The sequence below is a fragment of the Symphodus melops genome (assembly GCF_947650265.1).
Source record: "Symphodus melops genome assembly, chromosome: 20".
In the NCBI taxonomy this organism is placed as follows: domain Eukaryota; kingdom Metazoa; phylum Chordata; class Actinopteri; order Labriformes; family Labridae; genus Symphodus; species Symphodus melops.
Genome location: NC_136710.1, coordinates 11,833,739 through 12,080,410, shown reverse-complemented (window position 1 = coordinate 12,080,410; position 246,672 = coordinate 11,833,739). Strand labels below are relative to the sequence as shown.

The following is a 246,672-nucleotide window of genomic DNA, read 5'->3' as shown; positions in this document are numbered from 1 at the left end:
TGAGCACATTCATGCAAAACATTCATTTAATGTGGCACTGTCGATGTAAGAAAAACTTTTAGCATTTACATCTAAAAGTCCACAGAAACTGTATGACTTTAAAGTTGGATTACTGGCGGAGAGCAGATGGTGTTTCATCAGACCTCTAACACATCTTGCCTGTCAGTGTCACTCTTTCCAAGTCATGGCCAACTCGCTTGTAGCTGCCGGCCACAAATAGCCAATTTGTTCCTTGACACAATTTAGCCAAACTCTGCTGTCTTTTTTTCTTTTTCATTTTCCTTTTTGTTCCATTCCTGTCATTTGTCTAACATTTCTTTCGTATGCAGCCCTTCTCATTTATAACTATTTAGAGTAATAGAAAAAGGGTAATAGATAGAAAGAGAGAGAGAAACATTGAAAACCACCAGACATTTTTCCGGATCCTTTCTCCAGATGTAATGCTAACAAATGCTAGCGAAGGCTTGGCTGCTTGTTCCCTGACACTTGGATGCCAGCTCTTCTGTGGTTTCATCCAATGAGCTCACCCGTATTGAAAATAACAGTGACATCACTGTTTTGGCCCATCGCAGCTCCCACCCAATCAGAAATCCGAGGTAACCCACAGCAAAGGCAGGAAAAGGCTGAAAATGAACAGAAAGAAACACAGAAAGGGGAAAAGATGGGAAGACGTTTTTATTTAAAGGTAATAAGGTTGTTTTATTGGAAGAAAAGGGATAAGAAAAAAGTGATGTTAAATTGGATACAGACAACCAAGACACATATGCATGCAAATAAATAGATTCACATTTCATTGTTGGTTTCAGCAGTATTGTGACTATCTTTGTCAATATCTCTCTTAACATTTAACATCTGTTGGGTGGTTTTGTTTAGGGTTTTTTTTCTGAAACTCAACACACAGCTTCTTATCTTTCAGTTATTTCCTCTCAAGGTCACAAGCTGACATACAAGCTGCTCTTCCTGACACAGCCTAATGTTGATCTACTGACCTTTTGACTTTGACATCTGCTTGAAACCCCCCAGCACCCTCCACTTTGCTGGTGAAAGGATTGAATGGACATGGGCTAGTATTAATTTATTTTGAAGATATCCAGTGCAGCAGAAAATAATCATAAATGTTACAGAATACAACAAACAAGATATTCTCAATGCATGGAAAGCAGTAGAAGCCCAAGAGTACATCCCTGGAGAAAACCTTTCCTAGCTTTCCATAAGGAATAATGCAATATGCCATCAAGAAATATATCAAGAAGTATTATACCGTAACAATATCGACATCAGTTGATAGCTTATCAAACACAATAAAAGTTCCTCTAGCAGCTGGTTTAATTAACAATTGTGTTAAGAAAGGAGTCAGATGACATTTTAGTCGAAAAAAAGTTTGTTATAGTGATACCCATTACATCATTTTTCATATTATGCCACTGTTGATAATAGTGCAACTCTAACACACAAAGTTCAATTTCAGATTCTACTTGTGATATTCATTACACTTATTAAGACTCTTTGTAATATTACTTTCACTTTCATGTGTTACATTACTGAATGTAAATACTGTACCACTTTTTTTTTTTTTCAAAAACCATAGACAATCATGATAGATATAATAGATAGTTGATATCACTTCAGTTTACTATAATAAATAATGTTATTTTTCTTTATTTAGAACATTGTGTTCTAATGTCTACATGTTGCTGATTTAACAAAGGAAGGAGACAACATTCATTCTTGATTTAGCGAAGGAGGCTTTGTCAGAGACCTTCACCAACGTATTTTGAATCATCAGCCTTGGGGTCACAACCTCACTTCATTAACCTTGAGTGGGTTAATGTCAACCTCTCCCCCCAGTGATGTCATGTTCAATGATGTGGGCTCAGGTTGGGGGGGTTTAAGGGGGATCTGTATGCATGTGCGTGTATGGACTTGGTGATAGAAGGGAAGAGGATGACGAGGGGGATCCTATTTGTTTGTTTTGCCCTCCAGACGTGTCCGAGCGCAGATTAAGGGATTTAGCTTTGTGGGGCCTTGAACAGGAGGGACTTAAACTCCTCACTCATTTACATCTCTACGACACACACTCACACACATACATACACAGGCATTGAAGAGGGTCAGAAAATACAGAAGTTTTCCTTTGTTTAAAATAAAGTGGGCAGCAATGGATGTATGGTTTTAGACAGTGAAGGAGAAAAGTAGAGAGGATGTTGTGTGTGCACAAAGTGATACCTCTTCCAGCCGTCTGATCTTCTCTTGTTTTAGGGCTAATCCCAACTTTAAGCACCAACAGAATTAAAGACCCCAGAGCCGGTGGCTTTGCCAGGTTTTGCACGCGATGGTCTGCTTAGAGAACAGCAGCTTTTCAGTTCTACTGCGTTTATACAAGTTAATGTATTTAATTTGAGATTTGACAAAAGAGGACTTGTGGAAAGCATAACTAAGTGCATTTTACCATTCCAAATATGTGATGAGTTACACACGTAAAAAAAAAACAACAACACATAACCACCCACTAAAAAATAAACACAACTGGCAAATAAGAAGGCCAAAAAAAAAAGAAAAAAAAACCCCACCCTGCGTGCTTCTTATATAGCTATTATGCAAAATATTCTTTTGGAATCTTTATGGATTATGTCATACTCCTTCGTATTCATACATCTTGTTAGGTGACATCAAGTTATGCATTCTGCTTTGTCCATATAGGCCCAAAACAATCACCACATACAGAAAGTTTCTCACAGGACTTTTTAGAAGGATTTTATCTTTAGGTACTCTACCTGAATATTTTCTTAAAATGGTCATTAAAACTTTAACTCAACCACTGTTAAAAGAAAAAATATATATTTTTCTTCTCTTGTATTTTAAATTGCTGCTGATTAAATAAATTAATTTAAATCAAGTTGCAACTCCTCCATCTCCTGCATCTAACACCAGCCTGCCACACGCACATATGGATCGGTGTGCGCGCGTGTGTGTGTGTGTGTGTGTGTGTGTGTGTGTGTGTGTGTGTGTGTGTGTGTGTGTGTAATTTGGGCAGAGGTTAAGAGGAGGGAGGTTGTGTTGGGTTGTGGGGGAGTTCAAACTCCAAACAAACGAATGAACGAACGCCAAGCTCAAATTCAACCGCAGGTCGGCGAGGGCGGGCTCTGGGCCTGTCTCTTTTGTAATGTATATCAAGTTCACCAGGGGCCTTTTCATGTGACAGGCCATTGTTAAAGAGGGGCTAGTCGGCGTTGCACTCCCTTCTTAACCCCTCCCACCTGACACGGGAGCAGGTCGGCCACAATTGTTTTATGGAAATGCACGCGGGCCAGGCCGGGTGTCTGCCAGGCGAGGACGGAGAGGAGGAATAAGGGGGGGGCATATCTTCTTTATAAGTGTGTGTGCGTGCGTGTGTGGCTTGATAGGTGGGGGGATTGGACGTGACGCCGACCCCTTCGAACGCCCCTGACCCTGAGCAGATGGCGAGGCAGGGTCTCTCTGCTGAGCCAGAATTAATAGCGTGTGCCATGTCACATTGTCTGAGAAGGGCCTGCAGAAAATTCAGCCCCCTCCCTCATCCCCCCTTTCTATCCTGATTTTTGCTCTCCCACTCCCCATCTCTACCTCCATTTACCACACCTTTTTTTTCCTTTTCTCCTTCAAAATGTTTCTATTTTCCTTTTGTTTTTTTCTCATCCACCTCTTTGTTCTTTTGCACTTTCAATAAATCCTTCACCTGTCACTAGCCTCCTTCTTTCCTGATTTCTGTTCCCTTGCTTCCTTTCTCATCGCCATCTCTTACTCTTTCAATGTCTTCTTCAAATTTGATCTTTCTTTCTTGTTCCCTGACATTTTTTAAATCATTTTTCTCACTATATGCATCACCTTGCTTCCCTCCTTCCTGATATTCTTCCCCCTTCTTGCCTCCTTAATCTCCCACCAACTTGTCCCGCACCCCCTTATACCCATCCATCTTCTTTTTATTCTTCACTATTATCTCGTTCTTTTCAGTCCCCCTACTCTTTTGTCTTCTTACTACCTCCCATACTGTATATCACATCTCTCTCCCACTTATCTCCTGATTATGATTCCCTTCACTTGTCCCACCTCTTTCTCTTTTTTACCAACCCATCTTCTCCTTTATCATTTTCACTCTGTTTTTCTAGCCCCCCTCTTTCCTCTTTTCTTTGCACTTTTTTTTTTACTTACAATACATACATTACGTTCCTCCCCCCTCCACTTCCCTCCTGCTTCCCCACAAAGTGCTCACTCTTCCAGCCACTCATTCCTCTCATTCAGTCACTCGTTCACTCTTTCATTCATTCACGTGCCGCCTCATTCATCCCTCTTTTTAACAGACACTCATTCACAGGTTTGCCCACTCGCCGAGGTTTTATGGGAGGACAATTAAGGCACCTGCGTTTCTAAAGCTCCCCTGCTGAATGCCTTCCACCCCGTTTCCTCACCCGTCTGTTCATACTGGGACCACTGTTCACTCGCTCACTTGTTCCAGTATCCGGCCTTGCTCACTTGCTCATGTACAGAGCTGCTGGCTCAGCACAATCACTCCATGTCACTTAGATAAAGATGTCTTTTCTTCATTAGTTTTGGTCTATATTCAAAAATAAAGCGGCTACATTTGAAAATCCTGGACTAAAAAATATTGTGTATGGAGATTTTTTTGGCACATGAGATTTATAATGTTAAATGATGCATTTTTTGAGAACCTTGACTTTCTGGTACACATGCTTGGAAAACATTTCTCAAAAAAATAAATGAAAATGAATTTGATGGAATTGGTCCAAGACGCAGCCTCCTCTTCTTACCATGAATAGAAATTACAGTAAAATGTCAATATTAACTGCAGGCTGAGAAACTATGAGCTGAAATAGCCCCTTGACATACATTTAATTGTAATTTCAATTTTGTCTTCAATTTTTTTTCTTTGCATAAAATAAAAATTCAAAACGGATTAATTTTCTTAGTTACTGCCAAGGAGTTTTCTGGATTGTCATGGTAGCAGTGGTGCAAACAACTTTATTTTGGTCAACTTTTATGTTCAATATGGTTTTGTTTAGTCTACAAACTACATAAGACAGATTTTTAAGGCCAACATTTTAATGATAATTAAACCACATTATTTTAAATGTTGATGCAAAAGAACAGCAAAAAAGTTAACCCATTGACCCGCATGTTAACATAGTTTAAGTTGAACATGTCCATAAGGCTTAAAGGCAGTATGTACAACATTCTACAGAGCAGAAATCCAGCATATCCTATGTAAGTATCATTCTGAGTCATGACTGTCTACGATGAGAAAACCCACAAGTCGCGTTGGCTGTGATGTTGTCAGAGCCGTATGGATGGGACAGCCGTCATATCTCTAGTGTATAAAAGCTGTTCAAGTGAAGGATTAGAGAAAAGAACAATAACATACTGTACTCACTACTTGTTTGAATGTCACAAAAGTGTTTTTAGATCATGGTCATTCAGTGTAAATGACCATGATCATTTAACTAAAAGTGGTACCATTAGCCTGCTAACACAACAATGCAGCTTGAGACAAGGACAGTTTTGACCGTTGCTTGCACTTAGCACTTAATTATGGTACGTTCCAATTTGATAACTCCTTTGTGGCAATGCAAGGGATAAGTGGTCGGAGGTGTGCCGTTGTAGGCCTACCTGTAGGAGGGTGGAGGATTCAGTTTAGCGGAGATGCAGCCAAACAGCTGTTTCTTTTGGCACGAGCCTTTGCTCAAGGGCGACATCTACTGGATCAAAAGTTACACATTCTTCCTTTAAAGTGAAAAATTAAAAAACTAACAACTTTACTGCAATTGTAGCTCTGTTAGGCTGCATGTGATATGTTAATATTATAATGCTAATTTTGTGAACTGTATTAGAAGATGACACGTTTTTTTAGGGAGCGCTGGTGGCGCAGTGGCACTGCACGCGCTCCCATGTATCGACGTTACAGTCCTCGCGGCGGCAACCCGGGTTTGTGTCCGATCTGTGGCAACTTTACCGCATGTCTCTCCCCACCTTCCGACTCTATCCACCATCCTATCCATTAAAGGCTAAAAAGTCCAAAAATAAAGTTTTAAAAAAAAAAGAAAATGAAAAGTTTACCATGTTGGTTAAGTGTGGTTTTATCAATATTAAAACTTAAACCCAATACATGGATTACCAGAGGATCACTAATCATTAAAAGGGTTTATCCTCAAGGGGGACATATTACAGCTTTCCCCAGAGCAGCTAACTTGTCTTATTGTAGCTTTGTGTGTGAGTGTTGACATCCACTATCTAATCTGTAGGCGTGGAGCCTTCTCAACTATTTGCCAGACCTCCCTTCTTTTCCTCATTTTCTCCTGGAGTGGCACAATTGTTGCCAAGAAGAGGGTCAGGGGTACGTTCGCCCTCTCAGATGTCCCCCCCATTCTAATCACCAGTCCTTTTCCTGTCCCCCTCTGACCCCACCTCCTTTGCCTGTATCTGCCTCCAGACAGACAGCATGGAAGATGCAGGATGAGGCCGGTGCTGAGGGTCATGGCCTTGGTGGTGCAGTCTCTTGTGTGTACTTTTTTGTGTTTGTATGCAATGTGTGGGTGTTTTTGTTGTGTATCTCAGTGTATCACCTCATCCTCTCATAGTCATTTTTTGTTTCTAATGTAGCACTGTGTGTTAGTGTGTGTACAGACATTTGTGTGTGTGAGGATGCAGAGTGAGTGTGTGGGCGTTAAAGTAAAGGTCAAGGTTTCAGAGGTTCACTTTGCTGAGGATTGTCCTCCCCCACCCTAACACCACCACCAATCAAATATGCTGAGGTTAACAAACTGAAGCTATCTGTCCAAACACTATTTTTTAAAGTTGCAATAGCAGTCTGGAATTAAAAAAAAAATCTACTTGTTAAAAGTAACACGCTCATGAGTGCATTGGGTGTGTGAAAAACGAGAGAAAACTTCCGGAGATATCAGTTTCAGAGAGATGTCCTCAAGGTTCAAAAATGCATTTTTTTCAGTTTGATTTAAGCCGGCCAAAGCATTTTGCACCCACTAATAACTGTTCATCATTTTTTTCGATGACAAAGTATAGCCTGTCGGCTGCTCTTGTTAAAGAAGCATTAATATCCAACATTGTAACACTATCGGACTGCTTCTGCTCAGAGCCTTCACCAAGCTTTGGCTTTTTAACTGACAGAGGCAACAGGCCAAGCTAAACGAGTAATGCAATGAAGAACCGCTGAGGCTTTTTTTTTTCTTTCAAAGTGGCACTTAAAGTTACTTTTGTTTAAAGGTTTTATTGTTTTGACAGTTTGACCCTTATTCCTGATAAGTCTCTTCAGGGTCTGGATTTTGGTTGTAGCTAGATAGATACTTTATTGACCCCGAAGGAAATTCAAAGCATACAGTTGCAGCTTACAAAGACACACAATTGTTCCAAATAAACCAAAAAAAAACATTGCCCCCCCTCCCCTACATATATACTAAATTTATTTGAAACAAAGATTTAAGGATCCCTGCATTAGTTAAAATTAAAAAATAGACCTATACGAAAAACTTTTGTGTGCTGTCTTTTTGGCCAACTGATTGCCATATCGACTCTTTATGCCCAGAAGATGATGTGATTCATTCGTATTATTTAGCCGTAGCTTCATGTTTACCACCAGGCCAGGGTTTAGTTTCTATCTTTCCATCTTACTCTTTTCCATAAAGCAATAAGGTGTGCCTATTAAAAACATCAAATATGAACATCTACGTAGGTTAGCATGTAAGATTACGATTTACCTGACATCCTAACAAAGACTTCTTTACAGTTCTATAGATATTATTCTTTTTCAGTGAAATAGTATTATTAGATGTGTTTCTCATTAAAAGAACTCAGATACAGTGTTCAAATGTAGAATTTCTCTTCATTCAGGACCACTAACTTCCCTCAGTTCCCTCAAACCATGTCAATTTTAATAGCAGATAGTTTGCAGGGGAAGATAGATGAAGGCTGCTTTGAAAAAAACGAAATGCATTAAACATATTTCCAGAGCTCATGATCAAATCTGTATTTTTAATCAAGGTACAAAACCCTAAGGCAGAGTCAGATTTAAAAAAAAAGATACAGGCAAATAAGTGAGGACTTGCGATCATCGAACCTTCCACAAAAGGTCTCAGTCCAGTCATTTCTCTGTTTATCTACATTGTATTTTCTGTTGATAACCATGGTTCTAATGGATTCATGGCTCCTTGTTGTGATTGTGTCTCACTGTGAAAGCCTATAATCTAACTCTACAGTATTAAAGCTATAAAATATACAGTGGATTGATTGCTATTGATAATAAATTTAATGGAGTTGTTATCAGTCATCAAAGATTTTAAGGCTTTCATTAAAGCCATAAACTGTTGGATTCCTTTCCTGAAGTTGTAGACTCCAGTCAATCATATCAAATTGCTTATTTTTTGATGTCATATACCGGCTGTGTAAAAGCTGCCAAATAGCGTGTTGGAGCAGTTCATGCCGTGTATACATTTGGCAGCTTGAACTCCTCATGAACCTCTCCGGTCCAGGGAAGGGGAAATGTCTCTTTCCTCATGACTCCCATTCGCCTCTCTTTCAAAAGAGAATGCTTGCAAAACAGGCGCTGTAGTTCCCTGGATAGTCTGCAAACTTATCACCCTGTCATTCCCCCCCCCCCCCCCCCCCCCCCTCTACAGGCTCTGGGATGTCTTTGGGAGCTAATTGAAATGACAGTCATGTGATAAAAGTGGGAGGCTTTGATGAAGGGGAGAGAGGGAGTAAAGGCGTGCACCCTCTCGTCCTTTCCATTTGTCAAGCTGTCTGCGTTGTCCACCCCTGGGTTTCCCCTTGTGGTGGACAGATGGACATAACGAACGGATGGACAGGCAGGGACGCCCTTCCCTCGGCTGTGAACCCAGACTAACACGAGCCAGACTTGATTCATTCCTGACTTTTAATCTTTTTATGTTCACCAAGGGATTATGATGAAAATGGTTTTCTCCTTCATTTGAAATGTTTATTTGCAGCTTACAAGTTGTGTTTTGTATTCTTACTTCTTTTTTTTGTCTGGCACACACAGCCAGTCCTTCAAGTCAGCGTTATCGGCTTGTCTGACATCTGACCCAGTGTCTCTCGACCTACCTTTCTGTCTGTCTCATTTCAGGAAGTTTCACCATACTCGCACTGCATCAAAAAGCTTTGAGTCAAAGAGCTGCTAATCAGACAACTAAAACTTCACTTCCTTTATTCACTCAATTTGTCTTTACTTTTTTCCACTTATTGAATAGTGCACTTTTTATTCTTATAAATGCTACAGCGGCAGCGCTATAATGTGATTAGCTTGATATGGACATTGGGAGAACCAAACGTTTTTATTACCCAGTTTGAAATAAAAGAAAAAATACAAATTGAACAAAAGGCTGATTCTTTTGTGACCCTTTAAAGTTTTCTGATTGCATTTGTTAATGTACAATACATTCAATACCTGGGTTTTAGAATGCAGAATCTTTACAGATATAACAGAGAGTTGTGACCTACTGTTGAGGGCGTTTTAATAGGAGCAGAGAATCGTTCTATCTCAATCTCTCTTTCCGTCTGAGCTACAGGCTTAAGCAGTCAAGTGAGTGGATTTATAGACCTGAGGCTTATGGCTCAGACACGATTGCTTGAATTGGCTTCGTCTCAATTAAAATAAATGGTTTTAACTCCTAATGAGGGAATGGTACATGAGGGGGAGAGTGAGACAGTGTTACAGACTCACTGCCTTATCGATGAAAAAAGCAAAGAAAAATAGCTTTTCACTCAGCCAACGGGAAAAAAATAAACAGAGAAAAATTCATTTTCTACGCAAATAAAAATTGACAAAGAGTGCATCAAGGAAGCTTTCAATCATATGTTTGAGTGATCTTTAATGCATGTTGTATGTTTTGCAACAGCCATAGAGTATAATAGTTCAATACAAAACATCTCTAACTTTAAAGAGTTGACAAAAAAGGGACACCTCCTCTATTCCATTTAGCTTCAGTTTCTCTAAAAAGCTTTTGCACTTGTGTCATTTCTCCTCCTCCTCTGTTTTTTATTTTTTACTGAGTTCAGCTGTAAAAAATTTGAGGAAACTTTATGCTTAACCATTCAGCCCAAGAGTGTAACTGGAGGTTCTCCGACGGCTATAAAAAAGAAAGGGAAAGGAAAAATGGTTGAGGGCAGGATGAGGTCCTCGTCTCTGTGTCTTCATAGCGCAGGCTGCGGGCCAGGCACACTCTCGAGCAAAACCTCTTGCCTAAAAGTTGTTTTCTCCCGTTTTTTTCCTGTAAGGCAGAACAGTGAAGCTCCATGAAAATACATTACACAGCTGAAAAACTGAAATGCATAGATTTCTGTAGTGTATTCAAGAGAGTAGAAGTATCCACAAAAAGTACTTTGACCCATGCACAAAACAAAGTTTTTTTAACTCAGATTTAGCCCCATCTTTTTACTGCCAGCCCCCTACGTAATGTTCCATGTGAAGTTGAGGTAAGCTGATGTGAGAAATATTTACAGAAATTCCCTATTACTGAGGGGGGGAGGATAATATTATTCTGTGATGAGCTGACCATAGACTGTATGCATATGTCTGGGGCCTTTTTTGTGCATGTAATAAAACTACTTTATTATGTTGTCTGTTTGCCAGTATGTTCTCTGCTATATACAGTAAATTCTTTATGTATGTTGAGCTACATGAAGCACTTGGATATAAGGGCAACATTTCTCATCATAGCCTTTGACTCTGCTGCTTCAACTACTACATCCAAATTATTTATTTTAAATATGATAGACATTTTCAGAAGTGCAGGTGTGAATATGGCTAAATTTTGAATTAAGTAGATAGATACTCAAAAGTATTATTTTAAGATTACAATATTTTAAAATTAATTATACACAAGTTAAAAATGTCCCACGTGCTCTTTGTTACTGAGACTTTGATGAGAACTTTTCCTCTTTCATGTCCATACCTTTAACTTGGAAGCAGCAACCAGTGAACTTTAGTGAATAAAAAAGTGACAGCTAACATGGCTCAGACCAAAGCAACCAGCAACCTCAAGGATAAACTGAGGCAGATGAAAAATAGTCAAAAACCGCTGTTCCTAAAACCACATGAGGCTGTCTCTAAAAATCAGTCAACATCCACGAAGCCCATTATTAAAAAACTTGCAAAAATAAAAAAATGTCATACCCTTGATACCAGTTTCATTTGTAGTGCTGTTTGAAAGAATCTGTGAGAACATGATAGTCATTGACCATGTACGGCAACTATTTTTTCAGGCTAGCTAACAAATAGCTTTGGTCAAAACAGACAATATAATTTTGATACCTCTGTTTCTTTTAAACCTGTTATAAAAAATGAAATGTCAGCTCATCTACATAATGTTCACTTCCAGCTAAAGTGAAGGTGGCTTCAGTGAAAATGCCAAACTAAAGGCCTTTTATCAGCATTTCATAAGACCAATAGGTGACTTATGGTGGTGCATAAATTTTTTTTTATTTGTTCTGTGTTTCAAATAAAACTACATATACCTGCATGCTTACGGCTCTCACAAAAAAAGTTTTTTATTTTTTATAGATTAAAAAATTACAGTACCAAAAAGATTTAAAAAGAAAATGTGCCATTTGCTGTCTTATACAACACTTGACAAAGGAAAAAATCAGTATATTTGAAAAAATGTCAAACATTTAAACCCATGTTCAAAATATTCACTGCTTTTTAACATCGCGGCATCTGTTTGTTTGTATTTGACTGTTTGATCTTTTCAGTCAGGCCACAGCCGCTTTTTCCCACACAAAATGGCTGCAGGCTGAGCACACACACAACATCTAACAAACAAGAGCATTGACTCGCAACAATTGTGGTCTCAGAAGTCTTCACTTTTTCTTTGAAGTTGGAAAAACTCCTACTCGAAGTCACTCGAAAGGTGAACAAAGATGCCAAACATATTTAAATGAATTTAAATGAAGAGACGTCAACACACAGACCTACACGAAGGTTTACGGCTTTCTGACCCCTCCCAGATAAATAAGTATGACCTGACCTGTTTGCAGAGGTGCTGGTAAAGCACACACAATCTTTGAAAATGGTCTCTGGCAAGGGGAGAAACTGAGGCAGACACAAACAGAAAGGCTTATAAATCCCATGCTACATTTCCAAGCATGATCATTCTTAATAATAGCCTCCCTTGTGCTGAGACCGAGGTTTGGGCTGTGTGGAGGGTGGTCATGGGGCTCCCCAATGTGATGGCGGTGCACTAATCTGCCCTGTAAGGCCCATTCGCATGTGTTCACACCATTGTTTCCACATTCGAAACAGGAACTGCTATGTTACCCAAAGGAATTATAAATGTGGTGTGCAGAAACCCTCCATTAATTCCTGCTCTTGTTTAAAGTCAGTGTGTCCTTGCAGTTTTATCACTTCTTGTGCAGGTTGATGAAAGGGGAGACCATGGACAGTTACAAAACTTTTATCTTAGAGCTCAAAGACTATTTAGACAATAGTCCAAGTACATTATAAAATACATTTCTTTGCTCTTTACTGAGATGTTTAAGTTTCAAAAATGTGCAAACAGACACACAAACACATGTGATATATATATATACTGTATATATATATGAATATATGGAAAAACACTGATGCTGCAGTTAACATTGGGCTCATTTAATTGTAGTGCTAGGGATGTAAAGAAAAGTAGTCAATTTATGTAGTGTTAAGAGTGTTGTAAACATATTCTGTAAAATAAACTTAAAGAATCATGTAATATATATATATATAATATATGGAAAATGTTTCCATTTTCCATATTGCTTTTATTTTATCTATCTATCATACAATACATTATATATACATTACATAACTTGTGTTTGCAAGCTAAGTTAGAATTTAAGAAAACATAAAATGTTAGAAACCTCAATAAAAATTAATGTGGAAAAAAAGGGATTTAACAAAATATGAATCCAAACTCCATAATTTTGATTTTGATGAAGGTTTAGTCGGTCTACTTAAAAAACACAGCTCTAGTTTATTTCTCAACTATACAGAAGGGGAATTTGGGACAGGGTTTGTATAAAAAAGTAAGTTGTTTAAGCCTGGGAAAAACGTCCCTTACTCTCCCCAAACCATTTGGTGCTGTAATTTATTACCCGGTAAACACGTGGGAATAGTATTTCAGCACCACAAGATAAACAACTACTCCACTTCTAGAAAGTCTCGCGATATGGGACGCTCCCTGTGTGCTCGCCTATTGTGAGAGTTTTCCACCTCTCGCGTGATCTTCGAAGTTTCCCACGCCTGTTGTTGTGGCGTCTGCCCTTTTCGCTCACTCTCTCCCTCTCTGTTACCGCTAGCCGCCGCCTCCCCTTTTTCTCCGTCTTCCTCACCCACCCCCTTTCTCTCCGTCTCCCTCGTCCCTACACCTCCAGTCTGCTTCTGTTGTCTCGGCGGATTGTTGGGCTGTGGGAGAGAAAGGATATCGCGAGTATTGGAGTTTTGGTGAGAGTTTGTTGAAGATGGCGCCTGTTGTGACAGGGTGAGTCTGAGATTCGGGTCTGGTGGTGGGGAGCAGAGTTGAAGAGAATACAAGTTATTGACATGAAACTGCCTAATTTTAGTTTGTGTTATAACGTGCAGGGAAAAGCTAGTGTTTTGACATCGGGTCTCGACCCTACAAGTAATTTCTTTGTCTCAGTGTGTTTGCGTGCGGGTGTTTTTTCTTCTTCTTAGACTAGTAAACGTTACTGGTCTGGTCTGACTGTTGCTGCAGTGTTTTTGTGAGCTAGCCTCTGCTAACCGATACTTCACCCTCGGTGGTCTTCTCTCCCAGACAACGGAGAGCTATGAGCTAGCAGGCTAAGCCAGCGAGCCAAACACACCAATTGAAGCATGCTTTTAAAACAATTTTAGCCTGAATAAAAAGTAAATGTTTTGCTTGGACTGGTAGAAGCTGAAAACAGTTTTTTTTCTATTCATGCTGCTGCATTTGTTTTCGAAACGTGCTCGCCTATTAGCCCGGCAGCACGTTTCCAATTGGTTTCACGACTTAACGCAGCTAGCTGTCCGATAATGGACGTCAGCTAGCGATATGTAACTGAAACACGTTGCGGCTTTGTGAGCAAGCAATCCCCCTTTGGCAGTGTTTTTTTAAAATATTGACTTTATTAATTGATAGTTTTGACTTTGCCAGTCGCATTGAAGCTTGGATATGGCACATGCGCTGAAAAGCGTGTACTCATTGGACTTCAGCGTCTTTTGAGGAAGACAGTGCACGAATATACAGTTTACTACTCACTACTGCAGCTCTCTAACTCTGATCATTGCTGAAAACACTGTCGACTAGTTATCCATATATTTCTATCGCAGTCAACACTCAGCCATGTGAACTTCACTCTCATGACTGAAATAAAAGGCTCATGGGCCGGTTTAGTGTCCCTGGTCCAGTCTGCTGAATATGACAGGCACACATGCACTGAAGAACTGAGCTTTACATGTAGCTAATAACCAGCTTTTCTAAGTCTCGAAACACTTCCTCTAAATCGAATTTAAAGTTTTTATCTTCAAGTTGGTTGCATTTTCCAACTTTAAAAGACCTCATTAGGCTTAGTGGGCGTGCTGTAATTGCTACTAGATAATACATCAGTGATAAGTGTTTCAGCAAAGGCTTTTATGGGAATAATGGTCTTTGTTAGCATTATCTAACTTTCCATTGAATGGACAGAAAATGTCAAGGACATTTTTCCAAGTAGTGCTTTGGTCATTGCATCATCAGTGAAGTGTCCATGCTAGTTCACATAAATACACTGTAGTGTGGAACCACGACACTCAAGGAAGCGATTTTTCTTGCTTCATTGGTTGATCCAGTTTTAAATGATTTGTCTGCACACCAACTAGACACGGATCTAGTAGTTTTTTTTTTTTTGTAACTCTTGAGGCTATAATCCCTGCAGACAGCTCAGTGGGTGACAGACATTTGCTGGGCTTGTTGGAGGTGTGTGTATGTTAGTAGGAAAAGGGGGGTGGGGGGGATGGATGTGCATGTTCATTTGGGGCTTTCCAGCAGACCTGAACTGATTTCAGTTGGGTGGGGGTGGGAGGGGGGGAAGCTGAAGGGAAGGAGGGAGCAAGCTAGAGGGCAGGCGGGTCAGGTCTGGGTGGCTGGCCACCTGTCCAGATGATATCTCCAAATTCATGTTGTTGTTTTTTTGCTGCGGGTAGAGGAGACTGGGGGTTGGTTTGGGGGGGGGGGGCCTGAAAATTAAAGTGCCATAAGGGGTCTTTTTTTGCCAGTGGCAGGCTGTGCTCGCAGAAACGGTTGGAGGCATCACTGAGCCTGACCGCAGCCTTCATGTACGCTTTGAATGGCTTTAAACAGGGAGGGGCTCCACAACCAGGGGCCTGTTAGTGGTATCATGACTCTCTGGTTGAAGTATTACAGAGGAGCTTTGAGTCTAAAGTTGAAGCTTTAAATTCACTTTACAGTCAACATTGCAAGATTATATGTTTTAAAGCTCATTTTCTCTCATTTTGTCTCAGTTTAATGTGTCTCAATGCCATTCCTATTGTGGCAATCATTTCTGTCAATGTGCAAAAATGTTAGTGTCAGTTACCACACGGTTCAACACTAAACTTTGTAGAGAACTGCGTTTCACTACCTGGTGACCATTTCTCATTTTATGTGATGTAGAAAGTTTTGACCGGCAGGTGCTCTGCAGGATTTGGGGTTCAGTGCTTTCTTTATCAAGCATCAAAAGTTGGAGTTGGCTGATGTGTGTGTGTCTGTCTGTGTGCCACCTTTTTTCACAAGCTGATGATACATGTTAATGTTTTGTTTCCAGAAACTGTGCCTTTTTTTATTTATTTATTTATTTTTTTACTTATTAACGTTTGAGGACAAACATCTTTGCTCGTTCCTCATCTCCACACACGTGCTCACCTGCTCCTCCCCTTTCTCCTTCCTCTCGTACACCCAGCAGACTGTCTTGTCTTACCTCACTTTGTAGCTTGGTTTATTGTTTGTTCTTGACAGTATTCAATAGCAGCAGGTTGGAGACGCTCAAGTTAGGTCCTCTGTTCATGTTTTGAAACGTCTGACTCGGTATTCTATAAACCACATCAGGAGATCGCTGCTCAGTGATGATGACTCGTATGTCGTGCATCACAACAACAACCGCAACTGCAGGAATATAAAAAAAAGAAGGGGCATATGAAGCTACAGTATTGAAACAATCATTTACACTGGGGGCATACGGAAGGGATGGACTTCTCACTCTCACGGGTGTTTCTCTCTCTCTCTCTCTCTCTCTGCTTTTGGACTTCACTTGTTTTAGGACTAGGAGTAAGTTAATCACGATAAGTGTCTTCCAAAAAGTGAATTCTATGCTTCATGCTTGATAAGACACTCTTAATCAACAGGTCAGTTATCCATTGCCCTTTCGATCATGTTAACAGTGGCCCCCAACGTGGCGTTGTCAAACACAAAATTCACACTTTTTTTTTTAAAGATTTATTTTTGGCCTTTCGCCTTTATTATGATAGATAGAGGCGGAAATCGGGGAGAGACATGTGGGAAAGGAGCCACAGGCCGGACGCGAACCCGGGCCGCCCGCGCCAGGACCATAGCCTCGCTACATGGGACGCTGCTGTGCCGCCAGCGCCCCAACAAAATTCACACATTTGATCAACATATTTTTGCTTGGAAAAAGTCTGAATTAGAAAATTGAGGACGCAACACAGTCTTATAAATAATATCACAGACAAGACAAAAACTATGTGCAAATATTTCAAGAAGACGGGGAACGAGAAAAATGGTGCAACTAACAAGATGCGGCTTTTATTCGACACCACAATGAGTCAATCCAATCAACTTCCCTTGTTGTGAGAAAAAAAAACCATTAAAATGCCAAACTCCACTGACAAGCGGGGTTGAAGCCCCTAAATGAATTTTCTACGGTCATAATTTATGTACAGTCTCTTTTAGTCAAATAATCGAGATAGAATTGTGAGTTTAGTCAATCTTCACTTCATATTTTACTCTTTGAAAAACTTATGAGTCCCATTACCCAACGCACAAGATCAAAATGTCCAATCGTTTCTCGAATGACAAAAATTATTTACACAAAATGTTCCAATGAAATAAGCTGGTCAAAGTGCTTATGACCAGCTTATGTTGTTTGAGGTTGGATGCTTTATGAATTTTCATCATTTCATCATTGATAAATAATTTCATCTCTCACTTAGGCTGGGGCGATAAAACAATAACGATAATTGTGATCTATTTTTTTTTGTACAATCTAAAAAATGTTTGATAGGAGGTAGCGTAGCGTCCCCACGTCTGGAGGCTACACTCCTCATGTGGGCGGCCCAGGTTCGACTCCAGCCTGTGGCTTCTTTCCCGCCTGTCGATCCCCTCTCTCTCTCTCCCAGTTTTCCGACCCTATCCACTGTCTCCCTCTCTTAAAAAGGCAAAAAAAGCCAAAAACATATCTTAAAAAAAATGTTTAATAGAATTTAACCAGTAATTACACCACCCAACTACTGGGAAACAGTCGCTAATGTGCATGGAACGTAGTTGCCACCCAACATCAAAGAGAAGAAAAAGACGTTGATCAGCCAATCACGTCGCAGGGATATCGGTAGATAGATAGATAGATAGATAGATAGATAGATACTTTATTGATCCCGAGGGAAATTCAGGTAGGCTGGCTTACAGACATTCGGAGCGAAATGAAAACAGCTGAAATGAAATTAGCGTTAGCTGCACAGAAGAAAGCGCTGAGCAGGCCAGCTCAAAGCACGGAGAAAACATCGTCGACAAGAAAGAACGCTAACATGCCGTTTACTGTGCGGGAGATTAGTGCAGCTAAATGTGCAACACTGAAAAACCCTTCTCTGTTTGACACAATAACTGAAATAAATAATAAATAAACAATAATAAATGGGAATACGTCCCAAACCAGTGTTTGTGTGGACCGTGTTGTGAATAATATAAACAGTGTACGGTGTTGAGCTTTAGTAAGCAGCGGGCCAGTAAGTTAAGTGTTACTAGCTAGCAGCTTACTGTCATATCAGCGTTCCCAGCTCTGTGGACTGAGCCTATGTCAGTAAACTGTTTCTGTTAAGTTATAGAGTGGCAATAAAGAATAGTTGAACCATAATTAACCATCTGATTTCTTCACTCAGAAGAAAAAAATCATTTTGAAAGAATCCTGAATTCAAAATTGATCGTGATAATTACCGATATCGACTGATATTGACATTTTTTATGGTGACAACATTTTTTAGTCATATCACCCAGGCCTGCTCTCAATGAGAACTGCGCTTCGACCATAGTGTTGTGCACATTTACAGGTTCAAATGTTGTTGGGCCGCATATTACAAGATTCTCTGAAGAAGTTTTGTAAGATTTTTCTGAAGTTGTTCTAAAGATTTCTAAGAAAACTATCCGTCAGATTCACCAATGTGTTCTTTAATGACTGAACTTTTTGTAGCTGTGTTCTTATCTCATTGTGTTTATAGGTTGAATGCATTTGCGTTAGCATAACTGCCCCCCAATAACCCATAAAAGGGCATGAGTTAAGGGCCACTGACAAACATACTTGCAGGCTGGTGGCACAACTTGTTGTACAAAGTGGAGATAATGGTGTATTAATAATATCCATATCTGTGATTGAAATGTGGGCTGTTGTTTGAGTGCTAATGGTTGGGGAAATGCTAAGGTTAGGGTACTTGAGCTTTTTGTAATTTTTCCTCCTCTGTGCCAGAAAAAACCCCCCCGGATGAACCCATCGCTGAAAGAGCCGCACTGTTCACCTGGGATGATAAAAGCATGAATCACTTATTTCAACACCGCTCTGGCTTTGTCGTGCCCCCGGGGGATGGGATTCCATTTGGCTCTCCCCCTCCATCCCTCTGCCAAAAAAAAGGGGGGATTGAGTCTTTTAGGCCAAAAGCCAAACGTCTATGTGCCGGTGTAATGATACCAGCAAGCTTTTTTTGCTTTGCAAACGTTGTGTTCTTGCATTTGTCATCACCGGCGTGTGGTTTTAACTGTGCGGCTGTGTGTAAGGTGATCAAGCGTGCGTGTGTGTCTGTGTGTGTGTGTGTGTGTGTGGAGCGTACCTAGACATTAAAGTTGATCTGTGTGTTTAAATGTGTGTGTGTGCACGTGCATCAACTCCCCGGGGTCCTCTCCTCTTCCCCGCTTCCCCTTATGAAAGGAGAGGTTCAGAGGGAGCAGCAGATGTCGAAGCGCTGACCTTTATGGTGGCAAAGGCTCGGGTTGGAGTTAAAAGACATGCCGAGTTACCCCCGCCTCCCCCTTGGCCCTCAAAGCGGCCGCTCTGTGTCCACAAACGAACACTCTGCTACCTCGCTGGATGGATGGTTAACGGCGGAGATGACACAAGCCACCTGATCTGTGTGTCACCTCAGTATCCCGAAGCGCCCAGAGCTTTCCTCCATCCAGCCAGAACTGTGAAAAGCTTCAAAGTGTGTGGCATGTTGTGGTTTTTTTTTAAAGGGGGGGGGGGGTACAAGCCAGGGGGCGAGCTGTACAGAAGTCACAGGCAAAGCACCAAAGCGAACGCGCCACCGCCAGACATCTTTTGGGGGATTTATTCTCCTGCGTACAGTAGCCTATTGTTTTGGAAGTTCATGCATATCCATTACTTCACATGATTGAAATATCCCCCGGAGCCTATAGTTGCATTCAGGGTTCAGATTCAACTTGTTTGCTCGAGTGACGATGGGCCTTTAAAAGCACCACACACACACGCACACACACACGCCCTCGTTGACTCAGTTGCTTCATTCTCTCGTTTCCTCATTCAGCCTGTTTGTGTGTCTCGGCAGTCTCAAGGGAACAACCACAGGAGACACCCAAGGGGATAGAAGTGCACATTTTTGGCTTGGGTGGCTGCCAGCTTGGCAATCCTCATTCTTGGTACACAGCCATGCGCTTTAGTGTGCGAGAAGCAGGTATAGCATTTAGCTCTACTTTAGAGCACAGTTTCCCATTATTATAATCCAACACATGCATCAGTACTGAAGCAGGCTGAATTTTTGAACAAATGACTGACATTTATTTTTTCTGTCTTTTTGGGCTTATTTTGCCTTTTCCTGTAGAGACATAACAGTTGATAGAGACATGCAGGACAAGATGGTCATGTTCTCACTTGTGTGTAGACTTGAAATATATTCTGAGTGAGTTCATCCTTTTTTTTTTCTTTTTTTTTTTCTTTTTTCAATCTCTGGCACTTCCAAAAGTCATGCTGCTGTTTTCCTCGGCAAGAATAAGAAAGAACATTTTTTGTGTAAATCTAAAACCAGTGTGGTTTTTGAAAACAGCCCTGGCGTCATGTTTGATAAAGGGCCCAAGTTCTGTCCGTGTTGTTGTTGGCGGTGGCTTCCCCCCTCTTCCACTTCTTCGCTCAGACACGAGAGAGAGAAAAATCGTCCACGAGGCAAACACGTCAGACGCTGGAAGGACGTACCTACCCGCTGACTCTTGTTCTGGAGCGGCGGCTCGTTGTCTTTCTCTAATCGCTCTCCTCTATTCCAAAAGTTTCCTCAGCTCCGACTTTGGCCTTTCCTTGCCCCCCTGTCCTTCTGCTGTTTTGTAGCGATTGCAGCGTCACCAAGGGAGCAGCGGTTTTCACAGTGTCAGCAGCTTTTGCCCCCGCAGTCCCTCCACATTCAGGATGTTTCATTCAGAAAACATGAACTAATTCCCTCTGTCTGACTCCTGTTTGCTTTCATTCAGCTCCAGTGAGCACACTCACCTACTTCCTATGTTGGGGCAGCTGAAATTGAGAGGAAAAAATATGAACACAATTAACACTTGTGTTTCTTCCTCTTTCCTTTTTTTTTCTTTTTTTGCCTCCCATCTCCACACAGGAGACACAAAAATGAAAAGCCAACGTAAGAGAGAAAGCTCGATTCTCTTCCTCTGCCGGCACAGATAGCCGCGTTGTTATTCTCAGCCGTGGCGGCGAGGGCTCAGAAGCATTGTTTGAGCGTCTCGCTGTTGTCAGAACGCTCAGTCTGTTCCATGATAAGCACACAGGACGGCTCATCCATTCAGAGGAAGGTTACAAACATACACAGGATCTCCCGTGTTGGGAAAGCCCCCCCCCCCCAAGCAAGCTGCATCCCGCGCCTGTAAGCCACAACCACTTTTACTGAGGCTGCTCAGTTTATGGAAAAAATCATAATCAGGATTATTTAAATTGATATTGAGATCAAGATTATTACACGCGATGACTCACTGATTTGCAACATCTGGATCCACTTGCATGTGGAACTTATAACCTCCCAACATTTTAACATGCTGAGCCCTTTGCAAAACAAGCAGCACACAAATATGAACTTAAATATAAGGAAAAGAACAAACACCACACATGACAAAACGTCCGGCCAAAACATGCGCAGCACGGCGTGCGACACAGCTAATGTTTTAGTTTGAATGATCCCGTTTTTTTTTTTATGACCTCGGGAAGTCCAAAATCTAAATGAAATGGACGAATTGCCCAGGCTTCACTTTCACTGTATTTGATAAGAAGGGAGTGGTGCGCAGTAGAGCTGAAACGATTCCTCAAATAACTCGATTACAAAAATTAATCGAGGAATTTTCGCTGCCTCGAAGCTTCGTTATGTTATGTTTTTTTTTTTTTTTGCGTCATCAACACTTTGGTATGAGTATAAAACACGTTTAATGTAGCTGCAGCTACCTGCTCCTCTCTCTGAGACACACACACACGCGAGCGCGGCGTGCCCCTTTTAACTTTTAGTCAGCACACAGTTGATCCGTGATCCATACGACCCAGTCGGGAACACTTGATCCGGTCAAACGGTCGGCTTTTCTCCGTTCACTCTCTCCGTGTTTGCAGCTAACATAACGATAGCAACGTCCTCTCACAGTCTCTGTCATAGACGCGTCTCTGGTCTCTGTAGTCTGTGAGCGCGCTGAATGCACGCGCTGCAGGAGCAGACAGAGAAACACTTTTAACAATAAACAGGCTGATTATATGAAATGTCTGATGTCTTCAAAGCTAAATCAAGACAGAACTTGTTTGTGGAATAATAATTTAGCAAATATATATTTAACGTTTCTCAATTTCCTTATCTGACATAATGATTGATTCTGTGATTGATTCAACAGATCATAATGCTTTCTCAATTAAATGTACTGTAACAGATGTGTAGGCTACACAAACCAGTATTTGCTATTTCAGCCATTAAAACGTGTTTAGCCTGTATTTTTCATCTACCTGCCACCTTGACCAGTGAATCAAAAGTTTATTTGGGTGACTGTCAGTAATATGGTGAGTGTCAGCAGCTGTGGAGCAGAGGTGGTTGGTTGTAACAAGCAGGCGTTACCATGGTAACTGTAAAGAAGCAGGTTTGTAGGGACGACCCAAGATGAGTTAAACCTTAATTAAACAAAATTATGATTTATTCGATTACTCGATTAATCGCCGGGATATTCGATAGAATACTCGATTACTAAAATATTCGATAGCTGCAGCTCTAATTAAATGTACTGTAACAGATGTGTAGGCTACACAAAACAGTATTTGCTATTTCAGCCATTAAAACGTGTTTGGCCTGTATTTTTCATCTACCTGCCGCCTTGACCAGTGAATCAGAAAGTGAATTTGGGACCCTGTCAGTAATATGGTGAGCATCATCATCAGCAGCTGTAGAGCAGAGGTGGTTGGCTGTAACAAGCAGGCGTTTCCATGGTTACTGGTTTGTAGGGACGACCCAAGACGAGTTAAACCTTAATTAAGCAAAAGTATGATTTATTAGATTACTCGATTAATTGACGGGATATTCGATAGAATACTCGATTACTAAAATATTCGATAGCTGCAGCTCTAGTGCGCAGTATGACTCTGAATGATCAACTCAGGTTCAAAATGACTCAATGCACCTCAATGTAAGCAGAGAAACTACAAACTACAGATCTGTCCTTCGTGGCAGCTCAGCTCTCGGACCCTCCTGTTGCAACGTCTCCGAGCAGCTGTTGGAGATGGGGCTGGTCGCTACGACGACGTCATTTCAGCTGATTATTACGATAAATGTCAAATGGCAGAAGGCAGATTTTTGCTCCCGAGTCGGTTAATTGTGGTTGTCGATTATTTTGTCCTGTCTGAACATGACAAACTATACTTGAACAAAGGATCGTTTCCCGATCATAAGCGCGGTGCTTTTTTTGCAGGTCATTCCTTCGCCCTCAGCTGATTTATTTCAAACGGCGGGGAAGTTTTTCTGTTGCTGCTCTTTTTAAAATCACATTTGCAGAACAGACTACTTTGTTTTTTTGTTTTTTTTGTTTGACGATACATCACCCCAAATCTCCTGAAGTTGAACGCCCCTTTTCTTGTTGACGATATTTTCTCCCTACTTGAAGCTGATTGGCTCAGAGTTTTCTTCCCACATTTCACCATCAGAAGCTCAGCGCGCGGAGCTGGAAATGACTCGCTCGAGCTGCACTCATCTTCGGCACACTTTGCTCCGCGTTTTGTCGGACTGTGAACGGCGATAATGTCTCTAAACTGCCGACGTTGAGGGGCCTTTCTTGTCGTCTTGTCGACGATGTTTTTCTCCCGCTTTTAGCAGGTACACCCAGCGCTTTCTTTAGTGTTGCTATCGCTCATTCTGCTCCAAATCTCTGGAAGCCTTCCTACCCAAATCCCTGCGAACTGATTGGCTGTTCGTTGTCTTTTTCTTCGTCTCTGTAAGGTGGCAACTAGCATGGAAGACACATTAGCACCTCCCTTTACCTCGGGCATAATTACAGGTTTAAATCTATCCAACTTTTCCAACATTGTTATATTTAAATTCAAGAGATTTATACAGTCATAAAAATTATATTGCAATGAATCATATTGCACTAATTATAGCGATCAATTCATCCTCCAGGCCTAGTTTCTGAAGTGAGGTTATTTAGTAAAGTTGTGATACTGCAACACTGTGCGGTTGTGTGGTTTGTCACATGTTAGACCGAAAATAAATGTTTATGAAACATGATTTCTTTCAAGGCTGAGGCAGCAGATGAGACTTGCCATTGAATCAATCTGATATTTGGCTGCATCAAAAGCATTTCTCGACGCTGGTCTTGGCTTTCAGAACACCTCATATTTTCAACCCAAAACACAATATTTCACCCCGGAATCGTTCCTGCGAGCTCGCAAAACCTCCAGGGACGCCGCCACTGCAGCTGGCTCTTGCCCAGGCAAGTGATGGCATCCCGGGGGAAGACAAATGGCCTGAATCCCTCCCTATGCAAGAGAGAGAGAGAGAGAGGCGTCAAAAAAAAAAAAAAAGAGCAAGAAGGGTACAAACAGGAGTTATCAAGTGTCTTGGAAAATATTTTGAGGAAAGAACAAAGAGAGAGACAGAGGGGGTTTGGATTCCTGGAAAGGCACACTGTTATCTCCAAATGTTTCTTTGCATTGTCTGCTTGTTTAACTGCGGCTGCCGGAGAGTTTTTACTGAAGAATCCGCCTGGTGGCATTCCTGTGGTCGTTGACGTCAGGAGGTTTTGGCCTCTGCCTTTAGAATCACAATGAAGTAATAGACGTGTGTCATTATGTGGAACAAGTCTATCGATTGTGGTTAAGGAAACAATGTGTTTTTTTTTGTTGTTTTTTTTTTTAATCCCGAAGAGAAGGTTGTTCATGTCGCGGTCGATCATCTTGCACTCCTGGCTGCAGTGTGATGTTCCCAGACGTTGCTGGAGATGACCTGTGAGGTTTAGGTTTAACATGAGCTCATGGAAGGAAGCTAACTTGAGCCTTTTCTACTCGCCGGTTTATCCACCTTGTTTGTCTGATTACGACGGGCCTTTAATATTCTTACCCTACAAGTAAAGAACAAAACACAGTGTCTGCTAGCAGTGTCGCGTTCCGGTTTTGCTCTGGTGGCCCGTGTTTTATTTCTGAAGAACATGTTTGTGAATCAGGTCAGAAACGGGCCTGTCAGCATTAAGATTATTTTGATTGTGATTTTGGCGATTTTCTTCACAACAATAAAACGTGTAACACATTTCTTTTTACCAATAAATGACAGTTTCCGCCACTGAATGGAGTGGCGCTACAAACTGAAAGTAAGCGCTGTCACAGCAGCAAGCTATCATCAGAATCTATGTGAAGAAAGTGATGAGAGTAAGGAAAAGCTCAATTAAAACGAATGTCGTGGGCCAGGTGGAAACTTGACTTTACACTTTCCTTGTTTCACAGCCATCGTTTTGGTCTCGATTAGCCAGTTGTTCCCTCTTTTTAATTTGGCTCTAAAAGTTCCATACCTCTGTTGTATTATTTGGTGCACAAGCCTGGAGTCATGCATGTAACTGTGCTGTTAAGATTGATTTTTAAATCCCTGTTTGTTTGATAGCTCTTAAGTGTCAGACTATTTTGGGAATGTCGCACGTCTTGAAGAGAAACAATCAGCAAGAACAACTGAAGCCACACACACACACACACACACACACACACACACACACACACACACACACACACACACACACACACACACACACACCATGTTCTATTCTTTTGACTTGGTTTGTGGAGGATCATCTCATAGCATGTGGGTTAAAGGTCACGTCTCACCCCTCTCTGTCTCGCTCTCTGTTTCTGCCAGGAATTCTATTTTTCCTCCCTTGGTGCTGAGCACCCGCTCGTCTCTGTGGGGTTTTTTTTTTTTTTTGAGGCGAGGGCAGGGCAGGACGGTGGTTAGTGTGCTGGAGCTGAAGGATGTCCAACAAGAGTGTTCTGTAGTTAGAACCGTCATGTTGTGCAGTAAAAGCTTGACGGCTATGCTCTCAGTTTTAATGATCATATCATCGTGTTCTGGTTTTCTATATTTCCTATAATCAAAAACCTTTGGTTTGGACTGATATTTACAAATAAAGTTTTACACTAACTGACATTTAGATCAATCACATTTTTTTTAGAAACAATAAAAAAAACAATCTGAAGTGTAATTAAATAAAATTAAAATGTCACTTATTTTATCATATTGTTTTAAAGGAAAATAAAATTATTTGGCTTTCTTAAAAGTGATTATTAGACATGCAGCGATTGAGGTACTAACAATACCGATGTCGACGAAAAAAATGTAACAAGTTGCAGATTCTGAATGTTTCTTTCTTTCTCCCATTTCTTCATAGTATTTTTTTTAAGTTGGTCATTCAAACATGCAGTGAAATGTGACGCTTTTAAATTGTTGCTGGTGCCCCCCCCTTTTTGAAATGTCAGTGGAACATGTTGCTGATCTTCCTCAGATATGCTTCCTCTTCTTTGAATAAGCAGTAAAGGTTCAGAAATGGACAACAGAACGCTTAGTCATATCGTCAAATGTCTTTTTTCAGTAGACTTTACAGGATGCTGTCTCTGAAGAAAGCCATCATAGAAGCAATCCGCTGTCATCCGACAGCATTGTAGCTTTATTTGCATCCTTGTTGAGCTAACAACTCTTAGACGGACACATCTCTGTGATACGGAAGTGCCCGACCACTGTGCTTGTTTACGTCTGGGTAGTAGAGCAGGGAGAGCAGGCTCGTGATCTGGCGCTACAGTCCCAGCTCGTGCATGTCTGGGTTATAGTTTGAGCATTTGACCAGCCTCGTGGGCCAAAATGTAAACAATTCCAGCGAGTAGTTTAAATATCGTCGAGCAGGGAGGTGATATTGAACAGTTCAGCCGACACAACATCTACATCTCTCGTTTTCAAGACCAACTCCCACGCTTCTTAAGTTGATTGTTTTGGTTTCTTTTTTTCACATGGACTTGTGATCCGTGTTTGTGATTCAGACTAAAGCAGCCATCAGTTGTCAAACCACCTGCTCCCTCATTGATGACTCTTCTGCTACAGAACGAGCTGTGGCAGTGTAGCTGTGGTTCGCTCAACCTCACCCCCCCTCCACACACACACACACACACACACGCACACACACCACCTCTAGATTCCCTCTGGTTCCAGCAGTGAGTCATCGGCTCAGCGGCATTGAGAAGAGGGGGAGAAAGGGGAGCGGGAAAAGGGTGGTTCATTCAGGGTTCAAGGCTCCCTCGCCTCATCCCCTCGCATCTTCTCTCTCTCTCCTGACAGTTTCCCCCGAGCACAAGACCCGTCTCAACCCCAAAACCCCCCGCCGTTCTGCGCATGTCTTCGTATACAGTCGCACTTGTCACCTCAGCGCAGCTTTTTGACTCTGAATGTCTGATTTTATGAGATCACATTGCTGCGTGTCTTTGCACTGGGCCTGAACCGTTTCTGTTCTGCGTTTCCTGTGGTGGTGTTTACTTTAACCAGCCCACATGACGTTCTACTCTTCTTCTGTCTTTTTGCATTTCTGATCTGAGTGAGTGGATAGTAAATCAGGAAGCAGATAAAAACTTTCTTCCAGACGGCACCTTTGTCTTATTTGTCCTTGAACTAAATACCTAGCCCACATATTTAATATGAACTCCAAACGTATTAACTGCTATCAGGTCTGATATTGATCAGATATCGGACTGGCGGCACTAATCCATGTCCCTGATATGATAATATCGACCAATATTTTCAGCTGGCCTAGTAATCGGTCGGGCTGCAATAAAATACAAAAGTTAAAACTGACTGCATCTTGGAGTTGAATATAATGTGGTGTATCAGGATATGCTCGTCCTGCGATGTAGAAACTACCAGGGACTGAGATGAACCTTTTTTACTCATCATTGTTGACTCCTTACTGTATTGTGTGGCATGGTAGTGTCATCAGGGCTAGGTTCTGATGAGTCTCATTCCATTCATTCTGCTCTTTATTCCCACTCACACACCGTATGTCAATGCTGTGATGATGTTGATGATGTTGAGGATGATGATGGGGATGATGTTGAGGGTGATTTTATTATTGTATTTATTTTAATTAGGACAATGCATATTTATCAATATGTCAGCATAAAGCAGCAATGTAAAAATGTCGGAGTTAGCACAATAGCTAATTTTCATCCGTTGTCCTAAGGCAACGAACATTCAACAAGACAGATACAAAGAGTACATCATTCACAAGACATCACACATTACAAGCAGACCATACAAGTTACATATAAGACGATGGTGAGGATGGTGAGGGTAATGATGTTGAGGGTGATGATGTGGATGATGTTGAGGATGATGATGGTGAGGGTGATGATGTTGAGGATGATGATGTGGATGATGATGGTGATGATGGTGAGGATGGTGATGATGTTGAGGGTGATGATGTGGATGATGTTGAGGATGATGATGGTGAGGGTGATGATGTTGAGGATGATGATGTGGATGATGTTGAGGATGATGATGGTGATGATGGTGAGGAGGATGATGATGATGGTGAGGGTGATGATGGTGATGATTTTGAGGGTGATGATGGTGATGATGTTGATGTTGAGGGTGATGATGTTGAGGGTGATGATGTTGAGGGTGATGATGTTGAGGGTGATGATGGTGAGGGTGATGGTGAGAAAGGTGTCAATGCTGGTGAGAATATTCACCATTATTTTGATGCTGAGGTAGGGCTGGGTTGTTTTTGCCCTCATAGTATTCTGACGTTGTCTCTACTCTATGGGAAATATGCTCGACTTTTAAAGCTGCGATATTTTGTTCATACCTGATTAACTATTTTGAGGTTATTCATTGAATATTTCAATCTAAAATCCAAGCATCACTTGAAAGTGGTCAAGAGGTTCTTGCATTATTTACACAGCAAACATCAGCTGAATGAAGCCACTGTTTGTACAGGTGAGAAACTGCAATAAGCCAGTGCTTATCAATAATCTTAAATTCACATCAAGTTAAAAAAAACAAAACATGAATATTTAACATTTCTTATTGTGCCATGTTACAGAAAATTCACATCAATGTCCAAGAAAACATTCCTACTTTACACTTGTTTTTATGGGCCAAATATATGAATAGTGGGAAGAGATGCACGTACAGTCGGTCAACCTACAGGCAAGCTACTGCCCATCTACCTGTTGGAGACGCCTGATCTGGACTTCCTCTCCCACCTGTAGTCGATCTTTAGATATCAAATTAAAAAGCCTGACGATGTCCTCCCAACTGAAAACGTTTTGTGTCACGCTGTGCTTGTGCTGTGTTCCAGCCTTTTGTGAAGCGACTTTATTACCACAGCGTTCTTCTGAGTTTTTTTTTTTTAAGGCAAATGAAGGAAAAAGGAGTTCAGCTTGGACCTCTTAGTGTAAGAAGCGTAGGACTACCTCAGGACTTGTGTTATCGGAGGACTGAATGGAGCCAGGTGGCAGGCAGCACAGGGCATCACAAAGGGGACTTCATTAAAGATAGAACAAGCATCAGGTGTGTGTGTGTGTGTGTGTGTGTGTGTGCGTGTATAGGGCTACACACAGGAAATATCATGACTCCAGGCGTACATGTATTGTATATAATGTACTTGCTCCGTTTGTTCCAGCTCCTAAGCCAGATTACACTATGTACAGACGGTGTGCGACGTCTAGATGTCTTATTGATTTTGTGCCAGGCCAAGTTTGAAAAGTCCGAACATATGGAGCGGTGATGTTAAAGTGTGCGGTCGAGAGAGAGAGAGAGAGAGAGAGAAAGAGAAGAGAAGGAAAAAGGAGGGGAGAGCAATGAGGCCTTTTTCTTTGGCTTTTCTGCGTCTGTCATTAAGCGCTCCCATGTCAAAGACAGATGGAGCTGGTGCCCTTGGTGAATGTGTGTGTGTTTGTGTGTGTGTGTGAAGGCAAGTGCAGACTGATGTGACCCACCCAATTCTACACACACACACACACACACACGCCCTTGATTCTGCCTCCAGCGGGGCATCTTGGGGCAGCTACCAGACCTCTGCCATCTGCAGCCCGTCAGCCTCTCAGGGTCGGGCAGCTCATCAGCAGTCACGTACAGACGTCAACGTTTCTCTCCCTCTGCTCACGCAAACATTGAACTTTGTTTAAAGGATGATTCTCGAGCCCTTTGTCAGTCTGATCACATCGTCCCTTTTTATTTTATTTTATTTTTCATGCTATCTGCCCTTCTTTGAGCTGTTTTTAGGTGAAATGATTCATCGGAGAAACAGTAGATCCTTTTCTAAATGATTACAGCTATCTGACTCATTTTTCAGTCTGTGGTTTGGCACACCCGCCTTGAAGCGAAGAAATGCGAGGTGTCATTTCACAAGAGGAGGAGGGGTCAAACAAGGTCATGCAGCACAAAGTACAGGTAGTTCTTGAATTATTTCGGAAGTTGAAGCTTTCAAACACTGTTTAATGGACCCGTTAGGCACTATTTCTAACAGCATGTTTATATAACACTGTCCACATTAAAACATCCTGATCCTAGATTGTTTTAAAACACAAAGGCATCAACGTTACTGAATTTCTGACAGCCTTAATTTCCCGCTCCCTCGGTCAGTAATGAGATCAGTCTCAATGCTGGAGTCTGATACAAAAAGCTGCTTATTGTGTGCCCCACTTAAAAACAAACAATACAAACACAAGGCATAAATCTTTAGCGGTTCATTGAGCTGTACTCTTGAAGAACAAGTTACACACACACACCGCAGATTAGGCTCGATTGCACAGTTCATTAGCTAAGCACTTCCTCTACGTAGCAGAACACGCGAGTCCGAATCAGAAAGGGCTACAGAGTGAAACACGCACACACACAAAAAAACCAAAAAAAACCGACTAATACAAAGACACAATAAAGAGGGTTAATGAAATCTAATCCTGCTTGCAATGTTGGAAAAAAAATAATTCAAAACTTCTGTTTCTTCGCCATGTTTTAACAACACTCCTGAATCTAAAAGTCTTTGAATGCAGCATGACTTTTCGCCCTTAAAGGTCTTGAACCAACCACAGTTTCTCACTCTGCTCTTCTTCCTCACACAGAATGCTGAGCTGACATAGCAGTGAGTTTACCTTGTGTATATCTGAGGCTTTATTTGGTTCGGATAAAGGTGTGAATCCACATGTATCCTGGGCTGCTTCTGATAGGTCGACTGTTTGCCTGCAGAGCCCCCCCCCCCCATTTTTCATTTTTTACTCCTACTGCTGATATAACATGTAAGAATTATTTTTTTCTTTCTTCAAGTGATAACGTTTGAAAAGCAAGCGAGAAATGCTGCCTGAACGTTTGACTCCTTGTCTTCCTTTCTTGCTGAAGTGTCTTCGCTAAGAGGCCAGATTGAAAGGATATTTGTCGTGACTCTGCCTCCTCCTCTCCTCTCCTCGCTCGCTGCTGCGGTTGTTGGCTCGCGCCGTGGCACATGGCATGCAGCGGAGCCAGGCGGGGGGAGCGAGCCTCCGACTTCAACCACATCTTTCGCTGCAGTCGTCCCCACCTCTTCCTCCTTTTTTTTAAAAAGGTTTTCCACATTGTCCTCCTCCTGCCTCCGTCCCCTTTTGGGGTTGACTTAGGACACGAGTTTAGTGCCCAAACTTGGCCGCCTCTTCTGTGACGGTTTTTTTCCCTCAATGATTGAATACGTGCCTGAAAGATGTGTGTGTAATGCCCTCACTGCAGGCCACACACAGCATGGCACGCTGCTGCAGAGGAAGTGTACGCGTGTGTGTGTGTGTTATTAAGGCGGATGTTAATGCTTTCTGTGTTATAACGGTATTAAAACGTGTAAGTGTGGCTCTGACATCACGAAACAAGTTTTTTTTTTAATTTTATTGAATTAGCCAGAGGATTTGAATTTCTAATTGTGTCTCCACTTTTTTCCCCCCTCCCTCGTTTGGAACTCGTTGGCTCCACGTTGTCCTCCGTTTAAAGAACACATCCGACCAATCACACATGAGTGTAAACGCATTTGAAGCGACGTTGTTTCCTGTTGTCGTCCCACTGCAAAGACGAATAAAAAAGTCGGAAACGTGCACTCCTGTTTTTAAATATCGCAAAGAATTTCGACGTCGGGTCAAATCTTTAAAACATGTTCTTAGACTTTTTTTTTTTTACACTTTGAATTCTCAACCACCTATGTGTAGCTGCATTACAACAGTGTTGTGGAAATATGGCCGTCGTTGACAAATTGCTTTACAAATCTTAAGAAGACAAATGAATGATGGGGGTTGGGGGGCGTTGTGTTTTCCGGTCAGAGCAAAGGTTCAGTGTCAGGGAGACGGCCTGTGGCTGTAGAGGCCGGTGTAGCTGTGGGGGTGAAGCTGAGCGCTGTGTTGATAATGAGGTGTACAGCCACTCGCAGGAGTTGTGATATCTGCTATCAGCCCTCAGGCGGGGAAACCAGACACCTTTTTATAGGCCCTAATCCCTCTTCTTCCACACACACGCACGCACGCACGCACACACACACACACACACACACACACACACACACACACACACACACACACACACACACACACACACACACACACACACACAGTTTGTGTGTGCTCTCCTGGAGCCGTGTGTGTGTGTGTACGTACAAGCCACACACACACACTTGTTATGTGGTTTCATATTCACACGGGACCCGCGAGTGCAAGTAAGCCACCGTTGTGTGCGAGCTGTGCAAACTGCGGTTTAATTATGAGCAGATGCAAGCTGACACTCATCAAACCGAGCATCACCGTGTCATCTCATCGTTGTCAAGTTGGATTTGAAACAATAGGAAGTAAAGCGATGTGGCCAAAAAAACATGCTCAATACTTCAGTGGGGAAAACACCCCCGTCTTCTTTAATGGACGTGCAAACACGACGGGGTGCATGGACACCCTAGTGCCTGCAGGGTGACCTCAGAGGTCAGAGCCTGACCCGAGAGACCCCGAGCAGATGAATGATGGCGTCTGGTGTCTGCTGGTTGTGTGTGAGACCCCTGGGAAGCTCAACATTAACACAAGATGGAAGCAAATATTGTCGTTTTTTTTTTTTTTTTTTAATAAACCGTGCTAAACCTTGAATGATGAATTGGCATAATAATAATAAAAGTGGATCATGTTTGAATCAAATGGGAAGGTCAAAATGTCAGATCTAAGACCGTCAAGTCATTTCCTTTAAGGGCGGATGTATTTTGCAATCAGATACATGGAAGACACGTTTCACTCACAGGTTAACTGTTTTTATGACTTCAGTTGTATTATTGAGAAACCCAGAAAAGCCCAGTCACTGCACATGGACAGCAGTTAGAAAAGGAGCATTCAGATGCCACTTCCTTTTTAGCTAAACGTAACAACCTGGGATCAGTCAGTTTTTATTGAGAGGGATTTTTCACAAACAAACATCGATTGATGTGTTTGATGGAAAGTAGATTGTACACATAGAACATCGACCTCATACTCAGAGGAGGGACGGCTCTTTCTTTTTGTCAACTTTGGCGATAAAATGGCAACAATGCTGAAGTTGACAGCGGTGTTACAGTTTCCTGTCAGATGTCGCTCTGTTTCCATTAAGAGCGGGGTTTTGTGTTAGAGCCTGAAAATACTGTGGTGGTTTGACTACTAGATTTAAAAAAATAAATAAATAATTGTATTGACCATCTGCTGTATTACACAAGTTCATGTTTGATTGTCGAGTTTCTGTCCTGAACTGAGAGGGCTTTACTTTCCTCAAGACCTCCTGTGAAAAAGTTACACCACACACCTATCCACCGTGTTACGGGTCACGACCTGAATGAACAACAGCTGAAAGGGAACGGTCATGAAGTGAAACGTTTGACGTCACGTAGGAGGATTTTAAGAAATTACCCGTCTCAAAGTTTTTCTTCAATGAAAAGGAGCCATTCAAAAATGCAGTAGTGACGCTCTTTTTCACCCCTGTGGCCACACGGAGTGGATGTGCCTCCACGATGCCCCACAAGGGACAGAATAGCACGTGATTATTGATAATGGATGCATCAGTTTTATACCTTTTTAATAATGTGTGAATAACTAGTTCATGCTAAAGGCCCGAATTTTCTATTTTTGAACTAAAACCTGCCTTTAGTCCTGTTTGATTTATGAAACGTATCAGCAACATGCCTCAGCAACAGAGCGACAGTGTGTGTGAAGCCTCGCACACACTGCTGAGGACGTGTCAGGATGTGCGTGTGTGAGCCTTCGGGTGTTGATGTGTGTTTCTCCCTCCCCTGTCAGTCACAGCTGTCAAACACATCCCAGTGCGTGTGCGTGGATGATGTGGGTGGTCGTCGGCGCTCTATTCATAGCAACTGTCATCCCTCTCTGTCACTGAGACCTCACGTTTCACTGTACCTGTCAAGAGAGTGAGAGGTAAAGCTCCCGGCTTTCCTCTACACACTCCACGTAGAGATTCAGTTTTCATTGAGTGCGTCTGTGCGCGTAGGATCGTCAAAGAACTTCCAGCAACCCTTTCCTGGTCCCGGCTGACCTGGGACAGGTGTGACACACTTTTCTGATCTCCTTTTCCAGTAATTATTCTCTTGAGTAACTTTGGTGCTGTGAAGCAGTTGTTGTTCACTCATGTGTGTATACTGAATAAAGTTACAACTATGTGTACTGTTTTTTTTTTTGTTTTTTTTAAAGTTTATTTTGGGGCTTTTTTAACCTTTAATGGACAGGATGGTGGATAGAGACGGAAGGTGGAGAGAGAGAGAGAGAGACATGCAGTAGGGTTGCCACGGGTCAGGGGGGGAACCCGGGTCGCCCGCACAAGGACTGTAGCCTCGATGCGTGGGAGCGTGCGCCGTGCCACTGCCCCTGTGCACTGTTGATTTATTTTATGACCGAGCATATTTCGTTAGGTGAACCCAGAACACTTGGTCACACTGTCTACGTTCACATAGTTAAACTGTGATAGCCTAGAACAGCCAAGTCAGTCATCTGTGGTGGTTTACTTTGGTCTCTTCTTCTCTGCTGTTTACACGTGGATCATTTTTTTTTATTGATTCTACTGTCAAAGCAGCTCCATCGTGTGTGCAACACACATTTCCCTTTTATAGTGGAAGATTAAGATTATCATCTCGTGTCATATCATACCACGTCAGCGTTTTCTTTGAGTGCATGAACATGCGTTGCTATGGATCGCTGCATTGCTGCCGGCAAAACGCAACCAATAAGAGTGAGCGTGTGATCACGCCAGGTCGTGTGCAGTGTGAGGCTGCAGGCTGTAGTTTGCAGTCATGATGTCACACGTCTAAGCGTTCAACAGCAGCATAGTGGCGACACACGCACAGCTCATTCTTCAAAGGGAAACAAAGTGAGTTTCTTGAATCTGAAGTGCCAGGATTTGAATGATCACCAACGGGTGACAGAATACTAAGTTAGGGTTGTATTGAGATTTTTGACTCTGATCTGATCTGACCAAGCAGCTCTGCTCTCCTCTAGTTTGAATCCATTATTTTTCAGCATATTTTTTATAGATTTATAAATTTATAAAGATATAAATGTATAGTTTCTTAATACAGGCTGCCTGTGCGTGTCAACAAAGACCAGTGACTTATGGGAATGTCAGGAACGAGCACACAGATTTGAAAGTGTCCATGGGCTTGGTTGTAAATTAAAATCTTTCACTGTAGGCTAATAGAGCTCGTCAGATTGTTAGCCTCCATGTAAATGTGAAACCAGTAATGATAAATGGTTTTGAAAAGGAGAATTAGTTTACGTGAAGAATATCCGAGAGCTCCCTTCTGATTTCTAGAGATCTTCTCACAATGCTCCGGATCAGATTTTAATGAATTTATTTTTCATTTGTTTGGCAAAGAGAGGTTAACTATGAGCTCAGTGTTTGTGGCTTTTCGAGGCCTGAGGGGAAGTTCTTGTCGGTTCGAGGTGTTGTGCTGCCGCAGAAATATGGTCCGTCACCCACTGGCTCGTGTGCTGTTTTTAGATTAGGAAATAAACCTATATATTTATTTTATTTAATTCCAATCTTAGAAAAAAAACGTGTTGTCAAAATTGTAAAAGAAATCATAAAAAAGTCACATTAGGTGTGCCAAGTCATTACATCAAAGATATCTACTATAATAGTTTAAAGCTTATGTCAAATAATATAACACACATTTTATTTTCCCTTCAGAATTTAGACGTCAGCAGGATGGAAGAGGTTTGATCCGTTTTCCCGAGACTCTCGGGATAACTCCAAACAGCATCACGTAATCCGTCACTGTGGAAGCGAAGCTGACAACCTCAGACTGGAGAGTTGCATCAGAGTTCAGATCTCTGGCCGTAAACTTTTACAACAAGAGGAACGTCGCCTTCGCTGTCTCCGGTGTATGCACGCACGCACACGTGCGTGTTCAGGAAAACTTAGCGGGAAGTAGAGAGAGAGAGAGAGAGTTACCTGTAACATTTTCACCGGAGCAAGGTGACGTACCACTGCCAACCACAGCTTGTTCAGTTGTACAGAAAAAGATCATCAGGTTCAAATCTGGACTGTTTTCAGGATGTATAGAATATGTAGCGGACAGTTTGATGTTGACCGGCTCAGTGGGCAAAGTGGGTTTGGATTATGGTACGATCCCCTGCAGTCCACACGTTCAAACATATTCGGGCAGGACGCTGATCCCATATTTGTGTGAGAATCTTGTTCGATGATGATGTGGACACTCGTAGCAACGCCATCGCTGTGTGTGAACGACGCGACGCACCAGGGAGAGCGTCGCTCCGAGTCGGACTGTCGGTGAGCAAACGCCGCCCTAGTTTTTGCTTGGACTTTGATTCAACATGTTGAATCGGCGAGTGGTGCGTGACAGCGGTGTGAAAATGATCTTCTCGCATCGTAACAACAGACCATATCTGCCTGCAGCCATGGAGAGTTGTTTCCCTCTCGCACATAAAGCAGAACGCACGAACGTGGTGCTTTGTTCAAGTGCAACTTGAAAAGGCGAGGTGAGGCTTCGACGCCGCTCGTTCTTTGCTGCCTGCACTCTGCATGACGCCTCAGAGCTATAAGAACACTCTGAGTGGTCTGATGCTGGAATAGCTCTATTTAAGAGCAGTCCACTTCCCCTGTTACAAACATGTATGAACTAATATTCTGTTCTTATTAAAGAACAATCACGTTGAAGAAAATGAAGTGCTGTTTAAAAATGAAAGTTGCAAACTGATGGATGAGTGATTAATCGTTAGAACCAAAGCGCTCCTTAAAAAAGAGATTATATGTAAAGGACATCATGACAAGCAAACGCCTGATCAAAGCATCAGATGCTCTCTTTCTGAGAAAGCTAAAAATAAAATGTGTATTTGAACTGCCCAAAGTCCTGCTTGTATTTTTGATACAGGGGTTATTGCACCTCCGTCAGCCTGCAGTGACATCACTCGCACTTCCCCCTTAAAAAGCATCGAGTCGGGCCTTCGTCCCGCTGCTCACGCTGACTTGAAACGAAACGCCGTTTGTGTGATCACACTCACTACTTGGCACACCGAGCTAGTCGTAACCATGCCAGGCTAAGCCAGAGAGCTGGCGGAGCTGTTTAATTCACCTCTCAGGTTCCTAATAGGATTTAGTCATTAAAGAGTTCCTAAACACACCTGAGAGGTCTGGGAAGTAAGTTTGATGATTCAAGGTCTATGTGTTATGTGTCTACAGTACACACACTTTGAACGTTTAGTTTTCAATGTATGCTATCAGTAAAAAGACATCCTGATAAAGAACGTATTTTACTCTGCTACCGAATCATTTTGGTTACTTACACTGCAGACTGCATTATTATTTTTGTTGGATTACGTGATGGTTGATGTCACACCACCTTATCGGGTAAATAAGTTTTGCTAAACGTGGTTGTAAATCCGTTTGAAGCAGATTCGACAAACGGATGGTTTGTTGCAAAAACGACTCTACTTGAAAAGTCGCGTGTTATACCTTTAAAAAAACCAAACACAAATATCATTTCCATTAGTCTTGTGGGGAGTTTGACTTCAGCATATCCTATATTTTTTTTGGGGGGGGGGGTGATGAATGATGAATGAAGAAGTTTCCAGTTGTTTTGTAAGTGTGAGAAAATTCTTCTTTTTTTTTTTTTTTTGAGTTTGGTTTGCTTAAACCAGATCTATGTGCTGTACTTCTTAGAGCTGATCTTTCTGTGTGAGTTAGCCACTTTCTTCGCTGAAGGCATGCGCTCGCTGGCTGGAGTAAACCCTTCCCCTGTATCTCATCACCGTGAATCCTCCCTGTTGTTTGATTTCTCACCGCCGCTGTTTGTCCGCAGTGTTCATCATCACTCCTCCCCTCTCCTCCGAAAAAATCAATGATAGTCAGCAGGAGGAGGAGGAGGAGGAAGGGGAGACACGGCTCGTCTTCTAACAGCACTTCCCTTCTCCTACGTGAGGTTACTGTCGTCTGTTGAAAGGATGAGACTACTTTTAAAAGAAGAACTTTGTTTATAACTTTTTCTTTTGCACTGTAGAGATGTGAAAAAATGGGATTTATCCAAGGAGCCAGAATTGAAGACATGAAGTGTCTCTAAACTTAAAAACACAAAGCTTAGAATGGGAGAGGAAGGACTAAGGGTATTGAGAAGCTGAAGAGCACCTTAGTTTTCCCTCTAGATTCTAAAAGTCGAAAATGAGTTTTCTGCCCGTGCTCTCTCCTGAACTCGTCTTGCTGTTTGCAGATTTCAGAGCATCAAATCTCACATCTCTCCATCACATTCGTGCCTTTCCTTTGTCTTTGCTCTTTTCCTCTTTGTGGTTTCCTCGCGTGTCCTCTCTCTCTCTCTCTTTCGTTGTTTGTGTGTGAGCTCGTGGAGGTGATGCGTTGCAAAGTGGCGGCTTTGCAGCGAGCTTGCAAACCTTCATTTTTACACTTCTGACCACCTTTGTTTGTCCATCTACACCCCACCCTTTCAAAATAAAACCTGCAAATAAAACCTTTCAGTATGCTATTTGAATAAGATCTGGCAGAGAAGGCGAGGATTTTGAATTTGATTGATGATGCTTCTGGGTTTTTCTCTGATAATTTTTTTTGTGATGATGCATGTTTAAAAATAGCTTTTAACTGCAGCAACAATTGATTCATGTGTGCAGACTCTCCTGATATTTCACCTCTTTTTTCCCCGTATATCCCCCCCCCCCCCTCCTCTAAATCCTCACTGTTCATCCCCTCTTCACATCACGCCATCCTCTTCTCCTCGCCTTTAATCTCGCCCCTCTTTCCCCACAGTATCCTTTACTCTTCATCCATCGCTCCCCAAACGCATCAGTGGAAGAGGAGGAGGAGGAGGTGGAGGGGGGAAGTTTACAGAGCCGTCTGGAATCCATTAGCCAGTTGAGGCATCAGTGTTTCTCTGTGGGAACCTTATTGATCGCCCTCCTTTCTAATCATTCCAGCTCCGCTCCATTCTTTCTGCCTCCTGCACTGATCACGCTTCCCTTTTTTTTTCATCTCCTCATCTCCTCATCTCCTCTCCTCTCCTCTCTTTTATTATATTGATAGCAAATAAATGTTCATTGCTAAAGGAGTGAACATTGTTAAAAAGGACTGCAGTTGTTCAGTCATCCTTACGTGTTAAATTTTGATTAGGCTGAAATACGAACAGTTCAGATTGAGAGGTGCATGCAGCAGTTTTGCTTTTATCACTATTTATCAATTGTCTTCATTTTTTTTAAAGGCCGGTGGTTGACACTTGATTATATCATGATTATCAGCATATCGCAAGATCTTTAAAATCGGAGTAATGTCGTATCGAGACTTTATTCCCATCCTGAGTGACTGTATACGGGGCATGCCTCGAGTTAAAAAAGAAAAAGAAAAAAGACTATGTTTTGCCTCCTCTCGCTATCTAACTATTCAGCAGGTTGCACTTTTTTGGTGCAGTGGACGATTACAGTGTAGACTGCCAACATGTCTGTGTTGCACCTTAAAGGCAGGGTTGGTAATTTTTTAAAACCAGCACCCACCCACCCCTCTGTGCGCCGTGAAAAGCCACGCCCCTCACTTACATGCACGAGCGCCATTGGTCCAGAATCTGATTTCAGCTCATGCTTTGAGTGTGTTCATGTGTGCATGTGGTAGAGAGGCTCGATTGTCTACCGAGTGCCGACATTGGTCGACATTTTTACATGTTTACAGCTGCTCGAGATTACTTTTTTTTTTGTTTCTATTAATTCAGAGCACATGAATTAATTATCAGTCAGGACATCAAGCGAATTTGAACCAAAATCTGAAAAAGTGTATCTGGAAGAAAAAGACCTCCCCTGCCTTTAACTGAAGTCAGTTATGATACATTCAGGAAGTGCTGTCCTCTGTAAATGGTGTTCTTCATGAAAACACCTGTCAGACTTCGACGAGGGCCAGGTGTAGTCCTGATTATGACTCAGGCCACAGCCCTGTCATTTTATATGCAGGAAAAGCCCTGCATGTAACCAACTGAAGGAGGTTGGACAGGCCGTACCAAAGAGCAGTAGGACGTACTTCCATCCATCAATCGATTCTCCCTGCGTTCTGGGACTAAGACAGAATAGTCCCAAGCATGCACTCACACGAGACGGATCAGAACCGTGCCTCGGCATGCTTCACCCCAAAAGTCCAACTCGTTTGACGAGTGTGAGTGCTCAAGCATGACACACTTCCTCGGTCGAATGTCGCTTAACTTGTTCATGTAAACAAAGTGAGTACGATCTGCCCCGATGTTCACTTCATACCTTTTTTTTATTATTGCAGTTGGTGATTTAAACATGTTAGATGGCTCGTCTGGTGATAAACATGTCAATTTCAGATCCATAGTAAGGTTAAGAATGGTGACAAATAATTGATTTTGTAGTTTACTCGGTAAACGAAGAACAACGAAGGATCGACTTCCCTGAAGAGAAGACGTCACGTTAGGTTGTAATGATTTGCTGGTCTTAAATAAATGGCAGTTTGAACTCTATGATATTCATCGTCAGAAGACGCATTGAAGGATGTATCTGTGTGCCTGTGGGGGAATATTTTTCTTTGCTGTTTTGAAAAAAAAAAGAAAAAAAGCCAGATAGTTTTTGGAATTCTGTTTTGATGGAGTCGAGGAAAAAATAAATAACTGGAATTATAAAACATTTTTTAGTTTGTGATTATAAAAAAAAAAAAAGTTTAAGAAGCTTGATGGTTATTTAGTGGGCTGCGAAGGTTTTTCTTCTACGTTAGAATAATATTAACCTGACCTAAACATGTACAGAACTCACACTGCTCAAACTTTCCACTCGTCTGAATTGATAAGCGCTGATAAAAGAGTCGTGACTCTTCTCTTCCACAGAGGACGTACTGAAGGACACTTCATAACACGTTAAGGTTCTTTATGGACCGCTGGTTCACCTCTTCACTCAACTTTCCCGTCTCACGTTCTCCAATCTTCGCTTTCGTCATATTTTTAAATTGTTCAGACTGCCTATAAAGAAAAGAAAGACATGAGATGGTTTCAAATCCAGTCATGTTTAGAAACGTGTTGAGTCGATGAAAATGAGAGACAGTCGGCCTTTCTGACTTGTATGACCCTGTGATGAAGTTTGCGTGTTGTATTATATGCGTGACTTGTCTTAAGTGTACGTCACTGCTTTGTGCTTTACCGTCACAATAAATAGGTTGACCAGAAGAAAAGTCATCCCGAGCTGCGATCTATGACACGTTGTCTTTATGTGGTGATTGAGGTGGTTTCTCTGCGCTGTGCAGTCTGACTAAGAGTTTCACTTTATGACTCAGTCAGTGTTCTGAAACATCAGGCGTGGTGCTGGCTGAATCGACCCTAAAAGTTTGCAATCTACGTAAAGATTTCCGAATTCCCGACAGAAGACGAACTCGACAAGTCTGTCTGAAAAGTAATCCGAGCTTTTGATGGCGTCTTTCTCTCAGATTTTCTCATCGTAGTCGGATTAAAGCAGAACAAGGTGATTTGAAAGCATTAAACGGTGAACAGGCAGAAGACGCACCGTGGGGTTCCAAAATATCTTTCCAAGCTGGAGATCAAAACCTCGTAAGAGTTCCTAATAACTCAAAGTTTTGTCCTCTGTTAGAATAGGTTTTCTCGTCTCCCATCATTGTTCTTGGTCTCCAGTTGATCCTTTCCACCGTGACTCGCCAAAAGCTGCCAAATGTTTAGCTCACGGTCGACTAATGTCGACTAATTAAAACCCAAGAGTACGTTCTGGACCGAAAACTTGTTGCGACTCTCCTTTAGTTACAAACTAGTTTCATCAAATGGTTTCGTCTGTACTTTGCACCCAAAGAATCATCAAACACGGGAGAGGATGGAAAACTGTCCAGTGTGCCGATGGGTTGGTATACACGTGAGGTTTGCCTTGATGTTGAGAGTGGCGTGAGCGCTGTACCTCGGACGTGAGAAAGATGTCAATCTTGGGACACGTCATCAGTGGTGTCTCTTTGAATCAGGGCGTGTTTCAGCCTTTCAACGCCAAAAGAGGGGGGAGACCGATCATCCGAGCGAACACTGAGTCAAATCAAGTTTATGTAGCACATTTACAAACAGCTTCAGTGTTTTACATGCACACAAACAGATTCTTACCTAGAATTTAATACTCAAGGTAAACTCAACTCAAGGTGTGTCATTGTGTGTTGCACGGCACCACGTGGTGGATGTAGGTTTTAAGTTAACTAGTAAACCAACTAAAACGTTGTTGCAGAGAACTTCACGTGACCAATCTGTGAGAAGCATTTTTCCTCAGTGTAGTGTTTGTTAGCGCGTTCCTCCTCCTCCTCGTCTTTAATGTTCTCTGAAGAGCACCGAAAAGAACTCCTGTAAACTCCCCTCAATCACCAAACGGCAACCAAAACCATGGATGTGAAGTCAAACACGACAAAGCACTGAGATATCCTTAAGTCTTCCCCGCAATCGACAGCGACTGCACCAACCATAACAAAAGTGTAAAACAACAGAAGCTGTGCTTTAAATTTGCCGTTTTAAGTTTGCCGTCAAATGTTATCTCATTCGGGCAACTGTAAACAAAAGCTGCTTCTAAATAAGTTGAGTTAAAGGACGTCATTTTGAATGCTGCACAACACTTCACAGAAGTCCAAACATCGATGATAAGAAAGGAACTGATTCAGAGTGCGTCCAATAACAGCATCCTTCCCCTCAGAATCAGAATCGGTTTTTAATGCCAAGTACTTTTACATACTCAAGGAGTTTGTCTTGTGTTTTAGTGCGAAAGAAAAAACTAAAAAAAGGCTAAAAAAAAGCACTTCAATAAAATAAAATATGAGAAACAATTCCCAAGATGGACTGTGATTGGGAGGACTCTGGTTTCGTTTGGCCAACAGCTACTCACACAGCTTAGCTTCCTAAGTAGCTGCTACCTAGCTAACGTTATTTAGTGAAAGTATGTGCTTCATTCTGATATAGCAGAGAACAGAATACATTGTACTCCAATACGTTTCAGAACAACTACACTTATATTTAGCTGTTTATGAATCACGCCACACTCTTGTTCTATTTTATCTGTCCACATCTGCACACATGATGCCTGAAACTCTTCCTCTAATTATATGTTCTGTGGCGTTTCATTACTGTGCTCTACACTTAATAAGTTTATTGCCGCTTTGTTAAACAGTGACGTCTGCGCCACCACCAAATTTACAACTCCTTATCTGTTCACCACTGCGGGAGGACAAAAGCGAGATAACCGAGATAATTGTGTGTGGTCACCCTTTGAACACTCGGTTAAATCCCCACAGAATCCTGCAGTCCATGAAATATTCTTTAATTGTTGGTCCAATGCGAGGATAAGCGTCCCACCAACACGTCGTTCTTTCGCCTCCCTCACACTGTCATCGTGTGAGGCAGAGTGTCAAGCATGTGTTTATGTGTGTGTTTAGGTGCACCGCTGTTTGCAGCCGTGTTTACTCAGCGTGTTTGTGGTTAGTTACCAACCCACTCATGTTTTTCTTCTCACTTTTTGTCTTTGCAGGAAGTTCGGGGAGCGCCCTCAGCCGCAGCGCCTAACAAGGTGAGTTCAAATAAACTACTCTCAGCAGATTTGTCCCTCTATACCACGCTTTGCTGTCATTGTGGTATTTGTATGGTTATCTGTTATATGCAATGTTGTGTATACGCTGATTCAAAACAAATCTGACTCTAAGACGGTGAACGACAAGCCTTTTTATAGGTGTTTTTTTTTTAAACCTCAGCTTTTGGAAGTAAGTATGATCTTGGTGTTTAGAACAGAGCTTTCTGTAAAGCATGGTCGATCAAAAAGAGAGTAAATTTTCATACAAATGATCATTGGATTCATCGTCTGTGTAATGGGGCTTAGTGTTCACTACACATCCAAATATGTCTGCCTATTAAGAAACAAAAAAATACTTCTTTTGGAGAAACTTCTCACTTTTCTTCTGGTGAGGATTTTCAAAAGTAGCCATGCAGATTAAAGCCAGATAGATAGATAGATACTTTATTGATCCCGAGGGAAATTCAAGTATAAGAGGAGTAAATGTAAATTGTCATGAATTAGCTGGAATTAGCTACTTTTACAGTGCATTAAAGTTGGGATTTTTCTGTTGTTGTAAAAATCAAATTATCTTCTGCGATTTTAAATGAATTCATAACGTTTAAAAATCTTTTTTTTCTTCTAATCAGTCACTCCCTGCTAAGTGCGAAAGCTAGCTCTTTAACTGCAGAATGCCAATGACTGAAGTAGATCCTGAGGTCTGGACTAATTTAAAAAAAAGAAAAAGACTTTGACTCATGAATCCAGAATCGTTTTTGAATAGAAAATAGATTCTGAATTGGAACGTGAGCCCAAGACTCCAAATCGAAATCCTGACACACCCAAATTTTCTCAGCCCTGGTTTGAACTGGTGCAGTTATGCAAAATAACTCTGAAGGCAGCTTTCTTCAACAAATAGCAGTTGTTCATTATTAAAACCTATGAAGCCAGTTTCTGAATCTACAGAAATGTATAAAAAAATTCTGCATTATAGGATCTGTTAAAAAAAAACAAAAAAAAGGTTAATCTCTATGTACAGCATATGGTAAACTACATGTAAGCCTTGTACTGGTATATTTTAATAGGCCAATATTGGCCTGTAAATATTGGGCTACTGGCATATCAGTCAGCCTTTCAAGTCAGGGTACGTAAAACTAGCATGATTTTAAAAAGTAGCATTCTGTCCGTGCTCCAACTTCACCCCCTCCCCTCTGTGCTCCCTCAAAAGCCACGCCCCTCACTTACATGCAGTAGCGCCGTTGGTCCGGAAGCAGATTTCAGCTCCTGCCGAGTGTGGGCTCATGCATGCATGGGGTAGAGAACGAGCAGAGAGACGAGGAGGCTTGATCGGTTCGTTAAACTCGAAGCGAGTGCAGATGACGGATTTTTTTTCGTTTTCTTTTTCAGAGCACCTGAGTTATTAATTTCTCTCAGGACCTAAAGAGAATTTCAACCAAAATCTTAAAAAGTGTATCTGGAGGAAATGACCTACCCTGCCTTTAAGCTACAATATAAAGTGATCAGTGTTTTTATTGTGGCGTTGTAATATTCTTTCACCAAACTGAACATGAAGCTTAAGTTGCCACGCGTGATTGAAAAAAGGTTTTTGTGAAATGAATACACACATTTTTCTGCAGTCCAAACATTTTATGAGCCGATGTCAGCTCAAAAATATCATCTGACTGACATGAGTCGAGTTCTTTTACGGAATCGGAAAGAAAATAATTTTGTACAGAAGAGAATGTTAGTATGTTTTCTGCTTGTTGTTGCCAGAACAACAATAGAAACAGCATGTTTGTGTTCACTTCCTGTATGAGACAGCTGTTATCTGATCACCTCTTGTTCTTCAACATCTTTTGGTTCTTACTTGTTATGGTCTGTCATTTTGAACTCTGAAGCTGTGTTACACGTTGCCTCAGCGTGCCTGTGAAATGAAAAACATGCCGCACAGTTATTTAAAGAGAAACAAACCGGGAACACGATGATTCACCTTTTTTCCTTTTTTTTTTTTTTTTCTCTCCTCGGAGGACTCGCTGGCTAAAGTTGCACTCGCTGTGCGCTCCGCAAGTTTTTCATTATCCTGCTCCTCTTATGTGCGTTCCAACTCATTTGGAGCAACGTTTCGGGTGAACACATAATGTTGATGGATGTTGTGGCTTCTGGAGGTTTTTTCCTGTGTGTGTGTGTGTGTACACTTGTTTGCATGTCGTTGTTTCTCTTTCTTTTCTTTCTTCAAGGCCACCAGTGTGTGCGTACGTGTGTGTATTTGCGCGTGTCGCTCAGCAGGGAAAATGAGGGGTTGCGTACTGCTTGGAACAGGCGAGCATGGTTTAGGGAAAAAAGAAAAAAAGAAAAGGGGGCCCAGCACCTTTTGATGTGTCCCCCTCTTCATTCATGTGCCTCCAGTCCGCTGGCATCTGTTTGCACATTGGATTCAAAGGGCAGAAATATGATGGACACAAAACAGTCTTTACCCGGCAGGCGCAAATCACTACTTTTTTAACGAGATATATTCTTTGTTTTTTGGCTCTCTGTCCTTAAGTCTTCTCACACCCACTTTGTCCCCCCTTGTTTTTGCTACAAAAAAAAACACCTTTCAAATTTTTGCCAGGCAACAAACAGAAACAGCTAAAGGGGCTTTTTAGGGCAGCTAGAACTCTGGGTCCTGCAGGGCCGCCCTGTCAGGAAGGCTACTCGATTGGAATTACAATCCATGACACACGTGGACTAGAAATGCACATGCACACGCACACACACACTTTACACACAAACAGAACACATGAACATGCAGGAGCTGCCTCTGTCAGGGGACACACACATCACCTTTAAGGGCTTTTGGACCCTCTAACAACTGAAGAAGAATCCTCTGAGTGTGTGTGGATGTGGATAAGGGCCTTCTTTTTTTTTTCTTTTCTCAATTTAACAACTTCTACTGAATTTAGAACATGGTTATGTTTGACTGAGAATACACACACACAAATCACTGCGACAGAATACAGCGGTGTTTGTTTAAAAATCCCATCTTAAAAGTCGATGATCAAAACAGAGATCTTTTACAAGATACCACATGATCCTGTTTGCTCGGAGCTCAACTTTTTACATGGCCACATTAATCATTGCACATGCTCCAGCTGTCAGTGAGTCACTTCTACATTCATAAGTGAAGAATGGGTTTAGAAAGCGTGGAGATCAGCAGCCCGAGCAGCTGATTTATTTTTACACCTCCTACTCTTCAGATGTATGTAATCTACCTTTTGTGATTCACACGGGTGAACACTAATTGCAGTCTGATCATCTTAATTGAGCTGTTTCACATTGCACGTGTGTGTGCGTGCATGCGTGTGTGTGTGTATGTGTGTGTGTGTGTGTTAACAGGGGGTCTTGTGACGGCCCCGCTCGGCTGTGGACGCGGTGACAGATGTACAGGACAGATGCCTGTCTGCTTGGCTTAACCTACTCCCTCTGCTCACACACGCACTAAAACACACACACCGACCCCCGCTGTTGAATATGTGTCTCGTTTAGTAAATCTGTCTGGCTGGTTTTTATCTCACTCGTCGCACAATTTCTGTTTTCAATTTCTCCGGTATCTTTATCACAGTTTCTTTTTCGCCCGGATCTTTCTCACTTGACACCTCTGTTGCTGCTTCCTCCTTTTTTTTCACACTACTTTAGCACCCTTTTTTTTTTTAACCATAATAAAAGCCCCCCAAAAAAGTCTAATGTATTACTAAAGTGTCATTTGCTTGTTGTTCACTTCTTTGCTGCTTTATCATGCATACATGTCCGGAATGACCAGCTTTCTCTGTTTTACAAATAAGTTCAAGCCCCTGGTTGTGTTGGTTGCCCTTATTTTTTTTTTTTTTTTTTTCCCCATACGTGTGGATCTGGTTTTGTGTGTGTGAGTGTGTTACGATTGCTTTGCCCATCGGCACCCCCACTTCCTGACTGATGAAATCTGATGAAATAAGGGGATTGATTTCCACCATTTTTATCCTGCCCCTGTTTGTATTTTGAGCATTTTCAATCCTATCGTGTCCTATGAAGTGTGTGTGTGTGTGTGTGTGTGTGTGTGTAATTCTGGTTTGCACGCTCCCCTCTCGGTTTTGGTCGTTTTGTTTGTCTGCACGCTACTCTTGCCAAGGAAGCCAAGCTGTGCCCTGGTCACTGTCTCTCTCACTTCTGCTTCCTTTCAGCACTCAGGAAGAGACCTAATCTCTATTTTGTGTGTGTGTGTGTGTGTGTGCGTGCAGTTGTGTATTTGTGTGTCACGAGTTTCAGTATGTGTAACCGATGAGTGATTACCCAGACGTCCCTTTTATCCCCTCCATCGTCATTGATCCCTGCAGTTAGCGTTCATGTTTCCTTTCTGGTAGTTATTAGAGCGCGCAGCATCACCCTCCTATCAATAATGAAGTCGTTAAGTATGAAAAGGTTTGGCATTATTTTTCCTCAATGAACTTTTCCTCATGTCGACTGAAATCACAACATGTTGTGGCCTTTAAATATTTGGACTTTGTTGCTCTTCCTTTTAACCGTTTCTTATTGAATTGAGCTGGCTACGAGTGACACATGTATGAAAACGACAGCATCTTTTAACACTTTTAATTAACCTGCTTTTTTAACTGCAGAATGATACTTTATTGTTATTATTGATTATTGCACACGTTACTGTTCAGTATTTTTCATGACTTTTCCCCAAGTCTCTGTTTTTAAGACATTTGTATATTGTTATTTAACTGCTTATCCCGATCTTTGACAGAACCCGACTGATACCCCGTGTTCAAACAAACAGCTGTAGAGACTACGTCAGCAATATTTGCCCAGGAATAAATGTCTGTGGGAATTATGCATCAATATGACCACGGAAGATTTCCTACAAAATAATGGCAGTATGAAAGAAAACGGTTTATCATAATCTGTGTCTCAATGTTAGAATCGGGATTGAATCTCCAGCTTCTCCCGAAACATTCCAAGGTGTCCATGGTAAAGACGATGAGGGTGTGAATGGTGTACAACTGTTCAGCGGTTGGACACTTTACCTAACCGCCTCTTGCATCAGTGTGTAAATACGGTGAGAATTGGATGAAATGATGAATTGGAAACGACTAGAGCTGGGAATCTTTCGGTGTCTCATGAGTCGATTCAGACTGAATCATGAATCCAGGATCGTGTTCAATCCAAAATACAAAGTCTATTTTAGAACATCGTCAGGATCTACTCCAGTCATCTGTGAGACTGGCTGAATTTCCTGCTCCACTTGGCATTCTACGAAGTTAAAGAGCTAGCCTTAGCACTGACTGATCAGCCAAAAAAATGAAAATCGATTTTTGCATCAATTGATTTTTTTTCCTCCTCTAGTGACAACAGGGGTTTTAAAACCATGATTGCCTGCACCAATAACACTTCCTGCCCTGGGACCTCAGATGTGAGCGATACAGCTCTCTCTGACCAGTGCATGGTGCCTGTCAAATAAACTGTAATAGTGGTAGGTGGAAGTGAAACATCTCTCTGGGTCTAATATATATTTATATGTGGTGTCATTATTTTTTCATTGTTTAGCTGTTTATATAATTCATCTTTGCACATTGACTTTTTTTTTTTTTTTTTTTGGTCTGCGGAAATAAGATCACACGTGTCAATCGCACACTGATGCGCAAACTTTCATCTGTCGTTCGAAAACGCGTCCAGAAAAAAACCAAAAACTGACTCGGTGTGCAAAGGCCTTAAGATAAAATGATTTTTATAGCTGCAACACTGCATCAGATGGAAATATTTTAGTTTTTTTTTTTTTTTTTTAACACATTTCCCCAAAACTCATCCTGACATATTTGGTATCTGTGTAAACTTTGGGTTCCCCTCAAGATTTGAATATAAAACTCAGCGGTTCAGACAATGCTTGGCAGCACACCACTCGTTTGTAAAGATGGACCCACCGCTGGGTTTTTGTTATGCATTTGATTCTGGGATATTCAGTTTCATTTGATTGTTACCACATGCGATCCATCTTTTTATCTGTTCAGAGGTTATGCGGAAAGCACTGATTATGAAGACAGAGCCGATTACAATGGATTCAGAAGGACTGTGAGTGAAAGCTTAATCTTAGGGTGAAGAAGTATGTGTCTGTGTTGAGGGGGGGAATGCTCTCTCCCTGTGTTGGCCACAGTGGTCTGGAGTGGTTTGTGGAACAGTGTTAACCACAAGCCAGGGCCGTCGCACGAATCCACCCCAACACTACTGTGAGATTCTGCTGTCATAACACAGAGACGAAGCAATCTTTTTGGATATTTACTCACTGTCCTGGCGCGAACACAAAAAAACTGGCAATGATTTTAGAGTCAGAGGTTTGGTCTGATTCAATTTAAGCTTTTTGGGGGATTTGTCAAGGTAAAAATTGATTTGGAAAGTTTGGAATACATTTGGTTAAAATGCATTCAGAATCTTGTTTTCATTGTTGGAAATATATTATTGGAAGAAGATGTTTAAAAATCGCTTACTTTTTTCTTCCTTGATATGGAAACTTATACTGGAATCATGTTTTGGCCTGAGTACCATTCTGATACCAAAGTCCCATAGTCTTTAAAAAAAATCGCTGCTTTGGACAACTTACTGTTTAGTTCCAACTGTATAGACTAAACATTATGTTGATGTAGTGTGACTGAAAGTCTTTAAAGAAATAGAGATTAAACAAATAAATCCATGATAAAGAAGAGGGACATTTTTTAATGAAACATTTGTGACGACTAAAAGTTTAGAACAGTTACAGGTTTGAGATTTATTCAGTGTTTTTACTGGTTTTAACCTTCAGGTGTGTTTATGTCTGGGAGACAGCGACCCATACACGATGAATACTGAGGAAACACAAGCTGAATGACGAGGCATATATTAAGCTAATGTTAGCTGCAGCTCACTTCAAAACCCCCAGCAGACGATACATTACGACACGACACATACAGTTCAGACCAAAAGCTTGGACACACCTTCTCATTCAAAGAGTTTTCTTTATTTTCATGACTATGAAAATTGTAGATTCACACTGAAGTCATCAACACTATGAACTAACACATGTGGAATTATATACAATTATAAATTATAAACTATATATAAAAATATGTCTTATATTCTTGGTTCTTCAAAGTAGCCACCTTTTGCTCCGCACACACTCTGCATTCTCTTGATGAGCTTCAACAGGTAGTCACCTGAAATGGTCTTCCAACAGTTCCCAGAGATGCTCAGCACTTGTTGGCCCTTTTGCCTTCACTCTGCGGTCCAGCTCACCCCAAACCATCTCGATTGGGTTCAGGTCCGGTGACTGTGGAGGCCAGGTCATCTGGTCATCATTCTCCTTCTTGGTCAAATAGCCCTTACACAGCCTGGAGGTGTGTTTGGGGTCATTGTCCTGTTGAAAAATAAATGATGGTCCAACTAAACGCAAACCGGATGGAATAGCATGCCGCTGCAAGATGCTGTGGTAGCCATGCTGGTTCAGTATGCCTTCAATTTTGAATAAATCCCAAACAGTGTCACCAGCAAAGCACCCCCACACCATCACACCTCCTCCTCCATGCTTCACGGTGGGAACCAGGCATGTAGAGTCCATCCGTTCACCTTTTCTGCGTCGCACAAAGAAACGCTGGTTGGAACCAAAGATCTCAAATTTGGACTCATCAGACCAAAGCACAGATTTCCACTGGTCTAATGTCCATTCCTTGTGTTCTTTAGCCCAAACCAGTCTCTTCTGCTTGTTGCCTGTCCTTAGCAGTGGTTTCCTAGCAGCTATTCTACCATGAAGGCCTGATTCACACAGTCTCCTCTGAACAGTTGTTCTAGAGATGTGTCTGCTGCTAGAACTCTGTGTGGCATTGACCTGGTCTCTAATCTGAGCTGCTGTTAACCTGCGATTTCTGAGGCTGGTGACTCGGATGAACTTATCCTCCGCAGCAGAGGTGACTCTTGGTCTTCCTTTCCTGGGGCGGTCATCATGTGAGCCAGTTTCTTTGTAGCACTTGATGGTTTTTGCGACTGCACTTGGGGACACTTTCAAAGTTTTCCCAATTTTTCGGACTGGCTGACCTTCATTTCTTAAAGTAATGATGGCCACTCGTTTTTCTTTACTTAGCTGCCTTTTTCTTACCATAATACAAATTCTAACAGTCTATTCAGTAGGACTATCAGCTGTGTATCCACCTGACTTCTGCACAACACAACTGATGGTCCCAACGCCATTTATAAGGCAAGAAATCCCACTTGTTAAACCTGACAGAGAACACCTGTGAAGTGAAAACCATTTCAGGTGACTACCTCTTGAAGCTCATCAAGAGAATGCAGAGTGTGTGCGAAGCAGTAATCAGAGCACAAGGTGGCTACTTTGAAGAACCTAGAATATAAGACGTATTTTTATATATAGTTTATAGTTTATAATTGTATATAATTCCACATGTGTTAGTTCATAGTTTTGATGACTTCAGTGTGAATCTACATTTTTCATAGTCATGAAAATAAAGAAAACTCTTTGAATGAGAAGGTGTGTCCAAACTTTTGGTCTGAACTGTACATTTAGCTTTTTTGAGTAGTGCTAATGAAGAAAAAAACCATAATGAACAACCATCCGTGTGTGAAGACTAAAGAGTGAATCACATACAGTACCAAAGAGAAAAACCACTTCAATATATACCGCATGTGTTTCAATATTTACATTGACCTGACTCTTGCACAAAAGCCGTGTTTGCATCGGGGAGCTCTGGTTGCAAACCACAAGATTTTAAGACCAGCCAGTTTCATGGAAGTGTTTGGGAGAAAAACGGTTTCTTTTGGGAAAAGTATCAAACTTTATTTAGTTGAGCTTTGACTTAGCTAACATTCTTCGCTAGCACAGTGCTGCTGTTTTTGAACGTTACATTCAAATTGACTGACAATCCGAGTGTTCTTAAAATTCTCAGTTCCTTCTAACATCATTTGATACTTTCATGAAACTTGTCTTTTAGCTGTCTTTCTCAAAACTACACATTCCATTTTTTTTGCCACATTATTTGAAAGTGAATCTTTAAATTGCCACAGCTGAAAATCTAGAACTCTATTCTGTTTGGCTTTATGAAAGAACCCCAAGGGGTTTAAACACAAGCTGCAGTGTATTCAGTGTGAGTCCTAGTTTGGTTTCACTTTTACCTATGTGTGGCACAGCTGCTTTTCTTTAGCCACTTATTAGCAGCAGCCGTTTTAAGGACTCGTAAAAACTTCTAATTTCAAAAGTGGGGGTATAACCTAACATCATTAATTTGGTCTAACAAAACGGCAAATTTTCTTTAGCTTGGGTTAACCACAAACCCATTCAAAATCCCCATTGACTTTTAGAGTTTAGAACCCATGGCGCTTACATGCTAACTCACTTCCAGGTTTCACGACTCATCCCTGTGGCGCTCTATAGAGCCTCCTCTGGGTTATTGTTGGCGCTTACAGATTGCACCTGGATTCAGGATACATCAGAGCTAGAAACGGACATAATGGTGTAAATGTGAGGTGAAAGCTGGCCAGGGAGAACATGGCGTGTGTGTTAAGGTCTGAGTGTGTATGTGAAGCAACTTTTGTGTGCTCACATGGCGTGCCCCTCACGCTTCCTAACTCCATCATGCAATATGAATTTATACAACGTATATTATACATTGTGTTAGAATAGGCTGTGCTGCTCTTTACCGGCTTTATATGGTCACACTTTCTCCCAGTGGTGATTTTATGTTTTAAAATAAGCTTTTAGATTTGTATGAGTTATAGTTTCTGGCAGTATAGAAAATGCATAATAATCAACAGTTGAAACTGAAGTAGCAGTTTTGTTAAAAAATAAGTTTAAAAAACCCTTAAGTAATCAAGTAAAAAACAAAAGACCAATCCTTTGTAAAATTCATAAATGAAATAATTCTCTCTGCCTTCCTCCTTTTACACTTCTGCACCCGCTTGCCTCCCTCTTACACACACACACACACACACACACACACACACACACACACACACACACACACACACACACACACACACACACACACACACACACACACACACACACACACAGTGAGGGGGCCCCTTGCTTTTCATAACAAAAGCCCTGTCTAAACCGAGCGTGCAGCCTAGTATTGGGTATATGAAGAGTGGAGAAGGTGTGTGTGTGTGTGTGTGTGTGTGTGTGTGTGTGTGTGTGTGTGTGTGTGTGTGTGTGTGTGTGTGTGTGTGTGTGTGTGTGTGTGTGTGTGTGTCCCTCTGAGCACCCTGACGTGTCAGGTGTCACTGACATCTGTGCGTTTGTGTTGATCTGGTCTTGATGTTTTAACAGCATCCTTGTCTGTGCTGCATCATAAGGCTGCACTGTGCAGTCCTTTCCCCAAAATTAAAACAATGTTGGGCAAAAGTTTGTGTGAAGTAAGTTTGTGTGGCAGATGAGGTGGGAGGTTTTGGCAAAGTTGACAGAAGTAACTGGAGCGCAGCCCTTGCAACATTTTTTGACACGAGAAGGGATCTTTGCTGGTGATCTCAACTCTGTTATTTCAGCTCGAGTGTTTTCTTTTTTTCACTCTTCTTCTCTTCCTCATATCTGCCCCTCGTCTCTCGCTCCCCCCCCCTCTCTCTTTTTCTCTCTCGCTCTCTCTCTCTCTCTCTCGCTCTCTCTCTCTCTCGCTCTTCACTGTCCCTCTGAGGTGGTCATTAACGGTTCAAACCCCCCCCCCCCCCTTTTCCCCTTGTCTCAAATGGACCCAGCTGGGGAAGAGGAGAGTGTCGATTTTTTTTGGCTTGCAGATTGTGCAATGCGTTCCAGAGGTCACCGCGAGTGCGCTGTATGTGTGCATGTGTGTCTCTGTATGTTCTCATTCCACACTTCACACCTTTTTTTTTCTTTTTTTTTTTTTCCTCCCAACCCGTCGACGGAGATACACACACGCACACACACAGGCCTCATCTTTAGCTCCAGTAATAAAAGTCCTTCTTTGTTTTTATTTCGCAGAGAAGCGATGAGGAATTACCTGAAGGAGCGAGGTGACCAAACTGTCATGATCCTGCACGCTAAAGTTGCACAGAAATCCTACGGCAATGAGAAAAGGTGAGTGACATCAGGATGGCAGGAGCTTAATGAGATACAGACATGTTGGATTGCTAGCTGGGAAGATTATACCTTATAAACATGGATCAGTGCTGCTGTGTGAGATGGTTTCAGCTATCATCCAGACTTCCAGGTTTCCATCCAAACATTGGTACGTTGGTGGATAAGGTCAAGTTTAAAACAGCCTAAAGCTGCAAGAGATTATTTCCTTTTTTTGATTTATACAAAACTAACTTATTACTTCAACATACAAAATGTGTGTGGGCGGCTGTGGCTCAGTTGGTAGAGTCGTTGACTCTTAAGCAGAAGGTTCGATCCCCCTGCTCCTGCAGCAGCATGTCCGATGTGTCCTTGGGCAAGACACTTAACCCCGAGTTGTTCCCACTGCTGGTCACTGGCATTTCCACGCCAAGTGTCAAAATGCCCTTGAATTCCTAAGAAATGTTTTGTTTTTTTCAATGTGTTTTGTCTTTTTGTTCAGAAGAAACAACTGCTATTTTTTTTATGACACATTTTAGTTCTTCCATAAATATTCACGTTTTATTTACTCGATAACCTTTAAGCAAAGCTCACACAGATTCTAGGTACACAAAGCGAGACATTGTTTTTATTTGTCTTTGTTTAAGATTTATTTTGTTTTTTTTTTGTTTTTTTTTGTGCTTATTTGTTGAAGAGATGGGACAGTAGATATTCAGACATCGGATAGAAAGAAGCCACGAAAAGGATTCGAACCCAAGCCGCCCACATGGGCCGTGCAGACTAACTACTCGGCCTCTGGTTCAATGTTTGTCAACAGGGCTGATTCTGAGGGATACTGATATTCCTTTTTTTTTTTTTTTTTTTGGTCCATCCTGCATTTGCTACTGCAGCTGTGTCTCTTTGTCTTATCGTATTTATATTGTTAATATAGGTTGTAGTTTTTGTAAATGTAACGTTTGTAGATATGGTGATGACTGTGATAGGTTAAATGAAGCTAACTCCGCCCCTTTTACGTGAACGCACTCTTGGTAATCCTGGGTCGACGAATCAGGTTGCTAACCAGCTTCGTAGGACTGATAATCACGATCTTTTATGTCAGGATTTGTTAAGCCAGATAACCCAAAGAGACCCTGGATATGTTGAACTCGCTTCGTAGTACGGACCTCAGCTGAGGCTTAAACAGATAAAAACACATCAAATGTAACCTTAAATCTCAAACCTCTCCTTAAACGTAACGGATAGATCTGATTTCTTCTTTAAGAGGGATCATTAACATGAAGGGACACAAACCCTCGTCTTCTGAGACTCTGTCCACGTTTAACAAGCGACACTTTCAGAGAGTTTTAAATTGTCCCCCAAAGTCTTCAGGTATGACGAGGAATGAATGAAAAAAAAGTCTCCAGCACTCCAGCATCTTGACCCCTCTGACCTACCGTAGCATATGAGGTCAGTGGAGGAGGAAGTGAGCTGCCCCCCCCCCGCTACTCTTATTCTTCATCTTACTCTTCTGCTCTGTTGATCTCATCTTCTCTTCCTTAAATCCCTCCTGTCCCTCTGCTCTCATCTTTCCTCCTCTCACTCTCTCTCACTTTTAGAGCTTTTTTTTTTTTTCCCCCTCCCCTTCTCTCCCCTCTTTTCACTTCTTTCTTATTATGCAACTCTTCAGCCCTCCATCCTCCAACTCTTTTCTCAACTCCCAGAATCCTTGGAGAGCTGGAGGAAAAAATAAAATAAAAACAAGGAAAGAAAAATGTTGAGGCTGAGATGAATTTCTCTGATAAACTTATCAAACTCAGCGCCTCAGTGTGTCACGAGCCTCTGGCCTCCTAAACCCCGCATGTTCACGGTGTTTGCATCAGTCTCGCACCTCCAATCATATGTCTGCATTGTGACAAGGGATTAAAAAGAAAGTAGGTGCACGGAGAATGCAAATGTGCCCTCTTCCTCCTCCTCCTCCTCCTCCTTTCATACCACCTCTTGTCTGTCTGTGCTTTTTATAGGAGTGAAAGTAGACAAACACCCACAGAGACAGACACCGGTGTTGCGAAATAGGTCGCTTTCCAGTTCCACACTGACGCACTCGAGTTTATCTGAAGTGGTTCAGAGATGAGTCGGTTCGAGGGAGCTGAAGTCGTCATTTTTCTTCCAGGAGTTCTTTACTTGACTTTTAAAGTCAAACAAAGGAGAAGAAAAGGGGAAGTTTGAAACCCTGAAATGAAAAAGAATCCCTTCTTGTTTGTACTTCTGCTTATTTGAAAGGATCAGTTTCATGCTGGACGACTCATGTTAACATCTGATTAATGAGGCCTGACAGCCTGAGGAAAGACTGTTTGGTTGTATATAAACAGTAGGCTGAATTTAAAAAAAAAAAAAAAAAAGTGTCTTTACTGTCTTCTCTGAAGATCAGTTCAGGTCTGCCCTCTAGTGGTTGAAAGTAAGAGATGCATGTTGATCCATGTTTACATGATTTATTCTTCCACTGAAATAAATTGCGGTTGTGTCCAGGAAATTTTGTCGAAAAGCAAAAATTCCATCTGTTGATTAAATTTACTTTTTTTTTTTTTTTTTTTTTTTTTATGAAATGAATGCCAGACTATCTCAGATTTCTAGTCCCATCTATTGTTATACTTGAAGCATTCTTCATTAAACATTTCCCAACAACATTCTGACAGCTCCCAAAGACACTTGACTACTCAAAGTGTTTATAACCACATGTCACACCTACGCATTCCCACCACACTGAGGTGTAGTGAGACCATCAGAAGTCACTAATCCATTCAAAAGAATTCAAACGCTGTCGACAAAGCAGCGGTGACATTTCGGGGTGAAGAGTCTGAAGAGCACATCGGACATTTTTCTGCAGGAGCCGGGGATCGAACCCTGTTAGAAGTGAAATCGGCTGTAAAGAAGTGAGAGGAAAGAGCGTTTAACAGGTTTCATTTCAAGCCTTCTTTCATCAGGGTTGGATTCTTCTGGATTTACCCGTAACTGCAGATTTCCTTGACATGAACCCACAATGACAGTTTTTCCCACACAGACTTTAATTGTCATTTATATTGTTGCGTTTACGACCGACAACACATTTGCAGACTGTTTGAAATGTTTTAATTCGTATGAGATCATCACCACATAAGGTTGCTGCTTTTTCGCTCCTTCGCTGATGAACATCGAATATTGACTTGTTTGCGTCTCTGTGCAGGTTTTTCTGCCCTCCCCCCTGTGTTTACCTGATGGGCAGCGGCTGGAAGAAAAAGAAGGAGCAGATGGAGCGAGACGGCTGCTCCGAGCAGGAGTCGCAGCCCTGCGCCTTCATCGGCATCGGAAACAGCGACCAAGAAATGCAGCAGCTTAACTTAGAGGGAAAGGTGAGACGCAAGCTCCTCCACTCACACCCTCGCATACTTTTACACGCCTACACACACTCTTACTTACCTGCTACACGACTTCCCTTTACAGTTAAAGCACAGGAAGTATCTTATTGACTTTTAAGCTCAAAGTTCCACCCATTCACTGTGATGATCATGTTAATAAATACATTCTCAATACAAATAAAGTTGTCAGTTTTTTCTGACTCATACAGGATATACTTTGAAGAAACATAATTGGTCTAATATGTTCTGTTCCTTTTTTTTTATTTATTTTTTTTATTTACCTGCCCCCCCCCCCCCAAATCACATCTCCCAGAATTATTGCACAGCCAAAACCTTGTACATATCCGACTCCGACAAGAGAAAGCACTTCATGCTGTCCGTCAAGATGTTCTACGGCAACAGCGCCGACATCGGCGTCTTCCTCAGCAAGAGGATCAAAGTCATCTCCAAGCCTTCAAAAAAGAAACAGTCCCTCAAAAACGCAGACTGTAAGTATCGGCTCCACCCTGTCTTAAACACATTTAGGTTCATTTGTGTGGAAGACACACTTTAATTGACTTCTTGAACACACGTATGTTGAAACTGTTCATTTTTATAATTTTCAAAAACAAAATATTATGTTTTGTGTTATTTAAGCTGTGAAATCTATTTTTCTTTGTTAGTGTTAGTTTCTTTTTTCTTTTTCTTTTTTTTGTTGCCAGTATCATTTTCTGCCACTAGAGGGCGGTGTAGCTAAAGTTGACTTCCATATAACCTTGATCCTTGACAGCTATAAGACCTGTAAGCAGCACTTCCTGTTCATTGTGTAACCTGTGTGTCTCTGTCCAAAGTGTGCATCGCATCAGGGACCAAGGTGGCGCTCTTCAACCGGCTTCGGTCCCAAACGGTCAGCACGCGTTACCTCCACGTGGAGGGCGGCAACTTTCACGCCAGCTCTCAGCAGTGGGGCGCCTTCTACATCCACCTGTGTAAGAAACCCAACCAGCTACAACCATATTATAGAAAAGAGTTTTAGAGGAACCCCAAATTATATAGAGGAACTCTTTTTGACAGCTCTCTTCTGTTCATTTCAAATGTCACCCACGCATGTTTGATAGTATTACACGCCTGAATCACAGACAAAGAATGTGAGTGATTGATTGTGATTATGGAAAATGTCGACGCTTGAAGTGTCCCTGACTTGTTCTTTCTTCTTCTGTGTTTTTTTTGTTTTGTTTTGTTTTGTCTTCAGTGGATGACGAGGAGTCAGAAGGAGAGGAGTTCACTGTGAGAGACGGTTACATCCACTACGGTCAGACAGTCAAGCTGGTGTGCTCGGTCACGGGCATGGCTCTTCCTAGACTGGTAAAAGCAACATGTCATCATTGTAGAATAAATGGTCGTGAATAAGAAGGGGTGTTTACTTTGGAACAGTTCTTTGTGTTATTACAATGAACGATCCTTGTAGATTCCCTGAAATCCTGGAGTCTGAGTGTGAGCAAAACATTTACAATATGTGGAACATTTCTCCTCAGTTTATTGCTTTGTTTTTTTTAGTTGTTGAAATGTTTAAAGATTGTTCTGCTTCCATGAAAAAAACCCCACATAAAATGTGTCAAGTTTTATGATGACAATGTCTTGCACTAAGACATTCAGAATTGACAGAAAAAGGGACTTTAATGATCTGATTGGACTTGACTCTTAAAACAATCTTTGGAAATAGGTAAAAACATTCTTTAAATAAACAGACGTCTTTGTCTCATCAGTGTCTCAAAGGAATAATAAGAAGTTTTTTGGGGGGGGTAGAACTATTTCTTGGATTTGCAGAAAACTTAAACTGTCACTTCACATTTGGACCCTTGTTTAGTCTGATTGCTAAGCTAACAGCTTCTCAGATATCAACTAGGATTTTTTTTTTTTTTTTGCATTTCATCATTCCCCTTCCCTTTCTGTTTTTGACCTCCTGTTTTTCCCATCTTCCTTGTTGTCACTAGTAGCTAATCTCTCTCTGTGCCTTTTCCTCACTTTTTCCCTTTCAGATAATCCGTAAAGTGGACAAGCAGACGGCGCTGCTGGACGCCGACGACCCAGTCTCCCAGCTCCACAAGTGTGCCTTCTATCTGAAGGACACGGAACGCATGTACCTGTGCCTTTCTCAAGAAAGGATCATCCAGTTTCAAGTGAGGGGAAAAGTTCACGCGTCAATGCACGCCTGAGGTAACTTTGCCTTCAGATCTGGTTTATCCACCGTCTCTTTTTCTCCCCTATTCTTCCAGGCCACTCCATGCCCAAAGGAACCAAACAAGGAGATGATCAACGACGGCGCCTCCTGGACAATCATCAGCACAGACAAGGCCGAGTACACTTTCTACGAGGGCATGGGCCCCGTCCACTCGCCCGTCACCCCTGTGCCTGTGGTAGAGAGCTTACAGGTACAAACAGGACACCCAGCCGCTTTCCTCACTGAACCTAACATGCTCGCGCTTTAGTTTTCCAACCAGCAAACTTACTACAAATACCCCTCTTTTTTCCCGCAGCTAAACGGCGGTGGAGATGTCGCCATGCTGGAGCTGACGGGACAGAACTTCACTTCAAGTCTGCGGGTCTGGTTCGGAGACGTTGAGGCAGAGACCATGTACAGGTGAGTCTTTTCTTGGGCCACGCTCAAACGTCTGCAACTTCCAAGTCGATGCAGAGCGAAACGCTCTTGAAGAGGTCCAAAAGCTCCGGCCACACATGTAGGAAGAAGATCAACTTTGTTTCAAGCTTGTGACCTTCATCAGGGTCATCAGTCCACAATCCAAAACAGGTCTATTTGTGGAAAAAATAAGTGTGGCTGCTGCTTTTTGATCACATCTTACTTTTTGATTTACACTCTTTGAAGGCCTCTTTCCATGAGATCCATTATGTGCACCTGCTTTATTTTAGCCCTATGAGCCTACAAATTGTCGATTTCAACTCATTTGAAGGTTTATGATGGATCGTACAGTCACAGACAGTTATTGGCTTTAGGTTTAATGATGATGGAGAGTTGAATGAGTTAGAATCAAAATTTGAATTATGAAACACTTTCAAAATGTTCTTCAAGCGCCTAATGAGACAAATAAATTCTCTCTCTCCAAATGAATCACTTCAGCCTGAGATGAATCATGAGTCTTTACTTCTTCTTCACTAAGTGAAGTGCACTGCTTATTTTCTCTAAGAGCTTAAATACAAAGTTGGTTTTTTTTCATTCTCGTGAAATGTAGCCGTCCCTTTTTGTCAGGCTGAGATTTAAGGAGTGATTAGAAACCACCACGCTGTGAGGCAGTCGGACCTCCCTTCCCGTCTGCAGGACGACGCACCTCAGGTGGTTTCTTTAGTTTTCAAAGTGACGTTTGAGATACTGACAGAACGTGCATGGTGCACGTGGATTATGGATCTGAACCACACAAATGGGTTTTATTAAGTCAGAATCTGTGATCTTTGGCCTCATATTTAAGACATCATTTCTCTTTTAGTGTGTGTTCTGCCTCTACGGTTAAAGAAAAGGGTGTGACTGTCTGATGAACTTAATGGTTTCTCCAGGCATTAAATTCACTGGATTAGCAAAGTGTCGACATTACTGTCTGATTATTTCAACCGTTATCAGTTTCTCTATCGATTTTTCCTGACATCTTGAGGCCCGTAAAATATCTGGAATATAACTGACTGATTTAAACTAAAGTTTAAACTGGTATCTTGCAAGATGCAATTCTCCTTGCATTCAGTTAAGGTCTAAACGTGCAGTTTCTGTGCAACTGTCCCTCTGTTTTCACCGTGGTTGAGCTCTCGGCCTTCTGTAATGTTGATAGTTGTGAAGCCACGAGTCATAGGCCGCTACCCGGTTGTGACCAACAACTCTAGGTAGACGGCTGTCAGCCTGTCCTGAGGTTTTCTCTTTAATGACAGCTAATGCTAACTGTGGCTGGCATGATGGATTACCGGAACTGTTATTACTGTACTTTGGTTTGCGCAGCAAAAAAGATTTTTCAGTTATGTCAGCTGATACCACCATCAGTTTGATGAGATAGACCAAACATCCATCAGGTCATTCAAATGTAATGATGGCACCATGTTCATAGCAGGCAGTAGTCTCATCTCCTGACTTCTGTCTTTGTGTCATTTTCTCAGGTGTGCGGAGAGCATGCTGTGCGTAGTGCCCGACATTTCTGCTTTCCGTGAGGGCTGGCGCTGGGTGCGGCAGCCGGTCCAGGTGCCCGTCACGCTGGTTAGAAATGACGGCATCATCTACTCCACCACACTGACCTTCACTTACACGCCGGAGCCAGGGCCGCGGCCCCACTGCAGCGCCGTCGGAGCCATCCTGCGGCCCGGAAACTCCAGCCTGCTCAGCAACAGCAGCCAGGAGGCCAACTCTGGCGTCTACGGCCCCAACAGCACCTCCAACGCGGGAGTCACGTCCTCGGCCTCCACCGCCGCTGCGGCGGTGGTCTCCTAACGCACACCGGGGGGGCCCACAACACAATATGCCTTGAGAGGAAACGCATCACAAGGTGTATAAAGACTATGGGGAATTATAAACAAAAAAACTGACTCACTCTTAAGTGCTGCGTTTGGATTTTGGATACAAAGGAGCTGAAATTGGCAGGAGAAAAGAGCGAACGCAGGGAAATATCCAAAGGAGGAGCAACATTACAACGTTTTCAGCATATGGGAATACGCGAAAAAAAAGTGCTCCTTGCCACGCTCCCCTCCCGTGGTTACTTTAGGGACCTGCCTTTCCCGTTGTGGTGCTTAGAATGAGAAAAGTTCCTGCAGGCTCAGAGTACCAGCACCTTTCTAAGGAAAAAAAAACCCACAACAACAATACATCCATTGTGTACAAAATATTCTCTTGAAAGGAAAAGTATATTTTTTGCACCGCCCAAAGCCCCTCCCACTTTTTGTTTATAAACATTTCTTTCTGTTTTCAGTTATTTTGCCTTCTTTTGTGGTTCCCCAAAGGGCGGCTGGATGTAATGTTGTTGGAGGGAGCGCAAGGATGCAGAGGGACACAGAAATCATGACGGTGAAATAGTTTTTATGGACCAAGGATCTTGTATAAGCTTTAGTAAAGGTACATTTTTCTCCATACCTTTTTTGTATTAAACATATAGTACACTTTTGTTACCAAATAGTTTCTATTCTTCCTCTGAGCCCGGGCTTTGTTTCCCCCTTTTTTCAAGGTCCAAAAACCCGGCCTGTATGTTATTGTGACCTTACAGAACGCCTGCTTTTTCAGTCTTTGGACTGACCTTTTTGTTGTTGTTTTGATACTCTTTGCTTCTTGGGGAAAAAAAATCTGAAGTCTGGGTTGTTTATTTACATCAGCAAAGTTGTTTTTTTTTAATGGGGAATAACCTCAGAGGGCCTATGTTTTGTTATTGGTTTTTTATGAAGTCTTTAAAAAGAAAAGCTTTAAGCAACGCCTCTGCCTTGCCTGCAATACTCAATATGTGCGCTACGTCTCCTTATACACATCAGTGCATCTCACACGGAGCCATAGCAACGTTTGCAGAAAACATCAGAAACTAGACTTCCACGGTTACAAAAACAAGTCATCTTAATGTACTTCAAAGATAGCCTTAGTACTGTTTATTCTTACTGTGCAGACAGAAGGGTCACATATCTACAGTAATATCTGTCGCTCTATTGGTCACTGTTAACGCATCAGATAACATCGGTAAACCTAGCGAGGTGTCTTCCAGTGTGTGCTGTACTTCTTCTGGCATTTAACTCCAAAAAAGACTTTTCAATTTGATGTGGCCTTACTGATAACTTTAATTACTACAGAAAAAAAAAATCATCCTCCATGCTCTTTGATCTGCTGTTTACTCACCACTGAAGAACCTGTGCATAGCACAAAACCAAGCAAACGCCTCGCTTCTTATCACAGGAGCTCTGCTGTTCCCGAGCTCATTGCTGCAGCTTCACTCTAAGCAGCCTTCTGAAGGACATCAACGCCTTCTTTTGGTGGTGTACAAGTACAACGACACCCGTTTTATTTGGGGTTTTTTTTTACTCTCATGTGGTGCCCAGCACCTTTTTCACTTTTGGTACAACGTGTCACGAGCGCCGTAAAAGCTCTTTTCAGCCTTCTTTTTTAGAAAACAAACAAAAAAAAATCTCCTGTAGTTTTGTTATCTTTGCAGAAAAACAAACAAAGCATGTGTTCATTGTTAAACTCGCTGTCCGAGTTAGTTGCACTCATTCGTAACCATGGCGACTGCTGCGTGTCCTGCAGGAGCATAAAGGCCTTTAAATGTGTATCATCGAGGATGTGCGTTTTCCAAACATAACAGCAATATTGTACATGTCATTTCGTTGTCTTAGTCCGCCTGAGCACTAGTTCACCAGCCAGCAAATCTGTATGTGTGTGTGCGTGCATGTATGTATGTATGTATATGTGTGTGTCATATGTAGTTGCTGTAATGGAATAAAGAGTCAGACTCGCTCCATTTTAAAGAGTGCTCTCCAAAAACAAAGAAAACCCTTGAGATTTTTTGGGGGGTTTTCTGTCTTCCACCACAATCCAAATGTCTGATGATTTTGGATAAACACTTTAAGGCAATACTTGTGAATTTTCAGTATTACAGTACGACTGTATACACAACCGGCAAAACAAAATGAACAACGAGACTGGAACTTGAATGTCTGCTTAAAAATGAAGTATTTTCTTCTTTCAAACAAAAACAGGAAATAGGAACAAAAAAGGATTCGCCTGCAACCTCACAATGTCAAAGAATAGATTAAGTTATGCCCCCTTTACACTACCATCGCCCACCTGTCAGTCATTTAATGTTAAATGTTTTATATTGTAATATTGATATTTTTTAAATTATTGGTACAAAGTCTCCCCTTGTCTTATGTCAAAAGAAAAAAAAGAAAAGTGCATTATCGCCCATGCTGCCTAGGTTGGCCTGGGAGTGTATTTAAAAAAAAAAAAAAAAAGAAGAAAGGCCACTTCCTGTCTATCCTGGAAATCGTGGAGGATGTCGTCGGTGCTGCAGCGACAAGTGTAGCATCCAAATAAATTTCTGCGCTTCTTCCTGAACCCTTTACTCTGCAGGATTGAGGTCACAAAATCTTAACTGTAGATTTCTAACTTGAGTGTTTTTTTTCCTTCTTTCTGTTTACTAGCCCTATATTAAGCGAGTTTTTTTTTTTTTTTTTTAAACATAGCCTCTGCATTTGCATCACACACACCCCCTCCCACTCTCGCTCCTTACAGTCCCGATATCTTTTCATTTTTTTGTTTACAAGTCACGACTCCTTTTTAGCCCCCACTTCCTCCTCCCCCTCCCGAATTTCCGCTTCTTCATCTCTTCACACGAGTCTGAACAGAGCGGCTTTGTCACATTTTTTCAAGCTAATAAAGGGGGTGATGCATGCTGTTAGAAAAAAAAATGTATCGCCTTGACAATCTGAGCTAGTTTACAGTTTGTTTGTTTTTTTCTCTTAAAAGAATGCGTTTAAGAGATTGGGAGGATACAGAACGCATCTAAAGTGGTCAAATATGTTACATGACTTCTTCAAAACACGCTACATTAACCTAGCAACAAATAAACGCTATCACATTAGCGATGCTAACAGGTTTCTTTCTCTTCGTGTCTGGTCATATTTTGCTCTTCCAAAAGCAGCTGTTCTTTTTGTGTTTGTGTTTTTTTTTTTTTTTTTTACAATGAGCTCTGAACAATGTATGTATCCTCTAATATGCCAAATGTCTTTTTTATAATGTAGTTTTCATGCACTGCTAAACAAAAACAGGGCAGAGTGAGAGGCAGCTTTAAACAAATAAAAAAGGAGTGTGGAGCCCTTCTCTGTCGCACTCAGCCTTACTTCTACTTAAGACTATTTGGCTGTTTGCACTACAGAGCGCTAACCTTTCTCTTTTTTTCTCGTACACATTTCATCCTCACTCTTAATCGCTCTTGTTTATGTTTGTACATTTGGAGTCCCCCCCCTCCTCTTTTTGTTTTTGTTTTAACATGCAGCCTGTTATGCTAGCTTTGCTACAATTGGATCTTTTTTTTTTGTTGTTGTTCCTCCTCTACTTCTTCTTCTCCACGTCCTTTCACGCTCTTTCACTCTCACTGTATCTGTGTATTATTCTAGAAAATGGTAAGCAGAGGTGTCATTGTGGTAGTTATTCTCAGTGCTCAAAGGGTTGCTGATGGTAGAAACCTGTGCCGTTTGTAACATTTAGCAATAAAACACAAAGGGGACGGTGTTTTTTTTTTTTAATAACATAACATTAGTTTTGTTTTTGTACATATTGCAGCTCCAGATCATGCTCAAAAATCTGTATGTCATTAAAATAAAAAAGGAGAAAAAAACTTGCAATATTGGCATAAAAATGAAAAATAAAAAAAAGTGATATCAAATCTTACCTTGTGTGTTTTTGTCACCAGAGCCATAAACTAAATAACACAAAACTATTTTTTGGATGAATTTTTTTTGTATTAATATTTTTAAAGCCATTTTCTTCTTCTTCCTCCCAGTTAAGTGTATCCCAGCGGCTGCAGGGTGAAGGGGAGCACGTGTTTGTTCAAATGGAGCTCTTACCGCTGGGAAGAAGTCCCGACAGATTTTCAAACTCTCTCTGTCTCTCGCTCTGATGCACTCTGTCCTTTTTGACTTCCTTTTATTGAAGATGTTAAAAGCTCCAAGTTCTCCTACCATAAGTCCATGCAGAAAGTAACAAACCGGGAATTCAAGGTCTTATATGTTCAAAAAGACTGTGTTATTCAAAATTGACCTTTGTGTTTGCACACAACAGAAAAGTCACAATCATATCTGAAAAGTCTCTGGGATTACATTCAATTATATGCTTAACAGGACCTCTGTTAAATTAGGCACGCTATGCATGAAAGGAAATCTTTCAAGAACAAAGAAGTACAAATTTACACAATATTAACACCCCCCCCCCCCCCCCCCCCCCCACCAAAAACATACTAAAGATAAAAGATACCCCCTAAATACTGCTATTTTTAACTGTTAGAATCACTGGAAATCAGAAGGGTAATGCCGAGAATTCACTGTTTTAAGAGACAGGATACAGGTGGGAAAAGTCTCACCAAATGATAAGGCCTCTCACCATAGTAAACACACACACACACACACACACACACACACACACACACACACACACACACACAGTAGGTTGAGGACAAGGGCAAAACTGTTTGTGCACTTAAGGACTGTTTTGAAACTGCCAAGTACAGATAACTGCAGTGTAACAGGCAGCTAGTCCTAAAATGGAAGAATAAAACTGTTTAAATACAATTTTAAAATAAATGTAAGGAATGTACCAGGCCATTATTAATATTTCTGCCATAACTGATGCTCATTTTGTGTTAACATTTCTTTATAAATCTTTTTCAACAAATTGTTGCAGTTATTTCGACAGAAAAGGCAACTGTTTGATTTATGTCATTCTAAATATGCAAGCATAAAAAAAGCTAAATAAAATGATGCTATTTTTGTCCACTTAAGATGGAGGATGGAGCTTGATACAGGTTGCTTTCAGACAGCGGAAGCAGCTGAGCCTTTTCATTCCTCTGTGTGAATAAGGAAAGAAAAAAGATATAAAATGTTTAGACTTTTCTTCATAGGTTAGCAACACTTCACTAACAGCTTCCTGCTACCACTCTTGCTAATCACTAAGCTAACTTCCCCAATGCTCTAGCAGCTTCACACAAAGACATGACAGGGGTATCAATGTGTCACCGTGTTTTTAAAAAAATAATGAGGGTGTTAATGGCTGCCTTAAAAGTAGGAAAATTACATAAAACAAAAACAAAGGCTGGTCCTTATTAACTATGTGTTTGGACAGACTTTGGCACTTTACCCTCAGCAAACAAACAAATCAATAAAAAACAAAACCAAGGGCTCACATTAGAATAAACTAGCTTCATTTGAGTTTATTTACAACCTTAAAATTGTATTTTAATAAGCGTATCCTTGAATAAAGGAGACCAGAGTTGGTTGAACAGTGGGTTTCTCACAGCCAAACTAGAGGGCGCTATTTCATCATGTCTATACAGAATTACACTTGACATCTTTTCAGTTGCTAGCTTAAGAAATATAATAGCTAAAATAAATCCTTTTCAATGATGGTGAATAAACTTGGGTCTAAAATAATGTATGCTTCCTGGGGTATATGTGGCTGTTGTATTCATTGTCCGTTTTGTCTGTTCAACAGGGGATAATGATTGTTTTGCTGATTGCCAAACTTTAAGAGAGACCGTTTGCCTGCTGCCATATTTGCTTGAAGAAGATCTTTTTGGATCGAAAGGTTGCCATTTCTGCAGGTAAAATTATTTGCAGAAATACTCAATTAAATCTATTACTTAAAAGCTTTCCAACAAGCGGAAGAATGTTTTATTTTTTTAAGATTATATATATAACATGTGACAATCAACCCTTATCTTCCCATACTTTGCCAAAGGCATATTGTTCCATTAAATCTAAACTGGTAAAATAAATAAATAAACTGTATGGAAAGACAATTGGACCCCTATTCAGCGCTATGTGCAGCTGCGAATGGTTGTGGTAGGGTAATAACTTCAACGCCTCGTTTCCACACAGCGGTTTGGTATGGATCAGTACAGTTCATATTTGGTAGGCAGCATGTAAGCCGGATGCTGATAGCCGCGTCAGCTATGTAATAGCGTCACATCATAGCAGCTAATCGCTAACAGTTACCCCACTAACAAATCCAACAAAGCAGAAAAACGCAACACAAACTAAACCAATGATGGAAGACATACACCATTCCTCTACTTTGTCATTGGCACATGGCTCTTTGCTACAAAAACCCAATCAGGTACAGGTTGGTAATTTGGGGATCTTTCTCATTTTAGTTCATGGAAATGTCACAAAACGCATGCCATACCGAGACGAACCGAACTGAACCTCTAGGTGGAAACGGGTCTCAAGAGACTGAGTGTCAAACTTTCTGTTTCATTTCAAGACTACATATTTACTGACTCCACCCTGGATTCTAAGAAAAACAGTATATTTCAGTGTGTGGATCAGTTGTGAGGGCACTGTACTGTAAGTTCAGCACTTTAACTCTATTTCAACTGTTGTACCTATGTCATGTCAAACTCCAAGCAAAAGCAAAGTAGCTTTTTATAAACGACTAGAAGCACTGAGAGGGCTTTACTTCGTTTGTACCCAGGCGTATGTACTCAAACACACAAACACACTCAATCCATTTTAAGTCAGCTCACTCCAGGCTGAGGCTCGGATCCCGGTGTAGGTGAAGCGTGTGCTGGCTCCACTTGGTGGGGTATAACCATTCTGTTCATTGGACTTCCCCCCGGCTCTTGATCTGTCCCCTTTAGCCGTTCCAGTTCCAGTTGATCTGCCTAAGCCTCCACTTCCTCCGCCTTTCTGCCTCAAACAGCTGCAGCAGGTAAACGTAGCCAGCATGCCCTTACGGAAGCGCTTGTTCATGAAGCAGTAGATGATGGGGTTAACGCAGGCCGAGGTGTAGGAGAGCAGGTGGATGAAGGAGATTGGAGCACCAGTGAGGCGGTAGGCCGAACGCCTGTCGAACGCCTGCCAAGCGTTGACCACAAACACAGGAGTCCAGCAAAGGAAAAATAGGAAGACAATGACCAGGAGCATGCGGATCACACGTTTCTTGGCCACAAGGTTTGCTGTAGAGCTGCTGCCACACACTCGGCCCATCATGAGTTGACTGCTGGAACTGGGTAAGTTGCCTGTGATGCTCTTTTTTTTGGTCGGCGGCAGATAACAGCCGTCATTGTCACCGGTTTTGATGCTGCCAGCGCTGGATTGTCTGTCTGTCAGGGGGGAGGGTGTGAGAAGAAAGAAATTAAGTGAAAGGAGCAATTTTATCACCATTAAAGATAAAAGGCAGGCAATGGCGTCCAAGAAGTATTTTCCTCCACCGGCAGTGGAGGAATAGCTTTACCCTTAAACAGAGATTATGGCTTCATACCTTTGCTGGATTTCCTGTTAGATAACTCAAATTTGATGCCCCGATACAGCTCTAGGGAGATGAGTCCATAGGCTGTCATCATGACGATTCCAGGGATTAGGAAGAGCAACAATAACAGGGACACATACCTGCAAGGGGGAATTTGAGGGATGTAAGTTGATGCATCAAATTAAAATCAAGCCCAGAGCCAAACGACTCTGCTAATATGAGAAACATCTGCCCTTAAAGTTGAAAGAAGAAGAAGAAAATATGGACAGTACTTTTCTTATTTCAAGGATGGTAACAGAACATAACAAATGTTGCACACTCATGAAATAAAGAAGGGTCAGTTATGTCATGCTTGAGGTTTTTCCCCATGTGGACGTCTCACAACAGCAGAACCAGACAGTGAAAATCATTCAACAGGGGCATCTGAGTGCAAAGACACTTTTCTGGGAGAATAAATGTTTGAAGATTGCTATTGCACTTATTTGCAGCTCACCAGGACTGCTGGATGACATCATTGGGCCAAACCAGGCGGCACATGTGCCCAGTGCTGTTGTTGAGGCGGGTGAAGGGCTTTAGGGTGCTAGAAATGGGGTAAGGTAACATCAGGATGAAGGATGCTACCCAGGTAGCAGTGATGACCTTCGCAGCGTGGGATTTGGTCTGCCATGTCCTTGAGGTCAGCGGGTTGCAAATGGCGCTGTAGCGCTCCAGAGAGATGGCCACCAGGTTAAATGTAGAAACACTTACGGAGACACCTGCACAGATCCGAAAATCCAAACATAGATAACTAGCAATATGTCAGTGTTGAGATCTGATTTTCTAAGATGTGAAAAATGTAAGTACAATATATAGGCTACAATAACTGAGGCGAAAACACACAAGAAAACTGTTTATGTTAAGTGTTGAAGTTTTCTTCATGTGATGCAATATGACGCTTTTTGCATCACATGAAGAACACTTTCAAGCAAAGAAAAACACAAAATGAGGGTTGGATTCACGACCATTCAACACTACTTCCATGTTTCTAATGATACACAGCTTCATGCAAATGGGTGAAGTATCCCTTTAAACCTCTTAAACAAATCATCATAAATAATTTGGCATATTTAAAACAAACATAGAATTGTTTTGTTAAGAGGCGAAGAAATTTAGAAAATATTGATATGACTGAGTAAATAAGAATGTACCGCCAGGTGATAGTTAGCTTAGCTAAGCGTAACAAATGAAAACTAGGAGAGTAGCAAGTGTCAAATTTTCTGAGTGACACCGAAGACCAAGATCACATAAGCTAGAATGAGAAGCAGACAGAAAACACTTAGCTACAGTGAGGGGCCAGTTAACTTAGCTTTACAACAACATATATGTTATATCATAATATGACACTTTTTCTCTGCAGTATTGTTAAGATTATCCTGAGGAATATTGTGTAAACAATTGACCTCGAGAGGTGCATGTTGGTTTACCTTAAAGACAGAGCCCTAACAGCCATTTCCACAAACTTCAGTCTTAATAAGGAAAGCAAAACTAACTGGATCCCCCTATGCAGTAGCTTCATAATTATCAAAGACACACGTGAATGTGTTTACTAAATAGCTATGGTACATTAATGTTTGGTCACATCAAATGTAACTGCTGAGCAGTGACTGCCTAAACACATACAGTAACAATAACAAGAAGAGCTAAAAATACAAATGATCACATCACACACTCTGAGAGGAAGGACACATAAATGGATAAACATATGAACAAATGAGGTAACAATGCTGGATGACAGCACTCTGATCTCACTGAGCAGTTAAACTGAGCAACAGGAAGTGCGAAGAACATTGAAAATCTGATTTTCCTGGCGGAGTTGTTATTGGATGAAAATAACATATTGATGAAAGAGTATCATCTGTATGAAAACACAGCAGCTTTTTACAAAGCTCTGAGCAGAACATACCATTTTTCCCCCCATACATTTTAAATTATTAAACTATTATTTGGTATAACAATATACATCTGCAATGGAGATTTATTTTTTTAAAGTTTTGATGCAGATCACAAAGTGTTTTTACTTTTAATAAGCTGTCATCTTTGTCTTAGATGCACTGCAGGAACGTTTTTTAGATTAAGGGTTGAAATGCTATTATTTTTCTGTTACGATTTGCATCTTTTCTTGTTCAGCTCATATTATTGTTTGCTCTGACAGCTCATATCATTTTTTCAGTCAGGCAGCTGTTTCCAGTGATAGCCAACAACAAAAACAACAACCACATAAATTACCTCTAAAATTGCAACAAGTTATAAAGCTTATAAGTATATAACACAGGATATAACACAGGAGCTGGTTAAGAGCAAACAAAAAAAGACTACAAGAGAATACTAAATTCACCAGAAATGTATTGTATGTAATATCATGTACTATTTATCATGAAGTGTGCTGCTACCCTCTTGGCCAGGTCACCCTTGTGAAAGAGATATTGATCTCAATGAGTTAATTACTTGGTTAAATAAAGGTTAAAAAAAAGAAGAAACAGGATGCTAGTTGGCCATATCCAGAAAAAAATGTTTGTTGTTTTTAAAACTTCATTGGTCATAAAAAGAAAGTTAATGCAGATTACTGATAATCACTCTCACAGCATTTTTATGAATGTAAGACCTAATTGAATGACAGAATAATAATAGACACTGGAGATGTGACTCATACGAGATTTGGAAGAGGAAGAGCCATATTCTTCAAATGAAGAGTGTGTGTTTCTGCGCTGATATGAAGGCATGCCATATGTAAACAGATCTATCTATCTATCTATCTATCTATCTATCTATCTATCTATCTATCTATCTATCTATCTATCTATCTATCTATCTATCTATCTATCTATCTATCTAAATATCTAATTTCTCCTATGCAACAAACTAACCAATACATCCTTAATACACATACACAACAGACTAGGAGTTGCACAAAAATAGGAAACAAGATGAACTAAGAAAAACTGAACCGCTGCAATAAATTTGGCCTCAGGTACAACTACACGTTCTGACAACACATGTTTCCTCTGACCAGAGTGGTTTATTTTTAGCTCAGGCTCATTAAACTACAGGAGCATTTGGACACGCAGTGGTACACATTTTAAGCACAACATGGCCTAAAATGACTTTAATCTTGTCTCTTTTCAGTACAACTATGCACACACAAAATACCACGATTTTTGAGCTGATTTATTTTCTTTTTGAATCAGCATGATATCAACCACAATAGAGGGATTAATGGTTTGAATAAAGCATCTTTGAAACGTATACTTCAGAAAAAATCTGGTCTGCTTGCAACTATGTACGTTTTCTTTTATAAAGTTGACTACGGTCAGCTTTGAGGGATAATGATGAATTCAAGAATCAATCAACACAGTGGTCAAATTTGGGGTAAATAGTCCTCAAATTTGACTTACCCATGAAGTACATGACCAGTTTGCAGATCCCGGTGCCAAAGATGAAATCCCTCATGAGGTTTGGTATGAGGGTGAACGGGATGCAGACCAGGGACACCATCAGGTCGCTGACGGACAGGGACAGCAGGAACAGGTTGGTGACTGTCCTCATGCGCTTGTTCCTTACGAGGACAGCGACGATGAGGCTGTTGCCCAGGACACTGAGGAGAAAGATGAGGCTGTAGAGGACGATCCGCACCGTCTGGTTGATATCTGAGAGGGGTTTAAACAGGTGTAGTGGGGAAAAGACTGTTGGTATGTTCATCTGTAATGAGTTCTTATTTTGAGCCGTATTCTTACATAAAAACTGCGGTAATATTACCAAATTATCGTACAAAACACAGGTTGTATCTTCTACGTTGTCAGAATAAAACATCTGAATTCTTACGTTCTTTCTTTTAGATTTTAACTGTTAAAACGCACAAAATATGTTATTTTTAATGATCTGTCCTGTAGCTTAAATTGCGTAATGGCACTTTTTTTTCTCTTGACATTGCCACACCGAGTGTGCAGCGACAACATATGTGTCACCAATAACATAACACACTGCATTAGCCTTCTGGAGGACTTGGGCCATGTGCGTAATGCGCACTGACAGACGCACTGAATGCCCAAAGCAGTGGTTCTTTTTGCACAAACTGGAGATAAATGGTTCTGTTAGCAGTTGACGTCTATAACGTCTTAGTTAAATACAATGATCTACTATGAGAACATATGTTTGATTGAATTAGTTGATGACGTAAAATAAATGGATTCACTGCACCTTTAGCCTCTGGGGAGGGGTCCTGCTCGCTCTCGCACTCCGAAGTATTCCTGAGCCCCAAATTACATAAAATCTTGTTTAGGTCAGTTGAATTGAAGATATCAGGCGTCGTGAATGTCTCCATTTCGTTTCTTCTGCTACAGTCTCAAGTGAAATAAGGCGTACGAGGAGAATTCGGCACCATACTCCAACTTAAAATGAATGGTTGTTATTTAAATATCCCTCCTCTGTCGGATTAAAAATAACAAATAATACAGAGGATTTTTTTCTCTATAAGTGTCTGTGCGCTCTCAGCCTGTCTGGTGCGGTGCGCTCTTCTCGCGCGTAACATTTCTGCTGACAACATGTGGACGGATCGCATTCTTGAGTCCTCAGCCCGCCCGCTCGGTGCATGTGCCCCCCCCCCCCCCTCTTCTTATGCATGCTGTATCTGATTTGAATATGCATACCTGACTATAAGGTGCATAACAGACTCATAACACTAAGTTGCATAACCAAGTATTTGGTGCATTTAAAACTTTCAGATGCAGCTACATAATTGCCATTGAGGTGCATAACTGAAATTAATGCGCATAACAGATGTTTAGGCGCACGATGACTAAGTTGCATCATTGACTTTAAGTTTCTAAACAGACATTGAGGTTCATATCTGGCATTAAAGTGCCATTAAGGGCACATTAAGGGACATGAATGGCATCAAGGTGCGTAACTATAAATATACATTCGGGTGCATATCTAACCTTACAGTCCGTATAAGGTGCATACACTTACAGCGAATAGTTTTTAAATGTCAGATGATCATTTTATCAGCAAAAGCCTCCGTTTTCGAGTCTGTCTAACTGAAGGCTATGTTTCCATGTCCACAAATTCCTCTGACCCACTTCAGAGCATGATATCGCTTGCTGTGGCATCTCATGTCAGCATGTCAGCAGCAATATGGAGTCTCAATGACTCTGCTGTAATTGTTCTGATGGGTGAAGAGATGGGCTCTATTTAGTGCCCAAAACAAAGTCAACTTTCTTTGAGCCACAGGTCATGCTCCAGTGACTTTTGCATGGACAGATAAGTTATGATTATTGCTTGCCAATTGTTTTTGATGACTATGTTTTGTTTGACTAATATTAATCAACCAAACAAAAGCACAATCTACCAAAAAAATATAAAACAATACAATCTCAGTTAGTAAGTATATTCAAAACAAAAGTGCAAGAAAACACTTATTACTTTACTTAACCAACAATTTTTAAGACATAAACACATTTAGTGCCTTTGTCTTGAGCGGAATGAATATTTTAAATCCCTTAACCATTAGGTTAAGTATTGGGATATTTACTTGAAGGCCAAATACAAAAATGCCTTTCATATTATTTTCATAGGGTTTTAAATAATCAGTTGTTGAAGAATTCAGTTTTAAACGACAAAAATAAACTTGTAATTTTCTAAAAACAATGCGGAACTAAAGCATCGCGTCCTTGTTTCCTCTGCACGCGCGCGGCTGACTGTGCTCTCAGTTGCTAAGTAACCTCTGCAGGGGGCGGCTGCTGCATCATCTGATGCTAGTACAGCTCATCTCATCAAACGGAGCTGTTTAACACTCATAACTTCAAAGTGTTTGAACAAGGAGGATGGACGGGGGCACCGAGTTATCTCTGACCATCGCTCACATAGTCCAGCGGCTGAAAGGAAGCCATTTACATTCTCAGATAGAGAGACAAGCCAAAGTGAGTAAGGTGGTTAGCATGTCGCTAATGATGCGCACTCAGTGTCAAGTGGTGTTTTACATTTATGTTCATGTAAAAAAATACTGCACACAAGCAACATACGTAAATAAGTATCAAGCATTATCTTATCATCTGTCTTTCCAGGACTGTTTACATCAACCTGAGATTAAATTGGAGTCCCTTAAAGATGACGTACGCAGCTTTCTGAAAACATCAGGTGGGCATGTTTACGTTAAACTTTTAGCTCAATATTTTATACTTTTGTGAGAAAATAAACCATTTCATATTAAAAAAAAGTATTGTCATTTGTTCTGTGTAATAAAAATGTTAAATGTTTTATAGGCTGGGAAAGAAAGCTACAGAATGCGGTGTACAGAGAATTACATCTGTAAGTTACACTTAATAATCAAACAGGAGACCTGCATGAACACACACACGTAAATATTTAAATCACACATTATTTGCTTTTTGTTTGTTTTCAGTTGAGGCTTACCACACAAGCAAATATAAATGATATAATATGAAATTCTAAAATGAATTCTTATAGATTGTCAACATTTCAAATTGTCTCACAAATGCCCAGTGCCTTAAAGGATTTTAATAACAATAGATTTAATCTTATTTACGGTGTCCTTTAGTATCATCGACTATGGAGACGTTGTCTTAACATGAAGTACATGAAATACAACTTAAGATGATGCCGATTGTTTTTAGTTCTTGTGTGTTTAATAAGAATCATCGAAGTGATAAGCTGGAAAAGGCTTTCGACTCGAATTATCAGCTTTGAAAGGTGTTCCTTACCTTTGGGGTTAACACACTCGATGCTCTCATGAGGCTCAGACTGAAACACAGGATGCTCAAGGATTTGCTTTAAACGGATGACATAAGTCTTAAATTAAAGTAAAGTACAGTAAATACACTGTCTTGTACCTTTGCCATTAGTCAGCTAGACATGCTCTTATAGGTGTTTAGATTAAGCTGGATATGTTTTAATGCAAGGACATCATTCTGTTCCAATTCAATAGTGAGTCCGTGTTCTGAAGAAATGTGGATATTATATTTGCCTTTTGGAGCTCTTTAGGACACTCTTTCAGAAAAAGTTTTTTTTTGATTTGATTTGTTAATATATATGTAACATAAGACAAAGGTGAACACAAAAAAACCGACAGAAAACAAATAATAATTACAAACAGTGGACAGAATAATTCAGAAAATAAAAACATAAATAAGATGCATTTGGATAATAAGCTATTATAAGTTACATGTCCACAAAGGAGTGGGAGGAAGTAAAACTTATTGAATCCCACCCCCTCTCCATCTATTCAGCAATCATGTCATATATTATGAACATCTATTTTTATAGTTTATTTTTTCAATGTCGAGTTAGAAATACATAATTATATAAATGACCAACAGATTTTAAATGATAAAATAACAAAAACAACAAAAAGGAAAATAGACAAAAAGAAAACAGTAGCAACACTATCTCTGCAAACACCTTGTGCAATTTAAACCCCTTCTTCATCCCTGTGCCTTGTGAAGTTGTTTTTCTCCTACATATTCTGAAAGTGCTTCATGTTTGTATTTTCTTTGAGTTTTAAATGTAAGTTGTTCCAGCACAAAACCTTTTCTTCATTCTGCGTACACTTAAAGTCTTGAGTTTGAGTTCAGTCCCTCAAATCTGATGGGCTTTTGCTAAAAACACAAGTATTCTAAGGTTCGTCCTATCTCCTCACCCCTCTGTTTGTTTATTCTAGCCAGCTGCCTCCGAGTCATCCCATGGCTCCTCCAGAGCATCTCAAAGAGCCGCTGGCCTACATGCGCAAGGCGCAGGTCAGTGTGTCTACTCGGATCTCCATCACTCCTCCATTCTTCTTCTTCCTCACATTGTAGCCTCCGTTATTCTAATCACCTGAGTACAGAAGCCAAGTGATTCTATCTGCATGTTTTCTCTGACACAGGCCAGCTGGGAGAAGCGTGTCCTCAAAAGTCTGAACAGCATGAGCACAGAGCTTGAAGTGCCTCTGGCCCGCATGGTAAATCCAGTCAATAACGGCCGATGTAGCATCGTTAGAGAAGCCTTTCATTACGATTTTCTGCTACAAAAGTCTCTTGTTGTGGTATTTTATTAGCATAGTTTTTGCAGAAGGCAACTTATAAAAACTGTGATTAACATATGAAGCCAAAGCTAACTGAGCTGTGGCTAAGTTTGACAAACAGCAACGAGCTATTTCAGCACTGTTCAGTTAAGGTTAACCATAATTCTACTCCTATCGACTCGCTGTTTGCTTCTGTTTAAGCTTTATGCTTTGTTATAAATCCTTCATGTCCGCCCCCCAGAGGTCGGCAGCGGAGCAGAAAGAACTCGCGAACAAATGGAACGAGATGGGCACAGATGATCCAGGTCTGTGGACATTACCCTGGGGTTAGACCCCGAGTGTTCTGCCTTTTAGAAGAGATTAGTGTTGGCTCAGACACTGGGGTATTTTATATCTGCTTAACACATCTATATACAGCACATGTTCTGTCACTTTTATGTTTCCTTTTTTAGTCTGTATTAATCGAGATCATTTCCCTACAGACTAGGACGCTACCTCTTCAAAGTATGAAGTGATGTGGACTAAATTCATATTTGTACAGTCCCTAATGCTCAAAAACAATACAGGCCTGTTACCACTGACGGCTTTTTCTGCGCCTGCGCTGTTTATTTTCTGCACAAAAACAATGCAGTTTAGCATTTTCCACCCTCAGTGTTCTACTGTAAATGTTAAAGCTCCTCAGCTGTTTTTGTAGCTGCGCTAACTTGGCCCTGTGTTGAAAATAGTTTTTCTTTCTGTACAATTTCCCGATCCAGAGCCGCTACAAATGCCAGGACAACATTTCTTTCCATTGTTTGTAATGAGTTCTTTATGAAATTATCTCGATTAAAATCCAATAAAGCAATTTAAGAGGAAAGTGGAACTGCCATAAGTAACTGTTGTAAAGTGGAAGAGCAAGACTGAATGAATGAATACCAAACACTCCTATGGAGAAGTTCAATTATTATTACCCATCCATCCTCTCCATCTTAAGTAAAACAACATCAAAGCATTAATCACTCCTGCAGTCGGCTGACGATAAACCAACTATTTGGACTTTAAGAACCTGGTCACCTTTTCTCTAACAATGCTATCAGCCTCAGAGGAGAATAAAAACATTTAGAGCGTGCCGTCCCCCGGCTGTAAACACTGTGGACTGTGAATATAGAAGCTGTCCAGACTCCTACCATGGAACTAAGCAGCAGCCCTGCTTCAGTCCAAACCTCCATGCACGCTCATTGTGGGGATGACATAGCACTTGAATTTACTGCCTGGGTACAAAGAGGAGGAATGGAAGTTCCACTTAAAGAAGTTACCCTGTAGTGCTTTTTAGATAATAAAGCGTCATTCTACATTATTATTATTATTATTATTGTTATTATTATTATTGATCTGTGGTCTTATTTAGGTTTTATAGCAGTTAAACTGATACCCAAAACACATGTTTTACAGCTGGAAGTGACCCCTTGTCCACTGTAGAAAATGTCATTGTCTTTTTCTCTTGACAGATTTAAGTCGCTTCAGGCCTGTCTACGCCCCCAAAGACTTTCTGGAGGTAAGCAGACCTTGTAAGCTCACAGCATTCAGTGCAAAACATCTGGATTAAAAAAGAGCCCTCAGTGTTTATTATTGCTCTCGTCGCAGGTGTTAATCAGCCTGCGAAACCCAAATCATGATAACAGTGAAGACGTCAGCGCCAGGAGCCACTGGGGCCTCATCCAGGTTCCTGTCAACGTCAGGGACATCCCACAGCTGGTAGGGACCCACAAAGATGTGTCGTTAATGTTTTTCTGCTTTTGACCAAGTGAGTAAAACACCTAAAGCATAATGAATTTTAAAATCTGCATTTCCTTTGGTTGTTTTTGTGTTTGTTAAATTCACAGAGGCTGGCCTACTCAGAGCTGAACCTGACCACAGGACAACTGGGGATTGACGACCACGCACACATCCATCCAGGTAGACAGAAAAAAAGTGCTGAGTCACCTTTTTTTTTTATGCCCTTTTATTTTCAAGACTTAAACCAGGGATATTCCAAGGCGAAGTTGGTTTGCAGAGTGTGGCTAATATTAGCAATGCTATGACCACCATCCTTCTATCGTGGCTGTGCTCAACGTGGTTACACATTTTGCGCCGGTCGAGTGGTTATACACAAATGCGATCAAATCCCTCTACGCTACGGGATGCCACCTGTTCACTGTGCTGCTTTACATCCACATAGTGGTGAATTATGGCAGTATGCTAATTGCTATGACTGTAGCGACAGCCTTGAGAGCCTGAATTAATACAAATATGAATAATTAGTTGAACTGGTTAATGATTCTGACGCTGACTTATTCAGGTGATTTTAAATAATTTAACCCACTTAAGAGGGAGATTTATAGCTGATACTAATGTCTTTTTGTCTTTTGTCTAATGTCTGTTTTTTTTGTGTACAAAATACTAGCTGGCAGGATCAAGCTTCAGTTGATGCTAGCTTAGCTTAGCATAAAGACTGGATATGATGGGAAACTGTTATTCTAGCTTTAATCTTACCAGCACCTCTGAATCTCAAGAATGAACATTTTATGTTTTGCTTGTTTGGTCCACAAGAGGTGTTTTTAACATATTTGATCGTTTTTCACGTCGGCTCAAACCGACCTGACTGTTTCTAGCAGCAATGTGACAGAAATAGTCTGAAATGAATGTGTTTACCAAATGAACTCTTGGGTTTAACAGTGTATAATAACACTCTGGCCTGATATCTCCCTGTGTTCCTGTCCTGTGCCGCACAGCTATCTGGGTTTTCTCAAACCTTAACTTTGTTTCATCCACATACTGACATTGTTACAGTCTGATGTTTGGGTTTTACATGGAATCCTAGCCACTGTCTCTGTGTTTGTAAATGAAAAAGACAACATTAGTTCAAAAATACAATGACTCAGCACCAGGTGACAATCGATGCATCTGTTTTGTTTTTGTCTTTTCCCTCCTCTGCACAGATCTGTTTGAAAGTGAGTACGTGCGAATCGGGAAAAAAGGTGAGGTGTTTTTAAATGTTCTTGGTTTCAAAATGTTTTGAAGGTCTTTCTTTAAACAGTCTCTGTTGTTCTAGCTTGTGAATCAAGGTGATGTTAACAAGATACAACTTGTACAAAAAGCATCAGAGGCTACCTTTTGTTTCATCACTTTATCCTGAATCATCTTTTATTAGTAAAAGTTCTGTGTTACTCACTGACTCCATGTTAAGTAGACAAATGTGTGTTACAGTTCCATCTTCGATTCTGTCTGGTGTTTATTTTGTGGTGTTTTATATTTCTATTTTATTTAGAGCATTGGTGTCTGGTTTTATTTTTACATTAAAGAGTCTTTTTATGGAGCTCAGTATCAAAAATATCTAATAATATCTGATGTGAACCATTTTAAAGAATACAACAATAAAGAAATCTTCTTTTAGGCTAACAATATCGTTGTGTGTTTCATAAAAAGTAAAGGATTTTGTTAAAGCTCATGTTTAGTTTGTGACATATTCTGGTATTTTTAGACCGATCACTTTGACAGACTAACTGCTTCATGTCTTCCTAATCATCATTGCTGTGCTGCGACCTCAGTGGAAACACCGACTTTAACATCAACACGAATCAGAAATCATTCAACACAAGTCTAAATAATGAACTAACTTTTATTTTGTTAGATTTTGCCCTCTGCCAAGTCACGATCCAGGTCTCGGCCTGAGTGTTGAGTGTGTACAAATGTGAAGTTCTAGAGGCGAAAAGCGCGTTTAGTTTATGTTACGACTTTTTCTTTTCTTTTTTCTGTCACATCAGAGATTTAAGGCATAATTGGGATATGGGACGAATTGTTTCCAGCAAGGGTCTGAATGTTTTCTGAAAATGATGTCATAATCACCATTGTGGGTGAGACGTAGACAGATGGAAATTGCGAAACAGACACCCAAACATGCTCGTGTTACATCTCTTGTAGATAAACCAGTGTGACACATTGTAGTGTCCCAGATTAAAAAATGGTCATTCACCGTGTTAAAAAAGGTCACCCTCAAGACTGGTCAAAGAACACACAAACCTGCTAACAGATTTCGAGTTGACCTTCCTTCCTGGTTGTTGTGCAGGTGTTCATGTTCCCAGCTGATACAGTTAACTGTGTGCCATCTCTCCCATGACTCTGCTGCTGTACACATTATGTCATTGTGCCTGCACATCAAAAACAAGTCAGGATATTATGTGTCCTTCTCTTCCATCTGACTTTTGTTTTTGTCTTTTGGTGACATAAACTACAGTACCATCTGCCTATATATAACAGCAGAAGCTTTTTGCACTTAAATTCAACATTCAAGTTTAAAAGGGAGACAGAAGAGACTTTAAATAGTTACTGTTCTTTATAAAAAGTCAAACATTTTGAAAACATTTTGAGTTTTTTTCCCTGCTGGGAAGACAATGAGAAGAAAGATAAAGATATACAGTTACAGCCAGATGATGGTTAGCCTAGCTTAGCATTAAAACCATGGGATCACATAGCCTGGCTATGGTTCAGCAACTACAAGGTGTTTAGCAAGTCATAGTATAATGACTGGACATGAAGGGGGTTCAGCCAGATATCTTTATAAAAGAAAAGTAGCTTAGGTGGATAATTGGAAACAGAGGGGTCACATAGCCTTGCTGAATGGGTTTCATTTAGTGTTCGTGCCAGTTTACTTCTAGGATTCTTTTTTGTATTGTGAGGTTAGCATAAAATAAACTGAGCGATAAAGAAGAAGTCATTGGGTTGGGTTAGTGGCTACTGTTTAAAAGAATTAACAGAACCAGACGAGATATTTCCACCTGCATGGAGTCGTTCGGCTAATCTATGCTAATAACCGTGTGGCTGCATCTGCATACTCTCGACTCGTCTTCAGCTTTAAACTTTTGTTTCCTTTACTTTCAGTGCTCGTGGAGCAGGACAGTGCCGCAGCGCAGCAGTACAGCCGGCAGGGCTGCCCCACCGGGCTCCGTGCAGACCTGTGGGCTCTCATCCTCAACTCTACTAACCAGCCCCCGGTACACCACACACACACACACACACACACACACACACACACACACACAAATGCACCCAGATATACAACTGAGCTGCTCTATGGTGGCTTCTGTTTGTTGTGAAGCCTATATGCACACACAGCTGCAGTGATTCCCAAACTGCATGTACAATTGTGTACAATTTCTAAGATAATCAAATGTAGCTAAGTTAGCCTGAACACAGCAGCTGTCTGTCTGTGCTGCAAAGTTCTGCTAAGTTAATAAGCCAATGGTTGTGACAGGCAGATTGATGTCTGGAGAAGAGCTGCAGGGACAAACTGAGGGCTGAAGAGTGTTAGCGTGACTATGGGAAACACAAAGGCAAACACATTAAAAAGTTTCCTAACCTCAAGTCTGTTAACTGTAAAAGCTTTGCCCACTGTTGCTATTAAAACACCAAAATGAAAATACCTTTGACACTGTTCATGTTACCACTGGTTTTTAGTGTTCAGTCAAAATGACCTTCTGTGTTTCTGTTCTCTCCACATCTCTGGCATTTATCACGGACAAGGTGCCTCAAAACTGTCACAGAGGACGTTTTTATTGCTCCGTCCAGTCCACCCTGTCGCCTGTTCTCCATTTTATTTATGAGAACCTGTCACAAAACCGGAGACACGTTTGAGTTTAAACATGTGGTCGGGAAACGTCATATTCAGCCTGATTTAGTCTTACTGTCCTCACTGTCAAAGAACTGAAAACTGATTCATCAGTGTCCAGGAAGAGGACGATTCTGTGCCAACCTTTTACAAGAGAGTTGGACCAACTTATTATATCAACTTTTTCCTACAATTTTTTTGTCCAGTTTGACTTTATTCATACAATATGTTGGATCTCTGCTGTTTCAGGATGTGATGCATTATGAACAGCTCACAGCTGGAGTTATACAACATGCCCTGCTGGTGGACCATCTGATCTACAAGGTAAACGCTGAACCTGTTCACATTTATGAAGCTGCGTGGCGGAGGATGTTGAAGGGTTCTGATAACTTCTTCATTTAGATCATTTCTCCTTTGTTTCAATTTCAAACCAAAACGATTAAAGATGGCGTTCTAACCTTAAATCCTCGTCCCGGCAGGATGTGAAGCTCACTGCCAGTAATGACGACTACTACTTTGTGTTTGAAGATTTCCTCTACCAGGTACTGACGGTGTTGACATCACACATGAACTATTCAACAACACATTTCTTAGCGACTGTCGACCGTAAGAACAGTTACCCACAGTTCATCATTCCTCCTGTTGTCATACATTTAATGTTGGCGACACTACTCTGTTTGCATCGAGCTCTCTGGTAATCAGTGGGCATTTATACGGAATATTCTCAGCAACCTGTTGATTCAGGGACAGTTAGCAGTAGCACGTCATGCTTACTGATGAGCAGAGTACACATGTGTAGCGAAAACTAAGCATCACTGTCAATATTTACCACTGGTAAACTCAGCAGGCAGTGACACAGGAGGAGTGAGGATTTACAGAGTATGTTCAGGAATTACACAGGAATTATTTAACCAGATGTGTTTTCTTTTTCAGACTACATGCAGCCGTTAAAACATACACCAAGCCTTCAAGTGATAGTTCACTATTTACACTGACTGTGTGTTATCTTACAGGATGAACAGCCCTGACTAAACTCTGCCCTCTGAGAATACCTCTTAGAATACCATCTCTGACAAACACATGTCAGCCACGAGCGAAGACCACCCTGGGTTTTTTTTTTGCTGTACCTAACAGAACACATGAAGGTCACAAAGAAGGGAGCCTCCACACGTTCTCCTCATTCTCGTCCCCATTCTTACCCCGACGGATCATTTTTGATCCCTTTTTTTTTAATGTTATTTATCTGAAGGGGAAGATGGAAAATGAAATTGGTTCTGAAAATGACGCAGATGCAGGAGCTGTAATGGAAAGCTCTCCTCCCTTCACACACACACACATACACACACACACACACACACACACACACACACACACACACACACACATACACACACACTTGAACTGTCATCCTGTGAGCCACTCCGGGCTCTGTGACAATCTACCTCAGAATATCTTGGAACATTTGCACCAGGTGTACTGGTTTAGTAGAATTAACTCAAGGCCATCATCGCCTTTAAAACATGAAGACCTCAATAAACTCAGTCTCTGTTACCCCTGTTGTCAGGAGAGGATTCTTATGCATGTTTGGCATGTAATAGATACATTTAGCATTTTTGTGAGGGCTTTTAAACTTCCGTCATTTGGCCTTTATCTTAGGTTAAAAATGATATTTTGTGTCCCCAGGTGTTGCTGTGTTTCTCCCGAGACACTGCTGTCTTGGATCACTTTAACTACAACAGTGCCACTCCGCCCAAATCCTACATCCAGGGTGAGATGATTAATGCGCCCTCCACCAAGGACACACACTCACACACTTAAGACCCCCCTCCATGCCATCTTTACGTTACGCAAACATCTTGTGAGTGCCACTTCACTCAGATGACCTCATACAACATGTCTGATATATCAGACGACAACCTCCAGTGTTGAAAGATGAAGCCCACGTATAAATGGATAAAAGTGCAGTTCCCTGAGTGTCCACTTGGAGCTGCCTCCAAAAGCTCAAAAAGTCAAACACTCACTCCTTCGAATATGCTCATTTTGAAAGAAGAAATAACATGTTTACAGCTTAGTAAACATGTCAGGCTCATGTCTTTATACATTTTTTATACATGTCTATAGTACACGTGTCAATCTATGTGCGAAACATATGCTGCTGTAAGTTCTGACAATGATGTGTGTGTGTGTGTGTGTGTTTCACAGGAAAGGTTGGAGATGAGGAGTGTGCTGTTGTGTATCCTCCCAACGGTGAGCCTGCGGCTTTACATTCACACCATGTTATTGAAAATGAACTGATGCGTACAGCTAAAGACTGGAGCTAATGAACACAAACATCATGTGACACTGCACGGTGGCCATGTTTTGCACGGATTTCTCTGGGCATCGTTTGACAACAACGGTGCAAAGCAGAGAGGAAACGTTTAGTTAAGACTAGAATTTAAGTAGAAGGTGTATTGTTTATTTAAACCCTGCTGACGTTTGAATCTCATTGTAACAGGTGTGATCCCTTTCCATGGCTTCTCCATGTATGGTGAGTATACTGTTCAGTTCGAGCACTTCATTTGCAGGAGGAACACCCCCGCGACATATACAGTGACAGGGAGTGTGTGTTTGTGTGCGCTTTCACAGTGGCCCCTTTGTGTTTCTTGTACAATGAGCCGTCCAAGCTCTACAGCGTGTTCAGGGAAATGTACACCCGCTACTTCTTCAGGTTGCACTCCATCTCTTCCTCTCCCTCGGTGAGCATGCATGATTTTTTTTTCTGTCTCTCTTCTTTTTTTTATTTTTATTGGTGCGATAAGGTGACAAACTGTTGAAACATGACAAATAAAATACAAAAACAAAGGGAAAGGAGAAGGGATTTAGACAGTACAAAACAGAAGATACATCAACAACCGTTACAAAATACAGTAGAAAATACGAAAATGAGTTAATGCAAAATAATGAGATTTCAATAGACACACATCAACTAACAACAACTAGCACAGATAAATAATAAAATAAGAAAAAGAAGTCAAAAGAGTGATAGGGCTAAAGAGAAGGGGAGGGATAGAAGGGGTTTTATGAGGTGTAATTGAGAGGGAGAATGGGAGAGTGATCAGTGTGTGTTGAATGTGTCGAGGTGTGTATTCCAATGTGTTGTTAGAGTTTGTGTATGGATTATGTTACAAGGTCTGCAGAAATTTGTGGTACTTTTTTTTTTCTCCTTTTTTTTTTCTGAGGATGTTTGTTGTTTCTGTCTCTTTAATGTGCCACGTCTTAACTTTGTGCATGTACTTAAGTTGTGCACATGTGCTCCTGCAGGGCATTGTGTCATTGTGCCTGCAGTTTGAGCGGCTGCTGCAGACCCATCTGCCCCAGCTTTTCTACCACCTCAGACAGATCGGGGCGCAGCCGTGAGTTCCCTCCACACTGCTTTTTGTGGTCTTATTAAGACAGCACCAAGTGTAATTTTGTCACAGATATTAACAGTGCATCTACTCAAAGCCTGAATCAAAGTGAGGGAACAACAAAAAATACCATCTGTTATCTATTACAAATGTATGGTTTCAGTTTCTTTCTCGTTCTTGTATGATATCTCTATCTGGGTCATGAAGATGACCTCTGTGTTTACAGAGTTAAATTCACCTTGCAGATATACACACACAGGTTCTCTAATTGTAGGTATCTGCTGCCACCTAGTGTAACATTAGTGGAATCACAAAAAAAACATATCATGAAGCCCTGAATTTGACAGGAAGTTTAATAGTGTCAAAATTCTTTCCTTTTTTTTTAATTACGAGAAAGATAAATGTTTTCTCCCCGTTGTAGATATTTATTTGTAATCTCAAGTATATCAACTACACAAACAGAAAGGATCTTTGTCTCCAGGTTGCGAATTGCCTTTAAGTGGATTGTTCGTGCGTTTTCTGGCTACCTGTCCACTGATCAGCTGCTTCTTCTCTGGGACCGAATACTTGGCTACGACTCACTGGAGGTCGTTGCAGGTAATAGCTGTTTCAGTTATATCTCAATCATAGTCGTATATATAGTCCTTTTTTTTTTTTTTTTTACTTTTTTTTTTCTTCCCCCATCCTTGTGTTTCCCTCCCTCTCTGTCTCGTCTGTGACCCGTCCACGTCCACTGATCATCTCTTCCAGTCCTCGCGGCTGCTGTGTTTGCTTTCCGCGCCGAGAACCTGATGGAAGTGACATCACTGGCCTCAGCTGAGGTACGTCTGTCTCACACTCAACTCTTGTATGTGTGTTTTTGTGTGTGTGTGTGTGTGTTAAACTCTTCCAGTCCTCTCCCGGTCCCCCCGCATACCCCAGGAAGGCTGTAAATAGCTGCTGATGAGCAGCCAGTAACAGTAACCCGGTCTTCTGCAATGCACATGTCTGAAAAAATGGCTGGCTGGACACTTATCAAGCAAAATGCTCATCCGGCTAAATCCTCTAAGGCCACAACACAACTTGTAATAGTCATATATGAATAAACTTTCATTTATGTAGCACTTCACAGTTTGCAAAAAATACAATATACTGTATATACATAGCAAAATACTTTCAATAAAAACAAATAATATATCTAGAGTTAGGAAACAATGATAGAGCTAAAAGCAATAACAAAGGGCCTGGTCGATTAGAGCTATCAAAGTTTGTAACACAATTTTCAAATCAATGTGGTAGTAAATAAAATGAAAGGAGGCCCGGGTTTTAGTCGTGATTTCTGGGGACGGTTATCAGTTTAGCTCCAGCATTTTGAACTACTTGAAGCTGTTGAGAGGGAGCCTGAGCTATCCCCCGAGTGAACTTCACTCCCAAGAATAAAAAACATTTTATTTTCAACTCTTTTTGCGCCGTGGAGCCCTCCTTTATGTGTTTCTGCTCAGAATAACATTAATAACGTTGAAATCTTTGCAGAATTTTACCAGCTAAAAGAGTGTGTCCTCTGTTAGCTTCACTGACTCTCATGTTGCATTATTACAGTAACATGTCATGTCAATCAACATGCCTGCACTGTACACCACACCCATACTCTTCCACTATCATATAACCAAAACCAAGAGTAAACTATACAATGACACGGCTCACTCACTCCCTCTTTTCTTCTCCCATTACCGTGAGGGCGAGCGGGTTAAACTATGATGTGACGCACGGGGCGACAGCCTGATCTCGCTGCTCTAAGATGCTAACCGGTACACATTTTGCTTGCTCATTTACCACCTGACCCGAGCAGAGAAGAGATATCATAATGTACTGCTCCTTATCTTTATATTTAGAACTGAAATATTAAACCCCGTCTCTAAACATGATAGGGCCCCTAAATTTAATCTCCCACCGATCCCAAAAGGACAGCGCAAGAGAAGCGGTGTACTCTTAAGCAAGGATTGTCGCTTCCCAAGCATCCTGCATCACCATCATGCATGTGTTGGGCTTTTTTTAAATCCTGAAATATGTCTCCTGATGGGGGGGGGCGTGCGTGCTTCGCTTTATAGCCCTTCTTCTGGACTAAGGTAAAGTTGCTTCAGTCAGGAGCAGTGTGCATTAAAATGACCAAATGTTGTTTCTTTTCTTTAACACGCAAGGCTGTCCTCGCAGACCTCTCGACTCTGAAGGTCGTTCCGCTCATCCAGATCTTTCTGTTTGCCACCTCCATCTGAGGAAACTACAGGATATAAGTCGTACCCATGAGAGGAGGAAGGGACGCCACACGAATGCTACTTCGCAATGTTATAAGAACCAAGCTAACACCGCTACTCATCACTAAACAAAACGCCAACGTGTGCAATGTCAAGTAACAAGGGACACCTACACAAGCAGAACATCCTCCACCTTGCACTACTCCAAAGCAAAAAGCCAAACCCCTCTCTTTAGCATGTATGCAGCATGAATAGTGAATCCCCTGTGTCATGTTATAAGATATTATATATTATCTACATATAGCGTCCTCAACCAATAAGGTTAAACTGACCTCCCTCTTAAGCCATATGCTCTGAATGGAAACACAAACCGCAGAGCAGCTCTGGGATCAGCTGAGAAGCTCATTGGGAGTCGCTTGAAGCTGTGATTGTACCGCGATGAGAGAACAGCTACATCTCCAGGCTCGGTTAATGAAGTGTTAATTAATTGCTGTTAAGCTATTAGATGATGCTGTCGCTGATGAGTGAGGAGAATTGAAGCACTAGTGTGTAGAAAAACGGGCGCTTACTATGTAACCTATAAGACTAGAAGATGCTGCCTATACACATTAATGATATTTAGTCAGAAATAGGTTATAAATGCAAAAGGGACATTTAGCACCTCCAGTGCCAGTATTTATTTGATTTGAACATTCTATGGTTTTTATATTTTTGGATTGTGTTTACTTCCTGAATGTAACAGCTTACTTTATATTACTTTAAAAGAACAAAAAAGTGTATGTCAACTTTGTAATCAAATCATTGTTTCCTTACAATAAACATTATTGTTTGTAAGTCAGTGCCAAGGTTTTCATCCAACACACATTCATGTTTATTGCAACCAGGAGAAACTCTTTCTTTTCTCTGAAATAAATGAACTTATTTGTTGAATAGCTTCCTTTGGTTTATTATGTAAAAGCTGAAAGTCTCAACACACTGCTGCCTGATGTCTAATCCACCATGATGGAACATTTCCCCATGTTTATATGAGAAGGTAAATATTAGGACAGGGAGGACTGTACTTTGGAGGCTTATCATTTCAAGAGGCCACACAGAGTAATTGACAGGTAGCAGTATTAAGGGACCTGACCGTCTTCTCCTCACCCTCCTCCCACACGTAGCATCTGCTCTGTTCCTGCCTCGTTGTTGGCTGCCTTCCTCCCTGCTGCCCCCTCTGCGGGCTCGTATCGAATTATGCTTGTCTTCTCTTTCGCCTCTCCCTCGCTCCCGCTTCATCGGCCACCTGTTTACTGGTACTCCCACCACCTTTATCATACACCCCCCCCCCCCCCCCCCCCCCCCCCCCCCTCCAGGAGTCTGTTCCTCCTGAGACAACACCTACCTGCTGTGTAGATGACTCTTACACAAACCCAGGTCACTCCTGCGGGTCCAGTTGTTGCATTAATGTGATATGGACTTTCTGTATGTCAAAATCTACATCTATTTTCATCTATGAATTCTGTGATGCAATTTGTTCTTGTTCTTTATGATGTCACGTGACACGACTACATTTACACCAATAATAGTTTGAATGCTTGGACAAAGAGACACTGTATAATGCCCCAGTCCTATTCGTCTTCCTGCAAGTAGAAATGACGACATTTTTCTATGTGTTGCCTTTAAGTTGAGCTGAAACCTCCAGTGTTGAAAAATGAAGCGAATGAGGGATTGCTATAAACATCAATTCCTCAAGTGTCCAATTAGGACTGGCTGAAAAAAAACAAGAAATCCCTATTGCAGTATGTCCTGTGTTAATGCTTCACAGCAGAAATACATAGTTTATTACAAAAATAGTATGGACAGGTTATTTCTTTGTCTTTGTACTGTTGTGTACAGTACATCTGTAAGGCACGATATGACCTACTAAGTAATAACCCATCACGATATGTATGCTTTTTTATTACAAAGGATTAAACCACAATTCAACCCAACTTGTTAAGTATGTAGTAAACTGATAACAGTAGGCTAATAGATGCTTGTAACTATGCAATACATGCCATTTACTGGGTCACGTTTTTTGTCAACGTCAAATATGCTTAAACATGAATCAAAATGAGGCATCTTTATATTACCTGCAGATAAGACTGTCATAAAAGTAATAGATTTAGCTTTCTTATTGTGACATCTATTTATAATAACTTAAGTAGTAGTTTAGTAATAAGTGGTTAAAACCTCATAACAATATCTGTAGAATGGGATAAGGTTTTTATGTTTTTCAAAATATTTTTAGGCCGATTTGCCTCCTAATTACTAATAAATGGCGCTCTTATGGCCAGAATAGTAGGTTAATAATAGGTTGTGTGGGGTTAATCAAGAAAAATGTCAACGTTCATCATTTACTATTTCTGTTATTTCCCGCGACGACTACCTTCGAAACAGAAAAAAAAATGCTGTCTGAACCAACCAATCAGGCTCTGCCATGTTGGGATACTCCAGCCAATGAGAGCGCTCAGCCTCGGAGGAAAACTTGCACACAGGCCGGCGTAGAAGTGGAGAACAATGAAGCGTGTATCATCGTGTGCGTCATAACATGACGCGGGGAGAAAACAAACTTAAAGTGTAGGAGGATGATATTTCGAGTTCTTTTGACGCGGTTGAAACAGGCCTTTAAAAAGCCTACCTGACAGCAGTGGGGTATTAAAAGGGGCTCGTAAAATCTCTGCTTGAAACCCCGTGTGTGTGTGTGTTTGGGGGGGGGGGGGCATTGTGGAAGTGATACCCTGCTGCTTTACAAGCCTACTGAATCTCTCTCCAAACAAAAACAAACCTGACCGGCGACCGTAAAGTAATCACAACCAAATTAAAGTCCTGCCCCCGCCACCTCCACAACCTCCACCTCCTGATGTCAAACATTTTGCATACCGACTTCCGCCCCGTTTGGCTCCCTCTCTCTCTCTCTCTCTCTCTCCCTCCCTCCCTCTCCCTCGGTCGGTCTGCATCAGCCGGCGAGCAGCTAATATGACAGGCGGGAGGATACAGTATCACACGAGAAGCTGACTTAAAAACTTCATTTGGAAAGTAGGCGGATGTGGTGTGCTGTTGATCCAGGTCGCAGATGGATTAGGGGAAACGGGGGACGAAGAAGCGGCAGTATTTTTGATGCAATGGGATTTGCTACTTTCGTGTGAAGAGGCGGACCTATGAGGCGCTTCGAGTTCAATATGCTGAAGCTGTACCCGGTGTTTGTATACTGTACGTGGAAGTACAGGGACTATATTCTACAAACAAACAGGCATACGTAAGGATTCATAACAGATATTTTTTTGTAGCTTTTGGATATTCACGATTTAAAAGCTACGACAATTTTTGGCTTTTTTTTTTTATTTATTTATTTTGAACAGGGAATTCCTTCAGATAAGGCTGCATGTGCGTTAGCTGTCTGGATTCACTACATGTATTTTTTCTCTCATGTATTTACATTTACATACAAATAAGACATGATGGTCTCGTTTATCTTGGCACCAAGCAGCTCTGGAACAGCATGCAAACGCGTTCGAGGCTATTAGTTTTATTTTGTAGGTGTTCTATTAGAGGAGTTTAACTTGACGTTGACCCACCATGAACTATTCTTTTATCGTCATTTTCACGCTTTTCTGACAGCCTGTATGGTTTGAAACTACTCTACTGCGGATTTTTTTTTCAAAGTAAATTGGTGCGTTTACTCTAAAAACACATTTCTAATCTAAAGACACTGATATATATATATATTTTTTATCTTTACCTCGTGAACCTGACATTTTTTCGGGGATCCCTCTCCCCCCATCCACTATCCCAGTCCTACGGATACGAATTCCTATATTTTCACCTTATTTTTTCCACCATGAGTAACATACACAAGGTATTGAATGTATTGCTTCGTGGACTCGTCATCTATGCGGTACTGGGCTTGGAGTGCACTTACTCGAATGATCTAACCAGCCACTCGTCTGATGCTGCGAATGTAGCCACCACAGGTAAGCGCATGTTGGATACAAGTGTCTCCAATGTAATTACGCATGTTCAGTCCCCCTCCCTCTTTTACCCACATCCTCTTTTTTCCCCCCCTGTGGCTTTCTCGGGGAAAGCCCTGCGCAGGGGGGCTTAATGGAAAGTGATGCATTTCGTGTCGACAGTCACCTTTCTCCCACCCACTCCTCACCCACCTCTGTACATTGCCGAGGAATGCGTGACATGACAGGAATGCAGGATGCATCCACACTGAGGGCAGGACTCGTTTACTGGAACACATCTTTCGCCTGATGCACATCTTTAGCATCTGTAGCATCACATGTATACAAGCCACCAGGTAGTCCTCTCCAGCTAAGGAGGTCCGCCTAAATGCTCTGTTTTTACATTAGTATGTACATTGAGTCATGCTGATGTAGCCAGAAGGCCACAGGTACCCCATCCCCCCTGAAATTCACATATTGACCTAACCTAATGAGAGCAGGATTTCCATCTATTTGAATGTTTTAACTAAGCAGTATTGATCAGCTGTTCATTTAACAGGCTTTTGCACATGACCTAAATCGACTAAAGTTCAACAAGGACCCACGTGTATAAAGTGTTGTTTCTCTCAATTTGACAGTTTGGTAATCTAAGTTTCTTAAAGCATATCTGAAAATGTAGCAGTATCTCAATAACTTCCATCTAAAATAGTGGAGGTTGTTGTTTTTAACGGCATTACTAAGTGTCAAATTTACTCTTTGTCTGCTTATGTAAGAAAACCATTTGTCCAGTGAGAGATTCCCTTAGTCATTGTTAGTAACATAGACCATTATGTAGATATTGAAAGTGGCATTATGAATGTATATTCACATAGACATTAAAATAATCTTGCTCATATACTATAATAACCCTAACCACATTTCTTGCTATAGACATATACACATTTACAAACTCAAAATAATCCTTAAACTCATTGTAGTTTTTGCCCTTGAGGCAGTGGAATATGAACCTCCAGCAAATGTGCTTCCCTTTACTCCCCGCACATCCCTTAGAGGTAAATTATCAAACAGGAAGTCACTGATGAAAATCATCAAAGGGAAATTCCATAAAGGTACAATTAGAATGTTGATTTGAAGTATTTACTTTTTGACTATTTTGCACTCCAGGCTGTATGCTTAAAGAGATGTCATTTTAAACATTGACATAGGGAAGTTAGGCACCACTAGTGTGGACACTCGCTCAAAAAAAAAAAAAATCTGAATTGGAGTTGTAACTCGCATCCGTCCATTCGCTGCACGTCTTTAACTGCTGCTGGAGAAAGAATTACACCTTGTCGCAGACAGCTGTTCTTCATTCATGATTTTCTGTATACGAGTGTCAAATAGCTCCAAAAAAACAAACCAGGGGAACAATGTACAATATGTTAATTATGACCCATCTGAACTCAGCTACACATGCTGCAGACAGTACTGAGAGATATTGTACACAATGGAGTTAGGGCATGTTCTGTGATGACAACATTTTAAATTCACACCAAACCTTATTTTCTGCATTATATACTCTGTATTTTCACCATGCACGTCTTTATATGCCCATGTTGGCATAATAATAACAGCAGACCGACATCAGTTAGACCTTCTAAAACTGTTTAGTTAGAATGCTCTAAAGTGAGACTTAACAAAAAAATAAAAGCTGTTATTATTCAGTTCAATACACAAAAGGTTTTTGTTGCTACAGCCTTTGTTGGTCTGGTGTGCGGTTGTTGGTTAGCCTAAGGCTGCTAATGTAAGCTAACTTCAGGTACAATGTTGCTGTAATACTTACAGCAGTATAGTTCTCTTTTAATTCTGCTATATTGATAGCTTATCATTTTAGATAAATGCTAAAGCTTGATAACGTTCAGCAAGAAGAAGTCAAACATCTGCCAATTAAAAGTTCAGTCCAAAGGCAGGGACATACTTTGTTCAACTCACTCACAGGCTTTAGCTTCAGTTAGTGTGATATCACAAGTGTCTCTTTGTGTCTAATGTTTGCCAACATAAGGTAAATGTCTTTGTGTGACATTATTCAAGTTTGCTTTCTGACTTCATGTTTCTCTTTTACTGTAACTTAGCATATTAGCTCAATTCCAGTGCAGCAGTAATTAAGATATCATTTATCTTAACAGACATGTGGTTGTGTTGCTGAGGGATGCTTGTCTTTGAACAGACTTTTGTTTCCTGCAGGTTTATTATAAAGGTAATTATTATACATACACAAAACTGTTTCTGTTGATTAATGTAATTGCAGCATTTATTCAGTAGCAGTGCATGATTTCTTTGTACTTATCATTACGGTAAGGATGAAGCTATTGTTACTGAAGCAGTTTGGGGTTCAAAGCTGCCATTTAACATGCTGTTAGTGGTCAGGGGGCGAGACTTGGGGGGTTGGGTTTAACATTTGGTGTGTCAGGCAGCTCCCTTGTGATTTAGGATCTTCAAAGGAATTGGGTTAAAGCAAGAGTTTAACAGAGGCTGGTGTTTAGTTTCAGGATAAAAGCAGGGATGGCGATGGAGGTAGATTACAAAAGTCTTAAAGTGTAAAACAAAATTGGATATCAAATCTTACAACACCAAAATAGCCAAAGATTCAGTCTTTTGCGCATTCATTATGTCGTTTTCTATTTTTGCCTGACAGAATATTGTCTGATATCCTGACGTGTGTTGCCTTTTTTTTTGCAGCTACAGTTCATTGTCATTTTGCATTGCCTAAAATGTCTCAATGGAGATCTAGATGAGGTATCTTAAAGTGGCTTTATTTCTAAACATCTTTCTGACTTTATGTTGGAGGAAAGACAAAGAAGAATCAGGCGCTGAAGTGGTCATTGAAGTCTGTGTTGCAGAAAAAAACAGGCTGTTGCACATGATTTGTATTGAGCCCGAGCACAAGATTTTATTTGTAACACACATGACAATGGTTTGAACTCAGTTGACCCCGAATAGGGTTCTTTTTGTGTGTGCTCGTGTTAAACTCATTACACACATTACACACACTATGTAGTCGAAATAATTTGACGTTTTCCATCTTTGCTTTGTCATGTCATGGCTCATTTATTATTATGTTTCCTGATTTGTTTTTCTGCAGTATGCATGGAATTGTCATTTCTTGAAACATGGAACAAATCCCCGAGCATTTTTGAGAAATGGGATCATTATGTCACCTCTACAGGAGATGATGAATAGGTAACACATAAAACAAAACAAAAAAAACCCCAAAACAGATCTGACATTTGTTCTGGGGGATGGGTTGTGAGTGGGGATGTGAACGTGGTCTTCCCCTGTTTTAATAGTGCTCTGTATTTAGCTTGTTTGGCGTTTCAACAAACAAAGCCCTTCCCCCTGTCAACAAGGAACATCCAGTCCTCAAATATTGTGCCCGCTTGATGATAGTCGTCTCAGATACACGGCCCCCATTTAGCATAAGCTTTACATAACTTACAGATGCTGAAACTGGCTGCTGTAGGTTAAATGACACAGGCTCAAATGCAGCAAAGCAAACACAAGTAGATCTTTCTTACACCCTGCATGTCACGTACTAAATCCCTTGACCCTGTAAAATTCTGCCGCTTAGATGTCAATCAAAAGCTTGTCCAAGTTTGGAGAGCTAAATCGGAGGTGCTATTGGCTATCTAAGAGCAAAGTGACTGTATTGATATAGGGATTTGTTTAGAAAGGAGGTTCAACATTTACCCGTCTCACACTTGCTTACCTTACTGCAGGGAATTTTGTGATACCTCCTTCCCTGCAGGCTTTGCCCTTGTACCATCAAACTAACAAACGCTTGAGGAAACCCTTTCCTTCTTCCTGAAGTGTTGGAGAGCTTTAGGTTTGCTCCGGTGAGGGGGGGGGGGGGGGGGGGGGGGGGGGGGGCTAATAGTGACAGAGTGTCAGAGCGAACATGAAGCGAGTCGTAATGTCCTGGTTTTTGTGGCGTTCAGCTCAACTGCGAAGCAATTTCCTTGTCTTTAGTGGAACTGATGGTTCTGAAGAATTCTTCATGAGCACATTTTAAAAAGTGACTGTGTCCTTCAGGAAGATTTCAGATTTAACAGATTTTTAAAAGTAATTTTTGAGCAATTTGTGCCTTGATTGGATCTGACAGCCAAAGAGAAGAGGAGAGAGTTGGGGATGACACGCACCAAAGGGCCCAGTTTGGATTCACAGCCACTCCAACAAGGACCACAGCCTCTCTACATGGGTTTGCTCGGCCATCCAGAACCCCATGATATGATATTGAAAACATCTGACAGTTAAGCAAATTCATTTTAAAGACATATAGATCATTTTGATATATTTGCACATTTCATTTCTTAATTCTCGTTATGTTATTTATGCTGCTTAAAGGCATTTAAATGAAAACAATTGACAATTTTGCAATATTCACCAAACTATATTCACCGTTTATAGTCAGTCTCATTCACATACTTTCTTTCCCCCTGCCATAAATACGTTTGGTTTATCTAGTCCATTATTCACAAATGGTTGGGATTAGGATGAATATTTGCTAACATGCTGAATAGCTGTCACTTCCTTCACTTTGGTTTTACTCTCAGAAAAGTACGTTTACTGACTTTCAGTTCAGTCTTACCTTTCAGACCGCTGTCAGGTGGACAACGTACCAAATAGAGCATTGTGTTGCTGAAAAGCGAAATAGTTTCCCGGTAGTTGGTGGGGACAAAAATATAGATCTTAAGGCAGAGTTTATATTGGACCACGGGCGGCTGTGGCTCAGTTGGTAGAGTCGTCGTCCCTCAATCGGAAGGTCGAGGGTTTGATCCCCAGCTCCTGCGAGCAACATGTCCGGTGTGTCCTTGGGCAAGACACTTAAACCCAAATTGCTGCTGCGTCTGGGGCGTATGAATGTGCGTGAATGGAATTAATTACTGGATGGTCCACATAACCAGCCATCAGTGTGAATGGGTAGGTGTGGTCTGCGGTGTAAAAAGTGCTTTGAGTAGTCGGAAGACTAGAAAAGCGCTTTACAAGCTCAAGTCCATTTACCAAGTATCATTGAAAGATGAAAAATCTGGATTTGAAATAATGTTGCTCTTTTGTTGTCTCTTTGGAATAGCATTTGCCAAATCCACCCGATATGATGTTCACGTGTTGTTTCTGCTGCTCATAAGTGTTGAAAATCAAACTCAATCTATACTTCTGATACAAAATTAAACGGTCAAATAGGAGCATGGGTCCAGAGAGCAGACAGCTGCTGCCCATCTCAATCAAGGGCTTTAGGGTTGGAGCCAACCTAATGGGACCACCAATAAGAACTCTCCTAGTGTATTTATAAAGTCACTGGTGAAGTTTTCCATGTGTATTTTCCATCACTGCTGACCCAGTCCTGACATTGAGGTTCAAATTGTTCCTTATTATTTTGGAGATCAGTCCCTAGCACACTCGGCCAGTTTTGCTTTGAACATGGCTCATGGGGAGATAATGGGGCTTTATTTAATGGTTTACCCTGCTGTTTCAACTGTGGCATATGATTTGCCGGCATGTGGCATTATGACATCACTAATCCTGATTGAGCAACTGTATTTTATTTTTTCCACCATCAAGATTTTTATTTTTATTTTTTATTCTTTTGGATTCCCTGCTCTTCACAGGCTAATTTGAAGTTTCTGTTTGTGATTATAGGGACAAGACGAATACTTGTTTTACCTTCTTGTGTTGCTAATGCACGGCAGTGTGTTGGAGATAATTCATTCACAAGCAGACCACACAGCAGACAGTAAGCTGATTCACTCATGCAGAAAGCGCCACTGTAAAAGATGTAGGTCACTGTGCTCAGCTGTAAACTGTTTCCTGCTGCGTGTAGCCTACAGTAGCAGAACTGTCTGGCATCGTCCAGTCCAGAGGGGGTCTATTGTTGTCCTGCTCCCCCACACTCCAAGGTGTTGATCCCCCAGGCTGGCATTGGGTGCTTGGCTGGGTAAGCCCTTCACTGTACATGGCCTGGCAACATAAGCAGAAAAATTCACCTACAGCAATGCGTGTATGAAAACACAGTGGTAGTTAATGATTTCAAGGTTCATTGTTTTTTCATGCTAATTTTTGTTTTCAAATAGAAACACACAACTGAATGGATGGGAGGTTAATTGATGGATGGATGGGGGTTGATATATGTATGTATGGATGGATGATGGATGGATGGATGGGGTTGATGGATGTATAGATGGATGGATATTGATGGATGGATGGATGGATGGATATTGATGGATGGATGGATGGGGGTTGATGGATGTATAGATGGATGGATGTTGATGGATGGATGGATGGGGGTTGATGGATGTATAGATGGATGGATGTTGATGGATGGATGGGGGTTGGTGAGATGGAGGGATGGGGGTTGATATATGTATGTATGGATGGATGATGGATGGATGGATGGGGTTGATTGATGGATGGATGTTGATGGATGGATGGATGGGGGTTGATGGATGTTGATGGATGGATGGGGGTTGGTGAGATGGAGGGATGGGAGATTGATTGGATGGATGGATGGGAGGTTAATTGATGGATGAGGGTTGAGGGGAGGGGGGACAGCGGGTGTGTATTGTAACTAATGTCTTGTGTCCTGCCTGTCTGTATACTGCTACTGGATGCCTTGAATTTCCCTCGGGATCAATAAAGTATCTATCTATCTATCTATCTATCTATCTATCTATCTATCTATCTATCTATCTATCTATCTATCTATCTATCTATCTATCTATCTATCTATCTATCTATCTATCTATCTATCTATCTATCTATCTATCTATCTATCTATCATGTATGTATGTATGGATGGATGGGAGGTTGATGGATGGTTGATGTATGTGTAGATGGATGGATGGATGGATGGATGGGAGGTTGATCAATGTATAGATGGATGGATGGATGGGAGGTTGATTGGATGGATGGGAGGTTGATTGATGGATGGATGCATGGATGGATTCTCATCAATTGTTTACAAGAAATTCCTCCGTAATAACTTCTTAGCAGCTGTAATCATTGACAACACATCTAACATGAAATATGAAAACATTTAGGTGCAAATAATACTCGGGGCACAAAAAAAGGTGATATAAATGGAAGTATTGCAACAATCACTTTCACGTTCAACCCCAAAGATTTCACTTTTCTGGCTCTAAACGTTAGCTGAATAAGAGCCATAGGGGTCACAGCCTCGTCCTTTTATGAGAGTGTCATCCCACTGTGATAATACTCGTCACCTTAACACAGGAACAAGCCAATGCCATGCCCTTCACTGAAGCTATAATTGTTACTGTGGCTTTCTTACTTTGCATACTATTTCCTGGCTAATAACTTATTTACTATTTACTGAAACATTGCATTTTTTCCATGATCTGACGTTTTAACCTAAAAATGAGTTAAATGTATTATTTTTGAATTCTAGTAAATGTTGGCATATTTTTTTATATAAGGCAAATATATATATATATATATTTTTTATTTTTTTTTGACTGGCAATTAAATTTAGATATTGTACGTGAGGAGCAGTCCCCTCTGATTTCAGGGACTTTCCCTCTGGCCAAAGGCACGTGATTTAGTGGCCTGGGCAAGAGGGGCAGAAGGTGGTGTGGATTTCTTTGGCATGCTGTCTCTCAAGCCTCTCAAGTCTACATCCACGAATGTTTAAGATGTCACCTAGCCTCATAAGAAACAAATATACAAGTCGAGACCAGCTTTTTATCGAGACGAAAATGTATCTTTTTGTCTGTCAGTGTATTAATATTCCAACTTATTTAACCACAAGCTCTACAATCTGTCATTTTATGATAAAGCTAGTTTAAAAAGTAACAGTATTTGCCAATATCATGAAAAGTAGGGATACGATTTAGAATTTATTGATTTTATTTTTTCTTCAGGGGCCATTTTAAACAATCATAACTTTTATTTGAAGGCAAAACAACACAATACTATTTTAAGATCGGAAAAAAAATGTATGCATGTATCCATTCCAACAATGTATATGTCTGCTTATCAACCACATTCAATGTTTTACTTTTTATGGTGGATCTTAAAGTGTGGATGATTACAAACATCAATCCATACTAGTTATGTACATTTCTGAAGGGAAATGTACACAACTGAATATTTTGTATCTTTCAGCTTAGTGTTCCAAATCTTCAACTTTAATGGTAAGAATATTGTAAGTATTTCTTTTTAAAAAACAGCAAGCAGTTCTTAAAGTTTCTATTCATCTACCTGACAGTGACCAGATGTCCTTCTGAATATTTCATACATATATAATTGAGGTTATTCAAGCCTTGATAATTGAAAATCTATACTCCTGTACTATTTTTGACACTTTTATATCCACCTGAGCTCCACAGGGAGTTTTGCGGTTTTTCAGCTTTTTATTTGGCTTGTATGGATGGTAGCCGTACTTTTTGTTACGCTCTCACTGCTTTCATCAGTGTTATTTCCAGACGCGAAAGACTAAACTGAGCTCTTCAACCAATCACCCATCATAAGACAGACAAAGTTATCAAGAAGCCTGTGAACTTAGCATAGCATTTAGCTCATGAAAGAGCCTGGGTGTGAAAAGAAATCGTAGTAAAAAACAACAACAAAAGAGATTCAGTTAACAAGCACACTGTTAATCTGGTTCGTCCTCCATGTCATGGTCGGACCGAGTAAGACTGTGATCACTTGCTAATCCGTGTTCATGCCGCCAACGGTAGCATGTCCGGACCAACAGGTGGGTTCTCAGGAGCCTCTTGGCCTTCGCTTGATCTGTTCCAAAACAGGCCCAGTTTGTATTACACATCAAAGGACTGATAACAGCAGACTGACTTTCATTTGCTTATTTCTCCTGAAGAAAGTCAGTGAAAGGTTCTTCAAAGGTTTAGTCCAAGCGTGTGCAGTCACTTCATTAGTTTGTTCTTCGTCTCACATCAAAAACAGTAGTTCACATTTTGTCGTAGCATGCAGGCTGTTGTTCACCTTTTTAAGAACTTAATCTGCGCTAATAAATGTAGCTTGTTGACATTTGCCTTTGTGCTGCCATAGTTAATCCACTGTAATGAATCACTTGTGTAACTCAGCTGCCCCCTGCTTTTGTTAAGATTTGTGAGACTTCTTTATTTAGACACATTTTTGCTATTGTCTGGAGTGTGTCGCTTATTCTTAGCCTCAACGCTGACGTCCACATATAGGAACACCGAGTAAAAAAAAAAAAAAGAAACACAAGGATCCTGTCAAACAGGAAGGTAAAAGACACACACAGGAAGCTGGCAAAGAGCCGAACCTGCTGTTTGCTGTCAGCCTCAAATCCTCAGACCGAGACATTCCCTTGCTAACACTCTTGACGGAAATGTCCAAAACCATTACATTCATCTTCCAGGCCTATTTTTCAAAGTGAAACTAAAAACGTGTATCCTTTCCCACTGAGCAGACAGACTTGTTTTGACAAACCTTTAAAGGTAGAATTAAACTAGAACAGGTTGTTCTCGATGTTCCTCTCCTTCACATAAATGTCACTTTTAATCTCTCCATTTCAAGGCCACTCAGAGGTCTGTGCTGTGGATTTTGACAGTCTGGATATTTTACAGTATCCACACATCTCGAATGATGTAAGATCCTACAAGATATAAATGTTAGTAATAATAAATCTTTCACTACGTGTTCAGGGTTCAGTTTCTTCAACTGCTCTTCTCCTGCTTCTTTTCATGGTGTAAATATTTTCCCTTCAAGGCAGTCATGTAGTTTATGAGATCAGCCTTCTCCTTTTACGACAAAGAACTAGTAATATGATGCTGCATGTTTTAAAGACAGAATAAAAGAGGGCAATGCAGTTAATGTCGCGGTTAGTGCCCATGATACAGTAAATACGATTCAGATTTCTATTTACAACTGAACACATACTTTTAAAATGAATACACCGCTCACTGCTTATCTTGAAATATAAAAAAATGAAGAGTTGAATATTTAAGGGAAGCAAAACTATTAAAGTTCCTGAAAGTCATGTCAGGTTTTTGCTTTAACAAATGTAACATTTTATGTTGGATCATATATCAAGTGGTTCAATTTGGATTCATAGTGGTCAAACACTAAAATGTAGGATACAAATCAGAATATGAGCGTGAGAGTTGCCAGGGAAGAACGCTCAAGAATGCCTAAAATGTCAGAAGCAGTGGAGCCTTACAGTTTAAAGTGTACAAAAAGTCAAACTTGTTAATTGAAAGTATCAGCTGGTTATCAGGAGATGGATTTAGTCTTAACTGTATAAAACAGATTAAATAACCCTACTATTTAACTTATTTAATACCCTTCATTATTTGATGATCAGTTTCCATACCACATGAAGTTAATATATTTTTTTAAATGGTCTGATCTGGATTAAAATCTACAATCATACAGAGTACGCTCTAGGGGGCCAAGCTATCTGTGACTGATGAGTATTTTCCTGTCTGTTAGTTGTATTGAGATGCAACAATGCATATCAGCTGAAGAAAGCAAGATGGAGCCGACTGAAATAGTAAATTTAAGGTGTCAAAACTGGAGTCTATAAAGCAATGGTTGGTTAAATAGACTTCTCTATGAGGAATTTTTTTGGCAGGTTTAAGTGCCTTGCCCAAGGACTCATCTGACATGTCGCTGTAGGAGCTGGGGGTTGAACCCCTATCCCTCCAGTTGAGAGACAACCAACTCTACCAACTGATTCACAGCCACCTGATGTCAGTGAGGCCATATCCACTTCTTATACACAGTCTAAGATAAAAGCCCTACAATTTCAATAACTATTTAGTGATTTAAAAAAATATATATTTAAAAAAGGAAAGGACCATCTCAAGGACTACAGCCTCCGCTCATGTGGTGCGTACATTTACCACCAGGCTACCTGTGCCCACCTTGGGATGTTCATAATATTTCAAACTAGGGTCTAAGGTATTAATGTGGGTCATTGGATTAGTAGTCAAATTCCTTAGTTACTCCAAATTAAAAAAGATATCTGTGATGCAAAGAGGACAAACCATTAAAAGTGATATTTGCGTGTTCACACATCAGGTTCCCATTCTTTGTTGCCCTTAGAGAGACGTTTCTCAGAAGTTCAGTGGGAAACAATTGAGCCTCAGATTTCCTTCCCTAAAGCTATGATACGAACGTGGAACACTTGATCCCAGTTTGATTTATCCAGACTATCTCTTCTGTACTTGGCATTTGGATACGTGTCATTCATGTGTCCAGAAATCAAGCTAACAAAGCTATGAAGCCAATTAAGCTAGCTTTTCATTGTAAACTTCTTAAAACCTGATGTGGGATGTATTCCTTAGTTCAGCCCCATGCTCTGCTCTGGTTTTCTATAGACCAGATTATAGATTTATATCCATTAACCTTTTATCCAGAGGAGCGTGTCAGAGTCTGGCAAGCTAATTAAACAAGTGTTCGGCCTCTTGTCTTTTTATCCTGCTTCCCTTCCCCGGGCCAGCCGCATAGATCACTCATCTCGTGTTTGGTGCTGTTATTCAAGCATTCCTGAGACTCCTGGGCGTAAAGAGAGTCTCCTTTTCTGGAAGTTTTGAGATCAGATTTGGTGGGCCTCCATGCGCCCCCCACCCCTTAAGCTGTGGCCTAAGCAGATGATTACTGATGCCCATTAAGGGGTTTAGGTGAGTTAAGGATACACCGTTTTGATTGGGTTCTTCAGGTCAAAGAGAAACAGCTTATTTAATCAAGCTTCTGTTTACATTTAGGGTTTCTCTTCCACCAAAAAAACTAACAAAAAAAACTTGCAGAACATCGCTTCAAGTTTCAAAGGATACCTTTAACCTAGTCTTTCAAGCCAGTCAGACCTTTATTCACAATCTACACAACAGTTACCAAAGCGGATCCACCTCCACCTCTACTGTTTGCACAACCTATTGCTCCTTGCACTCTGTGAATTGTGACAAACATAATACACGTAAGGGTGGATCCGGTTTTGTTTGGGCATGTATGTCTGGAGCCGGGACACATTGTAGCTGAGTTTGTGTGTGGTTTTGTAAGACTTTGCTAGAGATGGGACTGTTTCCATGTAAGTAGGTCTTAAGAAATCTGATCATCAACACAGATGGTTTAAAAATGTTCTGAAATCGTTTTTTTTTTTTGTTGCTGTCTGCTTATTGATGATTTCATTTTTTCATTCTCCCAACAATACCCTCGGCACCCCGCTGAGTTAGAAAGTTCACCTGTCAACAAAGCAGGAGCCTCCCCCCCCCCCCCAAAAAAAAGAATAAATATAAATATATATATATATATATATAAATATATATATATATATATATATATATATATATATATATATGTATATAAATGAAAAATAATTAGAAAAAAAACCAGAACCCAAACAGATAAACAATGCTTTTATCCCTGCCAGTGTATCAACTTTGAAAAATCACTGATTTCTGGATGGAGACATTAGCTGTCAGATTCTCTCCCTCCTGCTGGCCAACTTCATTAAAACAACTGTGAACTTTTTTTTATTTTTTTATATTTGATTGATTTATTTACAACACTTTCTGGATCTCTCTCTCTCTCTCTCTCTCTCTCTCTCTCTCTCTCCCTGTCTGCACTATCTGATGGCATTTGTAGGCGTCTAATGATATTTGTGTCTTATTAATGGCTGCTGATGAGCTGAAATGGTAGACTCTCCACAAGCTTTATTTACGTGCCTTTAATACTGACCCGTCAGCTTGATATATTACACTGCCATATGGGCACTGGTTATGGGGGACACATTGGCATCACATTCCTCTTCCCCTCCCTGATTTTTCACACAGTTTTTAGCCGTTAATTTAAATGCTTAGACTCGTGATTTTTTTTTATTTTATTTTTTTTACGAGCTTTATGTTTAACTTTTTAGTTTTTACAAGACAACATAATTGCAATGGGCGCAAAAGTTAAGAAAACTCTGAAATGAGTAATGAAATGCAAGAATTTATAAGGACGTATTCAGCCTATGGTAAGTGCATCATAAATGTGTGAAAGCTGATGAGGTGTCTCTTGGTCTAATGAACCGCTGACATGTTCTGAGGAACGGGCTTGGTGAACCTGCAGAGCTGGGTGACAAACGAGAAACTTGTAGTCAGTAATAAGAATGAATAATGAGAGAAGCTAAAACATGCAGGGCTGAAGAGTCTGTGAAATAGACGACAGCTTTTACGGAGGATGGACTGGATTTGTGAGGCACAAGTTTCTCAATGACATTGATCAGTGACTTTGACATTCTGAAACTCTTCATTGCATAGATAACTTTAAACCAGTCGACTTTTTGTCCCCATTAACCCTTTAAGTCTCAGTATTGATTCAAAACAGTGGACTGTGTTTTGACTTATTATTATCAGCAAATAACATTTCAAATTTTGGGGGTTAAAGAAATACCAGTGTTAAAACCAGCACTGACAACTTTATTTAATCTGTTTATGTTTATTTCCACAGATATGTTGCATTTAAAAACAAAACTCAAACACCATTATTTGCCTAGGCTATATCCAGTGTATAACTCATCACACTTCAGTCTTTTAACTAAGTTCACAGCTCACACATATTGTATTTACTTCTTTATCTCATGTGACATGAAATATTATAATTTTAGAATTTGACCCTCTGATTTGATATTTCACCTTCAGTTGTAATGACCTGCTGTAAATGGGATGTTAGATCTGATAACGCATTTACTGTTTCAATACTTTGATAAAAAAATGAAAGCACCTTCTCGATACATCGAACAAAAATGACATTTGACCCTCCTGTGATGAGTTAATGCTGCTTATGAAACAAACTGAAAATAATATTTAAGCCTGTATATGACCGACCAAAGCCAACAAGACAAGATTTAAAATGGCTAAATCGCAACTGCTGCCACAGGGTAGGTTACAGATGACCTTTTTTTTTAGGAGTGAACTTTACTTGCACATCGAGGTAGTGAAAAGATCATTTAAGAAATAAAAGGTAAAATGATGCAAACCTGAAGTCTCTTAAAGGATCTTCAAAGCAACAGTATGTAGGATTTTTGTTTGCTGGCTTCGACGCCATCTGGTGGTCTCTAAGTCACTGTTGTTAAGTAACACTTTGCTGTTGCCTCCCACTCGTAGACGACGGGCATTTGTTGACAAACAGAGGGCACAGAAGTTGCGATAAGCCAAAGAACCATGCTGACTGATAAGACGGAGTCATTTCACCTGAGCAAACTTGGCAAGCATCGTCAGTACATTGTTTGCAAACTATTTGGATATAGAGTCTGTGTGTATTCAGCTGTTGCCATGATATCTACAGTCTTCGGCTAAATGGCTACATTGGAGAGGCTAATTTGTTACATGCTAGTTCAGATATCTTTGCACGTCTTGCGGGCCATGGCCAAAATTACATGGTGCTTACAACAGGTGACCGGGCCACGCTGTGGACATAAGAGAGACACAGTTCTCCCTGCTGTAAGTCATTACATAAATAGATTAACTTTAATACGATTTTAAAAATGTGGGAACGTTAAATATTGGAGCTTTTAGTTACTACAGATTTGGGATAATTTCTGAAATAAAATTGAGAACATTTCTTTGTGCCTTTAACAAAAGATGCCTGATGCTGTGACATACTGGCCTATTATACACAAAGGAAATATTAAAATATTGCTGTGCGATTTCAAACAAACGTTTTAAATATAGAACTAAACTGGAAATGTGGAGTAAACCCCAACAAAGCTGAACTTGGCTATGATTGGAGCATAATGTGAACAAGGACTACGTTTCTTTAAAATGTTGAATCCATAATGTATTCAGAAAATTAACAAACAACCAGAGGAGTCTATGGGGACGTGATGTTGCTACTGTCCATGCATGCTGAAAATACATTGTGTTTAGTTTGAGGAGGTTAAAGGAAGATCCCACGAGTGCAACTTCTCACTCACTTCATCGGCCGTTGCGTTGAGGCGTTCAACATCATTGTCTTGCATTTAATTGGTTGACCTGATTAACTCAACCGGCAGCTTTTTGAGAGAGTATCTGATATGTGCTCATGTGTCAGGAGACTGAAACATGAAGAGGTAAAATCTCTTTTAGCGTGCAGCACGTTTGCTGACTTGTTTTCTCATCTGCTTTGGCACTTCTCGGTCCTGCCCCGCTCCCACTTACTACCACCTCTTACTTTGAAACTCGAGAGCGTGTCTGAATAGGTTCTGTATGTCAGCCTTGGCGTCTTTCATGTGTACTTTTGTGTCTGTAGTCAAGAGAGAGAGAGAGAGAGATGAAGTCAACGCAATAGCAGGTACAAGCTAAGGACACGAAGATATCTCAGGCAGTTTTGTGGGTGAGAAGAGGCCACTCGGCTCCCGAGAGTCGCATGTCAACCCATCACATCCTGCTATCTTAATTCAGTGTCGCCAGTGCCTGCATCCCTCCCTCCACGCAGATACTCTTACACTGAATCTGGCTTCTCATCCAATATCAGGTTTGGATTGAGGCAGAGGGAGTGCGACTCCTCTTCCTCCCATGACGAGAGTGCTCTAAAACATGGTTTTTTCTCGATGGGACCAAACAGCTAAATGACTGTGCTTGTAGGCTGATGCTGTGATATTAAGGGGGGAAAAGTCTTATTTGTTGAGTGCTTTTGAAAGTTATGCCCCAACATTTGATCCCGTCAGTCATGTTATGTCTGCAGGAGAGCAGAAAATTGGCATTCTGTAAACTCGCCTTTTTATTGAACCCCCCTCCCCTAATCACAGGCCCAGTGTTTTCTAACAAAGTTGCTAACCTTTTCCAAATGGATCAATACATTTTTTTTCTTAAATGTAAAGCAACATATAAAGACCACTGGGTACAACGAAGGTATTTACAGATTTGGTTTATGCAATTTTTTTGGGACTTGGAATCTTTTGTGTGAAAGATATATCGGGCTTCTTGGTATAGGATCAATTAGTTGTGTTTTTTGCAGAACATGTGTACTATAATAACAACGTTTTTTTTTGTTTTTTTTTTACCAGAAGTCAGCCTTTAAATGGGTTGTTCAGAATACCTACCTGTCATATCGTTGATCTGAGAAATCACATATGAGAAAAAAAGAACAGCAGAAAAACATATTTGACTCCCGAGCTGTCTCTTCTGTCAAATTATCCACTTCAAACATGCACCGGGAAATGTTTATCTGACACTTTGTGAAGAAGCCGTTTTTTTTGTTTTTTTTTATCTCGCCCATAATGCACTGGGGTAAGGATGATGGGTCTGACGACTTTATTCTAGTTTGGATGAATTTAAAGATGTTTGAAAGTCTCAAGGGATCAGGTTCAAGGAAGTCCCCAAAAAGTCGCCGTGAACACATCAGACGTAAACTCCTCGATGTCTGAGTTTTCTGTCACCTCCTGAACAGCTTATTTTCAAATTAAAAAAAGAAACGTCTTTATCACATATACATATTGTGCTTGAAAAAAAAAAGAAAGAAGCCTCTGGATTCACTTTGAAGGCAGTAGCTGACAGCTAAACGCTTTTGTTATCCGATTCTTTTGATCCAAACTTGCCGCCCTCTGTGACAGCTCGTGAGTTATGGCAAAGTGAATTATAGTAAAACTGCTTTTCTGCATCTGTTTGCCCACTGAGTTTGTGTGTGTGTGTGTGTGTGTGCTTAACGTCTGCTCATGTGGGTGTATTTTATGAGCAAGGGAGACCTCTGCCATTGTTGGGCTTTTACATCCTGACAACCGGGAGTCTGATGAGGTTAAAAATAACCCAGCGCTTTCCAATTTTGTCATCTTTCGGGACCACGTCTCCAGGCTGTTTGGATTTCGCGTGCGTCCCCCTGGAACGCTGGGGGTGACAGAGGGCCATTTCCCATCACATGGTCCCTCATTGTAGTGTTCTCGATTGTCCCTAAGCATACTCAAAACATACTTCGAAAAAAATAGGCCACTAGGGAGGAGAAGGTTTGTCATATTTTTGAATTGCACACTGGGTGGCCCAGTGGTAATGCTGTCAGTGAATGACAGCATTTATTTTTTGTGTTTTATCTTCAAATTATCTGTTTCTCTGTGATCTAAAGAAGGGGAGTTGGTGTATGAAGGCTTTCACATGCATGCAGAACAGAATTAGGCCACCCGTATAAAAAAAAAGTATGATAAAAAGTTAAACATAGAAAAGTTGTTTGTAAAAGTGTGCTCTTCATTTGGATTCTCTGTGACACATTTAGTTTTAGTCAGGGATGAACAGCAGGAAATGCAGCATCTGTAAGTGTATGTGTGTGTTTATGTAAAACACAAGTAAAGTATTTGAGTATTGCCTGTTTAAGTAACCAGACAGCCAAATACATATGCTTGCTATGCAAACAAAAAGCCATGTGGACTGCTCTGGCAAGCTAAGCAAATGAATTATGCAACTTGTCCTCAAGCATTATATGCTTTGACTGGACACACACACACCACACACACACCACACACACACACACACACACACACACACACACACACACGACTGACATAAAAGCCATATTGTGTAATGATAATCTTTCGTGTCACAGATAACTGGGTTTCCCCCTTTTTTCTCCCCTCTGTTTTTTTGTACATATTCCTCAAAAGAAACGAGATATGTATTGTATACATCAGAAATATTGGTAGATTAAAACACTGGAGTTTCAGTATCATGTGTTCAAGTTTATCAATTTAAAAAAAAAATCTGTATTTAATTTTCAATGCATATCTAAGCAGATCATGGACCACTGAAATAAGACCATTGGCCTTTGTTTGTTATTTGATCAAATCCCCTGAATTGGCAATCATTTATTCTGCCTCATGATCTTTTATTAGAACAGTGAATGGAAGCATTTGGCCACCACCTAGCTTACTCCGCAGCTAGGTGTTACCATAAATTACAACTAAAAGGTTTGAATTCCTTGCCATTGTCAGGAAATCATCATTAAGCAGGTGTTTGACGTTAGCTAGAAATATTTCCTCTTCCAATTGTATGTCTTAAGTGTAAAGCGTAGTTTGTAATTGGCTAAATGCTAACTTTAGTGTGGGCCGTAGCTAATGAGTTATTGATATGTTTTAGCTTAAGATGTAGGGACTTATGACTGAATATCCATTGTCTTCTCTATTTTAAAGCAGATAAATGACGCAAACACATGTGTACCTAAAACACAATGCAAAACAATATTCTTTGATAGAAATACTTAGTTTTGCAGCCCTGATCAGAAATAGGACTGTTTTTAATAAGCCCAAGTAACAGTCCTGTCATGTTGTTATGCAAGGAAGAATTGCTTTTCTCGTACAACACAGCTTAGTTTTAACAAAACGAGAACAATTGGAGGCTTTTAAAAGCCGCTCTGGCTTTATACACTAAAACCAGCCGATGGTGTTATCAAACCTGTGGTTCTGTGTTGGGATGAAGCCCTTTGCCAATGCTGGTATCTTCATTTGACATGGGCATCCTCCCCAGTGTCCTCTCATCCAAACTTAGCCACGGCATGCCTCCAATCAGTGTCTTCTTTTGCTTCTTCTGTAGACTGCCAAGTGGCAAGTCTATGACTAACATGTCAAGTCTTGTGTCAGTAAACAGATCCTATGTAAAAAAAAATCAAACAAACAGAAAAGGTCACACGGTCACCTTCACATTTAACTGTGCGTGCTGAATTCAAATAATGTCCTTTTTTAAAAATGTTTGTATGGTTTTAAAACATATTTAACAAATATAATAAAGGGTGACAGGAGCCAATTAGCTTCGCTTAGCTAAGCTTAGTTTCACATGAGGACCGAAAACAGGCTAGGTTTCTGTCTAAAGGTAACACAAAACCACATAATATACGTTTTTACTCTTTTTTAAACAGGTTAAACTAACGAGCTAACCAGCTGGCTAGGCAAGGCTGTTTACCCTTGAAGCTAAGCTAAGTGAATCACCTCCATCTGTGAAACTATCATAGACATGAAAGTGTTGTCAATCGTCTTGTCTCAGGTAAGAAAGGAAAATATTTTTAGGAAATAATTTGTCCTGAAAATGTCTTGGGGAAATGAGTGGAACAAAGCCTATTTAAGTGCTGATGAAATAGATTGTTATATAATATTTACTTTATATTTACCCTTAATATTTATTTAAGGGTGGGGGAAGAACTGATCCCACCTCTGCGCTGCTGTCAGAGGTAATTGTGAGTGTATGTGGAGCTCCTGCAGTTTTTTTTTCACTTCTGCAATGCTGTGATGCAATAGCAATCACAAACTGGGATACCAATATTTAGCCATTTTAAAATCAATATCAAAGTATAAAGGTGTAATGGTGGTGGAGCTTCATTACAGCACTTACATGATTGACACAGTAGCACAATTTTCCAACCATATCTTGTTCGAATTTTTGGGTTCCCTGGTGGCCTGTCTGTCGTCCACATATTTCCTCTGATAGACAAACACTGCTCACTGCCAGCAGCAATTAAAGTTTTAAACATGTCTGGGTGTGTACATCCCTGTCCAACTTGTTTTAATTGTGTTGTGTTTCCCGTAGCAGCTCAGTGGCTTTGTCTTTGGTCTGAAACTGAGGCCAAACAGGGAGCATCATTATTTGTGGGACTTGGACACGGCCTTGGCTGTACTTGTGCTGACATGAAACACGTTTATTGGTTGAAAAATTAATGTCTGTGATTTTCTGTCTGGTTTATTGGGTGTTTTATTTATGTTAGGACCTTCAATCTTCTTCAAAAGTGCTTTTGATGGCTGTGTTTTTATGTGTGTCCATTTTTGTTGTTGTTGTTGTTGTTGTTGTTGTTGTTGTTGTTGTTGTGTCTGCGTGTGTTTGTGTGTGTGTGTTTTGTGGCTTTACTGAGACCGCCTGGCACCTGGCCAGATCAAACTGTCCATGGCTTGGAGGGCTGGAAATAATGGGCTAAATTCCCAGGTGGGATCGGAGGGGGACTGAATAAAAACAAAGAGGGGGGGGGGGGATGCCCGTCCCTAGGCTCAGGGAAATTAAAACAGTCCACCAGGGACACAGTTAATTCAAACTAATTTATTTACTTTTCCCCTGTCCAAAGTAGACAAAGAAAAGGCACACTTTGTAATAAATGCCGGGAGGGAAGGTATGGACACTACCCTCTCTGAAGCTTCTTTTGTTTTGAACTTCCCGCACACACTGTCACACTCATCCACACACACACACGACATTATTAATCAGACTTACATTCTATTTCTGATTTTTTTTGGAGCACGTAAATAGTGAAATACAAATTTAAAAAAAACAGTTCGTAAAGCGGCAACAAAGGTTGTTTTTTAAAAGGTTTATTTTTTGGCCTTTTTTGATAGGACAGTGGATAGAGTAGGAAACAGGGAGAGAGTGGGGAGAGACATGCGGGAAAGTGGCCACAGGCCGGACGCGAACCCGGGCCGCCCGCTATCGGCGCCACCCAACAAAGGTTGTTTTGATGCAAAGAATATTACCATGCAGACACTTTTGTTTTCCCACGGAAGAAGAATATTCAAGGACTCATTTCGTTATTGAAGACAGAAAATGCTAGTTGTAAGTCACATTATGTAAATGAGAGCGAGAGAGAGAGAGAGAGGGCTCTGTGTCTGCAGCTTCCTTAAGGCCCTGACACACCAAGGAGGTCGCCGGATGTCGGTTCTTGTTGGACCGTCGTGGGCGACTGTCTGCCTTTAACTGGCTGATGTGACATGTTGAATGAGAATCGACAATCATTGAGAGGAATCTCTCTGATTGGCTGTTCTGAGGTTTCATTTAGCTCCAGATCTGACACAGGTTCAGGAAAGTCCCTTTAGCCTAGTTTTACCCAGTAGTGTGGTTTCTCCTTATTTGCTGCCTCCGCCTCTTCTTCCCAGCGGCAACTTATTATCAGATTATTCTCGATTCATAGGCTACCTATAATACGAGTTAAAATGCTTTTCTTGTATCCTAACAAGAAACACAGGTAACACATAGAAACACAGATATATGCTGCATTCATGTGGTGTCAGACACTTGGGAAAAACAGTTTGCAGTTGGAAAATGCACATGAACATCTGCTCAAGTCAGATCAACAAATTGCAACAAATTGCGAAATGATTAGGTGCCCGATTTGCAGAGTTGACGTCCGGCCTGTTTATATTTCTCTTTTGATTCAACAGCCTAAACACAAAAGAAAATCATTTTATTTGGATAAAAAGTAGATCTCACATTTGACAACCTGATTCCACTTTGACTTTACTATTGTAGAAAATAAACAGAAAATATTAAACCAATAATGGACAGTAGGTCAATTAAAAGATTTTAACTTATTTGCTTAGTAAAAGAAAGTACCTCCTTGGCTCATCACACACACACACACACACACACACACACACACACACACACACACACACACACACAAACACACACACACATATATATATATATGCTACATAACATGGACTTAGCTTGTTTACCTGTCCTCATTTGGACTTAGCTTGTTTACCAGTCCTCATTTAGATACATGTGCTTTGTTTCTGCTCTCTTTCAGTATGTTGTCTGGAATGTAAACTTTCCAGCACATGAACTCAAGTACGCAGTTTAAAATGAATCACACTGAAACAATTCTTGGAAGTCATGGTATTTTAAAATTACATGTTGAAATTTGTATTGGCACTGAAGTTAACTTTGAAATCCTCTTACATGTAGTTAACCCTGAAGCCAATGTTTGCTAACATGGAGGTCTGTAAATATGCAGCTGTGTATTGTTTGTTTGTTACATGCAGTTACTGACCAACTACCATTGTGTATATATCTATTGCTTTCAGCTTTCTCCTGACCCTACATCTCTGACCTGAATGATATGCTTTTTGTCCCCTGCAGACCCCTGTCTTATTGTTACGCCGCCATGCATGGGCGAGGCCGACCGTTTTAGTCTGGACGCGCTGCGGCACATCCACAAACAGCTGGACGACGACAATGACGGGGGAATAGAGGTCAACGAGAGTGTGGAGGTGAGCTGATGAAAAGTCCTTCAAATGTAAACAAAACCCTTAAAAAAAGGGCTAAAATGTGGACCTTTTGGTTTGAGTTTTGATTTGCCTGTACGGCAGAGAATCTCCAGCAGGAGTCTTCAAGTAACTTTGAGAGGTGAGCCAGATGATATCAGCAACAAAAGAAAACAAATATGTTTGATACACTGAATTATGTTTACATTTGTTTAACTTTGAACAAATATAAATTTCATTTCAATTTAGCTTTTTTTTAAAAAGCATCCAGCATTTTAAATAATTGTGTGTTTAAAGCATAAGTTCAAAGTTAGTTTTTCTGGAATGAAATGTAGGTAACTTAATGCAGAGGTTTAGTTATGAAGATTGAAACAATTCTCATGGCAGGCTAAATAAGAAGCTGAAGGCATTTAGCTTAGCTTAGTTTAAATACTTGAAACAAGGGAGACAGCTAGCCTGGCTTTTTCTAAAGTGAGGAAATTGCCCACTAAGACTAAAATGAGTTCTTATTGATGAATAACTTCTTATTCTGTTTTCTGAGCTGTAAAAGTATAGCAAAGCTAAACGATTAATCCAGCTTCTTATCTTTATGCTACGCTAAATTAGCTACTTCTCTTCTGTCAAGTGAAGTATTGTAACCTGTAACTGCTTTTAAAGAATCCATCAGGATTTAGAAGACTAGATTCTGACCTGTTGATTTTAAAACTTTAAGGAAGCAGGAGGTATCAGACAAATAAACATTTTGAAACTTTTAAAGGGTTCACCAGAAACTTTTTGAGGAACTAATGTGCCAGAGAAACAAAACTCAAAGCCATTCTGCTCTCCAAAGGTTGTGCAAGGGAATTTATCTGGAACTTAATATGTGAGATGAGATTGAAAACAGCTTCTGGATTTGATCGGTTTCTGGCTTTGTCACGTCAGTATCTAAACTGTAGCATTTGATAGATCATTAGGTCAACCAAATCCAACCTGCTTCTAAAAGTTTCCTGTGTTTACTCAAGAATAGCTGTGTGTCAAGTGTGAAAGTAGATCGCCTCACGCCAGCAAATATTTAGTTTATAAAACCAACAGTGAGGAGCACCTTGTGGTGGTCGGCTCTGCCTTGGTAGTCTGATCCTAAAAGTGAAGAGACTTGAAATGATTAGTAGTGGCAGCTAGTTTTTGGAGGAAAGACACAAAGATGGCACCAGAACTTCAAAAGAAGTGGCACATCTGGAAGAGATTGGGCTTGTTTCTTAAGTGACAAGAAAGTGATACCTGAGAGCCCTCTGACCAGCTGTGCCCTCTGCGTTTCTGGGTAATCAACGACCATGGTCCCGTTCTGCCTGTGTGTGTGTGTGTGTGTGTGTGCTTGTTGGAGTCATTTATAACTGGCTGAGAAAAACTTGTGTAAGAAACAGTTATACCCTGCAGCCCTCTTTGGAGGCCCCTCAGTAAAGACCTGGACGTGTATAAGCCCTGTCTTAAGACCTCAGAGATGTTAGATCTGGCCCTCAGCCCAGATGAAGTCTCTGCATGTATCCCTGATTCCTGTATGTGCCGTGCCATACTGTAGTGGAGTGTGTTACAGTGCCCTGTTTTCACCCTTTGTCTTTATAAGGGCAACGAGTCGTGTCTGTTACTTCACAGCAGAAACTTTCGGTTGTTTTTGGCCATCACTCGTTTTTGAGGATTTCCGAGCTTTTTTCTCATTTCATAACCGGTTGGATGAGGCTTTCACCAATTACTGACTATCAGTTTGTTTCATAATATAAGCATAGTGTCATGTTACAAGAGGCATAGTGGCCATAGCCAAGGGATTTTCACAGCGAGGACACACATTTTCTTGAGTAATCTAACCAGATCAAATCTAGAAACAAGGTTTTGTTTATAAAAGAAACCTGATTTGAGATTACAATACACAATTAGATTTTTAGGATCAAACTGTGACATGATATTAAAACTTTAAAGAAGGACTGGAATCCCTTTAATTAAAACATTGAGAATAATTGCAGAAGTTTGCATTCACTATGGAATCAAATGTAATTTGACTCTTCATTTGTCAAACACTACAACATTTATATTTTTATGTGAAATATCCATTTATTTAGATTATTGATTTCTTTTTTATTCGCTATTTGTTCACCTTTGGACTATTTAAAGCTCTGGTACAAATTAAACCCAGAAATAGCTGTCTGTGTCATACGAAATTTAATTTTTGTCTCTAAGAATAACACAGACAGAGTTTTAAGAAGTGCAACTGAAAATATTCAATTGAAGACCTGATGCACATTGGAAATAAGCATTTATTATAATCGACTTGCTTAACGTTCAAAGCTTCAGAGCAAAATTCTCTGACTTGATACAAAAACAGTGTTGTTATTAGTCATATAATGCATAAACCATAAAGTGCATAAAGCAGCGGGAGTAATCAGGGGTTATGTCCTGCCCAAGGACACATCGGACATGTTGCTGCAGGAGTTGGGGATTGAACCCTCAAAGAGATGATCGTCTCTACCAATTGAGCCACATTCACCCCCGTCATATGACATCTGTTACACCATGTCAACTGATGGTGTAAGTGATACCATATATAAGTGATCAGAGGAAAGGTATTAAAAATGCAGATAAGAAACAAACAAATAATGTTAGCTCTTTAACATTTAACCTTTTAGTCAAGGATTAACTATCTGTTTCAGCTGATCAAACATAGACAGATCCACTTTACTGTCACTTGTCGAAAATGATCGGCCTCTTTCTGGCAGTGATGAGTTGAAAGGTGTTACGAGGCAGGGTGATGAGTTCAGTGTTGGAACCAGACCTCGTCACCCCCTCACCCCTTTGCCACCTGTCTGAAACCTTACACCCAGACAACAAAGATCTCACTGGCACTTCCTGTGTTTACTTTTGTTCTTCAGCAACCTGCAACCTTTCCCCAAAACATGTGTGAGCTTTCGTCCAAGGAGATAGTGATGGTCATATGTTTAAGATGTTAGCTTTTCATGACTTGCATTTCAGAGAAATTGCCTTGTTGTGATTTATGGAGATAGTAAAGTCTCAAGTTTGGGAAGACCCATCTTGGAAGTTCTGTTTACCTGGAATTAGGACTGAGGCAGAAGTTGTGCAGGCTCATGTGCTTGGGCACATCTTCTTTTTCAGTATGCTGATTTTATACTGCCCTGCTCTATGTGATAAACATTTAACTAACTGCTTTACCTGTAATTTGGAGAGATTTCTGTTTGAACTGTAATGTTAAAACATTGCCTGAGGAAGATATGCATAAAAAAACACGGTTGTGTTGAAAGAAAATCTTTAATTTTTATGGCTTGTGAAACACCAAACAAGCATTTGACTTTTGTTGCGGTTTTTGGCCTTGAAATATATATTTTTTAATATATATTTGCCAATTTGATGAATTTGTTGCTGATTTCTAAAGTGAGAACTACTATATGGATAGTGAAACTCAGTCGAGAGTGTCATTTAAGAGCATGTTTAATAGCTACGGCAAGACAACGTTTTCCAAGCACAAAATTCAGTAGAAAAGCTTTAAATCAATGGTTTTGCCATTTAGCTTATTTATGTGAGGAACCTTACAGTAAAACAGTAAAGTTAGCTAGAAACAGCTGGTTGCTGTTGTGTCTTAAATATTGTGTTTTGTCTTGATTTTTTTTTTCCAGTTGTATTCAGAGTGTAGAGTCTTTGGGAACAAATGCAGCAAACTAATAGATGTTTGTTACATTCAGGCCACCAGGTAGACTTGGGCTGTTCAACCAGTATTCACTGTAATCATCTTTTGATTCGACCTCGCTCCGAAGGTGAGAAGCTTAAATGCAATGATTATGTCTTGTGTTCCAGACTTCCAGGCTAAAAAAAGACAACTTGACAAATAGTTATCATTGAATGCTTCTAGAAAGCCCAAATGGATTTCTTGACCCATTAGCTATGACCAGACAAGTGCTAGCATTCATGCAATCACTTGCTAACACACAACATTTCAAAGGGGAAAAGTGTAAATTGATATCTTACTTTAGACTACAGCTAGCTTGTAACTTATATGCTAACAATAGCAACTATGACCTAGCTGTCACTATCAGTAATGATCTTGCTTATAAGTTATCAAGTAATGTGTTTATTTTAAAATATAGCCAGATATTCTCACTTTGATTGTCTTTTGAGGTGCCTAAAAATTGGAAAGTAAAAAAAGTTTAAGCATTTTTTTATTTGAGAAACCACAAGTATAACATGAAACGTCAATGCAAAGTTATTAAGTATGAATATGGAATTGCTGCATGCTTTATTTTTAGTTGTGTAAATAATATACAGAGTTACAAGTATACTTCTTGTTGATGTTGTTATTGGTCTCAGCCAAATGTCTTTCAGCTCTCAGTCTACATCAGTCTATAGGCTATAAATATAGACTTGAACCTCTTGACGATACATACAGTATTTATAGTCTAAAATCACAAGTAATCACTTTTTTTACAGTTGGTGTGTAATTTGACAACTGTGGAAGAATTTTATTTGGAATCAAATTTAGCTTTAATCCAGTGAAACGTAAACCTGTCTCGGATTACCCTGTGAATTCTGGGTGTCGTCTGAGGAGTTTTGAGTGACGTTTGGGGGTCTGTTGCTGAGCACAGTCACAGGGGAAGGCAGGTGCACGTACTCTCCTCGGGGTGCTGGGCTGTGTGCTGTCAGCCTGCCAAGGAGACACTTGGCTGGATCATGTTGCATCACTTTGAAATTGCAAGAACCAAATCCACGTCATGGATAGGGGTGATTGTACTGCTTCAGTTGGATGTGGGGGGTACTTTCTTAAAAAATTAGACTAGTATGTGAGTTCCACGTCTGTCAAAGCACATGCGTATGACTAAAATGTGTCGAGGTGTTTTAAACAGAAGACACTTGAGGACGCACGAGGAGTCTCTCAGTTGTATCTTTAGAAAGAAGGTTCAAGAAGATGTTTGTTGACTTGTCTGGGAATGTTCTGGAGGGACAATTCAAAAGAGATTTTTTTATATTTATGACCTCTACTGCTTGCAATTGAGATGTCAAACCTGTCAAATTTGTTGATTGGTACAGCTTAATACAACTTTTTTATCATTTCATTTTGTCTTATCTTGGTTGAATGTATTGCCATTTGTAGATTTTTTATATAAACTTGCTCAGTTGTTCTCTAGCAAAAGTGTAATTAATGCTAAAGCCTGAAAGTAATTAGCAGAGCTTTGCCCAGGTTGTAGAAATCCTGCCCTTGAAGAATGGTGTCTGAAAGGAACTAATAATGGTGGTGTACTTGCTCTTTTGAAAAAGCATATGGTCTAAACTTGCCTCTAGAGATTGTTGGCTGCAATCTTGAAACTGAATCTCTTAGCAATGGGAATTGTGAAAACATTGACAGTAGAAAGAAAGAATTTTAAAACAACAGACATCCAGTGTTGTGTATGCAAAGTCTTACACAATGAGATAGACCAGCCTGGCTGTACTCACACTTCAGAACAGAAGTAAATATCAGAGAATATACATCACTGAAGACAATTAAATGAAGTGATAAATGTGTCACCTTTGTATAATATAACCAATTCTCAGAAACTTTATTTATATCATTAGAAAAACAAGCAGACACTGATGAGACTACCCGGAAGAACAACCATAGTGGAGGTGATTTTCAGCATTAAAATTATACACACAATGACTTTTCAATGGCTGTGTGTGGGGACTGCAGTCTCTAATGATTTGATTTGAAAATCTTTAATGTCCCCGAAGGACAATTCGGTTTGGAGCAGGAGTCCAATGGGATAGGTGGAGTTGGAATACGATGCAAAAAGGATTTTTCCTTTGTATTCCTGTCATTCCTGTTGTTCACACTTCCATGCTGCTGCGGTCGAGGTGCATGAATGAGGTCGGCGGTGGTTGTGGGGATTACACAGTCCAATGGTGGTGGCTGGGTTTCAGAGATGTAGGGTGGTAGTAGTGCCAGATCACAGTTGCTTAACGGCAATAAGTGACCGCTCTCCTGTTCTACTGCTGGATACGGGAGTGACCAGCCAACTGTCCACCAGTGGACCTGGACATTAAAACGTTAAAGCTGCCAGATGATCCTGAGATTGGAAAAAGAACTGTGTTCTTCCTGGTTCCAGATGCTTTCCAGCGTCTCTACCTGACCCGACACACCCCAGTCCTGGCTTAAGCAGCTGCCGCCACTGATTTGTGTCCTCTACAGGTGGTCAGTGGTGACCAGGTAACTGGGCTGGTCACATGAAGTGTTGCTTTATTCTGCCGTTGGCTGGCCACAGACACGCAATGGGTCTTCCTCGGGCAGAGCCTCCATCCACCTGGCCCCCCTCTCCTGACATCCACCAACAACTACTGTTCAAATCATCCACAAAATTCTTGGTTCCCTGGCCCCAGTTGAAGAAGGTTGTACAGTCTTGTGTTTTAGTAGCTCAGAAATATATCAAAGGTCAAATCACTCATGTCAGTCAAAGATCTGGAAAAAGTCTACACTTCATGCTTTCATTTCCTCCCGCCCCAACTGCTGCAACTCACTCAGTCAGAAATGAATCCACTGCCTTCAAATTGTCCAAAATTCCGCAGCGGGCTTTTAACAAGAACCAATGTGTTCACGCACATGTGTTCACACAACCCAAATTTTAGCATCCCTTTAAGTTTAGTGACTGCCTGTTTATTTTAGGATTGATTTTAAAATTATTTATATTCATAATTGGGCACAACATGGGCCAGTTTCTTTTATAAATATTTCTGATTCTTTAATTCCTTAAGTCAAAAATTATACAACTGAGTCCCTGACACATGTAGTATCATATACTTTTATAAATTAATATATATATATATATATATATATATATATATATATATATATATATATATATATATATATATATATATATATATATAAAAGAAAATAATGACTCCATGATGATTGAAAAGCACTCCATGTTATAACTTTCAGTAGAACGAGATGATCAGTTGTGGACAGATTGACTGATACAATAGAAAACAGGGGGCGAAGGGACTCACAGTGAACTGTTGGATAGAGCACAGGCTCATGGGTAGTGTCTCCAATGAGCCAGCTCCCCCCTAATCTGGAATCTAATAAGAACAAATGTGTCTTTGTGTGCCTTTGTGTGTCTCATACCCTGCCTGTCTTACTCTGCCTGTATAGATCTGTGCACATATCGTCATCTGATTACAACTGACTGCAGTGTTTCTGCTCTCTATCTCTTTGTCGTGCCAATGACTTTTAAAGGTTTTTAAGGATACGCATGATATAAACCGGTTTGCTTGCAGGATTTGCTTCTGCTTTGACATGCGTCTGTACTGATCAAGGCTGTCACACAATCCAAAGCACTGAAACCACAAGGCTCCCATAAAAAGACCTATCTTTAAATGAGCAGCTCACCACGTATTTATTATGACTCCATAAAGCATCACAAAGCTGTCTTTGACCACATGCAAAACTGCTTCGCAAGCACAAGTTTTATGATCGTTTGATTCTCTGATTAGTCAGCTTTTATACCTTCCAAGTAAAATAATGTTTATTTACAAAAATGTAGCTTGAATCATTCACATGTGATACATTTTATTGTATTTCCTCTAATGTATTGATCGTGTGTTGGACAATAAACAAGAAAATTGTAGGCCAGTAATAATAAACACATCTACCATATTATCACCCACTAAAACACAAGAAATGTCAGATAATTTAATTCTAGATATTCATTCGTCAGGACTTTTACTTTCTTCGCTGTGTACTCTGCTAAACATTCATTTATATCAACATTTTTGCCACTAGATCTTCTCATATAGCACACTGAGTATTGCTGGGCAATTTCTTCATAGTATTGTACACTTAGTAGTCTCTGCAGTGACTCAGCAGATAGTTTGTTCCTTTACTTGGTTCCTGGCTCACTGTCATGGAGAAAACTCATTTGCATTTGTTTTGTGTAAAAACACAGTGACCAAACCTTTAAGACTTCTTAGAGTATTCTGTTTTGTAATCAGTAAGACGGCAATATCTTAAGACTTTCTAAAAGATTAAATAAGATGTGATATACAATTGTCGTTTCTTTCACACTTCAATGTTTTAAAACTCTTTGAAACATCAGTCCAATCGTAAGGTGGTCATGTTGGTTGGGCTTGAAAAAACAACATATTTATCAAAAATATTTTGTATCAGAGATGCTATGTTCATCTCTTCTAGTCATTCTTTTGAACAACTTTTATTGACTAAAAAAAACAAAGAAAATATCCTTGTAACTATAGTAAATAGTTGAACCAACCAACCAAAAGTCAAAAGTTAACTTTTTCTGTGGAATTGGAGGGATATCCCAAACTTGTTCTCAGCAGAGGAATTATATTGACTTTGGCTTTCAACTGTTTCAACTTTGAGCACCACATTTGTGACATTTTTGTTCATAAATTAAATGTTTTAGCAGTGGTTTAGATATATGTGCTAAAATGTATTAACAATCTAATTCCCAATGTAAACAAAATGAGTTTTTTTATCTTGATTTTGTTGATTTTATTTTCTTTCTTTTTTTCTTTCTTTTTTTAACTTTCTAGGTTTAGAGGAAGCTTTTTTGACCTTGCAAACAATTCAAATAAGAGTTTCTCAGGCCGCTGTTTTGCCAGTGTAATGCAATAAACACGTTTAGGTTTTATTGTTAGCTGTTAAAGCTTAGCTAAACTAAAAACAACATGAAATTGCCATAACAACCACCAAATAGTCACAGCTGTGGACCAGGGTGATGTTTGAGTTGCCACACCAACTGTGTTTCCTCATGACTGGCCACATGCAGTCACATGCAGGTTAGATTTGTAATTGTTTGTATTGAGGTTTAAATGGACTTCCGATTAAAGCTATTTACATCACCAGTTAGCACACCCTAATGCTAGGGGCTGCAGGTTCATCCTCCTATAAACAAGGGCGTTTTTCTATTGTGTGCCCAATATGAACATTTTTTCTCTTATTGGATTATTGTGCTTCAATTATTCTAATTCTTGTACATTTGCAGAAACGTTTCAGTCTATAAGCAATGGTTGTCTTCTTCCCTCTGATAACTTAACTATTATCTCTTGACATCCATTCAGTGTGTGATTATTTTGAATACACTAAGTGCATGTGCTAGAGGCCAATCTCAAAAGGAAGCTTTTTAGAAAAAACGTGTGATCACAGAGAGAGATTTTTTTTTCTGACAGGAAGATGTGATCAGTACTTAAATCAGAGGTTGCCGGCAGCCTCTCAGCACCAACTGCCATTTAGCATTCAGTGTCAATTTCACAGCAATCCTTCAGACTCAGTCCACCCAATGTATGACGAAAAAAGGACTAGTAGTCATAATGGCCCTCTCTAGTTTCATGTGTGGGTCATAAGAAATACAATTATTCTTCATGTTGTATGTTTGAATACTTTCAGGGCTTTTTTGAGGATTTAAGGATTTCATGCAGTCACGCATAGAAAAATAACCGCTGTTTCAGAGCAGCCACATGACAACTTCAAGCTGTGATTGAATCTGGTTTGGCTTTTTATCAAGTCACATGTGAAACTCATTGAACTGTAACAATTTAAATTTCAAAATGTTATGTTTTTAGATTTTCTGGCTTTTGGCAAGCTCTGAGTTGGTTGAGTCTTTTTAAACTGGCTACCATGTGCACACAGCTAATGCAAATTCAACAACAAGCACATTCATCTTTTTTTCTTTACGGTTGAATGTACTAGCTGAGTTGTATTTTATGAATCCCTATGTGACAATTAACAAGTTTATATTTGAAGACACTTTGTTAGCTTATATAGCATTACCTTTAACTCCAGCATATAGGCCTATGTTTATTTACTTCAAACACTGGTACCCATTATGTGTTTGTTTTTTGTTGTCAAATGTTTTGAACTAATAATTAGTTTCAAAAGAACACGACACAGACTAAAGGCTGTGAAGGAGCTTGAGGCCCTTAGCATTAGCCTAGCCTAACGTAAAGATTGAAAGCAGGAGGAAACTGCTAGGCTATCTTAATACAAAGTTGAGAACCTTAACTATTTAGTATGTTTTTCTAGTATTTAAGGGAGGTACCTGTATGTGCCATCCTTGTTTATGGTGTTTATGCTAAGCTAACTCTTGCTACAGCTTATCATGTTCACATATACAGTAGTTCAGCTTAAACATCCAAGGACTGCCACTACAGTAAAAATGCTTCTGTGAACATGCCATATGTTTACTGATGAGGCAGACATTTCTTTTCAGCGATTAAGACCGCCATATTAAAAACAACATCTAGCTACAATGCACGATATATAGCCTTAAAATACCGTATTCATTTTCTAATGATGGATATGATTTAATGTGTTTAAAAAGGTTAGCAAGTCTTTGCTTTCAAAGTGATGGAGAGCTCAAATAATTAGTAGCCTAATAATTAACATTAGCCTAACACATGTAGCTGGGTCGCTGTTAAACTAGTTTGCCTTGAGTGGTACTTAGTCAGAAAAGGTTATAACAAACCACATCAGTATTTCCATTGATTTACAATGTCTTTTAATTAAAAGTTAGAACACTAGTAACATTTTTGGAAAGCTTAATAATAATAAAAATAGTATGGTCAAAGTATTTACCAATAAAAGTGACGTGCATAACATCATTAATATTAAAGGCTACTTTGTTATTAGCATGTAAGACAGGAGGTGTTATGTTTTAACTTCATGCCAAGGCCACACACACATATTGCTACAAGATGAATGCTTTGAGATGTCTGGTTGTCAGCCATGGTCTTTGTTGTTTATGCTGCTGGTTTTCTGGCAATCCTTTCTTTCGTGAGTTCCTTTGCTGGGGCTTTCTCTGCAAGGGGCATTTAATTCTGAGCTACCAAAGGAGGACAGCCGGAAACCACACACACACTCACACACAGACATGCACATGCACACACAGGTGGAAGTGGTGCCTCCGCCATGAGTCTCTTTCTCTTTTCAAAGTCCCTAAAAGGAAGAAAGAGAAGAGAAAAGAAAGTGTGTGTGAGTCTTTGTGTTAGTGAGCCAAAGCTAGACTTTTAGGCAAAGCCAACTCTCAGCAGCTCTCTCTCTCCTGCAAAACCACACATGGACATGGACAGACACAGATACAACCTAATGCATCACAACCCTGAAACACTTTCTAAAATGTTGTTACCCAACAGGAATACATATGCTCCATATATTTGGTGACATATACCTGAAAAGTATATTCCTCTTTGTTTCCTAGTTCATAATAGAAGACATGAAGCAGCAGCAAACCAACAAACACAGCAACCTGCACCGTGAAGACCAGCACATCACTGTGGAGGAGCTGTGGAAAAGCTGGAAGTCCTCTGAAGGTAAAAAAAAAAAAAAGACAAAGCATGGATTGTCTGAGCAGCAATTTCCCAGTATCCAAGACAAAATTTCTCCCAAGGGAAACCTTGACATTGACCATGATGTGTCACTGATCATACAACCCATCCACAATGGGGTTTTTTCATACCTGATGAAAACACGATGTTATTTCCTTTTAATGCCAGGGTTTTTTTTCCCACATTAGAAAAAAACAGCATCAGCGATCGATAGCAGCTGTTTTAATACACACCTAAAAGTATTTTATGTTAATAAGAAGCTTGTAACTAATTTGATCATTTTGTTTAATGGCTTGACAGCACAATTATGAACAGAATGTGCAATGTGTAACGTGGGTGTGACTTTCCTTGAGGCTACAAAAGCACAAGTGACACATTTACATATATAAATACTAAAAATCATATGATGAAGGTGTGGTAAAACATGCCTTTGACAGGCTGATGTACTGGTTCCACAAGCCTAAGGGAGGATTTTTGCTGGCCCCTTAAGTGACTTTCGAAGACAGTTCTCAGGAAAGTGAGTAGTGGACCTCTGTGAGATTGACAATTTAAGGGAAGCAGAGAGCAAGTGAATGGGGATGCACCCTTGAGCTGAGTGAAGTGCGAGCTGTTACTTCCTATGAAGAATGTGTATGTAAAAAAAAAAAGAAGAAGAAGTTAGAACACAATGAAGGAAGTAGATTTAACCGTCATTGTCTGCAATTATGTAGTTATTAGGCCACTGTAGGACAACTGCTTTTAGATTGTCCTCTTTTTTATGACATGGAAACATTGCTTATAAACAACACCACACCTTTATTGGCATTAAAACCAAAAATTGCATTTAGCAAACCTTGAAAGAAATATTCTTTTCTCCAATTTGATTTTTAGATGGGGGGGGGGGGGGGGAGTATTTGATCCCTCCTCTTCTTTTAAAACCCATCAGTGGTTTGTTTTCCAACACACACCTCGATCTGTCATTCTTAGGCGGCACGTGGCCAGGTTTGTTTATGACCATGAAAGTATGTCCAAGTGGTTTTAGACACATTTGTAACACGTACGCCTGCTTTCTCAGCCTTCAAAATAAACAGCGAAAAGTAAACACCCCACCTTTTTAAGTGGATGTTTAAGCGTTATTTACAACCTTATATTAAATTCACAGAATAGAAATATACATCAATCACGGGTTTTCTTTCTGCATAACATGTACTTTCATTTTGAAACCTTGAATATTTTCTATATACCCACATTCATTAACTTGTAAATGAGTTGTATTGGTATTTTAATCCCAGTATTATTGCTCTTTATATTGTAGTAATACATTCTATTATCCCCCCCTCCATTGTCTCTTCTCAACCAGTCCATAACTGGACGATTGAGGACACAGTGCAGTGGCTGACGGAGTCGGTGGAGCTGCCGCAGTACGAGAAGAACTTCCGTGACTTCAGAGTCACGGGGAACACTTTACCTCGGTGAGTACGACTTGCCTCACAAACAATCCTCCTCTCTTCACAGGCTCACTACACGTATAAACCAGCATGTGCTCATCTGCGCAGTGCATCCCTCCTCACCTGTCGCTCTTATTCAATTATTTTTGTTCTGTGTTCTGCACTTTTATGACTGATATTCTTAATATCACTGACTCCCATTAAGATGGTCTTGTTTGGCTTTGCCCTGCATTTATGAGCAGTTATACCATTGCAGCCTTTGTATCAATACACAATGGCAGCTTTACTTTTCATTACTCTGTTAAATGCTGCCCACTGCTGGTCATAAACGGTAACACAGGAGGAAAAATACTCATGAAACAGGTAGATTCGTTACTCCAGTATTTGCCTCTGTTGGTATATTACAAAGACCTTTGTTCATCTTTTTACACAACTACTAAACATGTCCTGTGGTGTAGTTAATCCCTATATGATAGTTCAACTTGTAAAAGCTGAAAATATTCCCAGACTTCCCTCCTGCAGTGCAGTCGAGATGAAAATGTGAACAAACAAGTCTGAGTGTCGACGTTACAGAAGAAACTCAGACGTCGGAGAGACACTTGTGGAATGTGGCGCGCTGCAAACTGCACGTATGGCATGAGTAGACAGAGGGGTGAGGGTGTTTTGAGGTGGTGGGGGGAGGGGAGGGGGTTATTGAGGGGTTTCATGTTACTCCTTAGGCCTGATGGGCGCTGACTCATGAAGTGATGTCACAGCGAGGGGGTTAAAGTTTCCACAGGCTGCCATGTTGTCTGGGCCTTTTAAGATGGAGATTCATTCACATCAGATCTTTTACTTCTCTTTCCTGAAGTAACCTTTACAAAGATTTTTGCAAAGGGTTAAACAATGAGCCCAAACTCTATCTTATAAGGGTTATTGCAGACCAGCCTTTCTTTTATATCTTGACACAATGAACACACATTCTGAATTCTAACAAACCAGCAATGCAGACTTGATCTCAAACTGAACTGTGCAGAAACAAATGTAGTACTTAATGCTTGTTTTCTCTTCATATTTCAGAATAGCGGCTAATGAACCGTTATTTATGTCGATGCAGCTGAAGATATTAGACCAGCGGCATAAACAAAAATTAAACCTAAAGGCACTAGATGCAGTGCTTTTTGGCCCTCCTCTCCGTAAGTGAAAGATCATTTTGATGTGCACTTTCTCTCAATGGATGCAGACATAGAACCTTACTTTAAGAAACAGTAATTATTGTAGTCACCCATTTTCTCCTCCTGTTCTGATCTCCCTCTGCAGGTCCACAACATAACTGGATGAAAGACTTTGTCCTGATGGTTTCCATAGTGATTGGTGTCGGGGGCTGCTGGTTTGCCTACGTGCAGAATAAGTCCAGCAAAGTGCACATCTCTCAGATGATGAAGGACCTGGAGAGCCTGCAAAATGCTGAGCAGAGCCTCTTAGACCTGCAGAGCCGGTACGGATGAGTTGACCCTCACCCTAGGAAATGTAGTTCTCCACTTCTTTATCTAGCCTTTTGAAGTCATGTGATTCAATCCAGTCATTGCCAGATTTTGAGTATCATGATTGCATTTTCTATGTTTTCGTCTCATCTCTCAGGCTGGAAAAGGCTCAGGAGGAGAACCGCACTGTTGCCGTGGAGAAGCAGAACTTGGAGCAGAAGATGAGGGACGAGATCAATGGGGCCAAAACCGAGGCTCACAGGCTCCGAGAGCTACGAGAAGGAGCTGAATGTGAACTCAGCCGGCTTAAATACGCAGAGGAGGAGCTCGTACAGGTACAATTTCTCACAATACCACAGTGCTCCTTTGTTTGTATTTACATGCTCAGCATGATTCGATGCAGTCCATGGATAATTATGCTGCTAAAACAGCTTCAACCTAAACGGTGTAGGTGCGAAAAGCTCTGAAGCGAGCGGAGAAGGAGATGCAGTCGGAGCGGTCGGTACCTGAAGCTCTTCAGAAGTGGCTCCAGCTCACACACGAGGTGGAGGTCCAATACTACAACATTAAGAAACAGAACGCTGAGTTTCAACTCTACATCGCCAAAGATGAGGTAACAACATTCAATCAATCGGTAACATTTCTCATCGAGTTGGTCAGCAAAGTTTTGTGCATTACATATTATGTTGATCAAATTCACCTAAAGATCAGAATGTTAGAGAGATGCAAAACGTGTGAAACGACCTTGCTCATAAATAACCAAACAAAAGACCTGTAACATGTGTTTTTAAATGAAAACATTTCAGCTCCGTTGTAAATTTTTCAATAATTTGAAGAACTAAAATGCTTTTATTTGATTTAAGACAATTGTTAATGTTTTCATAATATTAAACAGTCATTTTGGGCACATATTATCAGCTTCTTGAAGAGACTTAAAGAAGCCGGGACGGCTTCTGACTACCAGGAAAAAAACCCTGCAGATATTAGAATGTAGTAAAAGAGCCTTGCTGATCTTTTTGAGTCAGTAGAGCTGTATATCATGTTTACGACTACCACAAACATTATAAGTTGTGCAGGGCTGCAGAGAGAGCTCACTCTGCACTGGAAAAGACAGCCAGTGTTGTTTAAATGCAGTTCAATGCAGCCGGGCTGAAGTTGCAGCAGTAATAGTAATTGTAGTATTGGATGCTCCAGTCTTCTGCTAAAGTCTTAGAATGAGAAAATGTGTCCAAGTAATGTTTAATAAGGGTTGAATAAAATAGCAAGACAATATGATATGAAGAAAATGTTAAAATACAACAATAATTATGAAAGTATTTTATCTTTTTAAAAAACTACAGGAGCAGGATTAGCATGGACTTACTAGGATTAGTAAGCAGGATTTTTATGATAAAGGTTTAATCTATTTTAAAGTAATTTTCTTTGTACTGTGTCCAAAGATGCTCAAATCTTATTTTGCTTTTTTAAAATGCATCTCTCCCAGCGCATTCACAACAATATGATGCGTTTTTGATCAGCTACTCAATTAATTATTATTTGTTAAGCGCCAATTAATAACAAATATTTACTCTTTACAAAAGTATTCCTCGCCCTCTTGCCGCTGAGGTGGAGGTCGGAGCAGGCCGTGCATGAATGACGACAGCGGTGGTTGTGGGGACGACACAGTCCAATGATGTAGGCACCTGCTTGAGCCCTCAGGCCAGTAGGGGGCCCCATCGAGGTTGACAAACTTTGAATCACAGCAGTGCCTTACCATGTGCAAATGTTGTAATGACAGTAGGATACCTTCCTGAGGGGAACTCATCTGACAACGCTCCATCTCGTTTCCCTGCTCAGCGTGGCACGCATTTTCAATTTGAAAACTAACATTGGTCAATGAAAATCATCAAAGGAAAATAAAGAGTTATCTGTCAAGGTTTGAATAAAGAGAGAGAAAAAGACAAAGATAAGTAAGTGTTAGAAAACTGGTGATAAATACTGGGGGTTCTTAGGTTACATGGAGGAACTTTTTGGTTGGTTTGCCAATATCAAGTTTTTTAAATGATCAAATGTAAAAAAATTTTTTTAAAAAAACAGAACAAACTGAAATGTGTACGCTAAAGACTAATTCTATGACACGTTTTGTGTTTTCTCGAACTCAGGCAGAAAAAATAAAGAAGAAAAGGAGTTCTCTGTTTGGAACTCTTCATGTAGCCCACAGTTCATCACTGGATGAGGTGGACCACAAGATACTAGAAGCAAAGTAAGTAAACAACAACAACAACAACAACAACAACACACATCCAACTTTTAAATTACAGGGAAAGAGAAGAATTAGTTATTCCTTTTCTATTTATGGAATTATAACAACCAATCAAATTGCGAGTTGACACACAACAAGAAAAGTCATATTGTCCACATTGAAAACCAATATGGAAGTCTTCAGTCCAAATAGAATAGAAGGCCTTTTTATTGTCATTATACAAATGTACAAAGGAATGATTTGTCTTCACCTTAAAGTGCACACAGCTAAAAAAGGTGAAGCAGCTCTAATCTTGTATCAAGTTTATATTGGTAGATCTATTGAAAATGATACACCATACATGTGATGGGAAGCTGGAAGCCAGGGGCAGATTAGGCAGGGATTTGGCCAACACTGCCGGCCCACCAACTAGACCACCTGATGACATCTGCTCCCGGTCTCAGGCTACAGAAAGAGAGAGAGAACAAAGTTAAATCATCTGCATGGTTGCTTTAAGTCCAATATCGTAATATCACCAGCTCGTGTCTTACCTGGTGTTAAATGAATATTCTTCCTCAATCATTTGTTTTTATTTTAGAAAAGCCCTGTCAGAGGTGACGGCGTGCCTGAGGGAGCGGCTGCACCGCTGGCAGCAGATCGAGAAGCTTTGCAACTTCCCTGTTGTCAACAACTCAGGGCTGCCGAGCCTGACAGCCAGCCTCTACTCGGATCACAGCTGGGTGGTCATGCCACGGGTCTCTGTGCCTCCGTACCCCATCGCAGGGGGAGTGGACGATCTGGACGAGGACACGCCTCCTATCATTCCACAGTTCACAAGTGAGTCAAGAGCCATTTCACACACAAAAATAAAAAAAACATTGAGAGGACAGGGGGAGAATATAAACGCATGTTTGTGGGGTTGTTTAGAAACCTACTGTATGAATGGCAAAAAACTACATAATTTCATGTTGACCCTGTTTGGTATTTCAAGATAACTTGTAAGTTTCAACCATATGAATTATCCAAAGAATTTTTGATAAATTCTCTCATTTGCTGCAGTTAAATGTACAATTGAGATTTAAAGGATGATGTTGTTGGTAAAAAGCAAAAGAACTCAAATATTTTATTTTACAGGAAGAGAATTGTTATGAATAATACATGGATCCTTGAGGAACACTATATTTGATTACTCTTATTTGCTGACTCTACTCTGATGAAAAACATTGTTTTCAATAATGACAATATCAAGCCACTTGTAAAAAAAAAAAAAAAAAAATCGAAACACTTTTGAAAATTAAATTAATTGATGATTAAGAAAATAGGATCATTAAAATATTGAAGAAATAAACGTAAGCATCAACATTTCTTCAATTCCACAGCAACCACGATGATGCGGCCCCCACTGACCCGCAGCAGCAGCCTATGCCGTTCTCGCCGGAGCCTCCTCAGCCCGCAGTCCTCACTGATGTCCCCGGACCCCGATCTGCTCTCCATGGCCAGCTCTTCCCTCTCCTATCGCCCCGAGGCCGACGACGAACATATCATGTTCAGCTCGGATAGGAGGGGGTATGTAGCGGTGGCCGGAACGCCGCGGAATGGTTTTACAGTTTGGACTCACAGGTGTTTTATACAAAAAAATTACACTGATGCTTTCAGCTTGGGGACTTCTGGTGTTGGGTGACGTCTTCTATTTGGTGGATGCATGAACTGAGGCGGAAGTTTACACGATTTTTTTAAACTAATACATTTTAACATTTGACCAATTACTGATTACCTCAGATCAGATGAAACAACAACAACAATTTAAGCATATTAATAGGCTTTTTTTAATATTTATTTTATTTGACTTTGACACTGTTGTGTTATGATAGTAAGATATGTACTTTTATTTTTCAATTTCATCTCTACAGATCAAAAGTTGCTGAGTTAGTTTGCTCTGCTACATGTGCTGTGAACAGTAAAGTTGCAGTTATAATGTGAATATACTAATAATATCGGCCAAATAACATATTTCTTTAATTGCATCTAAATGTGTAAAGTTTGAACTAAAACCCAAGAGAACTCAAGTAGCTGTTTGTTTTATGTGACAGGATAAACAAAAAATCTGTTCTATATACAGAATATGCTTTTTTTTATTGAAAGCTTCTATTCTATAGGAAGAAACAACCTTATGAATTAAAGCCAAAGCTACATGGTGTAGGTATTGTTTCTTATTCAACAACATCGCTTTCAGCCATAAACATTTCATGATGCATATTCAACAGTTTCTGGATATGATTAAAATAATATTTCTCCCACATTTGGATGTAAAGCCACTCTCCATTTATGCTAATGCGGCAACCTCAAGTTTTGAAAAATGACCCCAGTGAGTGCAACAAAAAGCTGCAGTTCCTAAAGTTTCCACTTGAGGCTGGCTCCAAAAGCCACAGAAGTCACATACACACCCATTCAAAAAAAGCCGCAGAAATGAACATGTTACATGGGCTGGGATTATAAACTATTACAAACTATACAAGGGGGGGATTCTTTAAAAAAAACAAAAAAACCTAATTGTTTTCATTATATGGAGGATTCAAGTTATGATCACTTTAGGTACGCTCCACCTCTTTGCCAGTTATCATGTTGACTGAAAGTTAGGCAACCACCATCATATTGATGTTCAAAGCTCCTATTCAGTAACTAATAGGTGAGCTCACTGAGACTACCTCCATGTTGATCACAGTCGCGAGCCTGAGAAATGTCAGTCCGCGAACTTCCTTACAAGAGTCATTTACACATGGTCGGCTTCACTTATTTGCTTTTGGGCCTCTGTTGACACTTCCCCCTCACTGCCCTGCCCTCTGTGCAGTGTGTACAGAGAACACAGCAGACTACACTGTTGTTGACACTCTCCTTATATACCCTTAAATGTGTTTGACAGCTTGATTAAGCACAGCAGTACTTAGTGTTGTTAGATTATTGATGAAAACGTTAAAAATGTTGGGCGCTGGATAGCCGAGCGGTTATGTTGTGTTTCCCATTTGCTGGGCGTGTGTGCTCATCGCAGAGGTCGTCGGTTAGAGTCTGATAAAACATCAAACATTTCAAAGGAGATTTTGACAACATGGCTCCTGTCTCTCTGTTTTTGTTGTTACATTTTTCATAGACTGGCTTCGATTAGTCTGTCAGCGTTTGAGTTGACTGTGCTTTGTCTCCTTTGCTCTCAGGGATCCGACTCAGGAGGGAAGCTCAGACACCGACTCCCTCAGCTCCTCCATGGGCCGAAAGCAGCTGTACAACACAGACGCCCCGTACCGTAAGATCTCCCGCGAGGAGCTGCTGCTGTTCAGCCAGACCACAGAGCTCCCTGCGTCCACTCCTGCCACCTCCTCCTCCACCCACACCAGCAGCAGCAGCCTCAGGGACTCTACGCCTCCTCCTCTGCCCCCAACCCCGGCCACCACGCCTTCCGACCCGCCCTCCACCTCCCCTTCCCCCGCATTGGAGCACCACCCGTTTGCACACAGCGGCTCGCCTGACCTCACCCGCATAATCCCCGAGTCACAGAGCGCTACCTTCTCGCAGGGGAGTGCCACCTCTCCAACGGGTAAAGGCATGTACAACGGCATCCTAGAGAAGTCATACAGCTTTGGTCAGCTTCCCGCCAGCATGCTCCCCAATGTGGGGCACTACCCGTCCCTCACCTCCCTGGACTCGGAAGGCCGGAGCGTGGGAAGGGAATATAAGCTCCAGAGCACCTCCTCCCAGGACTCCAGCGATAACGGAGAGAAAATCAAGCGCTCGTCCTCTAAAATCAAAAGCTTATTTAAGAAGAAAAAATAAAAACTTGCAGAGTGAAATAGTGTAAGAGGGAGATAAAATAGGAAGAGTTGTTTTAGCCTGTATACTTAAAAAAGAAAAAAAAAAGGACATCACTGCAAGCTAAAACAGTTCATTGTCTCTCTTATTATCTCGTTTTTTTGTCTTCAAAGATGGAATGTAGCTCAGTCTGGGTGCCTTTTTAAAAAAAAAAAAAAAAAACTCAGACTGGTAGCCTTATTTTTCAATAATGCCTTTTTATTTAGCTCACTCATAAGCCTCACAGGGAAACCTGCAAAGGTCAAGGAAAATGTCGACGAAAGGTCAAGGGGTCATGATAGCCGTCATCCAGACTGCAAAAAAAAAGAAAAAAAAAAAGGAAGCAAACACGTGACCTCCTCACTGTCTTCTGTCTGTTTTGGTCTTAAAAAGCCACTATGTGTAAGGGTGTGAAGGTGCAGTCCATACATTTATTCTCAAGCACACAATGTCCAGATTTAAAGTCTGCTCTTCCTACTGGAGGGTCTTTTAATCACACCCTCAGTAGTGACAGCAGCAATGAAGATATTTCTTCCTTAAGTGTCTAAACTACTTCTCCCCGCTCCTGTCGGGGGATTGCATCTTACGAAGTCTAAACTACTTGATGAACTTCCTTTGAAACAAACGAAACAAAAACTAAATCCTGCTAAAAGTTTGTTGCACTAACTGCTTTCCTGGTGTTTTTGGGAAAGCGCCGCTGCTTGCGGAGTACATATTGAATAAAGATATAGAGATGAGAGGTGCACATGGGTAGCAGCAGTGGAGATGCAATGCAGAAAACTAGAGCCAAAATGATCTGATGCGTCTTCACTGTTACTTCTTATAGATCTCTCGATATATATAAATATATATAAACTGTGTCTTCACATTATTATGTTGTTATAGATGTTTTGAAATAGATTTATATTGGTGGGGCTTCCTCTAAACTGTCATTTACAGATGAAAGTTGATTGAATATGCAGATTTAACCCCCTGTAATATCACTGTCCCTTTATTACTTGATAGTGTGTTGACTGTAGCCATACCAATATCTCATTTCCTTTTTTGTCTTAAACACCCTCAAATATTTGTGTCACTACCAGATTTTGGTCGAATAGTCTGTGTAAATGATTCTTTTGTGCCAAATTGACGCCAGATTTAAAGGTAGATGTGTGGCAGGAAGTCAAAAGGGGAGTCACAAGAACTTTTATTTTTTAGCAGCTCTCCACGTCGACGATGTGACCTCTTCCTTCATTATTTCCAAGCTTTTGAGAAAAAAAAATGCAAACACTAACACTGATTGATACATCCGATTCTTTACCCCTTTCCAACACACACACTATAAGCTCGAAGCCGACCCATGCAATACAGCCCCTGTTTCCCGTTCCTCACTTTTGGGTTTGCACCGAGCGCACTGATGTCAAGACTCCTGCTTCACACTGTGATTTCTGCCTTCTACCCTTCATCCCTGTCACTGCAACGCAAAAATGTCACGTACGACAAAATGACACAAGGATCCAGTTGTTTTGATTTTTGAAATTAATATATATATATGTATATTTGGATAGTAATATAGTAATAATACAGCACACAGTGAAGGAAATAAAAGACAGAGCTGCAAGACGAGGAGAAACTGAATGTTTACGAGACATTAGGGTTTTTTGTTTTTTTTTGGAAAACATTTTGTGCGTGAATATTTGTATACTGTAGAAGAATTAATAAAAAAAAAATTGAGGCATTGGAGAAGTTTCGAAGTGGTGCTTGCTGGAACGTTTCCTGCTTTGTTTTTGGTTGGTTTGTCAGCTGCTTCCTCCGTTTGCATAAAAGCTCGTTTGTCAAAATTGTTCGAGTTCTTGCGATGGGGGAACCGAGGGCACCATTTTCTCTGCGGCTGAGCTCTAAGCTCGACTCCTCTCTTTTTCGGAAACCCGATCCTCCTCCTCACTGCAGAGCACAGAAGTGTGGAGAAAAGGAATCATTCTGACACACCATCAGTCTTCAGAGTGGGGAAAGCGTGACGCACAGAAGAAAAGCATGCATGATTGCTTTATCAATATAAAGTGAACGTGATGAAACTTTTGTTGATGGCTCATCAATTCAGCACACTGGGAGAAGAGTGGGGGACGTCTGCCTATGATAAATGTGTTGTTTGGGCTTTACTGTACACAGCAACAAATCCCAGCCTCTCACACAGGCCTGCCTTAAATATGCAGTTTCTGTGATGGCCACATGGTGTCAGCAGAGCACCAGAGAAAACAAAACTCAGCAGCCACTCCCTGACAGGGACACCTGCAAAGTCAGTGAGTGATGTTGAGGACAGATACAGAGAAAAAGACTTGTTTTTATCCCCAAGTCAAGAACAAATGTTTAGCTGATGAGTGTATTAAGCTTCTTTGCTTCTTACAGTTACAGTAAGATCTTTCCTGGACATTGTATAGCAGCTAAAATGAAATAAGAAATCCTAACACATTCCCTGAAAATCCACTTCCAGTTAAAAAGTATCTTGATAAAGGAGTTCATGTGCAGTGAATCCAGCGGTTCCTAAACTTTCTCTGTCATGCCCCCTAATGGATGAGGAGAATATGTGTGTTTAAAAATGCACACATTCATAGCACTTATCTACTCTTTTTTGTCCTCTAATCATCCTTACTTTAAATTCCAACATTTAAAATATGTTCTTTTGCCATGTAATTTGTTGTAACTTTAAAACATAACCCAAGATTTGAATCTTCTAGGCGTATATTTCTTTGAGGACATACTGTCCAACATCACAATTGAAAGTTTGCATCACTGACAAGCCGACATGCTTTTGGAATTTTTCTTAGCACCTGGAGTAGCCAATCAGATTCCAAAGGGAGCCTTTACGGGTACCCATTTGGCCACGCCCCTGCCTGGGCCACGTCTTTCATGTCGCCATATGAAGTGTTTTCCAAACCTGGAACCCTGGACCACACCTATTGACTAGACTATTGAAGCTACACATTTTAGCCTGTGTGCTACATAAAGGGAAGTAAGTTTAGATGATATTGTTAAGGTAATACATTTTAAGAAGGGGATGTCAATCTGTTTTTTTAAATATTATTTTGCATAGATGTCTGCTTAGGATTTCCAGATAATTCCCAAAATTCCCAAGCTCAACTTCCCATGGAAAGTTTCCAGAAATTTATCGCAGAGTTTCTTCCCCTTTGCAACTCTAATATTGCATGTGTTTAGAAACAGCCTACACACAGTTTTATATGTGTAATGTTCATACGTTTAAAGAAGCTGCATGATTTCGTTGACAGTGAACTGGTAAGTGGGAAACACTAAAGTACATGCTGCAGTTTTATACAGTTGATCTATACAGCTGCATGTTGTTCAGCTCATGGATTTATATATTTATTGGAGCAGAACCTTATTTGCATTTGTTATTTGAGTTCTCTGAGTTATTCTCAGTTATCAAATTGCCCTGATGTTGCAGTGCCACATTCTCATATCTTTTCACCTTGCTATTATGATACATTTCTTAAAGCAGCACATTTAAAACAGCATCCAGCTGCTCCTTTATTCCACATTGTTTTCCTTCTTTGCTTCCTCCCTTTCCTCACAGGAGCAGGCTGCAGGTTGGGGACACACAGTGGATATTTATTGCCCCTCAATCCACACTGCAGTGTAGTAATTGGCCCCACAATGGTGCTAATGCTCAGAAAGGGAAGCAGAAAGTGATGCAAGAAGACGGCAGATCGTCTCCTTAATGACTACTGCTAGGTGAGGTAATGAATAGACCGAGGGGCTTAAAGGCAAAGCATATATACATAAAGGGGTTGTGCACAGTCTGCTACTGTGCGTCAGTATCCCTCTCCTCCCTGCAAAAACCAGCCTGCATGCTTTCTTTATCCCATTCACTCTGCACCCTCAGCCTCTCTCGTTTGGATCCCATTCCTGTGCAGTGTAATGGCTTTATTAGTGTGGTTAATGCAGTGTGACCTACTGGGGCCTGTCTCCTACCTTTTTCATGTGCAGAAAAAAGGGAAGGTGGACTGTTTTCAAAAGGGAAGCAGTACAGGAATGAACTATAAAAGGGCAAGCACTAAAAAAGTGAAAAGGCAACATTTTAAGGAACAAAGTTATAGCTAAAAATGACAAAATTTAAGGAAACATGAAGGAGAACGTGATCTAAACAGAAAACAAGTGCAACAAATAGCAGCAGAGAGTTGGATTACCTCTTAGTCCATGATGTTGGCATTGTGTACCCAACAGGAACAAATCAAAATATCAGCTTTGAATCAGTGGAAATGTTTTACTGCATGTCACTATCTTTAAATTCAACTTACTAACCACTCCTTTTTCTAGGAGCTCCTGAACTCTACTTATGTTCCTCTGGACTGTTGGTGAGGATGGCCTGCTAAAACAACAAAACTCCTCCTAAACCGGGCTCTTGTACTATAGCAATAAGGTCTTTTACCTGCTTTTTCTAAACATGATGATGTGCATGGTCTTTTTAATTGCCCTTTTGTAATGTTAACAGACAAAGATTAAGGTCCTACCTATACCTTTTTGTTTAGTGTCTTGAAATAACACTTGTTATGACGCTATACAAATAGATTGATTGATTGAAATGAATGTTTCTGCTCCAGAAATGTGCCAGTGTTACTCACAGGCAGTTTGAGGTGCAAGATAATGGAGCTGTTGTAGTCATGACTACGCTGTAACCACGGAGCCTAAGCAGAAGTTTGCAGAGTGGGGGCCAAACACGAGATAGTGTTTGGGTTTCTGTGTGAATCTGCTTTGTCTTTTGCTAACATGTCTACATCAACTTTACAGAGTGATTACACAGTACATTAGAGATCTGTTTAAAGGTCGTTTTGCTTCCCCCAAGTGGGAAAATGGTTCTGTTTCTGTCCTAAGCTCATCGAGACACTTCCTAAAAAAATCTGTTTTCAAACTTCTGATAAGCTGTTTACAATTCAAATATTATGTTTATCCGGTAACTTTCGAGCCAAATGGCTTAAAAATTAACAAACGAACGACACATTTTCACCCTCACCCTGCAACAACTGCAGCGTGGTCCTTTCGCCTCAAGCTTTAAAATGTCACTTTCTCAGTTCCACTCCATTAGTTTTACCTGCAGATCTCAGTTTTCAAGAGAGCAATAAAAAAAAACATGTAACATCTGATTAGACTTCCAAATAGAGCAACCAAGAAGAGGATATTAAAGAAGAGCTGTCACTTAACAATTGATTAATGTTCCTTGGTGAAAAGTGGTTACAATTTGTCCACAGACAGCTTTTGTTTGTGCTTTTGTTTTGCGCCCACAGCCTCCGTTTCAGAGCGCTTCTAAACCAACGTACATTGCTGCTCAGTTAGAAAAGTTACCTTATGCTTCCCGCTGTAATTTCCGACCTTAAAATGGATCCTTGAGCTGCGTTTTTGCTTTGATTCAAGGAAATGTGAATCAATTAATCAATCTTTATTTGTCCCGCCCCTTTTTGACTTGGAATGGTCGGTGAGGCTGTTCTTTAGGCTGAACTTCAACTTTCCTCGCAGCAGGACGCAGGAGGATGAGCGCTGAAAAACGCTGAACTACACAAGAAGAAACAACAACGTCCAAACTTGCTGCAGCAGTTTACCATTCTCCACCTGACTCCAAGTTAATATGAAAGATAAAAAACTATACAAAAATCTGCCCACCTGTAAGCTTTGCAGAGAAGGGACTTAACACAGCAACAGAATAAAGAATGCACCTGTTAAAGCTAGGCAAAGCCTTTTCTACAGTAAGATTCTTACATTGACAATCACTTGGCCAAGCAGACCTGAATAATAAACAGTCTCTGGCCACAAACTATAGAGTCGACACTGACTGAGTTTCATACAGAATTTGAGCTCAGGTCCCATGCGTGAAAGTATTTTTTTTATCTCTTAAACTCTTCTTAAAGGTAAAGTAACTTTCAAAAATATTGCGTTATTGGCCGTCAGGCGAACTGTACCAGTAACCTGTTGCTCGCTCTTCCTTATGTGCTCGTCATACATGCTCGTACGCACACAAACATAAGAATTAACATCGCCCCTGAAACAGTGGATATTTATCGGCATAATGTTTACAGAGGAGGTAAGCGGTCATACACATGTGAGTCTGGGAAGGAGTCTCTGTGTCTTATTGAGATCAGGCGTTTGACAAGTTTGTCCACCTGTCAGACTTCCTCGGACAAATAGCAGTGTCTAGAAGGCGGCCTCTGGCTGTGCAGGTGAAGACCGGGAGTAAATGGACTTGAGCTTGAACAGCGCTTTTCTAGTCTTCTGACTGCAGGTCACACCTACCCATTCACACTGATGGCTGGTTATATGGCCCACCGAGTAACTAATTACATTCATACACATTCATGACATTCATTTGCCCAAGGACACATCGGACATGTTGCTCACAGGAGCAAGGAATCGAAACCCTCGACCTTCCGATTGAGAGACGACGACTCAGACTCAGGAGTGCGTGATGAGTTTGTAGTTTGTGCTGTTTGTTTATGTAGTTAGTGGAGCGTAGTGAGGAGGACACTGAGAACATATATAAAATGACGCTTTCTGGAGCTTTTGTGGGAAAACTCGACCCAGGCAACATTTTATACAGGCAACACAGATTGAATATCTACTTTTTCAAATAAGGTAAACGCTTCCTTATCAGTGGGCGATTAACTTTTACATGTACAAAGTTGCTTGTAACTTGTAGCTATATATATCAATCATAAGGTTAGGTAGTTCGCCATGTGGTATCGCTACAAACGCAGTATTTTTGAAAGTTATCTCCTTTAAAGTTTGTGTTTTGCTGTTGAAAAAGGTTTTGGATACCTAATTTCACTATAGTACGTGGAGAAGTTTCGACAGTGATCATAAAAAAACAAGAGTATTCTGACTTATGTTTCAAAAGATGAGTTTTTGTCCCACAGCTTCAGTATGAGTCACAGTGCCATTAACACTGGTTGGAACAGGAGGAGTTATACACCTTGAAGGTTTAGTTGGAGTTCACAATTTGACAGCTCTGTTACTCTGTGACATTGCTGCAGTGCCCTGCATCACATTATGAGCCCAGCTGACACTCATAGCGGCTGCTGTGATCGGAGAGCGGAGTCTAGGGGTTTAGTTTAATTTACTTTAGTTGATGAAACAGGACGAAACAAGACAGAAGATAAAACGATGACAAAAGAAAGAACAGAAAATGATTTTCGTTTCCTGATTAAAATAAAAAACGATCATTTAGAATTCCTGCAAGGCTCATCTCCTGGTTTATTGAGCACTTATCGAGTGACAAGATCCCTGGCTATTACAGTGTTGTCCAATAGGAAAGCAAAGAAAAACCTCAAATTTCTGCAAGTCACATTGAATGGCTGATACTGAAAAAAGTATTTGAATTCCATTGACAGCATGAGATCAGAGTTGGATGGAGGAGGGATGGAAAAATCTGAGAAGAGGGAAAAAAAAAAAGGATGAAAGAATCGCAACAAAACAAGTGAATCAGCGGGGTGCCAAGGTCACATGAATGTGCGAGCGGCTGACTTGTCAAGAGACAATGCTGGAGCGAAAGAAGGCAGAATAAAATACAGGATTCTTGCAATGGAAGGAACACTTTTTGAACAAAAAATTCTTACGTATTGAAAAACATGTTTCTACTTAAATCAAACTAAACCTAAAAAAAAAAACATCAACCTGTCCTCGACTGAACTCCTAACTTTCCCCTGCCCTTTATAAGTCGAAGAAATCCAATCATTTCGATATGTGTCAAACCTCAAGCTTGATCTCTCAAACAAAGGCGGGCGAATTTGATTTGAGAGAATTCAGGAGCTTTGTGCCGATGAATAAAACATCGCCTCTCCTTGATGTTACCCGGACTTATCGAGTCTCAGATTTTCCCTCCTTTGAGCTCGGCAGTGACACAGAGCAGGAACCCCTGTGCAGGAGGAGATGAAGAAGATGAAGGTCCTGCTGTATATCTTCAGCTTTGGTTGTGAGGAAAGATAACTGCACGACCGTGGAGATGTACAGGTAGGCTATGTAGGGCACACCGACAAGGTGGAAGGCGTCTTTTGATCAGTTTTTTGATGAATAACACACTGAGGGATTGAAAAAAAAAAAAGAAAGAAAAAAAGAAAGTTGATCTTTGCTTCTATCTCTTCTGCCATGTTCAACATGTAAAAACGCCTTCAAATATGCAACAACTGGAAATGTAAGGATTTAGAATTCTGCGTGGGATTACAATACATACACATTCTTTAATCCACAGTTTTACTTGCAGGCTCACTGTGATTTGTGACTGTGTGTGACTTCCATACATATTTTAGTACGCTCGAAGCTGCTGTGGGTCAAATTAGTAATTGAAATGGGATTTTCTTTTCCTTAAAGTAATCAATCAGAAGTGGAATGAACAGCTCTGGGTCGAGAAATTCAAAAAGCACCCACGGAGATTTATTCAAACTGATATTTTTCACTCTGTACTTGCCTGCTTGTTAAGCACAGAGACTTGGTAAGCATTGCCATAATGTGAAGCTCCTATATGTGGTGCTGTACATAAATGCTAGAAAAACACAATGAGAGGAAAATAAAGTCTCAGGATATTTAACTATTTTTAGTTCCATTAAGCTTCACTTCCTACTAAATGGATGCTTAAAGGTCCCATATTATACCCTTCATATTTATTTTATGTGCCTAAAATCTCTAGTTCGAGAAAAGTGTCTGTTGTCATGTACTGTTGCTCCATGCAGGCTCTCTCGTCTGCCTGTGTTTGCAATGCTCTAAATCCCTTACAAAGAAAACATAAATAAATAAATTAAAAGGCTGCCCACATGTGCTGCGTCTGATCTGATTGGTAGGCCAATCTGCTCTCTGTAAATAGTCAGTCGTTTCAGCTTTGTTCTTGGATATGTCTCGCCCCTTTTAACATATTGGGAGTGCTACAGTCAGTCTGAGGGAAGCGAGCCAATGGGCTTCGATCAGTGCCATCATGAGTTTGTGATGTCAAAACCCCATTTTCAACAAGTGGGACTATGGACTGAGCGTTACGTGTAGCTATTGCTACTGCTAACAGGAGGACATAGGAGAAGCCACGTTTCTGTGGACTTAGAATTTTTGCAAATAGACGTGCCTAATCATGCACAACACACCTAAAAACACACTAAAACCAGAAAAAGCTGAATATGGGAAAACTCTTAATGGTTTATGTAATACTCTTACAGATATAGCAGTAATACATAACATATAATTGATATAAAAACATGTTTGGAAAAAAAATACACCACTATTAGTTTCAATACTTATGCTAAGAGATTATGACTTTGGCGAGCCCTTGACTTTTGCTAAGCACCACCGTGAGGTTCACATGAATGGTTTTCATTCTCTCAAAACGCCTTTTAGATGCCATCAAATCTAAGTTACCTCAAGGGTAAAGAAACAACTTTTGTGTTCCATATGTGAAGTTTGTCCAAAACCTTTTTAAAAATGATGGAGAACATTTAAGTCCAAAGGAAAACTAACGGAGAAAAATAAACCAAGGAAAAAAGCAGATTACATAAATCTCACATCAATTTGATCTATGTCAGGTACATATATGGGAGGAGAATCTGTATTAGTGAATGAATGGCAATAGGATTTGTAAATTCATGTGCATTTATAAGACAGATCTGGGATTTACATACGTCCTCATATACATTTAGTTTATATGCACATCTGCAATATCCATGCTTCAATGGGAAATTGCTTACACCATCAAGCTTTGTTCTATTTAACCAGATAATTATTAAACATGTTTCCCCATCTCTCTTCAAAGATGTGAATCGTATTTGTGAGTAGAAGTTTTTAATCATTTTATTTTTAGAGATGTAGTGCCCCCACTGGGATCTCTCAACCTGGTTAAGAGAGACCTTCATGAGCTGCCACTATGCCACACTATAAGAACCACACCCTGACTGGCGGTAATGTTGTCGTCTTCCACTCTAAAACTATGAGGGTCCTTCCCAGCATGAGGGAAGTTTACAGCCACTCTGCCTGTGCTTTTAGGGAGACGATCGCCTAAGAGGAACATGCTTGGGCTATGTGAATCGTAATTGTAATTCTCATGATCATTTTCTTCATTCCAAATAATTCACTTAAAAGATCCTTTCAAGTTTTCATCTTTCAAACAACTCTATCTTAATAATTGTTGCTCAATACCAAAAAATGAAAGTTAAAATCATTCTTCTTGATCCTATCTGGTAATTTTCCTCACAGTAAAGCATGTGGGTTTTTATTCAAGTAATACCAACAATATATCTGAAAGTTCTCCAGTGCAATTTTCCCAAAGCCCCCTTATAACTTTACAGCACCCAAATATATTAATGTGGTTTGCCATCCTCTCAAACATCTCGGTGTTGCATTTTCTTTGTACTTTTGTACCAAAACGTTACTTTTTATGGCTCAAACTGTGGTAGAATTGAATAAATTTAAAGCTGCACGTTGTGTTTATTGCTACTTAGCGTATCTTAGCTTGCTAGTATGCTAAACAGAGGCATGTAAACACATAGAGTATGTATAAATACGGATGTAGCCTCAGTGACATTGGTTTGTGAAGCGGACTTTTAAAGCCCACTGATGGAAACCGTATGGAAATAGTTTCAACTTCACTTTTTCTCAACCAGGCATAGAGCTGCCGGTTGGATGGAGTTGGGCCTTTTGCATCCAGACAAAAAGCTACAATGCCCCCACTCATCAGTCAGATCAGCCACCATAACTCTTGTCCTTTACAAAATCAAAACGGATGGGGTAGAAAAAAATTCCGCCCATCTTCCCTTATTTTTCCTACTTTGCAATTACATCAATGCTATAGTGAGGCTGACTTTAGTTGAGATGAAGCAGGTAACAGTTTTAAAACACATCAGGCAACATGATGAAGAATATCTGCATCACAAGACATACTCATATCAGGAGATGGGGAGGCTCCTCTCACTCCTTCTCAGTAGATGGCAGACTTGCCCTGTGCTGCTGTCATCCACATATAACAAGAAGCCAGCTCCACTCAAGATTATTCACACTGCTTGCATGTCTGACAATTCTAAACACAACAACTAACGTGTGTGTGTGTGTGTCAGCGTTCTGCAAAGACAAATGAGTGAGAAAGAGAGAGAGGGGCGATAATAGGGAAAGGAGTTGAACATTTGTGTCTTGTGTTTTTTTTTTTTAAGTTCAGGGCCAGCTGTAAAGAGAGAGAGGAGACATGTTGGGAGGAGACAGTTGGGAATGACATGCAGCAAAGGGCTGAGGTCAGATCAGAACTCATAACCGCTTGGCTATCCAGCGCCGCCATGATTCTGATTATTATTGATTGGAAGAAACAAGGATTTGTCATCTGATTCATTACGCGCTCATACAACTTTGAAATTGTCCGGATTTTTACCTTTGGGAAGTGCTAGAATTGGTAAATGGACTTGACCTTGGATGGTGATTTTCTCGTCTTCTGACTTCTTAAAGCATTTTCACACTGCAGGTCATTTACCCCATTCACACTCATTCACACACTGATGGCAGAGGTTGCTAATGTATCTATTCAATGTGGTCTCTGATAGATTGTTTTAAAAAAGTGTAGTGCTGAACCCACATTTATGGTTTATAAATGTGGGTTCAGCACTACTCTTTGGTTTCCATACATTTGGACGGATACATTTTTAAATTGTTGTATTATGTTTTTGTTCAAAAACAATTTATAGTACTTTTCACTTTTAAACACATACAGTCCAACAGAACAAAAAATACACAATGGTACAAATGACATTTCTCATTTATGTCTGAGACACACAGTACACCCTATACATTATATTACAAGAAACTATTGTGCATGTAACCACAAAGCCATGGCATCCGAGCTTGTGCAGAAAACAGTGTATAAAAACCAGTTAAATCGAGACAGTGAGGTAGCACCTGTTTTTTCTTTTACATGTTTTCACATTAAAACAGTTTCTTTGAAGCAAGATTAGAACACAAAAATGAAGGGCATCACTAAAAAAAGATTAGAATACATTTGAAAATAACTGTAATCCATCATTGCCTTTAGTACAGAATTCGGCTAATCTGTTGGGGCCGTTGGCAAAAACTACATTTGTGGGCCCTCCAACCACTGTCCATCCGAAGACATACAGGCTATGAAGATACAGCTGGATGTGCCAAGTGAACTGTTCTTCAGCTGTGAAATTGGTGGATTATGCCTTTAAAAGTTATACATTTCAATAACCTTACCTCAAACACTCTGACTTTCATGAGGTCTGTTTTTACAATTCAGGCCGACATTTTTACACTCAACATCTTCCTCTTTGTGTGCCTGTTCATGTCAGTATATAGCTTCATTTTTCATGGTACATATCTGTAAATCATCAGCTCTCTCAAAAATGAGAATTTCTTCCTACAGCCGGTGAAGTTAAAAAAAAACCCAAAACAAAACAAAAAAACCCAGTTCTGCTGAAAACACCCCACTCAAGACCAATCATCTAGTTTGACATTTCCTTTTGACTGCGCTGTGATTGGGTGCTGCTTGCACCAAAAGACTGTACCTCACTCGAAGGCTGTGTGAAAAATGGGGAAAGTAGTCTACTTTACATGAACTCAGGCAGTCCAGGAATTCCTGTTAGCATAAGGCCCTGTGCTGCAGAATATTTTTGAATAATCTCACATGAGTGTGAATCTCTCAGTATAACTCGGTTGGTAAAGCGTGACAGTAACACTAGCATGGTTAGCGCTTTGATTCATTTTTTGGGCCAAGCATGATAAACTGAATGTATGCTAAAAGTGATAAACCAGCCAGTAGATAGCATGAGTATTAAATGCAAATCTCCACTGAAACAGCAGTAATACATGAAAGCCTTTACATATTGGGCACAATGTCTTAATTTGTGTATCAACAGTAATTAAATGTATGCATAATATATCTAAAGTTTTTTATAAATGTAAAATACCAGCCCTTTTATTGCTGTCAAAATGACTGTGGTTCCATTGTCCATTTATTAACCCTTCCGAGGAGACACAGAAAGAAAGTAGGGCAGAAAAACATGCACACCATAAAAAACACAAGTATTGTTGAGACAAAAAAGAAGCTTGTAAAAGTAGAACATTTATTGGGTGATGTGGTGGGGCAGCTGTATTTTCGAAAAGTAAAGGCACTAAATAAAGGAATAAAGGAACTTTACTCTTTTGGTGTAAGACGTGAAGGAGGTGTTAAAAAATGATGAGAAGGAGATGAAGAAAAACAGACTGACACAAGAGAATGACACAATTGCTCTCTTTTTTTGAAAGACCCTATCGTAAAATTTAGGTTGAATTAAAGAGGAAGGTCAGGCTGTTTTTATCTTTTAATCAGGTTAGGTGCACAAACACATTAAACAGGAAAAACTCAAGACGTTAAGAATGCAGAGCTAGATTAAATTGCTCCCTCAAGATGCTAAGTTACTTTATGTTTTCCACTATTTTGTCTGTGTAAGTAAAGGCTGCCATGTTTGTACACTCTCCTCTGTGATGAAGTGTTTTCAGGGGCAGAGGGGAAAGCGCTGGTTGGCGCCACTTGAAACCACTCTAGCTGGCACTGTTTAATGGTCTGCAAAATGATAGTTTCACTCTCAGCTCATAGTTTAATTTCCAGCAACAGTCGGCAGGTGTGCACTACACGCACAGAATCAAACAACAGACATTTAAATAACCAACTAACTGGTGAACACAGAGAGATTATTGGCAGCTAAAGAACTGGAAGGAAAACTCAAGGAGGACAACAACAAAGCAAACACCAGACTTCACTATGTGAAGGTAACTTCAATGTGAGTCACAACTAACATTATAACATCTAACAGCAGCTTCTTGCTGAACAGTGACATTAAAAAGTTGATTTACTTGTAAATGAAAAAGGACCCAGGGCAGACCCTTGTGGAACACCATCTAGTGTATTTAAAAGGCTTGAAGACCATGCACTCAACGACATTGCACTCTGCCTCAAGTCTATTTAAGTAAAAATCTGAAAAGAAATGAACTGTTTTGAGGGCTAAGATCATTTAATGCAAAGGGCCTCCAACAACAGAGATGTGTAATTTCTCGACTTCAAGTCATTGAAAATGCATCGTCCATATCTTTGCTAGCATTTTTGTAAATGTCTACGAGTCAGATCTTGGTTTAGATATGCTGCCAAGTTTGTCAAGTGAAATGAGAGAATCAAAAAACTACCTAGCAGCCTGTAGCGTTGTGGCAGTGCTCGCGTCACCATGTATGGAGGCTATAGTCCTCATGCGGGCGGCCCGGGGTTAACTCCAGCCTGAGGCCCTTTCCGGCATGTCTCTCCCCGATTTCCTCCACTGTCTCTCTCTCTCAATAAAGGCTGAAAAAGCCCCAAAATAATCATAATAATAAAAAAAACTACCTAGCTATTGCATGAGAAGCAGTTTTTATAGTATATACAGTAAGCTTTAAGTGATCAGGGGAAGATGGTTTAAAAAATACTTTCATACATCAATCTATACAAATGAGGTTTCTTCTCCAAATCATGACAATTATATTGGTCTTATACAGTGAATTTACTTAAAACCAAGTTTGACCAAAGGAACAGCTGTGGCAAATTAAAAACCATAGTAAATTATATTATCTAAACAGATAATATAGAGTAGTGAATGCTAATATGAGTCACTTTTAAAGCTAATAACATGGGACATATTTGACCCACAACATAGGCAGATTGAAATCTCTATACTTCCTCAAGAAGACTCTGAACCACAATCACAGGATTCTATGATACCATTCTCCTTAAATGAATGCATATTCAAATGCAAATCACTGTTCACATGTTCCTGAACATCCATTCATAAAATTGTTCAATGTGATTTACCACATGCATACCCAGTACATTCTGCTCTTATGTCTCTATTTACTTGGTTTTGCGTTGGCATTCATTTATAAGTTCCACTATTGTTTTTTTTCTTTGACAGATTTTATTGTTCTGAGCTTGTTACCCTGTTTGCACTGTGTTAACACACTTGTGCTCTATTATTCCCATAAAGCCTGCTCTTAAATCATTCAGGAAGCCCATTCAATTTCAAAAATGAGCTCCACTGAGGTAATTTAGGGGCTCACGCATCGACCCATTGAGGATTTTTCAACATCCTGCTTCTTCCCGCACTCCACAGACACTAAGCTAAGGATTTGAAAAATACAAAACATTTAGACCCAATGATAGCAGGTAATTATGACAGAAACCTCCAGGATTTAAGCAGTTTTGTCTTTCCAATCTAAACACAAGCCATGTGCCCAAACTGGTTATAGCTAGTATGGTTTAAGAGTCGACATGTCAGATGTCTGTCTGTACCTTTGACATTATTGAATCTAGAAAATGTCATCTTTTAGCAACTACTGTATATGAATGGACCTCTTTCTTTTACAAAACACATTGAACATTCTTAACAATAAAATTATTTAAAATTGTGATTAGACCTATTCTGCAGTAATTCCACCCTGTAAATGAGTGATTAAACATTTTCCTCTTACAGCTTTCATATCTCGCAAAGAGAAAATACAAAATGTTTGCAAAGACTTTATATTACTTCACCCTGCTCTGCTTTTCTGTAATGTCTTAGTTAAACTTGAAAACAAAAATCTTGAGTTTACAAGTCATTGGTTTGATAAAAGAAAAGTAATATAATATAATGTAAAGACATCATTTAGATCACCAGAATTTGGATGACTTGATCATCACAGTCCACTTTTAATCCAGTCTGGTTTCCAGCAAAAACAAAAATTCACTTTCCATTTTATTTTATTTTTTATTTTTTACCAGATTTACGCCTGTTTTTTTGCTCTTAATTGTTTTTTTTTATTTGTTTTTTTTTAACTAAACTATTTTGCTTTTGTGTTTACATCTACATTTTAAAGCTTCTATTTTCAGGGCTCATCCAGCTGTTCTCCAAGGAAAACCATCAGTGATGGGATCTGTTTTGGCATAGGTGTGGTACTGTTTTAAAGCTATGGTGTTTACCTGAAGAAGAACTAGACTACCCACAGATGTGGTCTGATTACATTTAAATTATGATGTATTAACTTGACTTATTTCCTTATACAGACAGCTTTATGATTTAGTGATTACATTTTATCTGGATAAAAATGGGGTTCTTTGATTATAACCATTACCAGCAATTGAAACAGAAATGCTCTATATTTGAGCTTTACGTTGCAAAGTTCTATTACAACCTGTCCTTTGGTATCAACAACCCCTCTGTCCACCTGAGAATCCTCTCTGGTTGGACCTGCTCAACCCCATATCATACCTTACATAATCTCCTCAGCAGCAGATTGCAGTTAATACAGAAATAGTTGTCGTGAGGAAAGCTGGAGAGAAATGTTGTTGTACATTAAATATTCAACACTGACATTTGCTTCTACAGCCGATTTGGAGGATTTTAGGAAGTACGCAGAGCCACTCTGCAAACTAACAATTGTTTTTTGAAGGAATAAATCACAGTTTGTCTTGTTCATGGTAAAATAAACACAGTTGTCTAAAAATATTGACAATCCACAATCCATTCATTAACTTTCAATAGAGACAGAAAAAGGGGGAGGACAACAAGAAATCTGAAAAGTTTAGGAGTTTTGTTTGAGAGAATAAAAGAAAAAGAGCAAGAGAAGAATTTTTATGTGTAATGTGGATGAGCAGTGGTGTCTTTGAAAAATAACTCAATGAAAATGGAGAGAAAAGAACTGAAAAAAATTGACCTAAGGTAGAAGGCTTAAAGACGGAATGAATGAACGATGAGACAAAGATGAAGAATGGTCTTTTGGAAAACTATTGTCAAAGTTAAATTACCCTTTTGAGTAAAAGTCTCCGTCAAAATTAAGCCGAAAGAGTGTGAAGTATAGAAGGTGAATATAACAGTAAGTTAAAGGTCGAGATCATGCTGTCTTCATATTAAAAGCAGGTTAACTTCAGGAAAATGTAAAAAAAAAAAAAAAAAAACCAAAACTATAAGAACAAAAGAGGTCAAGAGAGTTGAGCAGCTTTATATTGCTCCCAGAAGAATCTTCAGCCTTGCAGCTATGTAATAAAATGTTTAAAAGGGCAGAGGGGAAAGCACTGGTTGGCAGCACCCAAAACTGCTTTAGCAGATACCGTTTCATGACCCGCAACTTTACTGCAGAGCAACAAATAAATGCAGTACAGAAAGCTGCATTTGGAGTTGACTCTTTGGAGTTGTGCTGTAATCATAGTTAGCGTCCTAAAAGCTGTGTCCTGTCGGTTCAGGTCAGTCACGTTGATACCTTGCTATGATATGATTGGTTAGAACTGAGAGGGCTGCAAATCTCCCTTGGCAGAGTCCTGTCTGACCTTTGATTAGCTGTGGCATGCAGTTTATTGGAACGGTTCATTTAAATTTTAGAAGCAAATAAGTTCACGACTACTGTAGTTTCCCCGCACATCTATCAGAGAGGGGTGCTGTTTCACTATTGGAGGTGATCAGAGATGGCAGCAACAGCCCAGAAGAATAAACTTACATAAATGAACACAAAGTATTTTATTTTAATAAAAAAATCTGTGAAAGCTAGGTCTGGGGTAAAAACGCCACTTAGTTCTGTCTACACGACTAAAGCTAGATTATAGTTGAGATAAGTTTCCATTCTGTTTCTAATATAAATTTTCCAAATGGAAACAAGCAATGCTGCAGAAAATGAAACACAGTTTGTCACCAATTATCCGTGTGCATTCTGAATTCTCAATCTGTCTTGCTACAGATCAGCTGGTTTAGCATTACAGGGTAACAGGCCTGAACAAGGCATATTCCTAATCCCTATTTGAAACTGCTGAAGCCTTGCAAAATTTACATGATGTTTTGTTTAGAAACTTGTCCACAACTGTGACAAGGTTTGATAAAGAAAAACGAGGACCGTTGTTGATTCCGGCTCCAATAACCATGTTGGAAGCATGTTTATATTAGCTAATTAATCATGAACAAAACATGTACTAAAGGCTAATAATTGAAATGCCCATGTAATTAAAAAGGAAAAATTACAATGCTGTGATAATGAAGTAAAATATGGTGTGACACCAACATGCCACAGTCAGTGTGTTTGGTAGTTCAAGCTAGATACAAGCAGCCGAGATGACTGAGCTGATATCGAGTAGTTCTAAATACTGATGCTGTCAGAGACAACATCAATATGAAGAAAAACAGTCAGACTAACCTGACTCGAGGGCCACTGAGTGGAATAAATAAGTAAAAAATGAACGCAACTGTGGAAGGACCAAGCAGCATGAGAAAAGGATAGACTCAGAAGTATGGAATGCAAAGAAAAAATACTTAATGAGAAGAAGCATGACACAAAGAGGTGTACCCTCTGTACACCTCTTTGTGTCATGGCATCCATTGACAAAGAGGGATTGTTGCAGAAGTGAAAGAACAAAGTTGTCCACTAGAGAGAGGAGAAGTAAGGATAGCACATAAGTGTGCTAGTTCATGAAATACATACATCATTCAGAGCCACAAAAGAAACAGGAAAAGACAAATAGAGGACCAGTCAACCTGGTAAAAAGCTGCTCTCTAGTAAGGGGTGTATTGCATTTATCAAGCACCTTGCTAAGAGAAGAAATTGTAAGTGACCCATGCGTTGTCCTCTCAAAGGCCTTCAGTGTATTTTCTGTGTTTTTTATTTGAGAACACTCGTGGCCGTCCTTGTATGTTTTAGCTCCACTGGTATGCATTAGAAGGAGGCAAACCACTCAGCACCAGCTTTCGGCCATTTTTTTGCTACATAGCAAGAAAAAAACAAACAGTGGAAGCAGTTAAGCTAGCACCGTTTTTGGGACAGTGAAGTGAGCTTCCTTTTTAAAGTGTCTGTATTTTATAGGGGTTCCATGAAATTTGTCTGTTTTTATAACAAAAATAATACGATGAGCTTATTGAGTTTTTAACGATTAACAACAAAAAAACTTGTCAAAATGTGCATGTTATGAACGGAAGCCCATTGCATTCACCAAAGGAAAAAAAACACACATTGAGACACATTGAGATCTTTTCTAATTACAAGATAGCGTGTCTAATTTGGCGAATGCAATGCACTTCCATAAATATATAACCCCTGATGTATGTAAGACATTAAACATGTTTTTGTGTGCATACAGTTGTTGCTCCAGACTTACATAATGACACATTTTAAATCATAATGTCCCCAAATACTTTCTGTATAGAAGAAGAACTGGCTGTCTAATTGTTAGTGTCTAGAGGGAACCAAACTGGCTCAGATGGCCTACCTTGAAGTTTATTTGGAGCACATTGTGCAAGAAAGGCTGGACCCAAACAATTCAATCAGTGATCTCTTCACAGTGTAATTAGGATCATGTTTCAAGGGAGAAAGGAAGGTTCAAGCACATGACCTCTCAGTTATGAGAAGGCCTCTGGTGGTCAGACAGGGTTCTTATTAAATGCTGAGACATAATATGAGTGAGAAATGCTGAGATGTGTTATTTTTATTTCTCCTTTATGTTCGCTGGTCTCATTGTCTTTTACTTTGACAAACGGCCACAGGGAGCTCATTTAGGGAGCAGCAGTGCTTCCTCTGAGTTAAAACTCTAAGGAAATCGTCACAGATTAAATAAATGCAGTGCTGAGACCCAAGGGCCCTGAGTTACATTTGTTCATTGTCTGTGTTAGCATTACGAACATGAGTGTGAAATTTCCTAAGGGGATGCTGGAGTAATGTTCTTTATTTCTGTCGACCTGACTTTTTAAGCTCCTGTTTTCTACACCTGCGTGAATCTCTGTCTATTGAGATGCTTGAGCCAAACAAAAAAAGAAAGGGAAAGATGGAAAGATGGCGATGAAGGAAGAAGGATTGTGACAAAGGAGGCAACATCAGCAGGCTTTCCCCACCAACAACCCAGAGGAACCTATGAGACAAGATCAAAAACTACATTATATTTAAAAAAAAGAGTTAATTGTACCGTACTATCCATCAAGAACATTACGTTCCCAGAATGCAGGCCTGCTCGTGGTGCCTATAGTCTCTAAAAGTACTATGGGAGGTAGAGCCTTTAGTTATCAGGCACCGCTCCTTTGGAATCGTCTACCAGTCGGGGTCCGGGAGGCAGACACACTAGGTACTTTTAAGAATAGACTTAAAACTTTTCTTTTTGATAAATCTTATAGTTAGGGCTGGCTTAGGACCAGCTCATAGTTATGCTGCTATAGGCTTAGACTACCGGGGGAACTGGCACCAGGATCTCTTATCTCTCTCTCCCTCTTTCTCTCCCAGCTTTCTTACCTTATAGTAATAAGATATGTCTATAGTGACAAGCAGTAGCTTGTCACTATCTTTGTATTCTAACCTCTCCTTTTGAGCTCTCTTAGGTTCCTTGAGCTCTCTTAGGTTCCTTGGGACTGTTGGTGAGGATGGCCTGCCCAAACAACCCCCCCCCCCTCCCCCTGAGGATGGCCTGCCCAGACCCCCCCCCCCCCCCCCCCCCCCCCCCCCAACCTATCCCATCCTATTCTTCTTTCTGCATCTTGTCCCATCTCCCCCATCCCATTTTCAAGCCCAGCACAGTTTAGCAGATGGCTGTTCCGTCATGAGCCCGGGTCTGCTGAAGATTTCTGCCTGTTAAAAGGAAGTTTTTTCTTGCCACGCTATGACGGATTAAGCTGGGCTCTTGTAACATAGCCATAAGTAAGGTCCTTTACCTGCTTTTTGTAAACATAACAATGAGCATGGTCTTGTTACCTGCCCTTTTGTTAATGTTAACAGACAAACAGTAAGGTCCTTTACCTGCTTTTGTAAAGTGTCTTGAGATAACGCCTGTTATGAATTGACGCTATATAAATAAAGATTGATTGATTGATTGATTGATTTAAAATAAAAGGGCAAGGCACAAAGTTATGAGAATAACACCAATTAATGTAATTTCATCCAAGTGGACAGCATCTTCTTCAATATGGCTAAATGAATAAAGCCGAATAAAATGAAGAGTGAAACTAATCTTTTAAAACAGCCAGCAACCAAGTTAATTTGACTGGATAACATCTTTGATGAGAAGAAAAATCGTGTGTAACTAATCACAGACCTAGAACATCCCATTTTCTGTTTCTTATGTGTTCAGGTTGAGGGAGAGGTGAGGCTGTCACTGGAGCTCGAATGGGCTAATAGAGGGCGACAGATGATTTATATCGAAGAAATGGATGTGACACACCTTGCAGTAGCAATTATTGTTGGCATTATGAGTTATAATCATTTGATAAAGTGTCTGTAAGAACTAAAAAACTGCTACTTCGCAGCCAATGGGGCATTCACAACTACAAATAAAATTTGATTTCCAAAACATTTTTTGTTTTCATGTACATTGATTTTTCTGGACCATACCTCTAATAAAAGTATCTGTTAATGAAATTTCAAATAGCAGAGATTTCTCTTAAATTAAGTAGAAGAGTGGATTGGACACATCCTCAGAAAGTTGATTTTATTACTTATTAGAAACACTCAACAAAGAAAACTCTCCCATTGTCTTTAAATTCTTCCTCTCTTTAATCCATCAATGTGATAAATGTAGCTTCACTAAATATTAAAACTTGCAGATGTGATTTGTAAGATACAAAGCATCTTTCTGATCTGATTTGATTAAATTTTTTCATCTTTCATTAGCATTAAATTAGTATTCTGTACGTTCATTAAAATGCAAGCACCTCTGAAGTCTTTTGAAAGTTGCCAATTAGCCCATATATTTCTGCTTTAATAAAGGATTTCAGATTACTTTCATTTGCCTCACACAGTGCTCCTGACCTATTTTTAAAGAACAGGTTTGTGTAAATTGGTTTCAAATCTTATTTTGTGATCTTTGAACTTGGGGAAATTGAAAATTCTCTGGCGAGCGGAAACATACACGCAGTACACACAACATAAAATCGGCCCTCTAATATTGACTTGCAGACCCTTTAATGCACCCTTATTGGCTCAAGGCTTAAGCACCCCTGCTTTTTAGATTGAAATGTCCTCTAATCTTCTCCCCTTCATCTGCATCTGTTATTAAAGAGATAAATGGATTTGATAGATAAAATAAATGAAGTGTTGCAGCTTAGCTGGAAATGCATCGTGTATTCTGAAACTAATTCTTGTTTTTCATTCGAAATGCCAGTTGCACTAAACAACATCACAATCTAATACAAGCACTTTGAGGATCAAAGCAGTGCCCCTAATATACTGCAGGAATACAGTTAACACTGAGAGCATGCGAATGTGAATTTTTTTTGAGCGATAAGTAGATAACTAAAGCGCGACTTGTGGGCCCACTCTTCCTGAGCTGTAATGACTTTAAGTCCCTTTCTGGCCCACCGTGCTGTCTCAGTGTTTGATAGCAGTGTTATCCACACTCACTTACCCTTTCTCTGAGGCACTGCTGGGCCTCAGGGACTCAGCTTGTTCTGTGTGTTTACCAATTCCCATAAGCTAGTCAGGACTCTGTAGGGGCATCTCCTGGAAATTACATTTCTTAAGGTCCTTTAGACTATTGAGCTGTGTGGTTGTAATAAAAAATACCAGAAGAAGTTGGACTTACAACATACATTAAATATGTGTGGAAGAAATTAAGTGCCATACAAATATATATATATATATGTATATATATATATATATATATATGTTATGTCCATTTGTATATGCAAAGGGTGTGACAAAGACAATATGTACTGTATGTATATTCTAATTTAAATAAGATGATAAACCTTACTTCTGAAATGAAGAAACATTAGCATTTATTTCCTTCCATGATGAATTTTAATCCTTTGTTGCTTCAACTCTTTGGCAAACTACAGAGGGAAACATCGAGCTAGCTGCTAAACTCAAGCTTCTGGTCAGCTGTTCAGTCTTTTGATGTGACCCAATATGATGTTATGAGAGCACTGAGACAGAGACAGTTGCAAGTTGTCATTTTAACATTTTGCTTTACAATACATTAGCTGTGACTTAATGTTGTCATAAGCCTTGATGTCTCATACTGGCGTGGCAGTATTTACCTTTGTCTATTTTCTTTCTTTTTTTTTAAGTAGTGATAGTGAAAAGCTTATATTTCAAACTGTTAAGATTCAAATAGACAAAAAATAAATGGTGGTGTTACTGAAATAAACAAACGTGTTCACTTTTAGCTGTTTGAATGAACGGCTATTCTTTTTGTTTAAACCATCCAAACCCAGCCACCACCCAGACTCAAAGCAGGTGCGCTTGAGTCTGTTGTAAGCCAGGTGATTTGAAGGAGAAGATAAATGGTATACATTTGCGTCTTAATGGAACACTAAGGTCCATGTCAAAAAGCCATGTTTTGACTACACTACACAGGCTCATTCTGAACATGAACTTTCTGATTGGAGAAGCTTTAATGCCAAATGTTGGCTTTGTCCATATTATATGTTCCCTTTCAAAAACCTGACAGTCTTGGAGGAAGCACTGACTGACCTGAAACCCTGCATTTGTACGGTTTAATACATGCGTCATTCAATTCAATACAACTGAATGACAAACTTAATCTTTGGTCTCCTGCACATTTCTTCAAATAAAATAACACCCGCTGCCTATTTGACCTATCTCCTCGCTCAGGCGAATACAATGACTGACTGACTGCAGGAGTCAAAGTTCCAAAAAAAAAAAAAAAAAGGTGCCAGGAGAGGGAGGAGAGAAGCTGATAGAGCGAAAGGCCATTATTAGACTCATTCTGCATTTTTTTTTGGTGGAGAGCAACTCTGGAAATTGGAATCCTGCAACCTGGCTGCAGCCCTTTCAGTGAAATAAATACCACAAAAATAAGTAGATAACTGTTTTTTAAAAAAAAATGAAAACAATCAATCAAAAGCGAGGGGAGAAAGGAGCAGGCAGAGTGTGCTGAAACTGCCCATTAAGACATTTGTGGGGTTGTTATTTCTGCACCTGTTGAAGGCGTGTGAGCAAAACTGAATATGAATGCAGTCAAACATACCGGACACTGACTTTTATCTGCTACCCACACATTCACAATGTACTAGCTGTTGTCTATAAGTGTTGGTGCAGTTTCCACTTATTGTGACATGAATCATGCACGATATCTCGATGCAGAATCCTTTTCCAAACTCAGCTTATGAGATTTCTTGACATATTTACTCCCTTTGTATGGAGTCTTTTTCCAATAAGCTACACAACATTGATGTACGAATTGACAATGGATTTTAAATGAGGCTTTACGAAATACCTTTAAGCTATGCTCTGGTGGAAAAAAAAACACAAACGGGCTGAAGGTTGGTGGGATCAATTTTACTAGATAAGGCTGAATCTACTTTGCTATAATGGAGTCCCATGTGTGACCTTATCCCTCTGTCACACATTCGCCATAACAAGCGCTTGATGTTATTGTAAACAACCGATATTGTTAGTCCCCTCAGCCTCCTGTCCGCTCCATTCAGCGCTGGGCCTAATTAAGGCTGGATTTAGATGGTGGCATTTAGGTTTGTGTGGGCCGCGCGATGCTTTCTGGTAAATGACCACATTAATGTGATGATTCCTCTCTCTCTCTCTCACCCGCCACATTTCCTCCTTCACCTCCCTCTCTGCACTCCCTGTCTTTCTTTCCCAAGTTTGATTCAGCCAGTGATCCATGCAGATATGAGCGGCCCCAACGCCGAGGCCCTGTCTAATTGTTATCATATTTTGTCATTTTAGCAGGCGGTTAAAGGACACATATAAATACCCGCTGACGTTTATTGAATGTCAAAGGCCACTGGGCAGCTGATTGATTTTGACCCCTTTTCTGTGATGTCACATTGTGATTTGTTGCCACATCACGCCGATCTTAAAAAGCTATTTTCCCCGCCAGTGGAAATTCGAACTATCAGTCTGAGATGGAACGCGAGACTCGGATAACTCTGGAATTAAGATTAATGTGCATTTTAGTGAGCCTGCCAGAAAGTATGAGGAGATTTTTTTGGATTCATTTAAAATAGAAAATAGATTTTGGGAAGATTTGGGCAAAAGGACAACACCTTTGTATTTTACATTGTGTGTTTTTGCATGTTAAAATGGGGAAATGACACAGACAGCATTTAAAATTATAGTCCTATGGATTAAGATCCATCAGATTCGTTTTAATGCCTCCATATATGCCTTTCTGGTAAACATATATTATACAATTTGGGAAAGTTAATAATTTTTTAGCCATCTTTATATTTTAGGTGAATAGAAACAACCTAGGGTAAAAAGTATGTATCCCACATCATGTTACATTAAGTAGTATGTAACATTATAGACTTCATATGTGTATTTATAAAGTATGTGACACATTATATTGCAAAATATAATATTTATTTGTAAAATATTTGAATAAGATTATTACATTACTTTTCAACTCTACCAAAAATGACTCCATGTCACTTTACTGGCTTCAATACTATTTTAGCTCATTTGATTGGTAAGGGGCTGCCTTATAGCACCAACATCACTGGCACGGGCTTGACTTGCTATCTGCTGGGCGTGTATTACTCCACATAGCTCCTGCTTTTCACCCACTTATGCGTCATTATTCATGTGTCCCTTGAAATCCATAGTATCTTGTCATGTTACACCTGCTCATGCAAAATGTTTTTTATCTAGTTGTCTGTAGTGGACCAACATACAGTAAAGGTAGTCCATAATATACAAGTGTTCACATAGTTTTCCTATGAAGTCAAAGAAGGTTTGACTTCCTTGTCTTTAAACGGCCTCAGGATGAATTATTCCAAAAAATACTGAATTGTAGAAATGTATCATGTGGAAAAGTCCAAGGAGGGTGTGAGAAGTGCAAGACACTGTATGTTATAATATGGTCTCGGGTACTGGTTAAGGACCAAGCTGGCTGATGCAAAAGGAGACCTTTTACTGCACCACTTCCATTATTTCCCTGGCTTCTTCTGCCATTGGAGAAACACGTTCCAATCCTGTCGCTACAGGTCTGCCAACAGAGCACATTGACAAAGGTAGAGCCTGGAGATTCTTGTAAAACTTGGAGCTCCAGTCTCATAGATCTTGTTAACTTGACACATTTCTAGCTTACCAGACATTACCGAGTGTACGCAAGGATGAGAAATAAATGTTTTGGGTAATTTATCCACCAGTTTATGAACCTAGAAAATGTTAGGTATGACAAGGAAGGTTTCATCTTCTTGTGCTGCCATACCGACCATCAAAGCGTAAATCAAAAGGTAGAGTGCCTCTTTGTGACAGCTGATGAAAAAACACATCAAAATGTCATAAATAACTGACACAACTGGAGACGGGACTTCGGCTGGATATCTTAGCTTGACTGACTTGCTGTTCTTTCAGCTTCTTGCATGTATAAATATCATTAAGGCCAATCATATGTGTAAAAGTGGCAAACATGTGACACCTCAAACACCATGGAGAGCTTTTACTTCCTCATCCGCCCACCTCTTCTGTCAGATCACTACTTCGACCAGCCAGTAATATAAGGGAAATAGCGACTGACATTCTAAGATTAATGAGCACAGGAGTGGAGAGAAGTGCAGAGCATGAAATGACTGACCTTAAATACAGTGGCATCTGAAAGGTAAGGACTGTGTGTGTGATCGAGAGTGGACCATTCGAGTTGTGTTCCTTTAAAAGACCTTCAAAGTTTGATTTGATACAAGATTTTTTGTGTATTTACTCTTTATTTTAGCAGGGAGGACCCACTGAGACAGAGGGGTGCCCTGCAGCAATGTAAATGAAAATACAACATATATAAATGTAAAGGCAGTTAAAAATAATGGCATAGACACTGAAGCTCATAATTATAAACCATGTCGAGGTCTTTAAAATGCTGTACGAAACAAGTGAGGGCGGCTTAGCTGTCCTTTGAAAGTTATTCGATAATGGGTGCAGTAACCCTGAAAGCGGTCTTCCCCCATTCAGTCCTGAACCTCAGCATTTTCAAAGTGATCTGGTTGAATGAGTTCAAATGTTTACAGACAGAGCAGTCAGTGAAGGAAGGGGTTTCGTTTTCCTGTAAATCAACAAAATACTGTGGTGCTTTATTTGTTGACCCAATGAGGGCCAGCAGTTTGGTACAGGTCACAATAATGCCTTTGAAATGTGTGGCCTATACGATAAATCAAAGACCAATGATGTACCATAGAAGCATTGACTACGTTTATGTGCACACTATATTCCTGTATTAATCGGAATAATATGTCATTGTTCTGATTGTCATGTAAACACCTTATTCCAATTGTCATACCTTGATTAAACTCATTTTACGATTATTAAAAACATGAATAAACTGCCGGCATATGCCTGTAAAAACCTGAATATTGGGTCAGGTAAATGGGTTAATTGGAATACGCTCCTATGCTACTTTAAAGATTTGTTCACACCCCCAGATGACATGACGCTACAGCACCACTCCTACTACTACTAATACTACGGAAGCTCAGCATCAGTTTAATTATTATGTGATAGCACATTGGAACACTGACTGTTATGCATCATTAACTGATCAGCTTCTTCATGTTGGATGAAGTATAGCTGATGTATACACTGGAGTCGAAGACAAATGTTCCCCAAAGGGACAATAAAGCGTGACATATATTCATACTTTAGTGTAGCGTAGTGTTTCAACATGAAAGGTTGGTGCCTGTGACTGAAGTCATTTAGTTTATCTAAAGATGAGGTCTTTTATTTAAGCTGTAAAATCCTGAGTTTGTCAGAGAATTGTTGGTGCAACGACACTAACTCTTAAATCCATAACATTTTGCTTTGCCTGAATTTTTTTGATTTAACATTGTTACATTTTATTACAAATTACATAAAGTTCTTTTTTATATACCAACAACAACATCAGCATCAGTTGGAAATCAAAGTTGTTTCGACTCAGGGAGTTTCTTATGAACACGAACATGCAACATTTGGGCATTAAATAAATTACACGTCCTCATAAAGCTCTATTGTCATGTGAGACCTTAAACTCTGACTCATTTTGCCATGAAGTCGAAGTTGTTTCAAGGTCTCACAAAAACATGATGTGTTCACAAATGCATCAGTGATGTGATCATATCCAAAGAAACACAGCAAACAGTCCAAGAAGTGCTCTAAGGTTTGAATCACTTAAATCATGACTTCTGGGATGGAGTATTCTTGATCATTTGAGCCTGATTTTTTGTGTTTTATCAGCAGCTCTGTATGCAGGGTTATAGCAATATGATGTTAGTGCAGTCGCTATACATAAACAGGAAGTCATATTCAGATTTTCTTCTCTTTGCAAAGAATACATAGCCCCAGAAACATTGGCCCTGCCTCCTCATGTACCCACAGGTACGACGATCAGGGAGCCTTCTCTGGGGTTTCACAAGCAGCCCAGTTGAGCTTGGGAGTGTGCTCCCTCTTCTAACTGTAATAAGAAAGAAACTCTTATACTCTGTAGAGCGGGATGAAAATAGACACATGCTAGACAGGCTCGCTTTAATCTTTTCCCTCTCTCTCCTCCTGCCTCTGTCACACAGCTGAACAATGTCTCGGGGTATAGGAGTGTGGGATTTGAAAACCTATATCTACTCTGCGAGACAGAACTGGATCCCTGCTCTTCTTCTTTTGTGTTTTTTTTTCACTGCAGTCATAAATTTTGCATGTGGGAGCACTGGGAGCGCTGCTGCTTGCTGCGCCAGGAGAGGACGGCAAGGGCTGCTATTAAACAGCACCGCAGAGCCTCAGCACTGCTTGTTGGGGGGGGGGGGGGAGAAGGCATTTCTTTGCGAGAGTGACCATGTGCAATCTGCTCTGCACAGTGGTACTGGAGGTGCAAGCCAAAGCGTGTTTGGTATTCAAAGCAGCCAGCTTTGATGCATTGATCCGTGAAGGGACAGGCTGCACAGACAGAGCAGCACATGACTATAAATCCACAGCCAGCGAGCTATTAGGTGGTAATAGCAGTGACCAAAGAGGTGCATATGTCTACATACAAAGAACCTCTTCACAGGATGTTTGTATTCGAAGCTTTGAAAAGGGCTAGAAGTGCAACTTGCATACATTACCATGTGCTTCTGCTGCTTGTGCAATGTGTGTTGCTTAGTCTCTGCAGCATCACAATGGATTGCCATTTATTCTCTGTTCCCATCATCCATCACTCACTACACGACACGGCAGGATCACCAGTAATATTTACTACGGTACAGCAATCAGGGATGGGCTTTTTCCAAATTCAACTCGAATCCTAAATTTCCTGACCTGGAAAATTAGCACATCTTATGTTCATACCAATTTATTTGTTCTTTTATCATTACTAATACCCTTTTATGTTTATATATCCCCACATAATGGGCTGCAATAACTGCCCAAACTGTGCAAGATTTTTTTTCTATACATTGCAATCCCTTTGTAAAATATTTGTTGCCATATCATTTTGTATATGTATTTTAAAGAAAATGCTCACTGGAAAGGTGATGACTGTAATTTTGTTATCTGCACATGTTATTTCAATCACTTTATCACTTTGCTTTGTTTCCTTTTCTTTACTAGCTGCTGTAACAAATTCTTTTCAGCTTTTGGTTATCAATTTAGTTCATTTGACCTCTTCGAAGCCACCAGGGGATCAGCGTGACTCTTATTTTGAAGGTTAGGGCCTCTCCTTTGTGCAGATGTAAAATTAAACATTGTTTGTGTGTTGACATATTTATGTGAGAAAATATTTATGTGTAAAAAGATTCATGAGAAAAACTGCCTTCCACTGCTTACCCAACTGACATCCCTCCCACACATTCTCACACACACTGCCCGTAATCAAAGCTCTTCTTCTTCTTTCTTTTCCTACACATGTGCAGACACACAAACACACCCAACCAAGGACAAAATGAACTTGTGTGTGCTGCTGTTCACCCTAAAAAAAAAAACAAGAAAGACGAGGTGTGAGAAGAAGGTCATAATATTCTGTGTGATCCCACCTTTATCTTTGCCCTCCCTTCCTTCCTAAGGCCTCCCACGGGATCATGGGAAATAAATGACAGCGCTTCCTTTCGCAATGGTTTACACATGATCGAAGGGGATGTCAACCCATCGGCCGGGCGAGGGGAGAGTTCGGCGGTCCACGGATTAGTGTGCCAGTGCTGGGCGTCTTGGTTTATGAGCGGCCAGAAAAAAATGCCCCATTTTTTGGCCACAAATTACCTCCAAGCTTCCCTTTCCCTCCCACCCATGCCCAGCCTGGCCAGGCCAGATTTATTGCAGCCAGCTTACACCTGACACCAAGAATTTACTTAGGAGGGCTCCATTTCTCTCTGGCTCAGTAGGAAAAAAAAGAAAAAGAAAAACTGTGTGTGGAAAGGGAAAAGAACATACAGTAGACAGATAACAGCTTATACTTATGCTGTTGATACAAGATACTATTTACTTTGCGTTTATCAAACTACATTTGCTTTATGAACAACCTAATATTGCCCTTTGTATTTACATGCAGGACTTCATGCTTGTTTTGCACTTGCTGCCAGTGCTGGTTTATTTTCAATCACACTGTGGGAAACACCAAGCAAGAACAGAGGTAGAGATGATTATGCAAAAGCAAGGTATGTAATAAAGATAAAAGAAAGACGTTTCAGATTGAGTCTTTGTGTTTTGACTCGGCAGAAGAGCGGATCCAACATTTTTAACTAGCTATCAATCCTGCTGTAGCAAGGTACGTGTGAGTTTGATACATTTCTCGAAAAGATTAGTTACATTTTCTGGTTATTGTCAATCATCACTCTGTTAGGTTTAATTTACATTACTGTCAATGGTATCAACATGGTGGACATTTTTCTCAAAAATCCCACTACAGTTGAAAAGTTCAAAAACTGGTTTGATTTAGTACGTTGTACACAATCTAATAAAGCTGAAATCCCTTTACTTTGGCTGCTTCCGACTTAAAGATAAAAAACTACAGAGCAGTATTTCAATAATTGATAAACACATGGCTACAGTATGTATTGATAACAAGGCACTGTAAGCATGCAAACACTTTATTTAGCTAACATAACCATTTAAAAGTCTAACAAGTGTGTGCATTTTTGACAAATGCTTTCAATTAGCAAACAGTTTAAACCTGAGACTGTTGTAGCTTACTATTTTTCCAGCTGTAGTTTACAGTAATGACAGCTGAGTATTGAATGAATGCTAATGTCACTTGTTGTGACTGAAAAAGAGCCTTTAATCATATTATTTTATCTTCATTTTTTGCATTTTTCTCCTCTTTTATCAATCAAGGCGTGATACCCCTTCCACACCAGAATCCCAGAGAGAGAAAAAAAACCTCTCCAGAGGGAATCAATAAGCATTAAAAAAATGAAGGGGCTACATAGGCGTGTTGCTAAGGACAATCCAAATTGTGTAACACAACAACTTTATGAAGGTATACCTTTTTGTAGATTCTTACAACAGGGAGGCAGCTGAAGCAAGCTGAAGTTCTCATGTCCTCTGACTTTATTACTTTCTCACCTTGTTTGACTTGGAAGCTCAAAATAAAGGTACCCTCAAATTAAACACACAGAGCACATAGTGTATATTTGTTATACTGATCAGAGACAAAAAAGAAATAAAAATCGAGCCACTCTTACACAGTGTTGTTTCTGGACTTTTCCCAAGCACAGAGTCTCTAGAAAATTACCAACTTTATTACATTTTCTCCTGGATCAGCAAAAAAAAGCATCTGTATAACTTCACTTCATCTACTATATACAGTATGATTCTTCAGCATAAATAAACATTTATTTGATTCGTTATTGTCGTCACTGGCACATGGGTGAATTTTATAAAGACAACTCCACTTTGGTTTTGAAAACTATGTGTTTTTCAGTTAGACGTGTAGCTTACATGATTGACAGGTGTGTGACAGCAGTGTAACAGTTTGTTAATTATTTTAAAAAAAATAGACTTTGCTAGTTCTTTTTTCACTGGACTGCTAGAGAAAAATAAAATTTGTAAATTTGCATGTTTTAAAGAGGAATACATTTTTTTTAAATCTAATTTTAAATTGTATTTGCTTAATTAAATTCTGGTTCACACTCTTATTGCTTCTCTCACACACACAGGCCTGAATCACAAACATGCAGAAGCAGGACCTGTGGACATGCATTAATGGAGAGATGCCCCCTGAGCCGTTGGAGCTCAGTGCTTTGCTCAAAGGCACCTTGGCAGGGGTGGTCTGGCACCTCTCTAGCTACCAGACCAACTTCCATATTTTGGTCCGCATCAGGACTAGAACCGGGGACCCACCGGTTCCCAACCCAAGTCCCTACGGACTGAGCTCCTGCCGCCCCAAATGTCATTATCAGGTGTAAGATGTTGGAACATTTAGGTTGTTTGTGAAATCACTCACTCATTCTCTACTCCCTACAGGGACTTCTCTGTAGTGGATGATATAGTCGACTCATTTGCAAAGAAAAAAAAAAACAAGAAACATGTTGGACACGGCTCACTGTCCTGTCTGCTTTCTATAATGGCATCATTGCTATCACACAAATAAACAGATGGAATTCAATAAAGACATCTGTTTTCAAAGATGCTCCATAAATAAAGTCATTATTATTTCTATTGACTATAATGTACTGGATTTTAACGAATCATAAAACACATTTTCCCACCATAACTCATTTATTTGTGTGTATAGCCAATGTTTGTTGCTTTAATAAGAGAAGCTTCCATCTTCGTTAAAATGCCACCAGACATGAACTTTTCTGTGCTCCTCTCTCTTTCTTCTCGTCATGTGAGAAGGTAGTCAAACATCAGCTTTCCCTCATTAAAGCTTTGCAAGGAAATGCACATCGATATAAAATAAATCCACCATGTAGGGTCGGATAATGTTCACTAATAATTCAGACACCCCGACAAAATGGCTTATTTACTATAGTGCTCTCTTAGTGAGTAGTGTGTGATTTAGGACACAGCCATTGTCTTCAATCAGCTGTTACTTTCATGTGATAAAATGCAAACACTAATACAAAATTCCCATATTTTGTTCTATATAGGGTCTTACATGATTACTTCAGGACATTTTATGATGACCTAACTAGTATCTTATGTTATGCAGAATTATGTGGATATGTTTAAACACAAACCCATACACACAAATGCAATGAAGAGCAGTGATAACCCCACTCAGTACTGATCTTCTGGACACAGAAAAAGGCTTCAGATTTTTTGTCTCAGACAAAAAGAGATCCAGGTACATGTTAAACCTTTCTAAATCAGAGACTGGTCTTCTTTGTCGAAAGGTAATGATGCACACGGAAGCTAAAATTAAGGCAAAGAGGTTTTGTAAAGGCTCAACTTTTTTTTGCAAAAAATACAAAAAGTTGAGAAATTGGTAGTACAGCATCTGAGTCATTTCTAAGAAATTGTATTTTTCTTGTTCGTACAGACTCTCGCCCATGCTGAGGTTAAGGGAGGTGCTGAAAGATGCATAAAAGTAAAAAAGAAAAAAGAGAGCTGAACCTTCTTCATCTCTCCCAGTATGTTTATTAAAACTCTTCTTTCGCTCTACAAACGTGCCGGGAGTAGAGTAGTCTGTGTGACACAGCGGCAGCTGTCTCTTTCTTTCAGACCCCGAAACTATGCTACCTTCAATCAAACGGCACAAAAAGCAGACAGTAGAAAGGATAAAGTCAGAGATGGAAATCCATTCTCCATTCACTATGCACAGCCTGACAGGGGAGCGTCTTGACTTCAGTTCAAGGATTCTCTGCAGACGTTTTGTGAGCAGTTGCTCAATTTTTTCCATCTAAGTCCCTCATCTTTCTATTAGGAGCAACAATTTATTAAGATTAGATAAAACTTTAATGAGCCCTGTCAGGAAAATGGGTCAATGCACCCGTAAGAAGTATATGACAGAGAACAATACAAATGTTATTTAAAAAAAGAGCATATTGATAATAATCAAACAAACAGAACATTAAACTCATGAAATAATGTTTTATTGCCATGAATGACTAAACTCTCGGGCTAAACAGACCAGAAATCCCATCATGTGAGTTTTTCTTTACAACATATGATTCTGAAGAGAAAAGCCCATAATAATGAACAATGATTCTAATTTCTGCTTATTTATAATCTTTTTTAAAGATGTGGGCAGAATGCTTGAGATATAATCAATTACTAATTCTGAAAATTAACAAACTTCATTTGATTACATGAGACAATTAATCATATCTTTGAAGGGCTTCAAATTCTTATTACTGAGAAACACTGCTTATTGAAATGTGAAGAGACCTCTTACTAGACATCCACAGTCAGTTGTTGAATGGTTTCTTTTACAGTTCTGGACATTTGGGACTTATCAGAACAAAATGACATTTTATCTAATGGAAGTAGCAGCTGACTGAAGACACTGGCTCTGTCCCAAATCACTACACTATAGTGAATATGCCATTTTGTTGTGTTATCTGAGTTAGTTAGTGAGCATTAACCTACCCTACATCCTGGACTTACTGTGAAGAGTAGTATAAATACCAAAGACAACATTACAATAATTTACCTAGAAGCGTCAAATATCAGATAAAAAAGTGACTGAGGGTTTGTTTTTATGTTATCTTTACACACTTTCCATTTATTGTATGCATCACCTTTATACATGTTTTCACTCAACCTCCAGGAAGTTATTCAGAATCAGCTTTATTGGCCAGACATGTTTAACACAAGGAATTTAACTTTGGTAGACTGTGCTCTCTGTACAATGTATACATTAAATATTAACAATACACTAGAAAATATAAAGAAGTAGTTAAAGACAAATATGTACAAGACTAAATATGATAATAGTGCAGTGGTGAGTAGTGCAAGAGAATATTGAAGTAAACATATCTTTTACAGTATTGACATGAAAGAATGTGCTTAGATAAATATTTAAATTATTATCATTAATAATATATGTACATTCACAGTGACTATTTAGTTCCAGGGTTACTTCACAGAGACAGGTCTGACCCTCTTTGACTGTTTAGGATTCATCAAAGTGACAGTCTGGGGGAAGAAACTATTCTTCGGAGGGGTTGTTTGGGCGTAGAGTGATGTGTAATGCCTGCTGGAGGGGAGGAGCTTGAACCGTTTGTGTCCGGGGTGTGAGGGGTCTGCAGTGATGCTACCTGCCCGTTTCCTTACCCTGGACCAATAAAAGTCCTGGCTGGGAGGAAGGCCGACACTGAGGATCTTTTCTGCAGTCCTGATTGTTCGTTGCAGTCTGTGTCTGTCCAGTTAGGTTGCAGATCCAAACCAGACAGTGATGGAGGTGCAGAGAACAGACTGAATGATGGAGGTGTAAAACATGATCAGCAGCAGTTCCATTTTTAGGCGGCTGTGGATCAGTGGTAGAGTTGGTCTTCTCTCGACTGCAATGGCCAACACGTGTCCTTGGCCAAGACACTTAACCCCAAGTTTATCCCACTGCTGCCTCAGTGGTGTATGAGTATGTATGAATGGGTTTAGTTCTTCTGATAGTCACTTCACGTAGCAACCTCTGCCATCAGTGAGTTAATGAGTTGGTGACCTGTGGTGTAAAAGCGCTTTGAGTAGTTTGATTAGAAAAGTACTACTTAAGTGCAAGTACATTTGCCATTTACTTGACTGATTGGGTTTATGTCATGCAAAATCACACCCAGCAGGAAACAAACATTTGAGTCTCACTTTGTCTGTCTTATAAGCTGCTGTATATTTGCAAATAAATATACTGCACAAGTTGAACCATTGCCAATATTTGGAAGAATATTATGTTACCGCAACATTTCCAATGAATTAAAAAGGTATTACAATGGGTTTTTGAACAAAGATTCTTGAGTTACCTGGCCTGAACTTTAGGAAGAACTTTAAAATCTTGTCTCTGTTCTTATATATATAAAAAAGTAATACAAAAAGAGACATTGAGAAAATACGCTGAAGTACATTACAAGGAATAAGAAAGACATAATTTAGACTTCATCAATCATATCTATCCTTCAATCTGCACCCATCTGTCCCTCGAGCACCCTCTCAGCACAAGCCTCTTCAGTGCCAGCTCATCCCTATCACTGAGCTCCATCAGACGTCTACCACTGCTCCAGCGAAAAACCATCCAACTGCACATAATCAATTCCTCCTTCAATGGAGCACAATGCGAGCGTTACGGCCCCCTTACGCCGCCATCCATCCTGCCACTGTTCACCTCAGCAGCAGCCGGCTGTGCCACACAGATGGGCCTCTCCTCTGCCATGAAATGAGCTTGAATTGTGCGTGTGTGCTGCCCATTCTTTGACTGTATGTATTACTTTTTGACACACAAGGTGATGACAATGTGTGATAGATCCTCATGGGCTTCATATTAGATTCAGCATGGGACATACTGGCGTGTTTTGGCATTCCTGTCCGTCACACCAAAGGTCTCTCTGCTGCTGGGTTGTATCAATCACTTGCAAAACCAGGAACGGATAACAAGGATAATATTGAGGCTTTTCAAGTTGTCTTTGTTTCAAGCTTTTTCTCTATGCTGTCAGCATTGTTGGAAGAAATCACGTTTTTTCTACTTTCCTTCAAAAGAAACTGCTTGATGCTGCTTCATGTGGCTATTACCACAGCTTTGAAATTTCCTGAGCTCCATAATCTATCACAGAACATTTGCTTTTGTTCAAACTTCCCTTTTATTTTTATTTCATTGTAGCCAAATTGATTGTTTTCATATCACAGACTGCACATTGGAGCAGCTGTTTTTATGCTCACTGGTGTGAAGAGAAAACTGAAAAATGTTCCTGTCACAATGTACAGTATGCAGAGATAGATGTGTACCAAGTCTTTCCACATTGAGTGACATTTCCTGTGATTGCTGCATTTGCTTTTTTTTTTTTTTTTTAAATCGTCTTCACTCAAAGTGTAAAAGATTTAGATAATTATCTAGTCTAAACTTTATGAACAATGTTGTTCAACTTTGTGTTATTTTTTGAAAAATCTTTATTCTTGGGCTTTTTATGCCTTAATTGTAAATAATAAGGATAGGACAGTGGATGGAAATTGAAATCAGTTACAGAGAGTGGAGCTAACATGCATGGAAGAAACCACAGGTCAGATTTTTACGCGCCACCCGCTTTGAGGACGACAGCCTTTGTTCATGGGGCACCCGTCCGAACTACTAAACCTTTTGCTCCCTGTGTACAATGACATTAAGGATGTCGGAGCACAAAATTGGATACAGAAAGAAAGTTAATGATTTAAAAAGGGTTTACTCACTATGGTAATTATATATTACCCAACTTAAATTGGTAAAGGAGTACACACACTGGCATTCAAGTGCTGATATTCAAGGGTTTCCAAATAAATAATAGTGCAAATAATTCAGGGCTAATCCAGCTGTTTTAATTAATCTGCTGCCAGCAGTCAGAGGCGCTGCTTGTCAACAGGCAAGGCAGGCAACCCGCATGCATTATTGCTCTGAGGGGCCCCAAATTAATGTTTGCCTAGGGCCCCAACAGACCCAAGAAGCGCCCCTGCCAGCAGTGAAGTTATAGTAAAGCAACATGTTCTATAAAAGTGCTGGCGAGACAAAGGGGAAGGAGATGGATTAAATGTCACAAAAATCATTGGATCCACAAGGATATATTCTTCCCTGACACACAAACACACGGCTCCTGTCCACTTGAAGCACTGCTGACACCTCTGAGGCCTGTCACTTACACAGCAGATCTCCTCTCCCAACATAAATCAGCAGTTAACTTCCACAAACCCCAGTGGACTCCTCAGTCCATGAAGGAGGGAGCACTGTCACCATTTTCTGAGGAGTGCTGTGTAGTTATTTTTTTTTTGCCCAGAAACTGATACATATAATTACTTCACAAAAACGTAGGGCAAAACCGAGGGGTAGCTGACACGTCGATGTTTACTTTGAACAGCTGCTGTCAGAGAGCCAGGAAACACACCGTGGCGAAAATAAACAGAGGGTAAATTAGTCACTGCGATGCACTTTTGTGTCTGAATAGAGGATAAAGAATCTAATAAAACAAAAGACGACTTCAAATGCCAGACTAAATAAATGTTTGCTTTCAAAATACAGTTTTTTTTTTCCACAGGTTCTCATAAATACCACAGAAATCATTCTTCTGAATGTCTCCTGTAAAAAAAAACAAAAAAACACATCATGCATGTTACGCGACTTAATGTTGCTAGATGTTTTGCATCAGCTGAAAATGAGCTCTCGAAAAGTGAAAAGGTAATGCAGACTCAGACAAATGTATTTTGGGAAGGAGAGTACTTACCGATGGCAGATCTCGTTTCATCACTGGTATCTGAATGGATTTTTTAAAGTATGCACCCCGTTTTTCAATTGAGGAAGCTTTACAGCATCTTTCAGCAATTTGTTATTAAATGAAATTAATGTTGTTGTTTTTTTTGCATCATTACGTTTTGAGTAAAGAAAAACCCTTCATAAATACAAGTACCCCTCCTGGCCTGAGCCAGAGATCAGAAAGACAAAATTAGCAACTAACTGGGGAACAAAGTGAAGTTTCAGTGTGAGTAAGTGTACCATACTTCCTGAACAATCAGGTAAAAACTACTTTACATTTACATTTTTAGTGAACATTTTTTATTTTTTTTGCCTTTTTTTTGTTATTTATCTTTGTTCTCTCTGAGGTCAACTTCCTGGTTGAGGATGGGTCTCCCTTGAACGTGCGCACATGAATGCACCATGCTGCACCAGCTGTTGTTAATCTGGGATCTACCAAGTTAGTTATTGGGATGGGGGAAGTTGTAATGCTTTTTTGTTGGACTTTGTTCTAAACTAGCCCAAAAGGTAAGATTAACTTAAGCATGATGTGTGTTTGTAAAGTTATTGTATATTTTGAACACTTTATTAAAAGTGTTCAATGACATCCTCTTGGCGAATGATTCTGGTGACTATGTGATCCTTGTCCTGCTGGACCTAACTGTGGCATTTGATACTGTGGACCACAAGATCTTAGTGTCTTGGTTGCCGCACCTAGTGGGCATTTGTGGTAGCGCCCTGGACTGGTTTAGATCTTATCTTGCAGAAAGAACAATGTGCGTAAGCCTTGGTGCTTCTGAGTCCCGCTCTGCTCCGCTGTCATATGGGGTCCCACAGGGTTCAATTCTAGGACCCCTGCTTTTCTCATTGTATCTGCTTCCCCTGGGTTCCATCCTGAGAAAGCATGGTATCTCTTTTCACTGTTATGCTGACGACAGTCAGATTTATGTGCCACTGAAGAAGAAAGATGCCTTTTGTCTGGATCCACTTCTGTCATGTCTTGAAGACATTAAGTCCTGGATGTCTCTGAACTTTTTAAAATTTAACGAAAACAAAACTGAAGTGATGGTGTTTGGCCCGAGTGGCTCTGTTAAAACCCCCACTGTTGACTTGGGCCCTTTGGCACACTATATGAAGCCGACGGTCTCAAACCTGGGCTTTAAGATGGACAGTGATTTTAAATTGGATCGGCAAATTAGTGCAGCTGTTAAGTCCAGCTTCTTTCACCTAAGGCGGCTGGCAAAGGTGAAGCCTTTTATTTCACACAAGCACTTTGAAACAGTAATCCACGCCTTCGTTACATCTCGGCTGGATTACTGCAATGCACTTTACTTCGGAGTCAGCCGGTCCTCCCTCACACGGCTCCAGTTAGTCCAGAATGCTGCTGCTCGCCTCCTAACCGGAGCACGAAAGAGGGAGCACATTACACCCATTCTGGCCTCCCTCCACTGGCTGCCTGTGCATTTTAGAGTTCATTTTAAGATTATTTTATTTGTTTTTAAATCTTTAAATGGTCTCGCTCCACCTTACCTCTCCGAGCTGCTCCATCCCTATGCTCCTGCCCGGTGCCTCAGGTCAGCTGACCAGCTGCTCCTGGAGGTACCGAGGTGTAAGCGGAAGCTCAGAGGGGATAGGGCTTTTTCTTCGGCCGGTCCCAAACTCTGGAACGACCTCCCACTGCACATAAGACACGCACTGTCCATTTTTAAAACTCATCTTAAAACACATTTTTATTCTTTGGCTTTTAACCCAGCATGAGACTCTGTTCTTGTTTTAGTGTTTTATTGTTTTTATTGTTTTAACCCTGTTAGTGTTTTATTTATGTTTTATGTTTGTGCTCTTCGTGGATGTACAGCACTTTGTCACAGCTACGGCTGTTTAAAGCGCTTTATAAATAAAGTTGAGTTGAGTTGAGTTGAATGTGCGATAATTATTTTGCTATGTTTTAATAGCTTCATAGTGTTTTGAATTCCACATAAACGACAAGCCACATGGATTATTCCAACCAGTACTTAATGCTGTTGTTTATGGTGCATGTGTATTCGGACTCGGAAAAACAAGTTTCCGCACATAAAACGGAAGGAGCTCAAGTCAAAACAACAACTCAAAAACACGAGAAAAAAAAATGTGGTGCCCAACTTCATTTCATATTCGTCATCGCATGGGAGGCAAAATATTTTTTGTTCATATTAAGGTGTTTTTTATTAATCCACATATTGCACATCAACTTTTCACTCATCTCATGTGCTACTTTATGTATTTGACGCATCCACACTGTTTGTTGCTGTTGTTACAAGTATTTTGACTTTCTGAACTGAAATCACACAAACACAGAAGAAAGTCAGAAGAACAATTCTTTATCTTAGGACCATCCGAGGAGTACAAATAAATGAATACAGCATTAGTCCTCCCAACCTCTTTGTCTGTAAACCCCCTTTTGAATAAGTTTCTTTTGTTTTGTGAGCTGCTGTTTTCGTAGGTATTTTGATCCTTATTTAAAGTAAAGCTGAGCTTAAAGGAAATTTTCTGGACGTTTTCGGCGTTCTCCAAATCTCCCTGACTGCTGGTAACATCCTGATAAACGGGGTTAGGGTTGAAATCCTTATCCTAGCAGTGAGTAGCTAGTGGGCCAACCTGATCCACAGTATATGCCAAGAAAGTAACCAAAAATAAAAATGCCATAATTCTTTTAAATTGACACAAAAACATCTTCAAGTGAATGCTGGGACCTGTTGTCAGGTTTGCAGGCGAGTCTCAATGTAGTGCTTGCTTGTTTTCATGTCTAAAATTTACTTATTATTATTATTTACTTATCTTTTATTCAAATTTTAACAAATCAAGTATTTAAAAATGATTACTAAAACCAAAAGTAAGAAATTGTCACCTTGGATTAGCTGGCTTTTTGCAAATGCAGCAAGTTGTGGTAAAACAGAGACAACAGATTGAAATTAGCGAGTAAGCTAAATCTGGTACAAAGCATCTCTTCTTTTCTGGGACAAACGTTTCTTTTTCTACAATGTCCCTGGTTCAAATAAACTAATAAACTAAACTAAAACAACATATTCCGCCTGCTAGTGTGTTTACACACCAAAATGTCCATTAGCTGATGAGACTAACATTAGAAGCTAATTTATCTTTACTTTAACTTTGCTCTGTTTTATAGTGTATTTCCCTAAACAGCAATTTAGTAAACTAACAGGGGAAAAAAAGAAACACTCAGGCTATAATATAGTAATGTTCAGTCTATTGCTTCTTCTTTTCTGTTGGGAAAGTTGTAATAGTCTATTACTTGAGAATCTGTCGCGACACAGTTAAACCAATGTATTGTTGGCCAACAGACAGCATTGTGTCTCAAGCATTTAAATCAGGAGCTGTCACATGGTTAAATCATTTCACTCCACTTGTGTTAGCTCATGCTCTCATTGCACTGCCACATTAAAAATTCAACAACTCTTTACACTGCTGCAACATTTTTTACCCTGTTAAATATAGCTGAAGCTCCAAAAAGGAGCGACGTGTCCTAAAGTGCATTTTGTCACACAGAAGTCATTACATGGTCTTACACCAACATTTCATCTGACCTCATTGTTCCTCTCGTATCCTTGTGTGCCCCCAGATTCTAGTCTGCTGGTTACATATCCGAGACACGAGGAAATCAGCAGGCAGGAAAGTGTTTTCCAGCCAAGCCCTCTGTCTCAGGAATCGACTCTCCCTCCTGTGATTAAGGAAGCAAATTCTTGCGGAAGCTTTCATATCCAAACTCACTATTTATCTATTCTCGCTTCCTGGTAGGGGAGTTTTACAGTTTCTTCTTCTGACTCTGCTCAGATGGCATTAATGTAGAAACCTGTTGGGAGAGCAGTGAGAACTGCAGCCTGGTTATGCATCTCTACTCTGTGTGTCTGCTCTTTGTATGAGTGGGCACATGGCTGGATGTATTTCTTCGGAGTAGTGCTCTGCTTCTCTTCATTGGCTTGAGGAAATTGTATCGTGCAGTGGATATAGAGGAATCAGCTACTGTATCCATCGTGCTAATTTTCAGACAAACAAAATAATTATTCATTCATGGCAGTGAAATCAAATCTTAAAAAAGTTTAAATGGAAACCCATGACGTCTTTTACGACTTGTTTTAATTTAAATATGTAGTGGATTATTTTTCTTTACATCCCTGATGTTATAAAGAGGGCCCAATCATGTCTCTGGACAAAAATGGGCTTTGTTAAATCCTCTGTCCACCTGCAACGGTGATAGTGATTGACAACATGATTAGAACTCTTCTCAGGAGGTTTGGACGAGTCTGTTTGACTGACACCTCCACAAATTGACCTGTTATCATAACCTATCAAGGCTGCATTTATGTGTCGTCAGACACATCGGGAAAACGAGAACCGAGTTGGAGTGTGCACGTGAACGCCTTGCCAAGTCTGAACAAGAACCTGTGTGTGAAAATGTGGCGTCCGACTTGTTGTCATACTCGTCATCACATTGAAGGCTTGTAATATAGCCATAAGTAAGGTCCTTTACCTGCTTCTAGTAAACATAACGATGAGCATTGTCTTCTTACCTGCTCTTTTGTTAATGTTAACAGACAAACAGTAAGGTCCTTTACCTGCTTTTTGTAAAGTGTCTCGAGATAACACCTGTTATGAATTGACGCTATATAAATAAAGATTGATTGATTGATGAAGAATCTTTTTTTTGTTCATGTTAAGATGCTTTTTACTTAATCCCGTATTGCACATCAACTTCTGGCCCCAATATAATTTGTTACAGTTACACTCCACACATTCAAGCATTCAAGCTGTTTGTCATCGTTGTAGCAGCTTAACGACTTTCCTAACTGAAAGCACATGAACACACTGAAGTCAAAAGAATGACTTCCAATCTCAGACACATTACACATTCTCCCCATCACTTGACTTATTTACAACCCTTCCCTATCCTAATCAGTCAGAATAATTAAAGACACCTTTGTGTTCACAAAGGCTTTATGTTGATGCTGATGCTAATTGATTCACAAGTAGTCAAATAGGGTGAGCCAAATTATGCTACATGCTTTAGCTTTCAACTGAGCTTTGCATCCTTGTGTTTGCCTGATAGTTTCTTATCTTAACTGAAATTTCAGGGGAAAAGGTAAAGCCAAAATATCATCATCCTCATCAATTATTTTATTTAAATCCTTGGAAAACACATTATGGGAGAACCCTCATTTGCAAGGTACAGTACAAGATACAGATGAAACAAGCAACAGCAAAAAATGAAACAAGAAATATAACAGAAAGTGCAGTCAGTTTTAAAAAAAAAAGACAAGAACATACTATATATATAATATATATATACAATATAAACACACACACACACACACACATATATATATATATATATATATAAAAGATGCGTCCCAAGATGAACCTGAGTGCAGAGTGATACACTACATTGAAGGGCTTTAAAGTGGTATTGGCTGCACGACCATAAATTATATTACCATAATCGAAAACTGAAAGAAAAACTGCCTCAATAATTCTAGAAACTGCCTCAATTTATTTCTAAAAAGGAAACTCAGTGTCTGTCTTAGTTAAGGTAAAAGATTTTCAATGTGTATTTTGAAGGAAAGTGCTTCATGTATCTAGATACTGTGATATTTATAATATTGCCCTCTCTCATTGACTATCATTTAAGGATTGAATTTGAACACTGCTACATTTGCATTTGAAAATAGTATCCATTTTTATTTTGCACAGTTCAGTACCAGTTTCAGGCTGTGCAGAAGGCTTTGTAAAAGCTTCAAATGTCATCGATGTAAATGGTGAACAACAGTGGACCAAGCACTGAACCTTAGGGAACTCCCTTTGTGATGTTGAGAAAGGTGGGCTTGACATCCCCTATCTTGAAACACTGGAACCTATCAGAAAGGTAATTATGAAACCACTTTAAACTATTGCTATCACAGCGTAAAATATGGAGTTTTTGTAAAAGAAAACGTGATGAACTGTGTCAAATGCCTTAGACTAATTTACAAACAGTGCTGTAGAGTGTTTCTTGTGAAATAATAATAATAATCTTCTGAAATAATATTGTCAATAACCAGAGAAGTGAGAAGAGAATAGTGCTTCGATCTGAACACAGACTGAAATGAAGTAAGTATGGAGCATGTTAATAAAAAGGATTTTAACAGTACATCAACAAGTTGTTGTTGTTATTGTTGTTGTTACTTTATTGTCACTGTGGGGAAATTCATTTTCACAGCTGTACAAGCAGGGAGACACCATACTCACACATACGTATGACCCACATTTCTAGTTACTCCAGTATTTTAGCAAGACATGGTCATTTCAAGATAGAACAATAATTATTCAAGCCAGAGCTGCAACCACCTTTATGTAAAGGAAGAACATATAAAACAAAATATGCTACAAGTGAGAATAAAAAAACTCAAAATAAAAGGAGATGTCAATGACAGAGTAGGTAGACAAAAAGCTGAGTCGGTCATTTTTTTTACGAAAACAACTTTTAGAGCAACTCCGTCTCCTACAATCAATATTTCTGAACCAGTGAAGGCTCTTGGTTTTGACTGATACATTTCCGAACAAACACAATTCAATAGCTGTCTGTAAAAAAGCTGAAGTAATAAAGTCGGGATTGACATTGCCTCAGAAAGCCCACACATTTTAACACTACACTGCATCACCATCTTAGGCCTGTTATAAACTTGATATGTGTTGGCTCCTCATATTCAGACTGGCCGTATGTCCCTGCTGTCTGGATTCTTTAAAGTCCATTAACTGTATTCTTTATACTTCTTGGATTAAAGTGATTTAATGATATAATCTTTACCAAAGGGAAAAGAGAGGTTTGCTGAAATGTCAATCATTATCAAAAGAATAAATTCAGTGAAAATAGGCAAGCTTTCTGTACTGTATTCTCCAAATGACTTGTTCATTTAGCTCTGACTTGTTAACTTGCACACTGAAATGAAAATGGAGCCGTCTTAGCCACGCCATCACACGGTGAATACTTTTTGAATGTACACAACACACATTACGTTGCGTGTGCAGCATCAGTTACCGTGGCGATATACCCAGGTAAGAAGTGAAGACTCTCACAGGATTTAAAAACCCAGGGTTAACCCTGAAGTTACCTCAAATCCTGCTTCAGAGTACCGGCTCCTGCTCCTGTGTGTTTCCCTCCTGTCTTGATGACCCTGATTGTCCTCACCTGTCTCATTCGTCTCACCCATGTTGATTACCCCATGTCTAATTCCTCTCTGTGTTTCTTTCCATCTGTTGCATGTTGGATGTGTGTCAGTTGTTATGTGTTATAGTAATTCCTCGTGACTCTGCGTGAGAGGGTCCTCCTCTCCTCTCCCTTTTTTTTTTAAAAAGTTCCTGAAATTGGTCCAAGTACTCAGCTTAGTAAAAAAAATACGACAACAATAATTTAATTAATTTTCAAATGAGAAATACTGAAATTTAAAACATGGTATTAAAAACCTGATTAATCGCTATTGAAGTATTTAAGTACAGTAATTAATCGTAATTACAAAATGTAATTGTTTTTATAAAATCATACATGAGTCATTAAAAACAGTGTGTTGTTTTGGTTACCCAGGGCTTGAATCTGGTGGCATGTCACAAAAGCTGTAGGATTGAAGTTGTGTTTCTGTAGCTTCACAGGATACTATCCTGCTTAGTATGCCACAGCAGAAATGGTTAAAAGAAGCAGTAGTCAAAAAAAATTGAGAAGTTTTGGGTTTTAGCACATGAAAAGTACAGTTAAACCTCCTTTTACCAGTACAGAGAGCACACCGTGCAACTTATTCTTCTTTATACGGGTCTGCTTCTTCCCATTTTCCTTCACAAATGCTGCGTTTTCGGTCCCTGGAAATGACAGCTCCTTTGCAACAACTCCTTAAAAGAGTGCAAACAGTGAGATATGTGACATTTTCAGTGGTTTTTACTGCATAATTACTTCCAATTCAGGGCTCAAAGCTTCTGCAGCTGCTGCTTCTCTTGATACTTTCATCTCTGGTTGCTTACATGTTGAAGTCCTGATGTTATATCCATATCAAAAGCAACATGTTTAGCTGCACACAGGCGGATAAATGCCTTCCCAGCTCAAGTGTGATTTGGTTGGAGTCTAATACCCCTCTCTAACAAGCCGAAGTACAACAGTGACACTCTTCTTGCAAAGATACTCCCTTGGACTCTGTACTGTAGGTTAAAGGAAGTTGCTTAGTAACAATTGTTAAAATGTCTGTTATCATGAGTGGCAAACGTTGCATTTTGGCTACATGTGATGCCAGCTGTGTGCCAAAAGTATGATTTAATTTCAGGACCAATGGCTGCCATTAATTTCCTCCAGCCCTTGTGTGCTAAAGGTAAGTATTAAAGATAAGTGGCTTAGCCTGATTACCGCTTAAAGAGGTGTCATAATTAAATTTCCATCAATCACGGTACTCCGCCTCTAACAAATGTCTAAATCATCTGAATCATTATGCAAATTAATAAGTAATATTCTTTGAATAAATTGGGCTATTAACCAATGGTACATGCTCTATCTGGTTCAGCTCAGTGGTGCTGAATTGTGTGTGTGCGTGTGCACGGTCTGTGCATGTGTTTAAAACACACCCGTGTGCACGAATGCGTGTCATGTAATTGAATCGAGCACATCCTAAGTTGTTTTTTCCCCCTTAAGAAACAAGCCCACGCCGCTGTGCTTCAGGCTTGTTGCGCCAATGAGCTGAGAATGTCAAACGTGGGAAAAAGAAACGCAATAAATACCAGTAGGGAACATTGTCCTCTGCAACCTTTTCATTATTGAAAGAAAAGAGAAAAAAAAGGAAAACGGCAGGAAAAAAAAAATCCACTGAGCAAAACACCTACAGTCATTACAGCTGCAAAGTTAGAACACAGTTATTAGAGCTGAGAAACTTTTGGCGCCACTGACTGAGGCTTCAGGAACATGAAGGAAGGAAGAGTAGAGAAAGAAAAATAGGCCATGAAAATATCAATATGAGATATGTACGATGGTGGGTGCTCCCTCCCTTTAAAAAATGCTTGTGGCGGGGGCCACTCAATATTCATCCATTAGAGATGCTGCGTTGGCGGGAGAGGCAGCTGACGTGTAGTAAGAAAGCTCCTCATCGAGTTTCTTGTTTTTCTAACCCTGTGAATTAGTTCTTTTGTCTACAAGGCAATTTATTCTGGAGATAAAAAAGCCTGTGGTTAATCCAGTTCCCCGCACCGCCTTTTGCCTTTGTTTTTGTTTTGATTTTTGTCTCTGCTTATGCATGGGGTGTAAATTAATGTAAACTCACAGTCAGCCTGACCCGGATTGGTTCCACTTTTGGGCTGAGTTGCCTACTAAACAATCATTGAAGGTCGAATATAAAAGATGAATGATTAAAAATACTCTCTACTCCTCATCAAATGGATGGTGAAGTAGCTGTTCATAGGACAAAAAAGATGACAGAGACAGAGACACGGATGTAAAACAAACTGCCACGAACCTACAACATGAGACAAGGAAAACAAAATTGAACAAGAAAAAAATGAAAGCTAACACAAAACACAATGAGACATTAAAAACTATGAAGGTAAAAGTGCACAAATAACAAGGGGACACAAGATGACTCCATAAAGACACAGAATTCTTCAAAGATACACATTCTGTCAGATCTGTGTCACAAAGAAGCAAAATAAATAAGATTCAGGTCACTTTTGCCTGTGCCCATGTCTCCTCAACAAAAAATAAATAATAAATACATGTAAATAATTCTCAGACCTATCCAAATCAACTGTGAAGTTTCTTGCCAGAATCCACTCTGATCCTGTGTTTGATCATGCCTATAAACCCCTCTATTTCCGCCATTTGCAGAACATCCTGTTTCTGTCTCTTTAGCTTTAAATGCAAATTAGCTGTCTGACCACGCCCCTCTGGAAAGGCTTGGGATGCTTAGGTTTTTATCGCACCATACCCTATTTTTTTTACAGCTACAAGGTACCTCGGGAGTGCTCAATTCAGTCACATTTTTCTTAATAAATGTCTCATCTCTTTTTTATCTGAATCTTTGCGTCTTTAGAAGCAAACAGACAAAAATATAACACAACGAGAAAAATGTGATTCTAATATTTGTCTTATTTTCGTCGGATGATTACTTTTTCAGCTTAATGCTTTTGCATCCATCTGCACAGGCACCCAGACATGTATTCGCACACGCAGACACAAGCACTCACGATCGTCACAAACCCCAACCAAGAAGTAGCCATTATTGTTTACCTACGGTATCCTTTCTACTAGCTACACACTTTGAATGCAGAGGATGCTATGTAATGTGTCCATCAGCTTAATCCCATCCATACATATTTATTGACCATTGATACAGCAGCTATAGTGAAGAGCTACCTCTTCACTGTAGTTTGTAGATGTAGATAATCTCCTCCTCTGCTACATGAAAGGCACACAAACAAAAACTACAAGCACATAGGCACAATAAGAATAAGTCTTCAAGAAAATGGATTCACATGTTGCATAAAAAGACTCCAACTTTGCTCAACTGTCATTCTTCCACTTTCTGTCTTATCAATCACGGGTTTTCAAAGTAACTAAGCTCAGCTTTCACATGAAAAGAAAGAAGTTTCACACCTTCCACCTGCTTCTTTCCTCTCTCCTGCTCACAAGTCAGCATTATCTGTTTTGATTGCTCTCTTGCCATATGCCCCATTAATTGATCAAAAAGGCTCAGAATGTTGCTTGATTTAATTCGGGACAGCCGGAGGCTTGCGAGTGTTTCACCCCAGCTTCCCTCGCCCTACTCGCCACTTTCTCACACTCGTCGTCTGCCTCCTCTTTGCGCTCATTCTACTTTTTATTTCCCTGTTGCTCTCTGTTTTACATCCCTTTCAATTTTAACACTAACACACTTGGTAATATCCAAGATATTACATCACACGGCGGGACACACTTTTGTAAACATATAACAAATTTTAAAAAAAACACACAAAATATGAAGCTGTGTCAACTATAGGAAAATATTCCTTTTCAAAGAAAATGAAGGGGTCGTTCCACCCTATATGCCCTCTTTTCTTATTGAGCATATATAAGGAAGCTATTGGACCAATCAGAATGCAGATACAAGACACTGACTCTGGTGCAAGATGGGACCTCCATCTGCTTGTGTATTGGTGAATTAAATTAAATACCGTTTAACTGCATTTCCTGCACATGCGCATGAAAAACACAAAAAATAGGATAGTAATTTGCATGACATCTCAGACACAAAGTGGACATTCTCAGACCAAAGCGTTTCAGTCCAAGTAAGCAGGTGGTGATTTTGAGTCTCTTTTAAGAAAAGGACTGTTTCTGAGGGTCAAAAAAGTGAGCACTTCTGCTCACAACACTACGCTGTACACAACCTTGATTTTTCAATGCGTAACCTTGTTCATGTTCTCCCGAGAATTACATTTGGGAGACTGAAAAGCTCAGGTATGAGGCGAACACCAGAACTGAGGTTCACGCTCGCTTTTCAACATGCGGTGATCATGCTCTTTTCATGCTCATTTAGAGATTTTGCTTTTATTTTTCTTTCAGGCCATTTGCAAAGCATTTGACAGCGTTGCATTTTACGATTTTTCGATGCGTAGAAACGTGGATAGTATATAAAAATGGACAGAGCATCAACTTCCTGGGAGTGAAGCCAAATAATTTGAGTGGCACCTCCCCTATGTCAACAGAGTGGACGTGAGTCAAACCTTTATAATCTTGTCATGACTAAGATAATGTCATTTTGTGTTCAGTTCAACTCGTATACTGAGAAGTTTCCTTGTATGAAACTGAAAGACAAAAACACCATGAACACCAGCCCTTACGCTTTCAAGGGTTTAAATTCAATACCTATGAATGTGTCTGCTTCAAACCAACACCTAACTGTTCAGCTGTGGACTGTACCCACCTGAGGGATTCCCCCCCCCCCCACCCCTTTTATCTGTAAATTGACATCAATGCTGTGGCTCCTCCAACTGATCTGGTTACAAATGTGTAACATGTCATGTGACTGTGATACTTTGGCCTCATCCTGTTCAATGGGAAGGCTGAGGCACACTTCTCATTTATTCCTCTTTGTGTGGTGGTCAAGTTAGGTGACCTTTGTTGCCTTAATAATGAGTAAGATGAACTTTGCCTGCACCCCCTTTGGTAGGGGGGCAGGTAGAAAGACCAGGATGAAGACCAAAAGAGGCCTTACATCATTTGTACCCCGCAGCATCCGGCTGCTGAATCAGCTCTGATTATACAGAATGTACTTGGCACTCTTTATTTAACTTGAGTTTTTTTTGCGCTGTCTTGTAAATGTTTGTTCGGATAGTGTTTTATGCTCTCGCTGCAATGCTAATTCCTTGAGAGAAATGAGTGGTAGAGAAGTGGTACCTCTCCTGCACCAACTTCCATATTTTTGGTCCACATCGGGACTTGAACTGGCAATCCTCTGGTTCTTAACCCAAATCCCTACGGACTAAACTACTGCCGCCCCAGTAGCTTAGCTTGGGGATAAGATCATGTTTTTCTTCATCCAGTTGGTTAACACAATTTAGGTAACATTAAACATATTGCTTCAAAAAACTCCTGGACAGAGTGCTGTCTTTTTGAGCATTTTTAAATAAAAATGTTGGACAATTAAGGTGGCTGTTTAAGAATTACCGCCATCTTTTTATGGAGTTACAGTGTTTTGTTAGCATTTCTTAGCGTGCTTCTTTTCTGTGCTAGTCAAAACTGGCCTCTAGATTTACCTCGCCAAATTATATCAAACTCACAAACTCAGAGACAGAATAGGGCTTTACTCGCTTACATGTTGGCCCCTGATTAAAACACCATAACTGAAACACTAAGGCTTTACATAGAAACTACTTTGTTGTCTTTAAAAAATTATTGAACACAACGGAAATAGTTTCTTTCTGGACCAAAAACTTCTCCAACAGAGAACAAAGAAAATGAGGCTCATTCATCAGAAAGCGTCATGTCTTCTTAACGTCCTGTCCTTACAATCCACCACATTGGGCTGTCAACATCATAGGAATAACGTATGCTAATGTTGATTTACTTTGTCATTTTCTTTCAAGTTTAGACATTAAATTTGCCATCTACCTGACAGTACAAAAGGAAAATAAGGGGCGTATCAAAGAAAAGCAAAAATGCATGCACCCAGGGTGTCAATTTGCAAGTGACGCACGGTCATAGAATCTCATATGAAGACATGACAGTGAAGACGTTCCCAATCACGAAACTTTGACATGGCAGAGGAGGGAAAAATCCAGCTTGTTCTTCATGAAGGAAGTGTGATCATAAGACCACACAAAAATGGGCCTATATAAGCCTGCAGGTTTGCTTCTGATATTGATAAAGAAAAGGCAAACACACACACACACACACACACACACACACACACTCACACACACACACTCACAAGAGGCTGAGAAACAGACGGAAAGCTGTGGGAAAAAAAGGAAGAAGCTAACTCTCAGAGATCAATAAGTGGTGTGTATTTGTGTACGGCCGCACTCGAGAAAAGACTGAGACAGAGAGGGAAAAATGCAATCACAGTGCGTACAAGGTTTCTTCAGAGCGAGGATTTGGGTCATTTGAAAGAAAACGGCTGAGTCAGCAACACTGCCGCCACCGCTGAACTTAATCTTCTGAATAGTCCTGCAGGCAGAGACAGAGCGAGGAAGAGAAGAAGAAAGGACAGAGAAAGGAAGGAGGTAGATACAGAAATAGATACACACAAGATGGGTGAAGGGGAAAACGAGAAGAAGAGGAGAAAGAGAGAGAGAGGAGGCAAACATGCAAGGAATATATTTATCTGAGAAAGAAGCAGGGAGGGGAAATAGAAGGAGGGGATAAAGGAGAAAGCAAGGGGAAGAGATAGAGAAGGGATAGGAGAGGAAGAGAAAAGAAGAGATATGAGTGCCAAACAAGAGGGAGATTTTGAGGAAGCTCTCCCGATATCTCCCTGCTGCTGCTCCTCAACTGCAGATTTTTCTCCTCTAAAGATTAAGAGGAGAGCGGGATGAGAAGTCGCCACCACCCTTCCTCCTTCTTCTCGCCACCCATGTTCTATGTACGCTGTGCTGCTTCTTCTTTATTTTGCTTCTTGGCCAACCATCCAGTGATTTGTCTTTGAAGTGATCCATAAAGAAATATCAAGTCATTTGATTCCATTCAAGGAAAACAACAGGTCATTTGATATAAGATGCAGTCCTGGATGAATTTGAAAAAATGAACAACCTTTAAATATGGGAATAATCAATTTGGGAAAAAAAATCTGCTTGGATCTTCTGACTTAACTCCTGGCATAATAACTACTTCCGTAAAATCTTGCCTCAGAATAAGGTAAACACCAAGCAGCAACTGCCTTAAGGCTTCAGGCTTCTTAACACCACTTCAAAAACCAATGGGTTGCCCAGGTGGAAACCTCCAGTGTTGAGAAAGGGCAAAGGGCGTAGCTGACCTGACTGACAGGTGGGCGGGATGTTACAGCGTGTCAAGATGTATCAAAACCAGCCTCAGCTCCAGCTCTCAGACTGTTACCTCACTGTCAACTTTGCCAATGTTTAATTGTTATTGGTTAAAAACAAATCTTAATTACTGTAGCTTTGCTCACAATAGTGTTTTGTTCTTGCACTCTGCCATTTTCTCAGCATTTCTGAAAATATCCCAGAGAAAAGGTGGAAACACAAGAAAAACAAAAAGTAAGAGAGGGCCATTTTGACGCTCCATCGCCACATCACTTTTGAGGGAAATCCCCTCTCTGTAAGAGCATATCAATGTTTTTGTACACTCTAAGTCAAATGGATGTCTGCTTGCTGCACTAGTATATTTCTGAATATTCGTCCAGGAACACATTCTATTACCTTCTGAATATTAAGAGTCTGCTTTTGATGGCCATCCAGGACTGCAGGGCTAGTGGTGCTTTTGGCCACAAGCCCAAGTTGTGATGTTGCAGCAGGTGTTTTACATCAGCCATCATAAGCAAACCACTCGCTTTGATACCTCTCATTAGGGAGTTCGTTCATTGAAAATCACGATACACTCGTAAAATAACTGAGTGGAGCTTGAAGCGTCAGAAAAGTAACAAATCAGTCATGTTCCAACAGTTTCAGGCAGGTGTTTGACTTAACTAGGCCTCTCATGTCTGGGCCTATAAATAGTGAATTAAGAGCAGGTAAGTTATATTAAAATTTCCTCTGAGGGCACATGTCATTCATTATGTCTGCCACACAAGCTCAGGTGCTGGGATGGATTCTTCCTCCTGGATTTATAAGCAGACAGAACCTTATAAATGTTAAATGGAAATGGCGGTCATATACGGCCATAGAGCAAATGGACTATTAATCCAGTTGACGTCACATTTGCATCACGTCTGTGCAGTTGACACCGCTCTCAATGATCACTTGAAACGGGAGCTTGTGGCATGATGACGTTTGACTTAACAGATCCTCGTGCAAACAGAGGCAATACTTTGTTTTAGGACGAATCATTGACTCACAATTCAACGTGAGCTGGCTGCCCTCTGACACACTTGATTCATCACTGTGTCAATGCAAATGTCAAACACACATAAAAGTGTGGAACAATGGAGATGAACTGAACAGAGGGCAAACTCATTGATGGCATTTAACAACCTTTATCTAAATCCAGTAGCTGGAATATACATATCGAGTACTTAATGATTAGCTCATCTAACAGCATCAATATTGGTTTATTTCACAGCTAACCAAATGAGAAAATCTGTGAGGTACACACCAGCTTGTAGAAGAAAACAGTTGGTGGAATCCTTAAGTTCCAGCTGGCAGGAGATTTTTCTCCCGCTGTGCGATGAAATCTCATTTCATACCTGCATTATGACTGTATCAATGATGTTGATTGGTAACTGTCAAATTCCAAGTTTGTAATGGGTTGTTGTTATTTCACTGTAAGGATGTATCAATAAAGCCTTTTCTTGTGGTACAAAATCCTCATTTTGAATTGAATTTCATTCAAATCTCAGCATGGAGGTTATTCTTTTACAACATGGATGTGTTTTAATTTTGGGAAAAACGAGTAAACTGTGTAAAAAAATAGTTTTGACTGGCTGAGTGGATCTGCACCTTACTGAATACATGTTAACATAACTCCCCATGATCTTGACTGTGTTATTGCTGCCATGTTTCTGAATAGAACCTGACTTGACAACAGCATGAATTCGAGCCAGATCCAATCATACCTCTTCAGCTGGAAAAAAAACAACTTCACAAACAAGTATTCTGCCTTGCTTTTGACAAATTAGATGGAGATTTGCCATCTAGAACCCAGCTCATGTGCACCAATATCTCCTCTCTTTCTCCCTCTAACTTCCTTTTTTTTAGTATTGTGTTTTCACCACAAGATGGCAGACATGCTATTCGCTGTTGTTGCCGCCGCCGCCTTCTAAACCCTCCTCTACCTCGGCTGAGCCTAATGGCATGTGGCGGCTGGTGCCTGTGAGTAATGCTGCGGGAAAATGCGTTCCATAACCTATTGTTCTTATTGGAAGAGAGGATGAAGAGAGGAGTGGGAGTCAAACAAAACAAACAATAAAGAAAGAAAGAAAAAAGAGGAGAGAGGGAGAGGAAGAGTGGGAAGGGTGGGGGGTAGAGAAATGGAGCGACACCCAGGCGAGCGCTTTGGGTGAGGCGAGTGCAGTCCAATCTTCTGACAGGAGGGTGGGGAGGGGTGACGGGGGCTTTCAGAGGCAAAAAATGGTCTGCTGATGTCGTTAGTGTATTTAACAGTTGTGCAGAAACTAAAAGAAACACATACTGTACATACAACTCAGTGATACACAACTTTAAAAAAAAAGACCCTGACCCTTTTTTTATTAAAACAAACTTACTGCCACTGTATCTGTTCAATTCAATCCATTTCTATTAATCATGAACGGTAAAATGGCGGTGAGCTTGTATAGCTCTTTTCTGCTATAGTGAGTCTCAGAAGTAACTCATCCCATTCATACATATTTGTACGCCATCGATGAAGCAGCAGGAGAAATTTGGGGATAAAGTGTCCTTCCCGAGGACACATGGGACATGTAGCGTGTAGCCGACAAAAATGATCTTCGGACCCTTGACAATGAAGAGCAGCTCACTCAGTGTGAGACCTCACACCAAGGCAGCACATGCCTGTAAACAAGTAGATCCAGATTTACTGTTCGACGGCCATCTTCCAGAACAATTTACTAATCCCTTTCAATCTCATTGAACTAATCACACATGGAGCAGATAGACTATACATTTTTTTTATGGGTACTATTTATAAGGTACTGAATGACAGTTCAAATCAGCACTTGAAACCAGTGGCAATGATAAAACTTCTCCTAAAGCGAGATCCATATACCGGATCAGCAGCAGTTAGCCACCCCTCCACCCCCACCCCACACAGTTTGCTGCTTTTAGAGAAAACACAAGGCGCTGAGCAAACCCAATTTTGCGAAACTTCCTCCCCTAATTTTCCCAAATAAAAGGGAAGTCTCCTGTGAAGCTAATGGGCTGCAATTAGCCAGAGTTAATGACAGAGAGCCACGAATATGTTTTACAAATATTAGACACAAATAACCTTAAAGAAAAAAAATAGAACAAGCTCAAATTGGATGCAGAAGTGAACAAGAAACCTTTTGCAGCAATTAGATTCTTGCGGATAAACTTCTTCCTATCCCACTGTATCTGTCTGGGAGGCCTGCAGGAAGCGAGGGGATCAATCAGCAGGAAGGCTGCATTTAAAAATCTACAGCTACAGTCTGACACACAGCAGGATTGTGAGCACACACGTTTTTTTCTTTTTCTTTTTTCAGAGTGTAGAGTACACAGTGTGATGATGCAGCGTGGGATCTGTAGGCGCCTCCAGGAACACAGTGAGAGAAATGTATGATTACATCAAACGAAGCAAAAAGTTCATGAGCATGTTGGCCTGTATAGCCAGGTTCATGCAATAAATAAATCCCTCAGAGTTTGAGTCTCAACATACTTTTGATGGAATTTAATTGGTAATCTATCTATTTTAAGTCTACTTTTAAGCATATGATTCTCATCGAAATTAAAGGATTATTTAAAATGCGTAACATCTACAATAAAGCCTGATGCAGTTTGGATCTCCTGCAAACTTAAAACGCAAATGTATGCGTCCGTCATCACCCTGACACCCACCCACCCATTCACTCTCTAGCATGTCAGCACAGTAGAGATCAAGACAGAGGGGTCCTTATTTGTCAATGCCATACCTAATCATGTAAAATACACTCCCACTTTCTGGGGAAAAAAATCCCCCCCCCCAACACACACATTCTCTTGTCATGTAATTCTGTTTTTTTTTAATTTCCTATGAGATAAAAAGCAAAAATCTTTTGTTTGCTTAGAGAAGAGAAGGGAAGAAAAGAGGACGAGGGTGGGGGGTTTGGCTGGTTGTATGACTCATGTGCGAGGCTTGCTTGATTTCGAGATCGTTATATCCTCCCGAGATGCTTCTGAATACAGCTTGTGCAGCAGACGGAGAAAGCAGGAAGTCGCCTTGCTGGGGTTTTTACTTTCCCTCATCTCCCCACTTCCCGCTGAATAGGAGTTCCCCATTTAAAGTGCTTGTGACCTTTGAGAGAGAGGGGCAGGGGTTTGATTGGGCTTTTTTTTGTCAACTTGAGCACCAGCACAGCGAGGACCCATTTACTGGCTGCAGCCGCGGCATGTGAGGCGAAGAGCTGTAGTGCCCACACTGTGAGTGCTGTAAGTAGGCAGCTTTTTAACACTTTTGTACAGGTACTATATACACTGAGATTCTCTTTAAATGCTCCATTTATTAGCTTTAATGGTACAATACATACAATGCATTCTATTAGCATGTTACACTGAAATACCTTAAATAATTAAAATAGACTCAAACTACATTGTTTTTTGTTAAGTACATAAATTAACAAAAAATTTCCAACACTTATAAAAGCCAGTGAAAACCTTAAATTTAAAGCCGTAACGGGACAACTTTCTTATTGTTGCTGTGGAAACATCGGATGTTACTCAAAAACAGTTACATAAAGAAACAGGAACTTTTGCTGTATGTGCTGTCATAAATACGTTAAGTAAATTAACTTGGATTAGTTCCTAACATATTCTCTTCCTCAGGTTGGTGTCACCCGTTTATCTCAAATCACAACTCAGAGTGCGTTATCATCAGGGGTGAGGAGGCGTAGCAGAGAGAATCGCTGCCATGATTCTCTGAAGTCGAGACGTCGTCTTCTTTTTTTTTTCATTAAGAGCCCCCTGGTGGCGGAGCATACATACTGTGTGTTTAAAGTGCTGACCAACGTGACCTCAATCTATGCAGTACATCGATCCGCCACTTGAGGCCTGGCTCCAAGATCCCTAAGAGTCACATACATTTAACAAAGCCGGTTAAAAAAGAGCAGAAATGAACATGTTTACAGCCTGGGACAAACATTGGTCTGATTAGTAATAGTCCATACATTTTTGGATTTTATGAACAATGTGTGTTATCCATAATAAGGCGCCTATAGCTGACTAGCAGGCGTAATGTAAGTCTATGGTGTTGACTAAACAATGTGATTAAAGGGGACCAATCTTTATGTTAATAGTCCTGACAATAGAAATACATCAGGCAGCATCAGCACTGACACGCAATGATGTGTAAGAATTCTATAGCGAGCATTTCAAGTGCACTCACTTGAATTCACTTTCTTCTATCTTCAGATAGTTTTAAACGGCTTTATCCATTTATATGTGCATTATCTTTTCTCAAAGTCTCTTCTTTTCTCATTCATCCCTCACTCACTGGACCTGTCGTCGCTGAAATCCACTTAAAGTGGCTTCTTGTCAGAGGAAATCAGACAAAACCGACATATGGAAAAGTAATCAACACTCACCCACTATGAATCCATCTGATCTTTCTTCGTTCACACGACTACTCATCACCCTTCCTTGTTTTTTTGCAGCCATGGGAGCCTGTAAATGCCACAGAGACAGATGTGAAGCACTACTACCACTGTCTTCACATCTGTAAAAGATGAATTCACTCTCGCCAACACTGTCTTTTTGAATCAGGCTACAAAAGAGACTTAGGATAATCACTGTCACTACAGCTGTGAGGTTTTTTTTTTGTTTGTTTTTTAACTGCACACACTGTAGCCATGTTTGTATGTATGTGTCAGCCATGTTCATCAACACCCTTTGTATCACACTATGACAGGATTGTGATGATCTGTGGAGGAAAGTGTCAGATCCACATGTATTTGTCAGATTCAAGTGAATGTATGAAATCCATATGTCAGGAACAGGCCTGATGTAAGAACATGAGAAGCAGACAGAAGGAATATCAGCAACAAAGGAGATGAATAAGAGAAAGGATGGGAGGCTTAAGGTCATGGTTTACATATTTACAGAAATGTAATTTGCATTCCTAAAAATGTTCTTATACAGACAGATTGCCTCTGAAATCCTGATCAGCTCGTTCACACATGCACCTCGCAGTAGGACACTTTTCCTGATCAGACGGGGCGGGGGCGGTGGGGGGCTCAGGGAAGACATTTTTGTCTTTAGATAAATGCTTTGTATAATTCTGTGGAGTCACAGTAGCAGGAACGGTATCGACAGAACACGCTTGCCACAAGAACACATAATGACAGTTTTATTCCATATATGGACATCACACTGGTCGCATTCTGGTCACGCACAATTCTTAGAATACAAACGTCACCACCCTCTCCTAAAGTTGATTTCTCTGAAATGTTTTCTTATGGCTTCACAGAGAAAACTTACCAGACGGCTGGCGGGAAAAATTCCAGGCAAAGTCGGACAAAAAAATTCTGCTATTTGCATTTACACACGCTGCTCACCCTGGAAATTTCATAAATGTTATGCAAGTGTGAATACACCAATGGTGTCATTCATTAAGGCATTGGAGCTTAAAACAAAGATATTTAAGTGAAAAAGAGATGGAGAATACAAAGAAAGAAAACATTTGATGCAGTAATAATAATAATAAACTTTATTTATATAGCACCTTTCCAAAACGGGGTGTACAAAGTGCTCTACAGAATAAAACAAAAGAGACAATCTCATTAAAAGCAACACTAAACATAAAACTGTAATGAAACAACATAGTAAAACAATAAAAACAGATAGAGTGGGAGAATAAAACTATAGAACAGTAAGAAAGGTGCTAATAGTAAATCTAGCATTCCTGTGTCAGAATGCTACCTTGTTGTAGAAAAGCCCTCCGTGCTCTGCCTCAGCTCAATTAGATTCTAATTTTCTTCATCAAGACTGAGAGCAAGATGTTAAGAAGAGATGAGCAAAGATGATGGATGACAACAGTGATGAAGATGATAATCAACCCACCATGATCTTGGTAACGGAGGTAAATGTGATACATCTGGAGGAGTGAACCTTCTTGTTTTATCCTAAATTAAAAGACTCAAATTGTTGTTTTGTGCGTGTTCATCTCGCTGATACAATTTAATCACTAAACCAGCTAACGCTGTAACAGTGACTTAATAAATGAGGCGTCATCTGAATGCAGACACACACACCAAGGCGCATGTGTTAATCTGAAGCGACATTGACTTTAATAGCCACTTTCAAAGTCTTTATTATTTTAAAGCACTTTATGGGTTGCCCCTGGCGTTTGGAGTACAGTATGAGATTCAGCTTGAATCACAGCAACAAAGGCTGGCGTGAGACTCGTTAATGTTCCTTTACTTCCTCCTCCCTTTGTGCCAGTTTCCCTCTTGAAGTGTGAGTTCAAGGATAATTGTGGTTATTACAATTTGAAATGGTTTTCCTGAGATTTAAGACTGTACCTCAGTATAGCTGGATGAGAAAAGAACACTAGCCCTAAGCTTAAAAAAAAAATTGAAGCTCACAATTCCCATAGTACAACTCATTAGCATCTTTCACTTGACCCTCCCTGTCAGTCAAATGTCTTTATCAGTCAAACTGGAACACCCACAGTTTGTTAAACAGCTGGCTCTCGGTAAAGGAAGTCTCAAGCCTGATAACATAATCTTACTCTTAAAGTAATGAAGCTCCACCAGAACCACAGAGGACCTTTTCCTAACTGTATTCACAGGGTGACTATTGTCCTCCATAACGATGAGACTGGCATTATTTTAAAAAACGACATTTGCAGAGTCTTATCTTTGTGTTTTCTGCATCTTTCAATCATGGCAAAGGACGTTTTTCTTCGAATTAAAACAAAATTAAGCTGCTGAATATCAATGGAGCGACTAACAGCCTATCTCAAAGGATAGCAAAAGCTGTCATTCATCATAACTATCTTTAAATTCTAGTTTCTAACCAGTCCTTTTTCTGGGAGCTCCAGAGCTCTCCTATGTTCCTCAGGGCTGTTGGTGAGGACGGCCTGCCCAAAACCACCTTGTAAAGTATCTTTTTTTTTTTTAAAGGATTATTTTTGGCCTTTTTGCCTTTATTGATAGGACAGATAGAGTCGGAAAGGGGGAGAGAGTGGGGAGAGACATGCGGGAAAGTGGCCACAGGCCGGACGCGAACCCGGGCCGCCCGCGCGAGGAGCAAGGCCTCGCAACATGGTACGCGCGCAGTCGCTGCCGCTGAGCTATCGGCGCCCCCACCTTGTAAAGTATCTTGAGATAACACTTATGAATTATATAAATGAACAACGATTAAATAAAGATCATACATATTGACATTTAATCTGAGCACTATTGTAGTCTTCTACTTCGGACATATGACACACCTACCCATTCACACACTGATGGCAGAGGCTGCTAATGTAAAATGACTATCAGCAGTAACAATCCCATTCAAACACCACGACGAAGCAACGGGGGCAATTCAGGATCAAATTTATTTCCCAAAGAAACATTGAAATGTTGCTGCAGAGGCTGGGGATTGAACCCTCCACCTTCTAGCGTCGGTTTCACCCGGGAGAGTTAATCATGTTAAGTCATGTTAAGACTGTCTGTTATAATAAACCATTCTTCTTTTAATCTGCACTCTGGTCAAGTTCCTTTTTATTTGAACACAGAGACCAATGGGACCAACCTGTTAAACAAAAAAGTACAGTAAAATAAGTCTTTGATTACTTTAATGTTTTTCTGTCTTGAGGCCTAGAGTGTAACCTACATTTATGTTCAAATGTGCTTTGTACTGTGCACGCCATGGCCACCATCAACGTGCAAATAATACACCAAGCCTGAAGCCAATTTCCATAACAGCATTTTCTTCCTGATCTCTGGGGATTTTGGTTGTTTTCTCTCCCCACAAGCTGATGCCCTCTAAAGACCTTTAAGTCTCCAGTAATGGGTGCGCACAACCAATCAATGCAGAGTCTATCCACAGTGGAATAGAGCCACACACGAGAGGAATTGGCTGACTTGAGGTGCTGCCTTGGTAAACACAGGTAGTCTAACCTGGTTATGACCTTCCATGCATGCTGTGTTTTAATGTGCCTCATGTTTACTTTGAATGCATTACTATAAAGCTGCTGATAAAGCCGTATTGCTCACTAGAGCAGATTTCAAACGGTACAAGACGCCTCCTTCCTATTCCAAAAAGGTTGTCAGCTGTTTAACGCTCTGCACAGGTCACTAAAATGTGAACACATTTCCTTATACTGAATTGTTCTTTAAAAAATAAGGAGTCTTTTTATTAGAAAACTCATAAATGGCACAATAAATTCACGTGTCTCAAGTGGAGACAGAGGAAGATTACCTTCTTGGTGCCGTGAGCAAGTGCAGAGAAATCTCACAGACACATCCGTACACTTATCAGCTTCCAAATGACACAATGCTGGTACCGGGGGGACTTAAATATTAATTCCCAGCCTGGTGAATATAAAAATAAATCCTTTTGCTAATCGTACCGGGAGATGCTCGACGGCGGTAAAAAGGTTTTGTGTAAATTACTAAAAGATTAGTTCCTTTCGCGGGTTTATCTGCAGGTCCAAACCTCAGAGGTGCATTCCTCAAGCACCTAAAATTCCTCTGTAACTTCCACACGGATACGAGGATTTACTGTGCGTGTGCTGAAACTGTCCTTTCTAGAAATCCTGCAATTGTCTCTGTTGAAAACAGATAGCGTTTCTGCTTTGATGGAGCAAAGCTGTGACGGGATGGTATTACCTGCGCGAGATATCGCAACGTAGGGGAAGTTTCTTGGCCAGTCGGACGTGTGTGGCGTGTGACGAGGAGATGCTGTTTTTTCCCGGGGATTAGAGCGCATTAGGCAAGGTGTGTGCCAGTCAAAACAGTTGTATTTGCCTATTTATTTGTAATCTTTGGCAGGAAATAAACATTTGTAGCAGAAGGAATTTAAGCCTCTCCTTCTGTCACGTAACTACGCCCCACAAGACACTCATAACTGGCCCATTTAGTGGACGTTTTACTTTGAACTCGGATGGGTGGGGATGGAGGGAAATTTTGTATCACACACTCAGCAGAAATGTTAAAGCACCTAAGCAGATTACCACCTGCTTAAGGCCTCCCTTAGATATGATAATATACCTACTGAGGGACCAGTGAACAATGTGCTTAATAATGAAATAGCCTATTTGCCAGGATGAGACAGTTTTAATATCCCAATAAAAAACACAAATCTTATCACCTTCCACAGCTGACACGGCACGGGGACTGTTCTGCATGAGGAAGATGTGAAACGTCCTCCTTTTTATGTCAAGATTTGCTCCTTGTAGCGCATAAAAGTTTATGAATGGCTCCTGTAGCAAAAGCCTCCCTTGTGCTCCGGGAGTAAAGAACCTCCGCTCCTCGCAGGAGTCTGAGCTGATCAATTAAAAGCACATTGATCTGTTATGGAGGCGGTGGGAGAGATACTGGAAGGAACGTGAGAATTACTTTCTCCGCCTTAAGCCTTTCCAATCCCACTTCCTTATTGTTAAATGCAAGCTGGAAAATAATAGAAGATCCAATTACACCAGCGAGAGGGCTCTAAAGCGGCATCATGGTGTATGTTACCATGTCGACAGGGGAGGCTGTGCAAATGCATGGTCAAGGTGACGTGGTTGCCGATAAAAGGAAACATGCTGCTTTTAAGATACAGCCAGGCTGAATGCTTTTCTGTTGAAGGTTAGAGGAGAACGGCACCTCATCAAAGCATCCCCTCGGTGTGAAATCTGTACTATTTTTTTTCTCAGAATCCACCATGAAAGTGCTACATTTCCTCACCAGGGCACGCTTTGCTTACTGTTACTCAATATCATATAGATTGGCAGTGACTTTTTTCTTTTTTTTTGCAGACACGGAGCGTGCACACCTCTTATAGATGCCTCTTTTAGATACGGATAAAGAGCTTAGGCCTACACACCTTTCTTTCAACCTCTTCTTCCCTTGATTTTTTTTTTCCTCTTCTCTACTTCGTCACTTTCTCACCCCTCTTAGGCACAAACAGACACTCACACAAGATGCACGCACACACACACACACACACACACACACACACACACACACACACACACACACACCCCTGGAGCTTAATTTGCAATAGAGGACTACTTCATTTGAATGTCTTTGATGTTGCATGCCTTTGCTCAAATGAAGTATCTGATCCCAATCCTCTGGACAGATCCACGTGGGCGTATCGGTGTAACCAACCACCGCAAGTATCCCCATCCCTCCATCTTCCTTTTTCTTTTGTTCACCTACAAGTCGTATGCCATTCCTCTGCACGCCCATCCATCCCTCCTATAATTTCATTCATTTACACTGTTAACATGCACGCTTACGTGCCTCGTCATCCGGTTAATTTATGGAGATGGGGACTCGGGCATGGTCCCCTTGTGACCGCACAGTCTTGGCATGTCGCTTAACTTGTCTTTGGATTTCACAGGCTTGAGAAAAAAAGGCATCACTGTATGTAGAAAGAGGGCACCACCATGTCTTTCAAGTTTTCCCATTTCAACCAATATGTGTTTTTTTTTTCATTTCCATCTGTTGTAAGTGTTGTTAATTTATATCATGAAATATTTTACCATTCGTTTAGTCACTCGCTTTTCATTCTTTTCATACAGAAATGACTTAACCAAAGTTACACTCCAGTCATAATTTAGTGCATTTAAAATGCATTACTTTTTGAAGGGAATGTAACTTTGACAAAACAGAATACAGTCCCTGTTCACAATGACGGACTACATATAGATCAAGCTAGAGTCAATGCATTTTAATGTTGTGTGGAAATGAATGGAAAATAGAAGGAAAAAAATACATCCATAAAAGTCAAATGTAGCCAGCTTTTTAAAACAGTCAGCTTGGAGGTAATGCATATTTAAGCTTTTAGTGAAAAATTGGAAACATGTTCATCTACCAGTGTGGCCCTTTTATTGTTTTTCCACTGTATTAATAATGCAATTAACTCTTGATCTCTTATCAAAAAGGAGCCCAAAGGAACTAGCAGAATACCTCAACTCTAAATTCTAACAACTTCAATGTAATTGACCACAGATGTCAAACCTGAAGTCATTTATATGGCCTGCAAGACAAAGCATTTCTATTATAGCTGGCAGGGCTGGTGTTTAGCACACACACTACTGACACTACAAATGTGCTCCCAGTGTGAGAGCCAATCGAGAAGAACAGGTTAATATAAGGACATCATTTCCCCCATTTCTATTATTTTGTTATTTATACGCTTATAATTAATAGAGGTTTTTAAAAAATAAAATAATAATTTACATATACTTTACATCTTATATTTAACACCTATTGAAATATTTTGATGAGTCTGATGAGTGAGTATTGAAACGAGCAGGACGAGGAGCAACCATTTTTCTGACCGTCGTCTTTTTAGTTTTTAGAGAAACCCAAGAGGTTTCCATGATGTAACCTGCATTCTTTTAAGGAATAAATTGTACGACTTGTTTCATTCTTAAACTTGCCTCATTTCATCGTTGGATTTGGCTTACTTGGAAAAGTGTCCTTTGGAAACCACGAGTCAGAAACCTGTAGTCCTGCAACAAGTGACAATAGGATTTTAGAGTTAAATTGCCACTACACCCAGAATGTACTGTACTCAGCTGGCACACGTCAGTGCAAGCACCAGCATCTTTCTTCCCAGTTTGCTAAACCTCCATCCTCTTGGACAGGCAGTTTGATCACAAATGCCAATACGCACCTGTGTGAGATCTAGATGGAGCGTGCATATTTGAGGCATTTTCAATTTCACCAAACAATGACCAACCAGGTCTCCACCTATCCTCAAGTGTACATTTAGCTGATTAACTAAGCAGAATTCACACTAAGTTCATACAGTGATTTGCCAACTGTGGTGCTCAGAATTTTAATTTAAACTGCTCAGTAATCTGTTTGCTGTTGACATAAAAAAAAAAGCACCTGCAAAAACATCCAAATGAAGCTGATAGAACTCCAATGTGATGGCACATTCAAGGCGAAGTGATATCATGCAGTGGGCGCTGCACAGCTTCCTACACTTCATCTTCGAAACGATGTCTCAAATCCGCCTCAAGCTGCTCAAATGGTCTGCATATTTGGAAAAAAACATACCTGTGTGAGCAACTCTCCTCTGTGATGAAGGCGAGCAAAACCCCACACAGGAGTTGTCTCACTGATGCACACCTCACTCCATCTCGAGAGTTTTAACGGCGCATAATCCTAACCCCAAACATTACTGAAAACGATGCCAAGAAAACGATGCCAAACATCTGGCTCAGGCTTTAAAAAAATGTCTCCTTCTCTTGCACTATATCCTGTGCTCAGAATGTACTGTTTATCGTTTACACTTTTTTTTTTTTTTTTTACAGGTTTATGGCATTTAAAATATTCTTATTGTTTTTACTGAGTTGTTAAAGGAAACATTATGGTTCCAGGCTGGTTTTAGTTCCTGTTATTAAATTGTAAAGACTGAAAAAAGGTGAAGAGACTTACAAAAATATATGATGCTGATTTGTATTTATTTCAAATTTGATCTCTCGTGTATTTTCTTTGTTTTGTGTTTAACTCCTTATGATCGCTTGGAAGCAGTTAAGTTATTCCCGCATGATTCATTTTGTCATATTTGCTCTGAGTGTTGTTTAATATACTGTATGTGGACCTTATTTAGCCCTCGAGTTAGACCCGGAGTGGTTGAACTTGACACATTAATATAAACTAATAAATACACTATCAACCTAACTGTTTGTTGAATGTGAGCAGCAACCTCCAGTGTGGAGAAGTTAATGCAAAAGAAAATACAGTCCCTCAAGTGTTCACTTGAGACTGGTTGCAAAAGCCTTGAACGTCACATACACATTTAATGCCCAACTTGACAGTAGAAATAAACATGTTTACAGCCTAGTACAAAAAAGATCTTTGTCTGAAAAGTTTACGTCTTCCCCGACACACACTGTACTGTTTATATAAACGATGCTTATATGATTGCTAGTATTTAAGATGTAGCTGTTAGCTGGGAAGCTAAAGGTCTGCCTCAGCTCCAACTCATTCACTGAAGCTAGGAGGAGCGAGAGTTTTCAATAATTTGACTGCCCTTACACTGTTAGAAATAATGTGCTAAATTTATACCGTTTAAGGGTACAACAACTCTTCACTGGGGCGGTACCCTCAAAGGTACACCAACCCTAGCTCTTACAGTTTGCACCTTATGGGGAAATTTCCGTACCTCTTGGGGACCATTATGGACCTTAATATGGACATGGTACAACTTTAGCCTTTTAGAGAGTACTGCCCCAGTGATGAACCCTTTGTGCCTTCTAGTGGCAAATATGTACTCAGTACAACATGAGAAAGTCAAACTGTGTTCATTTATTTAATTTCATATAATTGTATTACTTGTTATTACATGTCTCAATTTTAAATTAAACATGATAAGATTTCATGAACATGAACATTTTATACATTTTCACAACAATTTATAAGATTTCCTTCTCTGTATTTAAGTAACAAATTTAGACATTTTTGAACTGACAGCAATACATTTAAGAGTCTTTTCCAACTTTTTGCTTGTAAAACAAACAACCTTTTTTTTTTTTACATATATTTCTCGGCGTAACATATAACCCCTAGATGCATGTTTGATTCAAATGATAAAAGAAAAAGAAACTTGCCACATTGTTTTAATGTTTAAAATATATTTGCTCAGAAAAAAAACCAAGGAATATGCTCTCTTCATGTAAATAATCAACAATGAATTCATCTTTGCATACATAGTTTACGCTGTCAATGATAACCCTTGAAACGAACCTACATGTTTTTGAATGCGTCATCACTTCCCTGTACATCAGCAAGATAGCTCAAGTGGGAGAGAGGAAATGGGGTGAACTTGTCCCCTTGACAACCTCAAATTCATGAAGAATGTTTCGGGAAAATTCCCTGCACCTGGTCGCATCTGGTGCCTGTCACTCAATGTTTTTGCTACATTGATTTTCTGGAGATACTCGCAACAGTCTTAAAATACTGGTGCTTTGCCTCAAAGCGCACGCACCATAATCCTTCAAAGGGGTCCATACATGAGGATAAGTCTTGTATCAATGTATCGTATAGAAAATATACACAGTTACATAGTTTACAGTTACAGTTAACTACTGTCTGATTATAATTAATGATTTATGGAAGCTCATCATTTATTCTTTTTTTTTCTTTTATTATTTTGATATTGTGAAATGACAACTTTTTTCTGTCTTTGAAATCAGGTTATTTTGTTTGTTTCTGTTCTGCAGCTATTCTCATTTGGATATACTGTGTAACTGAAATGTTCAAAGGGTAGGCATAATAAGCCTCAGCTTCACCCTACACCTTTTTTTTTTCTTCTTCAATTTATTATTATTGTTCGTGTTCGTATATGTTTTAAGCTTTGTGGTCATGGACCGAAGAAAATTATTTACTACTGTATAGACATATATGACATTTTGGAGTGATGACCTCTCCAAAAACATCCTTAAGTTTTGTAAGAAATGAAAACAAGCAAGTTCAAAGAAGACAAAATCTCCCTTTGACTTTAGGGGCAGCTACAATGTAAACAATGTCATGGCAGATCAGGAACACATCCCAGAAACTGCAATCAGGTGGTACAAGGTGTGCTATTAAAAAAGGTAATAGTCTAAAAAGACACCATTTCTGATAAACAGACTCTGTTATTCCTGAGATCTGCAGTCGTCATTCAGAAAGTTGTCCTGGTCTGCTTATTTTGTCATTTTGACTAATTGCTAGAAGCTGTCATTCTTTATTGATTTCTTGTATGGTAACCAAAGGGTGACATAATTGAAACTACGTCCATGTTTTATATAGTCTATATTCGTTGAGTCATAATATGGTTGGATAGTCAGGCCTACGTGGTCTCATTTGAACAAATCTGGCTTCCTACCTGAATGAGTATGACAGCTCTGTTAGAGGCTGTCACTCTTTAACCACTTACTGCTTCATATGCACACTGGACACACTCATAAACACTGTCTTTTGTTCTGAAATTTGAAGAGATTATAAGTAAAGGTTTTAAGGTACCAATTAAACTGGAAAGAGTAGCCAACACACACCTTTCCCAAACTGTATAACTACTCCTTGAATCATTTCATTCACTAAAGAAATGATTGGATTTGGGAATATTTTGTTCGCAGGTTACTCTGTGGTGGACAAAAGTGTAAGTTGCACATTCACATACACACTGATACAGTCACATGCTTCCAAAACCTCTGCAAAATCCAGTCTCTGCCTAATAATAGGATTAGAGTATCCCAAAGCCCAGGTTTGTTCATTGACTGTGAACAAAAAGGAGATCAGAAAGGGGGAGCTGAAAATATGCAGATTAAACACAAAACAAATACGCTGGTATTTTCTAGGCACTTGAGGTGCCTGCATTACCGGGGCGGCATAGAATGACAGTAAATATACCCATGCTCACACATACAGCCCCTGCACCATCTTGTGCCTTATTGGGGCTAATCCTGTGAGTACACCCTGACAGGCTTACAGATGCCCCCATAGACTCCGCCAGTACTGACGAAAGCTGAAGCTGAAGAGCTCTATACAGAGCATAAGCATGCAGCAAAATGTGTTGAAATGGCCGAGGTGCAAACAAGCTGGCAGCCAGCAGCCCCAGAAGTACTAATTACGATGATGAGGGAGTGGGAAAAAGCTGAGGCATATTAAATGGCATGTGGTGCATAATGCTATTAATACTTGTTTAAATTATTGGTTTATCTTGTGCAGATCAATCGATTTATGAGTGGTAAGGATGAAAACATAAATTCATACAAAACTGAAGTAAGTGTGAGTCTTTAAAATCTTAGTTAATACACCAGAGCATTATTAAGCAGACCATTATGCTAAATGGTAAACTGACTTGAGATATCTTCTTTTCTAGTATTGTAACTACTCATAGTGCTGATATACCGTATGCCACACCTTCCCCTTTCACAGGTTGACGGCAGAGGTTGCTATGGAAAGTGTCCATTAGATGCAATTAATCCCATGCATGTTTAGAGACCGATTCGACCAACTGAGCCAGAGCTACTGGTGCTGCAGTGGTTAGCGAAGATATAAGAAGGTTTCTGGGCTTTCTGTGTGGAGTTTGCATGTCCTTCCTGTGCATTTATGGGTTCCAATATAGGTACTGTGGCTTCCTCCCAAAGGCCAAAGTGTTAGGTCAATTGGTGAATGGGGATTAACTGGCGACCAGTCCAGGGTTTACCCCGCCTTTTGCCCAACGGCTTCAGTCACCCATCACCCCAAATCAGATAAGCAGGTTAGATAGGTTAGGTTAAATTTTTGATTTCTGTATTGCTGCTGCTGCAATGCCCTAATTTCCCCATTGGGGATCAATAAATATCTTAAAAGATGACTGGATTAGGCTAGTGCTATTTTTGTACCCTGTTCCGATAAAATCATATAGATGACCATATAGATGCTGCAATTTTGCTGAAAAAAGTACAAGAAACAGATCAACATTTTGGCGATTGAGAGACATATAGGAGATACCATGCCTATTGCTGTTTGGTAAATCTAAAGCTAACACACAGCTCAGCCTCACAAAAAGCATTAATCGGGGAGAAGCGCTAGCCAAGCTCTGTTGATGCAACCAACCATTTTGCTATGTACATCTTTATTTAGCCATTAAATTACTTAAGAACAGAAAAAAACCCTTTTAACTCTACTGAACATTTTTTTTATATGTTGCTAGTATTAGCCCCTTAGTTAGCAAAAACATGATTGCATTGTAAATCTTTTTATCAAAATACTGGAAGGAAAACAAAATGATAACATTTCCTAATGACTTTCTTTCAAAGTTGTAAAATATTATATATATATATATATATATATATATATATATATATATATATATATATAATTTCTGTTAATGTACATTTTCCTTTAATTCTCAAATGTTTGATCAGAGGTCAAATCTCAAATATACTCTATGTTTGAGAACGTCGTACAAAGGTCGCTATCTAAAAAGGAAAGATTCCTGATTCAATCCGTCTCCTGCATCAAAGATAGAACATTTTAAAGACCCCCTGTGTGATTTCCACCTCAGATGTCGTCTGTCAATGAGAGAATCTCCCCTCAAGTTTGCTGTCCACCACAACCTCCTTGACCTTCAGAGAGTACACAAGGCGTCCTCTGTGAAGTGTTGGTTCAGTGAGTTTGTGTTTGAAGTGTGGAGGGCAACATTCGTCGAGGCTAAACTGAGGGGAAAGAGGGTCAGCATCAAGTAAGCCTTGAAAGGAAGTGACGCCTTTAAGTGTCTTATCATAAACACTCCTTCTGTGCCTGATTATTCCTTGGGGCAGTTGATATTGGACCTGTGCTTTGACTTGAAACGGAACACGATTTACAGTAACATTGACTTAGCATATCTCTTCTCTTTGTGTGGAAAATGATAAATCTCTGGCGCCAATAGAAGATGCAAAGTGAGTAAAAACAGAAAGTGCTGTCGCCATAGCAGCAATTTTATGCGCTTTAATTTGTTGTTATTCACACACCTGATAGAGAAAAGCCGCCCTCTGGCTCTCCATTCGTTAGAGGCAGGGATTTCTGGAGTTTAGTTTTGATGTTGTCTGGCCTTAGTTAGTTTGTTTACCTCTGAGGACAAAGGGGAGGCTGATAATGTGGCAGCAGAGTCATGGCCGCTGGCCCTTTTTGATGAGGAGAAAGGTCTGTTTGACTAATTACCCTGGTGGTCAGACCACTTGTTTTTTCCAACACATTTTCATGCCTTCTCTCTCTCTCTCACTCGGATAATTTTTCTCCTCAGTTCCTGGGCACACGCGCCAAGCTTTGACATCTGATGCTAGTATTTGCCTTTGAATTAGCATTCTAAATCACTATTTATTGATTATCTGCAATCATCTTTTTCCCCCTAGTTTAAGCAATCATTAAAAAGGTCTTTTTTCTTTACAGTTTTCATAGGGTCATTTTTTATCCAGCCTCCTTTTTTTATTTTCTGCTGTACTCTGTGCTTTAACAGGGGCTGATTCAGTCCTCAGCAGCTCACCTTCACTACAGGCCAGAGAGAGGTGAGTAATGCACAAACCATTGTTTGACATAAAATCCATAATCTGCAAAGTGGATCAAATAACTTGTTAACGCATCAATCTGCAGAGAGTATTGATGGCTATTGAATTGGTGTGTAGTGGAGGGAAAGATCATAATTCTATATGCACATTCACACTCACTCCAAAGAATTAAAGACTGAGTGTGTGCATACTTCAACAATCTCCAAGCAAGGATTTGCTGTATTTTTAAATCCCAAATTATCTCTTAACAAAGCCCTCGAGATAAAAGGCATTCAAAGGTTGGACCTCATACATGGACATCGTCTATCAAGCAGGTGTTACAGCATGGACACTCAAACGGCAAGTATTCAGAGTTTTCGGTCAAGTGGCTGGCACAAAGCCTGGAGGACAAAAAGAGCTTTGGAAAGTGGCGGCCATCATTGAACACAGTGGAGCTGCAGCGCGGCATGTTAATTTACCGTCTCTTTAAAATGAGGCATGACAAAGGTCTAGCCAGAGCGACAGTACGTTTTCTTAGTATTTATTCATTTATATATTTTGCTGAGAATCCTTCACCTCACACAGCTGCCACGGATAAAGACTACAAAGTACATACAGCTAAACTTATCGTTGGCTTGGCTGGCTCAATGATGCTGCTGTTTGGATAAGGACAAGACAAAACACTGAATGGCCTCATTTGTGTGTTGGTGAAAATGTTCACCCACGATATCTCAGCCACATCATTGACAACCATGTTATATCCCTTCATTTATGCAGACGACACGCAGTTGTACATTGCCCGCTGAGTCAAACAATGTAGACCATTTACATACCTCAGAGATATTAAATGCTGGATGGCACAAAATGTTTTCAAAGTCAGTCAAGACAAATTTGAAATCCCAATTCATTTCAAGGTTCACTTATGATTTTTAAAGCCTGATTTAAGAGCTCGGACAGTGGATAGAGTCAGAAATGGGGAGTAACAAGGTAATTTTCGATCCCAGCCAAAACGCTTGGAGGACAATAGCTTCCATACATGGCTACCGGCGCCCCCTGAAACCATAAGCTTTGGTCTAACTCATGCCTCCAGTTTTCTCCATAGCAAACTTCAACAACTTACACCAACATGTTAAAGACTGGGGCAAATATAGTTTTTTTTTCAACTCAAACAGATTTGTACAGTGAGATACTTTCTGTCTCCCTCTGATCTGCACAGAGATATTCATGATTTTATCTGACTCGTAAACAAAGATGACCAAGCTTCCTCTTAACTCAAACTCTTAAACCACAGTTTTTCCTTTTTTTAATCCTCTCTTTAATCCTTCTTTTATAGGACAGCTTTTATGAATTCTTTATTGTATCTCCTGTTTTATCTGCCTTCTAACTCTTGAATCCGTCCTGTTTCTTCTGATGTTTCTGCCCACCTTTTATCTCTCAGGTTCTTTAAAGCACTTTCACGAGCAAAGATATTTGTTTTAGATATTTAATAATAAATATATGTTAATGATGAGACAGATGAATGTATGGTATATTAACTTTCTTTGTTACCTTATTAAGTAACAGGTTTTATAATAATAATAATTATAATATAAAGATTTGAATGGTTTGTGAATGAGGTCCATTCTCGTTCACGTTCACACAAGAACTTGAAAAAGAGAGCAAAGAGTGGATGCTTTTTCTCCTCAGAGGGCAATATGGCTTACAAATGATTAGTTTTTTGCCGATCCTTATTTCAATATGCACAAAATCCAACAATAACCATCTGAAAAAAGCCATGACACTGAAGCACCTCTCCATTGCTTTTGTAATGCTCCAAACTAAAATGATGCTTGCTATTCTCTGGGCATGCAGAGCCATCATGGACCTTAGCATGGTCATTTTCAGTAAGTTGGGTTCCATCTTGTCTCCTGATGAAGAGTTTTGAATGGACCACCTGCGCTCAGTATCTGGACAGGCGGAAACTCTGATTGCAAGGAGGACGGAGCACATGTGCAGACAGGGAAGCTGTATCCCACTAGAGCTGAGTGGCACTTAAAAAAGCTAACGAAACATCCCAGCGTCTGGTTGTCTACCTAGACTGCGAGCATTGGCCATGATGCAATGAGATTGGTTTGTTGAAGGGCACGGAGACAAAAAACATACCTGATCAGGGAGGTAAACGGGAAAGAGATGAAATGGTGCAAATACGTTTTTGGTGCATTGAAACACTGCGATAATAGGCTTTAATTTGTCAAAGTGAGGCACTGATAATGTTTATGTGCGATTGGACAGGTGGCCTTTTAAAGGGTTGGTGAGTTTTTCACTCGGTATCAACTCAGTAAAAAGACAGCATTAGTGTTGTTCTGTTTGCTTCCAAACAGACTTATGTCTAGTCTTAAAACGAGTCAAAAACCTCGTGGGTGAGAGGGACGAGGGAGGGTTATTTATTCTCTCTTCATCTCCCAACCATCTATATCAAAAGAGAGAAGTTCAATAGAACCAGGCTGTTCATTTGTTTAAGAGATGTGCAGCCGAACGAGGTATCGATTTGATATAAAAAGAGGACTTTCTGCTGACCAGAGGATAAGTAAATGATCCAGAGACTTATGAAACAGCTGTTAACATGGCTGCCTGCTGTTTGAACAGAGAGCTGCAGCAGAGTTGTAAACTCAAACTACCTGCTGGCAACTGTTATTGCGTGGGAGATTGTTTCCTCTGAACATATACCATGCAATTGAATGTAAAGGAAGTATGAATAATATTGATCCCCAGTGAATTATACTTGCACTCTTTTGTGAAATGGTTAATGGACTTTGAGCTTGTATTGCGCTTTTCTGGTCTTCTGTCTACTCAAAGCCCTTTTACACAGCAGTCCACACCTTCACATACTGATCACATAGGTCGCTATGGAAAGTAACCATCAAGATCCATTCATACACATTCACAGTATTCTGACGAGGCATCAGGAGCTACCTGGGGTTAAGTGTCTTGAACACTTAAGATGGGTGACAAAGAATTTCTAGGCTGAAGCCTGAGCCTATGACACCTAACCTTTTCACAGCTTCCTTTCAAAGTTATACAGAGAAATAAATTAAAGTAACAGGTGCTACGTTTACTTCTGCTATATTGGCATGTCTACACAAAAATTTCCAACACATAACGTAAACTCTGTTCATTCTTTGTTTGACAATCATGTAAATAAACTGGGTATCTTTTTTTAAATGTTTTGTATTTATTCCACATTTTCATTTCATTTCATTTCTTTTCTAATGAATATATGAATATATATATGAATGATGTACACAATTAACTATAAGTATAGTCTTTTGCCCCCGGGATGTTCCTCTCATCCATTGCACTGTAACTTAAGGTTTTTGTGGATATATGGACAATTAAGAAAAACACACCTTTAAGTTGCTACCTGCTGTCGACAGGTCGGGGATTCTTTGAACAGAATAATAAGAACACACTTAATGAATGTTAAAACAAGTAATGTAGGAGGATTACAAAGAATACAGATTCTGTGAAGTGTCAAGAAAAACTTGGATCTTTGTTATGAAAAAAAAACCTCACTTGAAATCAAACACAGATGGACTTTCACATTTAAATTAACATCCTTCGTCACGTACAGTAGCTCTTTATTGCAACAGAAGAACAAACAAAACAGAATGACCTGTATTCTTTTTTTCTCAGGTCATGATCTTTCACCTTCTTTGGCATGTGATGCAATGTCTCCAAATCTTTGTTTAAACGTTTGCATAATTAAAGTCCAGTTGTGGGAGAAGTCATAAGTCAGCTCGGGATCGCTCAGAGGTCATCAGAGGAAAAAGTTTGAATCCACTTTGTGCCTACACATTGAACTTGTGTCTGCCTCAAGGCTTTAGAGGGCAGCGGCGGATCTGTTGGTCATGCAAGCTAGTTAATGTCAAGACAGAGATCAAAAGCAAACTTGTCTGAGACATGAAAAACAGTTATGTCAATTACATCTTGATGCTTACTGCTCTTTGTGTTTCTTTTGTTTTATGTGGTAAACATTTCCAATGTCATGGCGCCTCATAAGAAATGTATCTGGATGTTTCGTGACCCGAGTTCAAAGAGGTAATTAATGCTAATGACCACTGCTCAGGTGACATGGCTGCTGTAGATTCTTCAGGAAAAAAAAATGCTGCTTTGTGTGAGCAATTTTCTCCAGAGTACATGAGTGGGAGTGAATCAAAGACAGTGTCCAGCTAACATTATGGGGGAGAGAAGGGGAGGGACAGAGGGCGGATTGGCCCGTGTAGCAATACAGATGCTTGAGAAAAGTAGATGTTGGAAGATACATTTATATAACCTGGGTGGAATAAAAGATAAAGTAGCGAGATAGAAGAGGGGGGCGAAGAGGAAAGGAGCGGGAAGATTAAGTAATTATCCTTTCAAGCCTAATTTGAGGTGCTGTTTGAAATTAACCTATGCAAATGAAGTGGCTAAATCACGTTGAGGACCACAGTGACTCAGACTCTACGGAAGCAAGATTGGTTTTCACATCTTATCACTGCTCTATCAAATGCAGATACTGAACTCTAAAATGTTAATACATTCATCAATAGGGGAACAATTTCACATAGAGTAAAACAAGGTTATATTTATGATATAGTGCTGTTATCAAAGTCCATAGTGTCGTCCAGTAGAACCAAACCGAAGCATGTCATTGGTTAAAAAATCAGTTTAGCATCATTGCATTACTGTCAAGGTTGACAGACAACATTCAAAGATGTCCATCACTATGACAACAAAGTCAAAGACAACAAAAAATCTTTTACTTAACAGAAAATACATTTGTCTTTGATGAATTCAAAATATTGTTAAATTGACAATAACCCATATAAGATGGACTGTTAGGTGGGGGTTGTTTCTGCTGCCAATGTCTAATGATAAAATCATGTCGATGCGCACTTTGGACAGAGGTTAGACAACACTACAACAGAACACAATCAATGTTAACAAACTTGCTTATACTCTGCTAGAAGGTGCAGCCTACACATGCTTATTATATTGTTATTCTCTATAGGTCTAGAAAAAAGACAGCTTGACTTGTAAATGTCAGACGTACATTTCATCCCAGTAGCAAACCTTGTTTGACAGTTGGCATCAATCGAAATATAACATCTTTGAGATGTCTTACCTCGATAAGATTACAGCTACCCAACCATAGAAGAGTTACTCTTACACGGTAGACAGATTTAAATGGTTCAAAGTTACCAAGACGAATCATGTCATGAAAATTCGTACCAACATGGACAGAGCAACAGCTGACTGGGAGTAAAGCCAAGCGACTTAAAGCTCCCCCTGCTGGCTAATTGCAATATTGGTCCTATTTTATGTGCTGTACTCAAATACGGTCTCTACGTCTTTTGTCACTTGTATTGTGTTTTTATGCTCTCAGTGCAACACAATATCCCCTCAGGGCAATAAAATGATAGTAACCATTTTGTGTTTATTTATTTAAGTTTTTTTGTTCAGTTAGTTAAATGATGCCAAAAACTGTATGATGACAGCTCCATGCATCTCCTGCAGCACATGATTAGCAGAAACAGAAATGTAACACACAGAATTAAACTTGCATATTCCGTGTCTACTTGAAACCGACTCAAGAATCTGTTCCAATGTGGACTTTGCTATTTGATCTTTAAGTAAATAAACGTGTGTTTTCATTAGTGGAAGCGGCTTGACATTAATACTCCAGCTCTTCCCTACTGTGTGTTGCAATTTCGCATCATGTTCGCCCGCAGGTACCCAGATAGTTTGCCTTCATCCTCGTCCAATGAGAGGAGGCTGCGGCACACTGTCCATTTGTTTACAGAGTTTATAGTAAACCTTGAAACAACATTAGTCTGTTATTGTACTGATGGGATAACTTTAATGGAAATGGCAATTACAATGGCAAAAATCTACTTTGAAAAGGAGCCTTAGCTCAGCGTGAAACTCGGGACGCCCGCCCTTAAGGACACACTCCAACTGCCGGCAAGGCCATCCACGACCACCCAAAAGAGTTAAAAGACTCTTTGAGGTTAAAGAGAAAACCTGTACAGCAATGATAAGTAAGTCCGCTTGTAGGCTACAATACTCACGTATGATTAAAAGAAAAATCAGACAGCTGCATATCAAAGTATTTTGATGTTACATCTCTGCACAATCTTAACACTGGCACAGGCCCATGACTGTGACCTTCTGTAACGACCTACAGCAAAGCAGGGTCCCCATGGGAGCTTGTGTGTGAGCTGGAGGAGAAAGAGAGGAAGTGAGGCGCATGTGTTTAACTGGCGGAGATGAAATTAAAAGTGGTGATTTCCCTGTCGACTGCCCCCTCGAAGCAGCTGCTTGCTTCTCTTTATGGTGAGGATGTCATTATTTAATTCATAAAAGCGTTTCTCTTTGGCATGCTTACACCTCTGGTATACTAACACTTGTCTTCACCTACATGTATTCTTATTGTTTTCCCTTCAGCTGGTCATATTTAGTTTTAAGATAAAAAAGAAAACTCCAGTTATCGTCTTGGTGACATTTACGCAGGGATTTATGCTAACACCAGGCTCAACGGCACCTCTTATTCTTCAGAAGATGAAAGGAGCAGTCGACAGGGTAAATCAATCAACGTTGAAAAAAACGCACAGTTGTATCACTCCATGCATCCATGCAGCGTGGCATATCGCATGGCTGCAGCTTTTAGAAAAGGATGAACGGCCAATATGAAGAGCTTGCAGGGGGATCATCTCACGATCTAAATGCAAATTTAGGAGGGTAGTGAAAGCACTGTGGAAGTTATTACCTACATGGCTAGCTTTGACGAACAAGCTTGAAGCGTCTGAGGCAAATACCAAAGTGGAGGATTGTGTCCATGTGATTAAGATGATTAATTACTCTTTTAAATGTATTCACTTTTTTTTTTTCTGTTTTTTTTACACCTACTGTTTCCACCTCAAGCAGTCACTGGAGGTTTGTGCAGAAACCTGTGGTGTTACTTGTTTCAACGCGTGTTGTGAATTCAAGTGCAGCACTCGGCAAAAAGCCCAGGGAGCCTGCATGTAATGAGTACAGATGTATTCGAGTCAAAGACCATGAACTGAGGCGAGGTGAGGATATGTATACAGAAAGTTAACGTTAAGATTGACATGAACTTGGATCTGCTCAGGCAAAAATCCTTTTGAAAAAGAAGCAGTAAATGCTGTGAAATCGAAAGGAAAAAGGAGCACTAAAACTATGCTTCACTTATGGAGACTCAAGCAGCCATGTTCTTCTTTGAATATTCCTTTCAGATAAATCCTTGAACCGATACTCATTTTCGTAAAAGCCACAAATTTGTGCCTTCCCAAGGACGTTTCCAGAGTCGGTCAAAAACGTATGCTGAGGTGACATCACTTGGTGACAAAAACCCACTCAAAGATAAACTCTTAAAACCACACTTTCAGAAATAAAAGTCACCTTTAGAAGGGGGAGGGTGGGGGGGATACCGAGTGAGTGAAATGAAAGCAATTTCTCTCCTTTTGAAATGTAAATGCACAGCGATTTGCTGAACACCTTTGAAGAAATCATGTTATTAAGAATCATGTGTCGCTATGAAGCCACCATTGATATGGAGTTCATAATTTTTTAAATGAAATATATTTCTTCCCTCTTGCAATTTCTTCACCCTTTTCACTCCTTCCTAAGTGGAGAGCAGGCTTTGTGGGAAAAGGTCACGGGGCTTTCATGGAGCCAACTCTCACCTGCTGACAGACGAATGTCATCCCTTTTCCTTTTTGAACTTCGTAATGATTCTTTTTACAAGCCGACGTGAGTGTGCTGCATTTAGGGGACTTGAATCTCGGTGGAGAAATTGTACCATTTGTTTAAGTGCTCACCAGTCTGAAAGAGTCATGTATGACGAAGTGTATTTATTTGCAGCTCCCATGTGATGATGGCTAGAACGTAATGCAACAGAAGGATCCTCAGTGTAGTATGATTCGTTCAGCCTTAAGAACATAAAATGGTTTGTGCGTGAAATGAAACACACTGAGTCTATTCATTAACATTAGATCACAACATTTAATCCAGACTGACGAGTTCATTAATCACCCTTTCTTATCTTGTTCAGTAGCTTCTTCTAATTAACAATTTCATGAGCAATTTTAATGAGGTCAAATATGAAAAGCAAGAATAAATCAAAGTGTAACAGTACAAGGCAGGTAAACGTTTACTGTATAAGCACATAAAACACACCGCTGTTTTGTTAATCATGTTCTATGAACAGAGTTGGGCAGTAAGGGAAATTTAAAAAAAGTGATATTAGTAGTTTAACTTCCTTTTTCCAGTAGATTGTTCTTATTGTCTGTGATGTTTTGAATTGTGTAGCTTATCACCTGTTTAACCATTTTATTTTATCAGTATTGTAAAAACAAGTGTGATGTTGTGGCTCAGTTGGTATTTGTGGATTTGATATCTAGTTCCTGCAGCAACATGTCCGATGTGGCAAGACATGTAACCTCGAATTGCTTCCACTGCTTTGTGTATGAACGGGATTTGTTACATTTGGTGATCACTTTATTTTATTTTATTGATGTATCACTTTGCATAGTAGCCTCTGCCATCTGTGTGTGAATGAGCAGGTGTGACGTGATGAGTAGTCAAGATGATTAGAAAAGCGCTACTATTTACAAGCTACATTTCCCCCACAGCAAAGTGCGAGTGCAGTGGAGCATTCTGTCAATGTCCAAAAAAGAAACTATTGTTTAAAAATGTGAGCAAAAGTGCCCTCTCAGGAGCCAAAAGGTGCTAAAGTGGCCACCTGGTTGGCAAAACACACTGAACCGTCCCCTTGGTTGGTTAACAATGCAAAAAATGCACAGTAAGTGCCCTATTTTTTTGTCTTCTCTCCCCTGCATGCCACTGCTCCTAAAGTAAAGCAGAAGATGCAGGCCAGCACAAGAGCGGGTTCACCGGGGACTTTTTTTTACTTCCATAAAATCGTCACATCATAGTCTAATCCTTAAATACCCACGATGATCCTGATGCAGGTGAATCCCAATTAAGCAAACGTACCAAACCCCTATTGGTTTAACCATGGCCACTGCAGTTTGCGAACACCAGCTGGCGACTAGTCAACAGTTAACCACAAAATGTAAAGAAGGGATGAGGTGTGAAATAAACAAGGTACAGTAGAGATGCTGGGTAATGAGATGAGATTAGCCTGTGGGGCAAATTCAGCAACCTCCTGCCTCTGCATAACCGTGCACATTTATTGCTCAGTGACCGTACTTTGGAGAAGCACACGTTTTTGAACCACAGGAACTTTTTCATAGTTCTTTGGGACCCATTGAACTATTTTAGTTCCCAGAACCCCTTTTAGAGAAACCTTTTTGGCTTCTGCTTCAGAGTGGGTACTCTCCCACTACAGCCGGGACTTTGAGTTACGTAAGCGCACGCTGATTGGTGCATACATCCGCGCACTTTCATTGGTCGAACAAAAGAGCCAATCCAGTACTTCTTAAGTTTTCGGTAGTTGTTCGGGCATGTCGTCTCTTAAATTAAGATATCCCACCAATTTATTTATTTTTTCTGCAATTTTTTGTTTTGATTATGTAGATCAGCTGAAGAGAGACAGGAAACATCGGGAGGAGGGGGATTGGACGCACCCACGGCGACCGTAACAAGAACTACACCCTCTGTAGATGAGATGCTGGTCATAGCCGCCAGGCTATCTACAACCCATGTCCTGCCTATTTTCACTAACTGTTTGCCTGATGGAGGTCTAGTACTGAAACAGTAACTTATCTAAAAGGCAGGGTTGGTAATTATTTGAAAAACGAGCATGATTCTGAAAGTAACATCCTCTCCAGATTCTCTCACCCTCTCCTCGCTGTGCTCCCTCAAAAGCCACGCCCCTCACTTACATGCACGAGCGCCATTGGTCCAGAAGCAGATTTCTGCTCAGGTTTTGAGCGAGGGTGCATGGGGTAGGGAGGCTTGATTGGTTTACAAAAAACGAAAGTTCATCTGACGTTGGTCGACATTTTTACAGGCTTACAGCAGCTACAGATGACAAATTTTCTTTGTTCCTATATCAGAGCTCATGAGATCTTAATTTCTGTCAGGACATAAAGACAATCTGGAGGAAATGATCTACCCTACCTTTAAGTGACCTATTGTTTGAAAACATTTGAAGTTACAATGCAAGCAAATTCCCTGTAATACCTGCTGTACATTGTTGGGTCCAGCCAGGATGACAAAGTTCAGGCTGTGTCTCTTTGGAGAACCATGACAAACGACTCTTTATCCCAGCATGCCTTGCAGGTACTCCCAGAAGGCTTTGCCACACCTAACACATCTGAGGATATCCCTTTGCTTCTTTTTTCACAGCACGCTTCTCTTTGTTCAAAAGTTTTGGCGCGCAGCTAACCCAAGGCCTTGAAGCATACCGACATCCTGAATTCCGAGCCCAGATCATCCATTTGAACGCATCTCTAAGAAGAGCGTCTTATTTCTCCCGTATTAAAACGGTATTGAGAGAGATCATAAGGATTACGTCTCGTCCCGTCCTGTAAAGAAAGGACATCCACGGAGATCACCTCGCTCGACGGAGGACACCACAGCCCTGCTCAACCCCTTGGACGCGCCGCCATCACCATACAACTGCAGGAAGACGGCTAGAGACCATCCCAGCGAAGGACCCTTTTGTTGCTTCTTTCATCAACCGTGGACAAAACGGTTACAAGTGAGGCTTAGCTAGGTCTGGGCAGTTAGATATAGAGAGTGTGTTTAATAACAGAGTTATTTTTTGTGAAACTGTGATAATATTTGCTTGGTGTTTGACCACTGTCTTAGGTTTTACCAGAGTAAAACCTCTTTTGTTTTCTTTATTTGGGCCGCTGCGTCCCGTGTGTTTCTCTGTGAACTCTCGCGTCATAACCGGGTAATAGACTCATTATCAGAAAGACAAGTGTGAACGCCGTCTGATACAAATCTGGCCACTGGCTTCTGGTAGTGAAGTTAACTATGCTCTGAGTTGTGCGGGAGTTCCAGGCTGAGATTGAGCTTTCGAGGTGCGCTCTTTTCTCTCTTGCTCTCTCGCTCTCTCCCTTTACGCACACACACACGCACCTTTCGGCAGACACACACACACTTAGAAATCTGTGGCTTTCCAGACGCTGCAGAAACATAGATCAGGCAGAGACAGAGTTTGACTCCGTCTCTAGACAATAGATCAGGTTGGGAGACCTGGTCTGCCATTTTGATCCCTCTCTCTCTCTCTCTCTCTCTCTCTCTCACACACTCTCAGAGAAACACGCACGCACACACACACACACACACACACACACACACACGTGCCACGCTTGTTTGTTTATGTTTGTTACCTGTAGTTTAGTTTATAATAGTTGTTTGTTTGATTGAGTTTCATTGATTAACTTGATGTTGCTTTGTTAAATAAATGCTATTATATTTTAAAAAGTCGTTGTTTGTGATTACTGTGGATTTGCTTTGTGACTTAGGCTGGGTGAAAGGGCTTTGTGTTCGGATTTCACACCTTCAATTAAATACAGATTATTAATTATTAATGATATTGGTATTAAATTAAGTAATTTGAGACTGATATTTGTAATATTTTGGTTGTTCCCTGTGTACAGGGTGGTGCTCCGAGGTCTTATTAAACTCAGTTTAATAACAATTATTGATTTATATTAATAATTAAATAAACTTAATTATTACATTTATTTTGACAATCAAAATTTTTAATTATAAAACCCAACCTAACCGTTGGTCAGGTATTCACTCCTGAAAACCCCAACAACATGTTTCATATATTTTATCTCAACATTTATTTAATCAGATAGAAGTAAGTGAATCAAAGATGAACTTCCATTGATTTTCTTTTGCAGACTTGATATATTTTTCAGTGAAAGGTATTTTTATCCAGTGTGCTTGGCCTAATTAAAAAAAATCAATGTGAAATTTCAACATTGATTCAGGTTTCTTCCAAAAACAAATAACTTTTTCAAGATATTACTTTTCAGGTGCAAAGACACTCAGATATACTGCAAGTGTAATTCAGCAACTGGTGTCTGAGCTTTTCTCCTTCCCAGTCCAACTGTGTTCATATGCCCTCTGCGGAGTTGTATTTGTCATATAAACTCCTTAGAATCCATTGAGATGAAACTAGAGCAGATTGGATGACTTATTCTGTTTGTTCATGGCAAAACCTGGTTTCAAAATTCACTTATCTGTGACTCAGGGGTGCTCAAGTGTTGTCTGTCGGTGGTCTGATGAACGAGCACATCACAGCGGTTGTTTGTTCTGCAATATCTCAAGAAAAGTAGCTCTGCGCTCGTGTCGTGAAAGACAGTTGTGAGGGAGCTTTGTGGATTGTTGGCCTTGGGATTCACACGCTGCTTTCAAAAACACACTTTGAAGATATGCATTACTTTCTAAAGTTCACCTTAAGTGTAAAGTGCATATGAATACATCACTTTTAATTCTTCCCTTTTGCGCTGCTAATACAACTAAGCATATGCAGGACTGTGGGTCACTCTCATTATTAGGATCTTTGCACCAGGAACAAGTTGAAACCTTTGCCAGTTACTGACTGGTTGAAATTTAAATGCCAGTAAGCTTCTACTCATTTCAGCGTTTGATGCCAAAGCTTTGTAGCTTTTAATGATTTCATCACAGCTGGTGTGCATGTTTTTGTACATGTCTAGCCATTCTGCAAAGATAGCACATTTCTGTGTACATTGGTGCTTTAAAAAAAAAAAAAAAAACCTTACTCAAATGCTAATTATGTAAGACAGGTTACAAAAAAAAACCTTACTCAAATGCTAATTATGTAAGACAGGTTACAAAAAAAAACCATTCAGGAATTATAAGCACGAAAAATAAATGGAGTATTACTGGTGGATAAAACATGATGAAGTGACCTTCACAACGGCCCTCATGTACAACCCCCCCCCCAAAAAAACACGAAGAGCCCTAATGAGGTAAAATTCTGGTTCAATGTTGTTCATGCAGCTGGAAATCTTCTTTTTGGCTTTTGAACCTCAGACATCACTGCATTTATATTAAAAAAAAAACACTGCTGGACTACTCTCATAATTAGCGTGTGGCTATTAAAGACTCTTTACTTAAAGGGATACTTCACCCATTTCTATGGAGTTTTGTAACATTAAAAACCTGGTTATATATTTAAATGGTGAATCCGGCCCTTATTTTCACCAGATTGAATCCGTCTCTTGCCATTCGTCCAATCCGACAAACATGGCTGAGGACATTTAACATGTCAAACAGGTTTAGATGGTACTTTTTTTGTTTAAGTCTTCCAACGTCGATCCACTGTGAACAAACAGTTGGCAGCAGTGGAAGGCAAAGCTTCCTGTAAGCAGACAGAAAACTGGAGCCTGCTTCAACCATCTGCTACTCCTGGACATCACCCGACACAAACCACCTAAACCAACTTGACTTGTACGAAAAACATATATCGCCCGACATAAAGTGAGAGTTGAAATCTGTTCCACAGGTTATAGAGGAGAGAAAGTTACTTTAAAACACATGATCAGGAGTCTTACACTGTGACCTATTTTTGCATGCTAAGAGCTAGAAGAGCTAGAATATGGGTTAACACCTTGCCGCCTTTTGAGATCATTAATGTCTTGACATTTACTATTTATGAAACACAACACTGAGCTCTATAATTGCTTCCAACACCCACGTACATTCGGATACCTGCCAGTGTATTGAATCAAGGCTCTGTTAAATCCTACCTTAACTCCCTGGTGTACCGCACACCTTCCTAATTCAACCTCACAAGTGTTGCTGCAACAATTTACAATTTGCAGATGTTTAAAATGTGTCTAGACTGCTTTGACCTCCATTCCAGCTTTTTCTTTTCCACACTCCCAAACACAATCCATTTTTCATGCCGGCTCTCTATTGTTACAACCCACTTTATTTTGCTCTGCAGAAGAAGAGTGAGTGTGTGTGTGTGTGTGTTTTTTTTTCTCAGGGTAAGCAGTGTGTTTGTAGCCTGCTGAGCCCAGGCACTTGTTTGGGAACGCTGTACACTTGCTGCTGTCTGGCATGGATGCTATAGAGGTCCTCGCTACGAGGGGGCTGATTTGCTTCAGTGGGTTTTGCAAACTTCTTTCCTTCCTTGTCACTTATTCTATGTCTTTGCGCTGTTTGAAAATCATTAAGCGAAGCATCACTAAACTTTGTGTACTGGAAAGTGTTTCTTTGCAGCAGCCATCACATTTACCATTTTATTAAAAAAAAACAAAAAACAAAAAAAAAACTTCCAGGCAATACCTCGAAGTACTTTCTAGCCTCTGAACATTCATGAAGTTTGTTCTCCTGCATACAGCAATGAAATAAAAGCATTTCGACTCGTAAAAAAAATCAAACGTGGGCTTTATACCTGCGATTGAACATCAAGCTGAAAGGTATAAGGGAGCGTCGGCTTGGCTTTATCACTAATGGGCCCCAAACTGCAGCGCTTAGACTGAATATGAATGTACCCCCGGTGAATTATTAATGTTGTGGTGCGCTTCGTATTCTGCATGGCACTTCCAGAGGTGATCCACCTCCCACGCGGATTGGGAGCTGTCACCCGTAATTGGAGAAATCACGACAGCACCGAGTTAAGTGCTCCACAGTCCCCGGGTGAAGAATCTGTCGGTGTTCACTGCAGCACCAAGAGGTGGGAACATTTTCCCGTATGGGTTTTTTATGCTGTTTTTTTTTCTTTCGCTTTCCTTATGCAGCTCTTCGTGGGTTTTAGTGTCTGTTCCACTCTGCAGGTATATCTTGCTTTGTGGTGGTCTTCATTTGTTTAGTTTGTCAGATTCAATAAGCAGTGATGAAGAAATGGAGTTGTTCTTGAAAGACTTTCAAAGTACCTACAAGTCAGGTGAAAATGTTCAGTCATTGCTCACAGATCAAAATAAGCTCATTTGACTTTCATTATGACCTTTGACCTCGCCACAAAACAGGGTTTCCCCTGAACATATTCCATAAACTGAGTGAGCTGAACCGTGTCTGATATCACAGGAAGCATCATTCATGAAGACTCAGTGGTGCATTTTTCTGACAGAGTGACAACTCAGTGCAAAGCGTGTAAATCTCGTGTCCCACAGAGCGCCCAGGGCAACATCAAACCGACAGCTCAAAGCACACATGGACCCCCGTGTCCCAAAGACGGAGGCAAAGTTGTTGTCACAGCAAGGAGTTTTAGGTAGTCCTATTGCCCTTGGACAAAGATATCTGTCACTTTTTATGACAGGGACAAGATTGGAGGGTTTCAGTCTGGACCGAGTTATGATCCACGGTCAGAAGGTGCCAGATTCATCTCGGCTTCAGCCACCAGAGTTCCTGAAGGCTCATCCGTCCGTCAAAGAATACAACAGTGATTGGTAGAGGCAGAGCTTATGTTGACATAGGTTTAGGCCAGTGCAGGTCATGTGTGAACTTGTGACGAGGTCAAAAGATGACAACCATCCGGGTATCGTCTAGAAACCGAGGGCTGCTTCTCTCTGACGCTCAATGTGGCGAAGGGTTGTTTGAGGAAATTTGATGGGAATCCTAAACTGGGGCACGGATTTTGCTCTGACTCACAGGAGTGCACACTTTTGTCGAAAGGAATGTCGAGCAGTCTGCTTTGAGCTCCACAATTGGAACTTAATCACCATAATCCATTCATTGGATTATGATGCCACTGCTTCATGATAAACCATCTGTGTGAAGAGGTGTCTCTCTCTTAAACATAAAGTTCACCAATTATTGCTTGTGCATCTTCTCCACTTATTTCAGTAGCTTTATTTTTATTTTTTGACATTTACTGAATATATTCAATATTGTGATCAATTTCCTTTTTCACCATATGTTTGCCATCTGCTGGACTTAATGGATATCTCCCCCACTTTCAATTATAAAAAAAGCATACCTATCTATATTATCTATGTATATCTATACATGTTGTTGGTATGACCATGTTGACCCTCAAGGCAAACAAATCATTTCATTTCCTTTTAATGGCAAAGAGAAAAGGTGCCATATTGGAACAGATCTCAGAGATGAGGTGGTATGCTGTCTTTGAAATGCAAATTTAATGGATATAAAAAGGAAATAAATAAAAACAACAGTCTGCCACCATCAGCTCTGCCAGAAAAACATTGAAAACAAGTTTCATCATATCAACAAATTAACGCTGTCGGGAAAATGTAAACAGGTTGGGCAAAAACAAAAGAATGTAAATTAAGTTTGAGTAAGAAGCTCTACATGTAAACAGTATTATAGAGGCTGGAGCCTTTTCTACTGAATATTTACCTCACTGTCTGTATAGCATTTAATTGGTTGATGATGCTACATGTGAACCAGTGCTTAGCTTTAATACTAATATATGTTGTCCGACAGACCGCAATTCTTGGACCTAGTAAACCATCTGCAATTTCACATTTGTAACTTTATAAAATCAAAACATCTTGATTTTGTAAAACCTTGATTATGATGAATTTTGCTGAAGCATGGTACGGGATAACTTTAACTAGTATGTGCGCCCTTATTCATCGTATTATCACAAGAAAGTTTTACTGGTTTCCCAGACTTAACTTTTATCTTCTCAAGATCTTAAAGTTTGTATCTTGGTATCTCCAGAAACAATTGCTGGTCTTCCAAAAATAAATTAATCTTACTTTTTTTCTCTCTTACTATTGAGGTTAAAAAGCAAGTTTTTAAATGTTCTTAAACATAAGAGGCAGTACAGGTGAAAAATAGAAAGCTAAGGAAAGACTTTTTGATCTGATAGATGGCACCCTTGAGAATGATCATGTTTGGCCACACCTTCACATTGCATGTAAGTTTAAATGGACTGACAATGACCTTAAATAATACTTATGTGACATTTCAATAACCAGTGAGTAAGTTATACTTATTTTCTCTTGTCCTTGATTTAAACAGCTTTTATATGCAAGGGGATGAGCAGACCGTCCTGCCCATTTAAACTTTATGTAAACAAGGCCCTGACAACAACACAGCCATCGTGACTTTTGCTTCTCAAATGTCAAATTCTTCTTTTAAGCCTTCTTTATTTTTTGGACTTCATCGTTTGGAGCTTGATTATTATTTATTTTACATCAAAACCTGTATAAACCTATATGAACTGGTAATGGGAAAGAAAGTTCTGAATATATTTATTATAGGTCAAGCACAAATGGCCTTAGCTTGGTATCTCTACATAATTTAACTTATAAGCCCAAGAGTTCATTTTATGGGTCTATTTCATTTTTATTCTCCACCAGAGGTACTTGAATACACAAGAAGTCGTATTCACTAGTTACAGTCCCGATAACGACAGCATACAAGTAGCACTTGAGGGCAGCATTATACCACACCTTTGTTACCTCAGGCTTTTTCAGCTGATGAGATACGGAATAATTCATTCAGATGTTGAATTTTTAATATGAAATGACTATTTCTTGTCAAAATTTATGCTTGAAAAAGGATATAAAATATGTGGCGAGGTTTTGAGGGCATTGTGAGGCTCGAAACCAAATTTAATTCATCTGTTGGCTTATATATTGTCTTCATTTTTATAAAAGGAAAAAGTTTTGCGACACGTGACATTTTAATGATACAAGGTTGTCACCTTAAAGTCTCAACTCTTCAGTGTTATGTGCAGCTCGTCTGATTGGCCAGTGTGATGTGACAGGTGGGGCCATTTTTTGGTCCATCTGCCTCGGGTCATACCACATTCGAAATGCTTTATGATGCAGTATGGAAGTTCTGATGGGATTCCTGTGTATAAATTATTGCCAATAACATGTTATAGCCAAATAAATCCAGCTTGGAAATATACAGCCTAGCTCACAACATGTCATCAAAATGCATAATGCACAATAATATATCTTGATATTTGTGTGTGCAGATGTTAATAAAATATGCAAAGACTTGACGGTTTTAAAAAATTCCCAGTATTGTTGTTGAAGTCCATACTTTGGCCTTCTTTGTGCAGACATTAGTAGGCATTGAAAGTTTAAATGTTGTCCTCATGCTCCTTTTCCTCTTTAATAGATTCAAATTAATTCAGCCTTGCCGGGAGCGACTGACAGTGTTCAGTTATTTACGCTGGGCCGACACCTCTATTCCGCTCATCTCTATACAAATTCAATTTCAATTTGAAGAATAGACTCACTGTTATTGCACTTTTGTCAAAACATCAACATCAGCCTAAACAGTCCAGTGGGGGAGGCTCTTCGGATGGCTGTTTCCCTGAGGTAAGTCAGATCAAGTATTGTTAATGTCTCCCACACAAATTGGATTTAGAGCTGAGTGTTAAATCTTTCAAAGTGTAATGACAGGAAAGATCTGGTTACAATGGCCTGAGTCTATATTTGTGCCATTCTAATCCACAGTACAGTACCGATCTACCAATTCGTAGCCAAAGTGACAATTCATTCTCCTTATCCTCATTGTAAATGTATGTTAATCACACAAAAGATAAAATGGAGTGTCTGCCTATTGTCTTGTCCGTAGGGGAAAATTCAGGAATCTTTTTATAATAGGAATAACAATAAAAATAAAGTACAAGCATAAAATTAAACAGTTTGAAAGCATACAACTGCATCAAACAATAGTGAAAGCAATAAGCTCAGCATGTAGGAGGACAAGCCTAGAAATAGAAAGTTTGAAGATTAGACTACAGTGAAGAAAGGGAAGCAGTGGCACTGAGCTCCCAAGCCAGAGAGTTCCTCAGCTTCGGGTCAAGAACACTAAATTTTGGATCACCCACAGAGCATAAGTTTTCCAAGAGTGGTGGAGACACAAAGTGTTTTAGAGTCGCTCGAGGTTGCAGGTTTTTTTTTTTTTCTTGGATCGAGTGCAAATAAAGATACTGGAATTGCCCAGACAACTTTTTGTCAGCATTTTTCGGCTTTCTGGCAGCGTCAGATGAAGAAAGACTTGATAGAGAAAGAAGAAGAAGGTGAAAACATGAAAGAGGGAGAGTGAAGAGTGAAACATCAGCAATGGTTTTGATTCACCTATTGATCTTGGCAGACTGACACTCCCTCTCATCCTTGACAGTCTCTTTCTCTCTCCCACCTGAAATCAATTTTTTGCCCATGTCAGCAGAAAGGCAGGAAAACACAGCTTTGAGATGATGATGAATCAACCCAGACCTGGGTCACATGGTAAACTTTGTATAAGATGTTGAATAAAGTATTGGCTAACTTACTAATCTTTATCAGCTTGCCTTCCTGTACAAAAGTGAAAGCAGTTTCAAGAAAAGTTTTGCATTTTAGGAAATATGGTCATTTATTCCCTGAGTTGACACGAGTTGATACAAAATCTGTACCAAATCTAGCTATGAACTGATTTACAGCAGTTTCAAGAAAAGTTTTGCATTTTAGGAAATGTGGTCATTTATTCCCTGTGTTGACACGAGTTGATACAAAATCTGTACCAAATCTAGCTATGAACTGATTTACTTATAAATGATTTACATCATAAAGTCATAAATGTCGTTATCACTCATAAATGTCTGCGACGTGATGATTTTATATCCTGCATCTACAAAATGCTTTCCTTTAACTGTGCTTGTTTACATCAGGGCAGTAGAGCAAGAAGAGAAGCCCCATTAGCCAGGGCTAAACCCAATCAATGACCCAAACCCAGCCTAGTGGTGGAAGGCTGAATTACAGCTTGGGCATAATATCTAGCTGCCATTGAGGATAACGTACAAATGTCACTGTCGATTTTAATCAATTCGTCACTTTAAAATCGTTAAGTCGGTCATGTTTAATCATTAAGTCAGTTTGAAGCTTATTCCATAATTCTCATAATTGTAAAGAAAGCACAGAGCTACAGCCACACCACTAGACTAGCTTAGCATTAAGTCTGAAAGCAGTGCGATAGAACAAACCGGGCTCCCTCCAAACTTAAAATAATATGGAAGCTTGTCCCCCTTAGCAACTGTATTTTTGCAAAGCTAAGCTAATTTCTTCCTTCTTCTGGCTCCGTAGAACTAGTTTTTTATTTTGATATTTGCTGGGGGTTTTTTATTTCATTTGCCGTTACTAAAGCAAAAAAAAAAAAAAAAAAATTAAGCCACGTTCTTTTAAAGTGCAAAAAAAAGTGACACATATTGTTGTTCCCAGTTAAATCATAACATATTTTCTTTCTTTTGTTTTTACATTCTCTGAATTTTTCTTCTGTGTCTCCCTGAGTTAAAGGACTTTTAATTGTACAGAAGATATATCAAATCAGCGGGGGTAAAATGGTAAATGGATAGCACTTTTCTAGTCTTTTTGCTAATTAAAGCGCTATCACAATGCACATCACACCTGCCCATTAACAAACTGATGGTCGAGGCTGCAATGTAAAGTGACCAGCAGAAGTAACTAATCCCATTCCCAAACATTCATATGCGGAAGCAGTGGGAGCGACTTAGGGATAAGGGTCTTTCCCAATGGACACATCGGACACATGGCCTCTGGAGCTAGGGATCGAACCCCCAACCCTCTGGTTGAGAGACAACAAATCAACCAACTGAGCCACAGCTGTAGAAATTCACCTCAATTATAGTCAATACAAACATATTTTCTTGAGGTTTAACCACTTAAAATGGTCAAAAGGTAATCTCTACCAATGTCATAAAATCAAATGTAGCTTTGCATTACTCAACATTCATTTAAATTGTATTTAAACATTTTCTACAAAACACCTCATTAGCTATGTCACATCATAATTAAAATTTCCCTGTGTTTGTGTTAATACTAACATTCTCGGAATCCCTTGTCTCTGTGATGTCCTGTTTACTCTGTTTTGATGCATCATTCCATTAGTGAAATATCAGGGAGGATTTCTTTTTGTCCCAGTCTGCCACGGGTGCACAGGAGTGGAGCTCATCCGGATTTTACTGTAAAGAACACTAATGGATCACTTATGGGAACTCTTAATATTCTTAAGTGGGTCCCAGAATGCCAAGATGCATTTTAAGTTTAAATCAGACCAATCACCAAGTTGCATTATACTCGATCATATTTCCGGTGTTGTCGCTGCTTTTCCCCACCGTCATTTCGTCTCAAATGATTGGCAAGAAAGTATTTTTAAAAAAATTTAAAATAATACCCTACGGGCCCATGATTTGATCGGCCACTTCTCCTGCATGGCATTCAAATATACCTTCCATCATTTTCAAAATGATTGCTTCAAAAGCAAGAGCTATTTGCTATTGACCCATCCAAAAAAATCCAAGTACTGTGCTGAGGAATACACAGACAAATGGGAAATTAAATTGATGGTAATTTTGTACAACTCGATTAGATTTTTAAATTTGACTGCACTTGTTTCATATTTAGTAGGTAAAATTACAATTATAAGTTTTGTTGGCCAAGGCAAAAGTAAAAGCACAATGAAGTTTTATGTTGATGAAAAAGGGATAAAAAGTTGAAGAACTAGTATTTCCTCTTTCCAAGAGCCAGCACCACAGTGTTATTAGCAGCATTATTTAAGTACTATATATGTGGTGGCATTTACAGTATATATACTTCAGTTAAATGTAAATTATCGTCTAGTGGTTACAGGAGCGAGACTGTCCTACAGCAGCTGCTAATAGCGTGCACTCTGTGTGAAAAACTGCTGTGGCATTGCTGAGCTAAAGCTAATGGTTGGGTAGTCTCCTTAATAGGGGATAACTTACTTTTACTCTGTTCATTTTTTTTTCAGAATTGATGCTGTATATATTAGCACTACATCTTCCTGAATATGTTGCATATCTAACACTTACAGCGACTACAAACACTTTTTACATTCCTCCTTGAAAGGCTGGTTGATTTGATTGAAATATGATGAGATACATGGGTGAGTTGGACATTAAATTTGTTGTTCAGGATAACCTTCAAGCTTCTAAAAGGGGTTTTCAGCTGGTTATGAAACAAACTTAAATTCATACTGATGTCTCTTTATAACCTACAAAAGCAGAAAAGATCATCAGCCACACGACTGATTATTTCTATGTCAGAGTTTTTAAGGCCTAAAACAGCTGCTTGTCAGTAATGTCTGTCAAAGTGTTTAGCTGAACACTACTAAAACAGAATTCATGACAAAGGTTCTTCATGAATGGTACAGTTGTCATAAGTAGGGATTCACTTAACTCATGATACGATTCTCTCACCATTTATTTTGAGAGAATCGGGAGGTGATCGGATCTTCTCATTGTGCTGTTGATTAAATGCTGCATCGTGTTGGTTGTGTTATTTGTCTTGTTGCAATATTTGCATCAAGTTTTTGTCTCATCTGTTATCTTCTCAAATCTTTAATTTTCTGTCTTGAGAAGCAAAATATACTTTGACTGCCATGATAACGTCGGCTGACGCTCACAATATTTCTGTGATTCATTTTACAGAGTACTTGACACTTTTGAATCGATTTTTAACTGCCTCACAATTAGTCATTACATCTAGTAATCTTTTCCTAATCCTAAGAAATAATGACGATGAAGGCCGGCTGTAGCATTGCCTCACGTCGCCTTTTGTTGGGACTAAAAAGTTGTGCTTGAACTCACTGCAAAGACTACAGCCAGTGACCCACCACCACGTACATTTTCCGCATGCAAAAAAGGAATTAACTCTCCATGCCAGTAGGCGGCAGTAATCTGTTTTTATGATACGAGGAGGAAAAAGGCATTAGCATTGTCAGCCATTGGTCTTTTAGTAGAAAAAGGTAAGAAGAGTTGAAGCCTACAAATACAGAGATACCGAACTAATGGGTGAAAGCATTGATACTACAGCTCAAAGTGGTTTCTCCAACCTGTGTCGAGAGCAGAGAGCTGGAAATGATTAAACTGCCGAACAGCCACACGATGATAAAACATGTCAAATGGGCCAATAAAAGGCCAACGGGCAGCAACGCAGCCGCACACACTAGGAGAGCCCAACTAGGACCGATGGCTGACGATCTCCTTGGCCTTAAAAGGGTTTTGTCTTTGTTAAACAAACCCCCACACATGTACAACTAAATATATAAGAAATACTCTTGTCCACAGGGGATGCTAAAAAAATTATACAAACGTAAAATTCCTTATTGGAACTTTTGAGACAGAAAACTATTGATTAATGTAATGTGTATCCTCATTCTCCACTGTCACCATTAAGCCAAACTTTAACTTGTCTACCTTGAAAGATTTCAAGGTCAGGTTGGCATGGCATTTGTTGCGCTCCCAGAAGAGGAAGAGTTATTGACTTTGGTGTGTTAATGTCACCGTCATATCCGACTTTTATTTCCCAATCCGTAATTCATAAAACTTAATTCTTTCTTTGCAAATCCATTGCTCAAAGCACACAGACCCAAATCAATATGAAACCCTGTGCTTTCAACAATACTCTCATTACCTGTTCGTCACAGTGCTTAATATTCTGCTTTTTATTTTCACAGTTTGTCTGAGAAAAGAAAGGCTAACACTGGAGATTGTTAGGCCTTGGTTTAGTTCAGCACATTGCTGAAGGCTTTTTTGTTGGCCTTGCAGTGATTTTTGTCAGTAGATACATTTTGAAGAACAGCCTAAATAAAATCATGCAGTGTTGCTCCCTTTCATTCAGAAACATCAGTTCTTTTAAAATATATATATTTAAAGAAGCTTGACTAAAGTCCAATAGCAATCTTTATTTCTGACAATCTGTCCAAGAAACCACGTTTGCTTTTGTCCTTCTCATCATCGTGGTAGAAAATTATAAACAATGGAGAGAAGAATTGAAGGACCTGGAGAGTAATGACAGAAAACTTTACTTGATTACCAGGGTTTTGAATTGAGAATCCTGTATATTTTCATCCAACACTGTAACCCCAAGATAGTTTTTTATTTGTCAGATGTACTTGTGGCAGTCCGTGCATTAGTCACAGAATGAGTCCGCCACATATTGTCCAGGATGTACTTCACACTGCTTAAGCTCAATGCAAATACATAATGAAAATTGCCATTAATAGGTTAATTAGCATGTCAATCAGAGTAATTTATCATAAAATGATTAGATAAGAGTTGTCAAGGTAAGGGAGTTAATTTCTTAGCACCTCCACAGTCTTTAACACTACAGCTGTGTCATTTGTCCAAAGTTGGTGGCCTGTCGATAACGGATCGTGGGGTAGCTGTAGCTCTGTTGGTGGAGTCAGAAGTCTCTCAACCAGAAGGTTGAAGGTTCAATCTCCAGCTCTTGCTGCAACATCTGCAATGTGGCCTTGGGTGAGACTAGGGGAGTAAACAAATAGATGATGAAAAATAGATGATAGATGGTTTTCTTTTACAGTAACTTTTAGGTGTTGTTGTTACTTTATAGATTCCACCAAAATGCATACCAATTGGTGGTGCATTATTTAAAGATTAATTGTTCCATCAAAGGAAGGGGTTTGCCCTGCAAGCCCATTTAAAACAGCTGCCCCTGCTTTGGTGAATAAATGTATGACTTTCCTATCATTCCCAGATGTTCTTTGTGCTAAGTACTGATTAGCAGGTGTTAGCATGCTAACATGCTTTTTTGCTCAGCCTTTTAAATGTGTCTTTCAAAAGCTCAAAGCACATAAAACTGCTAGCATGGCTTCATACCTTTTCATCGTGCGATGATATGCGCTGACACACTTAGAATTCACATCCATTTATATCAGTGACTCAGTGAAACTGCAAATCAAATTAATGTCAAGCCAACTTGACAGGAATATTTACTTGCACGTAGCTTAAACCTTTCAGAAGAATCTGTCAAATCTAATGGTAGGGAAGTAAAAGTCTATCATAATCATATTTGACAGATATGTATCAAATCAAGCAAATCATGTCTATGTCAAAACAAACCCGACGCCAATATACATGTTAAAAGAATTGACTTTGTTAGCAGGAGTATTTCTAAATGGTGGGTGATCAACTCCTTCTTTTTGGAGGAATGGGGAGGAAAAGCTATTTGGGGAAATTGTTATAAGCTTCTTATGTTGGGAACAGATACATCAGTGGACGATAACGTGGGAGTTCTTTGTGCTCTCTAAATGTTATTGTGCTTGAGACGAAACTGCTTTATCGTTTGATGCCACATACAGAATATTATGTCATTATTTCTCCCATTTCCATGAACAGAGCATATCATTTGAAGGCTTTAAGAAACTAACAAGAACACCTGTTTATGATACAATGTACCCTCACCCTTTAATATTTCAATATAGACTTGAAGTGAACTGGAAACAATGTTACTGTTATTAGCTTTTTTCTTGTACATTAATTAATCATTTATTTCAGACATGAAACAATGACATGAACCTCGATTAAAAATGGACATTTATAGCAAACAGTTCCTGGCGCCTTCTCCCCTGAGAACCATTTTAATTAAAAAGCATGAAAACATCAAACATGTCTAAATATGGGCCTATGTAATAGGGGGAAAGGGAAAGTGTGATTTAACTCCCAGATCAATAAGTCATCTGTAATGTACTTTCAAAAAAAAAAAAAAAAAAAGATATTTCCCCCTGGAAGTGTACGTTAAGACATTAAGCTGTGATTAAGTGTCAGAGACGCGATGTTTGCTGCACCCAGAGTTCCTCTCTTCTCACCTTTCACAATCAATTTACATCTGAACACTTTTTCAAATAATTAACACCCACTCAGCTGCAGAGGAGAATATTTTGTTCTTGTTCTTTGTGCTTTATTTAAAGTTTAAAGGTTTTCATGTTTTCTTTAATGCATGTCTGTGTTCACGTTAGCAAGGTTTTTGCAAGTGCACCACACAAACAAACTTCCCAAAGCAGGTTTTTCATGGATCAAACTGTGATACATCTGCAGACTTTATATTTACTTGTGAGTAAAAGAGAAAGCACAAAAAAAAAAAAAAAAAGAAAATGTCTACTTTTTCCGAACAACAGCTGGTGTAGATTAATCTCCAATCCTTGCAAGAAGCGTTCAGAAATCAAAGTCTTGCAGGTGCAAAATCGAATCTTAAATGTAAATTGATTTGAAGATCAAACATTCTCCAGCCCCTCTATCATTTTAATCAGACGAAGTCGAGACACTGGCAGAGTGGAGAGGTGCTTGAAATTCTGAATTCACCAAATGCATCTTACAACCTTGCTTAATGGTGCGCTTGTGTGTGTGTGTGTGTGTGTGTGTGTGTGTGTGTGTGTGTGGGGTGGGTGGGGGGGGGGGGGGGGCTCAGCTGCAAGTGACGCTCTTATAACAGGTTTGGAGAGCGTGATAGCTGCATATTTAAAGGTTATTTCAAGGCATCTGAACCCCTGTAAGGTCATCAAAAGTTAAGAGTGTTGTTGTGTATAACTGTTAGCATCCATCAAACAGACTGGAATGACGGAGGAACTACAGCCTTGCTTCGGTGGAATTAAAAAGGAAGACATTGCAGATGTATAGAAGCAATAGGCAACTTATGAAAATACTTTTTCTGTCTTTTTTTTTACACATTTATTGACGTTGTGACTATGCAATATTATACGAAAATGTTATATGCTGTCTGAATTTATTTTACATCACTATTTTTGTCCCCCACACAACCGAAATCGATAAATAATCAAGGCATACAATCTAAACACTCTGATCTAAAAACAATCTGGCCCAGATACAAATTAATCAGATAAAAAACTGCGAAGTTAGGCTTGCAAATGAAGGTAGTCAATGGCAACAGGGATCAAAGCAGAGGGGGAGCAGTCTTTGGGGACTTGTTTGGGTGGGAACCAGAGGGTCGCTGGTTCTCATCCTTGTGCTGACTCAAATATGAAAGTTGGTCTGGTAGCTGGAGAGATGCCATGTCACTTCCTCATTACTGCTGAGGGGCCCTTGAGCTCGGGCATGCTAGCAGCACTACTCTGACATCTCTCCATTAGTGCATGGCCATAGGTCCTGTTTGTACGAGCATGCCTCTCAATAACAGAGTGTAAACCAGAATTTCCATCCATCCTTTATCGATACAGCTTTTCCCATTCGGGTCACAAGGGGGCAAGAGTCGATCTCAACTGTCATTTGGCGAGAGGCAGAGTACATCCTGGACTTGTACGCCTGTCAATCACAAGGCTTACATACAGTATAGAGACAGACAACCAGACACACTCACAGACACACCTACGAGCCATTATGGAGTAATCAATGAACCTAATGAGCTTGTCTGTGGACTGTGAGCGGAAGCTGGAGTACCTGGAGAGAATCTCAGCATGCAAATGTAGAACATGCAAACTCCACACAGAGAGGCTCCTGTCTGACAGGGATTCAAACCAGGAACCTACTCGCTGTGAGGCAGCAGCGCTAACCATAACAGGCCCATGCAGCCCAAAACCAGAATGTTTTTTTTCTTTTTGTTTTTTTTTTAATTAAAAATATCCACATTTTTCAACCATGATTCATATATTTCAGAGTTTGGTTTCCACTTTAAAGTTGACTACTGAAGTATTAAAAAAAACAGTTCAGACTGCAGACAATTTAAAAACTTTCTTTCTGAATTAAATTAAGTATAACAAATTCAGTGGAAGTTTCTTGGATGATTCATTTTTAGTTACACTTAAGAACGAAATGCTTAAGCCATTAATTTCTGTTTGCAAAATGCAAGTTGCTTCAATTCATCTGATATCCAAACTCAGATCAAACTGTAACATTTGGGCTGTGATAAACACAGGAAACGGACTTCAGAAGCTTGTTCCTGAAAGGCTGCAGCGTTCCTTTGGTGTTCTGAGAATGTGTTCTGTGAACCCTCTCGTGTTCTCTCTCGCTCCTTGTGCATCCTCTGCTTCGCTTACTTTCGCTCCCCTCTCTCATAACACTGAGCACGTCTGCTTTGCTCTTACTTGGCTCATTATAAAGGGGTCTGAATAGGAGAACAGTGGAGGAGAGTTGAAGGTGTTAGCACAGTGGAGCGCGGCCTCTCATCCACGATCCGCCCCGCTAATTACCCAAGAGCGGCAAGCATCACTCCCCCCCTCCCCTGATACCCAAGAACAGATTAAACACTTGGGAATGACCTGCCCTAGATTTTATGCTACACTGAACTCTTAACAAATTAGAGGAGGGTCATCCACGGACAGATAATTGTAGGAAGCATATGGTGTATTAACTCATAATCAAGATTAAATCACACATTTCCGACTAAGATCGGCATTTGGCCTTCATTAGCTTCTCAAAACGCTCAAAAGTCAAATACAAGCAGGGCCGTATCCCAACTTTTTTTTAGTTGGGGTGGCCTTAGGGTAACTGTATCTGGGGGGCATTGATATTCAAGTACATTTATGTTTGGAAAGCACACATTTACCATCTATTTCTCCATTTTAAACTACAAACATGTCATTATCTTTTTTTTTTCCAATAGTAAAATGTATTTAAAATATATCAAAACAGAGTGGCAACAGACAAACTGTACTTGCTCATGTGAGAGAAATTGAGCTTGTTGTGAAACAGACTTAAATAAATACTGATGCTTTGGTATGACACCATTAAAGGCCTGGTTGGTCATGTTCTCCATATACACTTTTTTACATTTTGGTTGACGTCATATTCAGGTCCTGACAGAAATTAATAAATCACGCACTCTGAAAGGGGAATGAAGAAAATCTGTCATCTGTAGTTGATGAAACACTTTAAAAATGTTGACCAATTTCTACCACAAACTGAGGGGATGCTACTTTCAAAGTCATGCTAGTTTGTCGAAAATTACCAACCCTGCGTTTAAGCAAACTAAACCATCAGAGACAAGATTGATCATTTCTCTGTAGTAATTTTGAATGTTCTTGGCGCTGCAAGGAATGTCTGATTGAGCTCTTTGCAGTAGGAGTCAATTGGAATAGTGTTCTGAAAAATTCTTCTTTTGTATAGGAATTAATCAGCAAAGTTTTGTGGCAAAACTTAGCAGGTTTTATTGGCCTGCTAACACAACAATGCAAGACACTGGCATTTGCATCTCGGGCAAAAGACAATTTTTCCCACTGTTTGCGCTAAATGGTGTTTACTTATGGTGTTTTTTAATTGGTAACTCTTTCGTGCGAACACGAGGGTGGAGCGGTTAGAGGTGGGCCGCTGGAGTAGAATGGAGGCTTCAGAATAGTGGAGGTAGCATTTTGGTTTCATGCTGGTATTTGAGGACAAAATCTTTTGGATAAAAAATGTTGCACATTCTTCCTTCAACATTTCAAGCAATAGAATTGAGTCATCAAGCATTTAGTGACGCACTAGCAAATGAAAATGTGCTTCATTGAAATGCCACTAAGTATGCTTGTGGCCTCTTGTTAAACGCGAGTTTACGTGAGTTTGAAAAATAATAATAAAATAAATAAGTATGGCTTAAAGCAGGGGTGTCCAAACTTTTTTCACAGAGGGCTACATACAGGAAAATATACAAACGGACGGGCCACACACTAGAGGTGAGGTATATCACTGCATTATGTTGACAGTTTTCACCACAGTGTTCATCACATCACCAAGCTGGACTGTCTTGGCACAGAGGGCTTCTTGATGGATGATACAGTGCATCTTAACAGCCTCACCTCCACTTTCTTGCAACTTGGCGCATACCATAGATGCCATTCCTTTGCGCTCCCCTGTCATAGCTGGAGCCCCATCCGTTGTAACTCCACACAGCTTGTCCCATTTAAGTCCCATCATGTCAATTGCATCTGACACGGCTTCAAAAATGTCCTTACCCGTTGTTGTGCCCTTTAGACTCCTCGGATCAAGAAGCTCCTCCGTGATATAAAAAGTCATTGTCAACTCCCCGCAAAAAAATGAACATCTGTGCTCTCGTCACGTGCAATGGAGTAAAAATCAAAAGCACAAGCATCATCTGAAACTCGTTTTATATTAGCTGACAAGTCTTCGATTCGCCGCGCAACTGTGTTTTTGGACATGCTGACGTTATTGAACTCCTGCAATTTTTCCGGGCACATTATTCCTGCGACTTTAGTGAAGCACTGTTTTATCAAGTCACCATCTGAGAAAGGTTTCCCGTGTCGGGCAATGAGCTGAGCTACCTCGTAGCTGGCTATTGTGGCATTTTCTTGTTTTATTAGCACGGAAAAAATACTGTTGTTGAGCTTGCAGGCCAGCTGTCATTTGTTTAACCTTCTGTTCTCGGCACCAGTGCAGGACGTGTAGGTCTGATGTTTGGTTTCATAATGTCATCGTACATTATATTCTTTCATCACTGCAACTGTTTCATTGCAAATCAAACAGACACACTTCCCCTATGACTATGAAGAAATACTCATTTTCCCACCGTGTCTGAAATTTTCTACACTCACTTGCTATCTTGCGTTTCTTTGATTCTGTCATTTCTGGGTTTTTTTCTTTTATTTCTCTTATTCTGGGAAGAAGCTGCCTTGTTCAAGACAAGTAGGACTCCCACTAGTGTCAAAACTAGGAAGTACATTAAAGTCAAGTTCCATGTGTGGGCAATATTTGAATTTGCTGCGGGCCAATTAAAAACGGACCACGGGCCGCAGTTGGCACGCGGGCCGTAGTTTGGACACCCCTGGCTTAAAGGATGGGGTGGTGATTTAGATTTCAGGAGCCATGAAACTCCAAGCCAACTCTGGATTTGCCTACTATAGAAACCCTTTGTTTTTGTTAGTATCAACTATAGTGGGGAACATTCATAAACACTCAAACTGAGTATTATGCAGTTCCACATTTGGACCAATAACAGACTTGTCTAAATCTAATGACAACGTGATTATAATTTGACAAAAGAAAGGATATCTGTGTAATACACTGTCATCAAAAGCCCATGTCATCTTTTGTGTGACAGAACTGAAAGAAATGAATTATCATACGTTTTAAAATATTGCATGATTCCCTTTGATTCATGTAATCGTTGCACAAAGATGATTTTTAAAAGGGACTGTTGACAAAATGAATAGATGAGCAATTACGGCTTTCTTGGGAACGGCAGATGGAAGCAGAATCAAAGTGACTGTAAACAGTAAGTGCTCAGCAGAGTTTATGAGGGGAGGAAGAAAACAATGCAAATGTGCCAAATTGCTTGAGAGTTTGTGTTTCAAGTCTTGTTGCAGGGAGGAGGGACGAGAAGTGATTCATCGTGCTAAGTATTGGCTGTTAGTATTGCGTAAAGCAACAGTGTAGGAACACCACAACTGAAATGATCAGAGTCACACACAAGTAGTTTCTTGTATTTAATGCGCAAAGTCTTGATTACATTTTGTGTGAATACCCTTCAAGGCCTTTATTTCAGTTGGTTTCTGAGAAGGTGTGCAGTGAATAGATAACATCGATTTTCGCTCTGCATGAGGTGTATTGGTGGAGCCATCAATAGCCAGGGCAAAAGCCGTGCTTCAAAGAGCACTGCTTGACCCTTCTGAAACATCCACACTTATCACTCTCACAATTTCACCCTGACCTCTTTAAGAGACACAATGCTGATACTCAAGAGGCCTCGCCATTCACCCTGGCCTTTAAGTGGCCTTTCACTCCTTTTTCTTCTTTCCTTTAGAATTACAGGCACAAATAAGAGGTTACGAGCTATACGTGCTTTTGTTTGTCCGTAGGGGAGATGTCAAGCTGCAGAGGGTTTGCGTTTGTGTTGATTGTGATGGTGCAGTAAGAGGGAGAGAGGTGAGGGATGGGGGTTGACGGTACAAAATGAGTCAAGAGAAAGACAAGCCAGAGGACGAGGATCCCCTGCCAATAAACTCTGACATTTCTCCTCTCTGCTCTCTAGTATCTAACCAATAACAATTAGCCGGTAATTGTTTGGCTAATTATGATTAAATATCTGGTGTGGAGCCAGAGAAGCACTCTCCCCTGCAGCTTTTTGCATCCTCACCTCTAATGGTGCAAATGTCAAGAGGGGGCGCGGTGTTGCTGTTAGGCAATACACTGAGGTGCATGCATGTTTATGTCACTTTCAAGAGAGTAAACAGTACAACCCTCAGTGGGCATAGCCAAATAGCGCATTACGAAATACAGCAGATTTTGAGGCTTCAGGTACCTCTAATAGCATCAGTTGGGAATGAGAATGGTTCTGTGGTCAAGTAAGCAACGCAGGGCGGACAGCATACGGACAGTATGCCACTACATCCCAGCCTTCTTTCCCCACTTAGGTCAACAAACGGAAGGCATTCTGGTCACATTTTGTATTGTAGGATGAATCCAACGCGCTGGTTATCTTATAAATAAAATGAATCGCTGCTGAAAGTGTTCATCGATATTTGGTCAGATGAACATATCCGTTAAATGTTTGACACTGCATAGTTAACAAACTTGTGACTCAACACATCAACCAAAGACGCTTTCAGCGCTGAGCCGTTTCTCAGATTTTCAAGCTTCATACAGGTGTTTGACGTTTTGATATTTTGGATGCACAAAACCTTCAGAGGTTGGTTATGTTGAAGCACCAGAACTTCTTGGATAAAGAATTATGATTCCAAAGGGCAAATTTCAATAAATAAAGCTAAAGGGGAACCTACAACTTTGTGTACTGATGAGTCAGGCTCCTGAGAAACCTGACATATTCGTGATAGTCGACCTGCCCACAAACACAAACAAGCCCATATGCATTTTATATGCCGTCTTCCTCATCAACTTTTATTCCCAGCCTTAACTTTTTCCTACCTGTCGGGTCATTTACAGCCTAAAAAGGTAAAAAAAATTGAAGAAGAAATTAAATGTTCAAGTGTAGACAAAACCTCCTGTCGTGACACTTTATCTGTTTAAAACCTGTGTTGACAAATTGATCGTTCATCAATTCATTCGTGCTTGGTCAGCGGGACATTAAAGCCTTGCAACGAGGAATATTCATGATTGTTTCATCAATTAATCATCATAATCAGGAGAATACTCAACCGAGAACATAATCAGAGGTTTTAAAGCTGAAACAATCATTTGATTGACAGGAAATTAATTGCAGGGGTTTGAAAATTAATTAATAGTTCAGGCTATTTATCATGCAAATATAGTCAACTTATCAATTGTGAAGGTTTGGTATTAATGCCTTTAATTAACGTCTTAAAAACACAGACTGATAATAAGAAACATTTAGGAGATAAATTCTTTGTCTCTTTTTCGCTGAGTGTCAGACATGATTTACACCATCCTAAAATGGACCACTTAAAGACTTAACATGAAGACTGAAAGCACAGGGAGAACGGGGATCCCAAGCGACATGGTTAAGGATGGAATCAAACCAACAGCCCCATAATCTAGTATCTTCTCCTCAATGAAACAATAGAGGAAAAGTACAAATTATTTTCCCAAGATAAACTGATCCACATTCAGGTTATCACCTCTCAGTGCCTCCTCGTAAGACGACGGGTGAGCATGCAGCTGCTGCTTCACCATGTGACGATACTCCTGCTATTCCAGACTGAGTGTTACTTTCCTCCCACCTCCCCCCCCTTCCCCCCTCAACTCCCTTCTTTCCTCTATGCCCCCCCCCCCCCGCTCACTCTAGGCCGCGCTTTTACTCCGCTCCTGTGGCGGAACCATCAGGTCCTTGTTGCTCGGCAACCGCCTTCTTAAGACTTTGCTCCCAGTGGAGTTTCGAAGGTAATAAAACAATGCCCCAAGACAAACAGCGACGAGAACCGGAGAAAGGGGGGAAGAGACGGAGAGGAAGTAAAAAGAGGTAGAGAAGAAAGATACAGTATCCCGAACTCTTAAATCTGAAATAAATCTTATTAATTGCAGTAAACTTTAGTTGAGAAATGGGGAAAAAATCAGAGAAATGTATACACATTCTTCATTCTTGAATTAAAATCTTATCTTGTGGTGAAGGACTATCCAAGCTGAGAAACAGCTGTCTTTTCCAAGGTTACCAGGCTGTGAGGTTACACAAACATATGGTAATGTTTCACTTCAATCTCCATCTATTGATACACAACGGTACTCCCCTCGATTACAGTTATAGGAAGTCTGAATGGCAAAGGGGGGTTTGATTGACATCTGTCAGTTTGGTTTTCTTTACGTTCACAGGTGACCTTGCAGAGGACCTTTTATCCGTCTAATACGATGGCTCCTGTTCCCGCATAAAAAACCCCCAACAAAAACAAAAAAAAACACAATCAAACCAATTTGTCAGGGGGATTTGATTGGTAGAAATTGTTTTCTCTTCCTCTCTACACAAGACTCCCTGTGAAATTAATGCAACACAAACAAGACGTTCGCAGAAAACGCACACACTTTCTGGCACTCCCAATTACGTCGAGGCATCTGGGAGATGAAAACTTTCTGTTGTATTCTGCTGTTTTTCTTTTGTTTTTGTCCCCCCCCCCCCCATCAAGCCGTTGTAGGAGACTGAACATCAAAAGAGAGCTCTTACTGATACAAGCAATAAACTACTCCTAAAACATTCGGTTGGAATCCGGCTGCTTTTTCACCTGTAGTGTGCTCTTTTTGACTGACATGAGACGGCTCAAACTACTGCTCTCCCTTTCACTATTTAAGCCAATCTATTAAAAAAAAAAAAAAAAACAGGTTGAAGCCAAAAAGCATGAATGAAGAGATTCTGCAGCTCCCGTGACACCAAGTGACAGGGAAAAACTACTCCAAAGTAATCATCAGACATGGCATTCAAAGAGGTCTACAGTACCCCCTCCCCTCACCCCCTTCCAATAGATTCATTATTTAATTGTATACTTTCAATCTGTGCAGTCGCGGTTAGACTGTCATAGTGGAATTGGAGACGAGAGGGAGACGTTGGCCCCCACTAATCAAAATGCAAATATCTGACTACCCCATTGGGGTATTAGTGCATCTTGAAGGGAGAATCTCAAGGCTCTAAATTGAAAGATGATGAATGTGCAGGCTTTTTTTTTAATGCTCCCAATGTGCAGCAGCTCTGGAATTAAAAAGTCATGAAAATTAAATAAATAAAAGTGTAAATAAATTTAAAAAAGGCCAACGGAAAATGGCGTAGGGGGCTGATGTTAGGAAGATGACAAGATGCGGAGGACAAGTGTGGAAAGGTTTTTCATAATAGCATGCTGCCAATAACCACAGCAGCAGTCCACAGGTAAAGACTTGATTACACGGTACAACGACAAACGGACTAGTCGCCACTTTGTATCCGGCTGTCAATCACAGGACGCACCCGAGGAACATGACAGCCACGTCCTTTGACCGTAAAATGTATTCGGCTATCTGGCAGAGCAGGCAATCAGTGTATGGTACAGTGTCACACAGCGACGGTATTGTATTGTCTTCGATGAGAGGAGACAGATTTATGAAGCTAAGAGGTGAATGGATCATTCTAGAAGAGCTTGTGTGAAGTCTTTTATGTATTCAAACATCACTGACATATTGGAGTACACCTTCCAACAGTTCACCCTGCCCAACTTTCATTGGAAATTCTTACCTCAAGAACAGTTCAGTGGACTTATAACCATTCAGACTTAGCTTCCACATTGTCCAAGAGTTTCCACTAAGTACTGTTTCATGGCCAATAAAAGTGACCACAATCTAGACAACATGTTAGCCTTAGTTTGCATATATTTATGGAACAGGATTCCTGTTTGAGGGTTCTTTGAAGATTGGAAAGAAATCACATCTTTAGTCCTTGTCAGGTATTAATGCAATAATAGATGTGTATTATTTACAGGGTTTTTAATGTCACACACAAGCTCAATGGACCAACTGAATGATCAGATGCTGATTCCGATTTATACTTGATAAGCTTACCGCACACAGGCCTAAAGGGGTCAGTTGTCACCGACCAGAATCTTCTCTTAAAGTGACACACAATCCCTGAATCAACAGAAAATGACTAGAAAGAATCAAACACCCCATACATGTACATTGGAGACAAACACAACAACTACAATGAGACGTGAAACAAACAGTGGGTCCAAATGACCAAAAACGGACAAAATGCAACCACAAAAGACACAAAGTTGCATGCCTCGAGGACTACAGCCTCTGTTCATGGTAAATGCAAAGTAACCACTGGTCCACCAGCGCCCCTTTTTGATGTTTTTGGATAAACTGGGGAAAAAAAGTACCATTATAGAAGCTACAAGATGTGAGGGTTCAATAGAGATCTAACAGATAAATGGGATACTTGCTTATAACAATGTCCTACTGTAATGTGTTTATGAAAGTTGAACGTTCCACCTGTTTAATACGCTTTAGGTTGAAGTACTTCCCTTTAAGTCCCCGCTTTATAAGAAGACTTTCACTAGTTAACTTTAGAAAGTCCTCTTCTTATTAGCACTCTCTATTATCACTCCTCCAGTTATTCACTGCCTTTTCAAGCTAAGCTAATCTTATGAAGTGTCTTTTACTCCTCTAATGGAGAAATCTTCAAAAATCTGGAGCACCAATTAAAGAACCAGTCGTCCTCATCCTTGAGTCAGACTGAAAGCTTCGAGGAAGACCCTTCAGATCCTGAAGCTCTCTATTCTCGCCGGCTTTTTTTTCTCCACGCAGTTTGCCGGGGGTTGCTATCTTTGACCTTCAGTAATGTATCCACACTTCACATTCAAATCACAGCAGAGAAGGACGAATATCTTTATAATGTAGGGTCACATTTTTAATCAGGGACACATGCTGGATGTCGTTTGTCAAGGGCCATTCATTATCTTTTGGTATATCGTGAGCTGGGTGACTACTCATTCAGTACGTTGATTGTGCTAAATATCTACCAGTGGGCGCATGTTGACTTACATAACAGCTTGGAGCTTGGGTTGGGAACTGGAATGTTGCTGTTTAAAATCCTGGGAAAGACCGTGTATGGGTACTGGGGCTGGTAGCTGGAGAGGTGCCAGTTCACTTTCTGAGGACTGCTGAGGTGCCCTTACGCAAGGCACTGCTCTGGTCACCATTTAGTGCTTGTCTATGGGTCTTGTTTGTGCTCTTGAGGCAATGTGAGTATGTGCGTGTTCGTAAGTTAGTTAGTTGCTTTTTTCATCTCCCTTTGCAGAAATTTGCGTTTTACACAGGAGAATGTCACACATAACACAGCACAACACAAACGTCTGTATACATGCAACATACATTTCCTAACACACACCACACACACTCTTTCTATTGCACCTATACCCATACAACATCATTAATTCTATTCAATCGATTTCATTGCACAGTTCCTTTATGAATCTTTCACTCTCTCTCTCTCTTTCTCTCTCTCTCTCACACACACACACACACACAATCTTGCATTATTTAATCATTTAATGGAGGTTATATGAAAAGACATCGATTTAACTTGCAGTTTGGTACCCTATACCTTTTTCCTGAAGCCAACAACTCATATTCACTGGAAAGAACATGACTTGGATCACCAGTGATTCTGCAGCCTTGCCTCCTCACCGTCTCCTCAAACACTTCCTGGAGAGAGGACTGGGGTGGCATACCGATTATTTTTCCCGCCCCGTCCAATCAGATTCTGCAGTTGTGCTTTTTGTTTTACAGGCAGGTTCCCAAAGCAAGTTTTAATTCTGTATCTTTTAAGTGATTCAATTGATGCCCTCTAGAACAATAAGAACATTTCTTTAATTAAAGGGACACGTCACCCATCTGCATTAGGCTTTGTATCTTTTGAAACATGGTATTATTGTTGAATGGTCATGAATACAGCCCTCATTTTTGCCCTGAGATGAGAAAAATAAAAAAAGCTTAATGCAAATAGGTGAAGTATCCCTTTAACACCATGTAGCCTGAGTCTAATAATGTCTCCCAATAAAAGAGTAAAACGTTATAGTTTCCCTTAAAGTTAATATGTTGTGTGAATTATGGAAATAGAGCTTACAGGGTCGTAGTTTTAATGACAAAAATCAGGTTAAAATAGGAAATGTTTTTTTTCCAGGTACTAGTCAAAGTATAACTGAGTGATGACTAGTTAAACGATATTTTCATTATTAGTGCAGGAAAACATCATGTTAGGTCTTTCTGTTGTGTAATTATTTTTTCAGTGCCCTGGAACTGAATGGACTCTGCGACGGCAGCTGTCTTCCCTTTGTCCATTACAACCGGATGGTGGTGACGTCGTCAGGCTTTAAACCTGACAAAATAATCCTCTTTACATCGATTTCTATTGAACATTTAGAGTACAACTGCTCAAAAACTAAGTAGGCTTCAATACAACACTCTCAGTTCCTTTCATTCGGTGCTGTTGAAGCAGCATTTGGACTACAAAATGCTGGATGAAAGAGAAGCGAAGAGGAGGGATTTTTGGCATATTTACATGTCAGATGTCGGTGCCCCCTTCTCTTCCTGTGCTGTCGCTGAGCAGCTACAGGAGGGTCATTAGAGCCAGGAGCATATGCCATTTAGCATGCATGGTCTACTGTCCAATTAGTGGCCTTGAAGCACTCGTCTGAAGCCAAGCATAGAAAGTGGCGGAGCCACAAGTTGGGAGTAATCTGCTTCACATTGTGTACCTGCGTGTCAGAGCAGCTACAGTTGGAAGTTTTTTCGAGTTTGAGTCTATCGTGAGCAGAAAGAAAGATTTCTTGGAGTGTGCACACACAGGAACCCGCAGCCAACCTCGATGTGTGTTTCATAAATCTTTTAAACTCCTGTCAAGTCGCACCAATATTCCCCCCTTACAAAGAAAGTGTGTCGCCTCTCCCAGTTGCAGAGAATCTTAGAAGAAAATATCTTTTTCAAGCTATTTATTTACTTCTCTTTCCCTTCTCTCGCCCACACAATCCTGGCAGTTTTCATCTGCTTCTAAGGTGCTGATATCCAGGATTCTAGGTTGTCTGACTTTTTTATTTGCTGTCAGGGGAGAAGGCAAGGACGAGGCTTAGCCAGTCAGAGCAATATCCAGCCGATGCAGTTTGCTGTAGATCATTCACAAACATAGCTTTGAGCACTCAAGAAACAAAAGGCAAATAAAAATCGTATTTTCTTCTGCAACTGGAAGCAACAGGTCAAACATACAGGACTGCGTACAGAAAGACTATCTAAAGGGTCTCTTAATCAGCCACATCTTTATTAAATCTGACTAAACTGAAAGAGCAATGCAGCATGTACAATCAAAAGATCCTTGCTGAGGAATGAAAGTCTTTTATTTTCTGATTACACAGTTGGTACCAGACAAGGTGCCTTTAGGGGAGGTGTTCCCGAAGTGTAAGAGTAAGTGAAGGGACATCTTCTCGTCACATCTATTGGAGCTGATAAAAGGAGCTTTGAAATAAAAACGCCTACGAATCTTCCTCCAACAAAACACAGGCAACAACAACATAAGCTAGTTGTGACCTTAAATGACAAGAAATCCGAGTCAGTCTAGTTCTAAGAGTCAGGTATACAGAGTATGAGATATCTTTTTCCTTTTTAAAGATTTGTTAGTTTTTTGAACATATTTTGCAACTAAGTTTGAGGTTT

At 40.1% G+C, this 246,672-nt stretch overlaps 4 protein-coding genes across 6 annotated transcripts; 3 read left to right on the top strand and 1 right to left on the bottom strand.

Annotated features, from left to right (window-relative positions):
• Positions 1 to 13,249: 13,249 nt before the first annotated feature.
• Positions 13,250 to 66,635, top strand: rbpjb (recombination signal binding protein for immunoglobulin kappa J region b). 2 transcript variants are annotated; one of them, XM_079371741.1, is made up of 12 exons: positions 13,250 to 13,538; positions 29,192 to 29,347; positions 43,801 to 43,839; positions 54,806 to 54,901; positions 58,080 to 58,245; positions 58,565 to 58,739; positions 59,082 to 59,219; positions 59,483 to 59,595; positions 60,270 to 60,410; positions 60,507 to 60,662; positions 60,768 to 60,871; positions 62,383 to 66,635. In XM_079371741.1, the coding sequence occupies exons 1-12, from the start codon at positions 13,519 to 13,521 to the stop codon at positions 62,708 to 62,710; spliced, it is 1,632 nt and encodes a 543-aa protein (XP_079227867.1). In that variant the 5' UTR covers positions 13,250 to 13,518; the 3' UTR covers positions 62,711 to 66,635. The 2 variants fall into 2 exon arrangements, with proteins under 2 accessions (XP_079227867.1, XP_079227868.1); XM_079371742.1 differs by lacking the exon at positions 29,192 to 29,347 and having other exon boundaries at positions 13,255 to 13,538.
• Positions 66,636 to 68,745: 2,110 nt separating this feature from the next.
• On the bottom strand, positions 68,746 to 74,684 carry cckar (cholecystokinin A receptor). The gene is made up of 5 exons (XM_079371910.1): positions 74,447 to 74,684; positions 73,645 to 73,896; positions 70,707 to 70,968; positions 70,226 to 70,353; positions 68,746 to 70,067 (listed from the first exon to the last, which is right to left on the bottom strand). The coding sequence occupies exons 1-5, from the start codon at positions 74,568 to 74,570 to the stop codon at positions 69,475 to 69,477; spliced, it is 1,359 nt and encodes a 452-aa protein (XP_079228036.1). The 5' UTR covers positions 74,571 to 74,684; the 3' UTR covers positions 68,746 to 69,474.
• A 1,274-nt stretch (positions 74,685 to 75,958) lies between these two features.
• tbc1d19 (TBC1 domain family, member 19) lies at positions 75,959 to 90,439 on the top strand. Its single transcript, XM_079371087.1, has 21 exons — positions 75,959 to 76,167; positions 76,312 to 76,384; positions 76,510 to 76,555; positions 77,925 to 78,000; positions 78,129 to 78,203; positions 78,508 to 78,571; positions 79,754 to 79,800; positions 79,890 to 80,000; positions 80,129 to 80,201; positions 81,224 to 81,262; positions 83,163 to 83,275; positions 84,139 to 84,213; positions 84,369 to 84,431; positions 85,573 to 85,657; positions 86,092 to 86,136; positions 86,387 to 86,419; positions 86,518 to 86,627; positions 87,193 to 87,284; positions 87,760 to 87,875; positions 88,029 to 88,099; positions 89,456 to 90,439. Exons 1-21 carry the CDS (start codon positions 76,072 to 76,074, stop codon positions 89,528 to 89,530), a joined length of 1,578 nt encoding a protein of 525 aa, XP_079227213.1. The 5' UTR covers positions 75,959 to 76,071; the 3' UTR covers positions 89,531 to 90,439.
• Positions 90,440 to 92,381: 1,942 nt separating this feature from the next.
• stim2b (stromal interaction molecule 2b) lies at positions 92,382 to 137,444 on the top strand. Of its 2 annotated transcripts, none has more exons than XM_079371935.1 (12): positions 92,382 to 93,501; positions 115,287 to 115,417; positions 126,637 to 126,748; positions 128,103 to 128,214; positions 129,250 to 129,365; positions 129,490 to 129,667; positions 129,811 to 129,988; positions 130,105 to 130,266; positions 131,795 to 131,895; positions 132,473 to 132,711; positions 133,254 to 133,440; positions 135,081 to 137,444. In XM_079371935.1, the coding sequence occupies exons 1-12, from the start codon at positions 93,369 to 93,371 to the stop codon at positions 135,694 to 135,696; spliced, it is 2,265 nt and encodes a 754-aa protein (XP_079228061.1). In that variant the 5' UTR covers positions 92,382 to 93,368; the 3' UTR covers positions 135,697 to 137,444. The 2 variants fall into 2 exon arrangements, with proteins under 2 accessions (XP_079228061.1, XP_079228060.1); XM_079371934.1 differs by having other exon boundaries at positions 92,389 to 93,501; positions 133,254 to 133,494.
• The last annotated feature ends 109,228 nt before the right edge of the window (positions 137,445 to 246,672 follow it).

Bases quoted from the DNA above. Each gene is read 5' to 3' on its own strand.
- rbpjb (XM_079371741.1), top strand. From the start codon at position 13,519: ATGGCGCCTGTTGTGACAGG. The intron at 43,840-54,805 runs GTGAGTTCAAAT...TTTATTTCGCAG, and splicing joins CAGCCGCAGCGCCTAACAAG to AGAAGCGATGAGGAATTACC. The intron at 60,663-60,767 runs GTACAAACAGGA...TTTTTCCCGCAG, and splicing joins CTGTGGTAGAGAGCTTACAG to CTAAACGGCGGTGGAGATGT.
- cckar (XM_079371910.1), bottom strand. From the start codon at position 74,570: ATGGAGACATTCACGACGCCTGATATCTTCAATTCAACTGACCTAAAC. The intron at 73,897-74,446 runs GTGCAGTGAATC...AACCCCTCTCAG, and splicing joins CCCCTCCCCAGAGGCTAAAG to ATATCAACCAGACGGTGCGG. The intron at 70,068-70,225 runs GTATGAAGCCAT...CCCCCCTGACAG, and splicing joins TAACAGGAAATCCAGCAAAG to ACAGACAATCCAGCGCTGGC.
- tbc1d19 (XM_079371087.1), top strand. From the start codon at position 76,072: ATGGACGGGGGCACCGAGTTATCTCTGACCATCGCTCACATAGTCCAG. The intron at 76,385-76,509 runs GTGGGCATGTTT...AATGTTTTATAG, and splicing joins CAGCTTTCTGAAAACATCAG to GCTGGGAAAGAAAGCTACAG. The intron at 78,204-78,507 runs GTAAATCCAGTC...TCCGCCCCCCAG, and splicing joins AAGTGCCTCTGGCCCGCATG to AGGTCGGCAGCGGAGCAGAA.
- stim2b (XM_079371934.1), top strand. From the start codon at position 93,369: ATGAGTAACATACACAAGGTATTGAATGTATTGCTTCGTGGACTCGTC. The intron at 93,502-115,286 runs GTAAGCGCATGT...TGTCCCCTGCAG, and splicing joins TGCGAATGTAGCCACCACAG to ACCCCTGTCTTATTGTTACG. The intron at 128,215-129,249 runs GTGAGTACGACT...TTCATATTTCAG, and splicing joins ACGGGGAACACTTTACCTCG to AATAGCGGCTAATGAACCGT.